Consider the following 287357-nt stretch of genomic DNA (forward strand, 5'->3'; position numbering starts at 1 on the left):
GCCATAAAAGATATACATCTGTGTGTTAAGGGCTTTAAATGAGCTGAATCCCTGCAAATGGAGGTCAGCGGTGATGTATTCACCACCTGTGCGTGTGTGTGTGTGTGTGTGTGTGTGTGTGAGAGAGTGAGTGACTGAGTGACTGAGTGAGTGAGTGACTGAGTGAGAGTGTGCATGCGCAGTCATGCCTACTTAATGAACTTATGATCCATGTAAGAATGCGATGAATAACATAAATTGTAATAACCACGACCACACCAAGTATACTGTACATGTGTATATAGAAATCTTTCATCGTCCCTTCACAACCGAGCCAAACACCCCCCCCCCCCCCTTCACTGGTGGCACGGCAGTTATGAAACAGGACCGATAAAGAAAAAGATACAGCTAGGAGTAACAAATAATACTAATTAAAAAAAGAATGAATACAAATAAAAAGAATAGCATGTTAAACTGACTTGCACGTCTTAAAAACGTTTGTGTTACAAAACAGGAATGTGAGAGTGGAAGTCAGGGAATGTGATGAGGCATATTGAGAGGATGAAATGATGGTGTCAAGAGAGAGGGCAGGAAGGGGTAGCAATGATCGCTGTGGGCAGCACATGGCATTCATCCATTGTCATTATTGGGGCTGTTCTCCAAATGCCATTGACCTAATTCAGTGGTTTTCAACCAGTGGTCCAGGGACCACCAGTGATCCTTGAGGGAGTTCCAGGTGGTCCCCAGCTAAATGGAGAGTTATAGACCCTTATAGATCTTTAACTCTTGAGATAAGAGTGTACGATTTGGTTTCATTTTACGAATGAAGAATGTAGAAAAAATGTTATTTCGATAATTTGCCTGTTATGTCTCCTATGGTACCACATCAATTCAGCATGGATTTATGGACAAAATCCTATCCGATAACGATAACATATTTTTTTGTTTTGGGTCTGCGAGGCTAAATCTCATGGCGGTCCGTGGCTCAAATGCCGAAAATAATAATGGGCCTCAAAAACCACAAAAAATGTATGACAGAGTGGGCAGAAAGTTGACCGAAAAACGTTAGAAGGGAGGTGAGAAAGATTGTAGACTGAACGATGAAGAAAAGCAGTAGGCATCAGAGAAAGTGCATTGCCAAAAAGAGGAGTGTTTATATGTGACGGAGGCAAGAAAGAAGGTGGAAAAAGGGGAGGAAGAATGGGAGAGGGAGAGCAGTCAGTGACTTACAGGTAGATAACACGAGGACGGTGAGGTTTGGAGAGGTATAGAGTGTCACCTAAAGGGCTGTGAGGCATCGAGTGGGGGCAGAGGTAGGAACTCAATCCCCCACACAGATGATGATAAAAACCTTCTCACCTGGGCACAGACAGAGACATATGGAGAGAAGCACAGTCTAAGAAACCAAGACAACTGGGAGGCAATGAGAGAAACAACCGGAGAGGGAGGTTTTCTTTTGCCTAATTGTCTGGAATAATTAGATTTTTAAACATGGGACACAGGAGCAACGGGACAATTGGCCCATGAATCTGGCCACAGCCGGACTTTTGAGAAACTTTAGAAGGCAACATTGAGAAGAGGCTGACTCCAGTGCAGTTATTCGGAAGCATTGTAAAACTACAGAAAAGCTTTTTCAACAGACCAGAGAGGAGAGCAGGAAAGCGAAAAGACATAGGTATTGGGTGAGGGAGGGGGAGTGAGAGAGAAAGAGAAAGAAAGGAGAGAGAGTGTGTTTGTGTGTGCAAGACCGTGGCAGCAAGATGTTCATGCTTATTCGAGAGGAGGGAGGAGGCGGCGGCGGTGGTGGTGGTGGAGGCGGTGCTGGGAGGGCGTCGTGTTCAGAGAACTCGGCAAAACAGGTGTGTGTGCATGCGTGGGTGGGTCTGTCTTATTTTACACTGATTATGGTGATATAATTAGTGCCAACTTATTGAGCTATTTGTCTATACATCTGCTTGAAGTAGGCTGATATCTCTTGTGGTATGTTTGTGGGCGGCACATTTCAATATGGTGTATCATTGTGCCTTATAGAAAGTTAAAGAGACTAAATCATCAGGTGGTGGTTTGGCCAATTATATAATGTTGGTGACAAATTAAACATCGGTCATCTTTAATCTTTAAACACATGCTAAAAATGACAGCAAGAACTGAACCAACAATAGCCTACCTACAGCATCAGCATGCATACATGACTGCATTACATAACTGTGGTCAAAGTAAGAATGCAGAGGTGATCCAATTCTTAGTTTACATCAGCTTTTACATTTTGATGGTATCGAATATGTCTTTTTTGCTAGAGTGCAAGCCAAGGGAAGGCCAGACTTTATTCTTTTTTATTAACTCTTCTATTGTTTCTCTATTTTGCCCGGTGAAAGCACTGAACCAGATTGTATTTCTTCAAGGCAATCACCTCATGCTGTTATACCAACTACATCTGACGTTGACTGATATAGACAATAAGCTCCTCAGTGTCACTGTAAGGGACCATTTGGGTGCATTCTTACACACTCAAGAGTTAAAATAACACAGAGGACTGTAATGCAAACTGGCCTCGATTCAAACAGCGGTAACACCTGATCCCTCTTACCTCGGTCCGTCAGGTTCAGGCACGCATCAAGAAGAACATGGAAAAGCAGAGGAAGTTAGCCAATGAGCAAGGAGGAGGAGCCGGAGCCGAGGTCAACGAGCCCAGCAGGCCTGTTCGCAGACAGAGGAAACCCAAACGGACCGAACAGGAGGAGATGCAGTCGGGTGAGAGCGTGGAGGACAGTCACAGGATAGAGGAAATGATGGCGGGAACACAGCAGAAAGAAGAGCAGCAGAAGGCTGAGGAGAAGCAACAAATAGACCTGATGCCCATAGTGGATGCTGTGTTCGGACAGGTAGGAAACATGGGCATGGACCCATTGGTGACCCCAGTTTGACCCCATGTACAATTTTCTGTTTATAAATATATGCGTGTGTTCATGTATACATGAATATGTGACCGCACGTGTGTGTGTGTGTGTTTATGCATGTGCATGTTCCGTTTATAATTTATATGCGTGTCCATGTACAAATTAATATGTGACTTCATGTGCGATGTGCATGTACATCTTCTGTTTATATATATGTGTCTACATATACACATGCATGTATACATGCATGTGCGCACACAGGGTAGAGAACAGAACAAGTACAGAATAAGTAATTGCGTAACATCTGACCCAGGTGCCTGGGCTGCTCGGGTGTGCATAATAATGTGTAAGCCATCAGTAGAAATAGGGGCATTGGTAGTGTCCATTCTACCACCAATAAAATAAACTGAGATAGAGATCTGTATGTATGCATATGTGTCCGAGTATGACCGCTTACTTGTGCGTGGGTGCACATGCGCGCACGCGCGTGCGTGTGTGTCTATGTTTTGTTTGTGTGTTCACCCTATCTGTGTATCTGGTTCTCGGGGCTGATTGAATGTCTCTGAGAGGCTTGATTGAAAACCTAAGCCCTCACATTTGAAATAAAAACCCTGGCTCTGCTCCAACGCTCTTAACCCATTAAAACTCTCCCCATTTCCTGCCGGTTAGGGTTAGGGTTAAAAATAGCAGGTATACAAACTCAAAGCGATGTGCTAATTTGAAAATTCTTGAAATTGAAAATTGCTTCTGCAAATCCCTGGAACTAAATATTTTGAGATGGGGGTGTACAGCCCTATACATCTAAAATGTCCTTGACATGAAAATGTTTAAGCACCACTTATATAGCAACATACTTTTTTCAGAAAACGGTTTCATTTATAGAATCAGCCTCAGGTCTTACTGTCTCTCTCTGTCTCTCTGTGAATGGCAGAGTACAAGTCATCTTCACTATAGCCTTGCGACCTGAAAAATATATTTATTTCATACAAAAGTTTGGCCACATTTCCAACTGTAATAGTGTGTATTAGGACAGCTCTAAAGCATTTTACAGTACTTGGAAAAACTTGTCCATGTAATTCAATTCACCCCCCCAAAAAAAAAATCTGACAACTGCATTGATTCAGAATCCTTCTGTCCGAGTCCTTCCTTGCTAATAGAGAGAAAGTGTAGCATATCACTCCAGTTCTTAGAGTTTTACACTGGCTCCCTTTATGTCCATGTCGTATTCAAAAAGATTGGTTTATAAAGCATTGAATGGTTTAGGGCCAAATAAAAAATGTGTGCAATCAAACATTCTAGAGATAGAAAGGTCTGCTAAATCTGGCTACAAATAAACTTGCCTTGCCTACAGTACCATGTGATCTTGACTGTCATCATTCTTTGTTAGGTTTTATTAGTAGTAGTAGTAGTAGTAGTAGTATTACATTATTGACTTATTCTGTTCTTATATTATTCTAATTATAATAAGATGAAAAAGCATGAAAGGGCACTGGGTGACCTCATCAGGAGTTGCCAGCCTTAATTGGAAAACGGCTAAGTGAACTGGTGCCCGAAAAGGTTGCCCAATGCCAACCCCTACCGTAATGGATAGTTGGATACTGCTACGGTCAGCTATAGAGAACTAACAAACACCCTATCCCGAGTCCGCCTCATGCCATTGTATCAACTCAGTATCGCATCACATTGCACAAATGATAAGCCATGACACCGGACACGACACAGGCTGTACACTATACAATTACAAAACTGTCACTCAAGGGTCAGACATGCGTGCAAACATGTTACATCTTTATTGTGCATGTCTATCTAAGAAACGTTAAAGAAAAGGAAGGTAAATCCTTACCTTTTACCCCTCCCCTCCCCCTCTCTAATGCGGGAGCCGGGAGATGGTGAAAACTTCTGGGAACTCAGATTACGCCCTCCCTAGTCTCTCGAGACAGACTGTTGACTTGCGTCAACTAATTCAAAAGGAATTACCGGTAGTTGATGCAAGATGGGTCAGATTGCCCCCTCCCTGACTCATGGCCTGTGTGGTATGCATCCACCTGGTCATCTCAGCAAGTACAACGGGGGTGGGGTGAGGTCAAGAGAAGAGAAGAGATCACATGTGGCTACTGTACTTGTGCAAGCATCTTACATAATACTGTAGGTGTCACGTGACACCAAGCATGACATAGACTATGATTGTGTGGCACACACACACACACTAAACACCTAAGAAACGGATCTATTCTATTTGTATGCTTTTATTTATCCTCACTACCTCAAAGCAACATAAACACAGACGTAGGAGGACGTAGGGCCTTCGTCATACTCCTGCCAGCCAACACTCCCCGCTGATAAGTGCCGCCCCAGCCTGTAGGATTACATGTGGTGAGCACTGGTGATACATATCACCCTCCCCACCCAGCTTCCGAACACGGGACAATTGTGTTCGAGTATAGACAGACAACATTTTCAAGACTCCCTGCCTTTCCTCACTCTATTCTTGATCCTCCTTTAATCTTCATCTGAGAAACAGCCACTGGACACCAGTGGAGGCATATCTGACACCAGATCAGAACATGATATGTCTCCTGCCCACACAAGTAGGCATTGTTTCGTCATGGAAACAGTCCCGATCAAGGGTCACAGTCACGATACCGGAGCACTGCCCATCTTACACACACAGACACTATGCATATATCCATTAGTCAATGTCAATGCCATTGTCACTGTGTGTGTGCGTGCGTGTGTGTGTCTGTGTGTCACAACTATACACACACAAAGTACATTTAGATTGACATCTAAGGTTAAAACCTGGAAAACATTATAGACTTAAAAAAAAGAAAAGCATGAAATAAACACAAACATGCAAGTGTGTGTGCACATACAAGGTGACACACACACACACACACACACACACACACCGCAGTCTCATTCAAATGATTAATTAATTGACCATATAAAAACAGAATGCGCTTGGTAATTCCTCGTGCTGGTATTGCTTATCCTTGCCGTCACTGGTACCACCGCTGTCTGGCAGAATTTATCATCAAAACGGAGTTACAAAGAAACGTTTCGCACCAAACCTAAGCCAACTTTAAGAATTAATTAGACTGATTCACTGATCGAGCTGTATTGTAGTGCATACTGCATAGTTGAAGGTGTGTTTTATAAAATCTAACATCCTAACTGTTGCTGTCTACAGCAAACACAAAACTGTTGACTGAACAGTCTTCGGTGGCACCTCAGGCTTCGTGTGACAGTTGGCACTGGGAAGCCTGGTAGCAATTGTCAAAGAGGCCACAAGATGGTTATCTCTGACTGTGGATTGGTACTTTAACTGAAAGTCTTCATGTGAGATATCGCAGACTCGCATGCACGAATGGAACATATAACTTCATGGCAACATCCATCACGTCCTTCACAGGGGCATAGCAGTACGTGGTAGACACGGGATACACAGGGGACATGTCGCTCGCTTTTCCTGTAGGCCTATCTGTCATCTCTGTCTCCTGCACTATATTTAAATTGTATTTTATTCAGAGCAAGTTTTGTGACAAGTCACATTGTTAAAATAGCACTGACCAACTTCAGTCAATGAGCACTCTAACCCTTCGTTCAAACCAAAAGTGACATTTCCAATGGGAGCTGGGCTACACTGAGAGACATGGGAGCGACGAGACACCTGGCGACAACAAATCTGAAACATCTCCACTTGCTCAAAGACTTTGAGTTAGAAGGTTAGAAATGTGAACAATGACATTCTGCGCTCGACGGTTACTGTATGTCATATCCACAAAGACAAACTGGACAAAGAGGAGACTCATTGCTCAATTCACCAAGAGATGCACAGAAACACATGTGTGTGCTCATTGCCTTGAATAGGTTCAACAAATATAGGCTGTAGACTTTGGGCGCGTTCGGAAATGCGCCCTGAACGCACTGGTGTGCTCTCTTGTCGTTCGTTTATTCAGTGCACTCAGTGCGTTGTCGTTCGAAAATCCAGTGCGCTGCACACCGGGTGTGCCGAGTGCACGCACTGAGCAACCCTACCCTGAGGGTAGGGTTGCTCAGTGTGAATGGTGTGTTGTAACTGGTCGTTCGTAAATAAGGCACACTGAACGCACTCTGTGACGTCACCGCCCACCACACTCAACAAACTGACCACATTCCCGGTGCGCATAGCCGAACGCGCCCTTTAGTTTTTTTACTTTGTTATGATTAATAGAATTATAATATTCATCATAACATTATAATAATGTGCGTTAATTAGAAACCTGTTCATTTATGTGTGACAATTTATTGTGAGAGGATCTTTCAATAACAAGACAATAAATAATAGTGTGGCTTCATGTGGAGTTCAGACTTCCTGTGGCCAGTCTAGGACGTCTTTCCATTTCATAGTCTTGGCTTGTCACGCCACTTCTCTACCCTCATTTTCGCCTTTTAACTAGGACCCAGTACCAGGTACTTACTAAAGTTACCTTTTAATTAGGACCCAGTACCAGGTAGGCAGGTACTTACTAAAGTTACCTTTTTGGTGCCCATCCTTTCTCAATTCCAGCAGGGCTCACACGCAATAGGGCAACGTGTAACTCTACTCAATAACTGTCAGAGAATCCTCACAACACTCAGACATAATAATGCATCCATGGAAGTTTGCATTGTTGCTACTGATGTCAGTCTATATGTAGCAAAAAAATAGAACATTATTCTTGCATTTATTTAATTGTAAGTCTTTGTGTTGCTCCGTTTCAACTATTAAGAAATGTTTAAACTAGATGGGGACACATCTTAACAGGTTTCCTCTATCCTCTATCCGTGGATTCAAGCCATTGTGTCTTAATAAGTCCTCAAAATATAGGCTACTGACACTAATAATAGAAATGACAATAAAATAAAAAATAAACACTGTATATTGCATGGTTTCTTATGTAGGCTTAGCTGCCTGAGCCAGTTCGTTCATCATGCTACAGCAGAGGTTTTCAACTGTTGAGAGTGTAAAATAAATAATTTCATTTTACACAGTTAAATGTAGATTTTTATTTTAAATAAATAAATGGGTTGAAAACCAGTGCTACAGCATTACCATTGTAGCTCAATGCCAAGTGCAAAATATGTAAACATTTCAAACACTGTCCATGTGCAAGATTGAAAGTGAAAATTATAATTCAAAATAATCTCAAACAAATAAAGAAATCAAAGAACTTTCATTAAAAGCTTTTAAGAATTACTGAAAAAGTAGGCTACAAGCTCACAACACATGGATGTGCTATTTTCACTAGTTTGGATACCTGGGAGACATGATGACATCAAATTGCATTTGTCTTTTGGGCCTTGAGCTAAAAGTATAATATGATATCAAATTGCTTCAAAACAATATGGGGGACTAGGGCCCAGGCCAGGGGTAATTGAAAATTAATTAAAACGTTGCTGCTGGTAGGCTATTTGTTAATTTAGTAGGTGTCACCTGTGTTGTGTAACTTGTCACTTGTGTTCATCTTGTTATTTTGTCAAAGTAGCTGCATGAAAAAGGTCTAGTCTAGAGACTTGTTTACTGTGATCTCTCGCTCTTGAAATAGGCAGGGCTTGGTTTATGTTGCGTCAACACGGCTGCTTGATCGGCGCAGCTGTATCTCCTTAAACCTATTTATGCTCTGCCGTGCGAAGGTGTTGCGCGCAGAGGACGGCACCTGCGCGTGCCGTGCAGACAATCTCAATGTTTGTAAACAACAAGAATCCATGATCCATCTATTCTATATTATATATCGTAAGCAGAACCAGCATACATATACAAGTTAAGTTCCATTACCTTTTTTGTCTTACTCTTTATCCATAAAAGTTGAGCAGTTTCAGGACGTCTGCACTCTGCAGCCCCAAACTCAGATCCTCCATGATGGCTCTGTCTAGCAGGTTTTATATTCTGATTGGACAAAACCTTGTCTGACGTCTCAGGTTATAATGAATTGAAAGGGGTAAAACTAAATTAAACAAAAAACATTAGTGGTTATATTTGCTAATTTTAATTCAAATGTATGTTATGTTATGTAGCTATAGGCTAATATTTACAACATTGTTTCAGCATGAGTTTCAAATCATCATCTTATCTGGTGTAATAGTAATAGTAATAGTAAAAAACAAAAACAAATATAATCTGACTGCATATCTTCTTTGCCATCAACAGAATGAAAGACTGGCATCTTCAATTAATTAATTTCAAAGTTACACAGTTGTCTAATGCCCACTAATCAGCTAATTTATAAGGGACATGTTCCGTATATTCAATCAAGTAGTAGCCTTAGTAGTAGATGCCTACTCTAGTGGGCAAATGTATTCTCTACATTTTACCAACTTTCATTCCTTTCTCCTTTCTCTTTCTATTTGCCTTTTAGTTCATATGAAATTGGAGAGATTTACCCCTTGCATTATTTACTGTATGTGTATGTTATCTAATTATCTTTCCTTCTACTCTTCCCTCCCTCCGTCTCTCTCCCTAGCTGTCTTTGTCTGTCTGTCTGTCTGTCTGTCTGTCTGTCTGTCTGTCTGTCGTTATTAATATAACATAATTTAAGAAATCACTGTATCAAATTCTGAATGTCTGATTATTGTATTTTGCATGAGTTTGTTCTGTTAAATATGTCCTGAAACAATGGACAATGGACGGTACAGCATCGCTTAGAAGAGTTATAACATGCATTTTAAGGCTGTTTTTAATATTTAATATCATATTGTCTATGTCCCTCAAATTTATTTCTAATGGTTTGAGCCTCGATCACCACTCTGATATAACCAGTCCTTGTCATTTATTTCTGGGCTTTGAAAGCAGTTTTAGCTGCAGTACCACAATGTCCTGAGGTGGTGGGGATGCTGATATGCAGATTATTTAATATTTGAGTCATTATAATACCGATGCTAGATAAAACCAGGCTTGTTTCCATTCCATGCCAGCTTCAACAATACCGGCCATTACATAGGTAGCTGAAGATATACTGTACACAGCAAAGTTTTGGCTGTAACTCAACTTGTAAACCTTTACGCACAACGATCAGTTTTACACTGTCAGATTTGAACAATATTGTGCCAATCTGTTTGCAAACGGTCGGTCGCTGATGATATGATGACAAACGGCATGCAGGCACATAGCCACAGTTTGTATGAACAGAAAGCTGTGGCAGTGTGGCACCCTGAGAGAATAGAATTTAGAGAGACATACAGGGGTCAAGGTGGGGCAGTCGGTACTACCGACTCGGTAGCGCTGTTGCTAATTATGCATATTATACAGGTGTGTGTGTGTGTGTGTGTCTGAGTGAGAATGGAGTGCCAACGTTTTTATATAAGAAAAATCACACCCGTGTGAAGTGAGTGGTGCAACTCTGTATGGGGGTCCCCGGGGGGTCCCAGGAAGTTCCAGACCCACAGGATCACGGCCAGGGTGCTGGCCCGGTTTCGGTGAGCCGCCCCACGTCCGAAACGGTAGAGAGTGGTGAAAAACAACCATGCTATTTTCGTTCTCATACCCAGGCACCCAGCTACCCAGCCAGCCACCCAGCCACACACATAGCTCCGTAAGGGAGTGGTTGCACCACTCAAAAATGGAGGAGGGAGAGAGAAAATGACTGAAGTGAGACTAATGTAATGCTGTACCTTCCAACAGGACAGAGAGCTGAGCCCAGAGGAAATTGAAGGTACGATTACTTCCCGACAGCACATACTGTAGCCTACCTCATCGTATTACTTAACTTATCCTCTCATGTTTGACCATTACCGTGTGTGTGTGTGTGTGTGTGTGTGTGTGTGTGTGTGTTGCTCGTGTGCATGTGTGTGTTACAGAGCTTCATCTGGCGTTTATGGAGTTTGCCAAGGGTAAGGACGGCGGCCACATTAAACAAGCTGACCTGGGAGAGTGCATGAGGACCATGGGTTACATGCCGACTGAGATGGAGCTCATTGAACTAGCAATGTTGTGTGAGTGACACAACAACCACGTCATAAACAATGGGTTGAAGACAATGTCAACAGCAGTCGTGTAAATTAACTAAGTGCATTTACTTAAGTACTGTACTGAAGTACAATTTTGAGGTATTTGCCTACTTTACTTTGAGTGTACTTTACTTTGAGAATTTGCAATTTTCAATACTTTTAATTATACTCCACTACATCTATTGTACCACCACTACATTTATTTTAAAACTTAGTTACTTACTACTACTTTTATTATTATTACAAAACAAAACATACATTAACCACTTCAGGTCTATACATTTCGGCCATGCGTAAGCGATGCATTGTGAGCTTGTAGATCTGCAGGACAGAATCATGTTGGGCAGTGGGCACTATATGGTGACAGGCCTGTCAACCACATGGACACGGATCTGGGACCTGCTGTGTCCCCTCATTGGGGAAGCTTGAGCCTGAGCTTGTAGATTGCTTGCAGATTGGCTATTGTTGTTGAATATTCCCCCCAGATTAGGAATGCTGATATTGTACAAAAAAGTTTACAATAATCCTAAATTTGATTTGTAATATGCAAACAGAACCTTTCATAGAATCCCTGAGTTGACACAAAGAATATTAACCTTAATAATTAATTGCGATTAATCTATCGCAAACAAGCATTTTGGCATTTATCAAATGTAGTGTTGTTTCACTATTGTGTGCCTGTGCCTTTTCTGTCCTGCAGTGGGCGAGAAAATCGATTTTGAGGACTGGGTTGAGTTGATGGGACCCAAGGTGGTGGCAGAGACAGCGTCCATGATTGGAGTCAAAGAACTCAGAGATGCATTCAAAGAGGTCAGTCTGGTGGAATCCGATGTGTACAGTATGTGTGTATGCAACTGGCATTTATGCACACACATTTAATATACAATATAGGCCAGTGGTTATCAAACATTTTCATGTCAAGGATTTGACCACAGACCCATCTGAAAAGATTTGGTGCCAGGGACCCTCATAATTGACTACCGGTATCCCTGTAACATAATAACGATAATGATAATAATAAATGTTTTATTTTTCCCACCACTTTTTTAACAATTTTAGCTGGGAGACCCCCTGGGTCCCCGCCGGACCCTATTTTGAGTTCCACGTATATAGGCTAACCAACCCATACCCATGTGTTCATGTTTGTGTCCAGTTTGACTCGAACAGAGACGGTAAGATCAACCTAGCAGAGCTTCGGGAGGCCTCAAAGAAGTTGTTGGGAGAACAACTGCCTAACACTCAGATAGAAGAGATCGTTAGAGACGTCGACCTCAATGGGGATGGCTTGGTTGACTTTGAGGGTGAGAGACACTCAGAGAGAGAGAGAGAGAGAGAGAGAGCGCGCATGTCCAAAATGTACAATACTAATGTTCAAATAAGTACAGAAATACTAATCTTGTGATTAATTGTTAAGTTATAGTTAATTAGTTATTTAAGATAAAATAAAGGACAAATGGGAACTTTACATACCGGTAGTTTGAATACGTAGCATAATATGCTATGTAACTAGCACGATATGTTACTTATGGACATAACCTTTATTGTAGGTTTGCTAAGGAGAGTGAGCTCCCAAACAAGGCCTTTGCCAGGAATTATGGGCCTCAGATAAAGATAATATTGGGCCTCTTGAAACATATAGCTATTGATGATGACATTAATATTGTGGCTTGAGGGTACCCATGTAGACTCGATCGCCAAGAATCATTTAGCACTTTTCACTGTCTGCCTACACTATATTATAGGCCAGCCCCTGTGTGCACTTTGCTGCCTTTCCATGATTTTGTAGAAGCTGCCAACTAACTCCTCTTCCCACTCTCTTTATTCTTTCCCTCCTTTTCACAGAATTTGTAAGAATGATGTCACGTTGACATGTCCAGATGTTTGACAACAGAGGAGATGATGATGGAGACATTAAACTGATTAAAGACATTAAAAATCACTATGCAACTCCACACTAAACTGTAGTGGACATACTATTTGCTCTTGTGAGCATGAATTTTATATATATTTTTTTTAAATAAAAATTATTGCTTTACTTTGATATATGATATATATATATACATATATATACACACAAAATTGAGATAAAAATGCTATTATTATTGTAACTATTATTTCATTAAAAACAACTACGGTATAGCCTAAAACATGTCAGTTACCTATGCAAGCATGCTATCTTTTTTTACTGTTGTATTTTTGATATATTCATGTTTGTCCAGTGTAAAGCCTTGTTTGTAAAATGTGATCTTACATTAAAAAAAGATTTGTATTCATTAAACTGAGTGACATCCTTGTGACAGGGCCTGCCATTCCTGTGACAAGGCCTGACATCATGAATCATGGTCAGTATCATGATTAGCCATGTTCAATATCATGTTCAGTATCATGTCGATACGTGATACTGACCATGAAAATGTGCACTTAATATATTACAGCCATTACAGTTATAAGTAATAATGCAAAGACATCAAGATGAAATCAAGATTTTTATTTTTATTGAAAACTTGGCCAGGATTCTGTACAGCAGAGAGGGTGTGCAATGCACAGGGTTAGGAAATCAAGGGCGGGGGAGGGCTCTAGAAACTTAGTTTCCAATGGTGCATCATTACCCTGAGCCGAGAATCATGTTGTGAAACAGCAAGAGAATTCTCGTTCCCTCTTTGGTGCTGCAAAGAACTACAGAGGAGTAAAGGAAGCTGGGGAAGGGCAAAAAAAAGGAAAAAACATTGGGGAGAGTGGCAGCAAAGGTCGGACCATAGGGGAGAAAGAGAAGAGTAGAGATAGAGAGAGATAAAGGGTTGCCTGGAATTTTATTCAGGTCCAGTTGGTCCTTCCATTGAGCCGTTGCCTCAGATTAGAGGTGGGACTAGAAGCTCCCCCCAGGCAGTGTCAGATCGTAGACCTCTAAAGAGTGTTCAGGTAAGGTCTCAGACATCTCTCTTCCTTTCCCTCTTCCTCCGCCCCTCTCCCTCGCTTCCACTCTTTCTCTTTCTCTCCCTTCCTGAGCCTCACTTGCTGGCCATGGTGTAGCAGCCAACCTGGTGCCACTGCATGTCACGGATACGCCTCACGGACTGGAACTGAGGATGGCGGGCACCATACTCGTTGAAGTGTCTGAATTCACCCTTCTCCAGCAGGTACTGGCTGCCACGGTAGCCGGGGTACTGGTATCCCACCCAGCTGTATGCGATAAAGAAAGGAGAACCATAAAGAGTCAGAAAACAGTTTCTTCTCAAAATTATCTGTGGATCTGCAATCTACAAAATCCTGATGTATTCTGTTCATTCTACAGTAGCTGTTTCTGTTCAGTTTAAGTTTTCGGTTTGAGTTCTGGTAGTGAAACACTACCTGAGTACTTGTTATGTTGCTGTTACTGTATTTCTGTAAGTTTCAGTTCTGTTCTTTCTGCTCTCCAGTGCTGAGTACTTTCAGGCTGGCTACTGTACGTATAACAGACTCACGTTCCACAGCTGACCATGATACTGCCGACTCTGTCGGTGAAGCCATAGGAGAACATGCTGGGAACATCGTCATCCATGATCTCCATCTTGCGGCCCTTGAACTCGCCAACCTCGTACAGGCAGATCTTGTGCTTCTCGGGGTCCTGCAAGGGAGAACCAGCGAGAAACACTTGGTTACCAAAGAGAAACACTTGGGCTAACACCATTTAGACAACTAACAAAGAGAACAAATTGAGGTGTGATGGTGGAGTTAGGAGGCGGATATTTTTCTTACCATCCTCACGGGCCTGAAGGACAGCAGGTAGTCATTCTTCTGGCAGTTGCTCCAGGAGTCCCAACGGGGGTACTCTCCCTTCTCCAGGATGTACATCTCACCACAGAAGTTCATCTGCTCGTAACCGACGAAGCTGTCAAAGCACATAAGGTTGTTATTAATCTGTTTGCCCATTCAAAGCCACTAGTGTAGAAAAACAGAAAAAATAAGTCTCGACATTGTGCCATATTAAGAAACATAATTGCTTCCTTTTTTACCTTACTGTTAAACACATTACACTGTTCAACAATGCAGGCTCATAACCTGAATTGTAGCAATATAGTCTAGGTAGGAACTGTAGCTGACTTACGGTCCACACTCAACGCGCAGGGAGCGCACGCGGTCCATGCCCATCTCACACACATTCATGCACTCGTTGCTGATCTCGATCATGCGACCCTGGAAGTTCTCCTGGTCGAACACGTACATCTTTGGGGGAGAAAGGCACAGGTAAGTCATGGTTGGACTGTTGACGCTTCATAGTACTTTATGTGGATGTATTTCACGTCAAAGTATTATGTGACACGTGCTGTAGAACCTCCAGCCCAAAGTGAGAGCCACGTACCTTGTAGGCATGCATTCCCATCTCAGACTTCTTGCTCTGGGCAGCCTTCCCGTCGGTCTGGGAAGCAGACTTGGCCTTATCTCCACTGGACATGATTGCTGACAAGAGACAGAGGGGGGGAAAAGACAGCAGTGAATGTGTTGAACTGTATGATTGTGTAAAGAGATGGAGGATGAGAGAAAATGTTATAACTGTTATAACTGTTTAATGTTTAAACATATATCACTATGTGCTTTTTATGTGCGCATTTACAGCAGGTGCATGTGTGTTTACCTTACCTGTGTATGTGTAGTGCCTATACGCTGAGCCTCACTCTGAGTGTGTGTTGCTCAGAGTGCGCCCCTCCCTTTTATACGCTGGCGCCCACATGGGAGGGATTAGGCAGAGAGAAACAAACCTGCTGAGGTCAGAGACGGGACACAATAGAAGCTCCTCATCATCAGAGAGGGACGGATAGGGGTGGGGTGGGGGGATGCGCAAGATGAGGAATGGCTGGTCTACTGAGTGGTATGAAGTGACACAAGTTAGAGAGAATATGGCAGATATGGATAGGTGTTGTCTTGGCACAGAGTTTTTTGACACTTGATTGTGAGGTGAAAGGAAGGGCAAGAAATGGAATGAAACGTCTCACAATAAGCATATGTGATTCTCTCTCTCTGTGTGTGTGTGTGTGTGTGTGTGTGTGTGTGTGTGTGTGTGTGTGTGTGTGTGTGCGTGTGTATATATTTTTCAGTTGTTATTGAAACATTTGTCACATGGTTCACCCAGTAGCTACTGCTGTATTACTTTCGTATATAGCCATAAACGTCTTAGTTTGATGTGGCAGAGTGGCAGCATTCGTCAATAAATTTTGGCTATGAAAATGACATAGACAAAGTGGTACATTATAGGTTACAAAATATGTTTTCAAAATAAGACATTATGAAAATGAAAATATATTATGGTAATTTTTATGATTGGGCTCGGGTGCAGCTGTGTAATGTTTTAATGCTACATTCATGGGGGCTAGAGGGCACAACAGTGGCAGCCATTTTGTGGTACCAGAGATAGAAAACCCATTCATTTTTCCCATAGAGATTTCATAAAATATTCATAAATTATTCTAAGCCTGGAACCAAGCCACCCAGGCTCCTGGTGAATCATGACCATAAAACATTGGATTCTGAAAACCGCCAAAAAATGGTATTTACCTAAATATAGTAGGCTTAGCTATATAATGTCATTTAATATGCATTTTCTTTTTACACAGAATCAAATGTTTTATCGTAATTCACCATTTATTTAAAATACTTGAATTAATGGGTTTTCTATTGGTGGCACAACAAAATGGCCACCACTGCTATGCCCTAAATGGAGCCATGCCTGCATTGGATCTGTGATCCATGGCTACTGCACTTGGATGTTTGGACCCCTGGGCGGTTGTGTGCAAGACTACAGTGAGATAATATTGTACAGTATGACATTTCCCAATCAAACTCTTTTAACGTTAATATAGACCGATCCTAATAGCCACCAACGGCGCCTCTCTACGCTGATGATAATCCCCGCATTAGCTATCCCTTCATTCCCTTGCAGGCCCTTTGTGCCAGGACACATGCCACTGCTGACCGAACATACCGGAGCGCTTTTGTTCTCCGCTCGTTTGCTCGTGCGCTTAGAAAGAACCAGCATTCTATAGGATATGCTGAGTTGGCTGGGGTTGCAGTGGAACGCCACAGACTAGAGCCACCAGAATGTCCAGGAGCGCGCTTTGGCGCTAGTGACTCGTAGGCCTAAATGGGCAGAGGCGGTCCCACGTGCTCTCCACTGACCCATGCCGTGGACGCGCCCAGGCAGGCGCGCTCCTCTGCAGCCGGTATAAAACTGAAGCGCCAGATTCTCTCAAAGCTCTACGCGAGATAAGTATAAGGCGCGTGCCACTCCCGAGCTCTTCGAATAAGTGCCAATCTAGGTAAGGTCTCAATTCTGTGCATTTAACACAAGTGAGGGACAGCTAGATGTATGTTATTGGGCTTATTCAAGGAGCTTTTATGTCAAACAAAAGAGAAAAGCACTGAAATGATAAATAACCCGTAAAACACATTGTTTGTAGATTGTGTCAGTGACTGCAATTAAATTTATGTTAGATAATGAATAGGTCTAATTGGTTTTCACTAATAAATTATGCTCTTAGTCCAGCCCCCAAATTTTTTCATAGCAGATTTGTAATCATTTGAAAAATATGACATGGCTCCTCGAATGATGCTTTCTGGTTATCCAGCTATCAAAATTTCTGTCACAGATTTTGTGAGGTGAACATAGCCTATTACATAGCCAATTACTTTTTTTTTAAGGTATTTTCAACCCATTATGGACATTATGGACTATGATTTGTTTTCCAGGATATAGGCAAAATATTCTGTTTAAAATAATTTTCTCCTACTCTGCCCCTTGCCTCCTTCCTCCCTTTGCCGCCTCAAGCGTAAAGATGTACAGAACCACTAAATCCCCAATGATGCAACCACTGGTCAGCTCGGGAATGGGCATGGCTCCTTTCTACAAGGTAAACACATGCACACACATGTGTGTGTGCGACTGTGTGCGCGCACACACACATACACACCCCACAAATATAACGATCCAAAAGTGTAATCAGCACATCTCTGCTTGACACTCACTTCATGTCACTTTAGCAATTCCTACCTCCTCTCTTTGTCACCAGGTGACCGTGTTCGAGCAGGAGCACTTCCAGGGCAAGTGCCAGGAATTCACCAACGAGTGTTGCAACATCCAGGAGTGTGGCCTGGATAACATCCGCTCCATCAGGGTGGAGAGTGGCGCGTAAGTCTCACAGCAACAACCAAACAGGTCATGGGTGTTGCTCTCTCATTCATCATTACCCATCTCTAACTTTCACTTTGCCCTCGCTACCTCCCTCCATATAGCTGGGTGGGTTTCGAGCACCATGACTTCCAGGGACAGCAGTTCATTCTGGAGAGGGGAGAGTACCCCCACTGGGACGCCTACAGTGGCAACATCTCCTACCACGTGGAGCGCCTCATGTCCCTGCGTCCCATCTACTGCGCTGTGAGTACTTCAGAGGTTGAAACTGACTTACCTGGCCGATTAAGACTGATATGAGGTTAGGGGTCGTACGTGGCCGGTTAAGAATGAGATGAGGTTAGGGGATTTACTATACGTGGCCAGATAAGAATGTTGAGGTTAGGGGACTTACGTTGCCGGTTAAGAATGAGTTTAGGGTTAGATTTAGTCGGACAACGGGAATAACACCGGACGTCTCCACGTTTCCTAATCAGTAGGCTCCAGCATACATGCAGTAGGTCGATAAGATCGTCTTGATATGTAAGCTACTGTTGATTATTGGTTGATTTTCATTCGAATCCACTAGAAAAGAACGCAGTGTGCATGCTAGTGCAACTCTACATGCACCACATACACTGCAAAACCCGGAATATTGACGAAAACATTTAATTGTACTACTCAGGTGCAATATCCATAATGTTACAAATGGGCTTCGTCTACCTGACTAAAAAGATCAACAGACAATGGTCGGAAATAATATAATAAGTAAATAAACATTCAAACATTTCTATTGTTTTGCGTGAGGACTATTTCTCTAACCTTCCCACTTCTCTGTTCAACCTCCATGCAGTCTCACATGAGCAGTCGTATGATCATCTTTGAGAGGGAGAACTTCATGGGCCGTACCGTGGAGCTGTGCGACGATTACCCCTCCCTGCAGGCCATGGGCTGGATGATGCCCGAGGTTGGATCCATGCATGTGCAGTGTGGCGCGTAAGTTACTGCTCTCTCTGTAATACAGTCACACACTATAGTATAGATAGATACATAGATATATATAATCACATACAGTATCATATCATATAATCTGTATGGTTATGTCCCAAAAAATGCCAAAGATAATCCACAAATTCCTTCCACATCTCTCTCCTTCCTGCAGCTTTGTTTGCTACCAGTATCCTGGCTACAGGGGCCAGCAGTACATCATGGAGTGTGAGAGACACAGCGGAGACTACCAGCACTGGAGGAACTGGGGCTCCCACTGCCAGACACCCCAGATCCAGTCCATCAGGCGCATCCAGCACTAAGAGGTGGAAAGGCTGAGACTGAGGCCCTAGTGAGAACCGGGGCCCACGGACAGCAACCCCCTAACCCCCACCCCCTGCCCACTTCAACCTTCCCCGAGTACCCACAACTACCCGAAACCACCAACAATCTACAGTACTGACTTACAGCCGCTCCGAATAAGTGTGATAAGAGACAATATCGCACTGTTAAGCACAGGGATACACACACAAACATGTGCACGCACACACATACCCACACAACTGACTGACACACCAACAAGCCTGCGTTGTACGCCAACCTGGTCAGCTCACCTGGGCTGGGCGAGGAATAGTCCTGCCCCTCAGTGTTGGAACCATTAGGAGGGGAGAGGTAGCTCTTAAATGGTGCCAGGTTAAAAATGGTCTCCCAGTTGCACTTGCTCTCCTCGGCGCATCAGGGAGCATGGCAGAAACTGTGCTGTGGTGCAGAGCAGATGTGCTGTGTTGTTGTGTAGGAGGTTGAACCACAGGTTAATAATAATAAACTCATGTTGACTTCATATGTCCTTGTTCAATCATTTACAATCATTATGACCTATTTATTTGGTCATACAAATCACAACTCATAAAATAGTGACTGCCACATTATGTCTGACCTTTTCTTCTTAATCTGCATATTCCAGCTTTCTAAATAAAGAAAATAACACAAGCATACATAATTTACATATGTACCGTAGTATATAAAATACAGAGTAAGCTTGGCTGTCCACTTGGCTGTCCACCCTTTAAATTGTGCGTACAAATCCTTATTTAGGATATTATTGTTCTGAGAAATAATTTAATTTAACAAGACAGCAGGTAATGTAACTGGTTACAATTATGTATACTTGTAAGCTAAATCATGAACATACTGTATAGCCACCCCAAGTCATCATCATTTTGAGCTGTGAAGCAATAGCAAAACGTAATGAGGCTGTACTATGAGTTACTGTGTAAATGTATGTAAATTAGTATGTATGAGTATGACTGACTGCTTTTGAAAGTTTGTATGAAGACATGTTTTAGGACACTGGTCATCTGGTGTTGAGCCACATGTCTAAACTATGGACACTTCTGTGTTGCCCATGGTAATTATAAGAACGTAAGGTTAAGGTATTTAGGGATCTATTTTCGTCCATGCTAAACCCCTTATCCCTAAACTACTTTTTTACTATTTTGAAAAACATTTTTTTGAATATTAAAATAGCCAATCTACATCGACAGGTTGTGAGCTTGTGGATTTTAACTATTCAAAAAGGCAAAGAATTTTAGGGATAAGCCTTATCTTGTGCCACCCCTTATCCCTAAACTTATTTGGCATTTTTTACTATTTCGAAAAACCTTTTAAAATAGTTCAACTAGCCGATCTACATCAACAGTGTGAGCTTGTTTAGGCTATTTTAAAAGGTTTTTCAAAATAGTAAAAAAAAATGCAAATAAGCATAGGGATAAGGTGTAAGGCAACTGGCGGCCCGCGGAGTTCCCCACTTGTGGCCTTGGAAGAATTTATTTTGTTTTTTTGAAGGCTAATGAAAGTTACAGATATGGGGCTATATCTTGCGCCACCCCTTATCCCTTATGATGTAGATCGGCTAGTTGAACTATTTTAAATTTATTTTTTAAATAGTAAAAAATGGAAAATAAGTTTAGGGATAAGGGTGGCACAAGATGGAGCCCACAGTGTGTGCGATATGAAGTGTGAGAATGCCATAATGACAGTAATCCTTAATCACATTCAATCATATACAAGGGCTTTTGGAGAGAAATGAGTCAGTTAATGTCAATTATGTTTATGTCAAATAGGTCTACATCTATTCTAAGGTAGCATATACAGTACCTGTATATTATAATGCTCATTACTGTGCAGACATGTATTACATATACATAAATCTTCGTGTTGGAGCACAAAAGGCATTTTGAGAACCCACAATTGCCGTGTGCGCCCGCCGCCCACACACAATCATTCTACAGTTGTGGCCCCCGGCCTAATCTAGTCGAATACCCCTGGGGTAAGGGGTGGCGCAAGGTATAGCCGTCAATGTGGGAAAAGTAGAAAGGAAATCTAACCCCGTCAACAAGGAATTAAGGCCCAGGCCGTAGCGTAACGGTCTGGGCACCGGACTGGTGATCCAGTCGCGGTGTGCCGCGGGTTCGACTCCCGGACCCGACACGGCCTTTACCGCATGTCATCCCCCCATCTCTCTCCCGTTTCCTGTCAGCCTACTTTCTGTCCCTTAAAAAATCAATAAAAGGCGTAAGCCGCAAAAAAAAATCTTAAAAAAACAAAAAAAAACAAGGAATTAAAATGTTTATTTTTTTTAAGTGCTGTCAAAAACATTAATAGCAAACATAACATGACAACAAGAACTCTACCGTAAATAATAACAAAACATGGAACGGAAAATTGGCAGAACAGAGGCTGATAACTTGCCTATCATAGTCACACGTATGACCAATGACAACTCTTGATTCCACTTACAGAACAAAACTTACAGAAAATTTCTTCCCTACCCAGTCAGCAGTTGCTGGGTTTATGTGGTGTCAACACAGTTAAAATATCTCTTCACATCAAAACTGAAAAAAAAACAGTTGCACAAATTATTAATAGTACAAACGTTGTACATAAGAACAATAATAAACATTCAAGTTATCAAACACTTTTCACAGATTTATAACAATATGACGGTCAATAAAATTTGACTGTGCACTCAACTCAAAAACTCTACATCAGTAGGCGTCTCCAATCAGATCCAAAATAGTTATTTATGCAGAATGATTCTTTTCCGTTTACGGTCTTTGGTATACAGCGTTTTCCAACAGAGCTGAACAAAATAATCTGTCATTAAAGTTCTTCTCATACATACTGGGTCGATGGTGCCAAGTCTGTGGGAACAGAGAGAAGGTATTTGTGACAATAGGCTCTGTGCATAACTGTAGTCCCAGTTTCCTGAGGGTGACACATACCCATACATTCATTTCAGCTTTTTGGTGGTCCCATCTTCAGGAAACATGTTCAAGCAAGGAGCCTTTCTTAAAACACATCACATCTACTCTCCCCAAATAATCGAAAAATGTAGCTGTGCCATGATAATAATTTTCAAATTAGCGTGTCAAATTTACAGTATGGCATTATGTTACATTTCATACTGTAAGTTGGAGGAAAAGGCGCATTATAATTGGCCAGATGGTGTTCAAACAACCCTATGTATGTTAAAACTATATAATATAGATAAAGAAATTATAATAGTATAAACGAAGTGGTAGTTATTGATGCTGTTGTGAAATTTAGCATTTGGCTACTTTAGTTTGAATTGGTGTTAGTAACTGTAGAAAGACCACCATGTTTGCTTTGCCAACAAGTTTTTGTTATCCGTTGATTAGTAATATACTTGGAAAAGGTACTTTTTGTGTCTTCTAGGAAGGCCTGCACATACTGTAATACGATATTGTAGACTTAAAGTGTGGCATGAATTGCCTCATGTTGAGCCAAGCATCCACCCAGCTGGCTCAACATGAGAGACCAGGAAAAAGGGCCATGTCTTCTTTTAGATGGTAGATGGGGTCAGGTAGCAGCTCCCCTCAAAAGTAGTTAAATATACAATTAAACTTAATTCCAATAAAGTGGACAGAGGAGCACTACATGGATACCCAGTAAAAACTGAATATAAAAACACCTTTAAACTTCTCAGATGTATGGCTGGTAAAGTTCTTCTAAGTTTATAAAGTCACCACTTTCACGATTGAACAGTCATGGCATATTAACCCAATTTGTGCCCAAGACGTCCCTAGAATTATCCCATGGAGGTCTGTACACGTCTTAGAAAATAAATAAATAATATATATATATATATATATATACACACACACACACACACACACACACATACATACCGGTATATATATATCTTTTTGTTTTTAATTTCAAAACTTTTTCTTTCTTTTTTCCTAAATCGGATGGGCACGTCGCTATTTTGAAAGAATACAAGGGCACACAATGTGAATATATAATGAATGTGTAACATTTGGAAACTATAATGTTGGTAGGATTTTGTATTAACCTTTTTGTGAGCAAAAAAAAACGTTTCATAGATCTATTTCATTACTTTTGAGGGGTTAAGTGTCTTTTTTAGGAACACCTCAACACACTGCCGGGCGCCAGGAATCAAACCTGGGACCTTATGCTTCCCAGGATAAAAAGGCTCTGAAGTAGCAAAAATTCCACCAAAACGTAACTATCCTGTTTAACAAATGTGGACAATTTATAAACTCACCTCAATCAAAGCGGTGAAGACAGCAGACTGATAATTTGAACGTTGTCCATCTCTCTCTCCGACAACATCAATTTTCTCAACATCTCTTTACACGCGATAGGCTGTGATCCAATCACATCCATTTCCTCCTCTTCCTCAATCACCTCCACTTCCTCCACTTCCTCCTCTTCCTTCTCCTCAATTGTTCTCCAATTGTTCAGATCAACCATTGTGGCGGGTGGCGGCAGGTGTGACATTCGTGGCTCTGGAGGTGGCTTTGCAGGCCGAAGGGCAGGGAAGGGGCTGGCCCATCCAAAAATGTCCACCTCTGACTCTTCCTCGCCCTCTGCATTCTCTCCGCTTCCTTTCGACCCCAGATCAACCTTCGTGGTGAGTGGCGGGTGTGACATTCGTGGCTCTGGAGGTGGCTTTGCTGGCCGAAGGGCAGGGAAGGGGCTGGCCCATCCAAAAATGTCCACCTCTGACTCTTCCTCGCCCTCTGCATTCTCTCCGCTTCCTTTCGACCCCAGATCAACCTTCGTGGTGAGTGGCGGGTGTGACATTCGTGGCTCTGGAGGTGGCTTTGCTGGCCGAAGGGCAGGGAAGGGGCTGGCCCATCCAAAAATGTCCACCTCTAACTCTTCTTCGCCCTCTGCATTCTCCCTGCTTCCTTTCGACCCCAGATCAACCTTCGTGGTGAGTGGCGGGTGTGACATTCGTGGCTCTGGAGGTGGCTTTGGTGGCCAAAAGCCACGGAAGGGGCTGGTCCATCCAATAATGTCCACATCATCATCTTCTTCCTCATCATCCCTGCATCCTGGTAACCCCAATTCGACCTTTATGGCGAGTGGGGAGTATGGAATGTGTGGCTCAGGAGGTGGTTTTGTGATACCATCATGCAAAGGCTCAGGTGCCTTCCTCATATTGTTGGACGAGTTCTGGAGGTCGGTGTAGTGACATTGCAAACGGACATCAGTTTCTTCTACCACATCAATATTCTCGTCAGAGTCAACAATGTCAATGTACTCATCACTACTTGTCCCTTTCAGCTCTTCTTCACTGGTTTCCCCCACATTCTTTACCACCTTCTGACTCTCTCTCTCTCTCATTTTGAGATTGGCCCACTCTGATGCTTCTTCTTCTCCTCGTTGGCCCCTCCGCTGGGCCGTTGCTTGGTCATCTTCACTGGCCAGCGTGTAATGGAGGTGATCATTGTTGTCGCTGTCAGAGCAGGTTAGAACTTCTACATCCACTTCCTCTTCACTCTTCAATGTCATCACCAGCTCCTCACTAGACACTTCAACAACATCCTTGAAACTGGCGTGAGGTTTGAGGACGGGGACCTCCGGTTTGGATTGGAATGTACCGGGCTCTGAGACTGTCATTCCAACCTGTTCAACCCTCTTTCTCTTGGTACCCAACTCTTCCTCTGATTCTCTCCATCTCTTGTCCCCTCTCCTCTCTGGCCCCTGTAACTCTCCTTCACTGCTCTCCCTCCTGTTCCTTTCCACTTTCTGACTGCTCTCTATCATTTCAAGGTCGATTGACTCTGACGCTTCTTCTCCTCGTTGCTCCGGCCCCTGTGTCGTTGCTCGACCATTTTCACTGGCCAGTGCGTCCTGTGGGTGATCATTGTTGTCACTGTCTGGGTGGTTATGGACTTCTACAGCCCCTTCCTCTTCACTCTCCACCGTCACTACCAGCTCCTCACTCGACACCTCCATGACATCCTGGGAATCAGCGTGGGGTTCCAGGATGGAGGCCTTGCGTTTGGTTTGGAATGTACTGGTCAGTTCAGCCTGTTCAACACCATCAGTCATTAACTTGCCCTCTGCTTCTCTCTGTCTATGGTCTCCCCTCTTCTCTGTCCCCTGTAACTCTCCTTCACTGCTCTCCCTCGTGGTCTTTACCACTTTCTGATTGCTCTGTTCCATTCTGCGGTTGGTTGATTCGGACGCTTCTCCTCCTCGTTGCACCGCAGTCGTTGACTGTTCAACGCTATTAGTCATCGTTAACTCGTCCTCCGATTCTCTCCGTCTCTTGGCTGCCTTTCTCTCGGGCCCCTGTGACCCTTCCTCTGGTGACGTTGCCCTTCCCTGTTGTTTTTTTCCGTCTCTCCGTTCATCTATTTGTTCACCCACATCAGTGTGCTCCACAACATGTGGCTGTCCAGTGGAGATTGCAGGAACTGGTTTATCCACCGGAAGGAGATCGATCTCCTGGCCATGTCTGTTTTTTCTATCATGTTCTGTCTTCAGCTCGACTGTGTGAATTCCGTTTTTTAGCTTTTTTATTACTATAGGCTGGACAACTTGGGGAGTACTGGTTAGTAGTTTGGCCGGAAGTGGGGGTTCTCCAGAAAGTGGCTCCTAAGCATGGCAAATAGTACACAAACAAAACTAAACTTACACAGAGGCGAATTAGCGATGCGAATAAACCTGAAAATTTGAAATAATTGGCTGTCGATTTCTCTGCCTATATACACATTTTTAGTGCGACGTGTAAATGTGATTATACGCCACTCCTCTACTCCTTCTGCTTCTCTATGTCATTGGTATACCACCACTTATTCACTACCGTGATGCAGACAACGCAATTGCGTTAGGGCCCACGGCCGCCCACCCATGCAGTCGATAAAATAAAATTATAAATACATGCATGACAGTTGAGTTGACCAAAGTTTGGCGGAGCCTGTTGGTGGCTGCAGCTAGCACACAAGTGCCCCCCGTGTGTAGCCTTAATCATTTTGACAAATAGATCAATAAATTGTTGAAAATGGCGACCCATAAAACTGTGCTTCCAAAAAGTGAAACATTCGACAGTTCAGTTCAACACTCACCTTGTCCTGCTGATTGGTTGACCTGCTCCTGATAGGGTAGTATTGTAATTGACTCCTCACTGGTGGTATAACGGTTCTCTAAAGAAGACATCACCACAGAGTCATTATTAGACATTTGGGGCTCCATTTTCGTTTGAAGACCCTAAATACACTATTTGGGGATTTAGCATTGGGGAAGGGGTGTTCATCCACTAAAGTTGTTATTTTGGTTACCTGTCTAAATCCCTAAAACACCTCCTTTACCCGTTACATTATGCATAGGTGTGGTTTGGGCATTACAATAATGAAACCAATCACCGTGCCACATGCCATTGCCTTTACTCTTAAATCTGTTGCCCGTTATGCCCAGTGCTATATTGCTTCATGGCCTTACAGTCTATAGCCCATGGAAGAGTGATGCGTTGCTGCGTTTCACTTGTGCTGCACAAGCAGAGCAAGCTCCTATACTCGTAATTTACGGGCAGCGGCTAACTTGCAGGCCACGCCGACGAAAATCGAGCCCTTGGTGTATTTGTCACATACTGTCACAACTTCAGATGTTGAAGATGGGCAAGAAACAAACGGGGGCTAGCATATAGAGCCCTGGGAGTCTCCAATCAACTAAGAACTATGTATAGGGTTTAAGTGCTTAATTTGTTGTAATACTTCATTAGATGCTGTGTAACAGATGCATCATTGACAGCAGATCATTCAGTAAAGGGGTTTCTCACCTTCAAATCTGCACACTGTCCGCTGAATGATTGGGATACTCTTATTATTGGCTGAAGGCTGTGAGGACGCTTTGCCTGCTCATTATGGTCCCCTTCCATACGCTCATCCCGTATGCGCTTCTTCCTAATGACCAAATTCACTTCTGGTTTTCTTACGGTGCTGGGTGCTTTGGGTGGTTTTGGGTTTTCTCTCTTTATGGGTCCAGCCAGTCGGGCAACTGATGGCTGCTCTGGAGAGACTTTTCTATCTCTTCTTCGCCTTCTTGCTAGAATGCCGTCTTCGTTGTCCTGGCTACCGTTTGTAACCACACCAGAGCTGGGGAGTTTAGCAGCACTGACCGGCAGCTTTGAAGAGATCCGAGGGGGAGTGCCTGGGTTTTGTGGGTGTACGACAGTGCAAGGCTGTGACTGGCTGCTTGACATTGAGGTCCAGACATCATTGCTAGCCGGTGTGCGGGTCTGGCCATCCTTCTCTACCCTGGCCCCGGTGCTACAGTTGGGAACCTGCTTCTTCTTTTTCTTAATGAGCAACTTCAGTTCTGGTTTTCTTACGGGTCTGTGTGCTTTGAGTGGTATGGAAGGCACACGCATAGTAGATACACTACTAGCAGCGGCACTAGCAGCAGAAACAGGCTGCACATCGCTGCGTGCGTTTTCTCTCTTTATAGGTCCAGCCAGTCGGGAAACTGATGGCTGCTCTGGAGAGACTTTTCTATCTCTTCTTCGCCTTCTTGCCAGAATCCTGTCTTTGTTCTCCTGGCTGCCGTTTGTAACCGTATCAGAGCTGGAATGTTTAGCAGCACTGACCGGAGGCAGCTTTGAAGAGATCCGAGGGGGAGCGCCTGGGTTTTGTGGGTGTACGACAGTGCAAGGCTGTGACTGGCTGCTTGACATTGAGGTCCAGACATCATTGCTAGCCGGTGTGCAGGTCTGGCCATCCTTCTCTACCCTGGCCCCGGTGCTACAGTTAGAAACCTGCTTCTTCTTTTTCTTAATGAGCAACTTCAGTTCTGGTTTTCTTACGGGTCTGGGTGCTTTGGATGATATGGAAGGCACACGCATAGTAGAAACGCTACTAACAGCAGCAGAAACAGGCTGCACATCGCTGCGTGTGCTCCCTCTCTTATTGGGTCCAGCCAGTCGGGCAACTGATGGCTGCTCTGGAGAGATTCTTCCCAGAATCCTATCTTCGTTCTCCTGGCTGTCATTTGTAACCGCATCAGAGCTGGGGAGTTTAGCAGCACTGACTGGTGGCAGCTTTGAAGAAATCGTAGGGGGAGTGTACGTGCCTGGGTTTTGTGTGTGTATAGCAGGCATCGCAGCCTGTACAGGATGGGGAGAGTGCATGTGCTCTAGACGAGCCGGGTATATTGTACTTGCAGTGTGTGTGTGGCTCTGTCCTGCTATGGACTGGTCCCTGTCGACAGTGCAAGGCTGTGACTGGCTGCTTGACATTGAGGTCCAGACAACATTGCTAGCCGGTGTGCATGTCTGACCATCCTTCTCTACCACGGCCCCGGTGCTACAGTGAGAAGCCTGCTGCTCAAAGGAGAAGAGGAAGTTGTCTAATATGTCACTCAGACCTCCCTCTCCCTGCTGCTGCTGCTGAAGAACAGGCACTTCACAACCAGGAGGAACGAAACCCCCAACCCCTGTCGCCACAGCAATCGTCTTCGTAGGGTTGTTGTGGACACCTGAAGCCGTTTCCTGGTGACCAGTAGGGATGATGGGCCGCTGCTGGCATTCGTGTTGGCTGTCAGTTCCGGTGGCTAGATGAGGATGTTGGTGAGAATCCCGGGTGCTTTTGCTGTTGTTGTTTTTGTCCAATATGTCCAGCCCCATCATGACTTCGTCCAGCAGACGGTCCAACTGCTCAGCTTGCTCTACATGGGACGGGGCTTCCAGAGAAGGAAGGAGGGTCGTATGAAGCATCTCTGGTGCTGGGGGCAAGAAGGACGGGGTGGGTGGATTCAACGAGGCATTGCCGGTACGTGGAGTGTTGAGGAGGTGCGGCGGCGTGGAATGGAACGTAGCAGTTGGGGGAGTCTTTTGTTTGTCAAATGCTCTCGGCAGGGCGCCCTCCTGTGACAGAGAGAAGTTGAGTTTTTTGTGATATGGTTGGTTATTCAGTGACTGAATACAATAACATTGAGTACTACTATTATTATTATTATTATAATATTAATATTGAGCTGCTGAAAGTGAATTATGTCCTAATTATGTCCTATATAAGCTCTTCTTTCCTCTCAACATTAGTAATAACACTTAATGCTTAATTTATATTTTTTTCCCCTCCAGAAAGATGGATAATTTTCTAGATCATAGATCATCATTCAACATTTCACTGCTTGTATCTCTAATGAGTGAGTGACAAATAAACCCTCTTAAAGTTAGAGAGTAGAGTAGCCCTCACCTGGGTGAGTTGCTGTGCAGCAGCTCCTCCATTCTCCCTCGATGGTTCTTCTCTCATGCTGCAGATCTTCCATGACTTGCTTGACTTACTCCATTTCTTTAGCCAGAGCTTGATAGGCTGGAAATGTTCCCTGTTATGCAGGTGGAGCATCCTGCCCACAGCTCCTCCCCCTCTACCACTCCTCCTGGCTTGCACACCCCAACTCCTCAGCCTCAGGTTGTTCGGAGAAAAGCTCTTCGCTACTTCCTTCTCCTCCCCTGCTGCTGCTGCTGCTGCTGCCATCTGTTTGGGTGGCCTTCCCCTCCGCTTGGGCTCTCCTCTGGGTCTCTGAGCTCTTTTCTCCCCTGTCCTAGTCTGCCTGGCCACTCCTGCGCCACCTCCCCGCCTCCTTGCTCTGCGCTTCCCGCGGGAGTACTCCGCCTGATCCGGGTTCAAGAAGTAGTTGATGAATCCCGGGATGTTGCCCTCAAACTGCTCGAAACCCTCACCTCCACCTTCTGGAGCCAGCACCTCGGTTGCGTGATCATAAACCACCGCTGGTGTGTGACACGGTAGGTGGCCGGGTGTAGGAATGAGGGAGGAGTAGGACGGCGGCACATAGAAGATGGGTTCATGTCCGCCTGCTGTGGATTGCTCAGTGGGAGCCATGTAATCGTAGTATGATGGGTAGTGTGCTAGGGTTTGGGTTCCATACGGTGGGTACAAGATGGAAAGGGGGACGTAGGGGATGTTATGGTGGGGGTCAGGGATTCCTGAGGCTGGCTGGGGAGTAAGGTGAGTGGCATCTGTCGGCAATTCGCCTATTTGAGTTTTACTCCCTGTGCCTCTTTCAATACAGCACTGTGTTGCTCCCAAAAGGAGGGCGCCATCACTCCCCTCTCTCCCTCCACCCTCCTCGAGCATCAGTGGTTCTGTCTGTATGCCTACTGCACTCCGACTGCTCCTATCCTCACCACTTTCTCTGACCTCCACCAGCCCACTGATGCCCAGTCTGGTGGTGGCAGAGAGAATGTCCTCCCTCTCCTCCTCTCCATGTCCAACGATCTCGCCGGAGTACAGCAGACCCACCAGCCGCAACAACGTGCTGGCTCTGACAGCCCTGAACTCCAGTAAGTGTCTCTGTCCAGTTGGGGGTGGAGTGCTGGGCAGACTACAGGACAGCTGAGGGCTGAGAGCTGATAAGACACAGCTGTGGGCAGGCACAGACACTCCTACAGGACAGGATAGGACAGGAAAGTAGAGTTTAGGAGTGGAGAGGGCATTGTTCCAGAACAATGTGGAACTACAACAGAGTGTACAGTACACACTCAGAGTTAAATGAGTTGTTCACCCCCAAAAAATGACTTCTAGCAATTACAATTGCAGCCTGACGATTTTGTGAGTCTCCAGTGAGTCTCCAGTAGGTAACTCAATGAATCTCCTACTGACCGATGACTGGATCATCACATTTTTTGTCTTAGGAATGTGACAAAAACAAAATAAATATTTCCTTCATGGGAAATAAGTCATTTTTTGGGTGAACTGCCCCTTACGTCGTCGGAAGAAATTGCCGCTTCGGACAGGCTTTCCGAACTAGTTCAGAGAGTCAGGACATCTGGGGGTGCATGATTTCTGAGAAAAGGTTTTGAGACCACCCATCAGTAGTTCTGAATTATGTACAATTGTACTTATACAAACTTTAACACTCCTGATTTTATCTACAAAGAGTATTGATAACCAATTCAGTAATTGTGCTGTTGTTCGTACCCTCAGCCCGGAGCACAATGTCGCAGAACTGGCTGCCGCGTTGCTGTCTCTGCAACTCGGCCAGGAGTAGGCCTCTGAACCCAGGTCGTTGGTACTGCCACATGTCTCTGTCCACTTTAGGAATGAATACATTAATTTTGTTAATTCAGGTAAACCTTAAATACAGGGTCAACTCACTGAGATTAGCCTCTCTTTTTGTCAGTTTGCACTGAAATGTAATTACAAAAAAGTCCAGCACAAGGTGATATGAGTATGGAACAAGTATGGAAAGATAGACAACAAAAACCAACCACATACAACCTGGAGTAATGCAGCATTAAGAGATGGAAACTGTAAGTTATTTACCGGTAAGTCCTACCGCACGTATGGCACAAAGTACTTGTACTATGATTTCCCCAAGTAGTTAATTTCCAGGGGAGGTTTACACTGAGAATGCAGGGTAGGGTATAATGAATTACAGAATATAAGAATGTAGCCTATGTAAATAAAACTGGACCCAGGAGAGGGTCTAAGTAATGGAAGCAGGGTAGTATACACAGTAGGTCAGGACTGGGTAAAATAATACCGGTAATTTGCATTTGGAGGTACTGTAGGTGCCATGTATATTGGTTGATTGTTTGATTGACATTTTTATTGAAACTTTGCAGAATGGGTACAGTAACAGTTCAAAGAAAGTACAGGTCAATACAACATTTGTGTTTTGTATTGTACAAATTTGCAATTTGTGATTTTTGTAATGGGATTAATCTAGAGTTGCAATACCCTCCATTGACTCCTCACTCATCCAATTTGCTTGTATTAAACAACGTTAAACTCACCAACATTGCAGCTCTAGGCCAAACTCATTTTTCTTTTCTTTGTTAATTTTTATCCCAAGATTTTTGTAACACATTTTTACACCCAGTGTCAACCTGGGGGGGCAGCGGACTGACCTCATGCTCCTTCTTTGCATGAGGAGTCCAAGCTGCTTCTTTTCACCTGACAGGGGAATTTCCCCAGCCGGACGTAGCGTGTGGAAGAAACACGTTATTCCGACCAGTTCCTTTCCCCTCCATCAGGCGCCCCGACTGGCCAGGGGGAGGTAGTTACTAACTTACTGCATGTTTTTTGTGAGGGTACCTACCCTAGGGGACACGGGGAGAACATGCAAACTCCACACAGAAAGGACCTTTCGCCACCCCCACCTCGGATATGGGCACTGATGACACGGAGGAGTGGACACGCCCCCAGCGTCCCCAGCGGGAATCGAACCCAGGACCTTCTAGCTGTGAGGCTCTAACTTGAATTATCCTCTTTCAATCTGCCAAGCTTTTGTTTCATAAAAATCAACCGTAGACATGTTATGAGCTACTTTCTGTCAAGAAATTCTCTGCAGGTGAGTGTCGGAGTTTGAAAGCACTCGTCGAAGTCACTGAATGGTCCTGCGTACCACCTGTTTCGCATTTGCACATAATGCAGGAGGCCGCAGCACGACCCGTTAATAAAAACAAGTGCTTCCAAACTCCAACACTTAGAAAAAGAATCACCTGCAGATAATTTCTTGACAGAAAGTAGCTCATAACATGTCTACGATGGATTTTTTTATGAAACAAAAGCTTGGCAGATTGAAAGAGGATAATTCAAGCATGCAATGTTGGAGAGTTTAACATATTTTAATACAAGCAGATCACAAAAGCAATTTGGATGATTCAGAGTGGGGAGTCAATGGAGGATTAGATTCATCCTATTATTTAAAAACTCTAGAGTTGCAAATTGCGGCTAGTGTAGGCCTACTTATGCAATCACCACACTGAACAACTGAAAGGCTTGGAACTCAAGTGTCACGTAAGCCTACAAAAATAAAAATTAAACCATTTTCAAATTTAATTTATTGCAATGTCTTTATAGACTTTAATGCATGGAAAAACAATGTGCAGCCGGTTTCATTTCATTTCAACATGTGTGTATGTGTTTGTCTTCACCAACTAATGCTACTGCAAAGATGCTGTAGTAGGCTGGCAATCATGCCTGGCAAGCCTGGCATACAGTAGGTTGCTTTTTGGATAGTACTGTTAGATATAGCTGGGCACTGGGGACATCTGGGCACAGTGGGCAGCTCGATGTAAAATTGGCCATTTTGTCCAAAATGTTATCATTGTCAGACTTAAATTGACCCTTCACAAGATACCAGGGTTGTGGCTCTTTCGGAGCCATATAACTGGGCGGGGGGGTCGATGTTAACATACACTATTTTGCATGCCATTGTATTATTATTGTGATTTTGGACTTCAACTAAACTTCTTGTGTTTCTTCCTTTATGCCCCTAGTATATAAACATTTTCCAAAACATAAATATATATATTCTTTTTTAACACCGAGGGGGAGGCCACCTAACCCTGTTTACATGTTAGCAACGTAGCTTCCAAGTTGTTGTGCTTCCACTTTGAAACACACGTGGTGTGAGAGCTACTCGTGATCGCGCACCTGTTAGTGTACACATCATTACCAAATGCTTGCTGAGCATCAGCAAGCATTTGGTAATCTGCAACACCTTGCAACATTTTGTATATAATCAGCGCAAACTCCATGCCGACTGTTGGAATAAACATTGCTTGGCTTGAAATGCATGCATGCGAAATTTGCGATTCATCACTCACCGTTTTCCATCCTCAAGTTCTCTCTCTATTAACTATTAAGTCGAGACTTCGCTGGACAAAAACAACAACTAAGCAATTTGCAGTTGTCAATAACATGGATTAGAGAAACGTTTTTAACTTTTAAATAGGTTAACTTTGTGTTTTTACCGTCACAACTTTAATTTCACATGTCCAAACTATGCACACCCTTTTCGACAGACACTCCCATTCAGTCAATTTGGTGAGGTCATCAGGTCAACGTGCACCGTTCAAGTAAAGTGCAGTATGTTATATGGCCGCTAGGGGGCCGAGAAGCTTCTTTTTTTTTAAATACATTTTATTCAAAGAGTATGACGTCATAATGCAATTTTCACAGAAAGAAAATACAACTCTTTGTTTTTTACATTTTCTCCCACACACAGGTATAAAACCAATAGGTTGAGTACATAACTAAGATACAAAGAAAGGGATCACATGGTTATGTTCACATAAATAATTAATAAACTACTTCAAAGGGGGGTAAAATAAAAATAAAAATAAAAATAAAAATAAAAATAAAACAGAGTAATTGGGGGCAGAGAAGCTTTGCTAAATAAATAATAGATGTATGCATATGAGGTTTACATCAACTTTTTAAATTACATTTTATTCATAAACATTTCACCCCATATCTTTTACAGAGCTTTCATTTAATCATGTATTGATTAAATGTGGGTTACCCATTTTAAGATGTAGCAATGTAGGCCTAATTCTAAATTAAAGTCTCCTATGACAAACTGCTACATGTGAGGAGGGACTCAATTATAGAACTAATCAACACAACCCAAAGGAAACTACTGGGATTCACAGTCAGTGTCTGCTCTCATTTTAGCAGCTCCCTGGCATAACTCCCATGACTGTCAGTCATTCACAGTTCCTGAGAAGAAATTAAAAGCAGTACATTTCTATTTTGATGATCAAAGTGTGCCATTTCCCATGAAAATGTCAAGAAGGTCTTGCTCTGAGGTGGAGGGAATTGGGCTAAATGGTGGAGAAGGGGGGTGTGCCTCCTGGTGTCTTGGGTCAGTCTTCGGCCAACGCTCATTAAACTTGACAAAAAACAGTGGGTCCGTGAAGGGTCCTCCATAAACAATGCTCTGAAGCAGGTAGAGGAGAGCCACAACCAGAGAGCTGATCAGGAAAAAGGGGATGAAAGGCCTCAGGTGATGCCAGGCCACCATGAAGCCGTACCCGAGCCCAGTGAGAGCAGTCTGCTTCCCTGTGTGGGACGTTCTTCGAGAGGAAACAGGAATCGAGTAATCACAATTGGAACCATCCTGAGAGTCTGAAGAGGGCTGTCCATGAACACTGAGGAAATCCATCATAGTAAACAAGGCAACACAGTAGGCTGCCTAAATAAAGTCCTTTTTAGAAGTTCCTTTCTTCTTAAATCTTAATCTTAATGTTTAAGACCCTGATATGTCTCTGTCTACAGACTACACAGAGATGGTCTACCTCATGACACACGTTAACAGCTCATTGCTGACAAAGTGGTATCTCTTACACATATCTTACACATATGTCCGGCTTGTTTCTGAATTGATCTTGGCAAGTTCGCATGTTGAATTCTTCGCAAACATGTCTCCTGTGAGTCCTGTGGCACTGGCATGTGCTACTTTCCTTTGGTGAATTAATCCTTCCTGTTTTCTTAGCTCTCATATGGCTACAGTACATAGAGTAAAATGACGCCGATCCTATTTGAGCTTGAGAGAGAGTGTATGAACGAGAGCGAATGAGCCCTAAATAGATATGGTACAAGTGACAGGGAGGAGATCAGAGGGAGGGACGGATAAGCTTCTGCATTCGGTGGTCTCAAGTTTAAGGACGTTCCAGCTGTACAAGTCACAAACATACTATCTCATTCTGTCTCTATTTCTTTCTCTCTCATACATGCACATGTATGCACACATAGGCCTATACAGTATATTAGATTTACACAAGCCAATGCAAAGGTCTGTACATTCTCTTATTTTTGTTTTATACATATGTTTTTATCGTTTTATCCAGGGAGGTAGCTAAGCTAGGGTGCTTATTTTCTCGCATGCACGCACACGCACGCACAGGCTCACTCATTCCAACCTGGGATCTGCCCAGTATATCACAGTCTTAGCAGCTCCACAGAAGCATTCCGTGGTTCAGTGCCTTGCTCAAGGGCTAACCACTGAGGTTATTGTCATGTGCATAGTAAAAGGTGTTTATACCAGACAAAAGTAGAGCCGTAGTCCTGGTTGTCCTAAAGTGGACTATATGATATTAGTACATGAAATATTACACACAAAAAAAGAAACGGATTTCACAATCTAACCTTCACCATACCATAAAGAAAGAGTAACCTCAACTTGTCTTATTATAGATATAGGACATAGTCTACTACACAGTACACACATGCCTTAAATAAGTTTCTACACTTGACTGCACACTTGCAAAGCCGTCATGATGTAGCAACTGTATTTCAATAAAACATTGCTAGAAGTGATGAGACCCGTGGAATAAACACACACACACACACACACACACACACACACACACACACACACACACACACACACACACACACACACACACACACACACACACACACACACACACACACACACACACACACACACACACACAACACAATATGAATTCTGCACCTCTTTCTCAGAACACCTCAGTATCTGTTCTCAGCATGAATGTACGAGCTGGTAATAAGAGAGGATAGTCAAGGAGTTTGTAATGTCAACACTCAATCTATAACTGTGTTCCAATGAGCCTGAGGGGCATGTTCACCAGTTAAAAGGCTTAATGTAAGCATGAGAACTAGTCCTAGGAGTCAGGGGAGGCTGCGGCTGACACCAGTTCAGGCTATTATAGGTCTGAGAAAAACACACCACAAAAGTATGATCAATTATACTGATATTAGAGAATAATTATCTGTCATGTGGACTATTTGTGTGTAGCTTCTTGTTTGGAGAATTAAAAATAACTGACTCTGAAGAGAATTGACCTGAAATTACCTGAAGTCACACTTCAGTAAGTCTTTCTGCAGTCTCAATGTTTTTTTTTAATTCATTCTCAGCAGTCCTTATTCATGCAATCAATATCCAGTGCTGAAAGATTGACTAAATTGAGCAAAGAAAAACTCCAAAGATATAATGGAAAATAAGTATCAAAGAAAAACTCCAAAGATATAATGGAAAATAAGTAGAGAAAATAAAGAAGACATCTAACGAAGGCTATATACTCTTTAAACCAGGGTCCTTTGTTTGCTGACCTGCTGTCTCTGCCAACCATGTCTGGGGTTCTTCTCAATTCTTGTTTTTACATCCTTATGACCTCAAGTGGCTCCTGCTTAGGCCTCTCCTACAAAATGTCAGAATATCAATCACCCTACAGTTCAAGATAGGCCACAACATAAAGTGGACTATTATACTGCTGCCAAGATAGCCTGGAAACCAGACAAATCTGACCCAATATAAATATATATATATTATCTTCTTTATACTGACCAGGCTGAACACAGCATTAATAATTTGCAGTTATTGAGGCATTTACCATTGCAGATACCTGGAATTCAACTCTGCATTTACTACTAAGGAGTTTTTTCAAATTGTACATATATTAAAAAGTAAATCTTTACAATAGTACACATTTTAGTCACGAATAAGCATACAAAGAAATAGTACAGATCCTGAGGAAAAAAAAGTACTTAAGTAAAGAAGTAAGCCACTGCATCAAATCTTGTCTAAGAAAAGCTCTTTATTTATAAAAACAGTATTGCCAGTTACATACTTTTACAGACAAAAATGCAACTTTTCAGAGCCAAGGCAGGTATGAATGGTACATCTTAACTTTACATGGATAGGCAACATTACAGATAAACTTGTGTAAAAATGAGAAAAAAAAAGATTGGTCTCTTATGACATTACAACGTATTAGTGGTATAACTGGGTTTATAAAGTAGAACAGATACCATAATGCTATCTCCCACTTATCCCAAATATACCAACCCTCACAGAACTATAGTCACAAAAGCCAAAATACAAAACAAAAAAGATTGATATAACAAAATGTGCTTCTTGTTCCCACCCCTTGACTTGTACGTCATGTCCCGTGATCTCTTCAGTCTGTCCAAAAGTCAGACTCAGAGCAAAAATAAAGACTTTACAAGACCTTTATAAGCCTACATGTGTCCTTTTACACCAATGTATGCAACGTAGAATCAACATGGGTATTGAGTGTTTTATTAATCACCAACACTTTTCAGGAAATCTGTCAGTTGCCAGCCAGAATCTGTGACATTAGTTAGAATTCACAACGTTCACCAGTCCATTCCGTGGTGGTCAACACCAAGCACTTCTGTTGCCTTCGTCTGTTGTGTAGTGTGGTTCTCTTAACAGTAGAGTTAGGAATGGTTTTTATTCTTGAAGTCAGAATGTTTCAATGTTCAGTGGTTGAGTAGTGTATCTCCCAAGGTAGTGGCACACCTTTAAGTCTCCAATTTGATGTATTTTGTACTTAAAGCACACAGTTAATGTCCACATTCACTCACAGGAGTGTTTTTAAATAAAAAAACATCCACAAACACACAGAAAGAAAAAAAAAAAACAGAAAAAAAACAGCAGCTAAAATGTCCTCTTTCATTTGGGGATGGAAAAAAACTGTTTGAAATTAAGGTATCGAGCACAAACAATAGGCAGTTGGTAAATTGTAACTAACAAATGAAAATAAATCAAAAATACACATGCTTTGTCACAGGAGTAAGAAAACCAAATTTAAAAAAGCACACAATACAAGTAATTTTGAACAATGTCGTTATAAGCCTGGTCTTTTTAAACACTCCAACATGCACACACACGGTCACATTGAGGTCCATTTCAATCACACACTGGCAGGTTTATTGTATGACAAATATACAGACACGCACACCTGCCTTCGCTTGCCTACATCCATTGCCCATCCTCAAACCAGAGAAAACGACTTGAGAGACATGGAAAAATAACTCCTATACAAACATTCTCAAATCTACAATGCCGGCCGCATTCCTACTGGTTTGTCGGCCTCTCCCCAACTCCCATTTCACCCACTACCGGGACGATTTAAATTAAGGAACCAAAATGTAAAAAAAAAGGGGGAGAAAATAAAATAAAAAGTAGTCAATCCCATGTTCATTTTATATACAGTATATATCCTACACAAAAGGCTACAAACTCACGCTTGGGATTTAGATGATGGCAGCAAAATGTTACTGAAAAGTGGTTGATGACAGAAAAAGAAAAAAGAAAGAAAACAATAGAATGATAAAGACTGGAAAATAAATGATTGTCAACAAAGGTGATTGCTCTTTAGGAAAGGAATATAATTTAAACAACAGAGAATATATTTCTGATGCTACAATGACTATTGTAAAAAGTGTGTGCTGTATATCACAATTGATTGCAACACAATCGCTTTCTTTGGATGCTGACCCTCATCTTCATATCCACTGTGTCTTGTGATGAAGGGGAAAGGAGAAGGAGACAGAGTTGGTCTCTTATCCTCTGCCTCAATAGCAGTGGTAGGGAAGGGAAGGCCCACACTGAGTAATGCACACTATCAGTTTTTCTGCAAGAGAAGGAGGAAGCATGTATTACCAACAATCCAAACAAACACAAGAACCACAGAAGAACAGGCATATTGTCACTGTCGGGCAGAACCCTTGTACGTCCATTCCAAACCAGTTACTTTCTTGGAACTGGAAAAGAACCCATTTCACTGGATCAATTATTATTAGTAGAAATTATTTGGTCTCTTTTCATTGCTTAAAATATTTGAACCACAGATAAGACTATTTTGGGCATGTCATTATAGGAGAACATTTTCAAAAATATATGTAACACATTGTGAGCTTGTAAGGGGGCTTTTTTTTTGTCATACGACAAAGTATGAAATAGGGGATTCATTTATGCATGCATAAATGGAATAGTTTCTGACTGACAGCAACGATATAGATACTGTATACATGTACACAACACGAGGACACAACACCAACGCTTATTCTGTGGTACAATATTGTGCGCACACAACAGTTTATTATCCAGGCCAGGGTCAAAGTTTATAATAAACATACACTAGGGTTTGGTAAGTCTATGGTAGCATTTTACCACAATACCCAAGGAGGAACAACTTGCAGGAACACTATACCAGCATGTACACATGTCAGAGTATTGTGTTCTTCAGTTATCAGTACCCTGAAGATCTCAGATCAGTGCACCACGATAAGACCTCACAACTGGACTTGGTACACAAGGGGTTTTTATAGAAGCTACGGAAGACAGAGGATGAGCGCCCTATAGAGATTCCATGCAGGATAAGAGGTCAGTTGGACGTACCATGCTGTTACATGCAGAGGGGGGGTAGAGGGGATGGGGGAGGGCTAACCATCGTAGGAGTCCAAAAGGGGCAAGGAGCCCTTCCTGCCCCCATACACCCCTCGCTGAGAGAGACAACGAGAGAGAGAAAGGAGAAAAGGTTGTGAGGTTGTGAGTGGGATAAGTAATTTTGGTCAGTAATTGTGAGGTTGAAGGTTATTAATTAATGGAAAAGTTTAAAAGTGAAGCCTCTTTAACCCATTCTGACCGGGCACCCATTTTGGTGTTGGCATCATGTTATGCTTTATCTATTGAAAAATAGCAGATCTACAAGCTCATATCGCGCCACCGAGTGGCGCGATACGAGCTTGTAGGTCTGCTATTTTTGAAAAATCGAAGAACGACTGACATTTTTAGAATCTGATCTCGGGTCAGAATGGGTTCATCAGACCAGTGTGTGTCCAGTGGAAAACCTCGTGTGAATCTGATCTCAGGTCAGAATGGGTTAAAAGAAGTGCAGGAGAGAGAGTGTGTGAGAAGAGTCACATGGTTAGTGCAGCTCAATGGACAATCATGTGTGTGCACACTCTTACTGGTAAAGTGTCTGTCGTGTCATCTAGAGTGTGTCTCCTCTCCCTCTGCTCCAGTGTAGAGTAGCCCTCTGAAACAAACATAAGGCATGGGTAGACGTCATCCACTAGGCATGCAATGATTCACTCAACTCACGATACGAGTCCAATCACAATATTTTCACAATTTCTTTAAACACAAATGTATTTTTCAGACAAATGATGATTTGATGATTGATTCATGAGTATTATTATTATTATTTCTCTTGCACAAATCCAGTATAGTCTTATTTTTCTTTTACAATACAGTTTGTTTTCAATACTGTAGCAAATGACACAAATCTCAAATCCTGCATTTGTCAACATTACATCGATTTAAATTGCCACCAGTTTATATTGATATACAGAATATCAATATACAATATATCATGACATGCCCATCATCCACAGATAGGATCCATTGACTGAGTAATTAAGGTTAGGTCTTTCGGTACAGTCATAAACCATGCATGCACTCACCAGGGCCCATGTCATTTAAAGGAATCATGTCCCTCCTCTCCCCTGTAAAAAAACAATATATTGATTAACAGTCAGACACAGTACTTGCCACTGAAAAAAAACATCCGATATCGCCGTGAAGACCAACATAATGTAAGAATTATGTTGTCCAGGAGTTGCGTTAAAACCAACCAGCTAGTTATGGTTAGAATAAGGATCCACAATGCATACCTATTAATGGACTATACTATGGGTCTTGGGTGAAGGAAATTAATCACAGAATACCACTTCCACAGCAATAAAAGAAAAGACTGCAAGTCTGAATACAAAGCAGAATGGGAGCTATAGACGACTCATATTCTTTATTAGAAAGGATCCTTCTAGCAAAATTACTTTAAAAACAAAATAGTTTCAGCTAATTGTTTGAAGATGCAGTTTTCAATTAATCATAATTTTGTTCTTTTATACTTGAGGAATACCGTCTTTTTATGTTTCATCATTTCATTAAATGTTAAAAAGTCCTTCTACTTTGCTTTGTGAAGTTCCATAAAATCCTTCTGCACAAGCACCTCTATCCAGCAGTGGCAGCGTGCTGTCTTCATAGTTGCCATTGGCTCGGCTGGATGGACCGTTAGTGGTGCCGATGGGGTTCAGATTGACCATGAAGTCAGTCTTCTTCCATCCGTCCTTCTCCAAAGGCCGACGTAGTTCCTTGTGGGCCCAAACAAGCTGCAACACCTGGCCTGCTCCCCGCACCTCACGGTCTGAACGTTTACTGGAGAAAATACACAAGTGCACAAAGTTGGATTGGGGTATGAATTTAGATCTTTTAAGACAATCAAATATATATACTACTTTGTCTTTTATACATCATTACAGTTTTGATTGATATTATGTTAATCCATCACTAACACACACGGACTTACCCGTCTTTGTTAATGAGCACCAGTCTCTCGATGCCTTGCGAGGCTCGCAGGGTCTTTGCTGCTTCTAGACTGTTGCCTAGCACCTCAGTGAGTGTGCTCAGTACAGACACTACGGTCTCCTCGGACAGAACACGTCCAGGTCCACCTCCAGGTAGGTCGGCCACGAGGTGACCAACTGCATGTTTGCCTAAAAATGGGGAACAAAGGATAAAAAAAATGAGCAAGAACAGTTTGTCGCGTTGAGGAGTAATAATAAGGAGTAATACATTTTATTTATAAGGCACCTTTCAGGGCACTCAAGGTCGCCATACAACAAGTTTAAAAAGAAACAATACAAAACAGTTAAAAGCAAAATCAAAAACGAAAGTACAGCTAGCAGCAGAGACAACAGAGGAGTTCGCTCACATGTGGAAGGTTTTGTCTTGGATGATTAACACAGCCATATTTTAAATAGCTACCAATTATTTTATTGCTTAACACTTACACTAACACTTTTGTTTTGGCCATTTTGTCTACATGTAGTTCAGGACAGTTGTCCATGTCTGCGAGCATGCGTAACAGATTACACACACAGATACATAACTTGTGGATTTGTTGTTTGTGGGAGAAAACTACTTAGCCAGGGCAGTTCTGTTTGGTGTTTTCAGTTGAGATTGTAGGTTTGATATTGTCACATAATATATACACACAGCGCCCATGTATTTATGCCTGTGCAGGCATTCGAGAATACAGTAGATGCTAATGATAGTCTTAGCAAGAGCAAATGTATGATTTTGTGTTGCTGGTATGCGTTGCGGAATTCCATATTTGTAGAAGATCTTACAGTAACATTACAATTGTTAAAACTTATTAAGACCTACATTTAACACATCCATTTCTTCAGCTACTACAAAAGAGACATTAACTCCCCCGTGTGATGTGGTCTCTTTTGCTGCCAAACCCCTTTTTGGCCTGAAGAGGGTGCCTGCTCCAATACACATAAGTCACCGGTTGCTTCAATTCACATGACAATTAGGCGAGGCACAAGCTTACCAAGCAGTTCTTTGTTGCGGTTGTCAATGGCTAGGTTCCTCAGGGCTCCAGACATGGCCCGCACCACGCGGTCATTGCCATGGGCCAGCAGCTCAGCCATCATGGGCAGACCTTTCTCCAGGCGTACTGTGGCCCGTATATATCGACCATACTGGTGAAATAAAAATAAATGTTGCATCAATATTGATGATGCAGAGCAATGGTCGTCCCATAACATGAATCGATAATGACTACCGAATCAGATTTGAGAAACTAAGTAATGGAGGTCCTTCAGATCTGAGACAGATAGCTCTTCTATGAGAAGCTCTACTGTCCCCTGCTGGATGAATTTTAAGTGAATCACTTACAGTCCATCGTCCAGCACACAGGTTTTGGATGGCCCCAGCAGCAGCCTCCAGTACCGAGGGGTTCTGGCTCTCTCTGAGCAGCGACGTGTACACACGCACCACCTCTGGCTGGAACAGCAGCTCATAGCCTGACAGAGAACACAAAGAAATATTGGTCTATCTAAGCAAAGGTTTGTTTTAATGCACCAGAGAAGAGGATTTCTCTACGGCTGTCCCAACTCAACCCAAGACTTTGGAGAAATAAATGCGAGAGACACATACCTTGTGCAGGGGTTGTCCTTTTCGGAATGTCAACCTGGTCTGTACTCCCATCATCCCCATCCTTCTTTCCTGTGCACGAAAAGAGGTAAAGGAAGAAAGAGAAGGCTGAATAAATAATAGATACAAAACGTAACAATTTATAAGTTATACAACATTAGCTTGGGAGTGCATTCCAACCTCCTCCGTCCTCTAGCTTGGTAGAATGTCTAGGTTGTGTGAAATGGGATCATGCCACCAGCAGGAGTGTTTGACCATGCAGTTTGACAATGATTAAGTCCATGATTGTTTGATGTGATGAGACAGGCTTGAACATCCACGTTTGCAAAGTGAAGTGTTATTCAATGTTAGTGGACTAGTTGGTGATACCAGGTGGTGAGCAATCAATGGGCAACGTGCAAAAGATGCACAAACCGAGGTGACTTTAACACCAGAGACTCTTACCTTTTGCAAACCACTCATCTAGAAACACAGAGGAGAGAGACAGAATTGGGGAGGGATCAAAAAGGAGACAGAACGAGAAGGGAGGACAGAGAAGAGGAAAAGAAGAGTGGTAGAGAATGAAATACAGCAATAGGGGCTCTTGCCACCAACAAGCCTCAACACACCAGCAAACCTCTGAGCAGAGGGGAGAAAATGAAAATCCAGTGACCTTTGAACCCTAATTGACAGATTAAAACAAACCTTTGCCCTTTCGGGAGCCGAAACAGCCGCCCTTGTTGGAGCCTGGGGCAGAGCCTTGACTAACAGGCGTTGTCTCAGCATAGCGGTCGCAGCCTGGTACCTCGCGATGAACCTGATAGGACAGATTTCTTAACAGGCATACGCTGTTCTCAACCAGCTGAAGAGAGGGATGAACACGACAGAAGACAGAAGAAGGTACCATCAGTCTCACATGAAACATGTTTCATAATGTTAAAAGCCATCTTAAGACGTATCAAAAGAGCATTTACCTTGTTATCCACATCTGTGCGGTTGATCTGTGACTGGACAATGTACATGAGCGAGTCAACCAATCCTGTGCATTCCCTCAGCTTCCGCCTGGCCTCGCTGCGTTCTGAACTAACATTTCTATTGGAGGGAGCGAGAGAAAACAAATTGGGGTCTCTGATAAAATGAGTACCCAATGGGGTCCATGGCATAAAAAACAGTTTATCTTTGAAATTAAAAGGGTTAATGGGCACCGTTATAGAAGACTTGGAAAATTGGTCCTTCATCTAGTTTTTTTTATATCTAATTTAGTTCCTTCATTGTGTACCTAAGGCAGCCAGCAGTGTTGGTGAGGGCAGTCTCCCACTCCAGGTGCCGTGGTTTGCAGCTCTCCTCTCCTGCGTCACTCCCTCGCTCCCAGCCGGAGTGGGGCACCATGACCTCGTCAGACAGGGCGTGCAGAGCATGGTCCACAATCTCCATCTTCACAGAGTCATGCGAGGACAGGTTCCACAGCGTGCCTGCCAGGTTGAATACATATATTTATTTATTTTTCAAAAACGTAAATATGAGATTTATTAAATTCTCAAAGTCAACAAGGGAAGAATTCAGGACATTTCTAGCTCAACATACAAGAACGCAAGCAGAAACATAAGCCTTGAGTTGATTTGGGGTCAAATTCCTTCCCACTGTTGGTTGCTTCCATAACAAATTATTTAATAGGTGTATTATACATTTTTGTAGATTGTCTATTTTGGGTGTGCAACATTGCACGCTGAAATTCAGGTATTACATTTATGTGGGTACAAGTAAGAGTGGTATAGGCTACATATACGTGGGTCCAAGTAAGAGTGGTATAGGCTACATGTGTAGTTATAAACTAAGCGAAGAAAACATGCTAGACATTTAAAATCATATTAAAAAGATCATACAACAGACCGGACCAAGCCTAATATGAACAGCATTACCTGTGATGGTATCAGTGAGGTCCTGGTCACGGGTTTTTCTCAGTAACCTGACCAGGGCTGGCACTCCGTCACAGTTCTTGATGGCAATCTTGTTGTCTTGGTCTCGACCATAGGAGATGTTCTTCAGTGCTCCGCAGGCTGAGTGGTGGACCTCCTTCTTGGGGTGATCCAACATGGAGACCAAGGCTGGAATACCCTTCAGACGACGAACCTCCGACTTCACCTGAAGAACCACATACTTCAGTTTAATAGGCCTTCTGTACCCATTTGCAAGCTCACACTGGACTCTATATTTGAATACAGTGCGTGTGTGTTCTATAGGGATGTCACTTTTAATTCAAATGTTGTAAAAACTTGCTGGATATCAAGTGATATTTTTGGGCTAAAACTAAACTTTTTTTTGTTTAAGTTCAAGCTCAATATTCGGATATTAATAATTGCTTAGTGATTTGTTCAGTAACAGCGGTCTCCCTGCCTCTCCAGGTCTTTGAACAGAAAATACATTTTCAGGTGGGTCACCACCACTTGAATTCAAGTTATCCATGGCACCATAGTCAATTGGCTAAGCTACAATGCAGCAATTATACTGTATGTGTAATAACTGAGAATGTGGAACTATTCTTTGCAACATTGTAGGCGGTGGCCATCTTTTAGGGATCAATTTGGGGAAAACAATTCGACTTTGGAAAAAGTGACAGTCATATCATGTGTGCTATACCTTGTCATTTCTGAAGGTGAGATGCTGCAGGAAGGCAGCAGCGTTGGTCTTGACAGGGTCCAGACGGTAGTTCAACATGGCGATCACCTCCGGCAGCTCCGGCTGTCTCCAGGACGTGGGAGGGCCCTTCCTTAGCGTGCTGTCTAATGATGCCATACTTCCCCTGTCCATCGTCATAGGAACACCCCATGTGTAAGGATCCACTCCTCCCATGTCACCATCCAAAGTGTCTTCACAGCTCCTTCAAATTGTGGATGAACGAACATCAACATTTGTTGTATTCAAGTATGACCTTTGTTTAAATTATGTAGTTAAGAATGCATGCGTGCTATAACCCAAGCTGAAATGCAGGAGCTAGGTATTAAGACGTGATTTATATGCCAATAAATATTCGTATGTAGTCGTACAGAGTAATATAATCAGACTGCAATTACATAAGTACATATTCTATACCACAGATGATGACTCAGTAAGTAGCATTAAAACAATGTTTGTATGATGATGATGACAAAGCAGTATATCCAGTTATACCGAAGTCTGCGTCTGTCCATTCCCCCAGGGCCAGGCCCGAGGCGGGGCATAGTCCCATAACCACCAGGGTGCATGGGTGGAGGCCCCATGCCATAGTCCATGTCGTCATAGCCTAGGCTCCGCTGGTCGTCCTCCATGCCATAGTGCCCTTGACCATAGCGCATTTCCATGGCCGAACCCATGGCCCGCATCCCCCGGCCCACCTGGGGCTGTGCTGCATAGGGGTCAATCTGCTGACGACTGGGGGCCCGGTAGCCAGAGTCCAGGGTCCTGTAGCCATCCACCTGCCTGGTGAAGTGAAAAAAAAGGATGAATAAACAACGGATTAACGAGGGACATGTTGGATGGTAGAGGACATGAGTTGATAGCTTTTATTGATTGCTAAATTAAGGCCAGTCCACACCAATGAAACTCTGCAACATGAAACCATTATGCCCAATGGCAGTTGCAAGGAGTTGCATTGGTGAGGACTGGCCTAAAGACGTAGTGAAAGGAAAAATAAGTTTTTCATACTTTTAGAGCATATCCGTGGTCATCATATGGGCATACCAAACAATAGATGCCAAAACAAGGGAAGATTTCCATTTTTATATCAAACATAAAAAGCCAATTTTAATTACTTCCTTTGAACGAAAACGTGCTGCTGAATCGGCCTGAAAGAATCTTGATTTCAATCACCGGTTTGAACTGATTTTGATTACAGAACAACTTTAATCTCATTCGAGATGACATCCAGACAGTGTATTACTCATTTTAAACTTAAACATAATAGGTTAGAAATAAGGCACATAGCAGCAAACATGCTGAGCTTGCCGTCTGTCTCTCACTACTAACATCCCATTGCCTGAAGGGATGCGACACTGATTGGTTCACAAACACACAGGCATTCGTTTCAGACTGAAAATTCAAAATAAAATGCCCAAAAACGCCATTGCCATTTAAAACCGTTTTGTTGTAACTAGTTGCATTGGTGAGGTCTGGCTTTTAGATCCCGTTGGCAGTAAACATTACAATTCAGTGTTTATAATTAAAGGTTTGTCTTGTCGTATCAATTATTTCACCCAGCTCATTGCATACCGCAACATAAAAGACATGACGCTCATAAAACACAGTGCGTCCAGACATAAGCCCCATCCATGCCCAGGTTACCTGTAGCGGTCGTCCATTCGTGTGCCTCTGCTCAGGCTGGCATAAGTCTCCGATGGGGGCGCTGGCCTGTAGTCTTCATAGCCCACCGAGTGGGCATAGTGGTAGTTCCTGGGGACTGTGGCTGTGGGGTAGTCTCCGCCTCCGGCCTGCCGATAAGGACGGTCCAACGTGGCGCTGTAGCCACCCATGCCGGGGACCAAAAGGCCACCGTCGATGGACATGGAGTCAGGGGGCATAACTGTGCGTGAGGCTACAGGCTTCATCATCTGGGAAACAAAAGTTTAAGAGGTTATATGATGGTATGGTTTGGTACAAAGACGACAATAGACAAACGGGTGCATGCGTTTGGTCCGACGTACTAAGAGTCCTACAACCCAACCCTAAACCTAACCTCACAGGAAAGCCACGGGTTCGTTTTAACGTCCCACAGGTTATTTTCAACCTGCCACGCATGCCGGGAGCCACAGGTGAGTTTTAACCCAGCCACAGGTTAGTTGCAACCGACCGTGCATGTCGGGAGCAACTGTGTTGTCGGACTAATGCCTGTCAGACTGTTAGTATGTCTAACAAACACCCCCCCAAAGATACATGCCGATAGAGACAAAGAATAAGTATTTTTAGTGGACTGAATGTAATGTGATAAAAGAACATGAAACTTTATTTCTCAAAGCGTTGTGTGTGTGTACACAGTTCATCTCCCTACCCCATTGTCTTGCCGTCTTGTGGTTCCCTCGTCAGAGAAAACTGAGTGCGCTTCCTGCGAGTCGTCCTCTGGTGTATAACTCTCATCCAGAGCACCGTGGGCAGGGTCAACCATCCTGTACTGTGACACACACACACACACACACACACACACACACACACACACACACCTTAAGATGACTATGTTCACTCATTCGAGGCACTTGTCTGTGCATGGCTCAAATACACTCAAACATAGTTGACAATATAAAGAAAAGGTAACATGAGTTTTGAAATATTTTTTGTTATATTTTAAATCATGTGAGATTGAGATTAAAAACACACATACACACACCTGTGTCCCGTTTATGTAACCGTCACTTAATTTCAGTCGTTCTATGTCTGCATCCCCTAGACGCCCGTTCTGAAGGGGCAGAGAGAGAGAAAAGTACAACAAAAAAAACTAAACATTAACAATGAACAACGTCTATACGGTTACAGTATACACACACATTCAAATAAATCAACCATCTTAAACCTTGCATATAATGAAGGGGAGGTTGCCTACAATTCCAGCAAGCAGCTCGGTCCATCTCCCTTTAAAAAAACCCTCAGATAGGATTACTGCTGCTCAAGCACATTCAGCACTGACCAAACCACCCCTGCATATTTACGGCTAGTGAGTCACAGAGGGGCGAGTACTTTTGGAATTCATCCCTGTTCAGTGTTCACTAGCTCCCTAGTGGTCTGTCAGTTATAATCATTGATACTCAACATAATTCTCTTGAGACTATTATTCACCATCACTGGATTTATGTTATAAAGAACTTGATATTTGCAGTTGAACAGAGCTCATCAAGACACAAAATCAAGCTGGAAATACATTTGAGAATCCTGCACGTCGTTCACAGCCATTTAGATTAAATTCACGACTGGTTTAGGAGGATGGTGACACTGGAAAGTAGCACCATCAAGCCAATAATAGCAGTCATATACTAGGCTACACAGAGACTCACTGCAATGCATATTACATCCAGAAGGGGGTGGAGTTGCTTCAGATTAAAAGCCTTTATATTCAGTAACAATGGGGTTGTGGACTGTTGTTTTACAGGAAAACAGGCTTATTTCCTTTGTGCCCTCATCAGAACAGCAATACATTTACTAACTACTATACTCTGCCACCAAAATGTGGAATCCCCCGACACCATCCATTTAAGTAATATGTGCAACACTGGTTTCTTTCAGAATCGTTGTGAATAAAAAAATCAGGGGACCACAATGTAATTGTCTTTTGGAAATAGTGTAGTGTATTTGTTGATGACACGTATCATTGTGTTACATAGGAGGACCACAATGGAAACATTCATGTTCTTCTTTTAGCCTTATTGTACCATGTGCTGTTTAGGATGTTAGGATGAAACGCAATGTGAATCATTGGCCCAGGGCCAAAAAAAAGGGGCAAATTAATTATTTCAAGGCTTTTGTAATTGGATGCAATGCAAATCATCTTGAAAATGACTCCTATTTTTGTCCAATTAACATTAATCAATTACAAATATACAATCTCAATATGTTCTGGGAGCTTTGCAGGCAAAAACAGGTGTCATTTGCACCTAATATGCCAAGCACTGGCCTAGGGACTAAACTGTACAATGTGTCAGATAAACAGGATGTCTATCCCTGACCGCTACAAATTACAATTGTTGTGTCCTTTCACATTTCGAGAGAACATCGCTGATAAACTCCAGTGTTGATGTTCTGAAGTCACCTGAGCCGAGGGAGAGTCTGGCCTACCGTCCAGTAACTGACTGATACAGTCACAAGACTTTTTGAGAAGCCTGCGAAACTAGACATGGAGGCGGCAGGCAACCATGTCCAACTAATTAACCCAGCTATAAAACAAGACAGCAGACAGGGAGTCTTAAGCCTCCTACACACAGATCAGCTGACGATCTTTAACTACAAAGTAACATCTGCCATGAACTCAGCTCTGTTAAAACTATATGCAAGAGCACACACATAGTAAATAAAACAGAAACTAGAGGTGCTCTGATAAGGTTTTTTGGGACTTGTTTTTCTGACCGATCTTGTATGTAAGGGGAAAATTATTATATGAAACCCCCATGCCAAAACGAAGGGGAGAATGTTTACTCCTGTCACAAAGATAAAGATGCAAAACAATATTATACTTGAATGACTTTTATACCACTTAAACATGGTATAAAAGATCGGTTTCTCCAAATCGGGTAAATTGCAGATCACCGATCAAGTAATTTGGAGTGAAAATCGTCCGATCACCGATCGTTGGCTGATCGATCGGAGCACCTATAACAGAAACTATATCACAATAAATGTCATTTAAAATTGGAACATGCAATATTGTAATAAGTAGCATCATGCAGAAGGAAATCAATTAAACCATTCAGATAACAAAAGCTATTAACATAAAGATACAGGGTGTATGCAGGGCAAGGCAATGGATGCACGACAAGTGACCACATTCCAAAGAAAACATGCTGCAACAATGAGGAAAATAACTGAGATTCCATCAGAGGGGGCTGGTGAAAGGTATGTGGGGGGGAAGTGATGAGGGAAAGTGGGTGGGTTGTCCATTTGAAATGTGTAACATACTTTTACTTTAAAGGTTAAGTGTGCACAAGCTCATATTGTGATTGAATGTGTATATTTGTAAGCTCAAGCATCTGTATATCTCTGTAAAGTGTGCATGCATTTTGTATGCGAGTGTGGCTCTTATTTATGTGCAGTGCATACAAGCATTTATATTTATATGTAGTTTATTTCATTCGTATGCGTGTGCCTGCATGCATGCAGGTACAGTACATCCGGTGAGTGACAAGAGAGGTATGTGGAAGTACGTGCTGATGGCTATCTGCATGTTAAAAGCTGTGAAACTATGTACACAGACAAGCTGATCCATTACCAGATGAAGGCCGACAGTCTGACACACATTTGAAGACAGATGGACCGACAGGCGTGCACACACACAGGCTCATACAGACACACATGTACTGTAGACATAGAAACACAGTGCTGGTGGAGGAGGATGGATGGAGGCATGGAGCATATAGACGGAGGGCATCAATGATGGATAGCGCAATGAGCAGATAACCCAACTTATCGAAGGTTGGATTAGATGTCGAGAAGGATGCATGAAGACTTGGTTGGAACGTGGTTGTGTGACAATTGAGTGATGTTGCTGATAATGCGTGTGTATGTCAGATGTTGCCGACAATGCATACATATGTATGTCAGATGTTATTGATGATGCATGTGAATGTCAGATGAACGGGGCAGTTAAGGGTTAACAGCGTTAGCTGGGTGATGCTGAGATGCGGGTCATCCGGGGGGGGGGGGGGGGGGGGGAGGGAGGCTGGCGGGCATCGAGGGGGATGTTACCTGTGTGTGAGGGAGGGAGTGGCCCATGGTGGACGGGCTAGTGGCCGGGAGGCCCACTCTCCTCCTCTCCTCCTCGAGCGCCCTGGTCAGCTGCTCAAACTGCACCTCCTGCTCCCTGACCGACTCCAGCAGAGCCGCAGCACTCTCACACTGCTCCATACACACTATACAGCCCCAGGGGGAGAGGGGTGCGGCGTTACACACCACACACAGGGCCTCATATATGAGACAGCGCTAGGACACGGAGTCGGCGGGTGTCTGACATCATGTACAGTACATGGCATGCACGCATACAATGATAGTGTCTGACATCACTCTCCCGCACACAGACAGTTACACACAATACACCATCTGACATCATACCCACACACACAAAGCACTATACAAAGTACAGCAGCCAGCAGGAAGTAGGGCTTGGTCAATGTAGCAATTCTGTGGTCCGATTCTGTGATACTCTTAAATGGGAGAGGAATATGAACTATATCTGACATATCTGTTGATGAAGATCTTCTTTGATGACCAATTTCAGAGATTGATGTCTGCTTAGCAATCACCATTTGGCTCTCTTAAAGGAAGGGACATCTCACCAATAACACAATTACTTGACATCTTTATTCCACCCGCTAAATGGACTTGTGAATGGGGCTGAAACCTTGCTTGAAGTGTGTTCTCAACAACAGCAGAGTGCAGATCTTTGTTGATGTTGACTGAACTCTATCTCACCATAAACACCATATCGATACTTCTGTTGTCATACATTAGAAGGGACTGTGCCTGGTATCACACACACACGGAAGACCACCATTGCACACTGCACAGACATGATCCTTGATTCATGCACAGGTGATCCTTGATTGATTCATGCAATGACAGATACACACCTTCACCTGTGGGCGTGGCTTTGGAGAAGAGGTCAGAGGTCACACCAAGCTCTAGTTGCAGGGGCTCATGGGTAGAAGTTCACCAAACCACCAAACACAGAAAGAGGCGGGGAGGAGGAGGGTCAACAGAATGGGGAGGAATGAACTGCAGAGAGACAGAAAGATAGAGGGGGGAAATGAGATTTTTTTTGTGGAGTCTGAAGACACTTCTGTTCGAAAAACAGCAACATGGTGAAAATACCATACAAACGTGTGAGCTCACTGAGCTGGGCTGTGTTTGCACTATGAAGACACACGGAAGCTCCAGCATCCAGACACGCCCTATATTTACTCAACATTTGGCCTGCGTACAGTAGCTAGCTGCAGGAGGCTGCAGCGGTATCTGGGCCAGAGAAAACACACTGTCAGCACAGAGAGAAACAGAGCGGTGAAGACCGAGAAAGACAACTCCCGTGAGCCATCTGTCCTCTCCTATCCACTAAAGTAAAACATCCATCTCTAGTCTATTCTAACACAACCTCCCCTCTTCGTGGGCCTCTGACTTCCAAGTTCCAACCTGACATCTTTGCGCTTTGTTTCTTCCTTCATAACATATTTTTATCAGTATTCATCTAGTATGTATGACTCTTTATCAGTCTTCATCTAGTATGTAGGACTCTTTGACTCTCAGTGCACACGTGGTTGAGAAAACAAACAAGCAGAGACTCAAGTCATTGTATAATTCCTTCATCTTATCTGCTGATAAACCCTCTGTGAAGGCCAGACTCTGTCAGTCCTGCTTTTAACCACTTAAGCCTGAATATACTTTGTTGTACAGCGATTAGCGAAAAATAGAAATAGTAAAACAAAAATGAATTTGAAATTGTTTGGATATTACATTTTTGAAAATGTTACATGCCCAAAACAGGAGGATACAGGAGTGGATAAAACTTTACAGTGTGCCCGTGAACTACCCCCCCCCTTCCCCCACCCCCCCCCCCCCCCCCCCCCCCCCCCCCGCCCCCCCCACACACACAGACACAGACTTGCATGACCGGTCGGACAAGGCAGGGGAGGGGCGCCAGTGTGGCTGAATTTCACTGAGCCCTTGTTTCTGTTTCTTGAAGCCCAATTCTTTGTCTCACACCAGTGTTGCTCACCTAAAATAGCCGACTTTCAAGCTAAAAACACATCAGTTATTTTTGGCTATCTACAGTCATGCAACGAAGTAGCCTATAAATTAGGCTTTAGTGTCTCTCTAACTCTCCAGCTGATGTGTACTTGCAAACATGGCTGCTTATAAAGAAAACAGGAAATAAAAAAAAGACTATAGAGCATCGCAGTCCCGCCCCCTTTCATGACGACTACAGGCACAGGAAATAAATCCCCATGCATTTTGCCCATAGACATTTCAAGTATTTATTTAAAGATATGTAAGCCTCGAACAGTGCCAAATCATGACAACACACAATATTTTGGGCCGAACAAATTACGAAAAAGAAAAAACAACAAAGTGTTGTACCCTGCCCTTTTTTCTTCTAATTATTTGTTCGGCCCAAAAACAATTGCGTTTGTTCTCATGATTTGTCACGATCCGAGTTGGCTTTGTTCGAGGCTTACAGATCTTTAAATTAATACTTTTTGAAATGTCTATGGTACAAATGCATGGGGAATCATTTCCTAGGACTGCGACGCTCTATAGAGGGTATGCGCGTATCATCCATCATCATACCCGGGAAGTTATGCGGGAACACCTACTGAGTGGCAAAACACTACTTTCTGGCCTTGACAGCCGATACATCCAGACAGAAAAGTCCTATCTGATTGCATTAGACGATGTTAAGCAACGTTAAACTCACTTTTCCACTCGATTTCCCATTCACTTCATGCACAGGTGCGTCCAAAATTAAAGATGTTAACATGTACCAATAAATACAGCAACAAAGAGGAACAGAAGCATATTGAAATCAAGAGCGGGGGGGGGGTGGGGGTGGCAAGAGGCAGGCAACTGACTCACAGTTTCACCTAATGGGTTGAGCAAATGGAAGAGCAAGAGAGGCAGACAAACAGGTATGCGATGACATCATCCTGTGAGAGGCCTGTACTACTATGCCCTTTAAGGCCACAATGAAACTGGTAGAGGCCATGTCCGCTCTTGTCTTTCAGTCTGAGTCTGTTCATGACTAATACGTACACATACGGTGTCATGTGGGACATGCTGCTTCCCAAACATAGGAAATTGGTCAATTATCCATTCATAGTGATAGTTGTGGGAAAAAGAGGGAGGGAGGGAGGGGTTGATGAGAAAACGAGTGATGTAAAAGCATTTCACATTTTGGTTGGACAGGGTTCAGCTGAAAGAGGGTCACAGACTAACCTCGCATAACCTGGCTTTCCACATCACCTGTGAAGGCCTGGTTTCTATTTTGAATTAAGAAGTCTGATCCAGTTTAGCCTAACGTATCTGGTAATTTGCATAAATGTATGTTTCCGTATCCGCTCTAGACCCAGACCAGCAACCTGCAAAGTGAATTTATGCCAGTCTAGTCAGTCACAGACTAGTCACGGACTAAAGTGAAAGGTGATGACATCACACATACCAATGCCCTCTACATACACAACTACTGTGAAGCCCCAGGCAGGGATCACAACCTCCAACCTAAGGAAAACCACAATCTGCTGTCCTGTAACACACATGCCCTTATATGGTCAAAGCTGAGACAACTGTTATTCACTGAGATAGAGGGAGAAAGGGAAACAAGAGGGATAGAGAAAGAAGTTGACAAGAAAACAAAGAGAAAGTGGGGACAGATAGGCAATTAAAAAAAACACATTGATGCAAGGAGGGGAGTTGGGGGAATGTTGAAGGAGAGGATACGGAATAGATAAGAAAATAAGTGTTGAATTCAAGATAAAAGCAGATCTAGCATTCCTCACATTGTCTCTGGCCAATTTACCACATCAGCCCACCCACTCATTCATTGGAAAAGCCCTTCATGGGTCACAATTATCAGTCTGCATTCTGTATAAAATACTCTGTGGGGGCGTCTCCCAAGGCCAACCTACTGGTCACACTGACCCAAATGCAAAGACACACGCAGACTATACAATATTTCTCTTGCTCTCATCTATCATGACAAAATACAAACGTATCTTTATCTTTGTCCTTCCTCTGACATACAAAATAATTATAAGTGCAATCCACATTCCAAACACTATCTCATTTCAATAATGAGCTTGGCTGTCATTGACACAGGGCTAACTATAAACTCTCAAGATGGATTATAAACAAATAGTGAAAGCTATTTCTTGGCCAGTGGCCTTGGGAATGATGGGATGTGTGTGTGTGTGTGTGTGTGTGTGTGTGTGTGTGTGTGTGTGTGTGTGTGTGTGTGTGTGTGTGTGTGTGTGTGTGTGTTTTAACCACAGCCAGTGGAGGGAATTTGCAGCTGTCAGTCTGGGAGGCATCAGGAACAATGAGAAGTTTGTGTAAGTGAGCGCAAGTGTGAAAGGAGATGGATAGATGGATTGAGACTCTGCGTGGGAGTACACGCTTTTGTCTGTGTGTATAGGCTACTGCTCCCGATACTTGACCTCAGGCCTAACTGCTGTCCTACACTCAGCTGCCTGTCTTGCAGTCATTTTTGCCCTCAACGTCTTTTCGGAAGTCAGCTGTGAGTTTCATTGAACAATGAAAACATGGCTACCATCTCATTCTTGTTCCTTCCCCTTCCAGCCACTTCCTGAGTAACAGGATGTTATGGATTCTCTATCAGAGAAGAGTAAAGAGGAGACAGGAGTGCTGCCTCAGCCTACTAGGAACCATTTTCCTCAACAGACTACACAGGCTCAGATAAAGAAACGATGAAAATACTCTGCTACTTCCCTGATAGAATGGGTTTGGTCAATAGCCGATGGTTAAATTCCACCACTGACTGAAAATCCCCTACCATCAGAGTGCTAATCATACCACCACAAACCACTTCCCCTTTAGCAATGCTCTTCTCAATCCATTACTCTCTTCTGTTTTCTGGCTTCTGAGAAAGACTCCTGAAATTCCCCATGGCTAAAACTTGAGGGTTTTTGTTCTCCTATATTAAGGAACACAATGCTCACACAAGCACAAAATTCCTGGATTGAACCACTTGTTCTGCCTCCATGATCGCCATTGTCCATCACAGTATGTGACAAGGATTTCAGATTCATGTATCTAAGAGCATATTTGAGAATAGACTATTAAAGTGAATGACAAGGCCATGCTGCTGTCAAATGGTTCAGATTGTGATTGTGATGACAAGGCATGGTCAAAATGTCAAGTAGAGGGCCTCTGGGTCCACGATCACATGTAACATCTGATCCAGCCCTGACACCACGAGTCAGTGTGCTCTGTGACCATCTGGTTCTGCACCCATCAGTCAGCGTGAGTCACTCACTATGTCAGAAGATATATAATCACGTCACAGACAATACAGTTCTTGTTGCATGTATGATGAAACTGCTCGATGGAATGTGGGCCTGCACCTGCTGTCAAGAAACCCCACACACACAATGTACATCCTTTATGCATTTAGCTGTAATTGACACTGCTGTTAGTTCATAAGTCAGTGTAATGCCATTGGCACTAGTTTAAGCAGAGTGTGGCTTGTAATGAGATTGAGGCATTAACCCACTAATCCACTTACCGCCTAACAAACCCATGTTTATGTGCACACACACAGACCTGCCTAGATTTACCTACACACCTTAGAAGAGCACAAATTCAGCTGGTGCCCATAGCTTGGATCAACAATCAAACACCCACTCTGTCTGATAACTACCATGGAAGCCCTATACAAAACAAGTGTGTTTGCGCTCAACTACACTGTTATTACTGGGAGGAGCACCTGCAGGTAATTTGCATCTGAAAACTGACTCCTGACCTACTGATTAATATCAAGATAAACACACAACAAAGTTAGGTAGGTCTACTCTACATAGGACTTGAAGCCCGTGTTAAAAATGCTCTTTTAGGCCCAGACAATCGGGGTAGCAGTCCGGGCACCTAGGCTGCTAATGCAGCCTGTCAGTTGCGTGTTCGACTCCCGATCCTGCCTTTGTTGCTCTTTTACACGGTACAAGTCAGTTGGTTAGTTGTCCCCACCCAGCCTTTTCCCAACTGAAACAAGCTCACACAAGACCCACCGAACGGGTTCGCTAGGTGACACTGACAGACACAACCTGCTGCTAGATTAACACAACCTCCAGAGTCCAGACCATCACCCTTAAATAAACTACACAACACAACACACGTATTATCAGTTTGCCAAACATGTGCAACTGCAAAAGGTGTCCCATTACCGTAGGTAATTAGTCTGGACAGGACAACGTTCATCTCCTCGCCAAGCCCTTACCTATAATAGCTGCAGTCTTGAATGAATGGGCTTGTCCTCTCTCTGGATTAGAATACAACGTGACTCTCCAGAGCAAAGAAACTAAAACAAAAAAATTGAAACAAACTTTTATGAGTAGTCAGCGAGTAACCACGTTGTTTAACGTGTCTAATGTCTATCACTTAATGTGGGAGACGATCATTTTCAAACTTTGTGAAGAGCCCTCATCGCCGTTGGGGCTAGCGTTTCCCTGACCTAGCGAAATTGGAACCGAAAAATCTAACCGGCTGTATATTGATTAGGTAACGCAAACCAGTAATCCGGGGCAGACGGTAGCGATGAGTACAGTTGGCTTGTTGTTAAACACAGAGGGGACCACGACTACAAAAACAAAATGTGTGCAAAACACTAACACGAGAAAGCATAATGTTTGTTTACATTCTGTGGTGATGTTAAAAGTTACAGCTCACATCAACAGAACTGTTTAGAAACCAAATCAATGCAATGGACTGTGTTGCTTAGCAGCCGTGGTGTGACCCATTTTAGTGGTTAGCTACAGTAGCATCACAATAACCCACATACTGATAACACTGCCGCCAGGCTAGCGTTAGCTTAGCTTTGGCACTGCCTGGCAAAAGCAAAGCAGACCCAGGTTAGCCGAAGGTGCTAGCTGGTTAGCGTGTAATCAACTCCACGGCTATTCTCATGTAGGTAGTCCTTTATGCGCCTGTAATGTGTTCGTTGTCCATTTGGTTCTCACACGGCCCACTGGGCTTGGTGGGAATGCAGCATTGCGAGAAGCAAACGACTGAACCTCGGGTGTAAAACGTCGTTAGCATCGATGCTAACGTGGTTAGCCTTTTGGAAAGTCGTGCTGGCTGGTCTGTCTCGATGACCACTCCTTGCCAACGCTGCAGTGCGCCAGCTATAAACTACAAACCCGCAACATCCGCGACCCCTCTTGTCTCATTTCATAATGTACTCACCTATTTTGTGCAATCTAGCCCTTGGTCCTTCCCGCGTGGCCCCGTTTTATTGTTCTTATTCCTCACTTTTCCCCTCCTGTGTGTCCCTGGGTTTCTCGGTCAAGCTCGTTAACGAGGCATCATCATCGACTCGACTCTGAGTCTGTTCTATCAGAGAGAGGGCGGGATCAGCCTGAAATATTACCGTAATTCTCGGCGCAAGTCAAATTCCTCTTCTCGTACAGGTGTGTCTCCAGTTGCTGCCTGCCTGGGCGACAGTGGGCGTCCATACTCCGTTATCACTGATCAGGCAGCAGAACAAAGACCATCAGCTGGAGTATGAAACACGTTTTATCGTAAGATAATGTTGATAAACCATTATTAACCATAAGTGATGCATAATGTTTGTTCATTCGTTCATAGATCAGATAGGATACAGACAGTCAATGCCAAATTGTTTTATTATTAATTATTATTAACCATGGTTTGATTATACCTGTACTGTACTGTACTGTGTTTTATTCATTCCTGCTGACACACTCAGTGGAACCTCAATATCTACGCTGCAGTGCTAATTAAAAGCGTAGCAGCTATGTAGAGGTTCCAAACGGAGCTATCCACACATCAAACTTTGATTCCTGTGGGGAAATAGTTTTATCATCATATCTTAACCTAGTGAAGTTTTAATAAATTCAATTCCGCTTAAATAAATAGATAAATGAAGTTGGTGGATACAATTGAGTAACCCTATAATGTACACCGTCGCCCTCCCCATTGATGTCATTACATTGATTGCTCGGGAAGGAATTACACCGCAATTCATATTGACATGGCATTGCCAGCACTGGTGGCCATATCTTTTAAGCTACTACTAGGCCTACTACTTGTTAATTACTAACTGATACTGAGTTATTTGGTTTTTACGGTATTTGCACTGTGACTGTCACATTCTTATCTGAGACGATTGACCACCTAATTTCTAGGTTTTGATATTACACTGAAATGAAATGTCATTATCATATAAATGTTCTACGTTACTTTCAATATTTGCGTGAATTGAAAAACAAACAGAACCCAACCCAGATAAACAATGGGTGGTGGGGGAACAATGCCAGGAATTCCCCCAATTTCCTGAAGAGTCCCCTGCAATGTCTGAGTGAAGTCACAGCTGTATCACAAAGAATAAAGATCACGTATTAAGCAGAAGCAATGCTGCCCTCTAGAGCCCTTTTAGAGGTGCATGCAATGCATACTGGAAAACACTTCAGAGGGTGAGTGTGTGACCCACTCATTCCCCGCATTATTTTTTATTTTCATGGCGTTAATATAATATTGTGCATTTTAACAAGTAGAAGGAACTATAAAAGACAATTATTGCAAAAGTGAAAGAATACATAGATTTTGAAGGGGAGCATAAAAATGTACGCAATCGTGAAATTAAAACAGACTATGAAAGGACATGGATATAGAACTGAAAACTGCACTAAATTGCAGAATGATCAGCGGCCAGGATGACATCATCAGAGGTTTCATCTGTATAATCAGTGAGTGCATGTGACAATATTGTTAATCTTTTGAAAGTTTTTTGTTCAAGTTTGATGTTTTCCTTCTGTGCATTTTACTGTGGAAAAAGTGTGGCTCAGCAACCCCCGCCCCCCTCCTCACTGTATAAGTTTATTTTCCCTTTTTACCTCCTTTATGATGAAATCCTGTTCTGTTCTTTGACTATATAGAAGTGTCTATTTGTACGTCTCTAAATGTTTTGATGAATTTAACATGGTGGACCCTCTTGTAATGCTTAATTGGGTCCTCCACTCACAATTAACAGTCTTTGTATTGAGTTTGTGCTTGAAATGTACTGTAATTCTGCAAACTGTTAATAAATATTTAAATCAATCAATCAATTACTTGTAAGAAAACAAACTACCTTTATCAACTGGTTCCAGTGGAAAAATAGCAACATTTCCAAGCCATTTTGTCATCACTAAAATGTTATATCTTGAAAAAGTTCTAAGAAAAAAGTAATTATTTCTAAAATATGACATATTAACAAATATTGTATGTACTTGGGCTGCCTAAATCACAGTCAGTTAGTTCAAAATGTGCTGTCCATCTTCTGACTGGCACCAAGCGAAGTTCAAGTCACATCATGGAATCTCTTCAGTGCATGCCTATTACATTTCTGAATTAATTTGAATCATTTTTAATTGCTGGCATTTCATGACAGCTTCCCAAAAATAATATATTAAGGACTTATTGGAGCAATCATCCTACAACAAGCCCTTATGTCCTAAAATCAGACTATTGGAAATCACCCGGGTCCATCTAAATTCAAAAGGTGATCATGTTTTTGCTTCTGTGGCATCTTGACTATGGTATCAGGTTAACCCAGTTCTGCATGTTTAACCACTGACTAAAGCCTATATACTCTCCATTGTGCAATTAGTGACATTACACACTCATGTCATATCACATCATTTTATCCATTTAAAAATCTCTCAACTCAACAGTGATGTAAATAGGTTTTCAATGTAATGGCTCCTGGGACCCATGCAGGGGCAATCTTTTAGATGAGACATTTTAAGAGTCCTACTTCAATGACTTTAGAGTACAGTACTGAGTACAGTATTGCATCCCAGGACCCTCAGAGTGTGACATGATTGCGTCCTTTCTCAAATTAGTGAGTCTAAGGATGCAGGATGCAGGCTATTTGCATCACTGACCCAATACGGTCAAGGCATATAGCTGCCCAACTAGAGCCAGGTTCTGTTTAGACGTTTCTTCCAGTTAACTTCTCTGCCAAGGACAGGATTGGACGACTTTAATTAATGATCACAGACCGCCAAGGACGAGATAGGCTTTTATATTGAAAATAACAATATGTATTTTCAGCGTATGTGAACGCACCGGTTATATTCCATCCAGGTCCCGGCCTAGAAAAAACTTTTTGCATTGGAATTGAGCTCAGATTGAGTTGATCATACAAAACATAGATGTTTTTGGAGCTCAATAAAAAAAATTGGCGACCACACTGGACCGTTTCAGCTGTTGTGATCACTGACCATGTATCTAGGGTACACCCCTGAAATGCTTCCGTGTTCCCGGAAGTGTGTCAATTTTGTCGGTCTAGCTTCTTAAAGGGGCCGCATAGGGCTAAAACCTTGGCGGTCTGAGCCATTTCTAGAGGGTGCTGTTTGGCAGTCAAAGAGAGGTTTTTCCTTGCCACCTTTGCCAAGGGCATGCATGAGGAAATTGTTGATTATTGACTGGCTCTGCATGTATAGTGTCACAAGAGAAGATAACCTTTTTTGTGATTTGGCGCTATATAATTAGATACAATTTCCTTGACTGTGAGACTTTATTTTTCTCTATCTTTTATTGTATAATTTGTATTTATTTTTATTTCTTATAAAAAATTAAATTAATATCAGCCCATGCCTCTCGGAAACTCAAATGAACGAGGTTCTTCTTCACTATAGTGAGGTTGCCAGTAGAGCAAAATCGGGGTGCCCGCTGCCTTAGTGGTCAATCTCCACAAGTCTTGTATCTATCAATAAAGGCAGAAAAACCAGTAGAGCAAAATTGAACATGACATGATAATGTTTCTTGTACCATTTAACAACTGTCAATAGAATGTCAGAGTATCCCATTTGTGGTGTGCGTGACCATGTGTCTGCGCAAGTTGCTGGGGTTGTTGAAGCTGGCATTGCATCGAGAGCAGGTATACGGTTTCTCCCCAGAGTGAGTCCGCAAGTGGATCTTCAGGCTTCCGTTCTGTGTGAAACGCCTACCACACTGAGGACAAACATATGGTTTCTCTCCAGTATGTATGCGCATGTGGATGTTCAATGTCGTCTTGTTGACAAATGACTTTCCGCACAGGCCACAAAGAACTGGTGACTCTCCAGTGTGGCTCGCTCGATGTACAATCAGGTCCTCACGGCTGAAAAAACGCTCCCCACAGAAGCTACAATCCAGGGATTTATTGGCAGTGTGTTGGCAGAAGTTGGGGTTCTGTTGTTGCTGGTGTGGATGATACTGACTGATGTGACTGGAGTGACCCCCTTTATTATCAACAGTCACGGTTGTGTTTATTGAAAGTATCTTTGCCATTGTGACTGTCTGGTTCAAGCGACTTCTTTCTAGTTGACTGTCTCTTTCTGGCCTCAGACTGTTATCCTCTGTCCCTCTTATTGCAGGTCTCTCCGCAGCAGCACCACTAAAACTTGGGAGATTGTCATGGTTGATGGAGTGATCAGGGGACAGAGATGCGAGAGCCTGCAGCTCCGAGGCAGTGAAGAGATTGTTGCTGTCCTCTACAAGGAGCCCCTCCCCTCGACCGTGGACGCTCACAATCTGTATGTCTTCACGCTGACCTGACATAAGGGAGGAGCCAGGGGCATCTAAATCCGGAGTCCCCATGGCAACACCACCGTGCATGCTGTGATTCCCAAAGGCATCTGGATCTGTGGCAAAGAAAAATGACATCATGGATGGATCACTTTTTGTCAACATAACATCAGCATTGCAATTCTACTAGTCTGGATTTGAGATGCAAACAAAGTAGCATTTGCCTCACCTGCAGCTTTCCTGCATGATCCAATGTCCTCTTCATCCTTAATCAAAATCACATCTGGTGCCTCCCCTGCTACAGACTCAGACTGGCATATGCACAGTGCACAAACAGCAAAACTGAAAATCATGTTGTCAAGATGCTTGCTGAACCACATATTGTATGCAATATTTATCTTACCTCCACTCCTGTGGCAACACTAGAAGTCTCGATTGCTGAAGGAATTGTAATAGCAGCATAATTTCCAACAACTTTCTGAGCCACTGGTGACTGTACAGGAGCTAGCATTAGTAGAGGGAGAGCAAATATCAGTTTGAGAGTCAAGACCACCACCACTAGTGTTGTGGTTGATATAAAACTGGGTTTCTAATAAGGACGCTGGTCTAGTAGTAGCAGTAGTAGAAGGCTAGTAGTAATTACAACAATAACTAATAATCTGTATATTTCTATATCAACTTTCTAAACAAGCTTCACACAATAAAATAAAGTGCGAAGTTAAAAAAAGAAAACTAAACAATACTTAAAACATTACATTACTTAGCACGGAAAGCTGAATTAGGGTTAGAGTGGAAGTCGGCGAATGATCTCCATCATATCACCACAGACTAGAGGCGTGTTACATGTTTATAACCCCACTCCCATTCGTGGCCTTAACAGTTATAGCTTACGCACGTGGCCACTTTGTCATAGGGGACTTCCATTAACCGTTACCTGCCAGTCTAGTCCGTGGTTTAGGGACGTTTGCTCTTGCCAGGGAGAAGCGACTTGGCGGCCGTGCGACGTTGTTCCTGGTTTGAAGCCGCAACGAAAACACCTCACTCCTCATTACCTTCATCCTCATCCTCAGCGCTTCGTTTTCTTTCAGGCTTTGGGTGATTTGATTTCGCATGGCTGCCGAGCTCTCGGAGAAGAGTTGGCTGATTTCGCCCACTGCCGCTTTCGAGAGTACGTCCATTATCGACAGCAGTTGAGTCTCCAAGGCAGTGGGAGACATGTTTGTTGTCTTTTTTGTTTAATTCTGTGTAGGAAGAAACGCGATACAAGTAACGTCGTTTGGTTACCTCCCCGTAGAGAAGCTACACAATGGCCTTTCCGGTGACGCGTATTACCGTAAACCCCCCAAAAGAGTATGCGCGCGTTTCTTTTTCTTTCTTTCTTTCTTTCTTTCTTTCTTTCTTTCTTTCTTTCTTTCTTTCTTTCTTTCTTTCTGTCTGTCTGTCTTCTTTCCCTCAGTGGTTGTAGCAAAATAAAGTTATTTCTGTCTGTCTGTAGCAACAAACACACACACACACACACACACACACACACACACACACACACACACACACACACAATCCAAGTTGATTTTTATACTTGACACTGATTGATACCACAACACACAAGGAATATTGTCAGTTTTATTTCATCATCATTGATACATGATAAATGTTTTCATTCACTAGCACCACGCACAGAGTGGATAAAGATCTTTACAGTATGTGCCGAAAACAAACATAGGATACTCAACAAGAGTGATGAAAGCAATCACAGCATAATTAAACATACAACTACACTGTACAAATTATAGTGCACAACATCTAATTCCACACAGTCCACATTAAAAGCTACAGTAGACTTGATGTGTTTCAGTTTCACTCAAGTGTCTTGTTCAGAAACCAATTAAAGCACTCCTCTGGTACCATACCAAACTATAAGACTAGTCTCCGAAGTATAGCTAATCATCAGCCTTTTATAACTTTGGTCTTTTCATCTCTGTCTGTTCTGTTGCCTTTATTTTGTCTAGGCCTCTGCTCCAACATGCACTCCTCCATCTTCCCCCTTTTGTTCATTTGCTTCACTTGCTTGTATCGCAGCACTGCTTGACATGTCTCCCTCTCTCTCTGCCCCAACATCCTCCTCCTCCTCTTTTACCCTTCCTGGGCTATCTTCTATCACTGTATTTTCGACAGCCTCTCCTTCCTCCTTCTCCACTGATGCCTCCTCTGCCTCCTGTGCCAGCTCTTCTCCTTTCTCGCTTGCTGTGTCCTTTTCCTCCTTCTTTTCTTTATCCTTCCTCCCCTTATCTAATTTGGAGAGGGTCTGGCAGAGGGACTGGACATAGGTGAAGACACACATGGGGTCGGGTCTGTTGCCCATCAGGATCATATCTGACACCTCCAGCAGGGGGCAGCAGTCAGCCAGAGACCTAGGGAGAGATGAATTTAAGAATTATTATTTCTTTACCAGCTGCAAAGCAGGCTGGTCTACAATCTATCAGGTTGGTAGTGGTAATTTATCATTTCATTGGCTGCCGTAGTCACCTATCTTTCTGATTGGCCACCTCGTCTAGGCAACCAGACGCTTTTTGCCTACCTCTCAGCCAATGGGATAGTATTGCATTGCAGCCACACACACCCAAATACAGATAAACATATATTTACATTTCATACCACAATTCTGCAGACATAATAACGCAGTTGGTAGTTAATTGATGTTCATCAATTCTTGTTTTTAGATTGGAACAGGTGAGAATTGAGGCATTTGAGGACACCTGATGGGACCTAAAATGATTTGGTTTCAGAGTAACTGGGTGAAGGAAAGTGAGCGTTGCATACTCTGCGGTACTGAAGGCCAGGCTGAAGTTCTTCTCCCTCTGTTCTGGTTTCAAGGTCGAGTAGTCAAAGGCATCTGGGAAATAACTATGGATAAGAGCGCAGAATGCCATCCCATCACACCAGGATGATGAGAAGTTGTCCATGTTGATGCCCTAAGATTTCAGTTGGAGGAGAAATTAAAGATCAAAGACAATTATTTGAACACAATTTAGTAGATCCGAAGTTGTAATTCTATTAAGGGTGGTGAGTGCAGATTCAGATGCAGTATTCCTCTGTAAACTAGCAGTGACAACATGACACCGGACAGTATCATCACCTTACTAATTCTAAAGTTGATGAAACACAGAGGATAGAGGCCTACTGGTCACATACCTGACCAGTGGATATGAGTCATAACAGATATGGAACAGAAAAATAGTACGATATTAAGTGCACAATAAAACATGATGTTCAGTGATGCATCCTGCATCATGTCTCCAGATAAAGCGTACAGTACAGTACAGTACAGTACAGTACAGTACAGTACAGTACAGTACAGTACAGTACAGTACAGTACAGTACAGTACAGTACAGTACAGTACAGTACAGTACAGTACAGTACAGTACAGTACAGCTGACACCACCATCACTTAAAAATGTGGATCACGACACTGGCTTTCACATAGAAAGGAGGTGACACTACCAGAATGCCCAAGATTATGTCTCTTGGGAGATCGCATGGTGCTGCCACAGGGGGTCACCAAGGCACAACATGCATTGGTGACTGCAGGCCTTATTACTGCAGCTAGGTTGATACTGAGAAACTGGAAGAGCTCTGCTACGCCAGAGATCACAGACTGGACCCAACTTATGACTGAAACGGCATCCTTTGAATACTCAATTGCCAGAGGAATAACGTCAAAGGGAAGTTACATGAGATATGGGACTACTTTTATTTATATATCAAAGGATTGTTGTAGTAACATTTTGTATTTGTACATTACATATGATATAACCACGAGTGTCAACAACAGAGTGTGGAGGGGTGTTGTCCAGGGGTTTTCTTTTTTTTGACTGCTAGGTGTGTTTTGTTTTTTGTTTGTTTTTCTTGTCTTTTTCTTTTGTGTAAGTCTTTATTTAAAATCATTAAAAAACTTTGATGACAAAAAAAAAGAAAAAAGAAAGGAGGTGACATTCAGTGCCAACATTTATTCCTTTTGTTCCATTTGTACGTACATTATTTTGTATTAATTGATCATATGTATTATTGTGTTATTATTTTATGCTACAGGTATAATGTTGATTAATTTAATACATAGGACCACGATGACCACAGTCCTCCAAACCTTTTAGTTTAATCCTTTTAGCCTAAATGTCCAACTAATAAAGTATTCAATCAATAACAAGTCAAGCCTATAGATATAACATTAGATACCATATTAGTGAAATATACAGTATGTAGATCTCACCTCATAGTTGTGTGTCTTTTTGCGGCACCAATCCAGTATCTTCTGTTTGATTGATGCTCCATTGGCAACAGCCATAGCTGACCTCTGAAGTTTGAAGTTGCGGGGTAATGGTGTCCTAAAACATCAAAAATATTCCATAACTTCCCATGTAGCCCCTATAAACTAACAATAACACTAACAATAACACTAACAGCTTAGCAAATGTAAAATGTATGAATAAAAAAAGCAAAGTAATAGACAGTATAAAATGATGTCATCATGACCCATAATGTATGGTTTGACTCACTCCGGTGCACCTTGCTGGAACTTGGCCATGATGTCATTTCTAGTGGAAGCTCGAGCAGAGCGGGCAGAGGTCCTCGGCCGTGACAGAGCAAGAGGTACAGAGGCGGATGGAGCATTTGTGCCAGTCTTTCTTTTTGTCTTCCCTTGCTTCTCCAGTTCCTTGCTCTTCCCCTTGTCCTTCCCTTCTATACCTCCAACACACTCTTTTTCTTTGGCCTGTTTTTTCTTGTTCTCTGCACCCTTTGATGATTTTGCCTTTGTGTCTTTCTCACCAGCCTTTGGCTTCTGCTCCGCTTCACCTGTGTCTGACTTTTCCTCCCCTCTGCCCGCCTTCTCTTTGTCCTCCTCCTTCATGTCTGTTGGTTCTCTTTTGCCATTCTCAACCTCCTCTGCCTCTCTGCTATTTTTATCCTCTGCCTTTTCCATCTTCTCTCCCTCTGCCTCCTTCTCTCCATTTGCTCGTTTACAAACTCCGGTGCTTACATCGGTTGATGTCCCGTCTTTATCTTTCCCAGACACTTTGACATCATCTTCAGGATCTTTCGGTGTTGTCTGAGGCATGTCCATATCTCTGACGATGGCCTCGTTTACCTGCTCTTCAGACCCTTCCACCTCCTGGTCTTCCACTAGCTCCCTCGTGGTGGCTTCTGTCCCCTGGGCATCACACTCCTTTGTTCCTGGGACCTCTACCTGGAGCAACATGATACCGTAGAATAATACTTTAGTTGTTTGTTGTATTTCTGATCAAAATGTTGTAAGGCATAAATTATAGTAGTGCAAAGTATACCGTTAAGAGTCTCAATGGTTTATTTCACACTAACCCTATTCCCTGAGTTGAGAAATAAATTGCAGTGGAATTACAGTATGTAACCAGAGGTATTAAACCGTGTCACTTCAGTTTATTCCAGGGACAATAGGGTGCTTTACAGTCCAATGTACATAATGTTCTAGTACATACTTTAAACACATACGGTATCCTTTTTGTCTCCAAAATGTCCTATATTTGCCTTTACAGATTAACATCACTCAAGTGTATACTTGTTTTGTGTCTGGCTTAATATATCCTTTAATTGAATGTGTACATAAAATGCACTACTGCAGATTTCGTACTGGTGACTTTCCATTGCGTATATGATTGCTATATGATTGGTCTTTGAGGAACAGTGCAGGTCACATACCAGGTCATGTCACAGAGTAGCGCCTCGCCAGTTGTAAAAGGAAACTGTACTGTCAGCGTGCATGCATGTGTGAGACATCCCTGATGAAGATTTGGCACAAGAACAGGTGTAGCGTAGCTCATGCGGGCATGATCATTAGGCTACTCCTATATTCAACTGTGTTTATCCACACCTGCCAGTTCCACAAATACATGTACAGCTTCAATCTTCATGGATTCTAACAATCACATGTGCATGTAAACACTCACTCACTCACTCACTCACTCACTCACTCACTCACTCACACACTCACACACGCACACTCGCACACTCACGCACGCACGCACGCACGCACGCAGGCACACACACACACACACACACACACACACACACACACACACACACACACACACACACACACACACACACACACACACACACACACACACACACACACACACACACACACACGCACACTCGCACACTCACTCACACGCACGCAGACACACACACACACACACACACACACACACACACACACACACACACACACACACACACACACACACACACACACACACACACACACACACACTTACCTGGTTATTGTTATTGTTGTCATCGGTTAGACTTTGACTGGCTTCCATAGAACCAGAAGGCTGCAGACTGGGCGATTCTCCCTCCATGATGATCCTCTGTTCAACTGCCCACAGGATCAGATTTCTAATCACTCCTGATGTTCTATCACTGTCCTACTACAAGCTTTCAGTTCTGTCTTCTGTTACCTCTGGGAAGTTTTCATTCAGTCAATAATGGTCCAATCTGACCATTGCTGTTTACTGTCGCTGTCAGTACATACAGTAGTATAGTAGTAGTAGTTTAGTTCTACTGTATCTCTGTCTTCGTCTCAATGTCTGTCTGTCTGTCTGTCTTTCTGTCTGTCTCTGTCTCTCTGCCTGTCAGTACTACACTGCATGTTTGGCAAGTGCATGTGTTGGACAGTCAGTGGGTACCCATGCTATAGCCTCGTCACACCCGCCCCAGCCCCATCCCCCGCTTTGTGAAGATTCCTACTAGCTACTTTATCTGACCTTCCGAACAACACAGTGTCCAGAAATAGAGCCCCAGTGACACAGGCACAATCCAGTAGACGCAGACAGCTGCATCTGCTGTGGAAACGCGGGTGTACACATACACATGGACATGTGCGTGCAGTCATAGACGTCTTTACTCACATTCACATAGTAAAGCTGAGCGACTGACAACATTATAACATATATGTACCTGTACATATACTTATATATAAAAAGAGAAGCCATACATGAGTGCAGAATGTTTGATTATAGACCTTCAATTTATGGGTCATGGACTATTATTGACATGTTTAAGAGTTAGACTATAAGTAGTTGTATAAATGTAATAAGTACTGTACCACCAGTATGAGATTTACTCAATTGTCTTTTGTTGTTGTTTTCACCTATATTTTACGTTCCCATTGAGATTAAGATGTGTTTTAAAGAGAGACCTGGTCAAGAAGAGCAGCCGTTACAAACAGTACACAACAAACTCATAATAAATATGTTAATACAATAAGGTAAAAATGCAAATAAGTAATATATTTATTTAAAAGATTGCAGAAATGAAAGCATCCCGCTGATGTCCACACACACACACACACACACACACACACACACACACACACACACACACACACACACACACACACACACACACACACACACACACACACACACTTAGCTAGTGGAACAGATGGAGAAGCCCTTATACCTTTGATGAAGTTTGCAGCTCTCCAAAGTCCTTTGGGGTCACTGCTCTCTCACTCTCACTAGTCTCACTAAGTTTGTCTCTGTCTGTATCTTTCTCTCCCTCGCATCTGTCTTGTTCGTTGCACTTTCCTCACTGGTATCACTGGCTTGTCTCAGTGCAGCGTTACCAGTGTCCAGTGAGTCAATCAATTAATAATTTCACATCTCTCTTCCTCCCATTTGTCTTCTACCTTTCACTGCTCCCCCCCCCCTCCCTTTCTCATATCTGTCACAATTCTTATCTCTCTGTCTGTGCCCCACACCCCACCCCCCTCCTGGGTAAATATACAAGAATGCCCAAACAGCTTTGAAAATATACTCCCTGCCGATTTGAATATCCTGACCTACCACATGTCCCATCAATCTCAATGCTCCCAACTCAATGCCCCAGCTGAACAGTGTATCTACTCATTCAACACAAAACAGATGGTTTTAAAAATAAACAGCTATCTTTCCTCTCTTTCTCTTCTCGCCCTGTCATTATCTACCCCTGCTGCTCGCTCTCTCCCCCCGCTCGCTCGCCCGCTCTCTCTCTCCATAATGTGTCTCTTCTCTGCTCTCCAAGTCTTGGGGGCTAAAAATATGTCAGCACCTTCTTGTTTATCTCGCCTGCTCTTTATGGCCCATTTGAGTGGAGCCTATCAATAGGCTACTCATCCCTCTTAATGGTGGGTTCCATTAAGCTGTTGGACATGTGTTGCATGCACCATATGGTATTGTGAAAGCCTTGATTTTTCATAGCCCTTTACATAACTCATGTATGCTAATAAATGAGAAAAACAAATATGAGAAGAATCAGATAGTAATGGTCGATACTTGTGTGTGTGTGTGTGTGTGTGTGTGTGTGTGTGTGTGTGTGTGTGTGTGTGTGTGTGTGTGTGTGTGTGTGTGTGTGTGTGTGTGTGTGTCTGTGTGTGTGTGTGTGTTTGTGTGTGTGTGTGTGTGTGTGTGTGTGTGTGTGTGTGTGTGTGTCAGATAGCAGGTGATTAGACCTATAACTGTACAACAACACATAAAACTTGCGATTTATGGAATTTTGACATCCTTGTGGATGAGAAGGAACACAACCGCATGCAGGGCCTTACACTTACAGCATGATAATTGAACCCATTTGTCATTTACCAACCCCCACACCCCTCTCTGCCTGCTTGTTTTGCTCTGTTTATTTTTGCAGGTGATTGGCGAGCAGTGCTGGATGGTTTGTGTGGAGAAAATGGCCTGCTGCCACTGTGGGTGTGGCACTGGCAGCCTTGTTTGAAGTTTATTTTATTTAAGACATGAACATCACAATTACATTGGACAAACCAGATGCATGGTGATTTTCTAAACCTGTCCACAGGAGGCTTTTGTAAAGAAAATGACACAATGACGTTTAGTAGGAGCAAAAAAATTATATATATCATAACAGTTATGCATGATTTTTATTGTCTGCTTGTAATATGAAATTATAAGTTTTAATATGGTTGTATAGTAGCCTATTGAATTGTGACCATGATGTAGTAGTGTGCAGTGACAAGACCAAGACATTTCTAATTAAATTATCCAAGATATCTGTGCTAGCGGAGTCTGCATGTGTACAAATAGGCCTTCAGCATATTGGCCTACATCTCTAAATTGGTGCTATTTTCTTTAAATGATACATTTTACAGGCATATAGCCTGCAACAAGCTTCAACGTTTTAAAAAGGCTACTTTTCAACATACTGTACTACTGTAGGCTACCTACTGTACATCATTAGAGTTATCATTGGTAACAAGAAGACTCACCCCGGTGCGTGCCCGTTTTTCCTCCCGGAATTTTCCCCAGTGAGGGGGATAACTTTGTAATATGTAATATTTATCATTTCCCATGACAGGTGTCAGGACAGTACAGCGACAGTTTGAGAAATGGTCACGCGAGGGCGCTAACGGTTTAACAAATCTCACGTAGACCTAAATTACATTTATTTTCTCCGTTTTAAATTAACGTCATGATAAATCCAGCTACTATCGTAATGTTCCCAGATCCCCCGCGTGGCGAGTCCCCCCTACTCCCCAAAAACGTCTCCTGGATTCTCACCTTAGATTAGAACATATAATCTAAGATTCTCCAGGAGGTTCCCGTGACAGGCTGATCGAAGCTATCGAAGCTACGCGACACAGTATGAGAAATGGTCACGCGAGGGCACTAACAGGTTAACAAATCTCACTTTTTGTCACTGCATCGACCACTTGTTTAAATGAAAGTTAACTTTAAATGTTATTATTATTATGTTATATATTTTATTCATTTATTTTAGTCATAAATGCAGCTACTTATCGTCTATGGCAGATGCATGGCAAATTTGCATTCGTGGTGATTGTGAGCAATGCATGCAAGAAGATATTAATGTCCTGTCTTAAATGTTATTATATTTTGTATTTATTATATATCGTTATAACGGAGCTATAGCTGTAATGTTGCACAGCTAAATCACGTAGGCGGCAGGCCTATACGGTAGGCCTATACCTATACTAGTTAGGAATTGATCAAATAGGGCCTACACACTAGTAAAATAGCTGTCCTAGCTGTCCATATATTGAGCAATATTTACATAAGAACTAACATACAACTAAAGGTGTGTAATGTTTGAAGTCATTTTACACCTATGTTAGGCCTATCAATTTGGTTTGTATGCTGTTTTAATGCCATGAATGTTATGGTCATTTGATTGTGTATCAACAACAACCACAACAATAAAAAAAAGATATACATTAAACAACAACAACAACAACAACAACAACAAATAACAATAATACTAACAACAACAACAACAAAAACAAAAACAACAGTAGGCTATACTAATACTATAAACAAATTATTATTATGATAACAACAATAATACAATAAATAGGCTAATAACATATAGGAACGCGCTGACCCAGCAAGGCAAGGACTCGTTTACTGACTGACCTTGCAATGCAATGACTCGTTGACACAGAAAGGATGATTGACTGCCCCAGTAATAATTGTGATTAGGTTCAGCTTGCTTGCTTTACTCAGTCAGTTTTCTGCTTTGTTTGACCTGAGGAGCAGTGTTTTATTTTCCTCTGACTGTGCTTGTTCATGACAGTAAAAGTAAGTGTCTGATCGTTTATTGTAGGATATGGTGCTTTCCTTTTACATATAACCGTCATTTTGTTATATATTTGTGAATGTTTTGAATATGCAAATGTGATTATACTTTATGCTGAATTATGTTTGATGGCTGTGCTGTACCTATACTGTAGAGTGTAGATGATTTAAAGTTTTAAACAGTATTTTGGTTTATGTAAGAATAATTTGATGATTGTTTTGACCGCACTTCTGCACAGATTTATCCAAGTAAAGAACACTCTATAAGCTCCTCTCCTGTGATTATTTTATCGGAGTCCATCCATAAGTGTACCAGCTCTACTCCAGTAATTTCCAGAGGCCCTATAGTCCTCTATTTCAACGATGATATTAGTAATGATAATAATAATAGTAATAATATGATGATGATCCATATATATATATATATATATATATATACACACACACACACACACAGTGGCGTTTCCAGAAATTACATTTGGGCAGGCAAAATGTGTTAATTATCGTCCCCCGCGCACAATCAGTAGCACTAGGTTTTCAAAGAGATAGGTCTGACAGTAGGATACAAAGGCTGAAAGCCGCCCACTCATAGTTCTCAGGTCTGGTTTTTGTCCTCAGTGTATGGATTTTGGCCAGGCAGAGGCCTTATTGTAGATACGCCACTGCTCACACATACCCAGACGGTATGAGAAAAATACTTGGCAAGAGAGACATTATCTGAATAATACATGTTAGACTTGTAGACAGGTACAGAATAAGACCACCTGTAATATAGTAGGCTACTGTATAGCCATATGCACTGACTTTAGAATTCATTATTGATTGAATAGTCTAGTCTAGTCTAGTTTGTTCTAGGTAGATTATACGATAACATTTTACAGGCATGTATGACAGACTAATGACCATTGACCACTAAATCATGGTTAGTTCTTGCACAATAACTTTGCCTGTCAGTAAATAATAAGGCTGTCTATACTGACAGAACATAGTAGGCTACAGTAGCCTACTTTAGTCTTTCCATGCAGAACATAATGCTCATTGCTCATTTCCATGATCACGTATGTACATGCCACCAAAAGATAGGTCTACTTAGTTTCTGGAATATTTTATGCACTATTTATGTAAGGTTGGCCTGTGTACCTCTTGTGGGTTTCCCCAAACAGTTCTGCTCCCCTGTCTTTCATTTGGCCATACATAGCACTCTCAATGTTAAAGAAGCTATGCTGTGCAATGCATTTTGCGGCACGCACGCACACACACACTCTCTTTCTCCTGTGCCTCCCTCATATCAAAAGAGGAAGTGGCATCACTCTTTACACAGCTTCCCTAAAAAGAGGAAGTGGCATCACTCTTTACACAGCTTCCCTAAAAAGTGGAAGTGGCATCACAGGAAATCACATGAGGAAAGAGTTTCCATGATTAAATAATAAATATACATTTACTAAATCTATTCTAGAAATATAGACTATGCCACCTGACCACCGCCTGCTCTATAACTTGCTGATGTGGGCAGTTTTGTCTGTTGAGCGTCTGTTTGACCGCTGGTTACATGCAGTGACGGAGAGAAGAGCCCAAGTGGGTCATCTAATCCAGTTATATATTTATATTACAACAGGCAGTTCTTCTGACCAAGCAATTGGTTGAAATATAGCTATCCAGCCATGCTGAAATGAGCATGACAGCACACGTAGCCGTTAATAGAAGATTTGAGAAAGGATTAATCACATTAGAAATATCATCAGGTGTGCACATTAGTGATTAGACAGAGTTTTGTCAGAGCACAAGCATTATTGGCTTAGGAATGGAACAAAAAGGACAGGCTCCTGTATTTTAACATCAGTTATTATGGTGGTTGTGAAGTCAACTTGGAGAAATGTAGAGCAAGGGGTTAAATCTGGACTGACAATCATTGACAATCATTGACTGACTATCTCACTCACTCACTCACTCACTCCCCAATTGCCTCACTAATCACCATCAGTGCATTCACTGCACCTGAGAGTAGGGCGTTGGCCAAACACAGGAAATACACAAACCTCCACACAAACAGCAGTGTGCATCCAAAGAGGAGCAACACACACTGCAACAGCAGAGCAGAAGGATGCAGCCATATAAATGCTGGAGAGACAGCCGGTGAGAAAGAACTGTTTATATGTGATAGATCATGCCAGTTGCATGCCAGTTCATGGACATTGTTTGTTGTTGTTTGTGATGACCCTTGATGACCCTTGAAGTTAACATTGAACATGATTATTTGATTAAATACATTTAATTGAGTATTGATTGATAAAAACGGTTCAATGATGCTAATTGATTCAGTTTATTAATTTACATTTCATGAGTTTATTATGTTTAAAAAACTGTTTAAAAACGAATTGAGCAAAAAATGGATTGATTTAGAAATTAGTTGATTAAGAGACACTATTAAGAAAAAATGATATTTAGGTGTTTAGAACATGTAAAGTATGTGTATTGATTGAATGTGCATTATACTTACATTAGTTCTTTTTTATTTTCCCTTTAAGGTTTTTCACCTTACCCACTTACTGACTTACACAATGTACAACTTTACTCAACTAAAAAGTAAAGAAGAGTAAAAAGAAGGAAACTGTGTGGTCATTGTTTGAGTGAAACCCAGTTACAATCTCCATATGGTCTGTGCCATCCCTTTCAAGCAGGGAAACTGCAAAAAATACTAAATAGCTTGACAGTGGTACTTGGAGAGCCAGAGGTGGTACTTCAGTATAAAAAGGTTGGGAACCAATGATCTAGTCCAGTGGTTCCAAAACCTTTTCGTGTCAAGGACCCCCAAATCAACATGCATTAGGCCATGGACCCCCATTTGAATGTGCCAGTGACCCCGATAAGGGGAGATTTTTATGGCTCTAGCAGTGATTTTCACACGCATTAGGCTACGGACCCCCGATTTAATGGCATTTCTACCTCTGGTACCCCAATTTATATTGTAAAACCACTGTTAATTTAACTCTGAGTGTACAAATGGAACCAAATGGACCCGCCCATAATGGTCCATTTGGTTCCAAACTATCATTTAGCTGGGGACCCCCTGGAACTCCCTCAGGTACCCCTGGGGGTCCCCGGACCCCACTTTGGGAACCACTGATCTAGTCAATCAATCTATCTTTATTTCAGACCCAGGGAGATCCATACAGTACATGCATCACAATTAAACAATTACAATTACACAATTAAACAACACCAAAATAACAGTAAATAACAATAAAATGCACATATCCCACACTGTTCAATTTTTTTTTTTTTTTTATGATATTTTTTTGCGGCTTACGCCTTTTATTGATTTGTGAAGGGACAGACAGTAGGCTGACAGGAAACGGGAGAGAGATGGGGGGATGACATGCAGTAAAGGCCGTGTCGGGTCCGGGAGTCGAACCCGCGGCACACTGCGACTGGATTACCAGTCCGGTGCCCAGACCGTTACGCTACGGCCTGGGCCCACTGTTCAATTTCTGACATACCCGTACAAACATGTGCGACAATGGTTCCACAATCTAGATGAGAAGCGAAGTGCGTGTAGGGTCCGTTATGACAGCGATGACATCATTTAGTGACTCAGATGCCCTACACATGAACCTGTACATAAGGTTACGTAGCAGCAGAGCAGGTACTAACACTAACAAACATCTGACTTGCACTGGAGCTTCTTGGAACTCTCAGCAGCAGCAGCCTCATGCAGTCACATGAAAGGGAGCTGACTTCCCCCATTTTACACTCATCGTCTGGTGAGCATACCAGAACACCAAGATTGTGACTAAGAACCTGGGGATCCCTCTGTGCTAGTTAAAAAAATAGCTTAGTGTTATTTAGTGTGACATATTGCACCTTTACTGGCATTTAGCTATCTTGCACAGTTTACACTAGGCCTATCGTGTGTGTGTGCCGTGTGCGTGCGTGTACTGTATGTGTGTGTTTCATTGATATTTTGGAATGTTATTGTAATGTTAGTGCTCATTTACGTATGCATATAGGGAAGTGGGACTTGTGAGTGTTGTTGAGGATGAAGTCTTGTGATGAATATTATTAATAGTGTCACTTGCGTTGAATTGCATCACTGTTCTATGTCACTATAGGTCCTTCAACGGAGATAAGGGGGAGGCGTCATACATTACTAATTTTATGATGCATTATAATACCACAGGGACACAATTCCCTGATCAGCGAGTCTCAGGTTTGATTGCTGGCTGGCCGAAGATTCTAGCTGAATGTGAGACAATCAAGTTTAAAATATGCAGTTCATATAAGGTTCCAGCCTGATTCAACCGTCAAAGGTCGAATCAGCCTGGAACAGTAGAACCTTATGAACCAACTATTATTATAAAACATATATAGTGTCACGATCCGTGACATTTCAGTTGTGCTTTTGTTTTGTAGTATTTTTGGTCCCTTGGTTTCCTCTGTTGCTTTTGTTACCTGTGTTGTCTCACCACCTGTGATTATTAGTTTTCTCCACCTGTGTCTTGTTTGTCTCTCAGCCAATCCCTATGTTGATTTTGTTAGTTGTTCACCTGTGTCTAGTCAGTCTTTGTATATATATGCCCCAGTGTGTTTCAGTACTGGTACTAATAGTCATATACTGGTGCTCATGGCCACATAGGTACATAGTAACAGGCCACATAGGTACATAGTAACATAGGTGAACACTGACATTGGTTGCACCACTCAAAAATGCAGGGAGGTATTTCCTTGACAAAACAATTGGATCAGATTGTTCTTGCCACCAGACAGCAACACAGGGGTGTGTCTGTGTAATGACACTATAATAATATATTAAAGAATAATTTAAAAATAATTATAATAGTAATAGAAAATCTGCTGGAATCTTGGCTTTGTGTTGAATTGAACCAAAAGCTTCCACCATTCTGACTCTTCACCTCTGGTTATGTAAAAGAAAAAAGCATTTGAGTATAGCACAGAAAAGTATTTGTTGATGACAGATTCATAATGCCAAATTTGGTTTAAAATGGCAACTGTAGCCTATAGTTTAGGCTACATTGTGTAGTTCATTTATTTTACGTATTTTACTTACTGAGAGAGGAAATTCTTTCCATGCACAGCCTTTTGCAAACAACACGTGGGTAACACCCACAAACATAACACATAGTGGACATAACAAAAAAAGACAATGAAATCATACTACAAAAATATAAACATCCCAAACACATGCCGTGGTTCTCCAGGGGGGAGAGTGTGGAGGCCAATTAGCTGTCTGAAATCTAATATTCCTATCTATAAGTGTGTCCATTTTGTTGTGAGATCTGTGAAGTATGAGATGTGAGAAATGACTGTGAAATTGTTGTGAAAAGAATAGAGGTAAGGTTGGGTGTAGCACAAGTCAGGCTGTGGGCAGCCTGGCATGTAGCCTAGGGTCTGCAAATAACTCTGTCCTCGGGACATTTGTTTTCTAAGTCATTGGATGGTGGACCAGAACATAATCAATGTCATTTAAGAAATTTTAACAAAAAACAAAATAAAAACTTGGGAGAAATGGAAATTGCGACAGACCACCTTATACAATAAAACGTGTGTGTGTGTGTGTGTGTGTGTGTGTGTGTGTGTGTGTGTGTGTGTGTGTGTGTGTGTGTGTGTGTGTGTGTGTGTGTGTGTGTGTGTGTGTGTGTGTGTGTGTGTGTGTGTGTGTGTGTGTGTGTGTGTGTGTGTGTGTGTGTGATCAAAATGTTACAGCCTACAGGTGTAGATAGAAAATATTCATGTTGTGCAGGCCACAACCTTGAGTGGTGAACTAGACTAGAGGACAAATTACAAAGTTTTAAAAGAACATTGTATCTGGACAAATTTGGTTCTTTCATAGAATAGGAGCTCAAGGTCTTTCCTTAGATATGGAAAGAAACAATGTGAAACAATTGCAGGTCATTCGCTTTCAAAATGGATAAAAGCATTCTTCAGGTGGTGGTGCATGGTAGTAGATTCTAAATGTATTATGTGGACATAATATCCTATGTGGGACAGTCACTGTCAGATATTGTAAATTATTTAAAATATTCTAACCTTTGGGACAGATATTGCTGTTGGGCCAGTTCTGGCCCATGGGCCACCTATTGCCTACCACTGACATAGATGGTGCCATGTGTAAAGATAACATTTGAGGGGGAAAAAAGGGAGACCGAAATGTGTTCTTGGGTACAACTCGTCAACTCTGAAGTCATAAATGTCTATTCTCTATATGCTAGCCCTTTCCATTCCAGGGAGTAGATGTATGTTTGTTTTCTTCAGAGAGAGTGAAAGAGGAGGGGAAACAGGGTCTTGGGGAGGGAACTTTGGGGAGAAGGGGAAGGAAGAGTTGTAGTATAAAGCCACAGCGAGAGACAGTGAGCCAAAGGGCGAGATTGTTGAATTGCGAAAGTTTGCGAAACCACAGTGAGGTTGAGCTGTGAGTATTGAGCTGTGAGCTGTGAGTATTTGTAGTATTTGTAGGATTGTGCAACTAAACAGTAATGCATTTTCTTTCCCAGAATTATGTATTTTTTTGTTAAATGGAGAAATGTTATTTGTTGATTGCTATATATGGTTGTCTGCATTGTCGTCATTATAATGGACTATCATCTGAATAAGAATGAGTTCAGACAATGTTTGAATTCAGGACACGGTTTGTTTTTGTGTTGAGCTAACCAAGCTGTTTCCATTTGATCATGCTCAGATTGCTTTTCCTTGTATAGTCATTTTCCACCTGCTTTGTGACTATATATTTTGTGGATGAGTGTCATTCATCCACAGAAGTTAGTGTTAGTGCTTAGTAATTCTTTCTCTCTCCATTTCTCTCAGGTAAAGTCAGGAAAACTGTCTGATCCTTTATGCAGCTGTGCTGCAGTGCACTGTAGAGATAGAGCTTGTGCGTGAGGGACGATGCTGGCTTGTGAGGGCACCTCAGGGGTGCGTCGCTGGTTCACCCTAGCTACAGGTCTGGTGGAGTGCCTGTGTTTCGCTGGGGCTTTGTTCGGGTGGGCTTCCCTTGTTTTTGTCCTCAAGACGGAGGGCTACTTCAGTTCGCTGTGTGTCAACACAACAGATGTCAACGGAACACTTGTAATAGGTAAGTGCTGCTCACACTGGTCTTCTTGTATATCCTTTTGACTTCAGATTTCCAATGGGCTAAGATTAGTGCTTTTGTAACACTTGCTGCTATGCATCCCATATACATGATACCTCCCACTGTTTCTCAACCAATGGTCCATGGACTACTAATAATGTCATAATAATAATGACTCAACCAGACAATTCAGTGCAATTCTCCTTCTTGAGATTGTAACTCCCTTTTTCTGTTGAATTTCTTGACCTCCAACTTGTCAGTAAATGACTACATGGACGTGCTGAAAACCCCTGTTTATAGCAAGACCCTTTTTCAGGCAAGATCCATGTAGAAGTTATAAATGTTCTTTTACCAATCGTGTTCATAATGTTATGTGTTAATATGTGTTAAGAAGAATGTACATATTCAAACAGGGGCATGCAGGGATGCCTGCAGAAACTGTCAATACCCCCCCACACACACACACACACACACACACACACAGGTCACAAGGGGTGAGCATGAGAATCTTTCTGTTCCATTATCACTGTTCCAACTTCCAACAAAATCCCAGCCCTGTTTTATCCTCTCTCTCTCTCTCTCTCTCTCTCTCTCTCTCTCTCTCTCTCTCTCTCACACAGACTGCAGTGGACAGGATGAGCAGTTCTCATTGGTCTTCACCATCGCATCCTTCATGAACAACTTCTCGACACTGCCCAATGGCTTCCTGTTTGACCACTTCGGCACTACAGTGGCTCGACTGATTGGAATGTGAGTTTGATTGTTTGGCTGGATGGATGAAGAATGAATGGGTGAATCAGAATGTCCAAATATAAAATATTGAAACTGCAAGTGGAAATTTTACTTTTGTTTTTGTTGGATGGCAACAGAATCAAACCGTTTTAAATAGCATACAAATCACTTTAATCTTTATTTGAATGCTAAATTCTGATAAGCAACATGTCACATCCACTTGAGCTACTTGCTTCTTAAGAACACTTCCCTTTAAGCTTTGTATGAAGTGTTATTTCATTTGCATATAACTAATGATTGATCACTAATTAGCTCAAGTTCAACATATTGATTATAAAACCTATTGGTGTGACTCGAATCCTTGGGGGAAGGTTTATGACAGAATTAAGTAAACAAATAAGTTGGTCTGTTGACGCTTCAGTTAAACCCTGTTCAAGATTCATGCCTTTTTGGTTCAGCTGTAGAACAGTGCTTGTCTGCATGCAGAAGCCTGCCTGGTGATCCAAAAGAATGACAGGTGTTGATACTGTGACAATGTGAAGTGAAATAGAGAACCAGGCCGTGCAGCATTTAGCAGTTATTAACACAGTGTAGTTACAGACAGTAAGGCCTCTGTCTGATCATGCCCTCCCCTCTACATCTCCACATGACTGTTCTTCCTCCCCTGCTTCTTCACTGTCATTATCTGTATAATAGTTAAGCTTTTACCATTTTTGCTATATTTTCACTCAATCGACTCTTTCTTTCTTCCTTTCTTTCTTCCTCTCCCTTTCTGTTTCTGTCTCCTCTTCATGCCTTTCTATCTCTCTGCATTTATAATTAACAATAATTTATGTGTTTTTCTTCATGTCCCATTTAACTCTGTGGGGTTGCCATGTTTGTGTGTTCGCAACAGCAGCTTGGGGAGAGGGGAGAAATGGTTTGTAGCTTGTGTTTGAGCATGTTCATGAATGCATGTCAGCGGTATGAGTGTGAGCTAGCGTAGTCATGTCTGCGCATGCAAGTCACGAAAACTCATTCATACATGACAACTGGACAAGCACAGATACAAGTAGTGTGATAAAGAAAGAACAAGGTCAAAATAGTTCTGCAGAAGGCTACAATGTTTCCGAGGTTTCCTGGGTAACAGGTTGCCAGGCAGAGCGGTCAGCAAAAAATGGACACACAATGAACATGCCTAGGAATGAGACTTTACGAGCCAGAGAACCACACAGTGGGAATGTTTGTGTGAAGACCCAGAAGCAAAGGGAACTCCAGGATTGAGGGTTACTGAGACAGTTGCTATGGACCTGCTCTTGAGCTTGACGAATTAAGGAGCGCGCAAGACATGGAGCAGCACTATGCAGTGAACTGGCCCCATCTGTGACCTCACCAATCGCTGTAGCGCGAGTGCGCGAGCGAGCATGCGCGCGCGAGTGCGCGAGCGAGCATGCGCGCGCGAGTGCGCGAGCGAGCATGCGCGCGCGAGTGCGCGAGCGAGCATGCGCGCGCGAGTGCGCGAGCGAGCATGCGCGCGCGAGTGCGCGAGCGAGCATGCGCGCGCGAGTGCGCGAGCGAGCATGCGCGCGCGAGTGCGCGAGCGAGCATGCGCGCGCGAGTGCGCGAGCGAGCATGCGCGCGCGAGTGCGCGAGCGAGCATGCGCGCGCGAGTGCGCGAGCGAGCATGCGCGCGCGAGTGCGCGAGCGAGCATGCGCGCGAGTGCGCGCGAGTGCGCGAGCGAGCATGCGCGCGAGTGCGCGAGCGAGCATGCGCGCGAGTGCGCGAGCGAGCATGCGCACTCGCGCGCGCACTCACTCGCGCACACACACACACACACACACACACACACATTCGCGAGTGCGCGAGCGAGCATGCGCGCGCGAGTGCGCGAGCGAGCATACGTGGTTTGGTCCTAGGGTTGGCAGCACTCACTATCGTTTCACAGACCTAATCCGCGATAACAAACTCCTCTAGTTGGTCCTAAGCTCATCCATGTGTTTCCACTAAGAGAGGGTGGAGGGGAAATTAAAAGCCAAGGAGCACAAATAGTCAGACACAGGGAGGTGAGGAGGAAGGTTGAGATGTGAGACAGAACCCCTGGCTTGGGAAGGGGCCAGGAAAAATGTAGGCTAGAGCCTTTCCAGACAAGTCCAGGTCAAGTACAAAGCTGAAGAGGAGAGGTGACAAGGTTCAACCTGCAATTGAACAATGCCAAGCAGTTGTTGAGCGACAGCCACAGATGATTTTAACATTGTCCTTTTACCTGTGTAATGATGTTAATCATTCTATTTAGTGTTGTTTCTTATCTTGTTGTGCGCTCTCCCACCTCACCGTCCTATGTGTGATTCATTTACTAGCCCTTAAGTACGGTCATTATCTCTCTCTCCCACCAGATTACTCTACACCCTGGGAAGCTTGTTTGTGGCATTCTCAAGTGCAGGTTAGTCCTTATACCTCCATCTTGCTAGACGCTCACATTGAACAACAACTGAAAATGAGTTGTGGATGGTCACATTACCTTTTCTCCCTCAGCTCTTTCCAACCTTCTCTTCCCCGCTCTCTCCTTCATCGCTGTGGGAGGCATCTTGTTCCTGATAACCAACATGCAGGTATGGTACTGAAGTTGCCATATCACTTTTAGGCTTTCGGCTTTGTCTCTACTTGAGACCTCTACACACAGACACTTGGGTAGCTGCTACTTAAGGGTTGTGAGTGCTGTTGCTGATACATAAAATACCACAAAGCAGCATGTTGATAAAATAAATGTTAGCAGCCAATGTTTTTGAAAATCAGCAGCTCCATCTCTCTCTTCGATATGCTCGTTTTCATCTAGGCTGTCTAAAGTGGCAGAGAATTATTATTTTTCAATTTCTCTCACAGTCCACTGTTTTTTCAGGAAAGGGAAAGGAGTTAGCTCAAACCAATAGCTCAAACTTATAAACTTATAAAGCAGCGCGTCTTTACACTTACTGCTGACATTTTCAATTGACAACTAGAAAGTCAAATCAAAGTTCCCCAGACGATTCCATATTGTTTGCAGATCTGCTTTTTTTGGCGCACAATTAAATCTAACTTTAGCACACTGGCCCTTCTTACTAATGTGAAGAACGGTACAGTGCAATAACACATGGTGTCATGAGCCTGACCTATGAGGGAGAAGAATCCCATGAGCCATCCTCAGGAAATATGTTTTGAGAAAGCCTGCTCCCTCAACTTTCTCAGTAGGGGGTGGGGTCCGTAGCCCATTCACTTGTAGCCTATTGATCACAAAGGCAGCTTCAGGTTAAGCTTAAATATTATTATTATTATTATTATTATTATTTTTAATGTTTTTTTGCGGCTTTCGCCTTTATTTTATATTTTTTATAGAGAGACAGACAGTAGGTTGACAGGAGATGGGGGAGAGAGATGGGGGAGTGACATGCAGTAAAGGCCGTCGGGATCGGGAGTCAAGCGCGCGGCACACTGCCAGACTCGGGCTACCGGCCAAGGTGCCTGGACCGCTGAGCCACGGCCCAGGCCTAAGCTTAAATATGATGCTGTGATATGATCAAAGTATAATCTGTGCACTCCATTTAATGAGTGATACGGTATGAGATAGGAACGGAAGCGCAGCGAATATGCCAAGGAATGGGACTTTATGAGCCAGAAAACATTTTTGTGTGAAGTTGGGAGTAGCAAAGCTGTAGGAATAAGGGTTACTGAGACGTGCTTGCTATGGAACCAGCTCTTGAGGTTGGAGAAAGAATGCACAAGACAGGGGCAGGACAGGCATATACAAAGAACATGACAGTCAGTTCAGACAGAATGAGGTCATGTTGCACACATTACCTCTGGCTGTGAGAATCAATCGCAATTTTGGAATATATGTTAACTTGTAATGAAATATACACTTTCTATTTGCGTCTCTTTATCTACTGCAGGTTGGGAACCTATTTGGCTCCCATCGCTCCACCATCATCACTCTGTATAACGGAGCTTTTGACTCATCCTCAGCAGTCTTCCTCGTTGTCAAGGTAAAATATGCATTGTCACGCACGCACGCACTCCCTCGTCTCCTTGTCACAAATGAATACCTGAGGCTATAGTATCTTCTCAGAAGGTGCTGAGGAAATTATGTTATTAAATCACAGACAGCATCCCTCCTGTTCTTCCTCTTTAGTTGCTGGTTGAGTCGGGTGTTTCTCTGCGTGCCTGCTTCCTCTTCATGTCTACCTGTGGTGTCATTCACCTGCTCAGGACCTTCCTACTGATGCCCAGATCCAGGATTCCCTACCCCTTACCTGACGGCTATACATATGGGTAAGACATTAAAACCAAGGTGCTTAAGTCTGTGCATGATCTGTCTCTGACCCAGGTTTGAATCCAGGGCAGGTTACAGATTACAAATGAATGGTATGGTGGTGTGTGCGACCTTTGCTCTGCCAGGGTGACCTGCGGAAAAACGAAAACCATCAGTCCTGAGCTGGAGGGAGCTAAAGCTCATGTACAGGGTGACAACGCTGCAGAGGATACACCACTCGACAAGAACAGCCCTCCAAAGAAAGGTGTCTATTGTATACACAATATGATTCTCAATAATGTCTAATTCCAAGGACCCCAAATAATGTCCCATTGTGACTCATAAAAATGGGTCTGCGACACTGTTTGGGAAACACTGGTATATACCGTTGACTGCATAGCAGACTGACTTCTCGAATTTCCTCCATTCTCTGTCAATGTCTTGCTTTCCTTATTTTCCTGGGTGATTGAAGTCTCTCCGCCAGAGAGAAGTTTCAGAGAGTGCGTACTATCCACGTTCTTCCTGTGGCACCTGCTGTGGCTGTCAGTCATGCAGCTCAGACACCTCCTGTTCATCGGCACCCTCAACCCCATGCTGGGGAGACTGACCATGGGAGAGCCCCCACTGGGTAAAAACATACACACACACCCTCAACCCCACAGAGACTGACCATGGGAGAGCCCCCACTGGGTAAAACATACACACACACACCCTCAACCTCATGGTGCAGAGACTGACCATGGGAGAGCCCCCACTGGGTAAAAACATACACACACACACCCTCAACCTCATGGTGCAGAGACTGACCATGGGAGAGCCCCCACTGGGTAAAAACATACACACACACACCCTCAACCTCATGGTGCAGAGACTGACCATGGGAGAGCCCCCACTGGGTAAAACATACACACACACACCCTCAACCTCATGGTGCAGAGACTGACCATGGGAGAGCCCCCACTGGGTAAAACATACACACACACCCTCAACCTCATGGTGCAGAGACTGACCATGGGAGAGCCCCCACTGGGTAAAACATACACACACACCCTCAACCCCACGCTGCAGAGACTGACCATGGGAGAGCCCCCACTGGGTAAAAACATACACACACACCCTCAACCCCACAGGGACTGACCATGGGAGAGCCCCCACTGGGTAAAAACATACACACACACACCCTCAACCTCATGGTGCAGAGACTGACCATGGGAGAGCCCCCACTGGGTAAAAACATACACACACACACCCTCAACCTCATGGTGCAGAGACTGACCATGGGAGAGCCCCCACTGGGTAAAAACATACACACACACCCTCAACCTCATGGTGCAGAGACTGACCATGGGAGAGCCCCCACTGGGTAAAAACATACACACACACCCTCAACCCCACAGAGACTGACCATGGGAGAGCCCCCACTGGGTAAAACATACACACACACACCCTCAACCTCATGGTGCAGAGACTGACCATGGGAGAGCCCCCACTGGGTAAAACATACACACACACCCTCAACCCCACGCTGCAGAGACTGACCATGGGAGAGCCCCCACTGGGTAAAAATATACAGTAAACACAAACAGTGGTGGAAAGCAACTAAGTATATCACATACTGTACTTTTATTTCCATTTTTCAAAACTTTATATTTCTTAATCCACTATATATCTCAGAGGCAAATAATCAAATACTACAAATACATGACAGCTTTACAATGGTGTAAAGTAGTATAATTTTGAGGTATTTGTACTTTACTTTCTTTTCTCCAATACTTTTACTTCTACTCCATCACATCTCAGAGGCAAACTCAACTTTACTTCACTACATTTAGTTCTACATTGCAGTATTGATACTTTTACTTAAGTAAAACATGCAAGTACTTTTTCCACCATTCCAGCTTTAGTTACTATGCAGATTTAGATTATTAATACAAAACTTACATTAGCCTCTAACACTATTTTATACCAGCTCACAACATGCTTGTAGATCAACTATTTTTGAAAAGGTATTACAAATTTGTAAAGAATTTAGTACGTGTACAGTTGTACTTCGTATTACATTTTGAAAAGAGAGTATTTCTACATTGTGGTATTGCAAATTAATTCAGTTCTTCTACCACTGCACACAAACACACAAACATTCTCAATGTTACATAAACCCCTAACAGACCACAAAAAACATTTCATAGTCATCAATCTTCTTCCCAAATAACTGTGTCTAGAAACACTCTAGTGAACCCAGGCAGAGTACTGGATTAACAACAGAATTGCAACCATGCTAGTGTAGGACTATAGCTATAGGGCATCTTTATATATTTATCGGGCTAGTTAGATGACCCCACTACATTTTAGATCATATGTTATGTAAATGTACGTTGATATACCGGTGTCTGTCTGTACGGCTGTAATGCACGCACCTCGGAAACCGTTCGCCCCACCGACTTCAAATTCGACACACGCGTTCCACACCCCCACAGGGATAGAAGTGCCTGGTGTCGAGTCGGTCGTACCCCCGGCTGTCCAGAACCGCAACAAAAGGCCTCTGCCCGGGCTCTGGACAGGGCCCCATGGGTACCGCTCTGCCAGACACTCTTGTTTAACCCTGGGGTTTTCAACGGATTGTGAACAAGGGACCACCATCCTGAGTTAGAATCAACCTGATTACCACTGATATGTTTGGTGGGGATATGGGCTAAGATTAGTGCTTTTGTAACACTTGCTATGCATCCCATGTGTATACATCCGACTGTTTACATCCCACTCTACCAATGGTCCATGGACTACTAATTATGTCCTAATAATAATGACCCAACCAGACAATCCAGTGCACTACCCCCTCTTGAGATTCTAACTCCCTTTTCTGTGGAATTTCTTGACCTCCAACTTGTCAGTAAATAAATGGTCATCATAGGTCACCAGGTCATTCAGTTCACAGTTTCTCAACTAATGGAAAGACAATTTTAAAAAATCAGCATGGTCAGGGACCACATGCAATATCTCCACGGACCACCAGTGGTCCACGGACCACAAACCTCTGCTTTAAATGAATGAATGAATCTTAGAGTTCCTATTCTGGGGCGAACATGTAGGGTTTATTTGTCATTACTTATACATGTAAGACAAGTGCAGTGAAATACAATTGTGGTAAGGTCCACAAATACTGTGCTGAAGTAACGACAATAACAAGATAAGAAATGTTCTGAACCACCATCAACCCTTGTAGGTTATAAAGGTACTGAAAGGTTAGAGGTCACACAGATACTGACAGGTTACACAGTACTGACAGATTGCACTGCTACTGATATGCCACACTGGTACTGATAGGTTACCATGTTGATTACCGGTAGGTACATTGTTGAATTAGTGATGCTGCATTCTATTTCGTCTACTCTAAACTGTCTCTTCCATGGCTATGTGTCCTTGCAGTGAGCCAGTACCTCAATGCATTTGCGGCGACCCAGCTGTGTGGTGTGCTGTGTGCTCCCTGGAACGGACTGATCTTTGACAGACACAAGGGCAAGCCTAGAGCCGCAGGTAAAAGTCTAGACAGCTAAACAGTGAAGCTAGAAAAACATACATGAAAAGTCACTGGTTTGTATAGTTTTTTGCATTTTCTCCAACAATCTTGTCATTGCCAATAGTCACTGTGAGGGTATAGGACAGGGGTTCCCACATTTTTCATCTCGAAACCCAAAAGACAAATTTGGTGTCTGACCCAAACCTACAAAAATACATAATTAATTATATATATTGTAAATTATTGCCTGGCCAGATATTATCACCTGTGAGCCAGTCCTGTCCCATGGTCCACCTATTACATACCACTGTGTTAGGATTTAGGGCATTTAAGGGTTTGGTTTAGCAAGTTACAAGCAGGTCAATGAAAAGATAATAGGGTCATTGGGGTAAACAATTACATCGGCACAATGATACTGATACTGATACTGTGTGTGTGTGTGTGTGTGTGTGTGTGTGTGTGTGTGTGTGTGTGTGTGTGTGTGTGTGTGTGTGTGTGTGTAGGTGAGAGTGAGCGGGAGGCAGACCTAAGGGCATCGGTCCTCTCTCTGTTCCTGACGGCGCTGCAGTGTGTGCTGTTCTCTCTCTGTGCCACCATACCCTTCCTGCCCCTCCAGTACCTCACCTTCATCCTGCAGGTGCTCAATCGGTCCTTCCTGTATGGTGGCAACGCAGCCTTCATCTGCATTGCGTGAGTGGTGCACACACGCACGCGCATACACGCATGGGCGCAAACCCGCACACACACACACGCACGCACAACATCTATTAAATGTCAGTTCCACTACTTCTCAGATTGTACCCTTTACTCTTCAAAACTAAACTAAACTTTAGAAAAAACTACTTGGGACATTCTGCATATTGGGTTTTACTTTTGGTAAAAGAAAAATCAGAGTAGGCCTATTTCTTCCATTGCTGCCAAGTGGTGCTTAGCCAAGGCTAAGCAGAACATGAAAGACACTCAACACCCCAACCACATGTAATCTGTTCACCCTGCTACCGTCGGACAGGCGATACGGCATGTATCAAATGCCAATAGAACAGACAAAGGCTATCCGGCTGCTGAATAAGAACCGAGCCGTGTCGCACATGTCTGTACATTTCCACCCGTTGTACTGTACTGTACTGTACCTATTACCTCTGCTACTCTTTAGAACCGCTTCAGTTATTCAATGCCACCACTAGATGGCCACATCAGTCTCTCACATGCTTACAGGCCCAGTATGCATTTATGATTGTACAGTAGATACATTCCCATTCCAATATATTTATTATGTTATGCATATTTTACGTCTGCTGTTATTAGATATGTTTTTTTATTTTCACAATAGACTGCAGACCACTGTCACACACTTTATGCATATTTGATATTTGTTTTGATATATGATATAATTTATATTTTTCTAATTCATTCTAATTTAAAATGCTTGCACAAAATGATTGTACCTTTTTACCAGCTCTCTTTATTTCCTCATTTTCCACTGGAACTGACATAACCGTGTGTGTGTGTGTGTGTGTGTGTGTGTGTGTGTGTGTGTGTGTGTGTGTGTGTGTGTGTGTGTGTGTGTGTGTGTGTGTGTGTGTGTCTGTGCGTGCGTATGCGTGTGCGTGCGTGCATGTTTAGGTTCCCGCCATGTCACTTTGGGAAGCTGTATGGCCTGGTCATGGCTTTGTCAGCTGTGTTCTCCCTGCTGCAGTACCCCTGTGTCGCTCTGGTTAACGGAACCTTGGGAGGTGACCCGTTCTACGTAAGTACATGGGCCGGACCGCCCTTATTTGGTAGTAATCCCAGAGGAGGATATCAGCATTCGCCCCTATGCTGCTAGCCTGCCATAGCAGCACCACTTGATCAGTGGGTGGAAAAAGTACTCAAGATTCCAAAAGTAAAAATATCCTACTAATTGTGCAGAATGTCCCATTTAAAGTTTTCAAATGTATAATAATCTGAAAATAGCAGATCTACAAGCTCATAATGTGTCGTGGTGCGACACATTGTGAGCTTGTAGATCTGCTATTTTCAAATGGCTGAAACTCTTAATGTATGTTTTGTAATAATAATCAAAATCTACAAAGTAACTAGTAACTAAAGTTTTCAAATAATTGTAGTGGAGTAAAAGTACAATATTTGCCTCTGAAATGTAGTCGAGTAGAGAAGTAAAAGTACTGGAAAGTACAAATACCTCAAAATTGTACTTAAGTAAAGTACTTAAGTAAATGTACTTATATTTACTTTCAACCACTGCTGTTAATCACAGGGTGATGTGGACAGCAGTTTTTTGTTGCTCTGTTGAGTGAGCGGCTGCACGCACACGCAGAATTCAGTCAATTCGTCAATTCACTACTAGTCCGGCAGTCGAGGTGGACGTGTGGGAAATTTGGTATAGGCTATAGTCTTTTTTATTGGCCTAAAATATTGTCTATATACATATTCATGAATCCACTTGCTGACCGGGTGTAGGTATTGGGCAATTTTAGGCGTTTCTTGTGATCCTACCATTACATCCTATGGCAGGCAAAAATGACAAACTTTCCTTTCGCTTTAAGTAGCATGTAACATGTAAGGGATTTTCATGATGATTCTGAATTAATTACAAGCATTAGTTTTGCACAAAATACACTCTTTGGGCTAATAACAGCCATAGCCAACAGCTGACCTCATCACATTTGTCATGACGTCTATGGCCGTTTTTAGTCCAAGGAGTGTTTTTTGTGGAAAACTAATGCTTGAAATGGATTCAGAATCATGAAAACCCCCTAGTTTGACATGCTCATTTTTGACAATTTTGCCTGCCATAGAATGTTAATGAAAAATAAAAGCCCAATAGTGACAGCCGGTCAGCAAGTAGATTCATGAATGTATGTACCGGTATATAGACAATATTTTACGCCACTAAAAAAGACTATATACCAAATGTCCCATGAGTACATGCCTGCTGGCATGTACTCATTCCCTCTCTGTCTCTACCCATACAGGTGAATGTAGCATTGACCCTGCTCAGCCTGCTGGCATTCATTCATCCCATCTCTGTCTGCCTGCACTGCCGTCGCCTGGCTGATGCCAGAACCAAAGTCAATGCTTCCTAACTAGCTCCTGGTGAAGGCGCTCCGTGAAAAGAGAAGCCCTGACAATCGACTCTTCAACCCCACCATGGGTGTGTCCCACCAAGCCTTACCTCGTATTCATTTAGTTTGGTAAATGTTGAAGTGTTCTGTCAGCTATATATTGACTGTTTGACTGTTCACACATAATATTTATTGGATTTTTTTAATATTTCTCTCAATTTCTCAAATATTCTTCTTCCGCTTTTCTGCTTTTGTCTCATTTACATTCTTTCTTTAATCAATTAACACACTCAGTGGAGGTCGGAAATATAATTATTGTTTGCTCTGAGATAACTTGAAGGAGATATTTTCGTTTTGGTTATACATTCCCACAGACTATATATATCTGCTTGTTTTACACACGTGGACCTTTTTGTGTCCAAACAACATGCACTAACACAAGCACTTAGCGAGAATGTAAACAGACCTGGTCCATTTATAAGAACCTTTTCTGCACTGATGTTGACTGACAAATTGACATACAGTAGTGCTAATATAAAAACAGTGAATGTCTTTTATATCTGAAATTTCATGTGCTGCTGCTACAATTGTATTATAATGCTTCATGTTGTCTCTTATATCAATATTTTTCTACATTTGAAACCTGTAGCACAGCAGTTTTATTGTATACCGTATTGTATACCGTACTGTACTTTCCTTAAAAAGGGAAATAAAAACAGTTGTACACAGAAGTTAGCACTAGATTTAAGTTTGCATTATTATAATGTGCCATGTCTCAAATGTGTTATCTGACCAGGTATTGGAAATGCTGTACAATTATACAGATGTATTGTTAAATAAAATAGTTTTTTTTAACAAGTAAAAATCTAGCACAAGGATTGTGGGTGGGGTGCACTTTCCTCAGTACGGAACGCATGGTACAAAGCTGTGTGGAGCTGAAGAAGGAAGCTATAGAATTACCTCGTCTCCAGAACTCATGGACAATTCCGTTGCACCACACACAGACACACGTGTCACGTTACAAATAAGTGCCTGTGGAACCTGTGCTAAAATAAAAAAGTAACTGAAGACTGCATTGGTGAATCCTTGTTTTTTTTGTCAAATATGTTTTTATTGAACAGATTATAAATTGTTAAACATTATGATATGAAATATATATATATTCTTTTTTATGAAACAAAATGAAAGACAAAAAAGATAAAGAAATCCCTTAACCCTCCCACCCATACTGCTCAGTGACACTGCATACTATATAATAAGATGATAGAAAGCTCATGGAAAACATCTGAAAAGAAAATGGCGTACAGTCAACCATATCAATGGTATCCTGTCTATTAATTGTTTCTACTCAGGTAATGGACAAGGGGCAGCCAAACATTATCAAACTTTCTCTCCCTGTTTCTCATGAAATACCTTATTCTCTCAAGATGAAGTGTACTAGTCATTTCATTTAACCAGTGCTTAATGTGAATCCTTTCCGTTTTAATGGTCACACTGTTTTAATGGTCACACTGATGCTCCATTCTACGCCATGTCACAAGCTGAAAGAAACGATCTAGATTAGAAGAAGATCGGCTGAGACACAGGAAAACAGGATACAGGCAAATACGTCCCACTAATTAGGGGGGAGGGGGTGGCTGAGGAAGGGAGAGGGAGAGGTGGGAGAACAAAATGATCTTTGCACATGTTTTAAATACTATATTACCATACCATATTCTTATGTGGTTGGATAAGACTTCACATATTTAGTGTGTGAGTATGAATGTTGACTGTTATGGAGGCTGAGATCTCTCACGAGAGAAAAAAGATTTTCTTTTAACTGAATGGGTTTCCAGATTGAGATACATTCGCAATGTCATCACGTTGGATGCCGAGCTATACCTTGACCTATAGTAGACCTCTGGGAATAGATGTGTGTGCAGTTGTTGAACTTCTCTTTTGCTTCTGCAAATGGATTTCGATGACCTAAGGCCATGGAAGTGTCTACACTCTACAGCAACTTGTTATCACAGACACAGCCCAAGAAAACTAGATGCAGGCCATGTAATGAAATATATTCACATGAAGCTGGTGTACACTGTGTGTGTGTGTGTGTGTGTGTGTGTGTGTGTGTGTGTGTGTGTGTGTGTGTGTGTGTGTGTGTGTGTGTGTGTGTGTGTGTGTGTGTGTGTGTGTGTGTGTGTGTGCGTGCGGCGTGCGTACATCATCAATGATCACAACCCGGTAGTGACGATTTAAAAATGAAAGATTTCATCAACAAATGGATGACAGGAATAGAATGTGAGGGTGTTGAGTCTGGGATAAAAATAAGCCATGAATGATCTGTTCTTCCTGATGGACAGATTCAATCTGTTGAAGAAATGGAAGGAGGGAATATCTTCAAGAATTTGTGCTGCTGTATTGACAGTAAATTAAATAATGAATCGTCTCTCACTTTCCCATCTGCTCTGGTGGGAACTACACAGATCTCCATTCTGTTCAAGGTGAGTGGGCCATCAGATAAGATTATATCATCTTCACCACTTGAACCCTCACAGATGGAGCTGTGAATAATCTGTGAAAACATCAGAACTAGCCTATAAGATTATGGATCTAATATTTTATTCTTCATTTATTTAGAGTAGCCAATCATTTTTTACCCCATTCTTTCTCCCCAATTTAGTACGGTAGTTACGCCAATGAATTCCGATCCCCACACACATTTCTGTGTTGTCACTACTGTTGTATCCTACTGACTCACCTACCAGTGAGGAGCCCCCACCGGGAGGAGGTACTGTTGTATCCTACTGACTCACCTACCAGTGGGGAGCCCCACCGGGAGGAGGTACTGTTGTATCATACTGACTCACCTACCAGTGGGGAGCCCCACCAGGAGGAGGTACTGTTGTATCATACTGACTCACCTACCAGTGGGGAGCCCCACCGGGAGGAGGTACTGTTGTATCATACTGACTCACCTACCAGTGGGGAGCCCCACCAGGAGGAGGTACTGTTGTATCATACTGACTCACCTACCAGTGGGGAGCCCCACCAGGAGGAGGTACTGTTGTATCATACTGACTCACCTACCAGTGGGGAGCCCCACCGGGAGCTGCCGGCCAACACTCCTCACCTAATACGATGCCTGTTGGGAACACCCATTATGAAACCATGTGATCGGAAATTCGGCATACACCTATACAGTATATGGACTATAGGCTATATATTGACCGCATGCACTGTATATCTAATATCTGCCTTGAGGAGAAGGATAACCATTAACCAAGCCTTCAAATGCTTCATTCAGATGCTGATATTGATTGATTGATTTATTGATTGATTGATTGATTGAATACTTTATTAACAAGTTTGGTAACAGTACAGGTATAACCAGCATGTTTTTAACTATAGAGTTACAGACTTGGTGTTAGTCACAATGTATGAATACCAGCACTCACTTTATATCCAATAGGATTCTTGTTTGATTTCAAGTTTTCCTCCAGCAGCAACAACCACTGAACGTTTCGGATCAGAGCCCTTCCTTATATAGCATGAGATCAGATTTCACCCTGAGGAAGGCCTTAGGCCAGGGGTAACCGACCAGCACGAGCCATTCAAGTAGATCCCGGAGTGAGCGGGTGTCAGACTGACAGGCAGCCAGTATACCAATACACAGGACGTGGATTTAGAATAGCTTGCAGTGATGGCCCCAGACATGTGTACTGCCATCAACTGCAGAGTTGTTGATTGTGATGCACAACACGGGTCAAATAAGACCCGTTTGTTAATTGTTTGTTGTGATGCACAACTTGACTTGTGCATAATAGTCATGCATATCAGAACAGAACTATGGTATAAAACCCCACAGAGCTAAACAGCCTCTCACTCACTACTATACCTACACAGGCAAGCAGTGACTACTCTACTCTGACTATATGGAAAAATACATTTGTCTTAATATTTTGGCATTGATTATATAACTATCAGTATTTATTCTTATTTAAACTATAGTCTTTGTCTTTGTGCATTGAGTCAGAAATCGTTTTTCGAAAGTGTTTTTTTTAAACATAGCCTATTTTAGTGGTAGATCATGGCTTATACAATTGGGAATAAAATGGGCTCTTGGGCTTGAAAAGGTTGGTTACCACTGCCTTAGGCCAATGGAGCTCATAGCTGAAGTTCAGGAGCAGGACCACACCTCCAATCCAGCTACCTCCACCTCCTATCAAGCCACCTTCAATCGGGTCACCTCCACCTATATATAAAAGCCCATCCAACCCACGCTTCTCCTATAGCCTGGCTAATAAGCCAGACTGGCTAATCAGCCGTTGGCATAAACAATTTGCCTGCCGGCAGACGACAGTGTGATATGAGTCTGGCTTATTAGCCAGGCTACGCTTCTCCCTCTGTTCTCAGTTTCGTCATCCCTCCCCTCCACCCTAATTCTCATCCTATACCCTCTCTAACCTCTCCTTTTTACTGGTCCCTAAGGAGGTTTCGTCGTGCCAGGGAGCCAACACAACTGTTAGTTGATTGTGCCTGGTCTCACCTCAGATGGCAAGTTGGACCTTTACTCAGCAGGAAGAAACACATGCCGGTGTGTGTGAGTGTGTGTGAGAGGGGTTAGCTAGCTACAGTTCTGGGCACTACAGTGGGCAGTGGGCACAGATATTCTGGACATTTACCAGAGCAAGTGGCAGTGATTCATACTTATGTTATGACACCATTAACTACTGAACTATATGTGAACTAGAGAGTGGGTGTTCAAAGATTAAACCGGTGTGTCTGTGAGCAAATATGAGTGCATGTGCAAGTCTGTCTGTGTGTGTGTGTGTGTGTTTGTGTGGACTTTCAAACCAGGAAGGGTATGGTCAGCATGCAATGACATGCATAAGATCTGGTCAACCCAGCTTATAAAATGTTAAAAGTAAAAATATTTAGGACATGCTCCGAGACATGGACACTTTCAAAGAAACTAGAGAAACGGTTGGATAGCACTTACTTACACCCGCCTTCTAATGAGAGCACAAAATCTGTTTTTTTTTTTTTTATATATTTTTTTTGCGGCTTACGCCTTTTATTGATTTTTGGGACAGACAGTAGGCTGACAGGAAACGGGAGAGAGATGGGGGGATGACATGCAGTAAAGGCCGTGTCGGGTCCGGGAGTCGAACCCGCGGCACACTGCGACTGGATTACCAGTCCGGTGCCCAGACCGTTACGCTACGGCCTGGGCCACAAAATCTGTTTTGAAAGAGCCAATAATCTAATCAAATATACGGCAACCTTCCCTGTGTTTCTTCACTAGTCCAATCCAGAAGAACACAGTTTGACGGCCACTGCTACAGAGCTGACAATGAGGTTATATCTTCCCTTCTTCTCTGGAGTCCTGCCTCAAAGCAGACCAGAGGTAGAAAACTGTCGTTCCCTGATGTCATCGCTAGGGACACATGCATCAGTAAACAGGAACTGGGGGTGGCAATGAAGGACCGGGAAGTCTGGCGTGGCATTGTGAAATCCATGATCTCGACCGCGGTTGAAAAATGATGATGATGATGATGTGTGTGTGTGTGTGTGTGTGTGTGTGTGTGTGTGCATGCTTGCGTGGGGGTAGGGTGTGAGTAGGCCATGCGTGTCAAGAATTTAATAACAAAATCATTGATTTTTGTGTGTGTGTGTGTGTGTGTGTGTGTGTTTGTGTGTTCTCAACTTCTCATCCATGTGTTGTAATTGTAAAAGGTTATATGGATGGGTCATCAACACATGTGATTTAATGAGCTTGTAGGCTATGTGGGCTAATGTGTTATGTATCATCACAAATTATGGAGAAACACACACACACACACGTGCACACACACACACACACACACACACACACACACACACACACACACACACACACACTCCTTCCTCCCCCGTTCAAGAAACAGTGTTATTAGTCCAGGGGCCGAGCCAGATTTTGGTACCACGTGACAGTAATATGTTTGTATTCCTACATGATGTCTCTAGACTAGTTTATATTTTGGTATGATACAATTCAGTAGCTTAATGCCAGTTATCGCCAGTTATATGTGACCATAACAACCTATGGACATTTTCATTTCATTTCATTATGCTTTAAGTAACGTGTCAAACTAGGGAGTTTTCATGATTTTGAATCCATTTCAAGCATTAGTTTGGCATGAAAAACCATCCTTGGGCTAAAAACAGCCATCGTCACAAATGTGATGAGGTCATTCAATTCAATTCAATTTTATGTGTCAAATCACAACAAGTTGTCTCAAGACACTTTACATATAGAGCAAAAAACCGACAGAGATCACACCCCGAGCAAGCAATATTGCGACAGTGGTAATTTAGGAAGAAACGTCAAGCAGAACCCATAGCCATAGGGTGGGTGGCCATCTGCCTCGACCGTGTTGGGGGAGAAATTGAAAGAAAGATAGACAGGGAGGAGAATCAGGAGATATAGTAAAATACAAGTAGGCCTAGTAGCAATAACAATAATAATGAATGTAATAGCAAAGATCATGTTCCAAGAAGCTGATCTATCTGCACAGAATGAGCCAGACAATGGTGCCAAAATCTACGTTGTTGTATCTTGTTCATGCGTTCCCCCGCATGAGTCCATCTTTGGAGTTGTGCCGCTCGCACCCCCAGTAAACTACTGAACGTAACCCGCCTTTCTCGTCGCTTCCTCCTGTGAACAACTCATCCTCTCCTCCCTCCACCCTCTCCCCCGCCCACTGCATGCTGACGTGTGAGAGATTCCTGCCCTGCCCACGGCCGTGGGCGACAGTCCAGCACGAGTATTTAACCGTATCCCGGGAATCCTCCCCATCACTCACTGAACTCGGTCACCAGAGTTGAACGTCAGCAGATAGCAGCAAGCAGGCAACTACACGCCGCTCAGGCTAACTCGCTTTCGGCTTTGGTTCGAGATGGAGAATCGTTCGTCAGTGAGGAACTCTCGGAATTCCATCCGCCACAACTTCAAGAGTGAGTTTTCATTAATGTTTTCTTTGAGTAAATCTATGAATTAAATATGCTTGTGCCTGCCCTGTGGTGCTGTTGTAGCGGAGTTTTTGTTTTCGGGGGCTGATTGTATTATTGTATAATTTTTCAGATAAAACACATGGCAAAGGATTTGCACAACATGCATAGGAATAATTGTAATCATGAGTAAACAGTCAGATGGCAACTTTACGCACATTCATCATGGATCATACAGTAGCCTATGTTGCTGTGGGCTACAATATAAGGCTATACCTACGTTTCCTTTAGTTTAGAAAATGTCTTTGTGTTGCACTGTTGTGATCAAAACAATTTAATATTATAACTTAACACTTACACGCATTTGCATATGCTGATTCTCCACGTTGCGTAAAATGAAATGTAGGCTATTACGCACGAGAGTAGCAGTGGATTATTAATTATTTCCCCCCGCATGACACTAAAACCACTTGCTGAGCCAGACAGGGATTTATTGGGTTAAATAAGTATTGTTTTACAGTGACAGAGAGGCTCCGGAAAGGTGTCTTTTTCCACTTAAATGCCCGCGCGTGAAGTGCACCTGAGATCTCCATGTCATGTTAATGGGCCGAGTTGTAAAAGGTCAGAAGGTGAGCCGCTGGAAAATCTTGCATAGCAAATGAATGGGAACTCAATTATTATTTCATGCATGTACATTTCCCGTGGGGTCGGTGGGGACACTTTTCTGTGTGCTGTTATTCGAGCTTGCTCAGGTGCACTGGATTATTAATGAAAAACGAAATCGACCCAGGTCAGGTTTAATACCACCATGGTTTGGTTCTACGCGTGTTTTTACATTGAAAACTCTGTGCGGATAGATCTTTTGGTGTAGCCTGTGTCAACTACTACTAGGCTACCAGGACCAGGTTAACCTGAGTTGACACTTTTGCCTTGATTTTTATTATTTTCATTATTTGAAGTTTTCGGGAGATATCAATTGTTTATTCCCCTTCCTCATGTCATTGTTGACCAACTTACCGTTATATAAGCTTGCTGTGACGTGCGATCAGTTAGACAAGACATGAACGAGGAGCGATTCATAATGCAATCTGATTTATTATGCATGAGATGCAGTGTTCCCAGGACCATCAAAAAGTCACACTTCAATGCGGTGCTGTGGAGTCATGTGCGTCAGTGCCTCTCTGACTGACAGACAACAACAAAGCACTGAAAGCAATTATATCTTTCTCTGTCAGGGTCTCCCTCCCCCACTATCTTGTTAACAGATAGCTATGACTAATTAACATGACAGGTTCCTTGTCCCATTTGGGACATGTCATTATAGGCAAAATAATTAAATGAATATACATTTTCTAAATTAGTAATTTCAATCCTCTTGTTTTCCATTGCCATATTGCTAAATATATAAGGCTATACTACCATTTGGTTCAACAAAGATCTGTCTAACCAAATCCCACGGCTCCACTCCATTTTTCCCGTTGATCCAGGTGGACTGACCCTATGGCTGGTGCTGTGGCTGGTGGTGGTGAAGCCAGGTGGTGCGGGGGCATGCCCCAGGCTGTGTGTATGCTACCCAACACCCATGACGGTCAGCTGCCAGTCTCTGAACTTCACCATAGTGCCAGCCGGAGTGCCCTATGACTCTCAGCGTGTTTTTCTACAGAACAACCGCATCACGGAGCTCCGTGCCGACTCTTTTGGATTTGAGACACAGGTAGAGGATGGAGAGGAAGAGTATATGTGGGGGACTGTGTGTGTGTGTGTGTGTGTGTGTGTGTGTGTGTGTGTGTGTGTGTGTGTGTGTGTGTGTGTGACTGCTGTGGGCTCATGTTTGTTTGTGTGTCACAGTCTGACTCAGGTGCTATTTACACGAGGATGGTGTTCATAGAAAATGGCAAAGTCCCTTGCGTTCTCATTTTTTCGTACCCTTTACACGAGAACGCACACGTTATGCTATAATGTGCTATTATGCTATAATGTCGCTAGGTGGCGATAACGGGCTGCCAAATAGACAGGTCACCCACGTACAAGAAGAAGAACCCCTTCACGCAAGCCTGCGCAACACGGCTCCGTCTTTTTGGCAAATCTAGAACTTCCTGTTTGAGAGCTAGCAAATTTAGGACATCCGGTTGCTTTCAGAATAAAAGTGTCGTTAATTAAATAATGATTACATTACATTATTAGTATTATTATTACATTACAGCTATTGTAAAGACACACATTATGTTTCTGTGTAAAAATAAGTAATTAAATAACACAGAAACATAATGTGTGTCTTATAGCATCATTTAAATGCTTAATTTGTACTTTTAATGTGCAAATGAAACTTTTTTCAATACTCTAGAGGATACTCTTATTTTGAAGAGATGGTCTTAAATTTGCTAGCTTAGATTTGCCAAAAAACAGTGTAAGCGGCGCAACACTGCTCTGGGCTGACACTGACAGGCAAAAGCGCCACGGGATGGTATATATTTTATAATACATTAGGCTACATAAACGCTGCTGCTGCCGCCTATCACAAGGCTTTTTATTTACATCATGGTTTTACATTCACCATCGCTGATGAGCAGCACTTTGTAGGCGAGGAGGGAGGCTTGTTCAGGAACTCCATTATATCATAATTATATGGCTCTGCATCAATGTAATAAACATATGCGCTGTCAGCCAACGTGAGCCATGATGTCATAAGTTTTGCGGATTCACCGTTTTGCCTGTTTACACGGAGAAGGGATAAAACGCGTTCTCAAAGATTTCCACTCTGGAAGGTGGTTTCACTTTGTTGCGTTTTCACCTCATGAGAACACGGTTCTCGTCTAAACAACCACAGCAAACGGTACTTTATTTTGCCGTTTTCTATGAACACCATCCTCGTGTAAATAGCACCTCAGACTGTATGAGTAGAAGTATTATTGTATCACTCAATTGCTAGGTACTTAGGCCAATTTGTCCCTTCATTGTTCTCCCCCCCCCTCTTTTTTCCCCCTATACTTCCGCTGTTTTCTGTACCTCTTGACTAGTTTCACCATCTCCCTTCGTTGCCTTCCTTCACCATTGTGCAGGTGCTGTGGCTGTACGGTAACAACATCACATTGATTGAGGCGGGGGCCTTCAGTAACCTCAGGGTGCTGGAAGAGCTGGATCTGGGGGACAACCCTTCGTTGCACAAACTGGAAGGTGGAGCCTTCAGGGGTCTGGAGAAGCTGCAGAGCTTGCACATGCACCGCTGCAAGCTGGCCTCTCTCCCCCATGATCTCTTCCACAAGCTGTATAGCCTGCAGTTCCTCTACCTGCAGGTACAAGTTACAACACACACAGAGTATTGCATGTTTTTTTTGTGCATTTGTGCAGGCAAGCATATATACATATACAATATACATATAGAGAAAGCATTGTGTAAATCTAGTGTGCAAGCAAGTAAGTACAAACTTTTACGCAGGCATATAAGCCTACTGTATGGCCAGCACTGAGAGAACACAACATTTTGGATCAATACAGTTTAGAGATGATGATTTGGTGGGACAGCACTTATTTACTCAATCAAACCTGGAATTAAAGTGACATTAATAAATTATTACCGGAATTAAGACATAATATACTAGTACAACTTACTACTTGCAGCCTTTGCAGGGTCAAAAAGATCACTGCAAGTTAGATCAGAACAATGATGTTTTCAGGTTTATGTCGATAGTGATGCTGCTATTATACATGGTAAAAGGTAAATGGTGCATTTATACAGGGCCTTTTTCCTAAAATTCGCACGCACGCACGCACGGCGCACGCACGCACACACACACACACACACACACACACACACACACACACACACACACACACACACACACACACACATACACACACTCACTGATGGCAGAAGAAACCATGCCGACCTGCATCGGCAGCAGTTAAGGACTAAACCGGGAACCTTCCGATTCCCAAGCGACCACTCTACCTACTGAGCCACTGTTGTCCCTTTTTGTACATTTATGCTTCAATTCAGATATATATATATATATATATAGGCCTACCTTAGTTAGTGAAGCAAACTGAAACCAGGTGATGGTACAACTAATTATATCCCAATCACAATTCCTACCACCTTGCTTTTATATGGTACTAAATCTTGCTATATGCTTTCACTATGCTCAGGAGAACCAACTCCACTTCCTGCAAGATGACCTGTTCTCAGATCTGGTCAACCTGGCTCATCTCTTCCTGCATGGAAACCGCATCCGTGTGCTGTCCGAGAACGCGTTCCGAGGCCTGGTCAACCTGGACCGCCTCCTTCTCCATGAAAACCGCATCAGGCAGGTCAACCGCCGGGCCTTCCGTGACCTGGGCCGGTTGACCATCCTCTACCTTTTTAACAACTCCCTGACAGAGCTGCCGGGCCAGGCCATGAGGGACACCCAGGGTATCCAGTTCCTTCGTCTCAATGGGAACCCCTGGTCCTGCGGCTGTGAGGCGCAGACCCTGTGGGAGTGGTTCCGCGAAGCGCGCATCTCCTCCTCCGAGCTGATGTGCACTTCGCCGTCTCCACGCCAAGGCCAGGACCTCCGATTCCTCCGGGAGATGGACTTTGCTGTCTGCCCCATGCCGGACCCTGGCTCCTTGACCGGGAGCACCACAACCACCTTCAGCACTAAGACCCGCTGGTGGTTCTCCAAGAACAAGCCGGCTGCCTCCTCTAAGTCCATGTACAAGAAGAGCTCGGAGACCGTCAAAGCCTTCCCCATCTCCTCTGTCAAGTCCAAGCTCCCCCCCAGCAACCCAGCCTCCACCTCCTTCTCCTCCAATTACGAGCTCTCAGACGCGGAGTTGGCCCTGCCTAAGCTTGACCAGGAAGAATACTGGACCAACTACGGCAACGAAGATGCCACCCTTCGCTGCTTTGAACTTGAGTGCCCACCAGGCTATGACAACTCAGGCTTCCCTTCTTCGTCTTCCTCCATTTACATCCCGTCTCTCCTCTACCTTCTCTCCTTCTCCATAGCAACATTCTCCCTCCATCTCTTCTTTGGCTGAATTCACATTTGTTTCTCTACCTGTTCTTTCCTTCCTCTGAAAATAACAAAACAAACTTGGAACTGATTCCATTCAGTCCGCCGTACCCCCTGCCCTTTGAGGTGTAGTTGGCACTATACTGATGCAGGAGACAGGTACGACAGTGGGGAGGAACTCCAAGGCGAGGAGTTCAGTCAAGGTGCAGAGCAGGACAGGTTTTGAGGAGAAAGGTGGCTGTTGCTTGATTACGACAGACCTAATAGGATTTTTAATATCACCCAATAACATTCTGTCAACTTGATGGATGTGGACAGGCACGAAGCAGCCACCGTGAGTGAGCTCTGTAACATAAAGCAAAACTAGACTCACGTAGCCAGACTTAATCTGCCATTGCATTGCAAATTGCCCCAGTCAGATATTCGTATGGTTACGCGAGGCTACAGCAAAACAGCACCTTACACCACATGATACACTACGCACGTACAGGCACGTATACACGCAGGCACGCACACACACATAACATTTTCTAACACCACAACAACTGTGGGAGCAGGAAACAATGCAGGCATTGTGATCTGCTTTTTACGTATGGCTATTTTCTATACCATGCAGCTAGCTCTGCACAATGTAAAAACTGCTTATTGTGTTCTCAGTTTCACCATCTATTAATTTCTTCATTCGTGAACAGCAGGGACATTAGACATGGATAGTATTCATTATTTACAATGAACACTAAACAGTGTTCTCATTAAAAACAATATTTTTAATGAGAGACTATATAAAGTAGCCCTGCCAGAATAATAGAGAGATAATTCTAACACAAACATCTTGAGACAACAGAGAAGACGGTACGGAGATGACGAAGCATACAAATAGAGAATAGACTCAAATGAACCAGAGAACCAGAGAGCGAGACGTGAGAGATGGTCAGAGGGAGGACAAATCTATCACAGCGTGAAGTGACTAGAGGGTCACTTGAGTCTTCAAACCTGTCGATATCACACACCATAACTGTACATAGTAAAGTCATTCTGTTTAGGTTTGTGTATGAAGCTCAAGTTTCACCATTCTTCTTTTTCTCTCTCATTTGATTGATTGATTTATTTATTTTGTTGACTCTGAGTGAGTCACTCATAGTTATGGTTTACATACTGTAGTCTACATAGTGTATTTTTAGGTCTGTAAAGATAGAAGAGATAGTTAAATGGAATATAAATGAAATCCTGTGAACTTCAGAGCCCATTCCCCACACTGTGTAGTTTCTTCATTCCCGATACCCCAAATGCCTCAATAATGACTCAATTTATTGATGCCCACTTCAATTGATGTTTACTGTATGATTGTCAATAAGAATGAGGAATATCTACACTTAAGATTCAGTCTTTGTCTGTGCTCAACCCCTGAGAGTTGTGGGTGAGTGTGGGTGGATGTGAGAGAAAGCACTGCTTTAGGCAAAAAAGAAAAACATAAAACAGCATCATGGTGGAGAGACCAGTTTATTGAGTGCATGAGAAAATTTGTCTATGTTTGACATCTGTCCCTCTGTCTTTGTTTGTCTATCTGTCTCCAGTTTGTCTACCTGTAATAAAATCTAATTACTAAATAAGTAGGGGAGTACATAGAATCCAAGACGAGAAATGCCAGTGACCATGCAGGCATGCACCTAATTGTGTTCTTGTGTGTGTTCTTGTGTGTGTGTGTGTGTGTGTGTGTGTGTGTGTGTGTGTGTGTGTGTGTGTGTGTGCGTGGCGTGCGTGCGTGCGTGTGTGTCACTCAACGTGTCTCAGTCATAAACTGTGATACATCATCATAACACCTCTGCCCTCTGGCAGCCAACATCCATGATAATAACAGCCATGGCCAAGATCTGCATTGCAGCAATCTGTTCAAATCTATTCCGACACAGTGTCTTCACTTAGAGGCAAATGTTATTAATACAACGTTCATCCGGCAAAGCAGGTATGTGTACAGTACCATACCTAACATCACCCCCATGTCCATGCACCTGTCAACTACCCAAACCCTAAACCCAAGCTCTGACTGTGAATTTAAGAAAGATACTGTGATACTGTTAGATCCTTTTTTTCAATGGAAAGTTGTGAAAATACATTTTGTCTGTTTATTAAACACATCTTGCTCAAAAGTGCATGTGAGTTTCCTTGTTGTTTCACTGTTTGCTTTCATCCATAACGGAGTTTACAATGAGCATAACACAAGGCAGATCATAGTGCTCTTAGTAGAACTACACACAGGCACATTAGGTATGAACACATGGTCTCACGTTGCCAGACTGTTTCCTTGCAATTTTCAAATGCATAGCATTCGGAGATTGTGGAGTAGTTGTCTGGATACACCCAAAACACCACAAAACATGACAAATTAGTTTTTGTTTTGTTTCACCACAGTAATACTGAAGCAGCCATTATTTGAAGTGCATGCGTGTGTGATTGGGGCACAGACATCAATGTCAGTTGGCAGTAGCCAATCACTCTAGAGTGAGTCTAGTACATTTTCTTACTGTAACATGGGCATGGGTTAGAAGGGCATGGGCATAATTAAAAATCACACCCGTGTGAAGTGAGGGGCGCTCTTATCATCGTACATCATGACTTAAATTGCTCGTACACATATGACGTAAATTCTCCATTCATTGTCAATGGGAATTTAAGTTTATGTAAGACGAACATCTACACTAATAGCTGAATATATGAGGGGATACCTTTCATTCCTCAGTAGGTCAGTTAACTTTGTCCTTTCAAACCATAATCACTGATAAACATATGGTAACATTTTACTGCACCAAAACTAAGAAATCCCACTTCACAATCACCTACAAACTAGTAATTATATTGAGGATATAATCATATAAGGGTGACACAACCAGTGGTAGTAGCATTGTGGTAATGTGGTTAGAGTGTCTGCCTTGAGACTGGGAGGTTCCCTGCCCAAGTCATACCAATTAAGACTAGAAAGTCACACCGTGTGAAGTAGGTGGTGCAACTCCGTGTGGGGGTCCCCGTGGGGTCCCCAGAACTTCCAGACCCACAGGAACGCGCCCAGGGTGCCAGCCCGGTTCCTGCGAGCCGCCCCACGTCCAAAACGGTCGAGAAATGAAAGAGTTACCTCCCAGGGGGTCCCTCTACTACTGTACTGTACTGTACTGATACACCTGAAATCATCATATATACAGTTATGTTATATGTATGTGTGTGTTAGGCTGCATAACAGTGACACTTGCTTTTGAAAACCAACCAAATGCTATTTCCGTGCTCTCAGACACAGCCAGGCACACACACACAAAGCTACTTAATGAAGTGGTTGCACCACTTTAAAATGGTATACGCAATAGGCCACCGTGCTAGGCACCCGGCATGAAGTGATGGATTGGGATCAAGTCCCTGTAATGCTAGTATTATGTCCACTGTACTTTACATCACTCTGCCTTTCCCTTATGGAAACATGAGAGGCAGTCTCCTGAACTATGGGCACATGGCTCGGGGCATATTGAAGGATGGGGGAATATGATTCAGACAGGGGCAGGCTGGGGTGACTGCCCGGGTGTGACATTTGTCAATTTGTCAACATGGCACGCCCCCTCACCAGATCCATTCTCACCATCATGATGAATGATTATGATGCACATACATACTGTAGATACTGTAGATACATGTACATGCTTGTCACATTAACACACACACACACACACACACACACACACACACACACACACACACACACACACACACACACAGAGAGAGAGAGAGAGAGACAGATACTATGGCCTTATTATTTCAGATTCAAAAGGAGCTTTATGTCAAGTCTTTGTCTTTGAGTGAAAAATAAATGAATGTCAACTTTCATTTCTCTTTTCATTTTCCTTTCTATATCTCCTTCTCTCACCTGTCTTTCATCGCCCTCCAATCTCGCTCTCATTTTTCCCGACTTTCCTCACCCCCCCTCACTCTAGTATCACTATAGGTTGAATATTTAAAATTGTAATAATTTATTATTCTACTCCACTACACCATCTTTCAGGACCTTTTCTGTTTCTTATTTGTGCCCATTTTCTAGCCTTCCTTGATAACTTAAACATAACATTTCGGGGTCTATAAGAAAGGTTGAGGCGAGGGTATTGACATGATATCTTAAAGAAAATTGGTCATGTCAACAACTGGATTGTTGGTCTATGTTTCCTGGTCTCAAGTTTTAATTTAGTCTGAAAAGGGTTATGATGAATGCATGCACAAGTCAGGGCCCTTCCTGTGTAGATATATACGGTATGATATGGAATCATTATCACATGTTAGTTTGGCACAATGTTCTCAAATCACAGGGACATTCATGGGCAACCTAAAAGTGAGCCAAGATCAAAGACTTTCTAAGTATGCAAACCATACAGTCACAAAGCCAAGACTGTTGAGACAGTCTCAACAGAAAGTCGTGACCAATTAGACTGCATCGTCATTAATTAATGTCAGAATTGTAGGAGGTTATTATCCCTGTCCATATCTGCATTGTAAAGGACCTTCATCTTAATTTTTTCATGTTTAAGAACAAAAATAACAGCTCATTAGCAGAGTCCAACAGCTCACGTCTTTGATGTGCTTGTCAGCAGTACTGTGCCCATGCACGCTTTGTACTCCAAAACATCTTCCCTTTGTTCCCCATTGTTGCGTCTCCTTTGATGCTGTCACTGTCTTTGTCTGTACACCAGCATTGCTCCCCCCTCCTCTCTCTCCCTCTTCTCTCCATCCCTCTCCTTCAGATGGCTGATGTGTTTATCTTGGCCAAAGCTGTGAGTCAGCTTGTACGAGTTGCCGTGTTCATTTTGTGTGTGACTGCATGTTCACTGACGTGTGTGTCCTCATTCACACGCACACGTCTTATTCACAGCAGGTCCGACTCACTCCCTGATGTCTGTGGTAGTTGGTAGCTACTGCTGCAGAGAAAAAGATAAAGAGACCTTTCAGGATCATGAGACGGATTCATTACCAGTGTTGGAACTAACGCGTTAGTAACGTAAGGCGTTAAAGCAGCCCTGATCTGATTGGCTGGGCTCCAACCAGCCCTCCTATGATTGGCTGGGCCCTAAACCTGCCCTCATCTGATTGGCTGGGCCCTAAACCATTCCTCGTCTGATTGGCTGGGCCCTAAACCAGCCCTAAACCCTCATCTGATTGGCTGGGCCCTTGTTTGTTTGCTCACAACTGTTGACAATACCTTGCGCATTTACCTTGCACAGATGCAATGACCTTTCTCATTGTCCAACATAGGCTAACATGGGTCTGCAGGCCAAAGAACTTCTGCCCCTGATGACTGACCAAGAAGAGGAGTGAGGGGGGGCGAGGAAAAGAGAGCCAGATGGAGAGATTATTTCCCCAATATTCTCTGGCAAGCATGTGTGCTTGTCTCTGTGTGTGTGTGTGTGTGTGTGTGTGTGTGTGTGTGTGTGTGTGTGTGTGTGTGTGTGTGTGTGTGTGTGTGTGTGTGTGTGTGTGTGTGTGTGTGTGCGTGCGCGCGTGCGTGTGTGCGTGTGTGCGTGCGTGCGTGCGTGTTTGCATGCATGTGTGTGAGCCTGTGTCTGTGAGGAGGATGGTGAAGCAAGGAGGAAGCAGGTGGCAGAAGCTCGCACCGTCCATTCTAAAAACACAGAGCAGGATGAAAGGAGGTGAAGAGGGTACATCTGCATGGTGGTCGAGGTGCCCCTATTTGGATTTACTCATCTAAAAATACAACAGAGCAGACTGCATGCAGATTGGGTCTTGAGAGATGTGTTGGAGAGGGTGGGTGTTTGAAGAGTCACGAGTGTGTGTGTGTGTGTGTGTGTGTGTGTGTGTGTGTGTGTGTGTGTGTGTGTGTGTGTGTGTGTGTGTGTGTGTGTGTGTGTGTGTGTGTGTGTGTGCGCGTGCGCACGTGGCTCATATAAACCACTGTCCAAGTATCCCAAACCATTTGCCTGCATACTGTTTATAAATCAATACATTGAAACTGGGACTCAACTGATGCAAATTACAGCAATGTTGTTATTCAATTGAGCCATTTACACGTCACATCTATAACCATAAGTGTTCACTTTGTAAATGTGTGTCAACCCCCATCCTCTGCCAGAGAAATGCCTGCTGCCTCTTAAGGTTACATTATATCCTTATACTACAAACTTATACATCTTTGGGGTATTCCTGAATATTATGTCATATTATGATACATAATGCAATTCTTAACCCATAAGACCCATAAGTACAAGAGGAAATATCAGATTCCACTAGAAGGTTGAAACTAACTTCATATACCTGACATATTACATTCAATCATTCCTGATTTGTATATAGAAGTGTATAATTGTAAGTCTCTAAATGTTCTGATGAATTGAAAATGGTGGGCCTTATTGTAAACAAGTGTAATGCTTCATCATAGTGTCCACAGTTTTTGTATTGAGTTGTACTTTTGTTTGAATTAAATGTACTCATTCTGCATACTGTTTATAAATCAATACATTGAAACTGGGACTCAACTGATGCAAATTACAGCAATGTTGTTATTCAATTGAGCCACATATATTAATTGCATTCTGTTATATTAAATATGTTAAAGTGGCTTACATTTATTTAAATTGTCTTTGTACATGTTTTTTTTAAATAAACAAAACAAAAGGAAGTTCACATTGGTGCTGCATTATTTCATAGGCCAGTGGTCTACTTCAACAGGAGAACAGGAGCGCCACCAACAGGTGGATTTTTGAAAATGACTCAAATCATGAAGGCAGTGTGCAATTTATGTGGAATCTTTCACAGACTTTCATACTAGGCTGAGGAATATATCCCACCCTTTTCACATTGGCCAGTTACAGCGCCACCAACAGGTGGATCTGTTGTTGTACGACCCAGCACACTCAAACTGGCTGATGGACTAAATACTTTTAGCTCCTATGCCACCAAAATGTGGAACGCCCTACCAACAGTCATTAAGACATGTGAATCCCTTGACTCCTTCAAAACCGCTCTCAAAGGGCACCTACGGATGGCTGCAATTCGAAACTGGCCTCTGTAAAATCTGAATCCCCCCCACCCCATTTTCCCTCACTGTATATTGTATCTTTTCCCTTTTTTGCTTCCCATATGATGAATTTAGCTACATAGAAATGTCTATTTGTATGTCTCTAAATGTTTGTATGTCTTTAAATGTTTTGATGAATTGAACAATGTGGACCCTGTTGTAAACAAGTGTAATGCTTAATTGGGTCGTCCACTCACAGTTGACAGTCTTTGTATTGAGTTTGTGCTTAAAATGTACTGTAAATTCTACAAACTGTTAATAAATATTTCAATCAATCAATCAATCAATGACCCCCCTTGGGCCCCCTCAACTCTCACTATAACTAGACACTTTACCTCCTCTCCCCCGCTCTCTCTTTTGATTGATTGATTGAAATATTTATTAACAGTTTGTAGAATTTACAGTACATTTTAAGCACAAACTCAATACAAAGACTGTCAACTGTGAGTGGACGACCCAATTAAGCATTACACTTGTTTACAACAGGGTCCACATTGTCCAATTCTCTCTCTCTCTCTCTCTCTCTCTCTCTCAGTTTAAAAGTAGGCCTACAGGAAAAATCTCAAAGTAGGCCTACAGGTGAAAATATAGTAGGCTACATCCGTATAGGATTGACAAATTGGCAAGCCGTGGATCTACAAGCTCCAAGTGTTGCGTACACATGCAGTGCGTTGTGAGCTTGCAGATTGTCGGTGCCCCACTCACCATGAATCCAAGCAGAGGTCCTCACAAGTATAGGTAAAACACTGCCACTGCCAGTGCAATGGCCCGTGCAAAGAAGTTGAGGTTTTACTTGTGCGATATTCAGATAATCTTCAACCGATTGTTATATCGAGTGGTATATATTCTGTGAAGTTTATATTTTCATTGGGTGTACAAGTCATGTTTTTAATATGCCATTATCAAATGATATAGACTAAAGAGATGGGGTAGTACGGCTTATAGTGCCCAAGCCGTTAGCCATGCAGCCTATATGATCTGGGGTGCGCTTGCTAGGCCTACACTCTCAATTAGGGATTTTCCCAGAGGTTAATTTCACTGATGTGTATACAACCTTTATTCAAATAGTTTCATTTGTATTGGAGTGTGAAGCTTGAGGTAGGTCATAATCGCTTCAATGTGATGCCTGGGTGAGATGAATCGTCTGTGGAAATTATGCCAGTCAGCATGGCCCACCGTTTAATGCTGTGGCCAAAATAATTATACACATTTTCTATGGTATCATAAAACTGTTTGAGCTCTGTGTTACGGTCCTATGTGGCCCTAGTGGTGTTTTGGTCTGTGTATAATCCACTGTTAGTGTTTTCCAGTGCTGATGATGGATGGTGGGAGTGGCAGTAGAGATTGGAGGCGTGTCGTGGAGATTGTGAACAGCCCAGATCTTTTGCCATTGTAACAAACACCACATGTTGCTGAGACCCTGTTTTCTCAGTGAAACAATACTTTGACAAAGTCACTAGTCAGATAAAGTTGATAGTCAAAGTTACTTTAAGCAACTCAACTCTGCGTGCATGTGTACAACTGGGTGGTACATACTGGGTTTGTCTGTGATTCAGAAAGAAACAGACCAACAGATGTGAAAGAAGTGATTCTGTGGCCATGGTGGAGAGAAGAAAATGAACGCTTATGAATCAATCACACTTCCTCACTCTTGGAGTATAGCCCTTATTAGGAGTCCAATAACGTTGCATTGTGAATAAAAAGGCAGCCACAGTGTGGTTGGTTGCAGTGTGTAATGCTGAAGGTTTAATCACAGGGCTGTCTGCTTCATGTATTTATGATTAAATAAACGTGCATTCTGGTATTGTGAATCAATGATTGAGAAAAACATCAGAGGGGCTTGAACCCGTGAAGTTATATAAAGTTCGTTTTCAAAAGTCGGGCGTCTAGACCGCTAGACCACTGAGGACGCTGGCTGGAAGGGGACTAATTTCTCTATTGACTATTTAAGCCGTGACGTAACCCGCTTCCGGGTCTTACTCAAGAAAGCTCCACGTCATACATTTTCTTGTTTACACTTTACGGTTACATTAATAATTCTACTCGAGTTGGAAGCATTAAGACCCATTTTAACCCTCAATGGCTTCCTTTCTGAAAAATAACGTTATTGTAAAAAATAAAAAAGATTCACGCGTTCAGAATCATATGTAGCTATAGAGGCGGACGGGACCCGGATGTAACGTAGAAGGACTACAATGACTAGCCTACAAGAAAATCGCGGCAAAAAACTCGCGGGCGTGGCCTCACGTCACACCGGAAGGAAGTGACGGCCCCCTTCAAATACGGAAGAGAAACGTGGAGGGGGGTTTGGTCAGTGTTTGTTGGATAGTTGCCACGTCACCATGTCCGCCGCCTCGTCGTCGTGTCCGCAGCAGCAAGGTAAGCAATGAAATGTTATTTAATACTTAAACGTTGTTGTTGTTGTTGTTCAAACATCTGTTATCACTTTATATGATGTTACTTGTTGTGATGTTTATATATTATGATCGTACTTTTTTGTCGCACCGTGTTCTAGTAGCCGAACGGTTAGCGTCGGGGGTTAGTGAACCAAAGGACCTGGGTTCTAGTCCCACTCGAGGACTGAGAGTTTTTCTGCTTTCTTACAAAAAAACACATTTGTTTTAGCATCTCGTCGAGGTCCATTATTCATTCAGCATTTGTTGAGCCTCAAATGGTGGTCCGTGACTCAGATACTGAATGAACAAAGGACCTCGACTTGAAGCAAAAACAGTTTTGTTTGTTAAGAAGAAAACAAACTCAGTCCTCGACTGGGAAGTGAACCCGGGCCCCTACGTTCACTAACCATCGATTTTAACCATTCGGCTACTGGATCACAGCTTTGTAAGGTAGTAGTATCATTTATAAACACAACAAGTAACTTCATAGGCGACATGTTTGAGCCACGGACTACCATTTTGACTCTCACAATGGTGGTCCGTGGCTCAAATGCTGAATAAATGATCGACTAGAGGTGAAAAGAGCTAACCTGACCTGACGCTGCCAGATCCAAGAAGCTTGCTACACAAATTTGTTTCACAGCTTAATACCGCCCCCATCTGGCAGCGTCAGGTTAGAAAAGAGTTTTGTTTGGTTGGTAAAAGCACAAAACATTCTGGTAAATTGTCGGGAAGCAAACAAACATTCTTTGAAATTGGCCGGAAAAGAACCCAGGCACTAATGTTAATAAGGCACAGTCACTAACCACTCTCCTACAGTAATACATACAACAAAGGATTAAAAGCAATCTTCTACATTCTCTGTTTTTTTTGGGAAATTAAGCAGATGCTTAACAATTAAACTATTGAGAGTGTAAAGATCTACTATTGGAGTCCATTTGGTTACCTAAATTAAATTGCTCTATATTGTGACAGTAATCATTGCTATAGAGTGTGTTCAGTACAGTGTTAAATAATTCTATAGTGTGACAGTAATCATTGCTATAGCCCTCCAAGCAGAACCCAAATGCTACTGAAGTTTCTGACATTTGTTCGACCCAGTGCATTGGGTCCTGTTCCACGTCGTCCATGCCACCTGATTAAAACATTTACTGGCTCATGTTTACATGTTAAAACGCCTCCCCGCGCTGTTTGACGATATTCTTCAGTATGAGGCTTTCTGAATATGTAAAGTATAAGTACACATACATACCTTTGCGAATATCTCCTGTGGCGCGGAAGCCGTTAAGTATTTTTAATATATGTTTGCCCGATTTGGAAGCTTGGATTCTTCTTTTCCTTCCTTGTTTATTGACACCTCATTGTACCGCCTATCTGGCTAGCTAGTGGCGCTATAGCTATGACACAGCAGATCAGAGGCAGGGACGTAGCCTCACAAGCCAACCGCACACCGGGAGGCGGTACAATAAACGGTAAACAAACAAGAAGAAATAAAGCGACCAAATCGGTCAAACAAAGATTAAAAATACTTAACGGCTTCCGCGCCACAGGAGATATTCGCAGCTGGATGTATAGCTACTTAAAGTTACCGAATTCAGAATAACTCAAGGAAAATAATGGCGTCACATGCCGCGGGTCCTATTTTAGAGAGAATCTCCATTTCCGCAAATAGGAATTTCCATACGAAAGTACAGTAGCGAGCAGGGACCCAACGTAAAACTCAACAAAATATCAAAAAAGTTTTACGTAGGGTCCCGAAAGGGGCTATCATTGCTATAGAGTGTGTTCAGTTACAGTGTTAAATAATTCTATAGTGTGACAGTAATCATTGCTAGAGTGTGTTCAGTAACAGTGTTAAATAGCTTTATAGTGTGACAGTAATCATTTATAGAGTCTGTTCAGAAACAGTGTTAAATAGCTCTATATTGTGACAGTAATCATTGCTATAGAGTCTGTTCAGAAACAGTGTTAAATAGCTCTATATTGTTACAGTAATCATTGCTATAGAGTGTGTGTTCAGTAACAGTGTTAAATAATTCTATAGTGTGACAGTAATCATTGCTAGAATGTGTTCAGTAACAGTATTAAATAGCTCTATATTGTGACAGTAATCATTGCTATAGTGTTTGTTCAGTAACAGAGAGAACTTTTTCTGAAACGGCAATTTTATCCAATCAGGAACGCAGTCAGGATACAGATTAAACAAGTGGAATTGTAATGTAACAGACACAAATAGAACTGGAACATTAAGCTCATAAATAGCTACTTTCTCCTGATTGGCTGAAAATGTGTCACATATAACTGATTTTTATTTAAAAACCCCTTTCTATTTATTAAAGAGCTGGAGAGACAGGAATATTCCTGTTACTTAACACTGTTACTGAACACACACTATAGCAATTATTACTGTCACAATAACTCTGTAATGCTACTGATGTTTGTGTGCAATATTTGAGCTGACAGGCCTTTTTATGTCAATCAATCAAGTCACCTTAATTCAAGTGATAGATTATATACAGGGGCATGCCATACCTGCACAGTAGAGCTGGGACTCGATTAATTTTTTTTATCTAATTAATCAGAGGCTTTGCGATTAATTCATCTAGATTAATCGCATTTTAATCGCATATCAATATTCAACCCGAGAACAGCGAGAAACCTTTTTTTTTATGTTTTTTGGTATCCCAGTGAATCAATGAATAGTGACTACAGGATACCACTCATTTTCAACATTTTACTGTCATTAATATACCTGTTGTGGAAATAATAATAAAAGTCACCCCATTCTGTGTTGCCTATAGAACTGGAGGTCTGAATTTTTTTTTGTAACAGTAACAAGTACATCTCAGTGACATCACAAAGCTGTACTTACTTCATATTGTTACTGTTTTTTGTCAGACCTCCAGTTCTAGGCAACACAAAATGGGGTGACTTTTTATTATTTCCAGTTTTCAGTACTACTATAGAAAAGCGCCCAGTGAGAAACGTTCCGCGGTGAAAGAAAAGGTGCGATTAATTTATCTGTAGTTAATCGCGATTACTTTTTCTGTAGTTAATTAATCTAAATTAATCGCAATTAGTCCCGGCCCTACTGCACAGCCTTTGTGATCTACTGGTAGATCACAATGTAAATGTGGGCACCCCTGCAATACAGGATTCCTGTCCAGAATTGTTTTATTAAATATAGAGGGTTTAAGTCGTTCTAAATGTGTGTGTTTCTTTTTCTGTCTTTCTTTCTTAGGACGGCGATCAAGGTAGACAGCTAGCCTGCCTGCAACTTGAATGAGGTGTGTAAACATTTATTTCACGGGTGTGGGTGTTGACCTTGGCTTTTGTGTTCTCCAGATGTTTTTTTAAAGGAGTGTCCTGTCCAGTGTAACTCCAAGTTACATGGGGTGGGTATGGTTGGAGAGTTTGTGACCATCCCAAGTGACGCTCAGTTCTTTTTCCCCGTCTGGGTTCCTCAGGTGGAAGCTGCATAGTTGGGTTTTTGATGGGTTGGGTTTCAGGTGGTTGTATTGTAGTAGCTTGACATTTCTTGGAGGGCACTTTCAAGGACAGACTCAATCTTCTGGAAGTCTGCTTGTTGGGTGGTAATGCAGAGGTTGTCGGTGCAGATGAAACGCTGGCATTAGGCATTGGGTAGTGGCTGGTCGTTTGTGTAGATATTGAAAAGGAGGGGGGGCGAGCACGCTACCTTGTGGGAGGCCGTTCTTTTGGGCTTTCCATTTACTCCTCTGGTCATTTAACTGGACATAGAAGCGCCTGTTGTTGAGGAGGCTTTTCCTGACCTTTGTGCGGTGTTGGACAGTGTCGTAGGCAGCAGAGAGATCTCTGAATGCTGCTCCAGTTATTTGTTTTCCCTCAAACCCATCCTCAATGTGTTGGGTGAGGTTGAGCTATGTCCAGCACAGGAGCGGCCAGGACGGAAACCAGCTTGGTCTTTAGTCAGCTTGGTATCTATGAGTGGCAACGAGGCGTTGGAGTAGCAGCCTCTCATAGAGCTTGTAGGTGATGCATAGGAGGGAAATGGGTCGGTAGCTCTTTGGGGATAATGGGTCTTTGCCAGGTTTAGGCATTGCAACCACTTTGGCCTTTTTCCAGACAGAAGGGATGGTTTTCTGTGCTATGCATGTGTTCAGCATCCCCACAAGCCAGGTCTTTGCGTTGGGTCCCAGGTGCTGTAACATTTCTGCCAGTAGGTCATCAATCCCTGCTGCTTTTCCGGGTTTCAACTTTCCCATTGCAGTTTCAAGTTCTTCTAGGTCGAAGGGTTTGGTTTGAGGGCTGGCTGATTGTGGTTGGTCTGATATCACTGTGCGATGGTATTCTCCTGTGGGTCGGTGGCGGTCTTGGTCACAACTGGTGGCCAACAGTTGTAACCAACACCGCCACCGACCCACATAGAATACCATCGCACAGTGGTATCAGACCAACCACAATCAGCCAGCCCTCAAACCAAACCCTTCGACTTAGAAGAACGTGAAACTGCAATGGGAAAGTTGAAACCCGGAAAAGCAGCAGGGATTGATGGCATACTGGCAGAAATGATACAGCACCTGGGACCTATCCCAAGGACCTGGCTTGTGGGGATGCTGAACACATGCATAGCACAGAAAACCATCCCTTCTGTTTGGAAAAAGGCTGGAGTAGTTGCAATCCCTAAACCTGGCAAAGACCCATTATCCCCGAAGAGCTACCGACCCATTTCCCTCCTCTGCATCACCTACAAGCTCTATGAGAGGCACTACAATTTCTGAACAGACTATATTTACATCAATATGTCTGGGTCCCCACCTACTCACTCAGGGTTGACGTGTCACACCTGCAGTGATGGGAGGGGCACCAAAATGTGGTATTTTGATTGTTTAATGGGGGCACTCCCTTAGTATAAAAGTGTATGTTTTGTGTACACATGACCTGATGAAGATCAAATGGATCGAAACGCTGTCAGTATTTCAACAAAGAACGTCTTTCTTATACCTGTGGTGTGCGGGCTCCATCCAATACCTACACCAGTTGTGATGCAACAGAGTTTGCTGTGACCGTTGTGAATTATGGGTGGTGTGGTTTTTGCCAAGACGGTGGATTGTGGCCCATGCCTTCCTGCTGTTATTTGACATATTGGTGTTCTCTATATCTTTTCGTCCTGGGCATGACGTTAAACTGTTCCGTTCGAGAGGACCAGCGACCCTCGAATGTAAACGGCCACGAAAGGAAATTATGTGTGTGTGAGGTGTTCTCTATAGGTTGGGTTTCAGGTGGTTGTATTGTAGTAGCTTGACATTTCTTGGAGGGCACTTTCAAGGACAGACTCAATCTTCTGGAAGTCTGCTTGTTGGGTCGTAATGCAGAGGTTGTCGGCGTAGATGAAACGCTGGCATTAGGCATTGGGTAGTGGCTGGTCGTTTGTGTAGATATTGAAAAGGAGGGGGGCGAGCACGCTACCTTGTTGGAGGCCGTTCTTTTGGGCTTTCCATTTACTCCTCTGGTCATTTAACTGGACATAGAAGCGCCTGTTGTTGAGGAGGCTTTTCCTGACCATTGTGCGGTGTTGGACAGTGTCGTAGGCAGCAGAGAGATCTCTGAATGCTGCTCCAGTTATTTGTTTCCCCTCAAACCCATCCTCAATGTGTTGGGTGAGGTTGAGCTCTGTCCAGCACAGGAGCGGCTGGGACGGAAACCAGCTTGGTCTTTAGTCAGCTTGGTATCTATGAGTGGCAACAAGGCGTTGGAGTAGCAGCTTCTCATATAGCCTTGTAGGTGATGCAGAGGGAAATGGGTCGGTAGCTCTTTGTGGATAATGGGTCTTTGCCAGGTTTAGGGATTGCAACCACTTTGGCCTTTTCCCAGACAGAAGGGATGGTTTTCTGTGCTATGCATGTGTTCAGCATCCCCACAAGCCAGGTCTTTGCGTTGGGTCCCAGGTGCTGTAACATTTCTGCCAGTAGGTCATCAATCCCTGCTGCTTTTCCGGGTTTCAACTTTCCCATTGCAGTTTCAAGTTCTTCTAGGTCGAAGGGTTTGGTTTGAGGGCTGGCTGATTGTGGTTGGTCTGATACCACTGTGCGATGGTATTCTCCTGTGGGTCGGTGGCGGTCTTGGTCACAACTGGTGGCCAACAGTTGTAACCAACACCGCCACCGACCCACATAGAATACCATCGCACAGTGGTATCAGACCAACCACAATCAGCCAGCCCTCAAACCAAACCCTTCGACTTAGAAGAACGTGAAACTGCAATGGGAAAGTTGAAACCCGGAAAAGCAGCAGGGATTGATGGCATACTGGCAGAAATGATACAGCACCTGGGACCTATCGCAAGGACCTGGCTTGTGGGGATGCTGAACACATGCATAGCACAGAAAACCATCCCTTCTGTTTGGAAAAAGGCTGGAGTAGTTGCAATCCCTAAACCTGGCAAAGACCCATTATCCCCGAAGAGCTACCGACCCATTTCCCTCCTCTGCATCACCTACAAGCTCTATGAGAGGCACTACAATTTCTGAACAGACTATATTTACATCAATATGTCTGGGTCCCCACCTACTCACTCAGGGTTGACGTGTCACACCTGCAGTGATGGGAGGGGCACCAAAATGTGGTATTTTGATTGTTTAATGGGGGCACTCCCTTAGTATAAAAGTGTATGTTTTGTGTACACATGACCTGATGAAGATCAAATGGATCGAAACGCTGTCAGTATTTCAACAAAGAACGTCTTTCTTATACCTGTGGTGTGCGGGCTCCATCCAATACCTACACCAGTTGTGATGCAACAGAGTTTGCTGTGACCGTTGTGAATTATGGGTGGTGTGGTTTTTGCCAAGACGGTGGATTGTGGCCCATGCCTTCCTGCTGTTATTTGACATGTTGGTGTTCTCTATATCTTTTCGTCCTGGGCATGACGTTAAACTGTTCCGTTCGAGAGGACCAGCGACCCTCGAATGTAAACGGCCACGAAAGGAAATTATGTGTGTGTGAGGTGTTCTCTATAGGTTGGGTTTCAGGTGGTTGTATTGTAGTAGCTTGACATTTCTTGGAGGGCACTTTCAAGGACAGACTCAATCTTCTGGAAGTCTGCTTGTTGGGTCGTAATGCAGAGGTTGTCGGCGTAGATGAAACGCTGGCATTAGGCATTGGGTAGTGGCTGGTCGTTTGTGTAGATATTGAAAAGGAGGGGGGCGAGCACGCTACCTTGTTGGAGGCCGTTCTTTTGGGCTTTCCATTTACTCCTCTGGTCATTTAACTGGACATAGAAGCGCCTGTTGTTGAGGAGGCTTTTCCTGACCATTGTGCGGTGTTGGACAGTGTCGTAGGCAGCAGAGAGATCTCTGAATGCTGCTCCAGTTATTTGTTTCCCCTCAAACCCATCCTCAATGTGTTGGGTGAGGTTGAGCTCTGTCCAGCACAGGAGCGGCTGGGACGGAAACCAGCTTGGTCTTTAGTCAGCTTGGTATCTATGAGTGGCAACAAGGCGTTGGAGTAGCAGCTTCTCATATAGCCTTGTAGGTGATGCAGAGGGAAATGGGTCGGTAGCTCTTTGTGGATAATGGGTCTTTGCCAGGTTTAGGGATTGCAACCACTTTGGCCTTTTCCCAGACAGAAGGGATGGTTTTCTGTGCTATGCATGTGTTCAGCATCCCCACAAGCCAGGTCTTTGCGTTGGGTCCCAGGTGCTGTAACATTTCTGCCAGTAGGTCATCAATCCCTGCTGCTTTTCCGGGTTTCAACTTTCCCATTGCAGTTTCAAGTTCTTCTAGGTCGAAGGGTTTGGTTTGAGGGCTGGCTGATTGTGGTTGGTCTGATACCACTGTGCGATGGTATTCTCCTGTGGGTCGGTGGCGGTCTTGGTCACAACTGGTGGCCAACAGTTGTAACCAACACCGCCACCGACCCACATAGAATACCATCGCACAGTGGTATCAGACCAACCACAATCAGCCAGCCCTCAAACCAAACCCTTCGACTTAGAAGAACGTGAAACTGCAATGGGAAAGTTGAAACCCGGAAAAGCAGCAGGGATTGATGGCATACTGGCAGAAATGATACAGCACCTGGGACCTATCGCAAGGACCTGGCTTGTGGGGATGCTGAACACATGCATAGCACAGAAAACCATCCCTTCTGTTTGGAAAAAGGCTGGAGTAGTTGCAATCCCTAAACCTGGCAAAGACCCATTATCCCCGAAGAGCTACCGACCCATTTCCCTCCTCTGCATCACCTACAAGCTCTATGAGAGGCACTACAATTTCTGAACAGACTATATTTACATCAATATGTCTGGGTCCCCACCTACTCACTCAGGGTTGACGTGTCACACCTGCAGTGATGGGAGGGGCACCAAAATGTGGTATTTTGATTGTTTAATGGGGGCACTCCCTTAGTATAAAAGTGTATGTTTTGTGTACACATGACCTGATGAAGATCAAATGGATCGAAACGCTGTCAGTATTTCAACAAAGAACGTCTTTCTTATACCTGTGGTGTGCGGGCTCCATCCAATACCTACACCAGTTGTGATGCAACAGAGTTTGCTGTGACCGTTGTGAATTATGGGTGGTGTGGTTTTTGCCAAGACGGTGGATTGTGGCCCATGCCTTCCTGCTGTTATTTGACATGTTGGTGTTCTCTATATCTTTTCGTCCTGGGCATGACGTTAAACTGTTCCGTTCGAGAGGACCAGCGACCCTCGAATGTAAACGGCCACGAAAGGAAATTATGTGTGTGTGAGGTGTTCTCTATAGGTTGGGTTTCAGGTGGTTGTATTGTAGTAGCTTGACATTTCTTGGAGGGCACTTTCAAGGACAGACTCAATCTTCTGGAAGTCTGCTTGTTGGGTCGTAATGCAGAGGTTGTCGGCGTAGATGAAACGCTGGCATTAGGCATTGGGTAGTGGCTGGTCGTTTGTGTAGATATTGAAAAGGAGGGGGGCGAGCACGCTACCTTGTTGGAGGCCGTTCTTTTGGGCTTTCCATTTACTCCTCTGGTCATTTAACTGGACATAGAAGCGCCTGTTGTTGAGGAGGCTTTTCCTGACCATTGTGCGGTGTTGGACAGTGTCGTAGGCAGCAGAGAGATCTCTGAATGCTGCTCCAGTTATTTGTTTCCCCTCAAACCCATCCTCAATGTGTTGGGTGAGGTTGAGCTCTGTCCAGCACAGGAGCGGCTGGGACGGAAACCAGCTTGGTCTTTAGTCAGCTTGGTATCTATGAGTGGCAACAAGGCGTTGGAGTAGCAGCTTCTCATATAGCCTTGTAGGTGATGCAGAGGGAAATGGGTCGGTAGCTCTTTGTGGATAATGGGTCTTTGCCAGGTTTAGGGATTGCAACCACTTTGGCCTTTTCCCAGACAGAAGGGATGGTTTTCTGTGCTATGCATGTGTTCAGCATCCCCACAAGCCAGGTCTTTGCGTTGGGTCCCAGGTGCTGTAACATTTCTGCCAGTAGGTCATCAATCCCTGCTGCTTTTCCGGGTTTCAACTTTCCCATTGCAGTTTCAAGTTCTTCTAGGTCGAAGGGTTTGGTTTGAGGGCTGGCTGATTGTGGTTGGTCTGATACCACTGTGCGATGGTATTCTCCTGTGGGTCGGTGGCGGTCTTGGTCACAACTGGTGGCCAACAGTTGTAACCAACACCGCCACCGACCCACATAGAATACCATCGCACAGTGGTATCAGACCAACCACAATCAGCCAGCCCTCAAACCAAACCCTTCGACTTAGAAGAACGTGAAACTGCAATGGGAAAGTTGAAACCCGGAAAAGCAGCAGGGATTGATGGCATACTGGCAGAAATGATACAGCACCTGGGACCTATCGCAAGGACCTGGCTTGTGGGGATGCTGAACACATGCATAGCACAGAAAACCATCCCTTCTGTTTGGAAAAAGGCTGGAGTAGTTGCAATCCCTAAACCTGGCAAAGACCCATTATCCCCGAAGAGCTACCGACCCATTTCCCTCCTCTGCATCACCTACAAGCTCTATGAGAGGCACTACAATTTCTGAACAGACTATATTTACATCAATATGTCTGGGTCCCCACCTACTCACTCAGGGTTGACGTGTCACACCTGCAGTGATGGGAGGGGCACCAAAATGTGGTATTTTGATTGTTTAATGGGGGCACTCCCTTAGTATAAAAGTGTATGTTTTGTGTACACATGACCTGATGAAGATCAAATGGATCGAAACGCTGTCAGTATTTCAACAAAGAACGTCTTTCTTATACCTGTGGTGTGCGGGCTCCATCCAATACCTACACCAGTTGTGATGCAACAGAGTTTGCTGTGACCGTTGTGAATTATGGGTGGTGTGGTTTTTGCCAAGACGGTGGATTGTGGCCCATGCCTTCCTGCTGTTATTTGACATGTTGGTGTTCTCTATATCTTTTCGTCCTGGGCATGACGTTAAACTGTTCCGTTCGAGAGGACCAGCGACCCTCGAATGTAAACGGCCACGAAAGGAAATTATGTGTGTGTGAGGTGTTCTCTATAGGTTGGGTTTCAGGTGGTTGTATTGTAGTAGCTTGACATTTCTTGGAGGGCACTTTCAAGGACAGACTCAATCTTCTGGAAGTCTGCTTGTTGGGTCGTAATGCAGAGGTTGTCGGCGTAGATGAAACGCTGGCATTAGGCATTGGGTAGTGGCTGGTCGTTTGTGTAGATATTGAAAAGGAGGGGGGCGAGCACGCTACCTTGTTGGAGGCCGTTCTTTTGGGCTTTCCATTTACTCCTCTGGTCATTTAACTGGACATAGAAGCGCCTGTTGTTGAGGAGGCTTTTCCTGACCATTGTGCGGTGTTGGACAGTGTCGTAGGCAGCAGAGAGATCTCTGAATGCTGCTCCAGTTATTTGTTTCCCCTCAAACCCATCCTCAATGTGTTGGGTGAGGTTGAGCTCTGTCCAGCACAGGAGCGGCTGGGACGGAAACCAGCTTGGTCTTTAGTCAGCTTGGTATCTATGAGTGGCAACAAGGCGTTGGAGTAGCAGCTTCTCATATAGCCTTGTAGGTGATGCAGAGGGAAATGGGTCGGTAGCTCTTTGTGGATAATGGGTCTTTGCCAGGTTTAGGGATTGCAACCACTTTGGCCTTTTCCCAGACAGAAGGGATGGTTTTCTGTGCTATGCATGTGTTCAGCATCCCCACAAGCCAGGTCTTTGCGTTGGGTCCCAGGTGCTGTAACATTTCTGCCAGTAGGTCATCAATCCCTGCTGCTTTTCCGGGTTTCAACTTTCCCATTGCAGTTTCAAGTTCTTCTAGGTCGAAGGGTTTGGTTTGAGGGCTGGCTGATTGTGGTTGGTCTGATACCACTGTGCGATGGTATTCTCCTGTGGGTCGGTGGCGGTCTTGGTCACAACTGGTGGCCAACAGTTGTAACCAACACCGCCACCGACCCACATAGAATACCATCGCACAGTGGTATCAGACCAACCACAATCAGCCAGCCCTCAAACCAAACCCTTCGACTTAGAAGAACGTGAAACTGCAATGGGAAAGTTGAAACCCGGAAAAGCAGCAGGGATTGATGGCATACTGGCAGAAATGATACAGCACCTGGGACCTATCGCAAGGACCTGGCTTGTGGGGATGCTGAACACATGCATAGCACAGAAAACCATCCCTTCTGTTTGGAAAAAGGCTGGAGTAGTTGCAATCCCTAAACCTGGCAAAGACCCATTATCCCCGAAGAGCTACCGACCCATTTCCCTCCTCTGCATCACCTACAAGCTCTATGAGAGGCACTACAATTTCTGAACAGACTATATTTACATCAATATGTCTGGGTCCCCACCTACTCACTCAGGGTTGACGTGTCACACCTGCAGTGATGGGAGGGGCACCAAAATGTGGTATTTTGATTGTTTAATGGGGGCACTCCCTTAGTATAAAAGTGTATGTTTTGTGTACACATGACCTGATGAAGATCAAATGGATCGAAACGCTGTCAGTATTTCAACAAAGAACGTCTTTCTTATACCTGTGGTGTGCGGGCTCCATCCAATACCTACACCAGTTGTGATGCAACAGAGTTTGCTGTGACCGTTGTGAATTATGGGTGGTGTGGTTTTTGCCAAGACGGTGGATTGTGGCCCATGCCTTCCTGCTGTTATTTGACATGTTGGTGTTCTCTATATCTTTTCGTCCTGGGCATGACGTTAAACTGTTCCGTTCGAGAGGACCAGCGACCCTCGAATGTAAACGGCCACGAAAGGAAATTATGTGTGTGTGAGGTGTTCTCTATAGGTTGGGTTTCAGGTGGTTGTATTGTAGTAGCTTGACATTTCTTGGAGGGCACTTTCAAGGACAGACTCAATCTTCTGGAAGTCTGCTTGTTGGGTCGTAATGCAGAGGTTGTCGGCGTAGATGAAACGCTGGCATTAGGCATTGGGTAGTGGCTGGTCGTTTGTGTAGATATTGAAAAGGAGGGGGGCGAGCACGCTACCTTGTTGGAGGCCGTTCTTTTGGGCTTTCCATCATTTAACTGGACATAGAAGCGCCTGTTGTTGAGGAGGCTTTTCCTGACCATTGTGCGGTGTTGGACAGTGTCGTAGGCAGCAGAGAGATCTCTGAATGCTGCTCCAGTTATTTGTTTCCCCTCAAACCCATCCTCAATGTGTTGGGTGAGGTTGAGCTCTGTCCAGCACAGGAGCGGCTGGGACGGAAACCAGCTTGGTCTTTAGTCAGCTTGGTATCTATGAGTGGCAACGAGGCGTTGGAGTAGCAGCTTCTCATATAGCCTTGTAGGTGATGCAGAGGGAAATGGGTCGGTAGCTCTTTGTGGATAATGGGTCTTTGCCAGGTTTAAGGATTGCAACCACTTTGGCCTTTTCCCAGACAGAAGGGATGGTTTTCTGTGCTATGCATGTGTTCAGCATCCCCACGAGCCAGGTCTTTGCGTTAGGTTCCAGGTGCTGTATAATTTCTGCCAGTATGTCATCAATCCCTGCTGCTTTTCCGGGTTTCAACTTTCCCATTGCAGTTTCGAGTTCTTCTAGGTCGAAGGGTTTGGTTTGAGGGCTGGCTGATTGTGGTTGGTCTGATACCACTGTGCGATGGTATTCTCCTGTGGGTCGGCGGCGTTGTTGGTTATGACTGTTGGCCACCAGTTGTGATGCAACAGAGTTCGCTGTGACCGTTGTGAATTTTGGGTGGCTCCCTGAGGTCCTTGATCGCCATTGGGTCCAACAGTGGTCATTGAAGCGTGCACACACGCATGCACACATGCACCTACACACGCACAGGCGCACATGCGTATGCACACCTGGACCTTTAAATGAACAACAACACAAAAACTAAGGCACTGGTGTCGGACTTCTGGTTTACCGGAACGGGGTTCAACTCCCTGCAGTGCCCTGCTCAATGTGTTGTATTTCATTCATTGGTCCATGGTCTCAGAGGTCATTGAGCGGCGCACTATAGTGCGCGATTCTTCATCATTGTTGAGGATTTTAAAAAAGGCGAAAATCAAGGAAAAGCAAAAGGCTTTAGTCCATGGTCACGGACTGAATACTGGTCAAGGTCATTTATACTGGTGAAGATCATTTACTAGTCTTATGAAGGTCATTTATACTGGTCAAGGTCATTTACTAGTCTCATGAAGGTCATTTATACTGGTCAAGGTCATTTACTAGTCTCATGAAGGTAATTGTCTCCACCAGGCCGAAGGCATGGGGGGAGAGTATGTTTTATAATGCCTTCCTGCTGTTATTTGTCATGTTGGTGTTCTCTATATCTTTTCGTCCTGGGCATGACGTTAAACTGTTCCGTTCGAGAGGACCGGTGACCCTCGAATGTAAACAGCCATGAAAGGAAACTATGTGTGTGTGAGGTGTTCTCTATCATTTCATTCCAGTACTACTACTTTGGGTAGTGGCTGGACGTTTGTGTAGATATTGAAAAGGAGGGGGGCGAGCACGCTACCTTGTGGGAGGCCGTTCTTTTTGGGCTTTCTATTTACTCCTCTGGTCATTTAACTGGACATAGAAGCGCCTGTTGTTGAGGAGGCTTGTGCTGACCATTGTGCGGTGTTGGACAGTGTCGTAGGCAGCAGAGAGATCTCTGAATGCTGCTCCAGTTATTTGTTTTCCCTCAAACCTGCATAGTTGGGTTTGTGTGTGTCTTTCTTTTTCTGTCTTTCTTTCTTAGGACGGAGATCAAGGTAGACGCCGTTGGAAGGCTCAACACAAGCCGATGCCCCTAGAGATCCATCCCAAAGCTTCCCTCAGGGAGCCCAGCAAGCCAGCTAGCCAGCAAGCCTGCCCAGTCAGCCAACGTAGCCAGTCAGCTCCGCCAGTCAGCCAGTGTAGAAAGTCAGGCTGCCAAGCCAGAGCATATCAGCCCTTACAGTCAGCCATTGCAGCCATACCAGCCTTGCTCAGTCAGCTCAGCCAGGCCTCTCTCGAGGCCTGGCTCTCTGTCTGCCTGGCCCGGTCTGCCCCGCCCTGCCTTGCAGCAACAGAACCAGCCTTTCTGGCAAGCCAGCCAGCTCAGAATGCGAGCTGAGCAAGCCAGTGCAGCAGCAAGCCCAGACTAGGTTACCGCAGCCTTACTGTGCAGCCACAGCCACTCAGCCCAGACCAGCAGGAGCTGGCCAGGCTCCAACCCTTGCAGCGCAGCCTTAGGCCGGATAGTCCCCCTGCCTGCACTTTGTTGCCTTCCTGGCCTGTCTGCCTGCCTAGGCGCCTCGGTCTTCCTGTCTGTCTGCCTTGGCCTGCCGGTCTGAAACTGGTTTAGACTAACTGCGTGCTTGCCAGCTGCGCTGGCTTGCTGAGCTCGTATTCTGAGCTGGCTGGCTTGCTAGCAAGGCTGGTTCTGTTGCTGCAAGGCAGGGCAGGGCAGACCGGGCCAGGCAGACAGAGAGCCAGGCCTCGAGAGAGGCCTGGCTGAGCTGACTGAGCAAGGCTGGTATGGCTGCAATGGCGGACTGCAAGAGCTGATATGCTCTGGCTTGTCAGCCTGACTTTCTACACTGGCTGACTGGCGGAGCTGGCTGGCTGCGTTGGCTGACTGGGCGGGCTTGCTGGCTAGCTGGCTTGCTGGGCTCCCTGAGGGAAGCTTTGGGATGGATCTCTAGGGGCATCGGCTTGTGTTGAGCCTTCCAACGGCGTCTACCTTGATCTTCATCCTAAGAAAGACAGACAGAAAAAGAAAGACACACACAAAGTCAACTATGCAGCTTCCACATGAGGAAGGCAGGCAGGAAGGCAGGAAGGCAGGCAGGCACTAGCTGCCTGCGTGCTTGCTTCGCCCTCCAGTTTCTGCTCCAGTTATTTGTTTTCCCTCAAACCCATCCTCAATGTGTTGGGTGAGGTTGAGCTCTGTCCAGCACAGGCCGGGACGGAAACCAGCTTGGTCTTTAGTCAGCTTGGTGTCTATGAGTGGCATGAGGCGTTGGAGTAGCAGCCTCTCTTGTAGGTGATGCAGAGAAGGGAAATGGGTCGGTAGCTCTTTGAGGATGATGGGTCTTTGCCAGGTTTGGGGATTGCAACCACTTTGGCCTTTCTCCAGACAGAAGGGATGGTTTTCTGTGCCATGCATGTGTTCAGCATCCCCACGAGCCAGGTCTTTGCGTTAGGTTCCAGGTGCTGTATAATTTCTGCCAGTATGTCATCAATCCCTGCTGCTTTTCCGGGTTTCAACTTTCCCATTGCAGTTTCGAGTTCTTCTAGGTCGAAGGGTTTGGTTTGAGGGCTGGCTGATTGTGGTTGGTCTGATACCACTGTGCGATGGTATTCTCCTGTGGGTCGGCGGCGTTGTTGGTTATGACTGTTGGCCACCAGTTGTGATGCAACAGAGTTCGCTGTGACCGTTGTGAATTTTGGGTGGCTCCCTGAGGTCCTTGATCGCCATTGGGTCCAACAGTGGTCATTGAAGCGTGCACACACACATGCACACATGCACCTACACACGCACAGGCGCACATGCGTATGCACACCTGGACCTTTAAATGAACAACAACACAAAAACTAAGGCACTGGTGTCGGACTTCTGGTTTACCGGAACGGGGTTCAACTCCCTGCAGTGCCCTGCTCAATGTGTTGTATTTCATTCATTGGTCCATGGTCTCAGAGGTCATTGAGCGGCGCGCTATAGTGCGCGATTCTTCATCATTGTTGAGGATTTAAAAAAAGGCGAAAATCAAGGAAAAGCAAAAGGCTTTAGTCCATGGTCACGGACTGCATACTGGTCAAGGTCATTTATACTGGTGAAGATCATTTACTAGTCTTATGAAGGTCATTTATACTGGTCAAGGTCATTTACTAGTCTCATGAAGGTCATTTATACTGGTCAAGGTCATTTACTAGTCTCATGAAGGTAATTGTCTCCACCAGGCCGAAGGCATGGGGGGAGAGTATGTTTTATAATGCCTTCCTGCTGTTATTTGTCATGTTGGTGTTCTCTATATCTTTTCGTCCTGGGCATGACGTTAAACTGTTCCGTTCGAGAGGACCGGCGACCCTCGAATGTAAACAGCCATGAAAGGAAACTATGTGTGTGTGAGGTGTTCTCTATCATTTCATTCCAGTACTACTACTTTGGGTAGTGGCTGGACGTTTGTGTAGATATTGAAAAGGAGGGGGGCGAGCACGCTACCTTGTGGGAGGCCGTTCTTTTTGGGCTTTCTATTTACTCCTCTGGTCATTTAACTGGACATAGAAGCGCCTGTTGTTGAGGAGGCTTGTGCTGACCATTGTGCGGTGTTGGACAGTGTCGTAGGCAGCAGAGAGATCTCTGAATGCTGCTCCAGTTATTTGTTTTCCCTCAAACCTGCATAGTTGGGTTTGTGTGTGTCTTTCTTTTTCTGTCTTTCTTTCTTAGGACGGAGATCAAGGTAGACGCCGTTGGAAGGCTCAACACAAGCCGATGCCCCTAGAGATCCATCCCAAAGCTTCCCTCAGGGAGCCCAGCAAGCCAGCTAGCCAGCAAGCCTGCCCAGTCAGCCAACGTAGCCAGTCAGCTCCGCCAGTCAGCCAGTGTAGAAAGTCAGGCTGCCAAGCCAGAGCATATCAGCCCTTACAGTCAGCCATTGCAGCCATACCAGCCTTGCTCAGTCAGCTCAGCCAGGCCTCTCTCGAGGCCTGGCTCTCTGTCTGCCTGGCCCGGTCTGCCCCGCCCTGCCTTGCAGCAACAGAACCAGCCTTTCTGGCAAGCCAGCCAGCTCAGAATGCGAGCTGAGCAAGCCAGTGCAGCAGCAAGCCCAGACTAGGTTACCGCAGCCTTACTGTGCAGCCACAGCCACTCAGCCCAGACCAGCAGGAGCTGGCCAGGCTCCAACCCTTGCAGCGCAGCCTTAGGCCGGATAGTCCCCCTGCCTGCACTTTGTTGCCTTCCTGGCCTGTCTGCCTGCCTAGGCGCCTCGGTCTTCCTGTCTGTCTGCCTTGGCCTGCCGGTCTGAAACTGGTTTAGACTAACTGCGTGCTTGCCAGCTGCGCTGTCTTGCTGAGCTCGTATTCTGAGCTGGCTGGCTTGCTAGCAAGGCTGGTTCTGTTGCTGCAAGGCAGGGCAGGGCAGACCGGGCCAGGCAGACAGAGAGCCAGGCCTCGAGAGAGGCCTGGCTGAGCTGACTGAGCAAGGCTGGTATGGCTGCAATGGCGGACTGCAAGAGCTGATATGCTCTGGCTTGTCAGCCTGACTTTCTACACTGGCTGACTGGCGGAGCTGGCTGGCTGCGTTGGCTGACTGGGCGGGCTTGCTGGCTAGCTGGCTTGCTGGGCTCCCTGAGGGAAGCTTTGGGATGGATCTCTAGGGGCATCGGCTTGTGTTGAGCCTTCCAACGGCGTCTACCTTGATCTTCATCCTAAGAAAGACAGACAGAAAAAGAAAGACACACACAAAGTCAACTATGCAGCTTCCACATGAGGAAGGCAGGCAGGAAGGCAGGAAGGCAGGCAGGCACTAGCTGCCTGCGTGCTTGCTTCGCCCTCCAGTTTCTGCTCCAGTTATTTGTTTTCCCTCAAACCCATCCTCAATGTGTTGGGTGAGGTTGAGCTCTGTCCAGCACAGGCCGGGACGGAAACCAGCTTGGTCTTTAGTCAGCTTGGTGTCTATGAGTGGCATGAGGCGTTGGAGTAGCAGCCTCTCTTGTAGGTGATGCAGAGAAGGGAAATGGGTCGGTAGCTCTTTGAGGATGATGGGTCTTTGCCAGGTTTGGGGATTGCAACCACTTTGGCCTTTCTCCAGACAGAAGGGATGGTTTTCTGTGCCATGCATGTGTTCAGCATCCCCACGAGCCAGGTCTTTGCGTTAGGTTCCAGGTGCTGTATAATTTCTGCCAGTATGTCATCAATCCCTGCTGCTTTTCCGGGTTTCAACTTTCCCATTGCAGTTTCGAGTTCTTCTAGGTCGAAGGGTTTGGTTTGAGGGCTGGCTGATTGTGGTTGGTCTGATACCACTGTGCGATGGTATTCTCCTGTGGGTCGGCGGCGTTGTTGGTTATGACTGTTGGCCACCAGTTGTGATGCAACAGAGTTCGCTGTGACCGTTGTGAATTTTGGGTGGCTCCCTGAGGTCCTTGATCGCCATTGGGTCCAACAGTGGTCATTGAAGCGTGCACACACACATGCACACATGCACCTACACACGCACAGGCGCACATGCGTATGCACACCTGGACCTTTAAATGAACAACAACACAAAAACTAAGGCACTGGTGTCGGACTTCTGGTTTACCGGAACGGGGTTCAACTCCCTGCAGTGCCCTGCTCAATGTGTTGTATTTCATTCATTGGTCCATGGTCTCAGAGGTCATTGAGCGGCGCGCTATAGTGCGCGATTCTTCATCATTGTTGAGGATTTAAAAAAAGGCGAAAACCAAGGAAAAGCAAAAGGCTATAGTCCATGGTCACGGACTGCATACTGGTCAAGGTCATTTATACTGGTGAAGATCATTTACTAGTCTTATGAAGGTCATTTATACTGGTCAAGGTCATTTACTAGCTGCCTGCGTGCTTGCTTCGCCCTCCAGTTTCTGCTCCAGTTATTTGTTTTCCCTCAAACCCATCCTCAATGTGTTGGGTGAGGTTGAGCTCTGTCCAGCACAGGCCGGGACGGAAACCAGCTTGGTCTTTAGTCAGCTTGGTGTCTATGAGTGGCATGAGGCGTTGGAGTAGCAGCCTCTCTTGTAGGTGATGCAGAGAAGGGAAATGGGTCGGTAGCTCTTTGAGGATGATGGGTCTTTGCCAGGTTTGGGGATTGCAACCACTTTGGCCTTTCTCCAGACAGAAGGGATGGTTTTCTGTGCCATGCATGTGTTCAGCATCCCCACGAGCCAGGTCTTTGCGTTAGGTTCCAGGTGCTGTATAATTTCTGCCAGTATGTCATCAATCCCTGCTGCTTTTCCGGGTTTCAACTTTCCCATTGCAGTTTCGAGTTCTTCTAGGTCGAAGGGTTTGGTTTGAGGGCTGGCTGATTGTGGTTGGTCTGATACCACTGTGCGATGGTATTCTCCTGTGGGTCGGCGGCGTTGTTGGTTATGACTGTTGGCCACCAGTTGTGATGCAACAGAGTTCGCTGTGACCGTTGTGAATTTTGGGTGGCTCCCTGAGGTCCTTGATCGCCATTGGGTCCAACAGTGGTCATTGAAGCGTGCACACACACATGCACACATGCACCTACACACGCACAGGCGCACATGCGTATGCACACCTGGACCTTTAAATGAACAACAACACAAAAACTAAGGCACTGGTGTCGGACTTCTGGTTTACCGGAACGGGGTTCAACTCCCTGCAGTGCCCTGCTCAATGTGTTGTATTTCATTCATTGGTCCATGGTCTCAGAGGTCATTGAGCGGCGCGCTATAGTGCGCGATTCTTCATCATTGTTGAGGATTTAAAAAAAGGCGAAAACCAAGGAAAAGCAAAAGGCTATAGTCCATGGTCACGGACTGCATACTGGTCAAGGTCATTTATACTGGTGAAGATCATTTACTAGTCTTATGAAGGTCATTTATACTGGTCAAGGTCATTTACTAGTCTCATGAAGGTCATTTATACTGGTCAAGGTCATTTACTAGTCTCATGAAGGTAATTGTCTCCACCAGGCCGAAGGCATGGGGGGAGAGTATGTTTTATAATGCCTTCCTGCTGTTATTTGTCATGTTGGTGTTCTCTATATCTTTTCGTCCTGGGCATGACGTTAAACTGTTCCGTTCGAGAGGACCGGCGACCCTCGAATGTAAACAGCCATGAAAGGAAACTATGTGTGTGTGAGGTGTTCTCTATCATTTCATTCCAGTACTACTACTTTGGGTAGTGGCTGGACGTTTGTGTAGATATTGAAAAGGAGGGGGGCGAGCACGCTACCTTGTGGGAGGCCGTTCTTTTTGGGCTTTCTATTTACTCCTCTGGTCATTTAACTGGACATAGAAGCGCCTGTTGTTGAGGAGGCTTGTGCTGACCATTGTGCGGTGTTGGACAGTGTCGTAGGCAGCAGAGAGATCTCTGAATGCTGCTCCAGTTATTTGTTTTCCCTCAAACCTGCATAGTTGGGTTTGTGTGTGTCTTTCTTTTTCTGTCTTTCTTTCTTAGGACGGAGATCAAGGTAGACGCCGTTGGAAGGCTCAACACAAGCCGATGCCCCTAGAGATCCATCCCAAAGCTTCCCTCAGGGAGCCCAGCAAGCCAGCTAGCCAGCAAGCCTGCCCAGTCAGCCAACGTAGCCAGTCAGCTCCGCCAGTCAGCCAGTGTAGAAAGTCAGGCTGCCAAGCCAGAGCATATCAGCCCTTACAGTCAGCCATTGCAGCCATACCAGCCTTGCTCAGTCAGCTCAGCCAGGCCTCTCTCGAGGCCTGGCTCTCTGTCTGCCTGGCCCGGTCTGCCCCGCCCTGCCTTGCAGCAACAGAACCAGCCTTTCTGGCAAGCCAGCCAGCTCAGAATGCGAGCTGAGCAAGCCAGTGCAGCAGCAAGCCCAGACTAGGTTACCGCAGCCTTACTGTGCAGCCACAGCCACTCAGCCCAGACCAGCAGGAGCTGGCCAGGCTCCAACCCTTGCAGCGCAGCCTTAGGCCGGATAGTCCCCCTGCCTGCACTTTGTTGCCTTCCTGGCCTGTCTGCCTGCCTAGGCGCCTCGGTCTTCCTGTCTGTCTGCCTTGGCCTGCCGGTCTGAAACTGGTTTAGACTAACTGCGTGCTTGCCAGCTGCGCTGGCTTGCTGAGCTCGTATTCTGAGCTGGCTGGCTTGCTAGCAAGGCTGGTTCTGTTGCTGCAAGGCAGGGCAGGGCAGACCGGGCCAGGCAGACAGAGAGCCAGGCCTCGAGAGAGGCCTGGCTGAGCTGACTGAGCAAGGCTGGTATGGCTGCAATGGCGGACTGCAAGAGCTGATATGCTCTGGCTTGTCAGCCTGACTTTCTACACTGGCTGACTGGCGGAGCTGGCTGGCTGCGTTGGCTGACTGGGCGGGCTTGCTGGCTAGCTGGCTTGCTGGGCTCCCTGAGGGAAGCTTTGGGATGGATCTCTAGGGGCATCGGCTTGTGTTGAGCCTTCCAACGGCGTCTACCTTGATCTTCATCCTAAGAAAGACAGACAGAAAAAGAAAGACACACACAAAGTCAACTATGCAGCTTCCACATGAGGAAGGCAGGCAGGAAGGCAGGCAGGCACTAGCTGCCTGCGTGCTTGCTTCGCCCTCCAGTTTCTGCTCCAGTTATTTGTTTTCCCTCAAACCCATCCTCAATGTGTTGGGTGAGGTTGAGCTCTGTCCAGCACAGGCCGGGACGGAAACCAGCTTGGTCTTTAGTCAGCTTGGTGTCTATGAGTGGCATGAGGCGTTGGAGTAGCAGCCTCTCTTGTAGGTGATGCAGAGAAGGGAAATGGGTCGGTAGCTCTTTGAGGATGATGGGTCTTTGCCAGGTTTGGGGATTGCAACCACTTTGGCCTTTCTCCAGACAGAAGGGATGGTTTTCTGTGCCATGCATGTGTTCAGCATCCCCACGAGCCAGGTCTTTGCGTTAGGTTCCAGGTGCTGTATAATTTCTGCCAGTATGTCATCAATCCCTGCTGCTTTTCCGGGTTTCAACTTTCCCATTGCAGTTTCGAGTTCTTCTAGGTCGAAGGGTTTGGTTTGAGGGCTGGCTGATTGTGGTTGGTCTGATACCACTGTGCGATGGTATTCTCCTGTGGGTCGGCGGCGTTGTTGGTTATGACTGTTGGCCACCAGTTGTGATGCAACAGAGTTCGCTGTGACCGTTGTGAATTTTGGGTGGCTCCCTGAGGTCCTTGATCGCCATTGGGTCCAACAGTGGTCATTGAAGCGTGCACACACACATGCACACATGCACCTACACACGCACAGGCGCACATGCGTATGCACACCTGGACCTTTAAATGAACAACAACACAAAAACTAAGGCACTGGTGTCGGACTTCTGGTTTACCGGAACGGGGTTCAACTCCCTGCAGTGCCCTGCTCAATGTGTTGTATTTCATTCATTGGTCCATGGTCTCAGAGGTCATTGAGCGGCGCGCTATAGTGCGCGATTCTTCATCATTGTTGAGGATTTAAAAAAAGGCGAAAACCAAGGAAAAGCAAAAGGCTATAGTCCATGGTCACGGACTGCATACTGGTCAAGGTCATTTATACTGGTGAAGATCATTTACTAGTCTTATGAAGGTCATTTATACTGGTCAAGGTCATTTACTAGTCTCATGAAGGTCATTTATACTGGTCAAGGTCATTTACTAGTCTCATGAAGGTAATTGTCTCCACCAGGCCGAAGGCATGGGGGGAGAGTATGTTTTATAATGCCTTCCTGCTGTTATTTGTCATGTTGGTGTTCTCTATATCTTTTCGTCCTGGGCATGACGTTAAACTGTTCCGTTCGAGAGGACCGGCGACCCTCGAATGTAAACAGCCATGAAAGGAAACTATGTGTGTGTGAGGTGTTCTCTATCATTTCATTCCAGTACTACTACTTTGGGTAGTGGCTGGACGTTTGTGTAGATATTGAAAAGGAGGGGGGCGAGCACGCTACCTTGTGGGAGGCCGTTCTTTTTGGGCTTTCTATTTACTCCTCTGGTCATTTAACTGGACATAGAAGCGCCTGTTGTTGAGGAGGCTTGTGCTGACCATTGTGCGGTGTTGGACAGTGTCGTAGGCAGCAGAGAGATCTCTGAATGCTGCTCCAGTTATTTGTTTTCCCTCAAACCTGCATAGTTGGGTTTGTGTGTGTCTTTCTTTTTCTGTCTTTCTTTCTTAGGACGGAGATCAAGGTAGACGCCGTTGGAAGGCTCAACACAAGCCGATGCCCCTAGAGATCCATCCCAAAGCTTCCCTCAGGGAGCCCAGCAAGCCAGCTAGCCAGCAAGCCTGCCCAGTCAGCCAACGTAGCCAGTCAGCTCCGCCAGTCAGCCAGTGTAGAAAGTCAGGCTGCCAAGCCAGAGCATATCAGCCCTTACAGTCAGCCATTGCAGCCATACCAGCCTTGCTCAGTCAGCTCAGCCAGGCCTCTCTCGAGGCCTGGCTCTCTGTCTGCCTGGCCCGGTCTGCCCCGCCCTGCCTTGCAGCAACAGAACCAGCCTTTCTGGCAAGCCAGCCAGCTCAGAATGCGAGCTGAGCAAGCCAGTGCAGCAGCAAGCCCAGACTAGGTTACCGCAGCCTTACTGTGCAGCCACAGCCACTCAGCCCAGACCAGCAGGAGCTGGCCAGGCTCCAACCCTTGCAGCGCAGCCTTAGGCCGGATAGTCCCCCTGCCTGCACTTTGTTGCCTTCCTGGCCTGTCTGCCTGCCTAGGCGCCTCTGTCTTCCTGTCTGTCTGCCTTGGCCTGCCGGTCTGAAACTGGTTTAGACTAACTGCGTGCTTGCCAGCTGCGCTGGCTTGCTGAGCTCGTATTCTGAGCTGGCTGGCTTGCTAGCAAGGCTGGTTCTGTTGCTGCAAGGCAGGGCAGGGCAGACCGGGCCAGGCAGACAGAGAGCCAGGCCTCGAGAGAGGCCTGGCTGAGCTGACTGAGCAAGGCTGGTATGGCTGCAATGGCGGACTGCAAGAGCTGATATGCTCTGGCTTGTCAGCCTGACTTTCTACACTGGCTGACTGGCGGAGCTGGCTGGCTGCGTTGGCTGACTGGGCGGGCTTGCTGGCTAGCTGGCTTGCTGGGCTCCCTGAGGGAAGCTTTGGGATGGATCTCTAGGGGCATCGGCTTGTGTTGAGCCTTCCAACGGCGTCTACCTTGATCTTCATCCTAAGAAAGACAGACAGAAAAAGAAAGACACACACAAAGTCAACTATGCAGCTTCCACATGAGGAAGGCAGGCAGGAAGGCAGGCAGGCACTAGCTGCCTGCGTGCTTGCTTCGCCCTCCAGTTTCTGCTCCAGTTATTTGTTTTCCCTCAAACCCATCCTCAATGTGTTGGGTGAGGTTGAGCTCTGTCCAGCACAGGCCGGGACGGAAACCAGCTTGGTCTTTAGTCAGCTTGGTGTCTATGAGTGGCATGAGGCGTTGGAGTAGCAGCCTCTCTTGTAGGTGATGCAGAGAAGGGAAATGGGTCGGTAGCTCTTTGAGGATGATGGGTCTTTGCCAGGTTTGGGGATTGCAACCACTTTGGCCTTTCTCCAGACAGAAGGGATGGTTTTCTGTGCCATGCATGTGTTCAGCATCCCCACGAGCCAGGTCTTTGCGTTAGGTTCCAGGTGCTGTATAATTTCTGCCAGTATGTCATCAATCCCTGCTGCTTTTCCGGGTTTCAACTTTCCCATTGCAGTTTCGAGTTCTTCTAGGTCGAAGGGTTTGGTTTGAGGGCTGGCTGATTGTGGTTGGTCTGATACCACTGTGCGATGGTATTCTCCTGTGGGTCGGCGGCGTTGTTGGTTATGACTGTTGGCCACCAGTTGTGATGCAACAGAGTTCGCTGTGACCGTTGTGAATTTTGGGTGGCTCCCTGAGGTCCTTGATCGCCATTGGGTCCAACAGTGGTCATTGAAGCGTGCACACACACATGCACACATGCACCTACACACGCACAGGCGCACATGCGTATGCACACCTGGACCTTTAAATGAACAACAACACAAAAACTAAGGCACTGGTGTCGGACTTCTGGTTTACCGGAACGGGGTTCAACTCCCTGCAGTGCCCTGCTCAATGTGTTGTATTTCATTCATTGGTCCATGGTCTCAGAGGTCATTGAGCGGCGCGCTATAGTGCGCGATTCTTCATCATTGTTGAGGATTTAAAAAAAGGCGAAAATCAAGGAAAAGCAAAAGGCTTTAGTCCATGGTCACGGACTGCATACTGGTCAAGGTCATTTATACTGGTGAAGATCATTTACTAGTCTTACGAAGGTCATTTATACTGGTCAAGGTCATTTACTAGTCTCATGAAGGTCATTTATACTGGTCAAGGTCATTTACTAGTCTCATGAAGGTAATTGTCTCCACCAGGCCGAAGGCATGGGGGGAGAGTATGTTTTATAATGCCTTCCTGCTGTTATTTGTCATGTTGGTGTTCTCTATATCTTTTCGTCCTGGGCATGACGTTAAACTGTTCCGTTCGAGAGGACCGGCGACCCTCGAATGTAAACAGCCATGAAAGGAAACTATGTGTGTGTGAGGTGTTCTCTATCATTTCATTCCAGTACTACTACTTTGGGTAGTGGCTGGACGTTTGTGTAGATATTGAAAAGGAGGGGGCGAGCACGCTACCTTGTGGGAGGCCGTTCTTTTTGGGCTTTCTATTTACTCCTCTGGTCATTTAACTGGACATAGAAGCGCGCCTGTTGTTGAGGAGGCTTGTGCTGACCATTGTGCGGTGTTGGACAGTGTCGTAGGCAGCAGAGAGATCTCTGAATGCTGCTCCAGTTATTTGTTTTCCCTCAAACCTGCATAGTTGGGTTTGTGTGTGTCTTTCTTTTTCTGTCTTTCTTTCTTAGGACGGAGATCAAGGTAGACGCCGTTGGAAGGCTCAACACAAGCCGATGCCCCTAGAGATCCATCCCAAAGCTTCCCTCAGGGAGCCCAGCAAGCCAGCTAGCCAGCAAGCCTGCCCAGTCAGCCAACGTAGCCAGTCAGCTCCGCCAGTCAGCCAGTGTAGAAAGTCAGGCTGCCAAGCCAGAGCATATCAGCCCTTACAGTCAGCCATTGCAGCCATACCAGCCTTGCTCAGTCAGCTCAGCCAGGCCTCTCTCGAGGCCTGGCTCTCTGTCTGCCTGGCCCGGTCTGCCCCGCCCTGCCTTGCAGCAACAGAACCAGCCTTTCTGGCAAGCCAGCCAGCTCAGAATGCGAGCTGAGCAAGCCAGTGCAGCAGCAAGCCCAGACTAGGTTACCGCAGCCTTACTGTGCAGCCACAGCCACTCAGCCCAGACCAGCAGGAGCTGGCCAGGCTCCAACCCTTGCAGCGCAGCCTTAGGCCGGATAGTCCCCCTGCCTGCACTTTGTTGCCTTCCTGGCCTGTCTGCCTGCCTAGGCGCCTCGGTCTTCCTGTCTGTCTGCCTTGGCCTGCCGGTCTGAAACTGGTTTAGACTAACTGCGTGCTTGCCAGCTGCGCTGGCTTGCTGAGCTCGTATTCTGAGCTGGCTGGCTTGCTAGCAAGGCTGGTTCTGTTGCTGCAAGGCAGGGCAGGGCAGACCGGGCCAGGCAGACAGAGAGCCAGGCCTCGAGAGAGGCCTGGCTGAGCTGACTGAGCAAGGCTGGTATGGCTGCAATGGCGGACTGCAAGAGCTGATATGCTCTGGCTTGTCAGCCTGACTTTCTACACTGGCTGACTGGCGGAGCTGGCTGGCTGCGTTGGCTGACTGGGCGGGCTTGCTGGCTAGCTGGCTTGCTGGGCTCCCTGAGGGAAGCTTTGGGATGGATCTCTAGGGGCATCGGCTTGTGTTGAGCCTTCCAACGGCGTCTACCTTGATCTTCATCCTAAGAAAGACAGACAGAAAAAGAAAGACACACACAAAGTCAACTATGCAGCTTCCACATGAGGAAGGCAGGCAGGAAGGCAGGCAGGCACTAGCTGCCTGCGTGCTTGCTTCGCCCTCCAGTTTCTGCTCCAGTTATTTGTTTTCCCTCAAACCCATCCTCAATGTGTTGGGTGAGGTTGAGCTCTGTCCAGCACAGGCCGGGACGGAAACCAGCTTGGTCTTTAGTCAGCTTGGTGTCTATGAGTGGCATGAGGCGTTGGAGTAGCAGCCTCTCTTGTAGGTGATGCAGAGAAGGGAAATGGGTCGGTAGCTCTTTGAGGATGATGGGTCTTTGCCAGGTTTGGGGATTGCAACCACTTTGGCCTTTCTCCAGACAGAAGGGATGGTTTTCTGTGCCATGCATGTGTTCAGCATCCCCACGAGCCAGGTCTTTGCGTTAGGTTCCAGGTGCTGTATAATTTCTGCCAGTATGTCATCAATCCCTGCTGCTTTTCCGGGTTTCAACTTTCCCATTGCAGTTTCGAGTTCTTCTAGGTCGAAGGGTTTGGTTTGAGGGCTGGCTGATTGTGGTTGGTCTGATACCACTGTGCGATGGTATTCTCCTGTGGGTCGGCGGCGTTGTTGGTTATGACTGTTGGCCACCAGTTGTGATGCAACAGAGTTCGCTGTGACCGTTGTGAATTTTGGGTGGCTCCCTGAGGTCCTTGATCGCCATTGGGTCCAACAGTGGTCATTGAAGCGTGCACACACACATGCACACATGCACCTACACACGCACAGGCGCACATGCGTATGCACACCTGGACCTTTAAATGAACAACAACACAAAAACTAAGGCACTGGTGTCGGACTTCTGGTTTACCGGAACGGGGTTCAACTCCCTGCAGTGCCCTGCTCAATGTGTTGTATTTCATTCATTGGTCCATGGTCTCAGAGGTCATTGAGCGGCGCGCTATAGTGCGCGATTCTTCATCATTGTTGAGGATTTAAAAAAAGGCGAAAATCAAGGAAAAGCAAAAGGCTTTAGTCCATGGTCACGGACTGCATACTGGTCAAGGTCATTTATACTGGTGAAGATCATTTACTAGTCTTATGAAGGTCATTTATACTGGTCAAGGTCATTTACTAGTCTCATGAAGGTCATTTATACTGGTCAAGGTCATTTACTAGTCTCATGAAGGTAATTGTCTCCACCAGGCCGAAGGCATGGGGGGAGAGTATGTTTTATAATGCCTTCCTGCTGTTATTTGTCATGTTGGTGTTCTCTATATCTTTTCGTCCTGGGCATGACGTTAAACTGTTCCGTTCGAGAGGACCGGCGACCCTCGAATGTAAACAGCCATGAAAGGAAACTATGTGTGTGTGAGGTGTTCTCTATCATTTCATTCCAGTACTACTACTTTGGGTAGTGGCTGGACGTTTGTGTAGATATTGAAAAGGAGGGGGCGAGCACGCTACCTTGTGGGAGGCCGTTCTTTTTGGGCTTTCTATTTACTCCTCTGGTCATTTAACTGGACATAGAAGCGCGCCTGTTGTTGAGGAGGCTTGTGCTGACCATTGTGCGGTGTTGGACAGTGTCGTAGGCAGCAGAGAGATCTCTGAATGCTGCTCCAGTTATTTGTTTTCCCTCAAACCTGCATAGTTGGGTTTGTGTGTGTCTTTCTTTTTCTGTCTTTCTTTCTTAGGACGGAGATCAAGGTAGACGCCGTTGGAAGGCTCAACACAAGCCGATGCCCCTAGAGATCCATCCCAAAGCTTCCCTCAGGGAGCCCAGCAAGCCAGCTAGCCAGCAAGCCTGCCCAGTCAGCCAACGTAGCCAGTCAGCTCCGCCAGTCAGCCAGTGTAGAAAGTCAGGCTGCCAAGCCAGAGCATATCAGCCCTTACAGTCAGCCATTGCAGCCATACCAGCCTTGCTCAGTCAGCTCAGCCAGGCCTCTCTCGAGGCCTGGCTCTCTGTCTGCCTGGCCCGGTCTGCCCCGCCCTGCCTTGCAGCAACAGAACCAGCCTTTCTGGCAAGCCAGCCAGCTCAGAATGCGAGCTGAGCAAGCCAGTGCAGCAGCAAGCCCAGACTAGGTTACCGCAGCCTTACTGTGCAGCCACAGCCACTCAGCCCAGACCAGCAGGAGCTGGCCAGGCTCCAACCCTTGCAGCGCAGCCTTAGGCCGGATAGTCCCCCTGCCTGCACTTTGTTGCCTTCCTGGCCTGTCTGCCTGCCTAGGCGCCTCGGTCTTCCTGTCTGTCTGCCTTGGCCTGCCGGTCTGAAACTGGTTTAGACTAACTGCGTGCTTGCCAGCTGCGCTGGCTTGCTGAGCTCGTATTCTGAGCTGGCTGGCTTGCTAGCAAGGCTGGTTCTGTTGCTGCAAGGCAGGGCAGGGCAGACCGGGCCAGGCAGACAGAGAGCCAGGCCTCGAGAGAGGCCTGGCTGAGCTGACTGAGCAAGGCTGGTATGGCTGCAATGGCGGACTGCAAGAGCTGATATGCTCTGGCTTGTCAGCCTGACTTTCTACACTGGCTGACTGGCGGAGCTGGCTGGCTGCGTTGGCTGACTGGGCGGGCTTGCTGGCTAGCTGGCTTGCTGGGCTCCCTGAGGGAAGCTTTGGGATGGATCTCTAGGGGCATCGGCTTGTGTTGAGCCTTCCAACGGCGTCTACCTTGATCTTCATCCTAAGAAAGACAGACAGAAAAAGAAAGACACACACAAAGTCAACTATGCAGCTTCCACATGAGGAAGGCAGGCAGGAAGGCAGGCAGGCACTAGCTGCCTGCGTGCTTGCTTCGCCCTCCAGTTTCTGCTCCAGTTATTTGTTTTCCCTCAAACCCATCCTCAATGTGTTGGGTGAGGTTGAGCTCTGTCCAGCACAGGCCGGGACGGAAACCAGCTTGGTCTTTAGTCAGCTTGGTGTCTATGAGTGGCATGAGGCGTTGGAGTAGCAGCCTCTCTTGTAGGTGATGCAGAGAAGGGAAATGGGTCGGTAGCTCTTTGAGGATGATGGGTCTTTGCCAGGTTTGGGGATTGCAACCACTTTGGCCTTTCTCCAGACAGAAGGGATGGTTTTCTGTGCCATGCATGTGTTCAGCATCCCCACGAGCCAGGTCTTTGCGTTAGGTTCCAGGTGCTGTATAATTTCTGCCAGTATGTCATCAATCCCTGCTGCTTTTCCGGGTTTCAACTTTCCCATTGCAGTTTCGAGTTCTTCTAGGTCGAAGGGTTTGGTTTGAGGGCTGGCTGATTGTGGTTGGTCTGATACCACTGTGCGATGGTATTCTCCTGTGGGTCGGCGGCGTTGTTGGTTATGACTGTTGGCCACCAGTTGTGATGCAACAGAGTTCGCTGTGACCGTTGTGAATTTTGGGTGGCTCCCTGAGGTCCTTGATCGCCATTGGGTCCAACAGTGGTCATTGAAGCGTGCACACACACATGCACACATGCACCTACACACGCACAGGCGCACATGCGTATGCACACCTGGACCTTTAAATGAACAACAACACAAAAACTAAGGCACTGGTGTCGGACTTCTGGTTTACCGGAACGGGGTTCAACTCCCTGCAGTGCCCTGCTCAATGTGTTGTATTTCATTCATTGGTCCATGGTCTCAGAGGTCATTGAGCGGCGCGCTATAGTGTGCGATTCTTCATCATTGTTGAGGATTTAAAAAAAGGCGAAAATCAAGGAAAAGCAAAAGGCTTTAGTCCATGGTCATGGACTGCATACTGCATGGTCAAGGTCATTTATACTGGTGAAGATCATTTACTAGTCTTATGAAGGTCATTTATACTGGTCAAGGTCATTTACTAGTCTCATGAAGGTCATTTATACTGGTCAAGGTCATTTACTAGTCTCATGAAGGTAATTGTCTCCACCAGGCCGAAGGCATGGGGGGAGAGTATGTTTTATAATGCCTTCCTGCTGTTATTTGTCATGTTGGTGTTCTCTATATCTTTTCGTCCTGGGCATGACGTTAAACTGTTCCGTTCGAGAGGACCGGCGACCCTCGAATGTAAACAGCCATGAAAGGAAACTATGTGTGTGTGAGGTGTTCTCTATCATTTCATTCCAGTACTACTACTTTGGGTAGTGGCTGGACGTTTGTGTAGATATTGAAAAGGAGGGGGGCGAGCACGCTACCTTGTGGGAGGCCGTTCTTTTTGGGCTTTCTATTTACTCCTCTGGTCATTTAACTGGACATAGAAGCGCCTGTTGTTGAGGAGGCTTGTGCTGACCATTGTGCGGTGTTGGACAGTGTCGTAGGCAGCAGAGAGATCTCTGAATGCTGCTCCAGTTATTTGTTTTCCCTCAAACCTGCATAGTTGGGTTTGTGTGTGTCTTTCTTTTTCTGTCTTTCTTTCTTAGGACGGAGATCAAGGTAGACGCCGTTGGAAGGCTCAACACAAGCCGATGCCCCTAGAGATCCATCCCAAAGCTTCCCTCAGGGAGCCCAGCAAGCCAGCTAGCCAGCAAGCCTGCCCAGTCAGCCAACGTAGCCAGTCAGCTCCGCCAGTCAGCCAGTGTAGAAAGTCAGGCTGCCAAGCCAGAGCATATCAGCCCTTACAGTCAGCCATTGCAGCCATACCAGCCTTGCTCAGTCAGCTCAGCCAGGCCTCTCTCGAGGCCTGGCTCTCTGTCTGCCTGGCCCGGTCTGCCCCGCCCTGCCTTGCAGCAACAGAACCAGCCTTTCTGGCAAGCCAGCCAGCTCAGAATGCGAGCTGAGCAAGCCAGTGCAGCAGCAAGCCCAGACTAGGTTACCGCAGCCTTACTGTGCAGCCACAGCCACTCAGCCCAGACCAGCAGGAGCTGGCCAGGCTCCAACCCTTGCAGCGCAGCCTTAGGCCGGATAGTCCCCCTGCCTGCACTTTGTTGCCTTCCTGGCCTGTCTGCCTGCCTAGGCGCCTCGGTCTTCCTGTCTGTCTGCCTTGGCCTGCCGGTCTGAAACTGGTTTAGACTAACTGCGTGCTTGCCAGCTGCGCTGGCTTGCTGAGCTCGTATTCTGAGCTGGCTGGCTTGCTAGCAAGGCTGGTTCTGTTGCTGCAAGGCAGGGCAGGGCAGACCGGGCCAGGCAGACAGAGAGCCAGGCCTCGAGAGAGGCCTGGCTGAGCTGACTGAGCAAGGCTGGTATGGCTGCAATGGCGGACTGCAAGAGCTGATATGCTCTGGCTTGTCAGCCTGACTTTCTACACTGGCTGACTGGCGGAGCTGGCTGGCTGCGTTGGCTGACTGGGCGGGCTTGCTGGCTAGCTGGCTTGCTGGGCTCCCTGAGGGAAGCTTTGGGATGGATCTCTAGGGGCATCGGCTTGTGTTGAGCCTTCCAACGGCGTCTACCTTGATCTTCATCCTAAGAAAGACAGACAGAAAAAGAAAGACACACACAAAGTCAACTATGCAGCTTCCACATGAGGAAGGCAGGCAGGAAGGCAGGCAGGCACTAGCTGCCTGCGTGCTTGCTTCGCCCTCCAGTTTCTGCTCCAGTTATTTGTTTTCCCTCAAACCCATCCTCAATGTGTTGGGTGAGGTTGAGCTCTGTCCAGCACAGGCCGGGACGGAAACCAGCTTGGTCTTTAGTCAGCTTGGTGTCTATGAGTGGCATGAGGCGTTGGAGTAGCAGCCTCTCTTGTAGGTGATGCAGAGAAGGGAAATGGGTCGGTAGCTCTTTGAGGATGATGGGTCTTTGCCAGGTTTGGGGATTGCAACCACTTTGGCCTTTCTCCAGACAGAAGGGATGGTTTTCTGTGCCATGCATGTGTTCAGCATCCCCACGAGCCAGGTCTTTGCGTTAGGTTCCAGGTGCTGTATAATTTCTGCCAGTATGTCATCAATCCCTGCTGCTTTTCCGGGTTTCAACTTTCCCATTGCAGTTTCGAGTTCTTCTAGGTCGAAGGGTTTGGTTTGAGGGCTGGCTGATTGTGGTTGGTCTGATACCACTGTGCGATGGTATTCTCCTGTGGGTCGGCGGCGTTGTTGGTTATGACTGTTGGCCACCAGTTGTGATGCAACAGAGTTCGCTGTGACCGTTGTGAATTTTGGGTGGCTCCCTGAGGTCCTTGATCGCCATTGGGTCCAACAGTGGTCATTGAAGCGTGCACACACACATGCACACATGCACCTACACACGCACAGGCGCACATGCGTATGCACACCTGGACCTTTAAATGAACAACAACACAAAAACTAAGGCACTGGTGTCGGACTTCTGGTTTACCGGAACGGGGTTCAACTCCCTGCAGTGCCCTGCTCAATGTGTTGTATTTCATTCATTGGTCCATGGTCTCAGAGGTCATTGAGCGGCGCGCTATAGTGCGCGATTCTTCATCATTGTTGAGGATTTTAAAAAAGGCGAAAATCAAGGAAAAGCAAAAGGCTTTAGTCCATGGTCACGGACTGCATACTGGTCAAGGTCATTTATACTGGTGAAGATCATTTACTAGTCTTATGAAGGTCATTTATACTGGTCAAGGTCATTTACTAGTCTCATGAAGGTCATTTATACTGGTCAAGGTCATTTACTAGTCTCATGAAGGTAATTGTCTCCACCAGGCCGAAGGCATGGGGGGAGAGTATGTTTTATAATGCCTTCCTGCTGTTATTTGTCATGTTGGTGTTCTCTATATCTTTTCGTCCTGGGCATGACGTTAAACTGTTCCGTTCGAGAGGACCGGCGACCCTCGAATGTAAACAGCCATGAAAGGAAACTATGTGTGTGTGAGGTGTTCTCTATCATTTCATTCCAGTACTACTACTTTGGGTAGTGGCTGGACGTTTGTGTAGATATTGAAAAGGAGGGGGCGAGCACGCTACCTTGTGGGAGGCCGTTCTTTTTGGGCTTTCTATTTACTCCTCTGGTCATTTAACTGGACATAGAAGCGCGCCTGTTGTTGAGGAGGCTTGTGCTGACCATTGTGCGGTGTTGGACAGTGTCGTAGGCAGCAGAGAGATCTCTGAATGCTGCTCCAGTTATTTGTTTTCCCTCAAACCTGCATAGTTGGGTTTGTGTGTGTCTTTCTTTTTCTGTCTTTCTTTCTTAGGACGGAGATCAAGGTAGACGCCGTTGGAAGGCTCAACACAAGCCGATGCCCCTAGAGATCCATCCCAAAGCTTCCCTCAGGGAGCCCAGCAAGCCAGCTAGCCAGCAAGCCTGCCCAGTCAGCCAACGTAGCCAGTCAGCTCCGCCAGTCAGCCAGTGTAGAAAGTCAGGCTGCCAAGCCAGAGCATATCAGCCCTTACAGTCAGCCATTGCAGCCATACCAGCCTTGCTCAGTCAGCTCAGCCAGGCCTCTCTCGAGGCCTGGCTCTCTGTCTGCCTGGCCCGGTCTGCCCCGCCCTGCCTTGCAGCAACAGAACCAGCCTTTCTGGCAAGCCAGCCAGCTCAGAATGCAAGCTGAGCAAGCCAGTGCAGCAGCAAGCCCAGACTAGGTTACCGCAGCCTTACTGTGCAGCCACAGCCACTCAGCCCAGACCAGCAGGAGCTGGCCAGGCTCCAACCCTTGCAGCGCAGCCTTAGGCCGGATAGTCCCCCTGCCTGCACTTTGTTGCCTTCCTGGCCTGTCTGCCTGCCTAGGCGCCTCGGTCTTCCTGTCTGTCTGCCTTGGCCTGCCGGTCTGAAACTGGTTTAGACTAACTGCGTGCTTGCCAGCTGCGCTGGCTTGCTGAGCTCGTATTCTGAGCTGGCTGGCTTGCTAGCAAGGCTGGTTCTGTTGCTGCAAGGCAGGGCAGGGCAGACCGGGCCAGGCAGACAGAGAGCCAGGCCTCGAGAGAGGCCTGGCTAAGCTGACTGAGCAAGGCTGGTATGGCTGCAATGGCGGACTGCAAGAGCTGATATGCTCTGGCTTGTCAGCCTGACTTTCTACACTGGCTGACTGGCGGAGCTGGCTGGCTGCGTTGGCTGACTGGGCGGGCTTGCTGGCTAGCTGGCTTGCTGGGCTCCCTGAGGGAAGCTTTGGGATGGATCTCTAGGGGCATCGGCTTGTGTTGAGCCTTCCAACGGCGTCTACCTTGATCTTCATCCTAAGAAAGACAGACAGAAAAAGAAAGACACACACAAAGTCAACTATGCAGCTTCCACATGAGGAAGGCAGGCAGGAAGGCAGGCAGGCACTAGCTGCCTGCGTGCTTGCTTCGCCCTCCAGTTTCTGCTCCAGTTATTTGTTTTCCCTCAAACCCATCCTCAATGTGTTGGGTGAGGTTGAGCTCTGTCCAGCACAGGCCGGGACGGAAACCAGCTTGGTCTTTAGTCAGCTTGGTGTCTATGAGTGGCATGAGGCGTTGGAGTAGCAGCCTCTCTTGTAGGTGATGCAGAGAAGGGAAATGGGTCGGTAGCTCTTTGAGGATGATGGGTCTTTGCCAGGTTTGGGGATTGCAACCACTTTGGCCTTTCTCCAGACAGAAGGGATGGTTTTCTGTGCCATGCATGTGTTCAGCATCCCCACGAGCCAGGTCTTTGCGTTAGGTTCCAGGTGCTGTATAATTTCTGCCAGTATGTCATCAATCCCTGCTGCTTTTCCGGGTTTCAACTTTCCCATTGCAGTTTCGAGTTCTTCTAGGTCGAAGGGTTTGGTTTGAGGGCTGGCTGATTGTGGTTGGTCTGATACCACTGTGCGATGGTATTCTCCTGTGGGTCGGCGGCGTTGTTGGTTATGACTGTTGGCCACCAGTTGTGATGCAACAGAGTTCGCTGTGACCGTTGTGAATTATGGGTGGCTCCCTGAGGTCCTTGATCCCCATGGGGTCCAACAGTGGTCATTGAAGCGTGCGCACACATGCACACATGCACCTACACACGCACAGGCGCACATGCGTATGCACACCTGGACCTTTAAATGAACAACAACACAAAAACTAAGGCACTGGTGTCGGACTTCTGGTTTACCGGAACGGGGTTCAACTCCCTGCAGTGCCCTGCTCAATGTGTTGTATTTCATTCATTGGTCCATGGTCTCAGAGGTCATTGAGCGGCGCGCTATAGTGCGCGATTCTTCATCATTGTTGAGGATTTTAAAAAAGGCGAAAATCAAGGAAAAGCAAAAGGCTTTAGTCCATGGTCACGGACTGCATACTGGTCAAGGTCATTTATACTGGTGAAGATCATTTACTAGTCTTATGAAGGTCATTTATACTGGTCAAGGTCATTTACTAGTCTCATGAAGGTCATTTATACTGGTCAAGGTCATTTACTAGTCTCATGAAGGTAATTGTCTCCACCAGGCCGAAGGCATGGGGGGAGAGTATGTTTTATAATGCCTTCCTGCTGTTATTTGTCATGTTGGTGTTCTCTATATCTTTTCGTCCTGGGCATGACGTTAAACTGTTCCGTTCGAGAGGACCGGCGACCCTCGAATGTAAACAGCCATGAAAGGAAACTATGTGTGTGTGAGGTGTTCTCTATCATTTCATTCCAGTACTACTACTTTGGGTAGTGGCTGGACGTTTGTGTAGATATTGAAAAGGAGGGGGCGAGCACGCTACCTTGTGGGAGGCCGTTCTTTTTGGGCTTTCTATTTACTCCTCTGGTCATTTAACTGGACATAGAAGCGCGCCTGTTGTTGAGGAGGCTTGTGCTGACCATTGTGCGGTGTTGGACAGTGTCGTAGGCAGCAGAGAGATCTCTGAATGCTGCTCCAGTTATTTGTTTTCCCTCAAACCTGCATAGTTGGGTTTGTGTGTGTCTTTCTTTTTCTGTCTTTCTTTCTTAGGACGGAGATCAAGGTAGACGCCGTTGGAAGGCTCAACACAAGCCGATGCCCCTAGAGATCCATCCCAAAGCTTCCCTCAGGGAGCCCAGCAAGCCAGCTAGCCAGCAAGCCTGCCCAGTCAGCCAACGTAGCCAGTCAGCTCCGCCAGTCAGCCAGTGTAGAAAGTCAGGCTGCCAAGCCAGAGCATATCAGCCCTTACAGTCAGCCATTGCAGCCATACCAGCCTTGCTCAGTCAGCTCAGCCAGGCCTCTCTCGAGGCCTGGCTCTCTGTCTGCCTGGCCCGGTCTGCCCCGCCCTGCCTTGCAGCAACAGAACCAGCCTTTCTGGCAAGCCAGCCAGCTCAGAATGCAAGCTGAGCAAGCCAGTGCAGCAGCAAGCCCAGACTAGGTTACCGCAGCCTTACTGTGCAGCCACAGCCACTCAGCCCAGACCAGCAGGAGCTGGCCAGGCTCCAACCCTTGCAGCGCAGCCTTAGGCCGGATAGTCCCCCTGCCTGCACTTTGTTGCCTTCCTGGCCTGTCTGCCTGCCTAGGCGCCTCGGTCTTCCTGTCTGTCTGCCTTGGCCTGCCGGTCTGAAACTGGTTTAGACTAACTGCGTGCTTGCCAGCTGCGCTGGCTTGCTGAGCTCGTATTCTGAGCTGGCTGGCTTGCTAGCAAGGCTGGTTCTGTTGCTGCAAGGCAGGGCAGGGCAGACCGGGCCAGGCAGACAGAGAGCCAGGCCTCGAGAGAGGCCTGGCTAAGCTGACTGAGCAAGGCTGGTATGGCTGCAATGGCGGACTGCAAGAGCTGATATGCTCTGGCTTGTCAGCCTGACTTTCTACACTGGCTGACTGGCGGAGCTGGCTGGCTGCGTTGGCTGACTGGGCGGGCTTGCTGGCTAGCTGGCTTGCTGGGCTCCCTGAGGGAAGCTTTGGGATGGATCTCTAGGGGCATCGGCTTGTGTTGAGCCTTCCAACGGCGTCTACCTTGATCTTCATCCTAAGAAAGACAGACAGAAAAAGAAAGACACACACAAAGTCAACTATGCAGCTTCCACATGAGGAAGGCAGGCAGGAAGGCAGGCAGGCACTAGCTGCCTGCGTGCTTGCTTCGCCCTCCAGTTTCTGCTCCAGTTATTTGTTTTCCCTCAAACCCATCCTCAATGTGTTGGGTGAGGTTGAGCTCTGTCCAGCACAGGCCGGGACGGAAACCAGCTTGGTCTTTAGTCAGCTTGGTGTCTATGAGTGGCATGAGGCGTTGGAGTAGCAGCCTCTCTTGTAGGTGATGCAGAGAAGGGAAATGGGTCGGTAGCTCTTTGAGGATGATGGGTCTTTGCCAGGTTTGGGGATTGCAACCACTTTGGCCTTTCTCCAGACAGAAGGGATGGTTTTCTGTGCCATGCATGTGTTCAGCATCCCCACGAGCCAGGTCTTTGCGTTAGGTTCCAGGTGCTGTATAATTTCTGCCAGTATGTCATCAATCCCTGCTGCTTTTCCGGGTTTCAACTTTCCCATTGCAGTTTCGAGTTCTTCTAGGTCGAAGGGTTTGGTTTGAGGGCTGGCTGATTGTGGTTGGTCTGATACCACTGTGCGATGGTATTCTCCTGTGGGTCGGCGGCGTTGTTGGTTATGACTGTTGGCCACCAGTTGTGATGCAACAGAGTTCGCTGTGACCGTTGTGAATTATGGGTGGCTCCCTGAGGTCCTTGATCCCCATGGGGTCCAACAGTGGTCATTGAAGCGTGCGCACACATGCACACATGCACCTACACACGCACAGGCGCACATGCGTATGCACACCTGGACCTTTAAATGAACAACAACACAAAAACTAAGGCACTGGTGTCGGACTTCTGGTTTACCGGAACGGGGTTCAACTCCCTGCAGTGCCCTGCTCAATGTGTTGTATTTCATTCATTGGTCCATGGTCTCAGGTCATTGAGCGGCGCGCTATAGTGCGCGATTCTTCATCATTGTTGAGGATTTAAAAAAAAGGTGAAAATCAAGGAAAAGCAAAAGGCTATAGTCCATGGTCACGGACCGCATACTGGTCAAGGTCATTTATACTGGTGAAGATCATTTACTAGTCTTATGAAGGTCATTTATACTGGTCAAGTTTATTTACTAGTCTCATGAAGGTATTTTATAATGCCTTCCTGCTGTTATTTGTCATGTTGGTTTTCTCTATCTTTTCGTCCTGGGCATGACGTTAAACTGTTCCGTTCGAGAGGACCGGCGACCCTCGAATGTAAACAGCCACGAAAGGAAACTATGTGTGTGTGAGGTGTTCTCTATCATTTAATTCCAGTACTACTACTTTGGGTAGTGGCTGGACGTTTGTGTAGATATTGAAAAGGAGGGGGAGAGCAGGCTACCTTGTGGGAGGCCGTTCTTTTGGGCTTTCCATTTACTCCTCTGGTCATTTAACTGGACATAGAAGCGCCTGTTGTTGAGGAGGCTTTTCCTGACCATTGTGCGGTGTTGGACAGTGTCGTAGGCAGCAGAGAGATCTCTGAATGCTGCTCCAGTTATTTGTTTTCCCTCAAACCCATCCTCAATGTGTTGGGTGAGGTTGAGCTCTGTCCAGCACAGGAGCGGCCAGGACGGAAACCAGCTTGGTCTTTAGTCAGCTTGGTGTCTATGAGTGGTATGAGGCGTTGGAGTAGCAGCCTCTCTTGTAGGTGATGCAGAGGAGGGAAATGGGTCGGTAGCTCTTTGAGGATGATGGGTCTTTGCCAGGTTTAGGGATTGCAACCACTTTGCCTTTTTCCAGACAGAAGGGATGGTTTTCTGTGCTATGCATGTGTTCAGCATCCCCACAAGCCAGGTCTTTCCGTTAGGTCCCAGGTGCTGTATCATTTCTGCCAGTAGGTCATCAATCCCTGCTGCTTTTCCGGGTTTCAATTTTCCCATTGCAGTTTCAAGTTATTCTAGGTCGAAGGGTTTGGTTTGAGGGCTGGCTGATTGTGGTTGGTCTGATACCACTGTGCGATGGTATTCTCCTGTGGGTCGGTGGCGGTCTTGGTCAGACTTCACTGTCTATCTCCTGTGTTCTCCATTCATCTTGAACGATACACAGTCGTCTGATGTGCGGGGGGAGGTGCCGGCTAGCGCATAAAGGCACGGGACAGGTGTTGTCTTGATGCATCCCGTGATGATGCCACAGGTGTCATTTAGGGCTGTGTCGACCAATTTGGTGTCACGTGATCGTCTCCAGCTTGAGCAGGCATACTCTGCTGTAGAGAAAGACAGGGCCATGGCAGTTGCACGGATTGTTTGTGGGTCTGCGCCCCACTTGGAGTTAACTCGCTTTCACAGGATGTTATTGTGGGTGTTGACCGTGGCTTTTGTGTTCTCCAGAGTGTCCTGTCCAGTGTAACTCCAAGATACATGGGGTGGGTATGGTTGGAGAGTTTGTGACCATCCCAAGTGACGCTCAATTCTTTTTTCGCGTCTCAGTTCCTCAGGTGGAAGCTGCATAGTTGGATTTGTGTGTGTCTTTCATTTTCTGTCTTTCTTTCTTAGGACGGAGATCAAGGTAGACGCTGTTGGAAGGCTCAACACAAGCCGATGCCCCTAGAGATCCATTCCAAAGCTTCCCTCAGGGAGCCCAGCAAGCCAGCTAGCCAGCAAGCCTGCCCAGTCAGCGAACGCAGCCTGTAGTATATTGGGCTACTAGAGTACCCGTACGGGGTACGCGCATGGTCACGTGATACCGGATGCCGGTCAGTTGTAACTTGTCATTCAACCTGAAGAACTAGATAAATGATTGACTCATTGATATTCCAAATCTGGTGATCCTGTCGACTTATTCTTACAACAAACATACATTACATGGTGTCAGAAGAAACTAGGAGAGAACGGCAAGAATGGCACACTTCAAACCACCGCCGAATTTGAGCCTAGAAGGGAATCTAGCCGAGAATTGGAAAACGTGGCTGCAACGCTATGAACTTTTCTGTGTCGCCAGTGGAGTGGCAGAAAGGACTGAAGTGGTGCAATGCGCGACATTCCTTCATGTGGCGGGGGAAGAAGCCATAAAAGTGAGTAACACGTTTGTTTTCACCGACGAGGAGAAAGACAAGATTGCTGTTTTGAAACAGAAGTTCAAAGAATACTGTGAGCCGCGAAAGAACATGCCGTACATAAGGCACATGTTTTTCACTCGTGTACAAGGTCCGTCAGAAACAATAGATGCCTATGTTACAGACCTGAAATATAAAGCGAAAGACTGTGAATTTGGCAACCTGTGCAACTCATTGCTACGTGACAGAATTGTCTGTGGGATACGTGATGATCAAGTAAGAGCCAGATTGCTCAGAGAGGCGGATCTCACGGTGGATAAAGCACTCGATGTGTGCCGTGCAAGCGAGATAACTTTCACACAGATGAAGGCTTTGCACGATGAAGTCGACGTGCACAAAGTTAGCACTACAAGAGCCTATAAAAAGGGAGGCAGCAATACAAGAGAGAGCCCCATGACGAGTGAAAATAAAGTTGACTGTGACAGATGTGGCTACAAGCATGAGCAAGGGAAGTGCCCAGCCTATGGACAGACATGCAGGAAATGTGACAGGAAGAATCACTATGCAAAAATGTGTCGTGCAAACAGTCAACCGAAAAATAGGAAGATGCATGTTGTGGAAAAGTCTCATGACACTGACGACAGTGAGACGGAAGAAATGTTCATTGGAACAATAGAGATGAAAAGCATTGATGCTGTTGAAAATGCAAAGAGTGACCAAGACAGATGGTCTGAAGAGTTGTTAATAAACAAAAAGAGAGTCAAATTTCGAATTGACACTGGAGCTGACTGTAACGTCATGTCAGCAAAAACGTTTCACATGTTGGATGTCAGTGGAAAGCTGCGTGCATCAAGCTGCAGGTTAGTGGCATACTCTGGCCACAAGATGGAGCCCTTGGGCAAAACGTCAGTCACCTGTCAGTACAAGGGCCAAAAACACAAGATTGACTTTGAAATCATTGAAAAAGAGGCACCAGCGATCCTGGGAAGGGAAACGAGCACAAAGCTGAAAATGGTGAAGAGGCTGTACAGCACAGAGAAGGAAGACAACATACAGAAGAATTATGAACATCTCTTCTCTGGACTTGGCTGCTTACCAGGTGAGCACAGCATCAAGATTGACCCGGAAGTGAGGCCAGTGATACATGCACCTAGGAGAGTCCCAGTTGCTCTAAGGGACAGAGTTATTGAGCAGCTTCATAAAATGGAGCAGTCAGATGTGATCACAAGGCAGTCCGAGCCTACACAGTGGGTGAACAGTATGGTGACAGTAGTCACACCCAAGAAGATAAGGATTTGTATGGATCCCAAAGATCTAAATACAGCAATTAGAAGAGAGCACTATCCACTCCTCACAGTGGAGGAAGTGGTGTCACGCATGCCGAATGCAAAATATTTCTCAGTTTTAGATGCAAACCAAGGGTTTTATCAGATTAAACTGGATGAAGAGAGCTCCAAGCTGTGCACATTTAACACACCCATTGGACGATATCGCTTCAAGAGGCTTCCCTTTGGCATCTCGTCAGCGAGCGAGGTGTTCCAGAGAGCTGTGGCCCAGATGATTGAAGGATTGGATGGCGTGGTCAACATTATTGATGATTTGCTGGTGTGGGGGGACACATTACAGCAACACGATCAGAGGCTGTTAAGGCTACTGCAGAGAGCAGATGAAAATGGCCTGCGATTCAATAAGAGCAAGTGCAAATTCAAGATGACAGAAGTCAAGTACATTGGCCATACACTGAGTGCAGAGGGGCTAAAGCCTGATGATGAGAAAATAAGAGCCATTGTACAAATACCCCCACCTGCTGACAAGCCAGCTTTAATGAGGTTCATGGGGATGATTCAATACCTAGCGAAGTTCATTCCTAATTTATCTGAAGTCTCTGCACCTCTAAGGCAGCTGCTGCAGGAAGAAACAGAATGGCACTGGGAGGAGCCTCAAGAAAAGAGCTATGAAAAGCTGAAGCGACTGATTACTGAAGCTCCCACTTTGAAATATTATGATGTCAACAAGGCTGTGACGCTGTCTGTGGATGCCAGCTCGGAGGGCATCGGGGCTGTGATGCTGCAGGATGGTCGACCTGTGGCATACGGCTCAAGGGCGCTCACAGATTGTCAACGAAGGTATGCTCAGATTGAAAAAGAGCTCCTAGCCATAGTATATGGATGTGAGAAATTCCATCAATATGTATATGGCAGAGAAGTCCAGGTGGAAAGCGATCACAAACCGCTGGAAAGCATTTTCAAGAAGCCACTGCATCAGGCTCCTATGAGGCTGCAAAGGATGCTGCTGCGACTTCAAAAGTACAACATTGCAGTGGCATACAAGCCAGGAAAGGAGCTTCACATTGCAGATGCATTGAGCCGTGCATATCTACGTGAGCAGAAAGAGAATCTTCTGGAAGAGGAACTGCAGGTGAACTGGATCACGCCACAGTTGCCTATATCAGAAGAAAAACAGGAAATGTTCAGAAATGCAACCGCACAAGACCCTGTACTGCAGGAGCTAAAGAACATGACTATGCAGGGATGGCCAAAAGACAGGTCTGCTGTGCCAGACAGCGTTCAACCGTTTTGGACATTCAGAGAGGAGATCAGTTTTGCCTCAGGACTGCTATTCAAATCTGAGAAACTCATTGTGCCGCAGCAAATGAGAGCACAGATGCTTGACAAGATACACGAGTCACACTTGGGCATGGTCAAATGTAAAGAAAGAGCCAGAGATGTTCTGTATTGGCCAGGCATGTCCGCCCAAATTGAACAAGTTGTAGCACAGTGTGCTATCTGCAATGAGCACAAAAGTAGCAATCAAAAAGAGCCGCTGATCTCACATCCACTGCCGACTAGACCTTGGGAGAAGGTTGGCACCGACATGTTTCACAGCAGTGGCTCTGAATATCTTCTATGTGTCGACTACTTCTCCAAATACCAGGAGATAATGAGGCTGAGCGACACCACCAGTAAGGGTGTTATAACAGCCATGAAGTCCATGTTTGCCAGACATGGCATACCAGACATTTTGATTTCCGATAACGCCCCAGTGTATGCCAGTGCGGAATTCAAAAGCTTCGCACTTAGCTGGGAGTTCAGTCATGTCACCTCAAGTCCACGATATGCACAGTCAAATGGACAGGCAGAAAAAGCTGTGCAAACCGTCAAGAGACTGCTCAAGAAGTCAGGTGACCCATACATAGCGCTTCTGGAGTACAGAAATACACCACTGGAAGGTGTGGGCTTGTCGCCTGCCCAGATGCTGATGGGACGTAGGCTCAAGACAAAACTGCCAGCGTCCACCTCACTACTCACACCTGAGGGTGCGCTTGAAGTTCACAACAAGCTGAAAGAAAAGCAAGCTAAACAGAAAATCTACTATGATCGTCATGCCAAACACCTACCTGAGCTTCATGCTGGAGAAAATGTGAGAATGCAGATGCAGTCTGGGGACACTTGGAAGCCAGCTGTAGTTCTGAGGAGTCACGAGCAACAACGTTCCTATATGGTGCGTACACCTGAAGGCAGGATGTTCAGAAGGAACAGAAGACATCTCAGAGGGACTGCTGAGAGAGAGTTTCCATCTTCTGATGCTGAGCGAAACGCGGATGTGGATATGAACTGTGACAACCCAAGGCTTGCTGAACAGGACAATTCACACGCACACACCTCAGCACACACTCCACAGGAACACATTGAGTCTGCTCGCTCTCCCACTCAACCATATCGCACTAGATCAGGGAGACAAGTCAGAACTCCAGCGAGATTCAGAGAGTAGGAACACAAATGTGGACTGTTTATTTTGCACTGAATCTGGGTATTTACTGCATGATTTTGTGATGTTACTTGCTGAAGAATGTTAAAAAAAAAAAAAAAAAAAAAAAAAAAAGAAAAGAAAAGCTGTTTCTGTGAATATTGACATTGATTTTTTTTTTTCTCCTACTGTGTTTGAGTAAACAACTTAAGAAGGGGGATGTAGTATATTGGGCTACTAGAGTACCCGTACGGGGTACGCGCATGGTCACGTGATACCGGATGCCGGTCAGTTGTAACTTGTCATTCAACCTGAAGAACTAGATAAATGATTGACTCATTGATATTCCAAATCTGGTGATCCTGTCGACTTATTCTTACAACAAACATACATTACACAGCCAGTCAGCTCCGCCAGTCAGCCAGTGTAGAAAGTCAGGCTGCCAAGCCAGAGCACATCAGCCCTTGCAGTCAGCCATTGCAGCCATACCAGCCTTGCTCAGTCAGCTCAGCCAGGCCTCTCTCGAGGCCTGGCTCTCTGTCTGCCTGGCCCGGTCTGCCCCGCCCTGCCTTGCAGCAACAGAACCAGCCTTTCTGGCAAGCCAGCAGGCTCAGAATGCGAGCTGAGCAAGCCAGTGCAGCAACAAGCCCAGACTAGGTTACTGCAGCCTTACTGTGCAGCCACAGCCACTCAGCCCAGACCAGCAGGAGCTGGCCAGGCTCCAACCCTTGCAGCGCAGCCTTAGGCCGGATAGTCCCCCTGCCTGCACTTTGTTGCCTTCCTGGCCTGTCTGCCTGCCTAGGCGCCTCGGTCTTCCTGTCTGTCTGCCTTGGCCTGCCTGTCTGAAACTGGTTTAGACTAACTGCGTGCTTGCCAGCTGCGCTGGCTTGCTGAGCTCGTATTCTGAGCTGGCTGGCTTGCTAGCAAGGCTGGTTCTGTTGCTGCAAGGCAGGGCAGGGCAGACCGGGCCAGGCAGACAGAGAGCCAGGCTGAGCTGACTGAGCAAGGCTGGTATGGCTGCAATGGCGGACTGCAAGGGCTGATATGCTCTGGCTTGTCAGCCTGTCTTTCTACCCTGGCTGACTGGCGGAGCTGGCTGGCTGCGTTGGCTGACTGGGCAGGCTTGCTGGCTAGCTGGCTTGCTGGGCTCCCTGAGGGAAGCTTTGGGATGGATCTCTAGGGGCATCGGCTTGTGTTGAGCCTTCCAACGGCGTCTACCTTGATCTTCGTCCTAAGAAAGACAGACAGAAAAAGAAAGACACACACAAAGTCAACTATGCAGCTTCCACATGAGGAAGGCAGGAAGGCAGGCAGGCACAAGCTGCCTGCGTGCTTGCTTCGCCCTCCAGTTGCTGCTCCAGTTATTTGTTTTCCCCCAAACCCATCCTCAATGTGTTGGGTGAGGTTGAGCTCTGTCCAGCACAGGACGGGACGGAAACCAGCTTGGTCTTTAGTCAGCTTGGTGTTTATGAGTGGTATGAGGCGTTGGAGTAGCAGCCTCTCTTGTAGGTGATGCAGAGGAGGGAAATTGGTCGGTAGCTCTTTGAGGATGATGGGTCTTTGCCAGGTTTGGGGATTGCAACCACTTTGGCCTTTCTCCAGACAGAAGGGATGGTTTTCTGTGCCATGCATGTGTTCAGCATCCCCACGAGCCAGGTCTTTGCGTTAGGTTCCAGGTGCTGTATAATTTCTGCCAGTGTGTCATCAATCCCTGCTGCTTTTCCGGGTTTCAACTTTCCTATTGCAGTTTTGGGTTATTCTAGGTCGAAGGGTTTGGTTTGAGGGCTGGCTGATTGTGGTTGGTCTGATACCACTGTGCGATGGTATTCTATGTGGGTCGGCGGCGGTCTTGGTTACGACTGTTGGCCACCAGTTGTGATGCAACAGAGTTCGCTGTGACCGTTGTGAATTATGGGTGGCTCCCTGAGGTCCTTGATCCCCATGGGGTCCAACAGTGGTCATTGAAGCGAGCACACACATGCACACATGCACCTACACACGCACAGGCGCACATGCGTATGCACACCTGGACCTGTAAATGAACAACACCACAAAAACTAAGGCACTGGTGTCGGACTTCTGGTTTACCGGAACGGGGTTCAACTCCCTGCAGTGCCCTGCTCAATGTGTTGTATTTACATGGTTCATTGGTCCATGGTCTCAGGTCATTGAGCGGCGCGCTATAGTGCACGATTCTTCATCATTGTTGAGGATTTAAAAAAAAAGGTGAAAATCAAGGAAAAGCGAAAGGCTATAGTCCATGGTCACGGATACTGGTCAAGGTCATTTATACTGGTGAAGATCATTTACTAGTCTCATGAAGGTAATTTATACTGGTCAAGGTCATTTACTAGTCTTATGAAGGTCATTTATACTGGTCAAGGTCATTTACTAGTCTCATGAAGGTCATTTATACTGGTCAGTCATATACTGGTCACGGTCATTTATACTGGTGAAGGTCATTTATACTGGTCAAGGTCATTTGTACTTGTCAAGGTCATTTATACTGGTCAAGGTCATTTACTAGTCTTATTGAAGGTCATTTATACTGCTCAAGGTCATTGATGTTGGTCAAGGTCATTAAGTGGCATGCTATAGTGCGCGATTCTTCATCATTGTTTAGGATTTGAAAAAAGGTGAAATCGCGGAAAAGTGAAAGGCTAAAGTCCATGGTCACGGAGGGCATACTATAGTTATAGTATGTTGTTTTTCACGATTTCGGAGGATTTGAAAAAAAGGTGAAAATCACGGAAAAGCTAAAGGCTATAGTCCATAGTCTCGGAGGGCATACAAAAATGTGTGGTGCTATACAGGCCGTTCTGGAAAATTTTGGACAGAGGTTCATCGTTGGCATCTATGGAGTGTGTGTGCAAAATTTGGCATCGACCAGGTTAATGGTGCTGGAGATTAGCTGTTAACAAACTGACGAACACATACACACACACACACACACACACACTCAGAGTGCAAAACATACTCTCTCCACATGGCTTTGGCCTGGTGCCATACCGTTATTAATTATTGCCTACAATGTCAATTGTGAAATTACTTTACCGTTGAAATGCAAAATTTACATTTCAACGAATGGACCTCGTAAAACAAAACAAAATCCAAGGCATTGGTTGTGGTACTTCTGGTTTACCGGAATGCGGTTCGACTCCCTGCAGTGCTCTGCTCAATTTGTTGTATTTACATGGTTCATTTTTATTTTCTCCTCATTGTGTTGCCTTTTCATAGATGATAACCCCCAGGTTCTTTAATGTGTTTGCACTCCCTACAGTTAGGTTACCAAGTCTATTTATTTATTATTTCTGTTCACTAGAACTAGAACCAATTACCAAAGTAGGCTTTCTAATGACACAACTCGCCTTTGTTTTATGTGTAGCAAAAACGTTCTTTTTATTTACGCCAAAGAGTAGAGGCTGGTCTGCATTCATGCGAGCGGGGAAGTTTAGAGTAACATAGCTCTAAATGAAACGCATTAGAGCTATGGACCAGAGCTAGTAGTCATAGCACTTCATGGTATATGCATAGTTTATATAGTTTCATTATATAGATATATTAAACAGAGAGGACTGGAGTCAATTGGGTTATATTATGTTTAACACTAACAGTCTAACTTGAAGCTGTCAAAATCTGACAGACTTCTGGCGGCCACTTTCGGCCACGCCCACAAAAGGTCATTTGCCAGGCAGGCTCCACTGCTTCCTCATTCCATTGATTACAATGGGAGTCAACCTTACTCTAAGCAAGGAGTCAACGCTAGTGTCGCCACTCTCTGGCTTCTTATGTCACCACAAGCCGTCCCGTCCCGAAGTATTATGAAGTGAAGAAGGAAAAAATGGTTTCGTCTACTCCCTCCTTCCATACATTCATAAGTTTTGGTATAGTCCACTCTAGCGCGCTAAAGTTTTCATAACATCAATGGCGTCCGGAGTAGGTATGTGAAGGAATACTGTATATTTAAGATTAGAAAGTAATGGCTTATGTTAGCTCTGACTCTGAGACGTAAAAGGTCCATTTGCAGATTTCCAAGGAAGTAATAAACATTTTGAAGTGATCGTTTAGCCTACTACTATAATATCCATGTTGTTTTCATGTGCTGTTACCTGCCCTGCATGGTTTTGAAACGATCAATTTGTGTAAATGTGTAGGATAGGTCTAGTTATACAAAAAACACAAAAACATTTCGGCTTCACAGAACATCACACTATTGAAATGACTTTATGACATACATTTTACATGGGCTGGGATTGTACATGACTCAGTCGAAAACATAACGAGGTTTGAAAAGTTAAAGATCTATTGACCACACAAGCTGGTTGGTTAAAGAAAGAAAAAATAGTAAAATACTACTGATAACTATTACGTGGGATGTGATGCGTGTTGGATGGTAATCTGAGTTCCCAGAAGTTTTATTTTTTCGCCACTAGGGGGGCGAGAAAAACATGGATGACAGTGCATGGTTGCAATTAAACTGCAACTCCCCATTGCATGGTGATGATAGTAGACATTAGGTAGGTAGGTAGCCCCTCTCTGAACCCTCCATAAAGCTTTTCTGAAATTTGGATGTCACTTTATGTAGGGTCCCTGGCCGTATCTATATTTTCGTATGGGAATTTTGGAATGCGCACATAAATATGCTCGGTAACATCGTATCTGCGCCGTTTGACGGCCTGTTTTCCTTTGAGGGCTTCTGAATCTGTGAACTATAAGTACCTATACATACCGCTGCGAATATCTCCTGTGGCGCGGAAGCCGTCAAGTATTTTTAATTTTAAACTTTGTTTGACCGATTTGGTCGCTTGGATTCTTCTTGTTTATTTACCGTTTATTGTACCGCCTCCCGGTGTGCGGTTGGCTTGTGCCGGCTACGTTCCTGCCTCTGATCTGCTCTGTCATAGCTATAGCGCCACTAGCTAGGCGGTACAATGAGGTGTCAATAAACAAGGAAGGAAGAGAAGAATCAAAGCGACCAAATCGGTCAAACATAGATTAAAAATACTTAACGGCTTCCGCGCCACAGGAGATATTCGCAGCGGTATGTATAGGTACTTATACTTCACACATTCAGCCCATGGTCTGGGTCTAAAAAATGTCAGAAACTTCAGTACCATTGGGTTCTGCTTGTAGGGCTAGGTAGGTAGGTAGGGTGACCAGATCCAAACTGTAAAAATTTGGGACAGAACAGTATCACTTGTGTGGGACAGGGTGGGGTTGCTATTAAATGCCTTGATGTCATATTTGATGATAGGCCTAATATTTCCTATAATTTTGTTATGAAACCCATCTGGCATCTCACATTTTGTTTTCAAATGGACATTTTGGTCTTTGTAGCCTACTGTATCCCTATCCCTAGGGGCGATTCATATTTCTCATGATATTTTAAGAGGCTTAAAAAAAATCTTGCAGGAAAAGAGACAATGAGAGAGCCTAACTATTAGGGGACTAAGTATTAGGCCATTTGAACACTGATGGCTGCCAGTCACAATGTGGGACAGGGTCTCAATTTGTGGGACACACAGTCTTGGAAATGAGGGACTGTCCCACGCAAAGGGGGACATCTGGTCAACGGTATAGGTATTGTCACAAGACCTAGTATCGCCTTATGTCTATTTCCCCAAAGCATTATAAGATATTGTCTAGATAAGATAGCCTATCTTATATAGACAATATATTAGATAGCTATGGGAAATACAGGTGTGATTGTAGCACCAGTAGCAAGAATGAAACACAGGATGAGTATAGGTTAGAACCAAAAACAAGATAAATAAGAATACAAATAAACTTTAATTTAAGGTAAGACTTTTTTTAATGCAAATTCTGCAACCTATCCAAACTTCCAGAGCTTCGCAACCATAACCATAGGGCATTAACACCTTCAATGTGTGTTGGTTAGGTCGTCGTGGAGTGAAGCGCAAGGCGGAGGAGAAAGTGGTTGAAGAGGAGAAAAGAGAGAAAGACGAAGTGACTGAGAGTGACTCTGAAGGCCAGAGAGTAGTCATTGAACACTGGTGAGTGGTACTTTTCGGTTAAAACTCAAACATTTTTGTTATCAAATCGACCAACAATATTAGCCAGTCATACTGTATGCCCATAAAACCTGTAAAATCCATCACACAATTTTCACACAATAACGCTCTTCATAATGAATATGTCTGTTGACCTATTGTTTGACCTTGCAGCAAGAGCTGACGGGTGTATGGGCGTAATGCCGAGGGGGTGAGAGGGGCCCTCCTGGCTGTGCACCCTGAGCTGAAAGTGATCTTAAACCCAGAGAAACCGCGCAGGAACAGCTTTGAAATCACTCTGATGGACAAAGGGAAGGGTAAGGAGAAGGGTGTTTTGTTTCACTTAATTTGGGCCATGATTTTAGAGAGCATTCTAGGCTAATATTTACAGTAATTGCCCTTACAAGATATACTGTGTGCTACAGACTAGTAAAATACTAGTTAACCCTTTCTTTATTGTTTTCATAGCCTACTTTGGGAAATAAATAATTTGTGGAGGAAACGTATGTCATATTATTATATGCCATTCTCATAAACACGTGTTATATATTTCATGTATTTGAAGCTGTATGCCTGCACCACCGTCCACCTCCCAACACTTTCCATACTTCAGAAAATAGATTAAACTCACCAACGTTTTTCGGAAAACTGATGGAGAAACGCAGCTAAAAATCTGAAAAACGTGCTTGATTGTGGCTAGCGACTCCTGATGGTATATTTCCCCCCTCTGCTTTGTAAACAGCTGTGCCGCTCTCAACTTGCCCACTTTCCTTTCACACTGTTTCACAATAGGATAATAGGACTTGGCCAATGGCCATACATTTTATTTTTTCTCCTTAAATCCATGAGTCTATTTCTGTAACTGACTTTGTTCCTTCTAACCCTTTTCAAAAAGAAATAACTCTATGGACGGGGATAAAGAAGGGTCCACCTCGCAAGCTGAAGTTCCCTGAGCCTGATGATGTGGTTACTGCTATGGAGGAGGCTTTGAAGGCAGCTGTATAGACACCTGGTGATGGTTCGTCAATTCGGTGTTTTCTCGCTTTTATATGATAATTGATAAACTCATAAAGGGTAGAAAATATTGGTAATATTCAAAGAGTATATAGTAGAACAATATTTCCACTTGGGTGTCTACTGTCTAGCTGTTTAACCTTTGCATAGACAACAAGAGACTTCCCCCAAAACACTAGCATACTGAATATTACAGTATGCTAATGTTTTGGGGTTTAATTGCATAACTGGGAACAATAAAATCCAGCTCATTTGTAAAGCTAGCATTTGCAGCATTTGTGCCCATCCATGTGCTCTGCAAATAGCCATCTCTTTGTTAAGAATGCCTGATAATTTGTGTTTGGTAGCGCATTTGCCATTTACTGTGAATGTTTCTCTAATTTGGTACAGCCCTCCATCCAGACTTTGTGGCTGTTGGAAGCAAAATGATGAAGATCGACCAATGGGGATTATCCCAGTTGCTCTTCTGAAGACCTAAGCTCCAAGGACCACAAGATCTGGATACATGGCGACATCTAGTGGTGCATCGATGAACCATCACATCTCATAATAATAAAACAACCCTGCCAGATTTTGTTTAAATTCTGTGTTAAATAAAATTATTCTTTTACATGACTTATTTGTTGTCTCCACTAGGCCGAAGGCATGGGGAGAGAGTATGTTTTGCACTCCGTCTGTCCGTCTGTTACCAGCTAATCTCCGACACCGTTAATCTGGTCGATGCCAAATTTTGCGCATACTCCCTGGATGCCAACGATGAACCTCTGCCCCAAATTTTCCTGAACGGCCTGTGATAGCGCCACCAGGAGGCCGACATTTGAAAAACTAATATTTTTTTATATTACTCCTCCAGATTCTGCCCAAAAATCCCGCAAATCATTACACACTATCTCTATACTAGTCTATGTGTCCTGTCCGATATTTCATATTCCATCCTAATTGGCTAACATTGGCTTTCAAAGTTTGCAGGATTGGCCCGTTTTGAACAAAAAGCCTCAAATCATGAACGCAGCGTGCAATTTACGTCTTTCACAGACTTTCCTACTAGGCTGACCTTCAAATGTTTGATAACAAGAGTTGGAGTCGGAGAGATGGAGAGACCCATGTTATTAAAATACTTCATTAACAGTTTGCTTAATAATAATAAAAAACAAGTGTACAGTTTAGTACAAATGCAATGCTAAAAGGATTGTACCCAAGAAGCTGGGACGCCATTTGGCTTGTTTTCATTGGGGTCCTGACTCAGGAGTCGGGTCCCCAATGAAAACAAGCCATACTCAGGAGTCCTGAGTATGCACTTGATTTAGTGACAGACGAGACAAATATACAAAGGCTTGGTTAGGTTGTAGCCCCAAAATTATGGAATGATTTACCTCTCCACATAAAAGTGGCCCCTACTGTAGAAACGTTTAAATGCTGTCTTAAGACTCATCTTTATACATTGGCTTTTAACCCCTGCCTGAACCCAGTTTTCCTTGCTGGTTGTTGATTTTATTTTTATGGTTTCTTATCTTATTGTATCTAACTTACATTATTTTATCAACATTTAATGTACTGTCAAATAACATGTATCTTTTTACTTTTCCTGATTGTTTTTATGTATTTTTGTGCAGCATTATGGAAACCTTTGATTTATGAAATGCGCTATAAATAAATTGGATTGGATACTATGTAAAAACATATAAACAAGTATCAAAAGAAGAAACAAATCACCTATAAATACAATTTCAAGGTGAGGAAGTCAAGGAATAGAAAAGTAAAAAGGGAATATGACGTCATCTCCGTGCGACTGGTCGCGGTGGATGAAACGAAACAAACATGGTCGCCCATTTAGACGAAAATTCATCCAGCGTTTCGTAATTTTAACATTTCTCCTACAAATAAGGCTTCCGGCTTGCTTTGTAAGTAGCGTGCTTTAATAATTATTACGATACTTGCATATTCACGTTTAGAGCTTTTGTGGTCGATCAGAGACTGAAGCTATTAACTTTAGCTGCTAATTTGCTAATATGATGTGCGTGACGTGTGACTGTACAAAAACCTTGTCTTAAAATGAATTCTGTCCAGGTCTGTGGTGAGGATTTTTATCCCCATTAAAATAACCCTGTGATATGATGTATGAAATGATAAATACATCAACCAATCAATGACATAAACTAATTTGACATACTACATTTTTCACCCGTGTGAAGTTAGGGGCGCTCTTATGATCAATAATCATATCGTCTAATTCTGGCTAATCACAATTTGAGTCCTCACCTTTTGTCCTCAACACGTACTACTTTGCTCAGCCAATCAAATCATCTCAATTCCGTGCTGAGCCAATAAAATCAAAGCTAATATTCACACAAAGCTGGGCAGCGCAACAACACCTTGTGTTTCAGTGTGGTGTAATTGTCTAGGATTGAATGTCTGCAATATGTTCCGCTCTCTTATGGACTGTGAGTCATTATTTAAATGGGAATATTTATTAATGTCAATGAAAGCATGAAACTATAATAATTTACCATTATTGTGTATTTTCACATTGACAGCCATGGCGACAGAAGGTGCAGATAAGACCAGTGAGGATGTGCCAGTACCCGGAGCAGGAGGCACCAGGTTTGACCTGGAGAAGGAGACCGAGCTTCGGTTTGAGGTGGAGGCAGGGGAACGTGTCCAACTGGAGCTCCTCACAGGGATGGCTGAGATATTTGGCTCAGAGCTCAACCGGAACAAGAAGTACACATTCGGACCAGGCTCCAAGATAGCAGTTTTCACCTGGCAGGGCTGCGGTGTGTCCCTGTATGGTAAAACAGAGGTGAGAACTGAAGGATGTGTACAAATATGTGCCTTTTGTGCTCTTGTATGATAACGTACAGTATCTAACTCAGTGTGGCTCTTTGAATATAACCTAATACAACCGTGATCTTGTCATATCAATTTATTTCTGATTGTGATCAACATACATCCCTCAATGCGCAGGTTGCATATGTATCCAAGGACACTCCCATGCTACTGTACCTCAATACACATGCTGCTTTGGAACAGATGAGAAAACATGCTGAGAGAGACAATGAGAGTGGGCCTAGGGTAAGTTGTGTACAATATGCATGTGAGAAAGACTGATCCTGTTTGGTTTGGCGATTGAGTTTTTGTATGAATTCAAACCAAACTAGAAAAAGTGCCCTGGGCCTCGGGGCACAGGTCTCCACCAGGGCAGGTCAGGTTGTGGCCTCCTGGTGGTGCTATAATAGGCCAATGTGAAAAGGGTGCCATTTGTGGCCGTGAATGGCAATTGGATGATTTGAGTCATTTTGTTCCAAAAATGTGTTTTGCAAAAATCCAAATGTTGGTGGCGCTATAACAGGCCAATGTGAAAAGGGTGGGATATATTCCTCAGCCTAGTAGGAAAGTGCATGAAGATTTCACGTAAATTGCACGCTGCTTTCATGATTTGACTTTTTGTTCAAAATGGGCCAGTCCTGCAAAATTAGAAAGCCAATGTTAACCAATTAGGATGGAATATGACATATCAGACAAATCTGTGTAACGATTTGCGGGATTTTTGGACAAAATCTGGAGGAGTAATAGCAAAAAGATTACATACTCTCTCCCCATGCCTTTGGCCTGGTGGAGACAATTAAAAGATGTTGTGTAACCTTAGCCTCTCAGATGACTGCCTGTCCTCGACTTTAATAAGTAAATACAAATAGACGGTAGACCACAGAAACAAAAGTGTGTTGTAAAGAAATAACTCAATCCCACATGTCGCTTCCCTATTTATCTCTTTGGCACTTCAACTGGAGCTGTGAGGCAAATTGGTGAACTTCTGTTTACCAGCCTGTAACCACTAAGCTACATGGCTGTCAACGTAACTGGCTAGTTCATGTCTGACATATATTAAACTTAAAACCAACTTAACGGCACCACAGTGCAAGCAAACCATGTCGGCACAGCAATGTGGAATTTCAAGTTTAATGAAGTGTTGATGCTGGTTGAAACCACCAAGCGATCCTTATGAAGCGCAATGTAAACTTGGTTGAAAAACATTTGCTGTTTTTTTTTCAATAAATTCGAGAGTTATAATAATCAGCTCTGTATTATGTATACGTACATATACATAATGTACAGTGAATATGAAGATAAGTATATTTAAAGGACCCCATTTTCAACCATATTTTCATTCATTATAAGATGGCACAATTTCTGTCTACTCACTCTGTGTCTCAGAGGAAGATGATGGACAGTTCAGAAACCAGCCTACCAGTGACGTTGGTAGGCAGGTTTGGTCATTTTAAAACACTAGCCCTTACCCCCCCCCCCCCCCCCTTGTGGCCGCGCGGGGTACTGCGCCCTGGGTGCGTTTTCGCATTTTTAATTCACTAATAAATAAATTAATGTGTCAAATCGAAAAAAGGGCTTCGTGAAGACCTCCATATTATTATGGTAAATTATGTGTAAAAAGTGGGAGTGATTTGGTGCAGGCAGTGTGGAGCTATGACAGTGTTTCTGACACACAGACAGACTGACACACAGACAGACATTGGCTGAATTATAGTATGATGATATGATGATGATGATGAGCATTTGTAAGGAACAATTATATGAAGATGTGGTTGGAAATGGGTGAAGTATTAAACAATGTGTTTGGCATAAATACTGAATACGTTCAAAACCTGTGTATGGCACAGAAATGTCATGTTTCTTATTAGTGTAGTTAAGTATCGATTGTTTTTGACGTGCCATGTTGCAGGTGATGGTGGTAGGTCCTACAGATGTGGGGAAGTCCACAGTGTGCCGGTTGCTACTAAACTATGCTGTAAGACTTGGCAGGAGGCCTACACTGGTGGAGCTGGACGTAGGACAGAGTGGGGTAAGTAGTGTACTATGAATGATTTATGGTCATTATCTAAGATATGATGGTAATAGTCTTTGAATAGAACACTAGAAATTAGCTAAAAATTCTTCTCTTCTTTTATACCAAAACTGAATCTGAAAGAAGAGGATATGATGATCATTTTAATTTCTTCTTTTGTCTCATAAACGTTCTACTAGTCTTAACCCATTTTGGGCGGGAACCCTTTTTCGTGTATGTTATACTTTAGTTATTGAAAAATAGCAGATCTACAAGCTCATAGCGCAGCACAGTGCTGTGCTATGAGCTTGTAGGTCTGCTATTTTTTTTTTATCGTGAAAATTTGCCTCAAATTTTTGAATATATATTATTACAGAGAACATTTTAACTCAAATCTTTTCTTATGGGAGGTCGGTCCCTGGAAAAACATATTTTCAGATGGGGTGGGGCGAAGGCATACCACATATAATTTTTGGGGTCCGTCAAACACACAGACTTCATTATTTTTCTGGACATAGGGTTCAAATTGTGCTACTATTATCTGCCACAAATACTATTAACATTGAGTGACTGCAGTTTCTTCCAACGGTGAAATGTCCCTTTAAGAGTTCCTGTTTTTCTGATGCTTTAGGTGTCGGTCCCAGGAACCGTGGCAGCGCTGTGTATAGAGCGTCCAGCAGATGTTGAGGAGGGTTTTTCAGTCCAGGCTCCTCTGGTATTCCACTTTGGCTCTACCACCCCAGGGACCAACATCAAACTCTACAATAAGGTGAAGGCACTTTGGAACCTTTAATAAAACGCCACATCTATAGTCATAGTCCGTCTTATTAGCCAGTCTTGAATTATTCTTCTCTCTTAACCAGACTGGTTGTTACATATTAGATTAGATATTTTTTTCTTTTTAAAAATCTTTGTCCTTCTTCCTTTTTGTTGTTGCGTGCCTCTCTCCCTGTTCTCCGTCTGTGCTCCACATGTAGCTGACGTCCAACTTGGCTGAAGTGTTTTCCCAGCGCTGTGAGGTGAACAGGAAAGCCAGTGTTGGAGGCTGTATCATCAACACCTGTGGCTGGGTGAAGGGCTCCGGTTATCAGGCTTTGGTGCACTGTGCCTCTGCCTTCGAGGTGGATGTGGTGCTGGTGCTTGATCAGGAGAGGCTCTACAATGAGCTCAAACGAGACCTTCCACACTTTGTGCGGGTGGTCCTCCTGCCCAAGTCTGGCGGGGTAGTAGAGCGCACCAAGGAGTGTCGGCGGGAGACTCGCGACGAAAAGATCCGTGAGTATTTCTATGGTTTCCGCGCCGTGTCCTTCTACCCTCATGCCTTCGACGTGCGCTTCTCAGATGTCCGCATCTACAAAATCGGGGCACCGTCCATCCCAGACTCGTGCCTGCCGCTGGGGATGTCTCAGGACGACACGCAGTTAAAGCTGGTGCCTGTGACGCCAGGGCGAGACCTCACGCATCATGTGCTGAGCGTGAGCTGTGCTGAGGACGGAGAGGAGGGAGTTAGAAGGGGTATAGTGGAGAGTCCGGTTTGTGGCTTTATTGTGGTGACTGCTGTGGACACTCAGGCGCAGGTGATGACTGTGCTGTCACCAGCGCCCAGACCTCTACCAAGACACACTCTGCTAATCATGGACATCCGCTTTATTGACCTGAAATAAAGGATCTTTTTCAGGGATAGAGGATAATGTGATGAGGCCCTCATCACATTATTGCATCATCATCTTTGTTCAAAGTGTGTTAAAAATTTGAATAATGATATTGATATAATGATATTGATTTGAAATATTTAGATTTGTACATTATTGGAGGTTTTTCCATTTATTACAGGTTGTTGAATTTATTACCAAAATGTTAAATATGGGAATTTGTAGGGAAGGAAACTGTTGTAAATGTCATGCTCATTATTATTTTAAACTTTAATGTGGAGCTGATTACTGTAACTATTTTTTACAAGTAACTATTTTTTACAAGTATTCCTGTTTCCTTCAGTGTTTGTTAAGGCTCTGCTTTTGTCATAAATTATACATTTTAAACATCCTTTGTGTGATTTGTGTTTTTTTCTTTGTAAATGAGATCCAGGCTGTGCCCTCCAATCCTAGTCCATTTTGTCCTTTCCATGCTGGCCAGGTTATGTTATGAATAAATATCCTGTCACCTTTTTATTAATTTAGTATTAAGTAACTTAATCTCTCCAGTCTCCAATCTCTCTTTTTTTTTTTTTTAATGAATGTTCCTAGGTTGGTAATAACTAAACCTCTGACTTTATGCACCCCCCCCTTTGTCTTGTGTGGCTGCTGCCAGAGGACTCTAGTCCTCGCCTGCAGGCGTAGACTACACCAACTTTGAGTGTGCCCATAACCTTGAGTGTGTTCGCATATAAGCACGGAGCACATTGGTCAGTGCCAATACATGAGCGCTCCTGGTGCGTATATCCAAACGCGTGTCACCAGGCTATGCAGTACCTATGATGAACTGTGGTCGGTGCAATTATACCAGCTCAGTGGCCTTGAGGTTAGAGTGTCTGCTCTGAGGTTGGGGTTCGATCATACCAAAGAAAAAATGACCCAGTACCTCCCTGCTTGTCACTCGGAACCAAGGGTTGGATTGGGGTATACCTGCGTCATGTCCAGCAGGGTGAACATTGAGCTGCCTCACACTACCACAGAACCTCAAAGGCCCTTAAAACAAGGCTCCAGACTTCCCAAAACAAACTGGTCAGGCTCCTACTTGGCCTCACCCCCCCCCCCTGCCCACTTTGACAGGCTGGAATGGCTTAGGGTCGATGACAGAGTACAGCATCTTGCAATGGGTCTGGTCCACAAGATTCGCTACACCACCAAGATACCCATGTACCTGTCTAAATACTTCCTTAATGTTAATGAAGTCCACACCCACAACACCAGAGGGAGTGCAACAAACCATGTGTGGCACAAACAAGGGACTAAATTCTTTCCGCTCCTATGCCACCAAAATGTGGAACGCCCTACCAACAGTCATTAAGACATGCGAATCCCTTGACTCCTTCAAAACCGCTCTCAAACGGCTGCAATTCGAAACTGGCCCCCGTAGAATCCCCCACCACCCACCCCTTTTCCCCCTCACTGTATATGTTTCTTTTCCCTTTTTTACCTCCTTTATGATGAATTCCTGTTCTGTTCTTTGGCTATATAGAAGTGTCTATTTGTACGTCTCTAAATGTTTTGATGATTTGAACATGGTGGAACCACTTGTAAACCAGTGTAATGCTTTATTGGGTCGTCCACTCAGTTAACAGTCTTTGTATTGAGTTGTGCTTGAAATGTACTGTAATTCTGCAAACTCTTAATAAATATTTCAATCAATCAATCAACAGGAGATAGGCTCCTGCCTTTACTTACTGATCCAATCTAGAGCCAGCCTACTGTATCTGGTCACCAAAGAGGGGTGTGTGCGTGCATATACCTGCGCGCCGCCCAACCTGCAAAGACAATTTATACCAGTCTACATGGACCACCACTGTCTCCAAGGTAGGATCACAACCCTATAGCCTGGAGGAATGTTTATATTGTATTGCAGCTATTTATTAACCTGTTGATGCTGTTTATATTCTATATATTTTTTACTATTGTATCAGTGGTTGTAGTTGCCTGATATTATATATTATCAGGCTTCTAACCTCTGGCCAATCACAACGGGACTTTCTCTCCGGGCGATGGGATATAGAATTTTACCAACTCTCAATCCCTGATTGGCTGATCATTCCACCTGAGAAGGAATGGACGGACCAGTTCCGGGATTCCTGTGTCGGCCTTAGCAAGCTAGCAAGAGCGAACTCCACTCGAAATGACACACACCCTTAACCCATAAGAGAGGACCCGTATGCAGTCGAGTATTAGGTACACGACGTTTATCGCTTGTCGCTCGTTGAGATGTTTACCTCTGTTCTTTGACATAAAACGTTGGGGGAAAGAAAGACCCGGTTTGCGAGAGCAAAACTTCAACAACGCCACTAGCAAGGTAACGTTGGCTAACTAACATTAGTTTAGTTGAGCTGTGTGGGGGTTCTTCACTGAACAGCCAGTGTCGCAAAATAACTTTGAGGAGCCTGGCCGTTACTGGCTTATATCGCTTATAGCCAACTGGAGGGCCTTTCCTTTTAGTCATACTGTAATTCAAATGCCTAACCGTAGGTAGTTAAAAACTTTCGTTACAGCGCGTAACACTATGCAGTCAGTTTTATTAGGCAAATCATCTTGTTAGCATGTTGGTGCTCGCTGCGCTAGCTGGCTGTTCGCAGTGCCCTGGCCTGGTAATGCTTTGGCTTATCACTTGGAAGCATTACTACTTGTCATATAAATGTTAATAACCTCAATGTAAACTGATAGCCAGAGCATATAGTACCAATTTTACAATGAACTCTGCATAGCCACCAGTGACCTAGTCACTGTCACGTTATTGCTCAGGATGGGGATTTAAACTTGTTTTGAGTGGTCTGTTATTGATTGTTTGCAGCGACATGACAGACAGTAGTTAAGGTTCAACGTGGTGGAGATTTGAGGATTAACATTTGTTATTGTCGTGGAGGAGGGGATGGGATTTGTTGTGGAGTGGCAGACGAGACGAGATGATTAGTTGTGTGTCAACAGTGGCTAGAGTGTTGAATGGACGTTGTCCCTGTGATGCTGTTGAGTGGGTCACGGACTGAGTGTGACGTAGTACCAGTGCTGTTGAATGAGTCATTGACGTGTGTCTGTGATGCATGCCAGTGCTGTTGACTGGGTCACAGTGTGGCCTCGGTCCCAGGCTTACTTATGGTCACATTGTGGTTGTGTCAGTGTTGTCATTGCTGTTGAATGCTCAGCAGTAGTAGTACCATATTGTCAGTGTTGTCAGTACTGTTGATTGTTAAATGGGTCACACTGATGGTGTCTGCTTTGGCACACCGGTAGTGTCAGTTGATTATGACACTACCGGTGGCATAGTTTTAGGTTAAGGTTAGGTTTAGGTATAATTTTACTGAGGTTGGGTTTAGGCTAGCCCAAACATTTAGATTATCGTAGAGGTTTTTTTCGATTCTGACGAATCTCTACGAGAGTCTAAAAGATAACCCCGCCACTAACGTCGAAAAGGAACGTTTGTGCCTCAAAATCACTCTTACCTTGTACAAATGCAAAATCTAAGCTGCTTTAAATGTTGCCCCACTTGTTTGTGAGGTGTTCGCAATCAGATTAAATACCGCACATGCTTATTTTTCAATAAAAAAGGTATTTTAATCCACTCTGTTTCTGAATCCTCCATTGTAAATGCGGTAAACGGCAACAGAATATTGCCCGCGCCCCTAGCGGCCAGGGTTCTCTTGCGCATTTACAATGGAGAGAAAAGCAAGATGGCCGCCAGATTCCGAGACAGAGTTGATTAAAATACATGTTTTATTGAAAAATAAGCATGTGCGGTGTTTAATCTGATTGCGAACACCTCACAAACAAGTGGGGCAACATTTAAAGCAGCTTAGATTTTGCATTTGTACAAGGCAAGAGTGATTTTGAGGCACAAACTTTTCGACGTTAGGGGTGGGGTTATCTTTTAGACTCTCGTTGAGAGATTCGCCAGAATCGAAAAAAAACCCTCTACGAGCATCTAAATGTTTGGGCTAGGTTTAGGCATAGTTTTACTGAGGTTAGGGTTATTGTGGGAGCTTTATAGCCTGGTGAAACCACTCCCCCTGCTGGACAAAATTGTAATTCTGCCAGAAGGGAGAGTCTGGTCTCTCGGGCAGAGACGATGTACTCTGATCCAAATAAGACCAGAGCGATATACGGCTAGCCTTTTGCGGCTAGAGGCGGGATCAACGTGAGACTGGTGACATATTTGCCACAGCGCGAATCTAAACGCAACCTAACAAGACTACAACTTCCTGTTCATCGTTTCTGCTTGAGAGAGCCCAGATGCAGGCAGGAGGAGAGAACTTGTGACTGCCACAAACTGGTGGAGTCAGGTTAGGAGCTTTAGGCATAGTTGAAAAGAATAAACTACATGGTGATTGGTACATTTATAGTGCCTTTATCCAAGGCGCTTTATATAGATTGTGCATTCCATTCACACATACATTCAGACACCCCGATGGCGGAGGAAACCATGCAAGACACCAACCTTGAACCTGCTCATCCGAAGCAATTAAAGGTTCAGTGTTTTGCTCAAACTGGGAACTGCGTTGGGGAACCTTGCATTTCCCAACCGGCAACTGAGCCGTGTGTGTGTGTGTGTGTGTGTGTGTGTGTGTGTGTGTGTGTGTGTGTGTGTGTGTGTGTGTGTGTGTGTGTGTGTGTGTGTGTGTGTGTGTGTGTGTGTGTGTGTGTGTGTGTGTGTGTGTGTGTGTGTGTGTGTGTGTGTGTGTGTGTGTGTGTGTGTGTGTGTGTGTGTGTGTGTGTGTGTGTGTGTGTGTGTGTGTGTGTGTGTGTGTGTGTGTGTGTGTGTGTGTGTGTGTGTGTGTGTGTGTGTGTGTTGCTAAAAACACAGCTTGATTGAAATATTTATTAACAGTTTGCAGAATTACAGTACATTTCAAGCACAAACTCAATACAAAGACTGTTAGCTGTGAGTGGACGACGCAATTAAGCATTACACTTGTTTACAACAGGGTCCACCATGTTCAATTCATCAAAACATTTAGAGACGTACAAATAGACACTTCTATATAGTTAAAGAACAGAACAGGAATTCGTCATAAAGGGAAAAGAAACATACAGTGAGGGGAAAAAGGGGGAAATTAAGTACCCATCATGGTACCCTAGAGTAGACAGACAGACACATTGCTGTGCATTGGAGTGGCTGCACCACTCAAAAACAAAGTCAAGATTTGTATACATTGTGGTCCTTGACCTGTTGATCATTGAATTGATTATCAAATCAATCCATTGCAAGCATTTGTTTTGCACAAAATAATCTCCTTGGCCTAAAAACTGCCATAGGCACTTTTCTAAATTGTATGACCTCATCACATTTGTGGTGACTGCTATGGCCGCTGAGATAGCCTAATAAATGATGTCTGACTTTGTTGTATATTTAGATGTTTGTTTTGGCTGGTTTCAATTGAGCCTCTTCAGGGCATGCTGGTGACAGGTGATGTTTATGAATGGTAGCTTGTGTGACAGCTCTGTGCGCAATTGAGAAGAGGAAACAGCAAAGTGAGATTGGTCATGGTTAGTCAGCAAGGGTATTGTGAAATAAAAATGGAACTGTGAGAAGAAAAATGTGGTCAAGTTTTGACAAACTGTCCTGCCACTCCCTCCCTACACACAGCCCTTGCATGCAGCCTCTTTTTAAGTGAAAAATGTACTGAAAACAAATGAATCACTGGCATTACCTTACAGTGCCATGGTGTGTATACATTATGTTTGTGTTCTCTTTCTGTTCAGTGGTTGCTTTTGCTGTTGTCTAATTTTGATTCCATCTCTCTTGTTACAGGGACGTTAATCTGTTTCCATCAGTGGTGGGTGAAAGTACACAAAGCGGGAATACACTACAGAGAAGGAGGCAGAGAAAAAAAAAGACTGATGTGTTTCCGACTACATTGCAACCTACTGTAGCTGTGTGCAATTTCATTTAAAAGGAACCATGGGAAGGGAGGTGTGTCTGCAGAGAATTTGGAGGTGGGCGGGGCTTCTTCTACACCCTGGTCTGGCCAGGTGCGGCGATGGCTTGGCGATGCTCACAGGGGTTCTGTTTGGAATGAGTTGATTCTGCTCCAGCATTGACACAAAGACTGATGACAGAGGTCTCAGAAGATCCGAGGGAGATCTGCTCAGCCAATTGACCCAATTTATTTCCCGCCTGCTTTCAATGGCAGCGATTGATGTCATTCTTTATCAACATTTTAGTTTTTAAACACTTATTTTTTTGCAACCATTCAAATGGACTTTTATTTGTTTTGCTCATCAGCTCTAGAGATTGGTTTTTGAAGTAGATTTTGTTTTGTGTGCATTTAATTTTTCTCTGCTGTCTTATTTTTAATTGCTGGACCTGTCCCTACCACACCCACCCACTCAGTGCCTACACAACCCCTCTCAGACAGTCCTCAGTAGCTGTGCTCAGTTCCTCTGCCTCTTCTCCCGCAGTGCTTCTGTTCTACACCTGCTGGCTATCCTTCCACTACCTCTTCATTTTCTGATTGTCTTCTTTTATACATATCTACATCTGTATTGAAAAATGCTCTGAGAGGGGTAACCAATACTTAAGCACAGCATGTAATGATGAATAGCATCAATGCAAATATAGAGTTTCAGGTGTAGGAAGAAGCCTAGATTGCTCTGAAAGCATTTGTGTGCCAGTGTCTACACCTCTTGTGTTTACTCACAAAGGTTTTGACTGTACTGGTGCCAGGGAGCAGCTTAGAATAGAATATATTTATACATAATTTGCACCAAATAGTTACATTGAAGCCATATGGAAATATTTATGAATAGCCCACTATTTTTGTATCATATTGCTGTTGTACAGTTTTAATTGTGGGTTTTGAATAGTTTTAATGAGCTTCTGTTGAAACTCTGCATGAAATACACACGTGGAACAATCTATACAGATGCAAGCAGAACCATAGATTGTTTTATAAAGAATCATATCTGTGCTGCTGTTCTATTCGTGTTGAGTGACAGCAACTTGCAGGAGGATACGCTGAAGCTTAGTAAGCCTTCATTGACATCTCCCTTCCATTGCTGCTTTGCATTGCATGGTAATACAGTTACTTTTTTCGGTCTTCAGTCATGGCCCCACCTCCGAGTCAGACAGTACGGTGGTCATCGCTTTGACCCCTCAAGCTCCCTTTATAGTAGGTAGACAGAGCCCTCTCCATCCCTCTGCCTTCACCGCCACTTCTCACCTCTCTCTCTCTGATGCCGGGCTTCACTAGTGGGGGGGTTGGGGGAGGAGTAGGGGGTCCTGCCTCCGCTCCTCCCCGACCGTTTCGCCCCAGCCGCTACGTCCCTGTCTCTGCGGCCACCACCTTCCTGGTTGGCTCCACTTCACTGTTCTTCTGCTTCACGTAAGTGTCTTTCTTTTACGTGCGTACACACACATGTGCACACACACACACACACACACACACATGCGTACATAAAGCGCAAACACATTTCTCACTATTAATCAAATGTCTACCTAGTAGTGTTTGTTCCATGATATGGTAATATATTTTCATGCCCTCTTTTATCAGTCCTGTGATAAGTGATCCCGTCTTATGTGCAGCGTGTTAAATGTGTATTATTTTCTCACTTATCCTTCTCTCTCTGCATTCCGTCTGTTTCTTTAGGTGCCCATGGTTAACGGAGTATTTCTCCTCTGTCATTCCTATATATATTGCTGTGATCTTCCTTTTCACCCTTGCCAACTTCTGCATGGCCACTTTTATGGATCCTGGAGTCTTCCCTAGAGGTATGCACACACACACACACACACACACACACACTGCTTAGTAAACAATAATATAGTATTTGTTTTGTGACCATAGGCTGCAGTTTACTATGGAAACCTGCAAAATCTGTCAGTCTGTCACCCCTCGTGAAACACTCCATATATGGCCAATACAGAATTCATTCCAAATGTTGATCTCATAAGACCTTGTAAACTCAAGACACTACGCCGCTGCCACCCTTAGATCTCCATATATGGAGCTGACCTCTTCTGACATTCCATATGTTGATCTGACCTCACCAAACCCAAGGCACGCTCCATATACATAACAGTACAGAATTCATTCCATATGTTGATCTGAACCCCCATGCCAAAGTGCCAGTTCTCGCCCTGCAGTCTCAGGCGGATGCTTCAGGCGGATGCTTCTCGCCTTCAGGGTGTCTTACTGGTACTATTAGTGTACATTTAATTTAAAACCCCAGTCTGAAATGAATTTTATGTCAAAGGAATTTTATGTCAAAGTTATTCATGGCAAACAGTACTGGTGATGGAAAATCAACCCAAAATGAAAATCGACATTTTATGATCATTGATGATACTAAAATATAGCATGTGGAGTCTCCAGGGTTGCTGACCACCATGTTTGTGTGTATTTTAGCGGAGGAGGACGAGGATAAAGAGGATGATTTCCGTGCTCCGCTGTACAAGACAGTGGAGATCAAAGGCATCCAGGTGCGCATGAAGTGGTGTTCAACATGCCGTTTCTACCGGCCACCGCGCTGCTCTCACTGCTCTGTCTGTGACAACTGTGTGGAGGTAAGGCTGGACAATAACTGATACTGTAGTGTCTAAGAAGCGGTAGTACAGGAATTATCAACCATAATGCCCTGAAGGAAGTTATGTTAATGCTATGCAGTTCTGTTTACATTCCCAGGACATGAACACAGTGTCATGATTGGTAAAAAGAAGACTGATTCCATGGGAACTACATACAGTAGACACATTCGGCTGTAGTTAATAGTAAATAATCAATGTAACCGGCGTTGACCAGCAGTGGTTTGTGCGTTAACACATGACCATAGGTGATAGGTATTGCATGTAGCTTTTTAAACATGGAGGGCTGTATTTTGCGTGTCTTAAGTACCAGGTCTTATTACTTAACTTAAGACCTGGAGGCGTGATCAATGCCATTTGGCTATTCTGAGTGGACAAAGAGCATTAGCCACGCCTCCAGGTCTTAAGTTAAGTAATAAGACCTGGTACTTAAGACACGCAAAATACAGCCCGGAGTCTCCTAATCATGTTCCGTGGAGGGCCGAGAGGGACCGGGTGCAGGTTTCCTGCGAACCCAACGCCCACACCAGGTGGTTTCAAGGCCCTGTGTAGACTAGCAGCCCAAATCCAGCCCATATCGGATTTGTGACATATCCATATTAGAGGCACATTGTTTTTATGCAGTCTGAGCAAAAAACCCACATGGAAACTCTTGACTAATTTTTGCAAATAAGATTTGAATCCCATTCTATAACCTTGTCCAGGCTGCATAAAACCAATCAGATTATCTGGATAAGAAATCAGATTTGGGCTGCCAGTCTGAAGTCTGACCAGGGCCTAATTATCCCCTCCCTCTGTGTGTGTGTGAAGGTGTCATCACTGAGATCACCTGGTATAACATGGTATAATGTTGGGTTGGAGCAAACATGTGCTTGTCCCTCATGGGATGCAGTCATTGCCTCCACTTCAAAGTCTCCTAAACCGAATCATGTCTGGGAATTCATAGAAAGTGTTTAGTGTTCTTTCATGTGGCGCAGGGATTCTTCGTATACCAAACCCCCTAAAATGAAGGAAAATGTATAATTAAGCTTGTGCAAGCTGTTCTTCTTGTTTGAGTTAACCCTAAACCCCCACAAATGATGAGCCTCATGATACACATCCCTCTTCCCGTCAGGACTTTGACCATCACTGTCCCTGGGTGAACAACTGCATCGGCCGAAGGAACTACCGCTACTTCTTCCTGTTCCTGCTGTCTCTCACCACCCACATCGTGGACGTGTTTGGCTTCGGCCTGGTCTACGTCCTGCATCACCGACAGCAGCTGGACACGCCACATGCCGCTGTCACGTATCTTTCACCCGGGGGCCATGTATGTTTAGCCATGGTTATGCTTGCATAACACATTTGTGTGCACATGCTACAACGATGGAACCTGAACTCTTTTACAGCCGAGATCGCCTTTTGACGCCTATTTTAATATAAATTGATTACGGTTCACAACTGTGTACATTATTAACCTATTCAAATCGCGATTGTAGAGCAACGTTTCCCCCTTAAAATGCTGCTTGTTTTGATGGGAATATTGTATTATTGCTCTATATGATTGCAAAATAGTCGATCTTTTACTTCTGTAATTGTTGTCACATCCTTGACCAGTTTCTCCCAGTATGGCTGTTATGTGTGTGGCTGGTCTCTTCTTTGTCCCAGTAGCTGGGCTGACTGGTTTCCACATGGTGTTGGTGGCCCGTGGGAGGACCACAAATGAACAGGTACCATGTAGTTGCTGTCTAGTTGTCAACTCCATTGATTAACACATTTAGACCTGAGGCCGAAAAACGTCTTCTAAATCCAAAAAGTTGGTGTCGGTGGTGCTCAACTTTTTTTCATGTCGAGGACCTCCAGAATTATCTCAAATTAGCCACGGACCCCTATCTGCAAATATATTGTTCCAGGGACCCCCCCAGAAGCAAAGATTTGAGTTAAAAACGTTCGCACTGAAAGAATAATATTCCACATTTTGCGACCGAAGGTCGTAGTTAACTATGGAATTGTGCATTTCCCGTCAGTGTGTCGGGCACGTGACATCAGGGTTGGAGCACGTGCCCGAAAATTTAGATCTTACCCCATGCCAAAACACCAGTGCTCGCCCAGCAGTTTGCTGTCACCCTGGCGGATATGTTGATCTGACCCCCCCCCCCCCCCCCCATTCCAAAGCGTCAGCGATGCGGGCGAGGTCGCTTCTCGCCCTCAGGCGTCTTACTGGTGTATGACTGATTCATTTATAGTACATCGCCTGGACATAAGTGTCTGGATATAAATGAAAGGTAATCTACCTTCACATTAACACAGCGTACGTGCGTTCCCTCCATCCACCTCTATCCTACCAGGTGACAGGGAAGTTTCGAGGCGGTGTTAACCCCTTCACCAACGGCTGCACAAGGAATATCTCACATGTGCTCTGTAGTTCCCAGGCCCCCAGGTCAGTCCGTCCTTCAACCACGCCTCTTTTTCCACCCCTCCTTTTCCATTGTTACTCTCCACAATTGCTTTTTCCATTGCCCCTTTCTCTCTCCCCACTTCTTTCTCCTCTATTCCACCCTCTACTCTGTTATTCATCTTTCCCTCTTCTTGTATAAATAAAATTATAAATGGAATATGTGATTAAACAAGACTTCCATGTGAATGATTTGTATAATCTATAATTAATACCTAGTACTAGTTTGTGCATGTGTTTTTGTGTAATGCTGTCTGCATTGCAATTTTGTCTGTGTGTTTTGTTATGGTAGTCGTTATCAATAGAGAACTTACTATTGGCAACCTATACATCCTAGAAATATTTACATAATTTCCCTTTTTGCTTCTGTGCTTTTTGTAATGTACTATATAGATAAATATTTTGTGTCCCTTTCTCAGGTATGTGGGTCGATGGCGGGGCCCTCAGACAGTGGAAGTACAGCCTCCATTCCTGAGGCCCCCCCTCACTGAGTCCCAGTTAGAGGCCAAGGTCTTGGACAATGGCATCCAGAATGACCGACACAGCACCAGAGTAAGGACACTTAAAGGAGGTTTGGGTTGTGTAGTTACCGTGCCATGATGTAACTCCAAATGTGGACAAGAAATCAAAAATAATTGCTCCAGTGATTAGAAATTGATGATTCAAAATATGCTCCTCATTGACTTACATTGCTGAAACGGCTCTCAAAGTCACTCTTTTAATACGGAAACAAACACAAACAAAGTTGATTCAGACAATATAGAGCATCACCAAAACTCATACTGTTTTTTTTTTATATAAAAATGTTAACTTCCTGTTTGAAGATCTTATCCAGATCCAGTCCGGATTTTCTTCCTAATAAAAATTGCAAAATCACCAGGAAGAAAACATATTAAGGCCTAAATGACAATGTTTTGTATGTGTGTGCCTTTCTCTGTCTCTTCTTCATGGTAGTCCAAGAGCAGCCTGGACCAGATAGAGAGCCAGTCGGCAGATGCAGAGCCACCGCCTCCTCCCAAACCGGAGCTCCGCTACCCAGGCTTGCCACGCGCTGACACAGAGGGTGAGACATACAGTACACATGCACACTAACCCAGATACCCTGACTTGCAGTGTGCCGACACAGAGGGTCACATGCGCACAGTGCACACTCATAGATATAAAAACAAAATATGCCTCATTGGCCGCTGCAGTTCGTTGGAGCTATGGAGTGTCCGACTCCAGCGGAAGTCAAGCGGAAGTGCAGAAGGCATGCTGCGTCGCTGCCTCTCAACTGACTACTGGCCAATCACAGTGCAGAAATGCAATCCAAAGGAGCTTTATTGGCATGAGAAAACAAACATTTACATTGCCTGTCTGATTGGCCTACCAAACGTCCCCTTCCGCATCTCTAGAGATACACACGGCCCAGACCGAAGTTTGTCTGTCTGTGCACACTAACTTGATTATTATTTATTTTTCTTCTCTGCTATTTACAATTGTTTAACTTGTATGCCAACAGATCACTGTTTTCTTTAATTGTAATTAACACACAAATACCCCAAAGTAGTGCTAGGTGATATGTTACATGGGTTAAGTCTCTGCCCTTTCAAGGTTGTCTACACACAATAAGGAAATCTTGGGCGTATTTTAGAAAATGAAATACAATTTTCATATTGAGCATTAAGTACTTCTCCCACCCCACCCTCACCTGGAGACTTTTAGCCTGTGTCACACTGTTCCCCCATTTCTCAAGCTTTTACCACAATTTTTTACTTGCATTTTCTTTCTTTCTTTTCATTGTTTTTGTTCCTTATATCATTTAAGGGTCTTATGTGTATGACTATGTTAAATTGTGTATGTACACTGTCTTCTATGTAAGTCTGAGTCTGTTGTTCACATCTCAAATCAAGGTTCACGATGTATCGCCCAGCACAATGTTCAGTCATTGTTTCCGTTTGCTTTCCTCCACAGAGAGCAGTTTGTTGACGGAAGCTCCGCCCACTCCTTCCATGTACAAGTACCGGCCTGGCTTCGGCAGCCCAGGGAGGAACCACACGGCCCTTACACACCCTAACAAGGTACATGTACAGTTTCATACAAGTGAAAGTAGGATATTCATACTTAAAACCCCTTCAGAATACGTTACCTGAAGTAAATGATGTCCCTTATCATTAGACTCTGGACCATGTGGACAAAAAACGTTGCAATATGTACAAGCTTGTTTTTCTATTAAACTTTTCAACTGGATGTGGTTAAATACAACTCGTCAAAATGCTCAACAAAAGCACGAGAGAGAGAGAGAGAGACAAAGAGCCTATCCAACAACCTATGGCATGATGTAACTTGCACAGTAAATTTGGCACGCTGGCTGTACACACCATTGGTGGAGACCCAGTTACCTAGATATTATACCACTGACTGGTTTGAATGTAGTTCTGCCTCCCCTCTGCTTTCCTTTTGGTGGTTAATACCCTGCCCCTCTTTTTTTGTTTTCTTTATTTTTAACTGAACATTCAGTGGCCATCAGTCGATCAGTAAGTCTCAGCTACAGTAGTATCATCATCTTGGTGTGTCCGTTTTGACTAGTCTCGCATTACCAGACTGTTGCCTCTCGCAATTTCCAAATGCTTTCATCATACAGTCTGGAGCAACGGAAGAGCTGTCATGAGTAAAATATAAAGTGGAAGTGGAGCCTCCTTCCCACTTCCGTTTCGTCTTTACAGTCGCGCAAATTTATTCTAATATGAATAGAAATCATCTAAGCATATATAGCTTGTTGCTTAGCAGAAAAGGAAATAAAAATAAATTGTAAAGATATTTTAAAATATATTTTCGTGAACGGAAATGGCAGCTTCCTTACTCAGATTTCGGCAGGCTATATAGCATTTGGAGATTGTAGAATAGTTGTCTGGCTACGCGAGACTAGTTTTGACTGTCGCTCTGTGTGTTTAGACCTATCCTTCCTCTCCTTGGAACTGCATTACCTGGAATGTATAGTTTGTACAGTATATAATAGTATATGTGTGTCTTTCATATTCATATGTGTTCATACACAGTCTATGGTATCCAGTTGTAGTGCTTGTGCAAGAAGCCACTTGGTTTGTTTACAAATCCAGTCGTGTGATAATTACAAAGTACTGGTCCAGCATCCAGTTTCGCCCCCTCTTTATCTTCTCCCCGTTTGGTAGAATCTTTTGAAATTTGTTTTAAGTTTTTTGCTAGAATATCTCCAGAGCATGTTATCTGTTACTCAGTAACATGGCTATTTCATTCTTTCTCCCTCCTCCACTCTTGACCACCTGCCCATCTTTTGTTGTCTCCTTTAATACCCCCCCCCATACGCTTTCACTCACCTGGTCTCTTCTAACCCCCTCTCCTTTCCTCACTCAGATGATCCGTGGGGAGAGTCTTGACTCTACATCTCCCTCTATCCTCCAATCCAGTCGCCAGCCCAGCTACCGCTCGGAGCCCAGCAGCTTGGATGGGGTCACGGTGGTGGGGGGAGGTGGATGTGCACGCAGGGGGGTAGGGGAGAGGGGCGAGGGCCCTGGAGGCCCCAGCGGGACGGCGGTGGGGGTCACGGGGGGCATGTCAGGCTACTCCCTGGCTGGTCGCTCCTACACCTCCTACCCATCCTCCCTGGTCCTGTCCACTGGCGGCTCCCGCTCCTCCAGCCTGCGTTCGGCGCAAACGGCGCACAATGCGCTCGCCACGCTCCAATCGGAGGGCACCACAGACACCAGCTACAAGAGCCTAGCCAACCAGACTAGGAACGGCAGCTTGTCCTATGACAGCCTGCTGACGCCATCCGAGAGCCCTGAGTTTGAGTCAGCCGCCCATGAGCTGTCGCCGCAGAAACCCCGCCCCCCGTTTACCCTGGCGACCGGGGTTGCTGCGGCGACCCACTCTGAGGTGGCGGCCGCCGGCGCCCCACTGCAGGGCTACACGTCGCCCTTCCTCTCTGCTCAGCTCGCCCAGCAGAGGGAGGGGCAGCTGTTCCAGGGCTCCGCGTCTTTCTCCTCTCCCCATAGGGCCTACCTGCGTGCTGTCAGCCCATCCCCTCCCGAGACCCAGCACTTGCTCCAGCACAACCAGGACCCCCCACCCTCCTCCTCCCGACCTCCACGTGCCTCCTCTCAGAACCCTTCCTCCTCCCCGCGGGCTCGCTCCCTAGAGCCTCCCATCTCACCTCCACCTCGCGGCCCCTCCCTGGGCAAATCCCAGTCTTACACTGGGGAGGCTGGGCCGCAGCACAAGCCTCGGCCTGCGGGAGGAGGTGCCACAACAGTGGGGGGAGTAGCCGGAGGAGGGACACAGGCTCCACAGTGAGTAGAGCTCCGACAGCCTGCTACTCTTCTCTTCCTACCTAATCCTCTTCTTCCCTGGTCTGTGTCAGCCCTGCTCTTCCTCCCTGATCTGTGTGAGTCTTCCTTTTCGTCCTCTGTGATTCTCAGTCAGTCTTTGCTTTTCACAGCAGCCATTTTGATGGGTGAACGCAGCCAAAGTAAAGTACCACCTCAGAGTCTAGGGCAGGGTTCCCCAATAAATTTTCCTCAAGGGCCATATTTTGACTAGCGTACCAGGCTGGGGGCCGAGTCTGCACGCGCGAGGTCGAGGTCTTGCCCTGAAAATTCATTTTCAGGGCAAGACCCCATTTGAAAAGGATGCCCAGTTTGACATGCATAGGCTACTGACCCCAATTTAATGCCATTTATATCTGGGACCCTTAAAAAAAATTCTTTCATGGGCCACAAGGGGGCACTCTGTGGGCCGCAAATGGCCCGTGGGCCGCCTATTGGGGAACCCTGGTCTAGGGGGTTCAAATCCACTGCTGTGCATCTGGCTTGGGCAACTGCCTATAGACGAATCTGCAGAGTCGTGCCCTGTAGGCCAGCTATAATGCAATCAATGCTGCGGTGTCAAGCTGTGCTTAATGTAACACCGCAGCTTTGATTGTGCCCAGGGCAGCCTGTGCGGTTTTGTCTATACAAACACTTTCCTCTGTGTAGAAGGGGAGAGAAGCCAGATGCTGTTTGTCAATGCATGTAATCCCACAAATTATTTTTATGAAAACAATCATTAATAATAAGAGAAATATGAGGAAAATTGTATTACTTCCCGCATGAGGCCCATTGTGGGTATGTTTCATGTAGGTGATGCTGTTTGCCAGCATGGACATCTTCTGTAGCATGCTAGTATACATAATTGCCTAATTGAATCTCATACACACAATGTTATTATCAGCTGTTTATCCATTAAAATGGCTGCTGCCTATTCTATGTCTGTTTTTATATACAGTACACCTGTGTATGTTTTTTATATACAGTACACCTGTGCATGTTTTGGTTCTTAAGTGTCTCTACTATGCTGTTCTGTAGTTATGTCTCTTCCCTGTTTTGTCCCATCTTATAACTTTAAAGAATGCAAGCACACGTCTCAACAAGTAGTCTCTTAATGGTTGCACTGCTCAGAAGAACGCTTATAAATAAAAATCACCAGCACTCACTTAAATGGCCTTGAGGTAGCCTAAGTTTTATTTAGGTAAGCACAGGCAGCATACACACATTACTGCAGAGCTTCCTCAGTGTAATGTACTCATAACACTGAGTAAGCCTCTACCATCGTACTTTTGTACCACTAATGGCCCATTTATGCTCCCTTTCAGAACGTATTCGTATGTGCGCCACTACATTCCGAGCACAAGTGTGTTTATTTATACACAAACTTGCATAATTTGTCTATTTTGAGGTTCAACTATTTCATCCACTAGAGGGCAGGGTGATTGACTAGCCCAGAGGCACTGTGCCAGCCAACTTGAGCTAACGCTGTGGTTCTCAAAGTGTAGTCTGCAGACCCCCATGGGTCCTCGACGGGGTTCAAGGTGGTCCCCAGAAAAGCATCACAATCAGGTTATCCACATTGACCCAATTTTATACATTTTGAACTTGTACCATGTACTATTCAACATTTTGGAATAATAAATAAGAAAATTGTATCTTCTGGCGGTTCCAGGCACAAACCCTTTTAAGATGGGGGGTCTGCAGCCTAGTACAACCACTGAGCTAAAGAGCTAAATAGCTTTGTTTTCCCAAAACTGAATACATACCCCCTACCCTAGCACTATACAACCACCCCAGAGCTATTGAGAGTTCATCATTTCCCAGAACTGAATAAATACCACAAAGAAAATCTGGTTGTAACTAACATAGCCGCTGACAAATATATATATTTCCCCCCAAAGAAATGACATGTATATTTATATAATGTAAAATATACTTTAATATACATATAGATGGAGAAAAGGCTACTAACTACTATGTAGTTAGTAGCTCCTGACTCCTAAGTTCTACCTCTTCTTTTCTGTGTACTGTTTGATGTGCCCCTTAATGTTTCTTTCCTCCAGTAATGTGCCTTATATATGCTGAGTATGTACGTACGGAGTATAAATGGGGCTTAAAGATGCTATTCAAATGCCTTTAAAAATAACAGAGGAAAAAGGAATGTCTTTTAGAAGTAGAAACACTAACCTCCACCATCTGTTCTACCCTGTCTCCATCCTTGACCCCATCCCTCCTTCCCTCATGAATGTCCAATCAGATCCACCGCTCGCCCAGGCTTGGCCAATCACAGTGCATCCAAACCGGGTGGCGGGGTGAAGAAAGTGACAGGCGTCGGAGGGACCACCTATGAGATATCAGTTTGAGTGACGAACACGCCTCCACAGCCTATCACGGGGGGGATAATTCGACTGGACATCTTCGACTGGACAAAATTCTCTCAGTTGAGCTGGATTGATATTCACAACCTTGCAACAAAATCTGTTTCTCACTCTGACAATTATGTTTCTCACTCTCTGACATAACTGTCAGAGAGGCAGGGGACTGACAGAATAGGACTGGTCTGGTACTCAATTTGTTATCTTTGTAATGTCACTGGCCATTCTTCTCTGCCAACCTTTTCTTATTTGAACAAACAGTTAATTGAAGTGGAACAAGGCACCACATCATGCTGTGTTTCCACAAGAGGATATTCTCTCGGAAAAGCCACTCTGCGAGCCATAAACTAATGGCATCACAGCTAGAGCTTGGGGTACAAACATGTCCATAGAAGACAAATGGATGTTCAACGATTCGCTGTTTTCCCTTTTGGTACATTAGCGCACGATGAGTCTCTACAATGCAACTCGATCCATAAAAGGAGTGGCGTTTTTCACTCGATCCGTAAAAGGAGTGCCGTTTTTCACTATGGGTGTGGAACTTGAGAGTGAGAGATGTTGGACTGGTGACCAATAGGAACTCTCTCTGAATCAATTGGACCTGGAAGTCCAGCTCTAGGTCAAAGGAGACTATGAGCATCCATAAACACATTATCATTTTAGTTTTTATAAATATTTTTTTTAAATATTGTTTTATATAAATGTATAAAGAATATTAGAAATTATTGGGTCGAACAGTGAGGTGTTGAAGGTAACTATCGCTGATGTATTGTGTGCAATTATACATGAAAAGCAAGTTTGAATCAGTTGCCTGTTTTTAAAGTTGACGGCTGCATCAGCCAATCAAGGACTCTGGATGGTATTCTTATCATCCAAAAGAGAAGGATAATGTTTGGTGGACAGCTGAGGTGGAAAACAAATGAAAGCCACAAAGAAATTCAGAATCATAAGTGCAGCACAAGCTTCTTTGTGGAATGTATGCTTGTAATTTTTATTCTAGCTACATTATGCAAATCCTATGTTTGTAGCTTTAACATGATTGTCCTTTTGGTGTTTTGTTTTCCTGCAATGTTTTTGTCTGTCAATCAAGAAGCTAGAAGAACCTTATACCTTTAAACTTAAGGATGGCCAGCCAAATGGGGCCAGGGAGGGAAGGGGTTATTTATTTCAGAAGACAGGAAAACCTTTGTAGTTTTGGACACAATTCCAAACCAGTCATTAGTCACTACACCCAGTTGTAATGTGCAATTAAGAGTCATCAGATTATAAATTTCAATTAATTTTGTTTTTTTTAAGGGTAAAAGAGCTATGGGCACACTCACAACGGTGATGGATGGGCAAGGTGGGCAGATATGCTCAATCGCTCCACCTCAATCAATACTTTTAAGTGCTGTAGGGACTGGTTTGCAATTGGAGACTGTTTGGTTGACTGATTGGTTTTTGCCTTGAGACCATTCATAGTGAAGCAAGCACATTTGTATCGTTTTCTACTGTTTTATTTGTTTTTACATTATTTCTGAGAAACAAAACCAGATTTTAATATTTCTATTTGCTTACCCTGTTGATTTATTTACTTAACAAAAGAAAATCCTCCAAAGGTACAGCTCACTTTTTGCCCACAACCAGGTTTAGGGAAAAAAAATGAATATTATAGGCAGTGATGTGTGTGCGTGCGTATCTGTCAATATTGTGCAGTTTATTTTTTTCATCAAAGCCCAGAAGGTATTTAGTTTAGAATGTCCAAGCTAGCTGAATGTAGCATGTCTTTCAGTTTTGGAGAGTGCGCTTGAAGCACACATCATCATTCTTCCCAAAGTGGTTGTGGTACCAAGGTTCACAACCCCAACCTCTCCTCCCAATTATGTCCTTGGTGTGCATGTGATTCTGTTGTGCTGAATGCGTCTCTGACGTGCATACCTGTGAGAAAAACCTTGTTGAAGGCACACACCTGGATCATGTGTGTGTGGTAATAGCAAATGAAGCATCATCAGCGTTTTTGGCACAAGCAGCTGATGTGACAAGAACCTGTTACTTTCGTCACTCAATGGCCAAAGAAGATGGCCAATGAACAATTGAAATTGATGCGAGTATAACAAGTATACTGTATGTGAGAATAAATACTGCTACTGTGGGCTGTGATGAATGGAACAAGTATCTGTAATGAATATGTTAAGACATTTCCAAATGGCCTTATGAAGATTTCTTTTTTTTTTAAGATGTCTTCTCAGAATAAAAAAGGTCAAACTGATGGGGTGAGTGGCCAATATAAATGTTTAATGATTATTTTAGAAGTCAGCATCCATTATCCAGATTTATTTTTCTCATATTTACTTTTTTTTTTTTTTTTTTGAGGCGCTAGCCCCTCCAATGCAGGGCTTTCTGAAATTACATCTTGTGCCAGCTAACTATATGGACTTTAAGTTTGTTTAGGGTAGTTATGATGTAAATTGTTGTGGACGTTTAGGGCAGTAAATGACAACATAAGACCTTATCTGGCTGAGATAAATACTGCCCTCGCTGTGCCCCTCACTTCACACAAGTGTGATTAATGCCACTGTCATATCCAGGAAACGGGACGTCTCAAGACTAGTAGCCTCGGTACCCAGGTTTTTTTGTAAATCAAAGCCACAGTAAAATGCATTGCCTAAAAGCAGCAGGTAGATTTAAGTTATGACTAGATGTATAACCAGTAAAATGATCAGAATGACAAAATGACATTTTTCCACACGGCAATACAACAACTTGGATCAATCCATGCTCCGTTTCAGGGTATGATTCAATTTCAAATAGTGCATCACACTGAAGGACAGTGAAACCTGCTATAGCTCTCACAGAGGGTAAATAATTGTTAAACTTTATTGACTATCCCAGCATAAACTAGGACAACATCAGATGGTGTCAATCTTTTTATCCTAAAAAAGAACTGCAAGCACTCATCTTGCAAAGATCACTCACTTTCTTTTAGGAATTTATAAGATTACAGCAGCTGCAATGTGGCCATTTTGCCATACGCCTTTCTCAGACTGATGACTACTCTAATCATCAGGCTGCTCCTGGGTGGTTTAATAAATAAGAACTCTGAGATCCTAAAACACTTAAAGGGAGTGTCATAATCTCTTTTGCCTTCATCTCATAATTTGAAGTGTCATCTCTTATGCCTTCATTGCATAATTTGTTTCAATCTTTAGAATAATGGCATAACGGTATTGGAAGAAATAGGAAAGACTTAATGAAGTCCCTTGGCCTTAAGATTTCCCACAAACTTTACTGATCTTTCTTGCTCTCTGTGGGCAGTTCTGGGCTGATGGTTTCAGGCTGTGGCCCATCGCTGCCCTCAAGTGGTTGAGGAGGGGTCTGCTCGTCTTCCTTGTTGCTGTGACCCTTGCTCAGCTTCTTGGATTTCTCGAACAGCTCATTGAGATTGAACTCGCGGATGATATTCTCCTAGAAGGAAAAAATACTATGTATGAGTTTGTGAGAAAGACAAATGGAGAGAGACAAAGACGCTTCTTGACCAACAACACTAGCGTTTTCAGGCCTTTAGATTTAACAGATTACACACCTCATTGAAGGTCCAAGACACGGCTCTATGAGTACTGTCCACCATTGGGCGTCTTATGATTTCACGGCCTCCTTGGAAAAGCACCAGTGAGGGCAACTGCTTTGACAGAGGGGAGGTGGAAACGGAGTACCTGTACAGAAATAATTCTTAGTATAAGCCAGTGCCAGTTACACAGGATTAATATCAAAATAATAAAAAACTTGTTAGTAGGGTGTGAACACGCCAAATTGTATCAGGGAAAGCCCCACTACAGGCAGTTGGTCTATCTGTCCACTTCTTTCGTCCCAAACATATATTGAAAACTACTGGCTGGATTGCCAATTACTATGCACCTCACATGCCTCGGCGAATCGGAGCGGCAGGGGCGGTATTGCAGTTGCTGTACCGCACTGTTGTGAGTGACGAAAAGAGAGTTGAGCCAGAAGGTAAAGCTCTCCGTCTACCGAGCAATCATCATTCCTACTCTCACCTATGATGGTCATGAAGTGTGGGTCATGACCGAAAGAATAAGGTCGCAGATACAAGTGGCCGAAATGAGTTTTCTCATTGGTGGCTGGCATCTAACTCCCTTAGAGATAGGGTGAGAAGTTCAGTCACACGAGAGAGACTCGGAGGACAATTCAGCATGTAGTCAGGAGGAGCCTGACTACATGCCGACCCATGGAACATTGAACGACCTGCTCTACCTCCTGAGCCACAGCCGCTAGTTGCTATGGAGAGGGAAGTCTGGAGCTCTCTGGTGGAAATGTCGCCTCCACGGCCCGACTACGTATAAGCGGTTGAAGATAGATGGATGGACCACACATGCCTGCTGAGCACATTCAAGCTTCATACAAACAAAAAGATATAGCTTTACCCTGTTAGCTGGGCTCTTACTCTTATTTAGTAGGCCTATTATTATTGTTTTGCAATACCCTGCTCACTCTCTTTATACAGTTATAAGATACACAACTAGGTGCTGCCCACTGAGCAGCTAAACCTAAACACCTAAGCGCAAAACGGTTTTGCACCGCGGACAGATGAAGCTGTGATGCGTGTGCGCAGCTGGTTTTTAGACAGCTGGTGGATGGGAATTAAGCTCCACCTCCGCGGACGATTGACGCGGAGGAGAGCGCTTCCGGGAATCTGGCCGTCGCGCAAGTCGTCTGCGGAAGTGGAGCTTTTTTTCCATCCACCAGCTGTCTAAAAACCTGGTTTTGAAGCTGTGCGCAGCCAAAAACGTGCGCAGCTCTTTAGTAAGTCTGGCAGCACCCTAAAGCAGTCAAGTAACATTCCTTGCTCATTAGTCATATTTAAGGACATTGCAAATAAACATACGGTATACTGTATATTGAGAGAGAATTAATGACCTCTGTGAAACATCCCCGTAGCGCCCTGCGTCGATCTTCCCGAACCTGAGACCAGCACAGTTATACCTGCCGAATATAAGACACGCAAAAAGGACATAATAATGTAATAATAATGTAATAATATTGTATGTTGCCCATTGAGGACCATGAAGAATACTAATGAAAGAAACGTATTCTCTTTCTGAGGGTTTATGGCCAACAACCCTTATTCCTAAAACTTTTTGCCTTTTGTTTTCTTTTCTTTTTTTACTATTTTGAAAAACTGTTCAAATTGCCGATCTACAAGCTATTTGAAATGTTTTACATTTTTTCAAAATAGCAAAAAGAAGTACCATACCCAGTTTAGAGATAAGGGGTAAGGACCACCAGTGAAAATAGGGCCCGGCCTTAATATGTTTCCTGTAAGGGAGAGAATCATCTGTAAGAAGTGTATAAAAGCAATGACAAAGAGAATAAGTCTTACTTGAGTGAAAGTTCTGCAAAGACAGGAGCAAATGCTTGACACTCTGGTGACCAGTTGGCATAAAATTCAACAATCCAGGTGACACGACTGTCCCTCTGCAGCTCTTCCTGATTATTAAAGCAGATGGTATTAAATTACACAACACTTTGCAAATTGCAAAAGGCCTACAGTTAACCAAATTACATCACTATAGAGGCCACCAAATTTGTGCAACAGGTTCATCTGATAAATAACTTTTGAGTAATTCTTGTGGGTTTAGACATTCATCCGGATTAAAATCTAATTTAAATCCCAATGATTGTCTAAAGCCATGCGTGCGTTCGTATGTACCTTGTTTAATTTGGGTCGGTGAGATATGTTTAGCCTGTAATATATTATATATATGTGATCACACATGGAAGAGATGAGTGCTACAGTGGACTTTTCTAACTGCTGCCGGTGCTACAGGAAACAATTATGGACAATACAATTGGCACTAAACGTGAAGCAACAATACAATACATGATTAGCCGACTATATACTATATAATGTGAATAGAGGATATGAGCATGCTTAAAGTGAATGGCACATCGAGTGGCAAATCGAGTGGCAAAGCAACATGCAAAAAAGACTTTTCTGTTTGGATGCATGGGTTGTCAAGGCCAGAAAGTAAATTTCTTGCCACTCAGTAGGCGTTCCTGCATAACTTCCTGGTTTGATGATGATGTCACACGCATACCCTCTATACTTGATGCACGACAGAGGCACTTGTGTCAATGACTATTTAAGTTTTTCAGGGCCTTAAACAATAAATTTAAAAAAAGTACAAGACCTCACATTTTGCATCTGGAATAACTCAAGAGTGCATCAGGCTGCAGCCTTCAGGCTACTGGTGAATTACATTGTAATTTGACAATTTGAATTTAATTTTAAGTAGATGCAATACTTCATTGTCAGTTATATGTGAGTTGTGTGCAGCTGCAGTTATGCACCATTCATGGGAAATTAACATGTTTTGTGCCAATCCAGCCCAGACTTACATCAATGGTCTTGTCACTGAAATACTTGATGTACTCCGGGCCAGTGTAGAGAGGTGGTTTACAGGTCATGAGAAATACTGTGGAAACGCACACAGGCAAATAGTTATAGTAATAGTTATTATAGTTCTAATACATGTAACATGTATTTGGTAACATCACTGACCGATACACAGGATGGAGTAAAGAATCCCAAGCCGGATATCCACTCTAAAGAAGAGGATGACATTGGCCACTTTACTGAACAGGAACAGGTTGCCTATGTGCTGCTCAATGGTTACTAAGAAATATGGAAACAAAAAACAGAAAATGGAAACAAGATAGAAAAGAAGGGATTGTGAAGATGATTAAAGCCACACATTTGTTGAAAAAAGACCACGTATTTTTGGCAAGGAGTAAAACTCCCCAACAAGGTGCTTTTTGTTAAAAAATGGGTGCCTTTATTGGTATGCCTAATGCAATTGGCATACCAATTGTCAGTATAATATTTTTAATTATTGCCATGTTAACAAGAAGACTCACCCCGGTGCGTGCCCGTTTTTCCTCCCAGAATTTTCCCCAGTGAGGGGGATAACTTTGTAATATGCTATTGGCTGTTTGTATTCTTTTTGGAAAAATATAAAAAGATACTCCTGTGGAAAGGCTATATTATATTACTTATATTGACCCTATAAACAATTTAGTATTATTTAGTATATGTAAGGTTTTGCCCCCTCAAATGGTACCTCGTCAGATAACCCCCACATATATCCTACAACAACTTCTGTGAACAGACTTCACTGTAGTAGCTTTTCATAAATTATATTTGTACTTATAGGCTGTCTGCTGTCATGAAAGTTTATAGTTAGAGAAATTCAAAATCCAGCCGTCTGCTGTCCAGCCTCTGCCACCCCTCACTGGGGAAAATTCTGGGAGGAAAACAGAAACGGGGTGAGTCTTCTTGTATTCATTGCCATTAGCCATACCAATAATAAAGGTACTTAAACTGTACTGCAATGTTTACAAAACAAAGTCATTGAGTCAGTTTTTGTTTTGTCTTAATGGTTGTGGGTTGTGTGTGTGTGTGTGTGTGTGTGTGTGTGTGTGTGTGTGTGTGTGTGTGTGTGTGTGTGTGTGTGTGTGTGTGTGTGTGTGTGTGTGTGTGTGTGTGTGTGTGAGAGAGAGAGAGAGAGAGAGAGAGAGAGAGAGAGAGAGTTTTACTGGCTCTCCTGTTCTTCATCATCACGATTGCACTAAGGAACATGAGAATCTCCACTTCTCTCTGTAAAGGCAAGCAAAACATGACATAGCATAGCAGCTTCAACCGATTGTCCATATTTAGGTGGTGTGAAACACTATCTCCATTGAGTCCATTCATAGTTTCATACCCAGTCAAAGTTGCACGAGTCGCCGTCCTCCCGTTGGGTCACCAGGTGTTCGCACAGACCCGGAGCCTTGCGGGCTATGAGGAAAGCGACCGACATGAGGAACGACAAGACATAATAAGGCTTTAACAGCCATGTGTAAATGTGAGGTAGTTCGTATAAGAAGTAGAAAAATCCTGTGATTAAACCCATGTTTGTTTGTTTGTTCCTTCCTTCCCTAAGCAAGGCGAGGTGACATGCAGCGGGTTGGTTGAGCGCAGTGACAGCTGAGCATAGCAGCTGAGGCAGCGTGCAGCTGGCAGCTGCGAGAATGAATTAAAACCCGAACCGTTATTTACCACTGCGCAGTGCGCCTGCGCTTAATGGAAATCATCTCGAGTTTCCGTCTATGGTTTCCGTACATCAGCCACCAGAAGGTGGCAGTATTACTCTATGGTGGCAGCCCATGGGTGGCAGCCAGTAATGCAACACAAAAGGCTGTCAGTCAGCTCAGGATTCAGGATCAGGAATCAGTGAATCACATATTTCAGTTAAACACCACTACGCCTAGCCCCATATGTGCCCTCTATAATTGAATAAATTAGCCTATAGTATTGGCATTAACATTTCGGCCTTTTGCGACGAATTGTGAGCTTGTAGATCGGCTATTTTCAAAATATTTATATACATTTGAAAACTTTGTTTTTGTTGAGTTTTGAGAATTTGAGCATAATGAGTACCGGTACTTCTTTGTACTTTTGGACCAGAGCTGGTACATGAATGAACCCTTAGCATAATCTCCTGTTCCACACTGCAGTCCAGTTGGTGGCGATAATGCGCCTGTACGTCGTTCGTCAACCGCCAACAACACCACAGAAGGTTTGCAACCGCCATAAAACCCGAAAGAAGAAGAAGAAGAACACCACAGAAGACGAGACAAAGAAGAGGAAGTACAGTACATTTGGCGGGTAGTGTAAAACGTAAACAGAGTCGTGTTGTTTTGGTCAACTCCATGGACATGGAAGAAACTGGGGAAATGGCGAATAAACGCCCACGGACTTCAGCGAATGCAGAAGACGCCAATGAGCAGCATGTCAGTGAAGCCACGGCCGAGGGTGCGTCTCAAATGTCGGATGCTGCTGGGAAAGGCAAGGCGCAGTCTGACAACAAGGACGCAGTGCATCATCGGGGTGACAGACTGACGATCTTCAACAAAGTGATAGAGAAGGCCCTGCATAGGTTCATTGGCGATGCTAGGTGAGTAGCCTCGGAAACCCAGACGTTTTTATTTCCAGGGAGAAAAAAAAGTCTGGGTCTGAGTCCAATTCGGCATAGAGTAGCGCAAACATTGCTCACTCTCTGCTGATTTCTGATCGTCTGCACCTTTGTTAAATTGACACGCACACGCAGACATGTACACACACACACACACACACACACACACACACACACACACTCCTCTCTCTGTCGCTTAGCCCTCCAAGCAGAACCCAAATGCTACTGAAGTTTCTGACATTTTGACGACCCAGATAGCATTGGGTCCTGTTGCACTACTACCATGCCACCTGGTACACAGCCATTCTTAAACATAAACAACATGTTTAGCGCCTCTCCGCGCTCGGTGACGACATATTTCAGTGTGAGGCTTTCTGAATATGTAAAGTATAAGTACCCATACATCCCGCTGCGAATATCTCCTGTGGCGCGGAAGCCGTTAAGTATTTTTAATATATGTTTGCCCGATTTGGAAGCTTGGATTCTTCTCTTCCTTCCTTTATTGACACCTCATTGTACCGCCTATCTGGCTAGCTAGTGGTGCTATAGCTATGACAGAGCAGATCAGAGGCAGAGACGTAGCCGCACAAGCCAACCGCACACCGGGAGGCGGTACAATAAACGGTAAACAAACAAGAAGAAATAAAGCGACCAAATCGGTCAAACATAGATTAAAAATACTTAACGGCTTCCGCGCCACAGGAGATATTCGCAGCGGAATGTATAGGTACTTAAAGTTCACGAATTCAGAATAACACAAACAAAAAAAGGACGTCAAACGCCGCAGATACGATCTCAGAGAGAATATTTACGTCCGCGTTCCAGAATTCCCATATGAAAATATAGTCATGAACAGGGACCCTACATAAAACTTGTCCAAATTTCAGAAAAGCTTTATGGAGGGTCCCGAAAGGGGCTATATAGCCCCATATGTGCCCTCTCCCTACGCTCTCGGAGCTACAGAATGACTGGGGCTAAAGTTTGTTACTATTATATTGCTATTAATTGTGATTACAATTTTTATGTATCTACCGTAATTTAATTGCATTGGTTTATCCACATTGAGGAAGCAGCAGTTTACTGCCTATAAATGCTGATGTTGACTTTCTTTTCTATTGTCACTGACAGTTTTCACAGATTTGCACACTCATTTGAACCATTCAACAAGGATAATAAACCTCTGATGGAGAAGATCCACAAGCATTTCAATGAGGAATTGCAGAGCACTATACAGGTGTGTATTCAATCATTGGCTACGTTTACATGAAGGGTGATCATTCCGAATAAATACTTCAGAATAAAATACATCCGATGTAATGTTTTTTGCCGCGAGTTTACATGGGGAAATGGTCATTCCGAATGAGTGTTTATATGGAGAAGTGATAGAAGACATGATACATGTTAATTCACGTGAAACTACGCCATCTGTTGGACACATAAAATATAGGCAGTTCATTCATTGTGACTGTCTCAACAATACAAACATATTACAGACGAAAGACGATACTTCATCCCAATCCCCATCTCAATCCCATCATTTCATTCCGCAGTAGCTTTGAGGCTGCTGGTTGGATAGGGACGGGCAAATATGTTTACCGTCTTTTTTTCCCCACCCGCTGCGGCTCCGCTTCGCCGCTGGGAAGGTGATCATCTCGTTTTTATTTGTACTTTATTATCTAGCACGGCCAGGGCACGCAACACACTGATTATTATTGTATCGGGTCGCTCGTTATTTTTGAGAGGGAGAGAGAGAGACCGTTGAACACACACACACACACACATACACACAGATCAGGGTTATCGTCATCTGCTGCTGCTCCACGTTTTTTTGTGGATTTCGGATCTGAAAAAAGGAACGAAATAACGCGCTCTATGTGCAAACTCCTCGGCGCGCCTTGGATATGAGCGCCTTGGAGCATGCTCAGAAAGACCAGAATGAACTTACATCCGAATTAGTGTATACAATTTTCTTTCAATCGCATTGAACATCGGAGTAATCCGGCCAGTGACATCGGAATGGTTTTTAGATCGCATCAAGCGTTTTCATTCGGATGTACGTTTTTGTAGGTGTTTACATAACGTTTAATAGGATTGAAATTCTATTCGGAATGAAAAGGGGATTTAACTGCTCATGTAAACGTAGCCATTGTTGTTGTTTTAGATTATTGTTAGTGCAGATGGGACTCGAACCGCAAGGTTCTTTGGTGTGATCCTTTTGGACCAAAATGCCTGACTGTACCTTGTGCATTTTTTTATTGTCTAATAAAATATTGTGTGCATGTGCAAATGAATTTAGGTAGCCTTGTGTTTATATTAAAGCTGTTGTATCTGTATACCAACATTGAAGGGGGAAATTAACATCCTGATTGACGAGGGAAACTTAAAGTGTAAACTAGAGGAGCTAGACAAACTGGAGCTGGCAGCCAAGGACAATAAAGAGTCTGCATGGTAAGTTTACATATACAAACTCATCTCCATTGTCTAATACAATTTTGTGCTTTCTCAACAAGTGCTTTGTTCACATAATAATATACCGGGTATTTTATAGTCTGAAAACTCACCTTCAGACTCCACCATAGCCCGTAGCACTTACCGCAGCTTGCCCTAGCCTCAATGACCTTGCAGACGTATGCAAAGGCTAAAATATGTAATTTAGATAACATATTTTGTAGACATAGCATTGTATATATTTTTACTATTTTTATCCCCCCTTTTTGCAACCCATTTTTTCACCCAGTGTCAATTATCGAATGTAATCCTGGGCGCTACAGTACACACATTGTATAGTTATAGTGTATACATCATACAGATATTCTACTGTTAGACGGACGTAAGGTTCTTAGTTTATTTTTTATCCTAGATGGCTATTCCCATGACCAGCACACTGGTTCTCAACATCCATTCCGGGGACCGGTGTCCTTGCGGGGGTTCCAAGGAGTCTCCAGCTAAATTATATAGTAACCAAATGTACCCTTACATGTCTAACTCTGAGAATGTGCAAATGGAACCCTTTTGTACACTCAGATTTAACACTTATGATGCCCAGGACGTGTCCACATGTCCTATCAAATAAAACCGCGGGATGCCTGAGACGTGTAGACACGTCTTAACCTCTTAAACCCCAGGGGGAAAATCCGCAACATCGGAGTTGGAACCGGAGACCAATTGGGTCTCCATTGGCCCGCTGAGCGCTGTTCAGAGGTTCTTCTCAAGAGGTGGCCTTTTATATCTATTAAACGGTTGTTGTTTACTAATCCCTTATTAATCATGTACTTGTCGCTCTGTTCTCTTAGGCGTCCCAGCGGGAGTTCCGATCAGGATCTGTGCTGCTTTGTTATGCCCTATTACCAAAAGCAGCATGCCTACCTGCTCAGAGAGTTGAAAAATATCCAAGGACAAAATGCTGCTTTGGCAGAAAGAGTACAGGCTGGCAGGGACCACATCACTCAGACATCACAACACATTGCAACAGCTGTGGATGAGTGGAAGGTAAATATAGGACCGTACTTAACATGATTCAAAGTAAATATATATTATTCTTGTATTTGAATTTTGAACGATTAATTTCAAATAATGTAAAATCATTTGCCAATTTCATTTTCAAAAAGGTTTCACTCAATTCCCTGCCCACCCTAGTAAAGTAAATTAAGTAAGACCAATTTAAATGGATTGTGTCATAAGTGAATTAAAAAGGTTACTAATAGACTGTTCTTTCTCCCCATTTTAGGTGTCAGTCAGTGAAATTGAAATGCTGAACTCTTCTCTTTGTCACGGTGATACCTTTGATGTGTGATCCTAATGTAAGCCTTGCCGAGCCTCATAGGGCAGGAGCCTATCTACTTCTAGCGTGAGGTAGAATTGACGTACAAGTACACCCTCTGGACATCTATTATTACATTTGAGAGAATTCCACCCCTACATTCCTCTTGGCGACAGTTTTGGCGACACATTTCTGGTGACATCGCGGTCCTACAAGCAGCAGCAGTCTGCTTCCTTTTCCGTAATGCGATGGACTGAAACTTTATTTCTCTTCAGAAGTGTAAATATTGTAGCCGCGGCACAGCACAACATCAGAAATGAGGCCAGATTGTTGAGGACTTTTCATTTCAGTGAACTGTAATCCGGACTGTGTCCGACTATGTCCCTGTCTTGACTCTTTTTGATCTATGATTGTCCACTGCTTTGTCCCACCACTTTGTTTTTTGTTTTGGCCTAGTGGGGAGGGGGGGTGGGGGGGGTTGTATATGTCTGTGTGTGTTCTTGCGTACATGTGTAATGCAAAAGTAAAGATGTAAAAATGAAGAAATGTAAAAAATAAAGTTTACAAAAAAAAGAAATGAGGCCAGAACATCCGCATTCTGTTCAAGTGGATGTTGGTGAAACATCGCAAATTTCCTTCTTCCGATTGGCAGCGATGCATGTTGGGTTACCGGTGCATGATGGGAAGCAGAGTTGTTTTTTTTATTTTTAAATATTATTAACATTAGACTTGAGCATGCAAAGATTCTAGTGATGTACAAGCACACCCCCTGGACATATGACACTAGTATGTCATAGGATCTTACCCCAATCCAACCCTTGAGTACCAAGCAGAGAGGCACTCTGTCCCATTTTCCAGTCTTTGGTATTGATCGAACCCTCACCTCACAGTCTCAGAGGAGACACTCTGGAATCTTAGCTTCAGTTAATAAAAGTGCATAATATACTTAAGGATTTTTGAGGGGTGCTAGCCCCTCCTATATTCAGCTATTAGTGAAATTTTTCATCCTACAGAAACATTAAATTCCAATTGACAATGAATGGATAATTTTACGTCAGCAAGTCAGCAATGTCTATTGTATGTCATGATGTACAATGATACGAGCGCCCCTCACTTCACGGGTGTGATTGTTACTATGAAGTGATTCCATCCTTATCAAAGTTGAGCATTCACAAAATATGAATTAATAAATGTTCATATTTATTATAAAACCTAGTGAAAATGATGTTTCGACAATTGCCTACACAAAGCTGTGTAGGCATTACACATGACATTGAATGATGCACCTGAGGAAGAAACGGGACATTTTCTTAGGAAAAATGCTAGGATAGGAAACTAGGATCTGTGTTCGTTGTTTGTACTTGACATCAGAGATCCATAAAAGTTAGTGAAGTGAATAATGTGTCAAGCTCTCATCAATTGAGGGACAGACAGTGGACATCTGTAGCCTACATTAGATTTGGATTTTTGTTGTTCGCTTGTTTTCTTTTAGGCTACTACTGTATAGCCTACTGTATGTGTATTAGTTTACCCTTTGGTTGGGTTGTAAACCTTTCATATCAATAAACACAAGACGTGCGTAACAGCATAGGTTTGTATATTCCGCCATCTTGGATCTCATCCTAGCATGAACTCCCGTCCCCAAGTCTCGCGGGACTATACGAGTGTGCAACAGCCAGGTAACAGGTAGTCTGTGCTACAGTGCCATCGTGTGGTGGTAAATACATGCAGTATGTTACAGTCTGTACTATTTGATTTGCTGTTTTTTATTTTCAAAAATGCATTTACATGACTAAACAAAGAAATGTGTAAAAATGCTTCTTGTCAACTTTTAAACGATTGGAATCCTGTTTATTTCGTAAGTAACATGCATTTTTGGTATGAGTTGCACCCATTACAAATTTGCCAAATCTGCTCAACAACTTGACTGGTGTTTGGTGGATTGGATGATTGAAGTCACAAGGAAGAAGCAAGACATAACTGCAAGTGTATTTTTATTTTCATTTAACTGTTTTTCAAACCTTTTGCATTTAGCCGTACTTATCTGACTGATCTGTCAAAAATAATTGAATAAAACAACGAATAATATCAAGGTTATTTGCATAAGACTTGTTATGTAACTGTTTTATGCTAAAGCATATTTATTGAAAATTGAATGCGTGTTTTTAACAGCCACCTGTGTTGTCTGCATACACAGATTATATCCATTGCAATGCAATTTCTAACCTAATGAGCATCTGTTGCTGTTTTTAACGGTTATTTTGTACATAACGTGTGGAGCTGAAACTTCCTCAGAACCCACTGCAATTTTTGGATTGGAGTTTTTAGTTCCAATTTCCCAGGAGCAACCCAAAACAGGAAGTAGATACTAGATTGGAATTGGCGTTCGATATTACACCAGTCTTTACGGTAACCCAGGAGAAAAACAACCACAAAGAAGTGAAGACAAGACACTGTTGGTTGGTTGGTGGTTGTATCGTGTGTATTTGATAAATATTGAACTTAAAGCGTACACGTACAAACTTAAGGAACCCCGTTTATTTACAATTTAGATGTATTATTTGTGATAGACATGACGGAAATGTTTTCAACTCTTTTTGGGCAAAATGAAGCTCAGGGACCGCCCGTCTCATCGTCTCTAGGATTTGGACCAGGAAAACAACCCCCTCCTCTGCCGCAAAACCAAGTACCCATGGCGGCGCAAATGCCACCACAGCTCGGGGATGAAGGGCCTGCTCTACGGAAACCAGGAGCCATGAATGAGCCATTCTATTTATTACGGGAGCTCCCAGGTATACTGTTATGTTGTTTACCATTTGCATGCTTTACGTTTACGACATTATTTGTCCTGGGTTATATCGTACTGAAATAATATGACAAAAAACAGTGAAAGGATGATTTAATACTTAAAGCTGACGGGTTTCGTGTGAGTGTGTGAGTGAGAGAGAGAGATCCAGAAAGATATAGTTACCAAGAAGGAAGCTAAGCATCCTGTGTGAACAATCGTAACTAGCCTAGCCTTGGCTCAAGACTATCGTCGTAGATGAGATGTGTTTTTATCTTTATATATGCAAACGTCAAAATTGATAAAATACATCTATGATTATATGATATTAATCATCTTGATCCAAGGCTGTAACCAGAGCCATAGAGTAAAACAAGATTATGACATTGAGGGGGCAGAAAACAAGCCTGGTCACGTGGTTCATGTACTCGCGCAAGCCCATAGACTCCAATCAATTCCGTAAACTTTCGGTTGTCCCCATTCTATAGAAGTCTATGTAGAAGAGCCCCATGAAGTGAACGGAGTTGTCGACTCGTAACTCTTACTCTATGTTTCTGGCTATAACAAGCCCCATCTGTGACGTCCTGGGGCTACAGTGAACATAGCCCCTCTCGGAACCCTCCATAAAGCTTTTCTGAAATTTGGAGTTTGGAGTTTTATGTAGGGTCCCTGTTCATAACTATATTTTCGTATGGGAATTTTGGAACGCGGACATAAATATGCTCCGTAACATCGTATCTGCGCCGTTTGACGGCCTGTTTTCCTTTGAGGGCTTCTGAATTTGTGAACTATAAGTACCTATACATTCCGCTGCGAATATCTCCTGTGGCGCGGAAGCCGTTAAGTATTTTGTTTGACCGATTTGGTCGCTTTATTTCTTCTTGTTTGTTTACCGTTTATTGTACAGCTTCCCGGTTTGCGGTTGGCTTGTGCGGCTACTAGGGCATTCATCAAAAAATCGATTTATCGATTTATCGATAAACGAGTCACGAGTCGACTCGCAGCAGCGCGAGTCGAAAGTTGAGCTTTTTTTTTTTTTTTTTCCTCCCCTTTTTTCATTGCATTCAGAACGCGCCCTTAATTAAAAACCAAATGCAGCTGTGTAGGCTATGTGGCTCTCAGCGCGCGGTGTCCCACTATTGAGACTGGCTGAAGTCTGTTTGAACTGCGCTGTGTCAGAGAAGTAACAGATAGAAGCACGCAAACGTTACCCCCAAACGATATCCCCCTCACCTCCGTGCTGGAAATATAACGTCTGGGTTCCCGAGGCTACATGCATGCTGACGCAATGACTGTCTGTTTCTGGCTAAGCTTTACGCGCAGCGCACATGAACCTCTCCGTCTCCGGTCAGTGCGGGTTGTTGTTTATTTGCATGGCTCAGAAAATGAGTAACAAATGAGAACGTTATCGAGTTGTGGAGGAGGAGGAGGAGGAGGAGAATAATAATGTCATATCTCTCATTGTGTTCTCGGTGCTGCTGCTGCGCTGTGTGCCAATACCACTACTTTACCTGGATAACATCATCTTTTCATTTTGACATGATTCACATGAAATAATAATCCTGTACCGGAACCGCGTGTAGCGTTTGGTTTCATTAATGCGATCGTCACAAAATAGCCTACAGCTGCTGCTGCTAAAGATACAAAGATTGGACATTTTTAAACGACGCAAAACTTAGAATTCCCCTCTTGCGTACCAGTGCCACGTGTCCCGCGGACCGGCACCGGTGTTTGGGAACCTCTGATATAGATGATACATGCACTGTGACTGTGTCATATTGGAGAGGCCACTGAATGCGCAGTGCTATATGTTTGACATGCTCCGTATTTGAGCGCGCGGCAGCTCCACCCGCCCCTGTTAAATCCCCCCCCCCCCCCCCCCCCCCCGCCGCCAGAAACGATAAATCGACTTATCGATAAATTACTGTCCGACAAGTCGACTGGGAAAAATCTCAAGTCGTTAATGCCCTAGCGGCTACGTCCCTGCCTCTGATCTGCTCTGTCATAGTTATAGCGCCACTAGCTAGCCAGATAGGAGGTACAATGAGGTGTCAATAAACAAGGAAGGAAGAGAAGAATCAAAGCGACCAAATCGGTCAAACAAAGATTAAAAATACTTAACGGCTTCCGCGCCACAGGAGATATTCGCAGCGGTATTTATAGGTACTTAAAGTTCACACATTCAGAAGCTCTCACACGAAAAAAAAGTCCTGAAAGAGCGCAGAAGGACTTATCCGAAGTTGTTTACGTTTATATATGTGTGCATACCCGGTGGCAGGGTGGAGGTGGAATAGGACCCAATGCTCTGGGTCTAAAAAATTTCAGTAACTTCAGTAGCATTGGGTTCTGCTTGTAGGGCTACAGTGAACAGTAAGGTTTCAGATGGGTCTAGTTGTCTTTAAGGCTCTTATTAAGGACAATAACAAAATAAGCAAATATCATAAATATATAACTTAAGATACCATAGCTTAATTTAATTTGTCAATGCAATATCAAGGAAGGATGTAGCCATGGTTCACATGACGCTCGTACTGAAATTTTTCAGGGCTAGGAAAGATGTGATCTAATATCGTATAGGAATAATTATAATAGTTACACTTCCCTCTATTTTACCACGACACATTTTAGTAACCGCTAATAGATATTTGTATTGACCCTCGTCCTCCCAAGACAAAATGTTAGGAGGTTTGGCATTGAATTGAGGGACTCACTGTAAATATCATATGTACGTTTGTTTTCTAGTGGGCAATGAACTAACGGGCAACACCAACCTCATCACTCATTATAACCTGGAACATGCCTACAACAAATTCTGTGGCAAGAAGGTGAAGGAGAAGCTCAGCAATTTTCTCCCGGAATTACCAGGTGGGTCATACTCGCATCCTGATATCATGCCATTCACCCCTGACCTTTCCAGTCCTTTCCCACAACACAGACATTTTGAACCAGTAAGAAGGGTAGTGTTAAAGGCGTTGTATGCACAGTTTTCGAGATTTTACCTACAAGACTGCCATGTTCAGATCGTGTGTTCACGGCCCTAAATGCAGTTGTGCTGTTACCTGTTTGATTGGCAAATGAGCCAGTTTCCATCGTTCCCTATACTAAATTATACTAACACCTACTAATGATTGAACCAGAGCAATTGAAAAAGTATTTATGAACACACCCTTGGTTCAGTTTCAGTTCAGTTTCTGAACGAGACATCAATGATCTGATCAGTGTGAGCTTAGCAGGGTAAGATGTGCTGTGATTGATACAGCAGTGTAGAATAGAATAGTCCCCACTGAGCTGTGTTGTTATCTGATTGGTCTATGTAACAGGCTCAATAGCAGGGAATAGATGACCACAGGCTTTCCTTGAAGTTCTCTTTATTTCTGTACAGCATGAGAAGCCTATATTCACCTGCTTTCTAGGGGTGCAACGGTTTTGGGTTTAAAACCGAACCGTTCGGTACAGCATGCACGGTTCAATACGCTCTAATGAACCACGCTATTTCGGTTTGCATTAATTAATTTCTTACAGCTGCGAAGAATGTATTTCTCGGTCACACACCGGCCTACTTAGAAGTCTAGCACTCTATCGGTCACACATCGTCCTACTAAGAAGTCTAGCACTCTTTCGTCACAGAAGTGTAGCACTCTGTCGGCCCACCCCCTCTCCCCCCCACAGTCCCACACACACACACACACACACACACACACACACACACACACACACAGAGAGACGGCATGATGAGGAGAATCCAGCCCTCGTCTTTAAACATCTTTCTTGAAAAGACCACTCGGTGGAATAATTATTGATCGTCATACACAGAGACACACACACAGCGGAGTAACCTCGAATCAACAGGCTTCTAAGCACGCATCTTTTTTTAATTTATTTTTTATAACTTTGTTTATTGGTTTTTTTCACAGAAGCATTATTGAGATAGAGTTTGAAAAAGAATAATTAACATTAACAGCTTCTTAGCACGCATCTTTTTAAGTTTGTTCAGATCTGCTTCTGCATCTGCACTCGCTGTTTGAGTGCTAAAAAGGAGAGAGAGAGCAAAAACAACTCGTTGTTGGTTTTTCGGAGCAGAAGAATATTCCGTCTGAAAAGTCCCAACAAAATACTCCTGTCCAATCCATGACTGTAGATAGAAACCCTTCTTCTAATAATATAAGCATAATATCGCATGCAGAGATCTTTATTGTAAACTTTTGTAAATGTTTCTGTGCGACACGGCACTCTGCTATGAATTCCTCCCCTCTCTCCCCCACTCTCCTCTCCTCCCCCTGCATGTGCTGCGAGTCTGCACCACGTGTGAGCGCATAGGTGCATTATTTTTCCCTTGAACATAATGATGAGGCACATTAAAATAGCAATATAAGGTTTTTTTCCCCCCTTTAAAATAATGAAAAGGCAGAAATGCCTAATAAAATAATATATGCTAAAAAAATATTAAAAGAAAATGCTATAAATAAACCTTTTTGGTGCAAGCCAGTCCCTGGACTTATGTGTGTGGGTATGAGCATGAAAGCAGCATGGTTGTTTTTCACCACCTGTACCTGCAACCTAACACACACACACAAACACACGCACATATTAACTGTATATATGATGATTTTGTGTGTGCCAGTAGGGTACAGTAGAGGGACCGGCACACAGTAACTCTGTCATTTCTCAGCCGTTTCCGACACGGGCGGCAGTTCGGAACCGTCCCGGCACCCTGGGCGCGTTCCTGCCCCCCCCCCCCCCCCCCCCGGGAACCCCCACACAGAGTTGCACCACTCACTTCACACATGTGTGATTTTTTTATTTTACTGTACCAAACCGAAACCGTGGCCCCCATACCGAGGTTTGAACCGAACCGTGGGCTAACTGAACCGTTGCACCCCTACTGCTTTCCAACTTGTGCTTGGTGGTGCAGTATCCCCTTTCTCTCCCTCCTTCTCCATATGTATTTATGTTCCCATTCTTCTGTGATGTAGGTATGATTGACTGTCCCGGTGGCCAGGACGGCAGCTCTTTGCAGTCGCTGATTGAGAAACCTCCGGTGTGTGGGAACTCCTTTAACCCTCTGACCGGGGCACTACTCACAGGCTTCAGACTGCACACTGGACCGGTATGGATAGAAACATAAACATACACACTTACTTATACATGCTATACTACAGTGTAAAACAAAACACTGTTGTTGTTCTGGGCTCATCCACCATGCCTACTGTAAATTTGGTTCTTCTGCATTTTAAATTTGTGTGTTTGTGTGCACAAATTTGTTTGTTCCAGCTTCCAGAACAATACAGATTGATGCACATCCAGCCTCCAAAGAAAAAGAGCAAACACAAACATAAACACCATCGACCGCAAGACCCCATACCTCAAGGTACAACATCTATGCAACATCTCACACATACATACGTATTTACGTAGTATTTTTTTCTCCACACCACTGACTGACACTTGTTTTTCAACGCAGAGACCCCATCAGACTCTGACCCCAAGAAGAAGAAGAAAAAGAGGGATGATGATCCTGATCGTAAGAAGAAAAAGAAGGACAAGAAGAAAAAGAAGGTAAGATGTGCTGTCTGTCTTTTACTTATGATATCAGAATATAGCTCTTATTTGGGCTGTAGGTGAATTAGAAGCATTTTAGTTAAAGAAGATAAGATGGCCTTTATTAATCCTAGAGGGGAAATGAATCAACACAACAGTAACGACAGCAGCAGGTCCAGGTACAGAGAAAGCAAGTAATAAAGACCACAATTTAAAGTAGTGTGAGTAGTTCAGAGTAGTGTGCAGAAGTACAATAATTATAGACTTAAGTAAAACAATGTGTGTTTTATAACGACGTATATTTCATAATGATGGCTCCCTTGAAGAACACACATAAAATGCAGTATGGTTATAAGAAGTGTGTATGTTGCACACAGAAACCATGCACTCAAAGCCGGAAGCAAAATATTGTCATTTTAAAATTATTATTAAATATTTTGATTCCTCTTTGTGCCACTTGTATAAAAATGTAATCAAGTTCACTGAGCAGCAATTGTGAACTTCTGTGCTTAAAAACAAAATAAAGAGAACATATTGGGTTCACCCTGTTCCGGAGTCATTGAACATACTTACCGTAGGTCGAACACCACGATGTTAGAGCATCTTGGTTAGTAGGACCCACACCTTTTGATTTGTTTAGAAGGATCCTGCACATTCTTTTATAATATTTTGGGGCATTTTTGTTGCCTTTGCATAGTGATAGTTGAGAGAGTAGGAGAACCAGGACATTCAGCAGATGGTCCTGCTCACCCGGGAATTGAAGGGATTCACTGATCTCAATGCTCCTTAACCGTTTGGCTATGTAGTATGCTCCTTAACCGAAACTAAAAAGTTTGCTTTGGACGAATGAATCTGTTGTTTGATGGAGGAGGAGGCATTCTTGTGTGCAGAACACCTCACAGCAGCAGTAGCCTACTGGAGCCATAGCCTACTGCTGTAAGTGTGCATGCTTATCGGCTACGTGCGCTCGGGTAAACAGTTAAAGCTGTCCTGTTATGCAAAGTAGTAGCCATTTGATTCGGCACGGTACTTGACACAGCGTGAAAATAGGGGGTAAACCTAGACCACTGGGTACTTGCGTCTTGGAAAGTCTGGTGACGCGAGTTTTATTAGGTGCGTCTTCTCTTGAATCTAGGGGGACGTGTTCTAGCGTGCAGCTGTGCACGCACATGCACCGTTCAGTTCCGTCCCTGTGTGTGCACGTCAAAAAATTTACTGGTACCACTACCACGGTGTGGTACTGCGTTCCACTGACACCACTGGTCAGATCAAAATGTGGCTATTGTAACTCCCTCCTTACTGGTCTTCAACCAGAAAAATTCTCACATGTCTCCCCCCTTCTCCGCTTTCTCCATTGGCTCCTGGTCGCCACCCGCACAGTACAAAACTCTGATGCTGGCATTCAAACCAAAAACCAAAAATCTAAACGGCACTGTATATCTTTTCTCATGAAAATTCTCCAGTGTGCTCCAGGAAGCAATAGAAATATGAGTATGCACTTGTTTTTATCTATTTTTGCTGTACAAAGGATTTAAGACCTGATGTTTGTCATCTTTATTCCAGAATCGTCACAGTCCAGATCATCCAGGCCTGACTGGCTCACAGCCCAACAGCAACAGCCTAAGATAGACAGTTTGTATGTACAAATATGTGAGTGCATGTGTTTCTGAATGAGGTGTTTTACTGCAGAAAACATACCAGAAGCTGTGTGTGTGTGTGTGTGTGTCTCAGAGAATTTGTATTATTGAGAGAATGTGTGTGGTTGTTATATTATTGCCATCGTGAGAGGCAGGTTGAATTCACGATCGTATGGTATGTGTGAGACAAACGAGCGGTACCTCATTGGACGTGGGCTGAGCATGACAGAATGAAATGTTACAGAACAGTGTATATGGCAGAATGCCAGTAATGTACAGTATGTAACGTGTTACAGGTGAATGAATTGGTGTGTATGTCCCCTTTCCATTTTGTTGTGATATATCCTTTGACCATAATGATAAATTCCAATAAATTTTGGTTACCATCATGTTTCCTTCAAATTCCTGTTTGACTTCACGTCCACAGACGTGCGTCCTTCAAAGTTAATAAAGAGAAACGTACACATTAGTGGCGATGTTGAGCAACAACAAAATAATTGATTCTACATTTATTTAGTTTTACAAGCAAGATTTAGTTGTCCATGTGGACGTAATGGCTACAAACACAGCAAAGCTTTGAAACCGTGGGTAAACAGATATGATTAGATGCAATCCACTGCATGCGATGACATTAGCTACCTTCCCCTGATGAAAAGTGCTGTAGTCTACTGGAAAACATAACAACCAAGATAGTTTTTCATATGGCTTGCTCAGCTCCTAAACATTGCTTTGGTTTACCAGGAGAGAAGTTTGGCAGTGATTGCTTCTCTACATTTGGTTCTATTGCAACAAAGTCAAGACGGCAGCAGCTAACGTACTGAGCTCAGATATATATATTATACATTTACCTGTCTGCTCAACATTAGCAATGACTCGACATTGTATATGCATAGAGAAAGCTCTAGCCAGCACAGTAGAAATTTTGAAAATGTGTCTTCTAACTCTTGGCGGTGATAGATTTGCATACTAGAGAAAGATGTAAGCTCTATTTACAAAAACAAAATTGATTTTTCTTTTCTCAAAAATCTGTACAAGATAAAGACGGAAGGCAGGAAAAAAAAGAAAAGGCAGAAGCAAGTATACACTGTAAAATCATTAAAAGCCCTGAACGCTCATTCAGGTGTTTAATTACTCTAGATTCATACTTCATAGCCTCATAGGGCTCTGCTGGTTAAAAATCTAAGTTGCTTCCTCACACATTGTTAGTTTTGTTGGATCTCGAAGTGCAGACCGGTTTACCTTATCATTCTCACATAGACCATAGGTTTCTGTGAAAATGAGTTCTGCCCTGTTCCAAACTTTAATAGAGGTGTAATCAACAAGAATAACCAAAAACACCTGTATGAGTATTCAGGCCTATACAACTATGAAAAAACAAAACAAAAAAACAACACATGGTAATACACAAACATTTCCCTTTTGAACACTAATGCAGTTATAAAGTACAAAAATACACTTAAATACATATTTCATACACATACTATTTCATTTTTGTGCATAAAGCAGTAAAAAGTGTTAGAAAACATGGACAATGTGTGTGTGTGTCAATTCAGTCTTTAAAATATGTCCTTGTAAAATGTATTTACTATTTTGTTTCTATTTATAAAAATTGCAGAAATGCAAGCACAAAGAACTTCACCTCTGAAAAAATGTAACACTGATGCGCACAAAATATCTCGGCCCAAGATATCTGAGGATTTGAAGTTTAGTGTTTCCTAATATACAATTACTGATGCCGCAATTTATTGCAGAGATATTCAAAAAGGGAATAAGAGGTAGATATTGTGTCTGTACAAGCAATTATCTGCATGTACCTGTACATGTATTTACCATATTGATAAGGCAGCCATTTTGCTATTCATAATAGGGGCAGTGTGGGCTTTCCCCATCTATGACGCAAGATCAAAATGATCACTGTGTGAATATGGTCAGTGTGCATGTCTGAAGAAGTCAGCATTTCCAGAAGTTTGTTGTAGCTTGAGGAAATAACCTGGTTTCTGAAAACACATTGACAGCATGTTTATACTTACATACTAGAAGCTTGCTATTTGCAGTCCTTTGTGGTGGTAATAACTTCTTTACTCATGTAATTAATGACTGTGATTCTTATACATTTGGGTAGGACTACAGTAAAAATAGCTCTATTTATTACCGTATTTTATGTTGAAAATATGCTGAAATATGGCTAAAGCATAAAATGTGAATATCTGTGTTTGTTCTTTGGTGTCAGTCAGCATTGATTGTAATGATCTACACAATATAATCCAGAGTCTTTCAAGTACTGTAAAATGTGTGACTGGACACAGAGACCTGTGCATGTGGCCTCACATGTGGGCACTTAGTGAAATCAATGGCTTTTTCTCACATTAACATGACTCTTTGAGAAAAACTGCTAAAACGGCAACAAGTGACAACCTCCCTATCACTCCACTGGACATTTACTGATTGAAGGATAAAGCAATAAGCCACGAGAGGTCTCAGGTTACCAGGTATTTTACAATGGCTGGGAGGCGTAGGTAGACCCGACGCGCAGCGGAGGGTCTTCTAAAACGGTTACAAACATAGCAATATTAACCTCATAAAACTATTAAATTCACAAAAGTAGCAACGCTTTGCGCCACCAGAGCGAGCCACACACTTCCTTGTTTTGCTCGGCAAGTAGACTATGTCTTAACGGGGCTGCCTGGAGCCACACATTCAGTCATATGAGTGCGGGTGGTGCTTACACGCCCGCACGGCCAGCGTGTGTAAGGCAGTACAGCTACAAGGCTGCAGGATGATACAAAGTGATTGAAGGTGTGGATTATCGGTGAAATCTACCGGTCACGTGCCGGTAACCAGCCACGTGACGGTAACAAGTATTGGGACTAACCGTTTTAGAATTTGCAATCTACCCTCAATAACTCATTTTAAAACTATAGTTTAAAGTTGGGACTCAATATAGGTTGATGCTAGATTGCTGGAGCTGGTTTTGCAGGCATGTACAAAATATAAATGTTACAATTCCCCCAATCTTTTGTTCCGTGATAAGGTTCTAAGCTTCTACAACACTGTGGCCATTGCTGTGGTGCTTGTAGCCATTGTTCTCTGTGTGGTTGAGGGCCTGCTTGTCATGGGCCTCCTTGTCTCTGGCCAGCTTGACCCTCATCAGGCATCTGCGGTGGTAGAACAGGTAGCCCGGCAACAGGAAGCCAGTCAATGAGAAAATGAGCAGGCTCAGGTTGATCTGAAGGATGATTCGATGAGAGAGACATCAATTGTTAGACATCATCAACATACCCGGAAGTTTTGCGGGAACGCCTACTGAGTGGCAAAAAACTACTTTCTGGCCCACATATCCAAACACTAAACATATGGTCATTACGTCACCATCGAAAACCAATTACACTCTGGCATTGGGTCCTTTAATCCACATCTTTATTACGTCATCATTGAGAGCTAGTTATACATATACTATGTATATGTATGTATATGTAATTTGTAAGTTGATTAGCGGTATATTTTATGTTTACGTCATCATTGAGAGCTAGTTATACGTAATTTGTAAGTTGATTACCGGTATACTGTGGTTACTTTGCGCCAAAAAGTTGTGCCTGATTTGCTGGGACCAGATTACATACATGACCATATTTCTTACGTCATCATTGAGAGCTAGTCATACATATACTATATAATATATGTAATTTGTAAGTTGATTAGCGGTATACTGTGGTTACTTTGCGCCAAAAACCGTCCCAGCCAACCCGCCACTTTTGATGCGTATGCAAATAAAACCGCAAATTGTGCCTGATTTGCTGGGACCAGATTACATACATGACCATATTTCTTACGTCATCATTGAGAGCTAGTCATACATATACTATGTAATTTGTAAGTTGATTAGCGGTATACTGTGGTTACTTTGCGCCAAAATCCGTCCCAGCCAACCCGCCACTTTTGATGCGTATGCAAATAAAACAGCAAATTGTGCCTGATTTGCTGGGACCAGGTTACATACATGTATACACAGGAACATTACCCAAAGTTGGCTGGGACGGTGCATACGGACCGGGCGAAACTATTACTTGCACGCTCTGCTTGCGCAAGTAACAAGTAATTACACTAAGATAAATCAGCATCCTTGTTACCAGAATGACGGTAAGATACAGTACTAATGGGTATTCAATTTGATGCAGTAGTAGTATATGATTAGGTCACATAAGTGAACAAGCTTTACACTAAACCATCAAGCTGGCAACAAATGAATACTGAAGAACTGCTGGCAAGTGTGCATCTCTCTCTGTCGAAAAGCTAATATTATTTAGGGCTGTTGTGTCTGTACAATGTTGTAGAAGTCCTCACCCAGTAGGGGTCTCCATTCAGTGGTCCAACCATAGCGATGAAGAGGGGCTGCTGCAGCAGAGCAAACACAGCACTGATCATGGACTGAAGTCCTGTCAGAGTGCCAAAGTGGTTGGAAGGATAGCTGCACAACACAGACAGGGACAGGGGAACGCTGTTATTTCTCAAATATACAGCACAGTGTACGGAATAGAAGAGACTGTAATAGGTATAGGCTAGCACACTGTATATACATAAGATTGTCTATAAATGTGGGAAGTTGCTTTATTTTCAAAGAACAAACAACAATAAATACACAACCGCCCCACAACAACATTATAGAGCCTCTAGTTGTAGATTTCTGTCCATAAAGCAACAAAGGGGAAGTTTGTCCTTTTATACTGTAACACAGGTTCAACTAGTGTAGAAAACCCCACCACTCTCCGGCTGAGAGTGGGGTGGAACCGGAGCTGATCACCTCATTCCTCCTCTAGTGGTGGGTGGGGCTATACTGATTACTAGTTGGGCACACCTGTGGCTGGCCTATAAAGGCCCAGGTGTAACCCTCAGAGAAAACATTTGGTCTCATTTGGTATAGAAATGTTGAATGGGTGAAGAGGTAGAAACCTGATTCTGTCCACCTTGATGCCGGTTACGGTTGACAAAGCCAACTCGGATCGTGACAAATCATGACAATGAACACAATGTTTTGGGCCGATCAAATCATTAGAAAGAAGAAAAGAAAGTCAGGAGACAACACTATTTGTTTTGTTTTTCGTCTTATAAATTATTTGATCGGCCCAAAACATTGTGTTCATTGTCATGATTTGTCACGATCCGAGTTGGCTTTGTCCGCGGCGTAACCGTCTTTAAATTAAATAAGAAGTGCCGATGGGAGAATGCATTGGGTTTTAATTTCCTGGGCCACTCGTTTTTCTGAAAGGGGGAGGGACTGCGGCGCTCTATATAGGCCAGCCGCAGGTGTGCCTAACTAGTAATTAGTATAGGGCCCCACCCACCACTAGAGAAGGAATGAAGTGATCAACTCCCACTCCACCCCACTCTCAGCTAGAGAGTGAGGGGATTTCGTACAGCCACCCCATCAAATCATTATTTAAAACCCAGTGTTCATTCGTTGCTGGCTACACCCGGGGAAGGCAATGTCTGTCCTTAGCCGCCCCATGGGAGGCACACAACCCCCAGCGGGGCGGAAACGTGGAACAAGTCTGGTGGTTGGCCTGAGGGGTGGAGCCACTCTGTTGCCTGTATCTGTTTGGGGAGGGGGTTTGTGGGTGACCAGGATGGTTGAGCTACACAGCAGCCCACCGACGATGGAGGTCTGGAGGCTGACCAAGGGGGTGGAGCCATTCGGGGGACTGGTGACGGTGGGATGCCTGGTGGAGAGCTACTTACTGGGTGGGGAGGCGATGGTAGGTGCACTGGGGACGGCTGGGCTGCGTACAGCTCTCTGAGCAGGGTTTCCTGTACAATGTTGTTGGCACGGCGCTGCGCCATGCTTGAAATAAATCGCGCCATGCCAAGCTTCCAAAAAGCTGTGTGCAAAATTTGGCACCGACCGGGTTAATGGTGCCGGAGATTACCTGGTAACAGACTGACGGACGCACACCTGGACGGACAGAGTGCAAAACATACTCTCTCCCCGTGGAGACAATTATGGCCACTTAAATTAGGGACTTGTTTTGAATTGTCTAGAGCTATATACACTTTATGGGATTGGTGAAGTAAAGGCTGGTTCAGACTTTCTTTTGCTTGAAAAGCATGGAATTATGGAAACATGCCCTCAGAAGAACTCAGCATTCACACCTTTAATAAAGACCATTGCCGGCCTGGGCCATGGCTCAATGGTCTGTGTGCCGCGGGTTCGACTCCCGATCCCGACGGCTTTACTGCATGTCTTCGCCCCCATCTCTCTCCCCATTCCCTGTCATCCTACTGTCTGTCCCTCCATAAAAAAATAAAAAGGCGAAAGCCACAAAAAAACATAAAAATAAATAAAGACCATTGCCAGTGAAAGTATGACCCTACAAGTAGTTCAACAGTGCAGTACTCACACAGCAGCATATAGCCCTCCGCAGCAGGAGTGGATGAAGCCTCTGACCATGGTGTGGAGGATGAATGTCAGAACCTAACAGTGAGGTAAAAATTAAGAAATTAATCTGATTTGTGGACATTTCTGTATACGGAGGGTAAGTGCAAAATGTTCCTAATCACCATTCCTTTCTCCAAAGGGATAGTTTTTGCATAACATGTTTTTAAAGGAGTTAACGGTTGCATGTCCAGATGGCACTGGAGTAAATGTCCTGCCCACCACCATAGGAGTCTGGGGTTCAAGTCCTCTGGTTTGGCCGGACACTTCAACAAAAAACATTTTTTTATCAGGGCCAAAGATTTTTTAAATATTCCTGCCTTTTGTGGGTCGTGATAGTCATTTATACCTTTACGGGACACCCTTTGTTCTCCATTTCAATGCATTCTCACACCCAGGTGGCACTGCAGTGACAAGTAGGGCAACATCTCCCAGAAAGTCTGACGGTTGATGCAACAGGAAGGCCTGATGCATCAATTTATGTTGACGAGGATGTGTGTACTGTATAGGTATGCAATTTAAACAGTGCTGAGTCAGCAGAAGTGGACATCAGATGGCTTGACGAGGACACTCCCCCGGCTAGCGCCTTGCTTAGGCATGCCTTCTAATAACAAGGATACCCTGTCATGTCAGCTGTCCGATGTTCTGCCAGATGTTGCACTATACTCTGCACCGTATTGGCCATATTCAGACCGCAGCCATCTTGCCAGCAAGGTGATACCTAGGTGATACTTCCCATAGACAGCCCATTCATCCAAACAGAAAAGTCCAGCTGTAGGGAAAGCTTGAATTATCCTCTTTCAATCTGTAAAGTTTTTGTTAAATAAAAATCCACCGTAGACACGTTATGAGCTAATTCCTTGCAATGATTATTTTCTAAGTATCAGAGTATGGAAGCGCTCGTTATCAGTAAAGCAACCTCCTGCTGCCTCCTGCATTATGTGCACATTCAAAACAGGTGGTACGCATGGGCCGTTGAGTGATATTAAACAAGCACTTCCAAACTCCAACACTTAGAAAAAAAATCACATGCAAGGAATTTGTTGACAGGAAGTAGCTCATAAAATGTCTACGGTGGAGTTTTATGAAACAAATACTTTACAGAAATTCAAGCTTTCCCTACAGCTGCAATGTTGGTGGACGTTGGTGACGTTGTTTAACCCATTCTGACCGGGCACCCATTTTGGTGTTGGCATCATGTTATGCTTTAGCTATTGAAAAATAGCAGATCTACAAGCTCATATCGCGCCACCGAGTGGCGCGATACGAGCTTGTAGGTCTGCTATTTTTTGAAAAATCGAAGAACGACTGACATTTTTAGAATCTGATCTCAGGTCAGAATGGGTTCGTCAGATAACAATATTATTTACAAGTCATCTTACTAGAGGAACAACAATACAGAACAATAGTAAAAGTAGACCTGAACATGACATTGATGAACATGTTTGTTTATTGTATGGGTTGTATGTGATGGTCTTTTTTCACTACGTCACCCTTTTAACTTTTGCAATTAAACAAAATTATATTTTTTGCATCCAAATTGCCTCAACGTCCTTCTGTCAGTGTGAGCCTTTTCTGTTATTTGTATACTTTAATGATGGTCTCTCCCACCTTAACTTTTGGTAAGCCTTGAGGTTAGAGTGCAAACCTTTGTACCTTATTGCTTCAATATACCGATGTATAGGGTCGACATAACACTTTGTACAACCTGTAATATGTATTAGATCTAATTCATTGTTAACCCATGTTTTGAACACAAACGGCAGAGGGGTATGCTGTCAATTTCCCCTCCCTATGCCAATGGAATTTCCGCTTCTTACTCTTGCTGCGCATTCTGTGCACAAATACTTTGTGTGTGTGTGTACCTGTAGTGGCAGGTTGTCTATGAGACAGCAGATTCCAAAGACCAGCAGCAGCATGTTGGTCAGGGTGAAGGCCCTTATGGCATTGGTCACCTTCTGGATATAACAGTCTCTCATGGGTTTGGTGGGCTCTCTGAGGGCAGGTAGACAGCAATGTAATGTTATCCCTCTCTAAATAAGTGGTAAGGTAATTATATTTATAGAGCGCCTTTCAAAACAACCGTTACAAGGTGCTGTACAAAGTAAAATAATAAAATAAAACAAGAAAACAGTCGACAGCAAAACAGCAATAAGAAACAAAGCAACAGAAAAACAATACAAAAAATTAAGATAATCGCTATAGTAGACCACAATATTTACGATACAAGTGTGTTTTTAGCAGCTTTTTAAAAGTGTCGACTGACTGCATTTTTTAAGTTAAGGGGTAACTCGTTCCAGAGTGTAGGTGATATCGATGAGAAGGCTCGATCACCTTTTGTTCTCATCTTGGTAGCAGGGATTATAAGAAGGCCTTTATCTGAAGACCTAAGAAGTTGTCTACCTTGGGGTGGAGTAATATAATGTACTGTAAGTAATTAATACAATTTTAAAAACAATTCTGGAGTCTATTGGTAGCCAGTGTGATTGGCTACCAAGTGATATTGTTTTGAGCCCCTCCTATATTCAGCTATAGTGTTGATTTACAAACATCAAATGCCATTGACAATGAATGTAGAAAGTTATGTCATATGTAGACGAGCAAATCGGCAATTTTTGTCCTACACGTCAATTCGCATTGACAATGAATGGATGATGTACGATAAGAGCGCCCCTCACTTCACACGGGTGTGATTTTGAACCTTTAAACACCAACAGTTAGGCCCCAGACCCCCATTACTACTTTTTAAGCTCTGATAACATTAATCTACACAGTAAAATCCCCAGTGTTTAATTTAAGTCTGAGAGTGTACAAAAGAGTTCCATTTGTAGATTCTCAGAGTTACAGACATGTAAGGGTCCATTTGGTTACTAGTACGTATCGATCATTTTGCTGGAGACTCTAGTTGGAACCCCCCCAAGGACATCGGTCACTGGACCAGATGTTGAGAACCAGTGTAACTTCTCTTTATATTGTTGCTTTGTTTTAGAAGATCCAGTCACAAGGAAGAACACTAGTGGGAGTAGTGTGACGATGTTGCTTGCTATGTGGTCCAAATTGGCTTAATATGGCAATGTTACATGCTGCTTAAGTGAAACATAGACAATAGTCCAAATGAGCCCCAAACAATAACCCGTTGACACTGTGTTCACGTTACTTTTTGACCATTTGTGGCATGGGTTTGGTGGAGGAGAGCGTTCCATGATTTCAACCGACTGTTTGCCTATTTTCACCTATTATGACATGCCCAGAACAGGGACGTATGTGGTTAATATATCCATCTCCTCTTACATGGTGTCTATGTCTGAGGTGTGACTCTTCTCCACCTTGCACTCCTTCATCCTCCAGTCCATGATGTAACCAATCAGAGGACAGGTCACCAGGCACACCAGCTGCAGTGTGCCAAAGATGGACGCGTAGAAACTCACTGAGGGAGACAATGGAAAATGACATCATGTAACGACGTACTATAACCGCTAAAGAAATGGGGGTAAGACACGGCATACTTGAGTCTGGAAATCCGGCCTCGGTTATAATTCAGGCCAGTTGACTGATGGTACCCTGGTTTTGTGATGACATTACACAGACCTATGATTTCACTCTGGCAGATTCGCCTGGTTTCCAGGCTATATGTGCATAGCCACACAACAAAGAATACACAGATCATCAACCTCATGCATAAACCACATACTCACCATTGTCCGCTGCCTGCTTTGCCAGCTTTTCGGACGCTGAAGAAGGAAAAAATAAAGATTTAAAAGAAATAAATCATCATAACCCGTAACATAATTATATACAAATATACACACAGATTAATGTAGGCTGACTCACGGTGTTGTGCGCCATGGGTAACCATGAACTCCAACATCTTGTTCACAGCTCCCATGAAGAAGATGATCCTCAGCTGGGACATTCCCATGGTAACCAGACTCCACAGGAAGATAGGAGAAAACACAGAGCTACGGAATGGGATGGCATCTGAGGGAGAAAAAGATAAGTTAGTGGCACTGGTGAAAATAAATTCTCTTTGTCATCCCACAAGAGTATTCTTAAACACTTAAACCCTAGTTTAAACTTACTTGTAGATGGGCTATTTGAAATATCTCCGACCGACGCGGACCCCATGCGGACATATAATTATGGAAGGGGGAGAGGGGAAAACACCACAAGAGTGACTAATCATCAGGCAAACTTTGTTGTTTAGTTAGCAGTTAGCCACCATATCCGAGCTTAATGCATTGACTGGCTCCAACTCCACTCGTCCAGTTGTAAACATTGCCAACGTGGCGAACGCGCGGCGCAGTTCTTTTAACAAGCCATGTTTAACCATAGAGTTATGTTTTACACACACACACACACACAAACACACACCCTTGTGTGTTTCCCCCTCTCCCTTCTTTCATAATAAGGATAGGCTATAGTCCACGTGCGTCGTGCACAACTCAGTAGTTCATTTCAGTAGTTAATTTAACTCTGAGTCAGAGTTAAATGAACACTTGTGTTTTTAGTGTGTAAATACCTCAATGAGAAGTGCCCTTCTCAGAAAGTCCTTAGTATATTAGGGTAGGCTATACTATATTTTTATTGTCCATTTTAGTTTCTTGACAAGTGACAAAAGCACCCATAGGCTTTTAGTTCTGCTTGGGGGTAAAACAGTGTCATAGGACGTTCATTCAGTCAGAACTGTTCTGGGTTTTTGTTTTAATAGTCATGATAATGAATAATGATATACTGTATTTGGTTAAGTCAAAGCTAGTAGATCTGCTATTTTCTAGACTTGAACTTGTGGACATTGGACATTCTGCAATGAGTACTTTTACTTTTAGTACTTTAAGTACATTTTGATGCCGATACTTTGGTACTTTTACTCAAGTACATTTTCATTTTGAGTAGTACTAAATTGCAGTATTGGTACTTTTACTTAAGTAAAACAATTGAGTACTTTTTCCACCACTCTGGACGATTGGGGGAGCCGCCATAGCAGGATATCTGATATTACTTGATCCTTGGAGCGGTAGCAGTGACCATAAAAGATCGCTCTACGACATGCTACGGTTGTTGTTATTGGTGGCAGTTCACCATAGATCTGCTCTTTCTTTGGATGAGTTTTCCAGGAAATGTTTTTAACACACATGTTAAATAAGCCATGGTACTAATGTGACCATGGCTTATTAATGTCTCAAGCTGTTTACAGCCTTATTGCTTTAACACACTAATAGCCCATGATATATCCAACCGTTTTATGGCCTTTGAGAAATAGTGGCTTGTGTTTAAGATTCTCATGGCTAATATGAATTAGTAGTGTACTGGAGGCTATGAGTGTACGGCACGTCGACACCTATGGATCCTAACATGGTACATGTTGAGTCTACTGAAACCTATGGATCCTATGTTGAGTCTACTGAAACAGAGCCTTCTATTGGAGAGTTGCATCAATGAGGGGTCAGAAACTCCGCCGGTCACGTGGTTCATGTAACTCCAAATAGTGACAAACACTCATTTACCCCAGTGCATTCCGTACACTTCTGGTTCAGGGCTTTGTCACTATTCGCCAATAGAAGTCAATGTAGAAGACCTGGCCCGCTGAAGTGAACGGGAGTAACGCAACTCTCCTAATATGGCTGTATACTGAGCTACTGTGTGTGTGTGTGTGTGCGCATTAGGGCTGTCCCCGACTAAGGATTTGTATAGTCGACTGATAGATGAATAATTTTGCTGTTAGTCGACTAATAGTCGACTGAGCAAAAGAAAAAAAGAAGAAAAAAAAAAAAGAAAAAAGATTGTAAATAAAAATACAATATTTACAAAAATATACAAAAATATTGTATTATTCCACTTGTTCTGTGGGGGACATAAACACATTTGAACATTCTGACTGTTCAAATCTCCAATGTGCATGTGGAGTGTGTCTCTTTTTTGAGTGGTGCAACCACATCCAGGAATGTCCGTATGTTATGTATCATGTATCCGTCTTGAGCACGAGTGGTGTGCGCATGTGTGAAACCAGCAATGGCCAGCAATATCCGTGCGTGTGTGTACAATGCGCGTGCGTGCCTCACATCTTGTGGTAAATAAATAGCGTCAATGCTAGCGAGCTAAAATATAGCCATCCTTGCTCTAGAAAGCACCAATGTTTCCAGACCACCGGATAATCAGCAAAGACCTCCGAACATCGCGCTAATTGACCAAACCATGGAGAGCTCCGTAGATTAGGAGTTATTGAAGCTTTTAGTCTGCCTGTATAATGGAAGGTGGACGGCAGCTCGCATGCGCGATCCGGTCTAGGTACGCTAAAGAAGGAAAGGCCGACCCCCGTGGACGGCAGCTCGCATGCGCGATCCGGTCTAGGAGGTATGCTAAAGAAGGAAAGGCCGACCCAAAATAATAATGAAAAAATTGTTCTCAGCGACGCGGATTGATATCCATAATAAAGCTAATAGAGAGAGAGAGAGAGAGAGAGAGGGGAGTTGCACCACTCGGTTCACACAGGTGTGATTTTTTTGTGAACAACTGAGAGGCTTATCATTAGCCAGATTGAGCACAGCAGGTGAGATTGAGATTCTGGAGTCTATCAAGTCACAGGCAGTGACACATTGCCACACAGGCAGACACACTCCACATGCACATTGGAGATTTGAACAGTCAGAATGTTCAAATGTGATTATGTCCCCCACAGACCTAGTGGAATAATACAATATTTTTGTATATTTTTGTAAATATTGTATTTTTATATAAAAAAAAATGGGGCAAACAACTAAGAGGTGGTCAGTCGACTGAGACCCGTTCCGATCGATTAGTCGACTATTCGCATGCGTGCGTGCAAATGTTTTCCCGTTCAGTTTCAGAATGTATTTTGACTCACGTGCAGTCGCAGTAGGTAGTTTCTCCATGGAGTGTTGGACATCTCCATTCTTCTGGTTCAGTCTTTCTCCCACCACCTTCTGATCGCCTGAAGACAGCTCTTGAAGCACCATGATCTTACTGTTTCACAAACACACACACACACACACACACACACACACACACACACACACACACACACACAGCGATGTTGATAAGTGAGACGACTGAATATTACATGGAACCAAGGGGCGAAAAACAGAAACAGCCATTGCAATTTGGTTTCTGGCTATCCTTGATTACAAAGTGTATTGAACTCAGGTGACATGTTTGGACTTGGACTAACTGGGGTGATGGACGGCTACACTGACCTGTAATCAACCTCACTAGGTGTAGGGAAGCCCTCGGTTGGCCAGTTAAGGAAACAGTTGCAGAAGACGAAAGCAGCAACACCCGCCCACACCCACATGATGATGTTGAAGGACACTCCTGCATCGTAGACCATCTGGAAAGACAAGAGAGATATTTGTTAAATATTAGGCAACTATTAGTGCACACCACGCAACTTCTCCAGGTGCTCCTCTGAGAACTAACTCAAAAAGGTTATGTGTACCCCTGATTATATACCCTGCCTTTATATGGATATGTGGGTTCTGCACAAAATGTAATTCATGTCCCCAGTTCTGAGACCTCATGCTCTATTACAGACAAAGTACTGAAGACATGTCGTCTTTGGTTACCTTCAGTCCAGGGAATGTCACAGCAGAAGAGGCATAGGAACCAATCATCAGGGACAGGATGGTTGAACTCCGGCTGCCAAACATGTTGGTGAGCTGGAAGGAAGAATGAAATTAATTATGAGAAGGCACAAACATTCTCTTTTTGAAAACGGCACTGAAGTTGTGACACAATGATTGGTTTATGTTTAGCACATCTTCTGCATTGTGAGATTCAATGAGCATAGAAGGAATACTGTAGTGAAGTGGGGGTGTAATACATTGATTTGTCCAGCAGAGGGTGTAAGCTCCTGCGTGTAAAGCAAGGCAGACAAACAGACAGACAGACAGACTAATGACCATAGACTGTAAAAAATAGCTAATGACACAGGTGTCTGGGTCTTTTTAAAATAAATTATTTAGATTAGGATTAATGTTGGGGAAGCTGAGCCTAGTCAGCAGTAATATAAGTCTGCAAGCTTGCTCATTTCTAGGCACATACATGGCATAGATGATGATGACACACATCAATGTGTGTATAGACTCAGAGCAATGGGAACCAGGCACTGACTCTGAGCACATCATATATTGGGTCGGCCTATTTACAGTATTAAGGAGCTTACCTAAACTAAACAATGACCTATTGTACTTTCAGCACGCGCATTGTCCTTTGATTAGAGATTTAAATGGGTCAATCATGATTATAAAATCACATGGCAAGGATTTGAAGTGTGCAGCATGACAAGCCAACCATTCTCTCCCCAACGCCAAAGCACCCGTTCCTAAACTTGCTCCGTCGACTTTCAAATGAATCTGTCCCATAGTTCAGGGGTCCTTGAGTACTGTCATTTTTCGGTGTCCTCATACCAATCAAAGAATGACGAATGTAACAATGGCTGAAGAGTGTAACTGTGTGTGTGTGTGTGTGTGTGTGTGTGTGTGTGTGTGTGTGTGTGTGTGTGTGTGTGTGTGTGTGTGTGTGTACGTGGCATTAATTAATTAATTTTGTATCTATTTGATTCATTTTATTCTTTATTTTAAAATGCCTTCTTACATTTATTCCTTATGTAAAGCACTTGGAATCGCTTGTGTATTAAATTTGCTATATACAAATAAATGTGTCTTACCTTACTGTATCTACTGTAAACAGGGCAAATTGTTTAGGAAGAAGTTATTTTTGAGGTGTGTAATCTGGTATCTGATCCCCCACCCATTACTTTTTAATGCGTGGTTGATTTTGTGATTGTGATCTCCCTGTATCTGTTTTGAGTTTGAGCCTATCAACAGCACTTTGGCGTTTCAGTTGTGATTTAACACAAGCCTGCTGTGCACAGGACAGCTTCATGGCGGGAAGCTAAGAATGACAAATAACTTCCATGAGAGGAAGGTGTTCCAGTAATCGTTTCACAACATATAGATGTTCCTTTCCTGGAGTGTGCGGGTAAGACCACCGTTTGCATGTGCGCATACTTGTTGGCACCGTCTGCTGCCCGTTAGTTGCTGACAGCTACAACATTTAAATCTGGTCCATTTGGTTAGATTGGCGCAATCTCAGAGTTAAATTAATATTGAGGATTTTACAGTATAATAGCTGATGCTGGATTGTGCGTGCGTGAGTGCGCTTCAGTGTTGGGGTTAACACAGGTCTTACTAGAGACCAAAAAAACAAAACAGAGGCGGCTCTAGCCAGGTAAACATTTTTGAGTGAAGCTTATCACTCAAGCTAAATGGAAAACACCCCCCGAGAACAGCCGTCCTCATTCAGAACTTCTGAGAATCAAAATATTTCACAGCCTGTTAGCAGCGATTAGATGATATGTGGAATGCTGGGCCCTCTGTGTACACAGGGAAGTATGTATCTCTTACTAATGTTAAAGCAAAACTATTCCAGCCATGTTAGATGTCAGTGAGCTGATGTTTGCTTTTCAAGTGTAACAGCTGAATTCTAGTTGAAGTACTGTATGTGCACGCTGGTGTGTGTGTGTGTGTGTGTGTGTGTGTGTGTGTGTGTGTGTGTGTGTGTGTGTGTGTGTGTGTGTGTGTGTTGCTTGTGTGCATGAGAGAGCAAGAGAAAGTATCAATACGGCACTGTAGAAATGCTCTAAATGTAAAAGTCTGTAATAACATTTACTTTACGAACATACTTTCAAGTGTATAACACTATTTTCAAATGGCCGAAATGTATACCGTATACAGCTGAAGTGGGTATTGTATGTTTTGTAATAATAATCCAAATCTACAAAGTAACCAGTAACTAACTAAAGTTTTAAAATAATTGTAATTAGGTAAACGAATAATATTTGCCTCAGAGATGTAGTGGAGTAGAAGTAATTGCAAAATACTCCAGTAAAGACCTCAAAATTCACTTGAGTAAATGTACTTAGTTACATCGAGCGTGTGTGTGTGTGTGTGTGTGTGTGTGTGTGTGTGTGTGTGTGTGTGTGTGTGTGTGTGTGCGTACATGAGCACGTGTAAACAACAGCGAGCCAGATTCACATCATGCAGAGTGTTCTGACTTCTGACAGCTCCCATGAAGAACATATTTCACACTTGGAGCACATGCCCCTCCTGCCAGGGGGAGGTGGAGGTGGAGCACATGCCCCTCCTGTAAGGGGGAGGTGGAGGTGGAGCACATGCCCCTCCTGCCAGGGGGAGGTGGAGGTGGAGCACATGCCCCTCCTGTCAGGGGGAGGTGGAGGTGGACACCCCCTCCTGTCAGGGGGAGGTGGAGGTGGACACCCCCTCCTGCCAGGGGGAGGTGGAGGTGGACACCCCCTCCTGTCAGGGGGAGGTGGAGGTGGAGCACATGCCCCTCCTGTCAGGGGGAGGTGGAGGTGGAGCACATGCCCCTCCTGTCAGGGGGAGGTGGAGCACATGCCCCTCCTGCCAGGGGGAGGTGGAGGTGGAGCACATGCCCCTCCTGTCAGGGGGAGGTGGAGGTGGACACCCAATGCCACGTGACACCAGGAAGGAGACACCACCTGCTGCCACACAGCCAGCGACAAAGGAAGGACAACACTGGCCATTCAATTACCACGACTTCTGGATCCAACTGCAGCGGATCTATTTTTGCGCTTGTTTTACTTTTGAGCTTTTCTTTGATTTTATTACTTTTTTATTCTTTTTAATAATTATTTTCTGTGAAGTGCATTGAGCTGCAAATGCTATATATATATAAATACATATTAATTTCATTTCATTTGATGAGTATATCTGACGCAATCGTTTATTTATGCCCAAAGATATGAACAAGTACACACCACTTACTGTAAGCCCTATATATTTCATCATACAACAAATAGCAAAAATGGGCTATCTATAAACTCACAATGTGTTTCTTTTTCTTTTTTGCAAATGTAATAAAAATAAAAAAAGTTCCCCTATAATGACATGCCCAAAATAGGGGTGCTAGGTTGAAAGGGGTTAAATGAACATTCAGGATTTTTCTGTGTAGCCTGCCCCGGGATGCACTTACATTACAACAGTAACACTGAATATATGGAAGAGATTATGAGGTGCGGATTTGGCAGAGAAACGGACAGCGGGGAGATGGAGGGTGAGCGCAACAGAGGAAAGACAGAAAAAGACATGAAAGAAAGAAAGACAAGAGAGGGAAGGAGAGAAAGAGGGAGGAGAGAGTGTCACGCTTTTGGGTTCCTCAGATCTTTTCAAACCACAGCTGCAGCTCTCAGTAAAGTTCACAGCGGGAAACACTAAACCACAGCTGATCGGGACCAGCTTCTTCTGTCGACCTCAGACCCCATCCGCACCCCCTACCCCCACCCCACCCCCTTTTCCCAACCCCTTTTCTACCGATTTCCTTAAAGAGGAAACTGAGCCCCAAACGTTGCTCATCTCGGCGTAAAGCTGCGCCAATCCAACGACTGACATTGAACTAGATATTGAACTACTACGTGGTTTCACCAGATACAGTGCTGCCTCTGGTTCTCTCAAACCACATCATGTAACTACGTGGTTTCACCAGATACAGTGCTGCCTCTGGTTCTCTCAAACCAGATCATGTAACTACGTGGTTTCACCAGATACAGTGCTGCCTCTGGTTCTCTCAAACCACATCATGTAACTACGTGGTTTCACCAGATACAGTGCTGCCTCTGGTTCTCTCAAACCAGATCATGTAACTACGTGGTTTCACCAGAAACAGTGCTGCCTCTGGTTCTCTCAAACCAGATCATGTAACTACGTGGTTTCACCAGATACAGTGCTGCCTCTGGTTCTCTCAAACCACATCATGTAACTACGTGGTTTCACCAGATACAGTGCTGCCTCTGGTTCTCTCAAACCACATCATGTAACTACTACGTGGTTTCACCAGATACAGTGCTGCCTCTGGTTCTCTCAAACCACATCATGTAACTACTACGTGGTTTCACCAGATACAGTGCTGCCTCTGGTTCTCTCAAACCACATCATGTAACTTTCCATTTCACTGCTTCTTTGTGTCTCTGACTTACTCAGCCATTTTTTGACCAAGTTCTCTCCAAATTAACGTGCCATATGGTCTGTGTGCCATGTGTTGTTTACGACCATTTAATGTACTGTATCTACCAAATATTTCTGACAGTTCTTACTTATTTAATATATGTATTTTATTCCATTCATTATTTCTGTGCCACGAGGTGGCAGCAGAGTGTAAGTAAACCCTGCCAGGGGTTTTTGCGATGCGGTACAAACCACAAATGACATCCGAACCTCGTATGCATCAGAAAAACCATGCAGTGCTCGTAGTTTCAGAGATACAAGGCATTGAAAATCCTACTTTGACTGGAGGCCGTGGGCAAAGATGGGGGAGTGACGGAGGTGTTGCCTAGCAACCGGACCAACGTTAAAACCTGATTTTCGGCTACACCGCTTCATGTTATGGTGTAAAGGGGCCGGTGTAAAGTCATTCCTGGTTCCCCCCCCACAGTCACATGGTGTAAAGGGGCCGGTGTAAAGTCATTCCTGGTTCCCCCCACAGTCACATGGTGTAAAGGGGCCGGTGTAAAGTCATTCCTGGTTCCCCCCCACAGTCACATGGTGTAAAGGGGCCGGTGTAAAGTCATTCCTGGTTCCCCCCCACAGTCACATGGTGTAAAGGGGCCGGTGTAAAATCATTCCTGGTTCCCCCCCACAGTCACATGGTGAACAGAGTATGATGTAAGAGCAAAATGGCCGCAGTGTGAATAATGTCAATGTCTTGTGTTTGTCCAGCAGTGTGCTAATCTCTTTAGGTTTGCAGATTACACAGTGAACAGAGGACCTAGTCACTGATGCTGGATTAGCTAATCAACTTGACTTGGCAGATTAAGATGAAAGTCTGTCAACCCTGGAAGGGGGTCCCCTCCTCTGTGACCCTTCCTGGGGTTTCTTCCTTTTTCCCCCCGTCACAGGCTTTCTCTTGGGAATGTGTCTTGCCCAATTGAGGGTCTAAGGACAGGGGGTGGTGTTTTTTTCCTTGTAAAGACTGTAGCAGTGACAATTAATCAAAAAACCATCGCGATCTAGAGTCATTTCTCAATTTGAGCAAGAATCGTGCAACACTAGTTGGCTGTCCAATTCATTTTAGTTACTCTTATGTTTTTGCTACAAAAGAGAGACATTAAGAGATGTTTAAGTCAAGCACTTTGATGTTGTCTGTTTAAACAGGTGCCAAACTTTTGAATGTAATGTTCAGCAACTAAACTACAGACTAAAGACAATAAATATTTACATGGAAAAAATGTGAAACGTGTGAGAATTAAATTCTTCTCAATCTCAATTCTTGTGGAAGAAAATCGAGATTCACATTTGAGCAAGAATCGTGCAGCACTAATTCAGGGCAATACAGAGCTATATTTGAGTTGAGTTGAATGAGTTGCTTTGTAATCCCTTTTAGAGGATGGCCAATATGACTTTTACTGCTGAGACAGCTGAGAACATTCAACAGCGACACCTTAGCCACGTGCCAAGAAGAAAGCCCTCCATGCCTCCAATTCCTTGAAGGCAGTGTACATGAAAAACAACATGACAAGCTAGCTGGCAGACCTTCACCATCCACTCAATGTCAACGCAACACAAATTCAGTACGCTCATGCAACATATCATGCATTTGCGGTTCTCAAACTGTGGGTTGGAGCTCTCAGGGGGGGTCCCCAAATGATTTTTGGGTCCACAGATGATTTGCTTAATGTGCAAGATAGTTTTCTCTGGTCTAGTTTATACATTGTATCTGCACACTCTGAAATGAAAAACAGACCATTATGGGTCAAATAATCAACAAACTATACCATACAAAATGGCCAAATTGTGAAATATTACCTACAAAAGATTTTGATGTGGAAAAGAGTCAAACAAAATGTAATGTCTCAACTCAAACACCACCTGAAGAGCCACTGTCGCAATGTGAATCTACATACAGGCCATTAGGAGCCCCTCCTATACCCAGCTTTGTGTGTTTCCAATTTGCAATGATTTGATAGGCTGAGCATGGAATGTGATGTATGATGATGTATGACAATAAGAGCGCAAAAGGAAACAATAGAACACGCACATCCACTAACTGAACGCCAGGTGCTGGGCCGAAGCAAACAATATAAAAGAAAGTAAGACGGACACTGGACTGAGCTCCAAAAACTTAATTTTTTTATTTTCTCACCACAGTGACATGACGTTTGGAGCCTCACGGCTCTTCATCAGACCTCTGATGAAGAGCTGTGAGCCGTGAGGCTCCCTGTGGTGGGAAAATAAAAAATTAAGCTTTTGGAGCTCAGTCCAGTGTGCGGGTGATAAGAGCGCCCCTCACTTCACACAAGTGTGATTTTTATATTCCACTAAACATTTATATAGGCCTACAGTACATTATTGAAGCACACCCATAATATAAATAGAATAGATATGTGGAAGCTCAATGTGTGACTGCCAGAGCCAGTGAACTCAAACACATACAGTGGGACTGTAGCATAACATGGACTGTTACGACCACAACCCTCCGAAGACGTTTTTGTTATGATAAAGTGCTCACATTTGAGGGACCTTATGCCATATTGCAGATTTTGCAGCAGACATCAACTCTGGGTCATGCTGGTACACCCCGACCCATTCAGAGACCGAGAAGCAACCAGGCAGCCAGACAGAAAGGCAGAAAGAGAACGACAGAGATAGAGAGAGACAGATAGAGAGAGAGAGAAAGGAGAAGTATATTGTAAGATTGTGGGTGCGTGTGTGTGTGTAATGGGCAGCCCGTGCCCTGACAATATCGAGGACCTTGCACACAGACTACACAGCTAAAGTCGAAGTGATCATTGACAAACCAGCTGGATTGGAAGTGACTGTTCATATATTGTACGGGTGACCTTTTTGGTGATGACACAATGAGTGAAAGAGTTTTAAATGTTTTTGTATTTATTGACACTGAAGTTTAATTATGTTTGTCACCTGTCTCTCCTCTGCAGTGCTGGCACTCCTCTCTAGATTGGAGGGTGCCAAGTACTGTAGAGGAGGAGGGGTGTTTGTTCATGTCTGTGTTATTATGTTTGGTCTTATTTATGTTAGGTTCTCTAAATGAATTGGGCCTGTGAAATATATAGTGAATTTGTATATTTAATATTCCTTTAACATATAGTAATGTGGAAGAATTACTCGTAGGCCTTAGTTGGCCGTGTGGTTGAGTTAATTATTTACCACTTACTGATTAGGGGATTATTCTGAGTATATATTGTCTCCCAGCTTTCCACAAAATAATAGCAAATGCTCAGCTAAAGGACCCAGCTAAAATGTACTTGTGGACCTGTCTACTTCCTGGAGCCTCCGACTATCGGCTGGCATTATCACAGCGTGCGTGTGCGTGTAACCAGCCAGGTGCTCTCCCTCCCTATAACAGAGAGGTGTTTCAGCTCCCCTACATGCAACATGGTTTGTGAGAGCTGTGTCACTGACAAGGCGTTGAGTCACATATGTGTACAAACCACAACAGTGTACGTGTGAAAAGGAAGATCTAAAACCTTTCGACATTTCAATAGTTTAATATACTTCATTGTTCAATATACTTTATGCTATAATAATTTACAACTGTAGATGATGCCGTTTGTTAAAGAGAACTGCCCCCTCAAAGGCCTTAAACTACTTACTTTAAAGTAGTCTTCGCAATCAATCAATTATGTTTAGGTGATATATTAGTTACAAGATATATGTGACTGTCACATAATCTCACTGGGTCAGAAGATAAGGACACAGGCACACGCAGGAAAAGCAGAGAGCACAGACGAAATAGAGAGAAAGTGCCCTTGCATGTCATGTGTGTGGTGGGCAGGGTGAGGGTGTGTGGGCAGCCCACTGCCCTGATTGGCCATTGGCGCTAGTGGGAAACACTTTCCATCTGTGACAAGGCCATGTGCAACTCGGAACAACGGAAACATTCTGATAACACGCTAATAACACAGAACAGAATGCTCTTCCACATACCTGCCGGGGCGCAGGGCATATGACAAAACAATGTTGGTGTACCATTTGACACGTCACGCGACTGACGACACACACAGATAGCCCCCAGACACAACACAACACCCTTTTCCCTCAGCTACACAAATACGGGTTCAGACTACCCAGCATCCTTTTAACTAACATTCTGACCTTCCTTTGAAAGAACTCAGAACTAGTCATTTCCATACACTACAAGCTCAATTCTAGAATGGTAGACCTCACAATATTCCGACCTCCCATAATTCCGAAAAATGCAAATAATTAAGAATTCCAATAGGTCCGACATCCCGTTTTCTCGACCATATTAAACCCATAATCCCGTAGAGATATCAGGGGAGAGCTGCGAGCCAGGGACTCATTGAAGGTGAAAAAGCCTGTAACAGTTCCTGTTTGTTTTCTTGAGTATCATTTTAATTTCAAGTGTTCATTTTGGTTGTTTTTGGAATGTTTACTTTTGGCCAGCATTATTTATTTTTGTACTTTGTCGCCGGCTTGCACTGTGTACTGTAAGGCACTTTTAAAGGAAAATAAAATGCCTAAAATGTACTTGTGGACCTGTCTACTTCCTGGAGCCTCCGACTATCGGCTGGCATTATCACAGCGTGCGTGTGCGTGTAACCAGCCAGGTGCTCTCCCTCCCATAACAGAGAGGTGTTTCAGCTCCCCTACATGCAACATGGTTTGTGAGAGCTGTGTCACTGACAAGGCGTTGAGTCACATATGTGTACAAACCACAACAGTGTACATAGAGTACAGGTGAGGGAAGGAAAATACAAAATAGGAATGAGAGAAAGTGCCCTTGCATGTGTGTGTGGGCAGGGTGAGGGTGTGTGGTCAGCCCACAGCCCTGATTGGCCATTGGCGCTAGTGGTAAACACTTTCCATCTGTGACAAAGCCATGTGCAACTCAGACGGAAACATAGGACACCACGCACACTAATAACACAGAATGCTCTTCCACATACTTGCCGGGGCGCAGGGCATATGACAAAACAATGTTGGTGTACCATTTGACACGTCATGCGACTGACGACACACACAGATAGCCCCCAGACACAACACAACACCCTTTTCCCTCAGCTACACAAATACGGGTTCAGACTACCCAGCATCCTTTTAACCCATTTAGGCCAGTTTTCTGAAAAACCCAAAATGGGTTCCTGCCCAGAATGGGTAACTAACATTCTGACCTTCCTTTGAAAGAACTCTAGCACTAGTAATTTTTCATACACTACAAGCAATATTCTAGAATGGTAGAAAAGAAATGTAAAAGATGGTTTATCCAGATACGAAGATGCAGTAGGCTATATCTTTTTACTTATTTCTCCAGCATTTCGGACACTGAAAGAATGCAGTCTGGGAACAACAGCACTGCAAACAAGCACTTGTGTGGGGCAATGAGATCGAACTAATCATTCCATTGTGTCAAATTACTTTTTGTATTTGTGTTATACAGTAGCTCACAAATAGGTTCTATGTTACCCCAAAAACATGAACAAATACTGTTGCAACGGGGAAACAGACTGTATACTGCTACAAGACACTCTATTTCGTTTGTCTATGTGTCTTTCTCTCTTTTTGAACCATTTCTGTGTCTTACTGTGAGGGAGGTGAACGTCATACAGATTCCACTGAAGCCATTTAAGGAGAGGGCCAGGAAGATGAGCGCTGACAGGGCTGGAGAGAAGAGAAGGACGAAAGAAGGAGAGGTTACATTGAGTTATCTATAATTGGCATGAACATGTCTCTGCTCCTTTCTGGGTCAGATTTTTGTCGTGTGTTTTTAATATGTGCATGTGACTTTTGTGCGTGTGCAGGTGTTTCAGTGCACATACCACCAGGGTTGTATGCCGAGATAGACATCATGATACAGGAGAGCCCGAAAAAAGAACTGTGAAAGAGAGACAGAAACACAGGAGCGCAACAAACTATTAAACTCCCAAAACATAAAATACCTCTTTCATGAGCTTAAGCTGTCTAAACGTGCTGCAACAGGTCCGTTTGACTGCCTGAAGCAAAGACAAGTCTAGCAACACCCAGAGGGCCAGCCGCTATGGTCACTCATAGCCCTGCAGCGTCTTTAAACATATGAGTCAGATGGATCACACGCTGAATTTGAATGGGAATTAGTTTGTAAATATGTCATTATGACACATGCAACTCCGTGTGGGGGTCCCCGGGGGGTCCCCAGGACTTCCAGACACGCCCAGGGAGCCGGTCCCGGTTTCCGGCACGCCGCCCCGCGTCCGAAACGGTTGAGAAATGACAGTTACCAGGTGGGGGTCCCCAGGGGGTCCCTGTACTGTACTGTAGTGCTGTACTGTACTGCAGTGGTTCTCAACCCGTGGGTCGCGACCCCTCGGGGGGGGGAGTCCCCAAATTATTTTGGGGGGTCACCAAAGTATTATTATTAAAATAAATAAAAAAATAAAAATAACTAAATGGCTGGAAAATGTAATTACATATAGTACACATACCTTCCCTAATGATTATATCTGGTTTCAGTATTTATTTATGGTGTATTGTAGCAGTCAATTTATATTGGGGGTCGGGAGGGGGCGGAGGTCCCGAGACATTGCCAAACCATTTCCCCGGGTCCCCGGACAAAAATGTTGAGAACCCCTGCTGTACTGTACTGATACACCTGAAATCATCATATATACAGTTAATATGTATAATGGTAGGCTGCACAACAGTGACTCACAAACAAATGCAATTTCCGTGCTCAGACACAGGTAGCCAGCCAGCGAAGCACACAGAAAGATGCTCAGACACAGGTAGCCAGCCAGCCAGGCACATACAAAGTTTTTTTTTTCGGCTTACGCCTTTTATTGATTTTTGAAGGGACAGACAGTAGGCTGACAGGAAACGGGAGAGAGATGGGGGGATGACATGCAGTAAAGGCCGTGTCGGGTCCGGGAGTCGAACCCGCGGCACACTGCGACTGGATTACCAGTCCGGTGCCCAGACCGTTACGCTACGGCCTGGGCCGGCACATACAAAGTTGCTCAGACACAGGTAGCAAGTCAGCCAGGCACACACAAAGCTGCTCAGACACAGGTAGCCAGCCAGCCAGGCACACACAAAGCTGCTCAGACACAGGTAGCCAGCCAGCCAGGCACACACACACACAAAGCTACTTAAGGAGCTACTTAAGGAAGTGGTTGCACCACTTAAAAATAATCGAATCGGTCTGATTCGACTGCAAAATGTGCCAATCTCAGTTGAATCATGAAAAATAAATGCAATAAAGGATCATTCCATTTGGGCTGTGAGGGTTGATTAATGTCTGATTTAACATATAAATATGAATAACATAACATAAATCAGACATATGTTTTCTCCCAATAAATCATGATATATATGCTATTTTTGGTAAACTATTAGTTAATTAATCTATCTATAAATGCACCAAGTCGGCCGGTGTCGAGTCGGTCGTACCCAGTTGTCCAGAACCGCCCCAAAAAGGCCTCTGCCCAGTGTCCGATATATGGAGCTGGCCTGTTCTGATCATTCTGATGACTGCATAGACTCCATGTTTGGGCGTGCCTGACAAAAAATTCCATATATGGCCATATATGGGACACAGACAAAATATCTGGGTGGGGCATTCATTTCCAACTTGCATCGTTTCAAGTAGGCCAGTGCCCAAAAGGCACCGCTGTAGAGGCTCCAACGCATAATATCTGGGTGGGGCATGCATTTCCAACTTGCATCTTTCCAAGTAGGCCAGTACCCAACGGGCACCGCTGTAGAGGCCCCACGGGCACCGCTCTAGTATAACAAATTAGGCCAAACTCTCTTTTTTTAAATTTCTTATTCAACTAAGAGATTAGCAGTCGAATCAGTTATATCGATTAGTTGACTATTCGACTAATCGAGGTCAGGTCTAGTATCAACAACCACTGAAGGAAATATCTGTGCTATGCTATGCTAATATAGGAAGGGAAGTACAATTTTCGACTATATTCATATTTGTCCCACCAAATTATATTATATTATTATTATATTATTATATTTCATACAGCTATTAAGGAATCTGCCCTTTACTATGCATTCCTTTCACATGGACATTGGTGTGCCCCGCCTCTATTAATTCATTCAGCTGCTAAAAGAGAACAATAGCAGTAGTCTCTCCTACTTTAGGAATGTAATCCATCCAGAACTGATTTAAACTTGGCTATGTCACTACAAGCTGGCTATCACTTTAGTGAATTACTCTACATGCATGGCCTTCAAAGCACCTTACCTAACTTTTTTTCACGGTGTCAACTGAGGCAAACATTCTATTCCTGAAAAGAAATGTGAGGTGTAGGATGTTTTGTAATATTTCAAACTTGATTAGAAGAAAAAAAAAAAAATCACAACCATTCCAGTGTCATGATATAGCAAACTCTTGTTGAATCTTGAATTTCTGTGAATATTCCTATTACCTGCCGACCAGGCGAATGGGTCGTGGCCCATACTTGTCCATCAGGATACCAAGGGGCAGGGTAGTGGCACTGAGCAAGAAACTGCCAATGGTGAAGCCCAGATTAAGCATCTCTTCCTGGTCCACACAGCTGAGATACGCCTCGTCCGCCTCCCCTGAAGTTGTGTTGTCAAGGCTCGAGTGAACCACCACTGAGTTATTCTCTATGGGAGGTAAGAAAGATGATGAAGAATTGAGAATAAGTCTGTGTGTTGTGTGTACCGTAGATGTGTTTGTTATTTGTGGGTGTGTTTGCACATCTGAACACACAATATATATCTTATATTTTATTCACAAATTATTTTAGTAATTGTGTCCTCAAAATTTGAGTAAGAAATCGCCTGCACATATTGCACGCTGTGATAAGTGGCAGAGGGAGAGAGATGTCATCAGACATTGCCCAACGCTCTCCTCGTGAGGATGGAGAGAGGGGATAGAGTATATTGTATATTAGAGACCAGCGGATGGCGGATTTAGCCGCAGATGCCGCGGTTAACCGCAGTTTAGGGTCGGTTTAGGGTCAGTGGAATATATTATTAATTCATATTGGATAAACCGCGGGTGAAATAATGCTGGAAATAAATTAATGGTATCCATCTATAGGTTTTATAACTTTTTAAACGTAAATAAATTATATTTCTATATATTCTATAGCCTTATAATATAGTTTTTAAAAGGCACAAAATCTCGGCGTGCGTGCGTTTGTAGTATTTTAATATTTTCCATCAGGCACAAATTAGACGCCTATATTGGCGTAAGTAAGGACCACAACAACAAGTGGTCTGCTAGCTGCTAGGCTAACAGGCAGCTGAGAGTATGAAAGAAACTTACAACTAACTGAAACAGAAGGGAAGAATATAAGTTTGGCGTGGGACTCGGTGCCATGGGACTGCATGGGAGCGAGGGCTAGATATACGTATGCCACATGAAAAGACGTGAATGACTGAACGGGCGGCAGCCTTGTTGAATATACAATCATAACTTTGGTGAACTGTCTGCAGTGGTGAGTGATACAACTTATAATTTAAATAGCCGATCTACATGCTCACAACGCGTTGCAGCGAGCCAGCGACGCGTTGTGAGCTTGTAGATTGGCTATTCTACTGTATACACTAGTATACACTTTTGCTTCCCTGCAGGGGATTTCGGGTGGTTGCGGATATATAAATTGGATTAATTAATTAATGCGGTCGGATAACGGGCGGATTATAAATATGCACACTCGGATTCGGGACAAAAAAGCTCATCCGGTGATCTCTACTGCACATACTTTGGGTATGTCATATCCCTGAACGAGACTGTGCTGTGCTGTGACACAAATGTGTCCTCAACATTTGAGGACGAAATGTGTGGACCGAATGCGCGCTGGGGTTGGCTGGAACGTGTGTCCTTCTGTTCTGTGATGGGATTGGCTGGAAGGTGTGCCATTCTGCACTGTGATTGGCTGGAAAGTCATTCTACATAGGGCAGGGGACAGAGGACAGGACATTCTGTGCACATATCCCCGAACGGGTATGGACTAGTTGTAGTAGTAAGTATAATTAATAAAACATGATGCTAAAAGCTAAAAAAAATAAATACTAATAATATCATGTGTCTCTCGATATCCACATGGGAACCTGGACTTTGTGTGGCCAGGCTGATGTTGGTCGTCTTCGTCTATGACATATCTATAATTTATGTATGGCAAGGTTTTTTCAGCCCGATACCTTCCATTCTAAAGTTTTAGTTAAATACTTTATGAATGAAACATATGTGTAAAATGAATGGAAATGCTTCTTTGACGGATTCCTGCAGAGACACTAATAAAATAATCAAACATTTGTAATGTACTGTATGTGTGAGTGCAGGGTACGTTTCTTGTCGTTTTAAATTTTACCGTTGCAAAGATGGGAATATAAGCCTTCCCTCTTAAGCATGATGAGCAGGGAGCCCCAGCCAAGCAGCACAGCAGAACACAGCAGGTTCTCCAGAACCGCTGTCACTGCCATCCACCAGCGCCGCCCATAGGCCTGGCGGAGAGAAGGTGCCATTGTAGCTCTGCAGGGGAGAAGAAGACAAGTGTCAGAAAAGGAACATTTCTAGATTAATTAAATATAACAATGCAAATACACCAATAAAATAGTGAAATGGATTGTTGTGTAAATCCCTGGCAACTCTCATCGCTTTGTATCTCACATTCTGCCAATTGATCTGTCTACTCTGCCATTATTCTGACAATAAAGCAGCTATAGAGCTCACACTTGATCTTGACTGTAGCAATGTCATGACTTTTACACAGGACTCTTGCAAATTAATCTAATTGCAACTGGAAAGCAGTGGGGTTTCAGTTCCACGGAGACACACCACTAATGTGTGCGTGTGCACACACACACACACACACACACACACACACACACACACACACACACACAGAGCCAGCACTTCACTGTAACCTCAGTGACCAGTGGCACTCAAATAGGCTTATAGTCCAGTCATGATGACCAGCTTCAAAGACATGGCTGCTTTCTTTACATAATAGCATCATAGTACATCAACATAAACACACAGATCACTGTGACCTGTAACATGACCGACCATACTGGCTTACACCAGTCGTGATGACCTCCCGTGACGTGTGTGCACGTACTGTAGTCGTACACACACATTCAGAAAAGTAGTGGGTCGCACTCAGATTTGCAAGAGTATGTTGACTTTTTTTCATTGATTTTATTGATTATTTGATAGAGGATTATCGCACCAGAGAAGTCAGAGTGAAGTGGTAACAAAAGGTTTACACACACACATACACACACCACACCACAACACAACACACCACAACACAACACAACACAACACAACACAACACAACACAACACAACACAACACAACACCACATCACATCACACATCACACACACACACTAGTCTATTTCTAACCCTAAGTGGATAGCACAATAAAGGACCGCTAACGGTGGAGTCCGTTGAACAGTAAAGGGGTGGGGTGACTCGCTGGTGTCAAACAGGAAACCCTTTTAACGGTTCTGTATGGGGGTGCCTGCCATCTTCTCTTTTATGTGTGTTAGATGGGGAATCTAACAAGTACCAGTCACTGGAGTATATGTGCGTTCTTTACTATTAAATATTGTTTTCCGCAACTTCAAATGGCAGCTATGATTATGAAAACATGTTGTTGAACATGTGACTGCATGAGTGAATATAGAGACACACAGTAAGAGAGGAAAGAGTGTGCCTGTTTGTATGTGATATGGCGTGTGTATAATGTGATTAGCGATAGCCCAGCGCACTCCTTTTGTGCTGAAAAGAGCATTTGTAGAGGAGAGATTTCTTTGTAACTGACACCCCATGCTGGAAACACACGACTCCCTCAGCTCTTAACAATGGGCAAGACTGCTAAATGTGCTTATCCGCTCAACCCAGTAAATTTATGACCCACAAATTAGGTTAGTCATTCATAAAAGAATATATTTAATCCAGTAAGGAGACTAGTCAGACTACCAGCCCAGGGTAATTGGAGATTTAACTCATAATGAACTATGCTGCTAGTCTTGGCCAAAAAGTAGGGGGTTAGGCCTAAAGTAGGTTTAAACTAGACTGCCATCCACTGGATAAGCACTGACGAAGACTGTCAAAACCATATGTGAAACTTTCTGTCTGCCAGAGGTTTTCCAGCTGTGGTCTTTTTGTGTATTTGTGTGTTGAGTATTCAATCTATTTACTTTTCTCTTTCTATATCCGGTCAAACAAAGGAAGACTAGTCCTTTCACTGCAAAGGAAAAACAACTGCAATCAGTCTTACACATCCTGCAAAGATGGTAAACTGTCAACTATGATTCACTAATGGGTAAACAGCAGAACAGGCAGTCTCCATCGCACACGTGCACACATCAACTGGGCCTACTGTATGTATAGTAGCTACTGTCACATGAATTGGATTTACTGTGCCATGGCTCCTTGCAATATCGTGACACGCAATAAACTCACTGAAGCCCCTTTTCCACCTAAATAACTTTGGTTCTAGAACTGGTTCCGTTCTAGATTGTTGCTTTCATAGAACCAAGTTTTTTTAGTCTGCAAAAAATAGAGATCATGATAGTTTTGCAGACATTAGTGATGATGAGTATGCAGCATCAAACCAACTTAAACTCTGCTCTACTACGTTTGTGTCTTGTGTGTGTGTGTGTGTGTGTGTGTGTGCACATTATTTGTAGTGTGTTGTTAACCTGGTTGTAACTTAGTTGTAACCTTTAACCTTTGTGGTCTTGTGTAGCAAGACAATTCTGAATGAAAGTAGGCATTAATCCCCACTCCCCTCCTCTGTGTACCTTTTCCACTTACACAATATTAGAATATTTTTTTGTTGTAGACAGAGCATGCAAGACTGTGAATGATCGACTACCAAGGTTTTAAAGGTATACTACATGTGAGGGGCATATAACAAAATACTGTCTTACCCAGTTCAGAACTAACATGGGGGATTTCTAAAACAAAGTAGTCTTGAGAACGGATGAGTGTGGTCACTGTGGTGATGTCCAACTTTAGGATCTAATGGCTGTTAAGATAATTAGGCAATTTCTTAATATAAGTAAGGCTTTGTAGATAAAAATTAGATCCGTCTGAACGTAGTAAACAGCAGGTAGATGTTAAACAACAGACAGTAGGCTGACAGTAAATGGAGAGAGAGATGGGGGGAAGACATGCAGTAAAGGCCATTGGGATCGGGGAGTCGAACCCGTGGCACACTGCCAGACTGGATTGCCAGCTAAGGTGCCTGGACCACTGAGCTCGTACTGTACTGCACGGGTAGTGTACTGTACTAGTTGTACTGTACTGCTTATACTGTACTGTACTTCTCGTACTGTACTGGTGATACACTAAAAAACTCAGCTTCCCATCATCTGTACTGTACTCGTACTGTATGCTGAACTCGTACTGGCGTACTGTACTGTACGCTGTATTCATACTGTACTCGTTGTACACTGTACTGTTTTCTGAGATTGCGTTTTAAAGGATAGTTTGTCGTCTATTCATATGTCCAGGTATTTGTAGCGTGAGACTCTTTCAATAGGTGTCCCTATAGTGATTATGTTACTGATAGTTGGAGTGGCATTAAAGATGGAGTGCCATGATTTTTTTCCACCCTAAAACATGATCATCAGGTCTTATTGTTATATATGGATGAAGAATTTCAAAATTTCAAAAAAGTGTACAGTATTTAATGTTGTTTTCATGTGAACACGCCCACCAGTTCATTATGCCTGGTTTGCCTGGTGGGTGGTGATCCACCTGAACTGAAGCCACACCCACAGCTGCTGTTGTATGATAAAGGGGGAGGGGTTAGGGGAGGGGCTGATAGTGTGATGTCACTATATTACTTTTTTTTTTTCTGTTCCAGTCTGACTTTTGAGTTTTGACTGGTTTCAGCCTCCAGGAAGAAACCCTAAATACAAAGGGAAGAAATCATTGCACAATGCACATAACCACACCAAGGGGTCTAACATAAGTACTGTCACCTCTTAAACAGAAGACCATGTATTTTGGGATGCATGCCTAGAGGTATTGATAACACATCTGATTATGCTTGGGGTGCATTATACGGTATTCACCCATATTCACAGAGCGGATGGCAAAGCACCTACCTACATCGGGACTCAGCAGTCAGGGCCTCTAGTTAGGCAAGACACTAAACCCGTAACTTTGGCATACGTGTCTTGCTCAAGGACACTTCAAGATGAAGGCAGGATCAAACTGGGAACGTTCCAATTCCAAGATGGCCTTTGGGCCAGTCTACCTCCTGACTCCTGAGCCAGCTATCTCTGAATTCAACAGGACTCTCGCCTCCTTAGATTCTGTTTGCCTACTCTTCCGCACCAAAAAATACCTTGGCAGCAGGAGTGGCATAATTCAACACTGCGCCGTCAGAACATGCTGACAAGCAAACATGGTTTGCAAGCAGCTGTGAGCCTATCGTCATGTTGCTGTTAAGTGTTTGTTATGAGTGGGAGAGGAGAGGAAAGGAAGTGTGTGTTTGTATTAAAACAGGTGAAGTGTGCATGTTTGCATTGAGTAACAGGTGAAGTGTGTATGTTTGTAGGAGTGGGGGAGGGAAAGAACAGGTTAAGTAGTAGGCGGGAACTTCCCCAAATAAGGAGGTTGTTTCCTGAAGCCTGGTGCTTGAATGATGCAATTCTGCCTGGTACACCATGAGGGTCTACTTCTTGGCTATCAAATTGATAGTAGTGGCACAATGTTATGATCATGATATGATAATAACACCCAATATACAATATCATATAATATATGATCATCATTTATATCATCATGATATAAATCCAACGTTATCCATAAGAATGCTACATCGGCCAGTTGCCACATCACGTGTTCTAGTCTAGCCTTTTTAAGGTTTCCATTCCGACTCTTCGCTTTCCCCACGGGGATGTTTCTGACCTTGACCATGCATGTTTATCAACCTCTACAGGACATAAAGGACATTAAGACAAAACTCTTTACTCTCACAAGTTCTAGACAAATAAACGGTTCGCCACGGGAGCCTCTGTTCCCCGAGGAGTCCAAAAAAGCAACCCTGGTGCTTCCTAGATGGACACAGGAGGCTCCAACAGCTGTCTCTCCACGGGCATGACCTCAGCTAGTTTCTGGTTACCATCACTGCAGGGCTACGGACGGTTGTAGAACTTGACTATGGCTAGGGATAGCTAGGAACTTAGAAGTCAATGTTAACATCTATTCTTGCTGATCTAATCTAAACGATTAAAACATAGTGTAAAAAAGGGGGCGGGGAAGATTTCCAGACTAATGGTCATATCAGGCTCTTCCCTATCTCCCCTTTCAGTTTTATAAATACAATACAACTACTACGGTAGTAGTTGTATTACCGGTAGAGTCTACCGGTAGTCTATATTTCGTTGTCTGAGCAAGTAATAAAGTATTGCCACATTTCTTTCTAGACGCCAGACGTCAGACGTAATGAAGTAGTAGTCTGTGTTGTCGACCGGTATACATAAATAAATAAATAAATTCACAAATTGAACCCGCCGTTGACCGGTCCCCAGCATCCTTGCAGTGATCTGAGGGGAACCTTTTAGCCAGATGACCACCATATACCAGACCAGAATGTTATAGCGACTCGACACAGAGCAGAAGCTGTCCTAACGGCCCGTGCCGTGTGAACGGGAACGCCGTGGACACGGATGCTCATGCTCGCTGCCAACAGCCGGCCTGGCCCCTTTGCTTCCCAAGTTCCCAGTAATGTATCCGGTATGTGTTCGAGGAAATCGTTTGTATTTACCCGCGGAATACAAGATGTTCTGGTTTAAAAAACGAAACGAAAAACGGCCGATGTTTTGAAACGTGGTTTCGGTGTTTAAAGGACAGTAGCCTACACACGTGCCACGTGTGTTTTAGAGCCGGCCAAGCAGGCAGGATCAGTTTACTGCTCTTATCTGCCTGATAACTTTACAGTTAATGTCAATAAAGTTAGTAGATTAAACCTGTATTCAAATTTACATTCAACCACGACTCAAGATTAAAAATGAATAAATAAATGGACTTACTTTTAAATGTCTTCTCAGGAAAAAAGAAGAAAATGGGAAAGTTTCTCTTGAAGTTTTTGATTCCTGAGCTCAGAGGAGAATCAAATATCAGGGATATTTGGTAAGTGTTGAACAGCTTTAACTGTTCCCCCCTGAGCTTCTCTTCTTTAAGACGACTTCAGTTCATTCAAAATGAAAATCTGACTGTGTGTTTACAACCCCCTCTTTTTCTCTAGCCACTACAAACTCCCCCTCTCCTAATTTGACTTATAACTCCCTCCCACTTCCACTGCCAGTCATCACATACACAGAGTACCCATTCAAGGCCTGGATAGTTTACTAGACTTGCTACTGTAACTTAAAGCTTAGTAGCTTACCTAGGGTAGCCCCACTAGCCCGGTCTAAAGGCATCATTAAGTAGGTTTGAATTTAAACGTGCTAATCTATTTAGTCCTAGCCTGAATTGTGTCTTTCCTGGGTATTTAACACTAAAGTATTAACCACCTGAGTCACAGCATCCATATAGGTATTTTGCATGGAACAAAACATTTGCCAAATTTTGCTGAAGCTCGGAGCTTGTAGATTGGCTATTTTTGCCAAAGAGATTGGTGTGAAAAAAAAGTACAGAGCCAACTCATCAGTCTAGATAAGGTTTTAAGTGGTTAAACACTTTCCCACAATAGGATACAGGGACAGTTTGAACACATACTATAAAAACAATAATTACCCGGTAATAGGCCTACATTGTCGATATCCTTAGTAGCGTATAACATATAACATTGAGACCTGCTCAGATCTCAAATTAAACAATACAGCTTGTCTATTCTATTCACAGTTCACACTAGTTTACGCTGCATCATTTACGTTTACGTTGCATCATTCATCATTCGTTGCATCATTCACATCCACATTCAAACTATTTTCAAGTCAGATCCAAAACCTTGTTATGTATGGGGGAATAATGTGTTGTGTTTCACCCACCACAGGGGACCCTGATGCTGTCACAGAGCATGACAGAATCTATACGGTAAGAATCTCTGCCTCAGCTACTGTCGTTTTCCCCTAGTGTAACTGTAACATCCATTCTACTGTAATGGAAATGAGGAAATATGCTGGCTATGAGGAAAATGAGGAAATATGCTGGCTATCTTGATTAAATCACTCAAACCCCTCATTTACTTACTGTTTACGAACAGTTATACACTGCCCTGTTATCTAGTTAGTTCTACAGAATGTTAGATCTTTGAACAACGAATCTTTTACCTGCAATGATTTAATCACCACAAATAATGTAGATTTGCTAAATGTTGATAGGAACTTGGCTTATGATTACTGAATGGCCTGCCCCCAGCCAGGGAGGTGATGCACTAGTGTAACCTAAGCAGATTTGAAATTGTACCCATCTGTCTGTCCCTTTAGTTTTATGCCCATAATTGGATATTCCGGTATTTGTCTGTCTGTTGTCCCTTTTATCCAAGTAGTCTATGATGTCATGACTGGTCTGGGCTCCATGGCCTGGTACTCCATATAGGGACATCTGATTTATCTTTTTTATTTTAGATCCACTGTACCGACCGACTTTCCAACAGGTCCTCAACGATACACAGAGTTTGGGTGGTTCTCGAGATACACTGGTGACAGTATTTTATATACACGCAGAGGTTTCACACATTTATAGTAGGATGAATCATAATATAATTTTTGTGTTTTTGTCAATTATTTGGGGGCCTATAAATTATTTGCAATATCCCCACGGCCCACCATGTGGGCCACGGGCAACAGGTTGTGAATAGAGGGTATTCGCATGGCATGCTTAAAGTGAGTGGCAAAGTGAGTTTAATGTCGTTTAATGCAATCAGATAGGACTTTTCTGTTTGGACTCTAATCAATTTTGAAATGTGTCCTCTACACACAGAAATACATTATTTTATTTTATGTATTCCTTCCCTTTCCTACTCCTTCCATTCTCTCTTATCAGATGGCCAATTTGCTAAACAGATTGAAACACATTCATTAACCATGGCATCCTATTGTGGGCACATGTTTAAAAGCTTACATTAGCCGTTAGTTAGATCAGCTATTTACGCCATTTGTCGTAGACTCGTGGTAGATAATGATCTATGTCATGTCACCCCCAGAGGTGTCCAAACGTTTTTCAAAGGGAGCCATATTTGAAAATATTAAATTACCTTAGGGTCTTTCATACTGTACCTTTAGTTTGGACCATAACAAAGTCACATATACTGTATACAATAAATGCATTGTATTACAACAAATGTGCAACAAATGCATTTACCAAAGTGCAATAACAATGTAACAAATGTAACCAGATGTGAAAAGGTCTCTAAACATTTTTCAAAATAAAACATGAAAAAGAACAAGCAGTTCCTGAGAAATGGTCTATTTGTAGGTTAATTTAAAAACAATCCAATCTATGAATGTCACTTGAATATACTGGCAGGCCATAAATGTTACATTTGAGGAATTAAACCGTGGGTCATAAAAAAAAACAAGACAAATGAAAATGCATGTGTAAATTAATTTCCCGGCCTAACTCAATGATCCTTTAGGGTGGCTATAGCTGAATGGTATAAAGAGAGACCGCTTGGGAAACTGAAGGTCTCATGTTCGATTCCCAGCTTGTGATGAGGTGTCCATGAGCGAGACACAGAACTGACCCCCTACCCAGTTGAAACTGATACGTCTCCATTATTATTATCCTGAAGCCCACACTTTACAGAGTAGAATGCTGAAAGGAAATGGAAAGCTTTTAAATTAAATGTGTTTCTTAAAGATTTTATGAAGGAATCTAATTACTGGAAGTGGCCATAACCTGCAAGGAATACTGCTATGAATCACTATCCATTGGAAAAGTTAGTTATTGTAAATTTTTCTTATTATTATTATTGTTGCCTTCCACTGGGAGGAATGATGTATTCCTTCCTGTGTCTGCAGTCTGCAGAATCCCTTACAGACATGATTTTACGCATGTAATCCTTTTCCTACCCCCTAGGGCAGGCATTGTCCCTCCAATACAGTTTAAAGAAGTCATGGTTTCATTTTGCAGTGGCTTGCATTCTGTCCATTACCTCACCACTGTCCACTGTGTCAGTCCCACTTGACTGCATTCTGTCCACTACCTCACCACTGTTTCAGTCCCACTTGACTTTAAGCTTCACAAAACAAAACTTCCTACTACACAGGAAAACAACATATTACAGATAGTTGTAATTTTTAAGACAACAACATCTTCAGGGCATAACATTCTCTGATCTTGGGTCTTGGAAGGAGGCTCCCCCTGCTGGGAAAAGAAAGAGTAGCTCCAGGTTTGAGTCAACTTCATAGAGCAGAGCAGTGTTCCTCAACTGTGGAGTAGCCTGGCTTTGCCAGACACTTGTGGCCAAAACCAGGCTAGGGAGACAGAGCACTCCTGCATTTTCTATCGTGCTAATTTAAAGCCTGGATACCAGATTAATGCAATTATAATTAACTAATTTGTAGCATCAAAACCTTGCAGGATCGACCACAATGGAAACAAGTCCCTATTATTTTGTGTTGTCCTTTTAGCCTAAATGTCTCTCTACTGTGCCTCCTTTATTTTGTTTACATTTCTGACTAATAAATTATTCAATCAATCAATCAATCATTCAAAAGCAGTAATATGATGTTGTTGCTGTTAACCACTGGAGTGTAGGCTAATATTTAACACCAGAGTATGTTTTCCTGATAAGATTATATAACTGGCTCATGCTTGCTCATCAGTGAAATTATAATGGTGCTATTTATAGCCAAGAGACTACTTATACTACAAGTTGACATTTGTATCTCATGACATTAAAGCCTGTGATTATATGGAGTATCCAGTCTTTTATTTTTATAAATAATAAAATTAGTTAGTAAGTATTAATGACAAAGGGCACTGGCAAAAACAATACAAATACAATCCAAATGTAAAATAGCGTTAAAACAAACAAAAACACAATTAAACTGTAGCAAAGAGCATAAAAACAGAACAGTGAGCATGAATAAGAACACAGGGTTTAAAAACTCAACTAAAAGCAAGAGTGAAATGTCTTTCCTAGAACAAAATCTTTAATTCCTTTCTTACTGAGTACATGGAAATTACAATTCTCTTTATAGTTCTTTCCTGGTACTAAATCCTTTCCTGATAACTGCATTTTGGTATTGAGTTCCGTAGTGGGGTTTCATGAAATTACTACTCCTGTATGTATTTCCCATGATGTATACTTTCCTAATAATTATTACCATATTGTTTCCTAGGTAGGTTTACATGACGTTTACTAGGCAATGACGGTAGTAGTAGGTAGCACTAGCTATGCACTGCAGTTATTTTGGCACTGCCTTTACTTAATAAGGATCATTAATTTGTTTCCACAAACTGTGCAATTGTATTTTCTTTATACTACAGTGGTGCTTCTTACTAAGTAGTACATACTGGGTAATTTCTTAATAATCACACTATCCATTAAGTTGGATACTTTCCTAATAACTGTACTTTTGCTATGTAGCATCCTAGGAGTTTACCAGTCACGTATACTTACTAGATAACAACTTGTTATGTATACTGTCCGCATAAGCATATTTTATTGTCTAGTTTTGAAATAGATTTTGGATAATTATTTAGTATTTAGTATTTCATTCTTAGGTTCTCTTTCCTAATAAATAGCCTATATTTATTATTATACAATTTCCTAACAGAACATAAGAAGTTCATCTATCCAAGATAGAAAGAAAAATTAATAATACGATAAATAAGCATGAATAAATCAATTATGATATATAACCCCATGGAATGGATGCCAGATCCATTTCAATTACTTCCTTGATATTCTTGTTTTTCTTCACGGCACCTGCCACTATAGGCTAGACTTAACTTAGCCTTCTGTGCAGAACGGTGTACAGATATTATATGAACTTTAAATACTTCCTTATTCAAATGTTGACACAGGGTAGTTTTCTTGGGACTATTTTATATATTGTTACGTTTTGTTTGAGTCAAACTCAAACAACAGAACCTCAGGATGATTGTCCACCTGCCTGTTGGGTTGAAGTGACATGAATGGGTGCTATGTTAACCCGGTTGATGCCAAATTTTGCACAAACAATCCCTGGATGCCAACGATGAACCTCTGCCCCAAATTGTCCAGAACGGCCTGTTATAGCACCACCAGGAGGCCGACTTTTGAAAAACATATTTTTTTATATTACTCCTCCAGATTCTGTCCAAAAATCCCGCAAATTGTTACACACTATCTCTAAAGTCATGTGTCCTTTTCACATTGGCCTATTATAGCACCACCAGGAGGCCACAACCTGACCTGCCCTGGTGGAGACCTGTGCCCTGAGGGGCACTTTATCTAGTTGCTGCTGTGGCTGTGCCATGTCTATGCTGTCTATGACATTTCAATCCCTTTTCATTTTAATATCATTTGTGTATTCAAGTAAAGCCTTTAAAATGTGTTTGCATGGATTTGACTGTTGACGTTGACGTTGACGTTTTTTATTTAAACATGTTTTATTGAATTATTATGTTTTCACATAAAGATGAATCAAATGTATACAGATAAAGTGAGACAAACTAGAAAGGTATCAATTCAATTATAAATTGAAAGCACAATACAATAAAACAGTAAACAAGAAAAACAGACAAGAAAAACAAAAAGCACAAAAACAAAACAAAACAAACAAACAAAAAAGAAAATGGCGAGCAGCACACACACAATACAATACGGTTTTGAACACAATCGTCATCAAAAGGACAGAATGCAAGTTAGTCATAAGGACATTAGTTTGATGTTTGTGGTAAGGGTTAGATGGCACTAGAAGGCATAGGCAGGTAAAGGATCATAGAGGAGTCAGAGGTGAACAGCATCTGCAGGAACCAAAAATATGGGAAGAACATTGTTTTTCAACGATGTGTACATTATATTCCCTCAAGTGGCTATAACATTAATATTCATATACCAGCCTGTAGGTTTTGAGGGGGTGCACGCTTATCCGACACACCAAAGGTCTGACATGCGGAAATCACCCGTCGCTCCCGACATGCGTTGGTCCGGCATGCGTTGCGTCATGCTTGCGGATAGGTTAGGTGATGAACGAACCAACGGGAAATTATATGGACATGTATTGACATTCCCATATATGGGCAAGGTCTCGTGCACGCATCCGCCTGGGTGACGGCAGGCAATTTGGCATGGGGGGTCAGATTAACATATGCATATGGAATGAATTCTGTACTGGCCATATATGGAGCGTGTCTTGAGTGTACAGGGTTTGATGAGGTCAGATTAACATTATGGAATGTCAGGACTGGTCAGCTCCATATATTGAGATCTAAGGGTGGTAGCGGGGGCAGTGACTTGAGTGTACAGGGTTTGATGAGGTCTGGCCATATATGGAGTTTGTCTTGAGTGTACAGGGTTTGATGAGGTCAGATCAACATATCGAATTGCAGAACAGGTCAGCTCTATATATGGAGATCTAAGGGTGGCAGTGGGGGCAGTGTCTTGGGTGTACAGGGTTTGATGAGGTCTTTCCATATATGGAGCGTGTCTTGAGTGTACAGGGTTTGATGAGGTCAGATCAACATGGAATGTCAGAACAGGTCAGCTCCATATATGGAGATCTAAGGGTTGCAGCGGGTGCATTGTCTTGAGTGTGCCTTAATTTTTGGGCCTGTTGAAAACTCTACTGATAACTTTGGGGCTGGCCTGTTTGAATGGACAGGTATCAGTCAAAAGGGAGACATCGAAGAGTAAGGACAGGTGGAGAACGATCAACATATGGAATATATGGCGATCTAAGGGTTTGAGGTTTGAGGTCAGATGTAGAGTTGCTGGCCAGCTCCATATATGCAGATCTAGGTGATGATCCAGTCTTCTCCATGTATGGCTATCCAGAGTTTGATGAGGTCGGTGTCATGATCTTCATGGACACGGCCATGGAGGCGTGAAACGAGGCGTGACATGACTGAGGGGAAATACAGGTTTTCATAGTAAACTGCGACCTACTGTCACAATAATACTGTCAATGCAGCTCCCGTTATTTGAGGCATGGGGCCATTCAGAGTTTTTGTTGTAATGAGCATACCCGACAGGATGCATTGTGGTTAGAAGTTCTTGGAAAAAGATTTCCATGCTTGAATGAAAGTTACATCCTCCTAATGGTGAGTTTCTGCATTTGCTGAGCCACCCACAAATCTGCCTACAGGAATTAAATTTAATGAAATGGTAGTGCCAAGCCTTTGGAGCAAGTTTAGACTCCTAGGCCACAAAGCCTCAAATTCCTGCGCTCACAACTGATCTTAATCAGGAATGAATACATGGAATTGACATCATATTGGCATTTTTCCTTTGTATCAATATTGGCAATCTTTTATAGATATTGTGCCAGTGAAAGATTAGTGCATGAAGACAGTTTAGCCTTCACTTCATCACATACCTAAACTTGGATTCACAACTATTCATTACATTAGTTTACTTCAAATACAATTAGCAAGGCATAGTGACATTCCTGCCACACATGGCGTTGTTATTACCATGACAAACCAGATTCTTGAGGTAACCTGAGGTGAAGTGAGGCATCATTATATTGAAAAGGAACAAGAAAAAAAAAGATTCTCAAAAGCGCTTATGAAGTACACGTGCAGGCTGTTTATGACTTTAAGATGTCAAACAATTATATTGATTGAGTCAAGTTTCATTCCAATCTTCCAACTGGACTTTAAAATATCTGGTGTGTAAGTGGAAAATGCCATGGTGTCACCTTCAGTAGGGTTCATACTCCAGGGAACATGAAGGTACACAGTAAATTCCATTGGAATCCAGCTTGTAGTTTTTGAGATGTTGTTTGGGAAGTGGTTGACGGATACAGACAGACAGACAGACAGACATTTGTATGAGTGTATATATATATAAATATTTTAGAACAATTTTAATATTTAATGTTTTAATGTTTCATTCTAAATAGTAAAAAAAACCTTTAAATATGAGGGGTAACGTGGCGTGCAAGATATTAGGCCCACACTGTATTACCTTTTCAACAAATCTGTGTCCACAACATGCATGTCTGTGTGTGTGTGTGTGTGTGTGTGTGTGTGTGTGTGTGTGTGTGTGTGTGTGTGTGTGTGTGTGTGTGTGTGTGTGTGTGTGTGTGTGTGTGTGTGTGTGTGTGTGTGTGTGTGTGTGTGTGTGTGGTTCCAATTGACCTGAAGCCCTTTTAAAAGCAATGTTGTGTTGCTGCTGCTGTTCGACATAACCAGGGAAATTCCTTACTATTAGGCCTAATTATCATTCTTCAATCTGCTTCTACTTTAATAAGGTCCAGACAGCAATCAGTGAACATACACACGCACACATGCACGCACACACATAAACGTGTTTGTGTGTGTGGGTACACACACACACACACCCGCGCGAGCACACACAAAGTCAATGTGGTCCTAATTTTCATTAATGCAAGGAGTCTCACGATACCTTAAACATAAAACATATCTAATCCCATGATTCCATTAGCAGCAGGCCATAAACACATCATTCCTCTCAGCTCAAAACTACACACATGTGTCCAAATGCTCACCTCTTCTGGGAGCCAATGCTACCATGTCACCATGTCACCACACAGGGGCAACAGAGAGCTATAGGAAGAGATGGTGTGGATGTAATAAAAAAAAGAAAGAAAGAAAGAAAGAAAGAAAGAAAGAAAGAAAGAAAGAAAGAAAGAAAGAAAGAAAGAAAGAAAGAAAGAAAATGTGAATTCATTACTCTCCAATGATCTCCACATTCTCCAGTGATTTACATATCAGGAAGCACCAAAGCAATTCTAATCAGGGCCGGTTTGTTGGGCCAGGCTAACTTTTAGCACCTTACTATTGAATTATCTGTATCTCTTACCCATCTAGGGGTTTCCCACCTGCCAAGCTAGTTTGTTGCTGGTCAATCTCAGGAGTGGGATGTTGTCGTAAAAGTTTAGGTTAGGTTCTCTCTGAGTGGGGCTTCTAAAAAGCACACTTGATCCCAGTATTGGGGTTGTTATTCAAAAACGTCATGTATTACCCATTACACATTACTTGTTACTTTAAAAAAGTAAAGCATTGCTTACTTTGGAACACTTTACCTACACGTATTAATTACACTACTATAGTTGCATTACTTTTGTTACTCTGCAGCATCCCATAGTCATCACTGTAATTGCAGATCTGACTAATCAAAACTTGATTAAAGTAATATAACATTTAACCTTATTTTACGTATACTGTACCCTCATATCAGCACAAACATAATATGGTGGACATTCACACAATGTACATTTGTGCTCTTTAAAGGGATAGTTCAGATTTTTTTACTTAAGCTGTATGAAATACTTTCCATTAATATAGTGGTTGCAACGGTATTAATTGATTGCCCGAGTCCCGTGGTGGGAGTTCTGCTCTGGTTTTGTTCAATATTAAGTAGTTCCGGTCATTTTGTGGGGGGCACTGGGGCCATGCAGTAAAAGTAAATTAATTCCCAAAACTGACGTCATTTGTATTGTTGACCTATTTCTGAAATATTAGCACAACTTTCATAGTTTAGTTCAACTTTGACCCCTCTATCACATGGAACTACTTTTGGGTGTAGTGATATGGACACAAAAAACATAGTTCTGTTTGATACGGGTAAAAAATTTACGAAAGTTGCACTAATATTTTAGAAATAGGTCAACAATACAAATGACGTTAGTTTTGTGAATTAATTTACTTTTACTGCGTGGCCCCCTGTGCCCCCTACAAAATGACCGGAACTACTTCATATTTCCCCAAAACCAGAGCAGAACTCCCACCACGGGACTCGGGCAATTAATGAATACAGTTGCAACCACTATATTAATGGCAAGTATTTCATACACCTTAAGTTAAAAAAATCTGAACTATCCCTTTAATGCCACAAAGAAAAACCCACCCAGACTAGAGCAGAGTAATGCACTTCACAGAAGAATGGCATAAGAACAATGCACTATGCATGTCCAATAATGTTGGATTACCTTTCAAGCAGGCATCTGCTAGCCTACTACTAATAAAACTGTATCAATATATGAAACAATAGATGTTGGCTTTCCTAACAGCCACCAGTAGATGACAATACTGCATTACAGACAAATGTCATATCATTGCAGTATAATGCATTATTTTGTGTTACACTCACAACTGCTAATACTATACTACTTAATTTGTATAGCACTTTCCAAAATGGCTAAATGCAAAAATGCTAAAATTCTTCAAATGAGAATTAAAATACACAAAAGAAGCCTGTAATACATAATAAATGAAATAAATCTTGGTAAGGACATTTTAAATTAGGAGTGTTAGGAATGAAAAACAGCTTTGGCACGGACTCTGTGTATTACTGTACATATTTACATGTGCATGCGTATGTTTGTGTAAAAAATGAAAGGCTAAATAGGTACCCAAAAGTAATGATAAACATTGATCATTATTCCATGATGACTCCCACCATCTGAAAATGACAGTTATCACTGGGAGCGATGTAACATCAAAGGAATCCCACTGTGCCGCTGGGGTCTGTGGGCCAATCAGACGTCTCCCTCTGGCTTGAATTATGACATGCAGCTCTAGAAGCCGAGGGGCACGGAGGCAACGCAACCCTGAGTGTGCATACAGCCGAAGCCAGCTAGAGCCAATATGGGACAAGCATATTCGCATAAATATGAGATAATTACATGACAGCCACGCAACCACCGGCGACAGCACATGATGGATGAGCCAGGGAGATATAAAGAGGGACTGAGAGAGAGAGAGAGAGAGAGAGAGAGAGAGAGAGAGAGAGAGAGACACCAGGAGTTTAGGAAAGACCACTGCTGTAACACAAACTGTGGACAGAGGGATAGGAGAGAAAAGAACAACAAAGGATGGAGCAGGGGGGGGAGGTGGGGGTGTGTTGGTGGAAGAGTGGAGTCAGGTGGAGGTCTTGGTGTCTCAGGCCCCGAGTGCCCCCCGTCCCCCCTCCTCCCTCCACTAGGCCTTCTTCTGTTTCTGCCTTTTAAGGCTGAGGGACTCTATAGCTTCAAGTAGGTAATGAGTACCTCGAAGCAAGCTAAGTAAATCATACAGGGAAGAAGGGAGGGAGACAGAAGAAGATGCGAGTGTGGATGTGTGTGCTGGGGTAGGAGGTCGAAGGAGAAATAGATAAAGTATGTTAGACGGGCGGAGGGGGATAGAAAAGCTAAAAATGGACAGGGAGAATTGGGGGGACAGAAAGAGAGAGAGAGAGAGAGCCAGAGGCGTGAGACAGCTCAGCGGGAGACAGCGAAAGGAAGAGGGAGATTAGAAGTGATAACGGATAAAGGGAGGGGGCAGGCTGAGAGGAGTACAGTGGACACAGGCGAGTGAGTACACTAGCTGCACTGGCGGAGCGGAGCTAAGTGAGATGTTCGATAAGATCACGCATTATCTTAAAAGCATGCTTTAATAAAACTCCTGGAGAGAAAAGGATGGGGGAAGGGGGGGGGGGAGGTGGAGGTCCCATGCACCTCAAAAATATGTTACTGATAGACGTGCTTTCGCTTCTGTCTAACCCCTAATCCTTTTCTCACAATTCTTTGCACTCATCAGCTCCATTTACAGTCCCAGTGGTCCGTCCTCCATTACTTATCTACTTATCTACTATCAAATTTATGGTTTCTTTCTCCTTATTATTATTATTATTATTATTATTATTTTTTTTTTTTAAGTACAACTGACTTGAATTTCTCTGTCGAAATGTTATGACTCAGAAGGCGCCTGGTGAGGACACAACAAGCCGGGCATCCAAGGGATCTATGACCTAATCACAGGGTTCAAATGGGTGATTGGTTGAACTCTAACCTCTGACCTCTATTGGAATCATGTGTGAGTCTGAGATGAGTCACCAGTGCTCTTCATGAGAGAAAGTGGACATACATTGTGATCTTCAGCTAATCCTCGCCTCTTGCTTTGGTAGGGAAATTTAAAAACAAAGAAGTTTGTCCTCATAACTAGAAAGATGTAATTCATTTGAGAGCACAAAATTGTGCCGAACCAATTAAAGTGAAATTAACTTTTATATTGTCCTTTTATACCTCAATGTCCTAATGGTTGGATTACAATTTGCCACAATGGTAAACCTAAAGTCAATAAAATATTGGCTAATAAAATATCAACTAGCCAAAAGGATATAAATTGCATCTTTGCTCCAACTAATAAACTTTTGACAACGCTGGGAAGGAACATGTCCCATACATGGCTTTTTTTAAAGCTCTGTCTCTATTTTACTGTCTTTCTCTATATTTTCCTTCTTCATTCGTATAGTTCTCTGTTCTCTAAACCACAACAGTTGTGGGAAATCAGTCCCAGCTGTCAGCACTTTGATTTGATTGTAGAATGTGTCAATCAAGTCGGGACATGTTGTGCAAAATCAAATTCTAGTCACTCGTTATTTCAGCTCCCACCAAACTCTTTGTCGTGGAATTATCTTTTGACTGTCACACAGAATTGTCTCAAGGCCTGTGGACTCAAGGCTAAACTGACCAGCGCATCTAATCTTTTTTTTTCTCTGCCAAAGCAAACCGAACATGAAAGCACGGATTTATTCAAAACAAGTCGTTCTGGTTCTCTTTAAATGTCTTTGCTCCTAGCGGTAATACTGAAGTTGGAGGACAGATGTGAGATTATTTAACATCCGAGATGTAAGAATGTTCCAAATTCAGAATGTCAGCATCGAGAGAAAACCTGGAGTCACCCGTGTTAATTTATGGAGGTCGTTGCTCAATCTCAAGTCGGACATGCCTATATTGCTTTAGCAGTAATGCAGGTCTGGGGTTGCCTCGAAGGGTTCGAATCCCTGCCTCGTTCTGCCAAATGTCACTTTGCTGTCAGGACTAGGATGTGGATCAAAACCAGTCAGGCTCATTCAGTTGTCTGCTCAGGAAGAGAGGAGGTTGAGCCAGAGTTGGCCTCTCTCTCTCTCTCTCTCTCTCTCTCTCTCTCTCTCTCTCTCTCTCCCCCCTCTCTCTCTCTCTCTCTCTCTCTCTCTCTCTCTCTCTCTCTCTCTACTTCCAGACAGACACAATCATGCCTGCTTCGGTTTGTTTTGGTCCTGTCCTATAGTCTAAATGTGTTCTAAATGGTGAAAACCAAAAGGGAATTAAAGAAAAACTCAGACAGCGCGACGGAATGAAGAACCAGCATCGTATCACCATGGGGTTTTAAGGATATGCCCTATATGTACTTTCCAGTTTTGGAATGGGAAAGCAATTGGTTCTTCGCTTTGTTGGCGCCTGAAATAGTGTTCTGTGTAAAAGAGGGAAATATCTAGCATTCATGAACATTTTAGAAAATGAAAGTATGTGTATGTGCACGTGTATGTGAGTGTGCGTGTGTGTGTGTTTGTGTGTGTGTGTGTGTGTGTGTGTGTGTGTGTGTGTGTGTGTGTGCGTGCGTGCGTGCAAGAGTGTGTGAATGTGTTGTTTGCGGGAGTGTGAGATGGTATTGTATACGTTTGAAATCTTGTAAGAATACATTGAATTATATAAGCATGTCTCTGTGAGTGAGTGAGTGAGCGTACGTACACGCGCGTGTGTGTGTGTGTGTGTGTGTGTGTGTGTGTGTGTGTGTGTGTGTGTGTGTGTGTGTGTGTGTGCGTGCGTGCGTGCGTGTGTGTGTGCATGCACCTATTGCTGCAAATGGGGCGCTGGTAAGGAAGTCTTTGGCCCTTCTGTGATCTCCTGTCTTTATGTGTCCTACAGACACACTAAAAGCTTTCTATTTACCTTTCACACCGTTCTCCCACCTTCTGCATACAGGGAGAGATGGGCCGACGGAGAGAGAGATAAAGAGGCAGAAAGACACTGGAAGAAAGATAAAGAGATAAAGTGAGAGAGCGACGAGGAGGTAAGAGAAATAAACTGAAAGAGAGGGAGAGAGAGACTGGGAGAAAAAGAGCGAGAGAGGCTCCTCCAGGCTATAGGGTGGGTGGACAGCTGGTCCAAAGCAGGCGTTTTAGACTTTAACAAACCGTGACACGTCAACGTGTAACACAGACCACGACACACCAACACGTAAAACGCTTCATTGACTCCTTCACAAGGCCTTCAGGAGAAGAAAAAGAACATCACGCTTAAACACACTTCAACTGCAAACATTAATCAGCAAGGAAAGTTTATGAACGACGGAAAGAAATATGATTGTCATAAAGTGAGCAAAACAAACAGGCAAACTCTAGTTCCTGGCTTTGTTGGAATCACCCCGGGACAGCTTGGCGCAGTGAACAAAGGTGTTCAGACGTACCCTGTATTTGGCTGTTGTCCTCCTTACCCCTCCCTGTTTTGTAATTGTTCGTTTGCCAGCATGCTTGTCAGAAGTCAGGCTTATTAGAAGCCATCAAACATCATCTGTCTGTCATCTGGCTCTGTTCTCTCTCTCTCTCTCTCTCTCTCTCTCTCTCTCTCTCCCTCTCTCTCCTCCCCTCTCTTTTTCTCTGGCCCTCCATCAGAATCTCTCTCTCTCTCTCTCTCTTTCTCTCTCTTATTCTCTCTCCATTCTCTCTCTCTCCTCCGCTCTCACACACACACACACACACACACAAAATGCAATGTAAACCCAGTCAGCAGTGCGTGAGAGAGAGAGAGAGAGAGACAGAGAGAGAGAGAGAGTCCAAGAAAGAGATAGAAATATAGGCAGAGAATGTAGAGAAGAGTGAGAGAAAACCTTGGTATAAACACAACAGCAGACCCATAAACAGTAGACACATAAGTCCCATACAAAGAATCGGAAAGAATCACACACACACACACTCAGTCACGCAGTCACGCACGCACGCACGCACGCACGCACGCACACACGCAAACCAAACCCTATTTTCTTCCTAATGACTTTTGAAAACATGTCGAGTAACACGGCAAACTGACAACGGGTCATGTTTTCCTAAAGAACTAAGTCGACAAGCGTTGATGGCGCGATGAAAGATACCTCACACCTTTGCGGCTTAACCAGCAATTGATTAAATCATAAATCAACCTCATCCCTGCCCTGGGGGGCCCCCCACCACCACCCCCACGAAATGGTGTTGAAAAGGTTCAACCCAACCCAGCGGCCTCCAGCTAACGGGAGTGGGGGTGGAACGTTCCATTGAGTGGGGGTGGAACGTTCCAGAGTGGGGGTGGAACTCTCCGTTGCATGCCAGCGGACGAGCATGAGGTGGAGATGAGGTAGGGCAGGTAATCAGGGTTGCCAAGTCTGCTTATTTACTGCGACTTTGGGCTTGTTTTTTTCCGGAGTTGCGGGAAAAAATGATGAGTGGTTGTGGTTTCTTTGGGGCTTGTTTTAAAAATCGGACAAGCCAACATTTCTTTGATGTATATACTGTAATTCCCCACAGGTTTGGGGGAGTGTGTATCACATTGAGTGACAGTCATTGAGTGATCGGTCTGGTGTCTCTACTTATTAAGCCCTGGCTCAAGTATGAGCGTGATGTATGTGTGTGATAGTATAATAAATGACCAAAATTATAGACATACATATAGTATTTATAATGAGAAATTGATTTATTAGTGTTATAATGCCATATTTGGGCTTGTTTTTCGAGGGGAGATTTGACTTATTTCTCTCTTAAGAGTTGGCTTGTTTTTGGCTTGTTTTAATTGGAGGTGGGTTGGCTTATTTCTCTCACGAGAGTTGGCAACACTGCAGGTGTGAATGCAAAGGGTGAGAAGGGCGTGTAAACAGTAATGTTGGTAGTCTTGGGAGAGGAGGGGGGGTTGAAGAGGAACAGAGAGACAGAGAGCAGAAGGAGAAAGACAAACGTTGGATGCAAACGTGTTAAAAAGACAGTGGGGAGGATAAAGGCCTGATTTATACTTTGTCGTACGATGGCGTGTGACAAATCAAATCAACTGCTTATGTAGTGCTGCCAAAACAGACAGACAGAGAGAGAGGGGGGGAGAGAGAGGGAGGGAGGGAGGGAGGAAAAAGAGGGAGAAACAGACAGAAAGAGAGAGGCAGAGAAAGCAAGGAGGAATGCAGTAAATCCCTGGGCGACTCAACAATTCTCTGGAGAAAGAAAAGAGGAATTTTTATGTGCTGCAGGTGAGCAGATCAGAGAAGACAGCAAGGGAAGGGAAGAGGAGAGGGAGAAGGAGACGGACAGAAAGAAGAGAGAGAGAATGCGGATTGCGGGGGCGGCCGAGGGAATTTGAGGAAAGTGTGAAAGAGTCTGATTGTAACAAAAAATAAAGGGTGAGGAGGATGAAGCACAAAATGACACAAAATTGCTTGTCATGCAGTCAGACAGAGGGACGGACACACACCACACACACACACACACACACACACACACACGCACGCACGCACGCACGCACGCATGCATGCACGCACGCACGCACGCACGCACACACACACACACACACACACACACACACACACACACACACACACACACACACACACACACACACACACACAGAAAGGCGCACGGATGGACAGAACAAATAAAAGGCAGAGGGACATATGGAAAAAAGATTGGGAAACTGTGACGAGAACAGAGAGAAAGAGAGAGACAGAGGAGGAGGTCTGCGAATGGCTAGTCAAGCGCATCTGTGCATCTTAAGATGCGAGGCAAAGAAAGACAGAGGGGAAGAGGAGGGGGCGGGCGGGGGGGTAGAAATGCAGAGAGAAGCTGCTAAACAGGACTCTCTCTCCGAGTGCAAATAAAAGTTCTTTAACAAGAGGGCCCCGTATGTCAACTCCTCTGCAGGCCATAACTCTTCTATTAGATCACAGACTGCCAATCATACTGATAGGTCTCTGTGGGTTAGGAGAGCACAGCAGGGATCTTCTTTTCTTTTTTCAATCAATCAACACTAGGCTGATGGACTGAACAAGCCAATAAAATAATGTCAAAAACCATGTCATTCACAGCGTCCATTCTATATTCGTATCATGCCGAGTCACCCAGTGAATCAGCTAGATACGAGTTTAGCTATAGCCTTGTAATGTAATGTATCACTTTACAGTAATTTGTCTACTTCACTGGCGATGAAAGGGAAAGAGGGGGTGGAAAAGACAACAGTGAGTGATGGGCGTAAGATAGTTATGCACGACGGGTCTCATTCCAACCCAATTCTGACATGCACACACAGCTAATGACTCACACACGTGCTGTGCCTGCAGCCCACACACAGGAGCAAACAATGCACGCAAATTTCTTGTGCACACACACGCACGAGCACACACACACACACACACACGCACGCGCGCGTAATGCACATGCGCAGACACACTGACACTCACACTCCACACAAAGCTGCCTTTGTTGACTACTGGTCGCCCCTCTGATGTCTTTTACTGAATGTAAAAAACACACAGGGTTCTGAGTGTGCGCGTGTCTGTGCACTGTCTTTGCACATGTGCGACTGGCGTGCTGTGTGTGTGTGTTGTGTCAGGGTAAACCCTTTTGCCCCCTGCCAATGTCTTAGTCATGAGTGTCATTGAAACTATGTGTCAGTGGGCCACTGACACAGCCAAGTCTTGCGTAAGTCATTTCCTGATTACGCAATGCTGTCTTTGAGGTGCGATTTTGCGTCCGGATGTATCTGCTTGTGTTTCTGTGCACGCATGCAGTGCACGTGTGTGCAATGTGGGCCTTTTGGTATGTCTGTGTGTGGGTGCATGTTAGGTTGTTTATGTCTCGATGATATGAGTCTGTTTGTACGAGGTGACCACACCTAGCATTAAGGGTCTATACTAGTCCCCCTCTACACTAAATATCGGCAGAAAATAGCAGATCTACATGCTCAAAGCTCATCGCAACATGACATGTTGTGAGCTTTTAGATCTGCTATTTTTACCGAATGTTTTCCCCAGAATAGGGATGCTATGGTTCATGTGGTTACCATGCATCTCACATAATTTAGCCAGACCCCATTAACACCTTGCATTGAAATGCAACGCCACCACCATAATAAAACACAGAGAATCTTATCCCAACACAAAAAGCATATTTGTGCACTCACGTAAGGTGATTACAATAATGGTATGTTCAATCAGATATAAATCTATCCCTTATGCTTTTTGAACTAGACTTGAACAGTTTGTAACAGGGGGAGAGACGGGAAGTGACATATAGCAAAGTTAGTCAGGATCGGGACTCGAACCTGCGATGCGCTGCATTAGGAGCCTAGGTGCCCGGACCGCTAGGCCGACTCGGGCCGTTCCTTATGCATTTTGCGTGCAGTTTACACCAGGATTTATTTTTCTTTCTTTCTTGTTTGTGATGCAGAAGTGAAATGACACATTTTTAGTACTGTATGTGTGTTTTTATTGTATGTCTGGAAGGATTCTGTCAATGTGCAAAATGTACAAACGTGTAGTTGAGATCACAATGACTGAGTGTGGTGGTCCAAGGGACAAATCCCCTTCACTGGTATTGAAGCTGCACTTCCGGGTTCTCGTTCAGCCTGCTGTTCCTATTAATGGCCCAGCATATATTCATTCAAACCTTATTTATTCTAGAAAGACATTGAAGTTGCAGTGTCGTCAAGATACAACATTCTCAAAGCAATACACAAAAACAAAACAGATTAATAAAACAGCAACATAATATATGTCGTTATTTCACCTTCTACTGGTCGTAATACAGTATAATCTCAATGCGAGTCAATGAGGGCGAACTTTATACTTGTTTTTATACTTGATATTTATAAAAGTAAAAATATATATATATTGTAATCATCGTGCATGTGTTTAGTAAATTGACCCTTATGTCAGGTTATACACCCAATACCGCTTGAAGCTCATGAAGGCGACATCCCCTCTGCCTTTTGGTTTATTGTCAGTGGTTTGACCTCTCATGCAGAACACCTGGGTTCAAATCACAGGTAGGACACACATAAAAGTCAAGGGTGAACCCACCCAGCAGGCGATGGTTCGCCTTATAAGATGGTCGACCCACTCAATGGAATTGGAATTTGGATGGTTGGATTTTATGTGGATATTCTAGGACACTGTTTCTCAAGCTGTGGGCCCACTTTGATGTGCCATGGAGATAATGCAAATGGACCCCCAGATAATTGATAAAACACTAGATTTGAATGACATTAACATAAATAAAATAAAAACGTTCTAAGAAGTATTTTCACACATGGGTTCGAAGTTAAGAGATTGGCATATTGGCCCAGGCCGTGGCGTAACGGTCTGGGCACCTGACTGGTAATCCAGTCGCAGTGTGCCGTGGGTTCGACTCCCGAGCCCGACACGGCCTTTACTGCATGTCATCCCCCCATCTCTCTCCCGTTTCCTGTCAGCCTACTGTCTGTCCCTTCAAAAAATCAATAAAAGGCGTATGCCGCAAAAAGATATCTTAAAAAAAAAAGAGATTGGCATATTGAATAAGTCTGGCACAGTTCACCTTTTTGACCAAATTCACTCATATCATGTGTACATGTTCCAATTGTTCCATTGCACCCATGCACACTGTTTTGACGTCAGAGCTGGTGTTATTCCATCGCAAAATGGTCTCTGGTGTGCTTAAGTAATGTAATGTGTGTGTGTGTGTGTGTGTGTGTGTGTGTGTGTGTGTGTGTGTGTGTGTGTGTGTGTGTGTGTGTGTGTGTGTGTGTGTGTGTGTGCACGTTGTGCAGTGTATCACAGTGGGTGTGTGGCTGTGTGCAGGTGTGTACCTCGGAGGTGATGGAAGGGAGATCCTCATTGATCCTTTAATATCTGTCCTGGGGCAAGGAGAGTGAACCACAAAGCATGGGAGAGAGGGACAAAGCTATAAAGAATGGAAGAAATAAAGACGGTTCAAATAGAAGAGGAAGACTTCATACATGTTTAAGGCAGGAAAACTGAAAAGATAAGGAAAAAGAGTCGGACACAAACAAGAGGAAAATGCAAAAGATTTGACGGCCAAAGAAACATAAGACACAACAAGTGTCACCAAAAGAAGGACAGAGAAAGAGAAAGCGGGGGGAAATAGAGAGAGAGACAGACAGACATGAGAGAGACACAGGGGCTTACTGAGATGAGTTTGAGTCCATTGGTGGGATTATGAGGGGTGTGTACTGTGTATGTGGCTGTGTCTGTACCTGTGTCTGTCCATGCCAGTGCAAATCCCTCTCTGTCACAGCTAGCCCAGAGAGATGTTATTGGGAAGAGGAGCTTCGTGAGATAGTGGGATGGCGAAATACAACGGGAGAGGGTGTGGGCGAGAGAAAGAGAGCGAGGGTGGAGGGATGTGATGCTGGGGCGGAGGGCGTGAGGGAGAGAAAGATGAAAGAAAAAAGAGAATGATCATAAATTTCCGTCAAGACAGACAAATAAAAACTGCCCCGCCTCTCTGTCTCTCTCTTTTTCGGTGATGAATGTGAGTCGGCCTTTGTTTCAAGAAATGCCCCGACCCCAAATTCTTCCCCTTGGTGCCGCTCATCCAAAACCATCCCTATAAAACTAAACCATCGCAAACAATCATCACAAAAATACAGTCTCTCTCCTCTCCTCCCCACTTCTCCCCGAATGCTCAGTACAAAATAATGACCAATAACACCATGCTCAGTACAAAAGCTCGTATTTTTTTAATTCTCCTCTTGTGTTGTGGTACAGCGTTTTCACAATGGGAAGAAAATAAATAAACATCTTGATCAATAAATATTATAGCGATGTGGTCCATAACCTTCATGCATGCAGGCACACAGAGGTGAATATACAATGGGTTTATACAGTAATTACAAATGCAACTGAGTTGTTTAATGTGTCTCGCCCTTAATCATAATAATTAATTTTGTTCTTTGAGAATGCACTTTGAACATTACTGCTACTAGTTCAGCTGCCATTCTGTTACATAAAATCTCAAAATTAAAAGGAAGAATTGTGGATAATTATAATATGTAGGACGTCTAACCTTAAACATACAGATTTGGGTGGTTAATAAAAGAGGGGGAAAACCCCCTCTTTTATTAACCACCCTATATGGAAAAACAACAAACTAAATAATACATTCGGTACAAAATACGTTTTGAACCAGAAGCAGCATAGAAATTGGTGACAGTTTAAGGCACCACTGTGTACCATGGTAAACGTGTGTGTGAGTGTGCATGTGTGCGTTGTGCGTATGTGTGGAGCCGTTGTTGAGTTACTGTAACTGTCTGGCGGATTTCTGATTGCTCAGCAAACCCCATCATATACCCCGTCTTGTCTTTCCACCCTTCATCCGCTGAGTCACGCCTCCTCCCCGCTTCCTCTCCTTTCTGCATCCTCTTCATCCCTCTGGCCATGTCCACTGCTTCCTCACCCTCCCTTTGTCTTTCCCCCATTCATAACTTTCCCCTCTTCCCTCAGAGAAAATGAATGTTTGCTGATTCACGCGTCTACGGGTCACTGAATCAGCCTTCGCTCAATAGTTGTACTGTCCATCTATCTGCCTGTCACCCTGTGTGTGTGTGTGTGTGTGTGTGTGTGTGTGTGTGTGTGTGTGTGTGTGTGTGTGTGTGTAAGTGTGTGAGTATGACTGCGTGAGTATGTGTCTAGCCACCTACAGTGGTATTTCTGTTGATCTATGAGCCGTGAAGTCCGGTAACTCAGCCCAGCCTCAGTGGCTTTTGCTCAATGAGCTGCTATGTGCATTAGAGGCGAGTGACAGTGCTGGTAATGTGCAGGCTTTGTGTGTTATATTCCATTAGCGCTGCTGGTGACTTGCCAAATAGTCCTGGCTTCATTCACGTATTTCCCCACACAGTGGTATGGTATGAATGAACGCACATGAATGAAAGTGTTTATGTCTCTCTGGCGTGTGTTCGAGCGCGCGCACGTGTGTGTGTGTGTGTGTGTGTGCGTGCGTGCAAGTGTGTGTGCCTGTGTGCCTGTGCGTGCGCGTGTGTATGTGTGTGTGTGACGTGTGTGTGTGTGTGTGTGTGTGTGTGTGCGCGCGCATGTGCGCCTACATGTGCATGTGTGTGTGTGTGTGCGTGTGCGTATGAGCACATGCATGCTCATTTGCGGCTGTGTCTGTGTATGTGCACGTAAAGCGAGTGAGTTAAACATCTGTAAAAATGCACTCTCAATCAGGTGCCATACGTTTCTATATATCACACACACAGTCAGTCTCTGTGCAGGACTGCAGGTACAATAGACACTTCTTCATCCCCTAAGCCTCTTCTTGAGACGGTTGAAGTCCTTGGCCGACCGCCACAGCCAGCTCTGTAGCTCTCTCAGGACCCAGAAGCCCTCCACCTTCCTGGAGAAGTCGTTGAGCGCGGGCCGCACCGACAGGAGCGCAGACGAGGAGGACGAGGACGGAGAGGAGGAGGAGGACAGGGAAGAGAGGAGAGGGGAGAGGGCAGGCGTGAGGAGGGCGGCCGGTCCCCTGCGAAGGGAGAGCGGGATGGGCTGCGGGAGGAGGGTGTGTTCCTCGCCGACGGGCCCAAACTGGTAAAACAGAGAGAGCGTGGCGAGGGGAGGGTGGAGGGTCGGGGGGAACAGCGAGCGAGGCGCCCGGCGCTGCAGGTGAATGCTGGGCAAGGACGGAGAGGAGGCGGCGAGCGCGGTGGACCCGGGGTCTTGGACGGTGTACCCCTTCTCTCCGCCGATGCGCTCCTCCGTCGCATCGGTGTCCTGGAGCTGGAGGTGGTAGTTGAGGTTGTAACTGTACTGGTCGTCATTGTGGTGGTTGTTGTTGTTGCTGTTGGTTTGGGGGGTTTGCAGGTCGTATGGGGAGCTGGTGCTGCCTCTCCCGATGTGGGACACTTGGATCAGAGGTCCAGGCTGCCCTGGCTCTTCCTCTGTGATACTCAACAGCCTTCTCCTTCTGCCCCATCTCTCCGTCCCTCCCTCTCTATCCAGCTCATCTTCCTCGTCTTCGTCCCGTAATCTCTCCTCGTCGCTGAAGGCCCATTCCCAGCTCTCGGGCTCTCCTCTCCTCCCCCTCTTTCCCTTGCCCTTCTCCCTTGACCCCCCGTTCCTGGATCCGCCTCTGGTCACCTCTGCTCTCCTGCCTTCTTTCGCTCTCCTCTTTCCCGTCGTCTCCCTTTTGTTGCTGTCCTCCCGCTCTCCTCTGACCACCCTGGCTCCACCTCTCCGTTGGCCGGTGCGGTGCCGGTGACCAGACTCGTCCCTCGCTCCGTCCCTGGTCTTGTACAGGCTCTGGCTCATCAGCGGAGCCGGTCTGCTGCGCCCCCCGTCGCCCCCTGTCTCTTTGCGCAGATACTGCAGCTCGCCACTCCCATTGCCCACAGCGCCGGCAGACGGAGGAGGGAGCGCGTAACCTAGGGTGGTCATCAGCCCAGATATAGACCCCAACAGCCCATCCAGACCGGTGCAGAAATGCAGCAGGGACGTCTGCAGGTAGGGGCACAGTGTGGAGCGGGCCAGGTCCCTCACAGCCCCCAGCAAGATAGAGTAGGCCCGTTGGTTCTGCGCTAGCCTGGCCCGGTTCTCCAAGCCGCGCCAAAGCTCCAAGCGCGTGGCGGCGCTGGGCAGGGAGAGGGCGGTGCTGTTGGGCCGCGGAGGGGAGAAGTCCTTCTCGTTGAACGGGGGGCCCAGGTAGGTCAGCTAGATAGAGGTGAATAGATGGGTTTTTTTTAGTCCCTTGATAGCTTTGAACAAATGTCTAGTGTGTATGTTCAAATGTGTGTCCTAAATACAACAATTTGCAATGAGTACTAACATTCCGACAGGCATTAGTCCGACACCCTACTCCAAACCCTAACCTAACCCTAACCTCACAGGGAAGTCACGGGTGAGTCTTAACCAGCCACGCATGTGTCGGACTGTTGCATGTCGGACTGTTAGTACGTTGGACCAACGTATGCACCCCATACTGGAGTATGATGCAAGAGCAAAATGGCCGCTCATGTGTGAATAATATGGTCAGTTCGCATAAATGGCGTCATAAAAATACTCACATATGTGTCTTTGATTTCTTTGAGCTGGTGCTCCAGGTATTTGGTCAGCTCGTATGTCCTCTCTATGGACGTCCTCTCATTGGCCAGGTTGTGGGAGGGATCCAGGAAGTGTGCGGACGCCATGCCAATAGCCAACAACAAGACCAGCTGGCTTGGACGGACTGCGGAGAGAGAGAGGACCAAGTTTTATTTTGAGTTTGATTTAAAACAGCAGACAGTGCGAGATGTTTCTTTGATGAGATGCATCTTGTGGGCGTCCAAATAGTAGTTAACACACTCCAGAGGTATCCATAATCATAACAGTGTGGGGAAATGTGTCTCTGGAATAATTTTTCCTCAGACACTGTGATGATTTAACTTGGATGATATCTTTAATAAATGTGATGGTGAGGGGATGTTACGCCGGGAGCCCCACACACACACCTATACGTCTATACACAGTTCACAACCTCTGCTAATCAGCACACCGTCAGACTGTTTATAGGGTTTTCTTTTACAATATTCTGGTTTATTTCTTCGTCTCTATGGCGATGACCTTGTCCGTTTACATATTGGCATTTCAGAATCACCTGACACTGCCAATAAAGCTTTTTCCGTTTCCCGTCTAATTTTAGCGGTTTCTGATTGTCGTAGGTTTACTCTGCCGTCAAATAAAACCTCCATTAATAGTCTCGGACAGTCAGACAAATGGCTCTGTCATGCAAACAATGTGCGTGCATAATTTGTCACTGTCCTTTTCTTCCTATCTGCCTTTTTTCTTTCTTTCTTTCTTCCGTCTGTCCTTCCATCCTTCCGCCCTTCTGTCCTTTCTTTCTTTCTTTCTTTCTTTCTTTCTTTCTTTCTTTCTTTCTCACAGATACAGATACTTATGCTCTCTGTCACACACACATTATCTTTCCTGTTTTATTATAGTAAACATGAATGTGTGTTTTTTCTATTGTTTGTGTAGTATGTGGGACAATGAATGCATGCCTTTGAGTCTTTATTTAGATTTTTTGAGTGCATGTGTAGATGTTTTATGTTACTGCGTGAGTATTTGTACCCATATGTATACAATTACATTATGTTTAGTGCATTTTACATGCTTTCAGTGTATACTGTGCGTATACAGGACATAGACTGTGTGTGTGTGTGTGTGTGTGTGTGTGTGTGTGTGTGTGTGTGTGTGTGTGTGTGTGTGTGTGTGTGTGTGTGTCTGTCTGTGTCTGAAGGTGTGATGGAGATCACAGTGGGAATCCTTTTGAGTCTTTCTCCTCTGGATTCAAACAGAGAAAATTGGGAGTTGAAAGGTAGTCTTTAGCAAGAACTCCATCCACTTCCTCTGGTTCATAGAATCGTAGAAACGCCATGCTGTGTTGCCGTCCTCTAGAACGCATGTCTCTCCCTCCATCATTGTCCATCTTTCTGCCTTTTTTGTGTGCCTTTTGAACTCTCTCGCACACTTTGCTCTTTAAAACCTTGTAACTTTGCTGCTATCCTGCATCTCTCTCTGCCTCTCTTCAGCGCAACACATCATCTTAATGTGAAAAGGTGTTTGAACATTCAATAATAATAATAATAATATAATTAGACCCTGTGGGGAAATTCACTTTTCAGCTTCACCCAGCATGATTGCTGCCATGTGGTCAGACTTGAGTGTAGGGGGAGAGCAGTTAGGGGTTAAGAGTCATGCTCAGGGTATTCTCGCGTGGCCTGACTTTGGCCTCGGAATGCCTCCCACAATTTTCAAATGCTTCCGGTCTGGAGCACGGAAGGTGAATGTTACACATTTACAATGTTCATTAATAGTATTGTAGTATTGTAATAAGTACCGGCAATTCGTAACTGCGCAGTTCCATTCTGCTTCCATTCTACGTTTCTACGTTTTCAAAACTACAATAATTGCATGAAAAGATAAACTCATTGGGCCTCATCACTAAGCTTGTTTCCGCACAAATGTTCTTATCGGTATTTAGGCAAATTCCGAAGTTAAGAGTCTGATACATCAATCTTTTTTTGTCTGGGAATTTTGACGGGTGTCAAACTCACATCTGCTCTAAAGGCTCATTCATAGTCTGGATTGTCGGTGGTGAGGTGACCACCGCTCCGGTGGTGAGGTGACCACCGGAGCTGAAATAACATTGAGCGGTGGTGAGTAAAAACAGAGAGAAGGGCTGGGGCGGTGGCGGTGGTTTGCTCTTCATCGCGGCTCGTGACGTCATGTTGTAGTTCGGTGGTCACCTCACCACCGAAAATCCAGACTATGATTAACGCTTAAGGCAGACTTACATAGGACCAAAGCTTGTGTATGTCACTAGAATGCCTTATTCCTCATCTAAAAATAAATTATAATAGTGCCAAACCTCAAATAAAGTATTTATTTAACATTTGTTGACACAAAAAAAAGAAGTCAAACAATCTATTGCTTGGATGCATTGAATTTTTACAACTATGATGCAAATTCAAACGATTTATTTTTTTCTTTTCAGTTTATGTATTTTGAGCTGAATTATTAGTTCCCTCTGCGCGTTTGTCTTTTCTGCAAGGGTGGCCACAGTTTCGCCTATTGGGCTTTCATGCCAACTCCATATGTCACGCTATTAATTTATAATATCGACCACGTCACATGATCGCTGATCTACAAGTTGTGTAGTGAGTGTGTCTCACCGCATTGTAAGCTTGTAGATCTGTGCATTTTGAAGAGCGATGGTGTTTTTTGGTCTGACGTTGGATGTTTCCGGTTGCCTTTTAGGGGGCGTGGACTCGTGGAGCAATGCAAACGATCTCCACCAAGAGTGTGCCTCTGACAAAAATTAGGAACACCTGTGATCCTCACATATCAGGGAACTACCCTTTTGTGAATCTTGTCAATTTGTGCTTTGAATTACACACCCCTTTACACGTTTTATTTACACACTATTTTCGAACAGCTTAGTGAATGAGGCCCATTGTTTTTTTAGATATGGACAGGTATGTAAATATCCGATGTTGTCCCTTATCTGTTGCCCTGCCTTTAAGCATACAGCTGCCGCCGCGTCACTTTACCGTAAATGACTAATTTGAGACTGAAAGTCGTGACGCATGGTGCCATTAGCTGGTTCTCTGCGCTCATTCATTCTTTTCCATCCTCTCTGGTCTGCCTCATCTACAGTATATGTGGTTCCCGCCCTCCTCCTCCTGTCTGCTGCACCACTCTCTCTGACAGCCAGACGGCAGGCTGTGATTCATGCCTGCAATTATGGACCAAACATGCTGCTGTTCAACAGGTATGAAATATGTATTGCACAATGTGTGCCCCTGTCAGCTGCTCTCGCTCTCTCTCGCTCTCTCTCTCTTCTCTCTCTCTCTTCTCTCTCTCTCTCTCTCTCTCTACTCTCCCCTAGCCCTTTCCCTGTTTAACACGAGCATACTGTACACATGCATGCTGATTGCAAACTTTGATTTAACATTAATTCCACATTAACCATAATAAATCTAACGGTAACCTTACCCTAACATACCTAACTTTACCCAAACATTAACCCAATAACCCTAACATAATAGACATGCCTAAACTTAATCCTGAGTGGCCGCTTTGGAATTGAACGGTTGGTCTCCGTTTGATCTGGTTTAACGTACGCCTATAATCGTTCCCGATGAGCATCTTGGTGCCTTGCATGCATGGTTGTTTTTGTCATTGGTGTGAGTGTATGAAACTATGAATGGCTAAGTAGGTGCGTTGGATAAACGTTTTGGATAAACGTGCCACATGAATGCAACACGCACGCACGCACGCACGCACAGAGTTCACTCTGAAAATAAATTATATTAATTATAAAGTCGATTGTTGTCCCTGCTTTTCTTCCTCCGGCCTCATCTGCTTTCAGGCTCCTTATCTCTGTTATGCCTCAGGTCAAAATAACAGCAGCCTGTTAACCCCGATTAGCTCTATTTTGCTAGGTCTATCGCCCCTTTTTCTCCCTCTTTCATCCTTCCATCAGGGAGAGCCCTTGGGGGGGGGCGTTTAAGTAGAGTGCTTAAACACCCCGCCAAAGCGTTTATACCCTCGACACTTTCTCGGCGGGACTTTAAGCAAACATGTTGGGACACTAAAGCAGTCGACAGCTACCTCCTCTGACGCAACCGCAGCATTAGCTCGACGTAAACATCAACATACTCTCAACAACTCGCCAAGCAAGCCAGACCTCCATTACAGTGAGGTCTGGAAGACAGGCCTTTTCATGTGCCACTTGGTCAGTTGTGTATCGTGCAACAATTGAGTTACATAACTAAATGGGTAAATCATTTAAATTGGACAGCGGCAGTTGGGGCAACCAGTCTGCGTTCCAGGGGGTGGGGGTTGCCAAACATCATCAAACATCATAAGCAAACTCTAAACGCTCCGACAAGCATGCAGCACAAACACCGACATTTTGGACTGCAAGCTGTCTATTGAAGAAGCATAGTCTGTAAACCAGGCAACACCCACGCACTCATGTACACACCTTTAAATCCCTTAGTCAGAGTAAGCCCAACGTGCTTCCAAATGGCCAAACCTCTTTGGATCTACCCGACCGCGGAGCATCATCACCTGTCAGGGGTTATAAGCGTCTCTCTGTGATGCCTGAACATTTGGAGATCATCAAGTCATCGAGTCCTCACGCCAAACATCCCGCCATTAGCATCAAAACACCCTGAAATCAACTCGACCTCATCGCCTCCGCATGTAAACAGCCCCAAGAGGAAGGATGTGCTCTTCTTGTGTGTAAAAAGAAAAAAATAAACTCTTCGGAAAGGGATAAACTGGTAAAAAAAATCCTTCTTGGCTAAATTCAATCCGAACTGTTCCAAAGTGTTTCCTTTTGTTTCTAGCCACATGTCAGCGATGGTTGCCAGACATGAAAGGGTCTTGTTGTTTTGATTGAGCGCTGACATGGCTGAAAGCATCCTCCTATGGGAATAAAGAAAACACTACTCTTTTGTATCATTTGGCGTAAACTGAGATAACTGAAAGCCAGGCCCGTGTTCCATCTATATAACATTATATTGAGTAACTATAATATAGTTAGTGCATGTCCCAACTTCAAGAGCAAGCCCATGGGGGCTTGGGGCTATGTCTGTGTACCTGGCACTGGGACCACACTCCACAGGGCAGGGTTGAAACCAGAACATTCTCCCTGGGAGGATTGCATTACAGCAACACACAGGGTTTCCCTACAACGGTTGACCGTGACCTGGCTCTGTTCATGTGCGTGTGCGACTGCGTTTGTGTGTTCCTATGCATCTCTTCATATTATGTAGGCCTATCTGTTGGCACTTGGCACACACATACATCTGTTAGGAAAACTCACAGAAAAGCACCCACAAACACATCCACACTCAAGTGCACGAACACACAAGTCGCCGCACACACAAAAAAACTCACGCACGCACGCACTCGTGCACATGCACATTCACATACGGTACACACACACACACACACACACACACACACACACACACACACACACACACACACACACACACAGGAGTTTCATTCTTCATAACAGATCATATTTATCTATGGTTTGATGTAAATTCAGACTCACTCGTGTCTGGCTGCCATCTGTAAGTCCGGCCTGAATCTAAAGTTAGGGCGCCAAACATTCTGTGCTTCTTTGGGGTCAGTATTTAAATTAGGGTTAGGGTTCATAGTTGAATGTCAGTGCACAAGGTCATGTTTTGGGGCAAGGCAGTCTTGTAGCTCACTTCATATACGCAAAACCGTGTGACCCCATTCTCATGTGGTTGTTGCATCTCTACCCTCCACGACGACTAGCATTTCATATTTCCCAACAATCACCATCATTTTGAGGTTTTGAACAAACATTTAAGCGGCATTTGATATTGTGGTGAGCACAGTCAAGGAAAATGTAGATCTCATGCCAAAAAAGGTTGCCCTTCCCAGTTCCAAACACTTGAAACCATATACAGTAGGTGGCCTTAAGTAACAAAAACATGTCATGAAGCACATTCTGAATGTTAGAGTTAAATGAATAGTCTATAGACTATTAGAATTGTACTGTTTGTCTGTGTTCCAAAGGCAGATGCTCCACAATATTAGAATACTATATCTAAGCTAACTATATTTTTTATTTATTTTTTTATGGTACATATATTTTTGTGATGGTACAAATAGCCTTTATTCAAATAAGGACATTTTGCCTTCATGGTTCAAGACAGTTCCAAGTGTGTCATTTTTGTAGAACAGCATCAGTACCTAAACCTTACCATTTGATGTCTCCAAAACAATTGTATCGTTAATTCAAAATATGTTTTTTCTAGCCTATATAAGGAGTAGGATGTATTTGAAGGGGTGGATATACCTAACTTAGGTAGCAAGATTCTTTAAATGCCTTGCGGTACCTAAGCCCATTTGGTACATCAATAGTGCTTATCATCCAGCTAACACTTGGCAGACCCATGATAGAACTGAGGCCAAAACGTATCAGGAGTCCAATTCTAGAAAAGGATTACATCTCTGAGCCAGATTCAAAAGAGCGTCACAGTGTCTTGTCTTGTGTAGATTTATTCCTATGTAACCGTAGCCACTGGCGATTGATCCATCTTGCCTAAACTCTTTGCATAAATATAAACACTGTCATGGATTAAGGGTCATGGATTAGGGTTAGGAACACACACACACACACACACACACACACACACACACACACACACACACACACTCACACACACACACACACACACACACACACACACACACACACACACACACACACACACACACACACACACACTGGCATTAGCGTCAGGGGCTGAGTGGACAGTGCCATGCCTTAAGCCTGCGGGCACGAAGAGTGGAGGGGGAGAGATGGTGCTGAGGTCAGGGTCGTGTTATGTGCCTGTGTACAGTTAGAGGCCAGATTTATGTGCAGTCTGTACTCAATCAAATGTGCATTCCTTCACTAACTCAACACACACACACGCGCGCACACACACGCACGCACGTATGCATGCATGCACGCACACGTACATGTGCAGTTGTGCACGCAAACATACACATATCAACGTGCACACCCACACATTAAGACAACCGCATGCAATTACACACACACACACACACACACACACACACACACGTACGCAACAAGCATGTGCACTGGTGTGATGTGTGCGCAGTGCACATGTATGTAAGCAAACCCACCACGGTGATAAAAATACGCATAAACACACTGTTGCTCTCTCACGCACACTTTTCCCATCTACTGTCCTCTGAGATGTTCTCTTCTGGAATTGGTTCAAACTGAAATTTGAATTGATCTTCTTGGCACCAGGCGCACAGTGGGGGTTGCCAAACAACATCAATGACCCCAGCACCATGGGGAAATAAAAATAAGTGTTAAAAAATAAAAGTTATGGTTGTACTTTATCTAGACATCGTCTTGGCGGCCTACATCCAATAGACAATAAAGTAAGCTCTTTGTGCCTTTGTTTAATTTTCTTTCTCACTACAGCATGTCTCTCTCCTCCAAAAAAAAAGTGATTCTCTTTAAATCGTATTACTTAATTCGCTCCACTGGTTTACATTTGCCATCCTCTCTCTCTCTCTCTCTCTCTAGTTATCCTTGAACCATCGAACTCATGCGACTTCCACTTTAAGGTTTTCCTGCTCCCTACCTTCCTACCTAATTACCTTTCTAGTCTCTTCCTTTTCCCTAATTGGCACCACTCTTTCCCTCCACGACTACCTCCTTCCTTCCTTTCTTTACCTCCTCTCAGTCAGACTTCAGTTTCTAATTTACCCCCTCTACACACGCACGCATGCACACACACACACACACACACACACACACACACACACACACACACACACACACACACACCCTCTCTTCTCAGTTACTCCCCCACCTATACTCCCCCTGGCTTAATCTTAAAAAATAAATATCCTGGAAAAAAAACTATACAAGATTCCTCTGTTTGATTTCTATCCCTCTGTTCTCTGCTTCCGCTTTGAAAAATAATTAAATAAAAAATAGGAGCAGGACACACGAGGAAGAGAGAGAGACAGGGAGAGGTGGAGGATAGGAAGAGAGGGATAGAAAGGAAGGAGTACAAAAGGCGTGTACGATTAGAGAGAGAGAGAGAGAGAGAGAGAGAGAGACGGTGAGGGAGAGTTTGGTGAAGCGAGGGGCCATGTTAATTTGGGAAAAATGTAAACAGCATGTGTAACTGTTCAAAGCGTGACCGACTCATTTTATATCATTCCCCCTCTCTCTCCCTTTCTGTCTCCCTCCTTCCCTCCTTCCCTCCTTCCCTCCTTCCCTACTTCCCTCCGGGTGCTGCAAACTTCTGTCAATCGGGAATCTGCACTGCATTAACCCCTCTACCACCAATTTCTGTCCTCTAACGCCCCCCCCCCTTTCTCTATTATCTTTTAGTCGGTCTACCTCTATTTATTTCTACCTGGTTTTCCCTCTTACCCCCCCCCCCCCCCCCCCCCACACACACACACACACACAGAAACACACACACACCCTTCCCCCACACACATCCTCTTAACATCACTATATATAGTCCGTGAAGAATCGAGGATGGCGCTGTGCGAGTTTAGGATGTGAAAGGGTTGATTTTTCTCTATTTCCCCTGCATCTCTCTCTCTTTCTCTCTCCCATTCTCTCTCTCTCATTTTCTCGCTCTCCCTGCTCCCTTCCATCGTTCTTATGTGTCTCTGGTGCCGGGTCCACCCCATGGCGTGGGTTTCAGGGCCTGGAGCAAAGGGGATGTTGCTCTTATCTGAAACACACCGACACTAATTCAGCCCTCCCAGCAATAACATGCCTTGTATTATGTGGGGAGAGAGAGAGAGAGAGAGAGAGAGAGAGTGTGTGTATGTGTGCGTGCGTGCGTATGTGTGTATGTGTACGTTGTGCACTGTAAAAGCCGTGTTCGTTTAACTCTGTACAAATGGGTCCAAATGGACCCACACTTTTACACTCTCAAAGTTAAACGAACGTTGGGAATATTTCACTTTGCATGAGTGTGAGATGGAGTGAGTGAGAGAGAGACTGTACTCTATATCTGTACATCAGATTGTTTGTGTGTGTGTGCGTGTGTGTGTGTGCACGCGCGCGCGTGCGTGCGGTGTGTGTGTGTGCATGTGCGGCGTGCGCGTGCCCTCATGCGTGCGTGCGTGCGTGCATGGGCGGATGTGTGAGGAGTGAAAGGAAAACAGTCAAGTCAAAGCAATATGTTCTATATAGGCTGTATTGTGTTCTATTTGCTTTCTCAAACTGTCTTTGGGAGCAGCGGTTTATTCTCAGCCCAACTTGCTATTTGTTGTTCTTCCAAAGTTACACAAATGTTCTGAATGACCACACATGTTTCACGAGTGGACTTGTGATAATGCCCGTACATTTGATACATTTTGATTTTCAATTAAGGAGTCGGACCACCTATAACAGTTAAACAGAGAGAAGAGAGAGAATATAAGGGGAAAAAGCATGTGGAGAGGAGAGAGAGACAAGCTGTTTTTTCCTTTTGTTTTAAAGCTTGTCGCATCATTTCGTCACAGAGTGAGCGTTCAAGCTCATCTCTGTCTGTCTGTCTGTCTGTCTGTCTGTCTGTCTGTCTGTCTGTCTGTCTGTCTGTCTGTCTGTCTGTCTGTCTGTCTGTCTGTCTGTCTGTCTGTCTGTCTGTCTGTCTGTCTGTCTGTCTGTCTGTCTCACTTGCTCTCTTTTTCCTCTTTACAGACATGCAACAGCAGCCGCAAGGGTAGTCCCAGGGGGCAGGTGTGTGTGTGTGTATCTTTGAGTGTCTGCATGCATGCACGCGAGTTCGACAGAGAACTCCAGAAGTGTGTGTGTGTGTGTGTGTGTGTGTGTGTGTGTGTGTGTGTGTGTGTGTGTGTGTGTGTGTGTGTGTGTGCGTGTGTGTGTGTGTGTGTGTGTGTGTGTGTGTGTGTGTGTGTGTGTGTGTGTGCATGCATGTGCGTGTGTGAGAGAGAGAGAGAGAGAGAAAGAGTGTGTGTATGTGTGTCCTAACACCCTGACTAACGTGAATCATGTACTTTCTCATATCGGTGACAGCTAACTAGACAGGGGTTTTAGCTGCCTCTGACCCCCTCAACCCCCTTCTTTACACAATGAATGAGACTTCCCCTCTCTCTTCCTTTCTCCCTAGCTCCTTCCATCACATGCACACACACACACACACACACACACACACACACACACACACACACACACACACACACACACACACACACACACACACACACACACACACACACACACATTTCTTGGAACAAGTGAAAGGTGCTTTATCAGAGCACCTCATAATCTCTAGTCTACTTTTTCTCTTTGCATCTCATCCCATTTTCAATATATATGGATGCTTTAATTTAAACTATTTCAGGGTAATTTCTCAAATAAAACATTGTCTAGGCCCCTATAACATAAAGTTAAAGTGCATGGTAAAGTTATATTCATTTGAAGCAACATGAATTTGTCCTGAATTCTTGCATCAAAATGTAAATGTGCATTTTTGTTTTGTGTCCCAACATTTCCCAACGTGATGGAACATTTATCTGTTTTAACTAAAAGTTTTAACCAGAGATTAAAGATTTAAGAGATTTTAGCAAACATTCATAAATGCAATAATTTTCAGTACATTTTCACAATTTATGTGGAAAAGTTAAGCCAATCAATTCAAACATTCAGACGTGCGAGATAAAACATTTCTCAGAAGGCGGACAATAAAAACATATACAAACTCGATTTTATTATTGTGTTATTAATTGTGTATATTAATATTGGCTTTTTCTGATGATTAAAAACAGTGTTTTAAAATTGTTATTGTTTTTTAAAGCCTAGATCATTTCAAAAGAGCCTCAGGAGATTTTCTTCAAGGACTTACCTCCACAAATCCTTTTCATTTTGGACGAAATCCTTTTATTTCCGTTCAGTGCGCACTCATGGGTTCATCCACGTACAAGCAAGCAAATAAAGCAATTACGTCCTCTTGTCTCCAACTCTTTCAATATAATAGCTTATTTCGTTTCCTTCTCTGTATTTAAAACTTTCGCAAAACTTTCACCGTTGTTGTTGGCTAAATTAAATCAAGTGCCCCCCAAAAGCGCACGTGCAATTAATGGGAAATGCGAAAAATGTCTATGAAATTCGATAACCACTGCAGAGGCTATAATTATTCATCTGATAGTCTATATTTAATCATCAGATAGGCTATATTAAAATAGTTTCATTTCTAAATTTCTGCGGGTAGGTAGCCTATTGTCTCATGATCTCTCATCCAAGAAGGTGACGGTCCAAAGACTGACGGGTGCGTGTGGTCTCAGTGACAGACTGACTGACTGACTGACGGCGGAGCTTTTTGTAATGAGAGAGAAAGTCTTCCCCCCTCCCTCCTTATTTTACTCCCTCCTTCCCATTTCTCTAGCTCTCTCCCTCTCTCCCTCTCCCTCCCTCCCTCTCTCTCTCTCTCTCTCTCTCTCTCTCTCTATCGTTAGCTGGTGATTCACCGAGTTGACGCATCGGCTAAACTTTGACAGAGACCTGGTGAACCACGAGACTTGTCACAACTCATTTCCATCCCTCTGGTCTCATCCTCCTATAGTCGACATGACTCGCTCGTTTGATGTCTAATCAGTGCCTTTGTAAAGGATGCGTGTCGGTCCAGGTCAGTGGGCCTAAAACGTCACACAAATGTATACTCTCTCTCTCTCTCTCTCTCTCTCTCTCTCTCTCTCCATCTGCCAGAAGAGAGATTCTTGCTCCACACTATATGCTATATGGGACTCTGTTCTTTTCATTCCTTTGGTAGTATAGTTTTATTGACTGTAAGATTAGTGTGATCTCCCTCTCTCACCTCGAGCTGTCAGTCAGTCAAGTGAACCATATTGTACACTCCCTTTCATGCATGCGCACGCACGCGCGCGCGCGCGCGCACACACACACACACACACACACACACACACACACACACACACACACACGCACACTGGCTGACAGACCTATAGACAGGCAGATCAAAGTGGATTATCCTGTAATCACATTCATCCTGTTCTTCAAATATTTTGCCAGGAAATACACAACGGACCTCTCGCGAATTTATCTGTCTGTTGGTTTAAAAAAAACAAAACAAATATGAGGAATCGAGGATACTATTGGCATTGCGTTGAAAGTTACCTATATCAAAACGACCAGTAGAGCATATAACATCTGGTAGAGATATAGATGGATGGATGGAAACCGGTAGACAGACAGACAGACAGACAGACAGACAGACAGACAGACAGACAGACAGACAGACAGACAGACAGACAAGCTTACTACACCACAGCTAAGCTTCAAGAGTATAAAAAGAAAGAAAGACATAAAGTGTCCTCGATCAAATGACATGTATATTTAATGTAATATGCTGTAACTTTGTCTTTAACTGTGACCTGCCACTCATGGTGATGTTGGCTCGCTGGCCAAATAGCAAATGCTGTCAGACATGAGCATTTGCTATTTGGTATCATTTGTGACACCTGTGTATTATTTGTTTTTTACCTGTATTCTAATTGAGGTTTGTAAATGCCTTGTAAATGTTCTCAGTTTAGTTTCTCCCTTTTGAGCCTATAGAAACCATAGCTGTGAGTAGGCTATTACAGTAAATGTCCATTTGTGTAGTAGTATATGCTATAAAACACAGACATGAACAGCGCTTTATTGAACCAGGGGTCGAGCAAACGTTCATTTTGCGAGGTAGAAGAAGGGGTTGCTCATGCCACCCAGTGGCATATGGTGGCCATTGCAGTCTGTTCCGTTCTTTTTGTTTTCAAACGGGGACAAATTGAAATTAAAAATAAAAACCTACAAGAAAGATGACTACTTTCTTTTCAGATTTTGAAAACTCGAATGCAAAATACATTTTCTGAATTCTGAAAAAGTAAAAGTAAGGCTAAAAACGGACAAAACACCACCAAACCGTACCGGAAGTAAATACAAGCTCCACTTCCTTTCCTGTGACGTCAGCGTTAGCCCCCTGATGATACACGCGGGAAACAGGCGAAGAAGTCTGCCGTGATCACCACACTGACAGTAAGGCATGATGAAGTTTACCATTTATTAATGATGTTGCATTGGGCCCGGTCGGGGTTTGCTTTAATGTCAGATAGAAATGAATGTGCATTAGATCCAAACACTCTTCCATTGCGTGTTGGGAACTATCCTATGTTGGCAGAGTACAGAGATCAGATCACACGTTTGTTGCTTTGTACTCAGCAGTGGCCTTGCATCGCTTGTGAGCGCTTGATTTGCTACTCGACATAGAGCGGGCGGAGCTCTCGGCTTGTACACTGTCTCTATGATCAAGTCGACACAACTCATGCAACAATTATAGAGGGACGCGGCATGGAACAAAACAGATGCACCCTTTAGCATACAAGTCGGCGCTAGCTTCGCTGTTTTAATGGCCCAGCCAGCGCACTCGTAACTTTCCATTTCTGTTACAGCAAAGCGTCGACGTGACATAATATGTGTAACTGGCTGGCATCCCGTTAAATAGAACACTGGGCCATACGTTATTAAAATGTAAACATCACATACTCTTTATGTTGCCACTAGGTACTAGGTAGCTAGTAATTAGCTCCCAGCACTTGCATAAGTGTAGGCTAAACCATTTGACAAATAACGTAATCATACTTGAAAATGTATGAAGTTTCTTGGTCTGTGTTTTCTTTGCACACAAATAACGTTATTTTATAATTCTTTACACTTTAAGTTTCAGCAATTCTAAAATTGACGCTGGAGTAGTTCACCCCCCCCCCCCCCCAAAATACTTATTTTCTATGCATTACACACCCCTTCGAGGGCCATTATAAAGCCTTGAATTCGTGGAGATTTTGTTTTGTCTCATTCGTGAGCCAATAATTTGAGGACGGGTCGATATGAGATTCCCCCTGTCACAAAAACCCAAACTTCTCCAATTAATTCAAGGCTTTGCTGTGTGTAATTGATAGAATTATTTTGGGGTATGTATAGGCCTATATGCTTTTTACTTTATTAGTGTATCGGTGCAGGTGTTGTACCCCTGTAATATCATTCTATTACACAGGCAGCTAAGTTGACACGTTCTCTTGATATTGTGATGTGATCAGGAGGAACTTTAAAGCAAGGAAGCCTGCACGACTCCAATTCGTCTCAATGTCTCTATACATTTTTACCGGGTGCGTGGTCGAGTAAAGTCAACTTTTCAAGAAATCTCTTAAGAAGAGAATACCAGCACTCGCGGTGTAAATGTCCTTTAGTTTAAGGCACTTTATTATAATGCATACGTTGTGCTGTCTGCTCTGCAGCATACTATAAGTAGCCTTATTGCCGAATCACGACGCCCATAGGGCAGGATCCTATCTCCTGTTTCTGTAGAGTGAGGCAGCTTGATGTACAAGTACACCCCCTGGACATGACGCTAGTATGTCGCAGGGACGTCTTACCCCCCAATCCAACCCTTGATGCTGAATGTCAAGCAGGGAGGCACTGGGTCCCAGTCTTTGTCCGTGAGTGCTGGTATTCTCTTCTTAGAGATTTCTTGAAAATTTGATCAGGAGGAACAACGAAGAGAAAAGACAGTCTCCTCCTGTTAGAAATCAATATTTCCTCTGTCATGTAACTAACTAAATCAAATAAATAAACCCCAGTCAAAAGCGTCCCTAATTTTATCAAAGCAGGTGTCTGCTTGTATCTAATGTATTACTCTCTCTTGTCAGTAGAGCATCGGTCGTCGCCTGTGGATGAGATGGGAGACACGCTGGAGTTCAATGAGATTTATCAGGAGATGAAAGGCTCCTGGGTCAGTAACTGCATACCTGCTCACATTATGCCTGAATGTAATGTCACATAACATAACACTTCTATTCAGTGTATTTTTTATACTGAAGTACCACCTCAGAAAATATTTGGCTCTCCAAGTACCACCATAATAACTGATGTTAAAATTCAGGAGCATAATGCATATACCTGGCTGCCCTTTTTGTTCCATTCCTAAGTCAATAATCAGCACAGGTGATGATATTTCTAATGTGATTAATCCGTTCTCAAATCTTCTATTAACGGCTAGGTGTGCTGTGCTGTCATGATCATTTCAGCACGGCTGGATAGCCTATTTCAACCAATTACTTGGTCAGAAGAACTACCTATTTTTCTCCTTTTTTGGGCGACTCCTCTGTGTACCACCTATATATTGCAACTATAAATTATGTGTGCACGTGCCCCTGTTCCAAAATATATTTTGTGTTAACTTGTAGTGGTAAACTAAAATTGGTGTTTTTAAATCTGATTATATATTATAGTATTATTAATATACTGTGGCATTTTTTTGCTAAAAGGTTAATGCATGTAAAACTAGCTAACAGTGAGAGTGTACACGTTCAGAGTTTACAAATGCAATCTTGGTATATTGATTTGACACTCTTTCAGTAATGCACCATTCATTTGACTATGTGTCCTGTCACTGCAGAATGATGGGCGTCTGCGTTTCAGCAAGCAGAATGTGGTCTACAAGAGCAGCAAGACGGGCAGGACGGACAACATCCCAGCTGGGGATCTCAGCGTGGCCCAGTGGAGACGTGTGTGTTTGGGACATGGCATCAAACTGACAACTAGCTCTGGGCATGTCTACAAATATGATGGCTTCAGAGATACAGTGAGTCTATGCATGTGTGCACTTGGATTCAGTTAGTTGGGTGAATTTCTCACAATTATTTGTGTGAGAGACTAGGATAGAGTTGGAGTAGTGGTCCTAACTCACAGCCATTATTACAAGTGAATGTGAGCACAACTCTAACTGACAGGCATTAGTTCGACAACACTGTGGCTCCCGACATGCGTGGCACGTTACAACTAACCCGTGGCTCCCGACATGTGTGGCAGGTTACAACTAACCCGTGGCTCCCGACATGTGTGGCAGGTTACAACTAACCCGTGGCTCCCCCGACATGCGTGGCAGGTTACAACTAACCTGTGGCTCCCCCGACATGCGTGGCAGGTTACAACTAACCCGTGGCTCCCTACATGCGTGGCAGGTTACAACTAACCCGTGGCTCCCTACATGTGTGGCAGGTTACAACTAACCCGTGGCAGGTTTAAACTAACTAGGTTTAGGGTTGGGTTTTGTGTAGGGTGTCGGACTCATGACTGTAGGACTGTTAGTACGTCGGACCAAACACATGCACCCATTGTACATAAGGTGCAAAATGTCAGTGAAGTCAACCGTATAATCCACATAAG

General features: G+C 44.0%; 17 protein-coding genes across 30 annotated transcripts in view; 10 read left to right on the plus strand and 7 right to left on the minus strand.

Moving 5' to 3' along the window:
* Positions 1-2582: 2582 nt before the first annotated feature.
* LOC310873220 (calcium-binding protein 2-like) lies at positions 2583-12815 on the plus strand. The gene is made up of 6 exons (XM_083785556.1): positions 2583-2861; positions 10516-10546; positions 10692-10826; positions 11542-11651; positions 11995-12142; positions 12684-12815. Exons 1-6 carry the CDS (start codon positions 2604-2606, stop codon positions 12707-12709), a joined length of 708 nt encoding a protein of 235 aa, XP_083641682.1. The 5' UTR covers positions 2583-2603; the 3' UTR covers positions 12710-12815.
* A 1034-nt stretch (positions 12816-13849) lies between these two features.
* On the minus strand, positions 13850-15273 carry crybb1l1 (crystallin, beta B1, like 1; the record flags this gene model as incomplete). The annotated part of the gene is made up of 5 exons (XM_083786631.1): positions 13850-14021; positions 14303-14445; positions 14577-14709; positions 14926-15044; positions 15181-15273. The coding sequence occupies 5 exons, from the start codon at positions 15271-15273 to the stop codon at positions 13850-13852; spliced, it is 660 nt and encodes a 219-aa protein (XP_083642757.1).
* A 2374-nt stretch (positions 15274-17647) lies between these two features.
* On the plus strand, positions 17648-19289 carry LOC310873151 (beta-crystallin A1-like; the record flags this gene model as incomplete). Its single annotated transcript, XM_083785469.1, has 5 exons — positions 17648-17722; positions 17882-18000; positions 18105-18246; positions 18833-18975; positions 19142-19289. The coding sequence occupies 5 exons, from the start codon at positions 17648-17650 to the stop codon at positions 19287-19289; spliced, it is 627 nt and encodes a 208-aa protein (XP_083641595.1).
* Positions 19290-37619: 18330 nt separating this feature from the next.
* On the minus strand, positions 37620-59604 carry LOC310873603 (catenin delta-1-like). 9 transcript variants are annotated; one of them, XM_083786110.1, is made up of 23 exons: positions 59470-59599; positions 58505-58585; positions 53136-53280; positions 52255-52418; positions 49193-49261; positions 48860-48979; positions 48157-48422; positions 47008-47295; positions 46477-46717; positions 45759-45981; positions 45119-45311; positions 44814-44931; positions 44545-44701; positions 44305-44322; positions 43864-43932; positions 43603-43730; positions 43256-43406; positions 42224-42410; positions 41867-42072; positions 41319-41360; positions 40824-40891; positions 40252-40355; positions 37620-39484 (listed from the first exon to the last, which is right to left on the minus strand). In XM_083786110.1, the coding sequence occupies exons 4-22, from the start codon at positions 52411-52413 to the stop codon at positions 40296-40298; spliced, it is 2763 nt and encodes a 920-aa protein (XP_083642236.1). In that variant the 5' UTR covers positions 52414-52418; positions 53136-53280; positions 58505-58585; positions 59470-59599; the 3' UTR covers positions 37620-39484; positions 40252-40295. The 9 variants fall into 9 exon arrangements, with proteins under 9 accessions (XP_083642236.1, XP_083642237.1, XP_083642243.1 ...); XM_083786111.1 differs by lacking the exon at positions 58505-58585 and having other exon boundaries at positions 59470-59604; XM_083786117.1 differs by lacking the exon at positions 52255-52418 and having other exon boundaries at positions 48860-48974.
* A 1752-nt stretch (positions 59605-61356) lies between these two features.
* Positions 61357-65078, minus strand: LOC310872900 (uncharacterized protein). The gene is made up of 4 exons (XM_083785083.1): positions 64733-65078; positions 64202-64302; positions 64028-64109; positions 61357-63914 (listed from the first exon to the last, which is right to left on the minus strand). Exons 1-4 carry the CDS (start codon positions 65013-65015, stop codon positions 63085-63087), a joined length of 1296 nt encoding a protein of 431 aa, XP_083641209.1. The 5' UTR covers positions 65016-65078; the 3' UTR covers positions 61357-63084.
* A 334-nt stretch (positions 65079-65412) lies between these two features.
* On the minus strand, positions 65413-71511 carry smtnl1 (smoothelin-like 1). The gene is made up of 6 exons (XM_083785324.1): positions 71294-71511; positions 70105-70208; positions 68350-69038; positions 68064-68178; positions 66616-66767; positions 65413-66206 (listed from the first exon to the last, which is right to left on the minus strand). Exons 2-6 carry the CDS (start codon positions 70189-70191, stop codon positions 65801-65803), a joined length of 1449 nt encoding a protein of 482 aa, XP_083641450.1. The 5' UTR covers positions 70192-70208; positions 71294-71511; the 3' UTR covers positions 65413-65800.
* Positions 71512-80787: 9276 nt separating this feature from the next.
* On the plus strand, positions 80788-94086 carry slc43a3b (solute carrier family 43 member 3b). 3 transcript variants are annotated; one of them, XM_083785112.1, is made up of 13 exons: positions 80788-80872; positions 81244-81511; positions 82129-82258; positions 84614-84660; positions 84753-84829; positions 86144-86236; positions 86383-86522; positions 86649-86767; positions 86975-87130; positions 89929-90036; positions 90523-90709; positions 91643-91766; positions 92992-94086. In XM_083785112.1, the coding sequence occupies exons 2-13, from the start codon at positions 81325-81327 to the stop codon at positions 93100-93102; spliced, it is 1479 nt and encodes a 492-aa protein (XP_083641238.1). In that variant the 5' UTR covers positions 80788-80872; positions 81244-81324; the 3' UTR covers positions 93103-94086. The 3 variants fall into 3 exon arrangements, with proteins under 3 accessions (XP_083641238.1, XP_083641240.1, XP_083641239.1); XM_083785114.1 differs by having other exon boundaries at positions 86987-87130; XM_083785113.1 differs by having other exon boundaries at positions 80810-80851.
* Positions 94087-99927: 5841 nt separating this feature from the next.
* Positions 99928-105075, plus strand: rtn4rl2b (reticulon 4 receptor-like 2b; the record flags this gene model as incomplete). The annotated part of the gene is made up of 4 exons (XM_083785496.1): positions 99928-100059; positions 101541-101767; positions 103113-103346; positions 104200-105075. Exons 1-4 carry the CDS (start codon positions 100002-100004, stop codon positions 105073-105075), a joined length of 1395 nt encoding a protein of 464 aa, XP_083641622.1. The 5' UTR covers positions 99928-100001.
* Positions 105076-162588: 57513 nt separating this feature from the next.
* Positions 162589-166420, plus strand: selenoh (selenoprotein H). The gene is made up of 5 exons (XM_083785963.1): positions 162589-162720; positions 164680-164794; positions 164966-165108; positions 165687-165809; positions 166196-166420. The coding sequence occupies exons 1-4, from the start codon at positions 162705-162707 to the stop codon at positions 165794-165796; spliced, it is 384 nt and encodes a 127-aa protein (XP_083642089.1). The 5' UTR covers positions 162589-162704; the 3' UTR covers positions 165797-165809; positions 166196-166420.
* A 1049-nt stretch (positions 166421-167469) lies between these two features.
* clp1 (cleavage factor polyribonucleotide kinase subunit 1) lies at positions 167470-172674 on the plus strand. Its single transcript, XM_083785079.1, has 6 exons — positions 167470-167706; positions 168340-168605; positions 168770-168877; positions 170541-170660; positions 171274-171411; positions 171620-172674. The coding sequence occupies exons 2-6, from the start codon at positions 168342-168344 to the stop codon at positions 172304-172306; spliced, it is 1317 nt and encodes a 438-aa protein (XP_083641205.1). The 5' UTR covers positions 167470-167706; positions 168340-168341; the 3' UTR covers positions 172307-172674.
* A 1736-nt stretch (positions 172675-174410) lies between these two features.
* On the plus strand, positions 174411-192242 carry zdhhc5b (zDHHC palmitoyltransferase 5b). Of its 2 annotated transcripts, none has more exons than XM_083785918.1 (12): positions 174411-174523; positions 178092-179664; positions 179929-180050; positions 180688-180845; positions 181978-182150; positions 182470-182572; positions 183191-183282; positions 183717-183849; positions 184252-184360; positions 185251-185357; positions 186670-187604; positions 189877-192242. In XM_083785918.1, exons 2-12 carry the CDS (start codon positions 179516-179518, stop codon positions 189980-189982), a joined length of 2187 nt encoding a protein of 728 aa, XP_083642044.1. In that variant the 5' UTR covers positions 174411-174523; positions 178092-179515; the 3' UTR covers positions 189983-192242. The 2 variants fall into 2 exon arrangements, with proteins under 2 accessions (XP_083642044.1, XP_083642043.1); XM_083785917.1 differs by having other exon boundaries at positions 174432-174644.
* Positions 191690-198037, minus strand: tmx2a (thioredoxin-related transmembrane protein 2a). 2 transcript variants are annotated; one of them, XR_014570496.1, is made up of 9 exons: positions 197752-198037; positions 197585-197645; positions 196551-196664; positions 196388-196464; positions 195369-195475; positions 194906-194971; positions 193557-193686; positions 193153-193438; positions 191690-193117 (listed from the first exon to the last, which is right to left on the minus strand). XR_014570496.1 is itself a non-coding variant. In XM_083785919.1 (8 exons), exons 1-8 carry the CDS (start codon positions 197938-197940, stop codon positions 193259-193261), a joined length of 924 nt encoding a protein of 307 aa, XP_083642045.1. In that variant the 5' UTR covers positions 197941-198037; the 3' UTR covers positions 191690-193258. The 2 variants fall into 2 exon arrangements, 1 of the variants encoding a protein (XP_083642045.1); XM_083785919.1 differs by having other exon boundaries at positions 191690-193438.
* A 507-nt stretch (positions 198038-198544) lies between these two features.
* pmf1 (polyamine modulated factor 1) lies at positions 198545-203212 on the plus strand. Its single transcript, XM_083785326.1, has 6 exons — positions 198545-198606; positions 198659-198984; positions 200131-200236; positions 201350-201450; positions 202296-202491; positions 202730-203212. Exons 1-6 carry the CDS (start codon positions 198562-198564, stop codon positions 202793-202795), a joined length of 840 nt encoding a protein of 279 aa, XP_083641452.1. The 5' UTR covers positions 198545-198561; the 3' UTR covers positions 202796-203212.
* A 1975-nt stretch (positions 203213-205187) lies between these two features.
* On the plus strand, positions 205188-213108 carry med19a (mediator complex subunit 19a). The gene is made up of 6 exons (XM_083786173.1): positions 205188-205554; positions 208290-208412; positions 210521-210654; positions 210819-210915; positions 211009-211103; positions 212649-213108. The coding sequence occupies exons 1-6, from the start codon at positions 205335-205337 to the stop codon at positions 212712-212714; spliced, it is 735 nt and encodes a 244-aa protein (XP_083642299.1). The 5' UTR covers positions 205188-205334; the 3' UTR covers positions 212715-213108.
* An 84-nt stretch (positions 213109-213192) lies between these two features.
* Positions 213193-247372, minus strand: slc43a1a (solute carrier family 43 member 1a). The gene is made up of 15 exons (XM_083786172.1): positions 247207-247372; positions 241516-241676; positions 239599-239800; positions 237001-237056; positions 236766-236842; positions 226730-226822; positions 226361-226494; positions 226012-226130; positions 222981-223127; positions 222845-222880; positions 222441-222576; positions 221015-221144; positions 219115-219188; positions 217064-217187; positions 213193-215948 (listed from the first exon to the last, which is right to left on the minus strand). Exons 2-15 carry the CDS (start codon positions 241667-241669, stop codon positions 215757-215759), a joined length of 1674 nt encoding a protein of 557 aa, XP_083642298.1. The 5' UTR covers positions 241670-241676; positions 247207-247372; the 3' UTR covers positions 213193-215756.
* Positions 247373-268164: 20792 nt separating this feature from the next.
* On the minus strand, positions 268165-282417 carry clcf1 (cardiotrophin-like cytokine factor 1). The gene is made up of 3 exons (XM_083785371.1): positions 281986-282417; positions 271114-271274; positions 268165-270760 (listed from the first exon to the last, which is right to left on the minus strand). The coding sequence occupies exons 1-3, from the start codon at positions 282002-282004 to the stop codon at positions 269351-269353; spliced, it is 1590 nt and encodes a 529-aa protein (XP_083641497.1). The 5' UTR covers positions 282005-282417; the 3' UTR covers positions 268165-269350.
* A 1694-nt stretch (positions 282418-284111) lies between these two features.
* ssrp1a (structure specific recognition protein 1a) overlaps positions 284112-287357 on the plus strand; it is a 17566-nt gene continuing 14320 nt past the window's right edge. Inside the window, exons 1-3 of one of the 2 annotated variants that reach the window (XM_083785785.1) lie at positions 284112-284171; positions 285842-285921; positions 286588-286773. In XM_083785785.1, the coding sequence (XP_083641911.1) occupies positions 285868-285921; positions 286588-286773 (240 nt within the window). In that variant the 5' untranslated portion in view covers positions 284112-284171; positions 285842-285867. Of the gene's footprint in view, positions 284172-285838; positions 285922-286587; positions 286774-287357 lie in introns of both variants that reach the window. The other variant, XM_083785784.1, reaches the window with a different exon arrangement.

This window comes from Protomyctophum parallelum, assembly GCF_964188405.1.
Source record: "Protomyctophum parallelum genome assembly, chromosome: 16".
NCBI classification, from domain to species: Eukaryota; Metazoa; Chordata; class Actinopteri; order Myctophiformes; family Myctophidae; genus Protomyctophum; species Protomyctophum parallelum.

What these genes read in the sequence shown, in the direction of transcription:
- pmf1 (XM_083785326.1), top strand. Translation starts at nt 198,562, where the DNA reads ATGCGCCTGTACGTCGTTCGTCAACCGCCAACAACACCACAGAAG. An exon ending in CGCCAACAACACCACAGAAG is followed by an intron (nt 198,607 to 198,658) that starts GTTTGCAACCGC and finishes ACACCACAGAAG; the next exon opens with ACGAGACAAAGAAGAGGAAG. An exon ending in CAGCTGTGGATGAGTGGAAG is followed by an intron (nt 202,492 to 202,729) that starts GTAAATATAGGA and finishes TCCCCATTTTAG; the next exon opens with GTGTCAGTCAGTGAAATTGA.
- clp1 (XM_083785079.1), top strand. Translation starts at nt 168,342, where the DNA reads ATGGCGACAGAAGGTGCAGATAAGACCAGTGAGGATGTGCCAGTACCC. An exon ending in CCCTGTATGGTAAAACAGAG is followed by an intron (nt 168,606 to 168,769) that starts GTGAGAACTGAA and finishes CTCAATGCGCAG; the next exon opens with GTTGCATATGTATCCAAGGA. An exon ending in ACATCAAACTCTACAATAAG is followed by an intron (nt 171,412 to 171,619) that starts GTGAAGGCACTT and finishes CTCCACATGTAG; the next exon opens with CTGACGTCCAACTTGGCTGA.
- LOC310873603 (XM_083786111.1), bottom strand. Translation starts at nt 52,413, where the DNA reads ATGGAGCAGTGTGAGAGTGCTGCGGCTCTGCTGGAGTCGGTCAGGGAG. An exon ending in CCTCACTGATACCATCACAG is followed by an intron (nt 45,312 to 45,758) that starts GTAATGCTGTTC and finishes TCAACCTGGCAG; the next exon opens with GCACGCTGTGGAACCTGTCC. An exon ending in AAGGACAACCCCTGCACAAG is followed by an intron (nt 43,731 to 43,863) that starts GTATGTGTCTCT and finishes GTTCTCTGTCAG; the next exon opens with GCTATGAGCTGCTGTTCCAG.
- LOC310873220 (XM_083785556.1), top strand. Translation starts at nt 2,604, where the DNA reads ATGGAAAAGCAGAGGAAGTTAGCCAATGAGCAAGGAGGAGGAGCCGGA. An exon ending in TCAGAGATGCATTCAAAGAG is followed by an intron (nt 11,652 to 11,994) that starts GTCAGTCTGGTG and finishes GTTTGTGTCCAG; the next exon opens with TTTGACTCGAACAGAGACGG. An exon ending in TGGCTTGGTTGACTTTGAGG is followed by an intron (nt 12,143 to 12,683) that starts GTGAGAGACACT and finishes TCCTTTTCACAG; the next exon opens with AATTTGTAAGAATGATGTCA.
- smtnl1 (XM_083785324.1), bottom strand. Translation starts at nt 70,191, where the DNA reads ATGGAGGGAGAATCGCCCAGTCTGCAGCCTTCTGGTTCTATGGAAGCC. An exon ending in AAAAGACACACAACTATGAG is followed by an intron (nt 66,768 to 68,063) that starts GTGAGATCTACA and finishes CTGAAATCTTAG; the next exon opens with GGCATCAACATGGACAACTT. An exon ending in CTGGCCTTCAGTACCGCAGA is followed by an intron (nt 66,207 to 66,615) that starts GTATGCAACGCT and finishes ATCTCTCCCTAG; the next exon opens with GTCTCTGGCTGACTGCTGCC.
- slc43a1a (XM_083786172.1), bottom strand. Translation starts at nt 241,669, where the DNA reads ATGGCACCTTCTCTCCGCCAGGCCTATGGGCGGCGCTGGTGGATGGCA. An exon ending in TAGACAACCTGCCACTACAG is followed by an intron (nt 219,189 to 221,014) that starts GTACACACACAC and finishes CCTCACTGTTAG; the next exon opens with GTTCTGACATTCATCCTCCA. An exon ending in GGAGGGCTATATGCTGCTGT is followed by an intron (nt 217,188 to 219,114) that starts GTGAGTACTGCA and finishes TGTGTTGTGCAG; the next exon opens with CTATCCTTCCAACCACTTTG.
- clcf1 (XM_083785371.1), bottom strand. An exon ending in AAGAAATCAAAGACACATAT is followed by an intron (nt 270,761 to 271,113) that starts GTGAGTATTTTT and finishes ACCTCTATCTAG; the next exon opens with CTGACCTACCTGGGCCCCCC.
- slc43a3b (XM_083785112.1), top strand. Translation starts at nt 81,325, where the DNA reads ATGCTGGCTTGTGAGGGCACCTCAGGGGTGCGTCGCTGGTTCACCCTA. An exon ending in CATGGGAGAGCCCCCACTGG is followed by an intron (nt 87,131 to 89,928) that starts GTAAAAACATAC and finishes GTGTCCTTGCAG; the next exon opens with TGAGCCAGTACCTCAATGCA. An exon ending in TGGGAGGTGACCCGTTCTAC is followed by an intron (nt 91,767 to 92,991) that starts GTAAGTACATGG and finishes CTACCCATACAG; the next exon opens with GTGAATGTAGCATTGACCCT.
- zdhhc5b (XM_083785918.1), top strand. Translation starts at nt 179,516, where the DNA reads ATGCCGGGCTTCACTAGTGGGGGGGTTGGGGGAGGAGTAGGGGGTCCT. An exon ending in ACGCCACATGCCGCTGTCAC is followed by an intron (nt 182,151 to 182,469) that starts GTATCTTTCACC and finishes AGTTTCTCCCAG; the next exon opens with TATGGCTGTTATGTGTGTGG. An exon ending in CCCTTACACACCCTAACAAG is followed by an intron (nt 185,358 to 186,669) that starts GTACATGTACAG and finishes TTCCTCACTCAG; the next exon opens with ATGATCCGTGGGGAGAGTCT.
- med19a (XM_083786173.1), top strand. Translation starts at nt 205,335, where the DNA reads ATGACGGAAATGTTTTCAACTCTTTTTGGGCAAAATGAAGCTCAGGGA. An exon ending in TTTATTACGGGAGCTCCCAG is followed by an intron (nt 205,555 to 208,289) that starts GTATACTGTTAT and finishes TTTGTTTTCTAG; the next exon opens with TGGGCAATGAACTAACGGGC. An exon ending in GCAAGACCCCATACCTCAAG is followed by an intron (nt 210,916 to 211,008) that starts GTACAACATCTA and finishes TTTTCAACGCAG; the next exon opens with AGACCCCATCAGACTCTGAC.
- LOC310872900 (XM_083785083.1), bottom strand. Translation starts at nt 65,015, where the DNA reads ATGTCTCCCACTGCCTTGGAGACTCAACTGCTGTCGATAATGGACGTA. An exon ending in GTGTTGCCACAGGAGTGGAG is followed by an intron (nt 64,110 to 64,201) that starts GTAAGATAAATA and finishes TGCATATGCCAG; the next exon opens with TCTGAGTCTGTAGCAGGGGA. An exon ending in ATCATGCAGGAAAGCTGCAG is followed by an intron (nt 63,915 to 64,027) that starts GTGAGGCAAATG and finishes TCTTTGCCACAG; the next exon opens with ATCCAGATGCCTTTGGGAAT.
- tmx2a (XM_083785919.1), bottom strand. Translation starts at nt 197,940, where the DNA reads ATGGGTTTAATCACAGGATTTTTCTACTTCTTATACGAACTACCTCAC. An exon ending in ACTCGTGCAACTTTGACTGG is followed by an intron (nt 197,646 to 197,751) that starts GTATGAAACTAT and finishes TTGCCTTTACAG; the next exon opens with AGAGAAGTGGAGATTCTCAT. An exon ending in TACGGGGATGTTTCACAGAG is followed by an intron (nt 193,687 to 194,905) that starts GTCATTAATTCT and finishes ATTTCTGTACAG; the next exon opens with GTACTCCGTTTCCACCTCCC.